The sequence below is a fragment of the Microcaecilia unicolor genome, chromosome 2 (assembly GCF_901765095.1).
Source record: "Microcaecilia unicolor chromosome 2, aMicUni1.1, whole genome shotgun sequence".
In the NCBI taxonomy this organism is placed as follows: domain Eukaryota; kingdom Metazoa; phylum Chordata; class Amphibia; order Gymnophiona; family Siphonopidae; genus Microcaecilia; species Microcaecilia unicolor.
In genome coordinates, this window is record NC_044032.1 from 546836185 (window position 1) to 547124542 (window position 288358).

At 43.5% G+C, this 288358-nt stretch overlaps 1 protein-coding gene across 1 annotated transcript; it reads right to left on the reverse strand.

Annotated features, from left to right (window-relative positions):
• Positions 1-7878: 7878 nt before the first annotated feature.
• On the reverse strand, positions 7879-135359 carry GUF1 (GUF1 homolog, GTPase). The gene is made up of 18 exons (XM_030191345.1): positions 135270-135359; positions 130369-130728; positions 119282-119393; positions 115678-115826; positions 112522-112602; positions 102697-102774; positions 98308-98391; positions 93647-93711; positions 90847-91050; positions 88602-88741; positions 59804-59927; positions 55771-55903; positions 53209-53352; positions 39243-39376; positions 31789-31890; positions 25821-25940; positions 23913-23949; positions 7879-9464 (listed from the first exon to the last, which is right to left on the reverse strand). Exons 2-18 carry the CDS (start codon positions 130558-130560, stop codon positions 9327-9329), a joined length of 2037 nt encoding a protein of 678 aa, XP_030047205.1. The 5' UTR covers positions 130561-130728; positions 135270-135359; the 3' UTR covers positions 7879-9326.
• Between the last annotated feature and the right edge of the window lie 152999 nt (positions 135360-288358).

The window sequence follows — 288358 nt, forward strand, 5'->3', positions numbered from 1 at the left end:
AACTCCTTCTATAAAATAAGTAGCAAGACTTATAAACCTCTTCGATACATTGGAGTACAAAAAAGGGGAAAAAATCTCAGAACCCCTCCTCCACTTTTTATTTATAGAAGAGCATATGTTAGGAATATTGGCATAAAAAAAAACTCTTGACAATTTAATTGTTAAAACTCCAAATAAATCACTTGTATTAGGATCCAGGAAAACTGATTTCATTGGAGTTTTAACAATTAAATTCTCAAGGGGTTTTTTATGTCACTGAAGTAAATGCACCAGAGAAATTCCTACCATATGCTCTTCTATAAATAAGAAGTGGAGGAAGGGTTCTGAGGCTTTTCCCCTATGAGGTTTTTGTACTCCAGTGTATCTAAGAGGTTTATAAGTCTTGCTAGTTCTTTTATTGAAAGAATTAATAACAAAACATCACAATTCTTCAAATGAGTAAGATACTGTAATGCAGTGTGTCACCAAAGGCGCTTCATGTCTAGCCTGTGTAATGCAGGACTTATGTCCTATCATCCTAGTTTTAAATGCCCATATTGTCTTCCCTATATATATTTTATTGCAAGGGCATAAAATTATGTAGTCAATAAACATACTATTGCAATTCATAAAATGTTTGAATCTGTACAGTTTATCAACTGGATTTAAAAATGTTGAACCTTCCTTGGTAATATTGCATTTAATGCAGTGGCCACATGCATTTATTTATTTATATTTGTTACATTTGTATCCCACATTTTCCCACCTATTTGCAGGCTCAATGTGGCTTACATCTTACCATAAGGCAATCGCCTAGACTGGTATGGAAACAAATACAATTTGATGTTAGGGTCGGCTAAAGTTAGTATATTCGGGTGCCTAGGGATCGAAAATAGGAAGTAATATATAGTGTCCAGTACAGTTTATGGTTTGCTGTGTTGCAGATTAGAGGCATCTAGGTTAGGTCGGTGGGGAATGCTTTTCTGAATAGGTAGGTCTTTAATGATCTCCTGAAGTTTAGATGGTCGTAGATTGAGTTCACAGTCTTTGGCAGTGTATTCCACAATTGTGTGCCTATGTAGGAGAAGTTGGATGTATAGGTTAATTTCTATCTGAGACCTTTGCAGCTTGGGTAGTGGAGATTTAGGTAGGTACGTGATGTTCTGTTTCTGGTTGGGAGGTCAAGCAAGTCGACCATATATCCTGAGACTTCACCATAATCTTGTGGACCAAGGTGCAGATTTTGAAGGTGATACGTTCCTTGTCTGGGAGCCAGTGCAGTTTTTCTCGAAGGGGTTTGGCACTTTCGAAACATGATTTACCGAATATCAACCTGGCTGCTGTGTTTTGGGCTGTCTGGAGTTTCTTTATGAGTTGTTCTTTACATCCCGCTTATATTCCATTGCAGTAATCTGCGTGGCTCATCACCATTGATTGTATCAGGTTGCGGAAAATTTCCCTCAGGAAGAAAGGTTTTATACGTTTAAGCTTCCACATTGAATGAAACATTTTCTTTATAGTGGAGTTTACTTGGCTCTCAAGTGTGAGATTGCGATCAATTGTAACGCCTATTATTTTGAGGCTGTCTGAGATAGGGAGGGTGTGATTTGGGGTGTTTAAGGTTGTGGGTTTATAATTATTATGTTGGGATGAGAGGATAAGGCAGTGTGTTTTTTCAGTATTTAATTTCAATTGGAATGAGTTTGCCCATGAGTCCATGATGTCCAAACCACACTTGATTTCATCGGTGATTTCTCTTAGATCATGTTTGAAAGGGATGTAAATTGTGATGTCATCTGCATATATGAACGGGTGAAGGTTTTGGTTGGATAGGGATTTGGCCAAGGGAATCATCATTATATTGAATAGTATTGGTGAGAGTGGAGATCCTTGAGGTACTCCACAGTCTGCTTTCCATGGTGGTGATATGTTTGTTTTTGATTTAACTTGGTATGTTCTGGTGCTTAGGAAACCCTTGTGTCAGGTTCTCAGGTTCAGAGCCCACGGGGCCGGGCTCTGGAGCAAATGTGAGCCCTTGGGCTGCTGACAAGGAGCGACAGCAGCAGGCAAAACCCACCAACCAATGCTGGGCAAGCACACCGGCACCGGCAGGGACTGCAGGCACTGCCCAGCGAGCCGGAACACACGGACTGGAATCCCCCGGACTGGAGGACACAGGACTGGAACACTGGACTGGAATCCCCCGGACTGGAGGACACAGGACTGGAACACACCGGACCGGAACACCCTGGACTAGAGCACCATGGACTGGAGCACACTGGACTGGTCCGTACAGCTTCACCTGCACTTAGCCACTGCCCCCCAAGGGTTGAGCCCCTGGGTTCGAGTGGCCGGCAGGACTTACTGGATACCACAGGACTCCTAAATCCTAAACTGACATAAGTGCTCCCAAGCCCTAACCAACAGAAGAACTCCAAACAGAAGCCAACAAAAGGGGAGCCACAGGGAAAGAGCAGAGATCCTAAACACATAAACTAGCACAGGTGTTCCTAAGCACCAAGCACAACAGCTCTACAACCCTAAACTAACTACAGTGCTCCTAAGCACCAAACTACCAGCAGAGCTCCTAGTACTAAAAGGGAAGACAGGGGAGCCAAAAGGAAAAAAAAAACAGGGAAGCTAAACACAGAAGACAGCAGTGCTTCCAAAGCACTAAACACAGAAGTGCTTCTAAAGCCCCAAACCCAGAAGTGCTTCTAAAGCACCAAACACAGAAGTGCTACTAAAGCACCAATCACAGAAGTGCTTCCAAAGCACCAAAAGGGAAAGCAGGGGAGCCACAAGGGAAAAGCAGGGAAGATAACACAGATCAAAAGTGCACACTGCACTACCACTAACCTGGACCTAAAGCAAACGACTAAGCAAACGTTGCAAAGGCTCTGAAGGGAGGAACACCACTTCCTTATCAAGGCCCTGCCTGATGATGTCACCACTATCAGACCCAGGCAGACAGCATACTGAAACAGAGCTAGAGCTAACTCAGGCTTAACCCCCACAGCTGCAGTATAGCACAGCAATTACAGCCACAGTGGAAGCAACCAGCACACAGAGGCAGCTAGCTTAGGTAACACACACAGTTGCAGTATAGTAAAGCAATTAGACTCATGCTGGGAGCAGCCAGCCCACAGACACAGAGCCAGCTCTAGCAACACAGAAAGAAGAAACAGAAGCCAGCACAGAAGCTGACCACCAGAATAAGGTAAGTCTGGGAGAGGTCACGGTCACAATCGTAACACCTTGATCCAATTAAGTGTGTTTCCTCCAATCCCGAAATGATCTAGAAGGCGTAGAAGTATGTTGTGGTTTACCATGTTGAATGCACTCAACATGTCGAATTGGAGGAGGAGTATGCTTTTACCTGTGGCAATTTCATGCTTGAATTTGGCCAGGAGAGTGACTAGTACAGTTTCTGTGCTATGGGAAGAGTAGAATCCTGATTGTGGTTCATGCAATAATGAGAATTTGTCCAGGTATTCCATAAGCTGTTTTGTCACCATACTCTCCATCAATTTGACTACTATTGGGATGGTTGTGACTGGGCGACAGTTGGTAAGGTCATTCATTTTTTTCTTTGTGTCTTTCGGTAGTGGGGTGAGTATTATGTCGCCATGTTTCTTGGGGGAAGAGACCTTGTTGGAGCATGCAGTTTAGATAAGGTCTTTAATGAAGCAATTGGGTGCTGATTTAAGTAATTGGGCAGATGTCCAGTTTACAATGAGTATTGGAGAATTTGTGAATCACTTGGGTAACCGATTCGGTGGATAGATGAGCAAATTTTGACTAGGTGCGGTCTGAGGGGTATTCTTCATAATTTGAGTTCAGTAGATTGAAGAATTGTTCGATATCGGTGTTCTGTTGAGGAAGCGTAGTGTGTAGTTTTATTATGTTTTCCTTGAAGTAGTTGGCAAGATCATCTGCAGATGGGATATCAATGTTGGTTGTAGTGATAGGAGTGGTATCTAGGAGCGTGTTTACAAATCGGTATAATTTCTTCAGGTCTTTGTAGTCTGGTTCTATTTTAGTTTTGTAGTAGGATCTTTTGGTTTGTCTTATTGCATATTTGTATGGCTCACAGAGGTAATTAGTGTCTTATTTAAGAACTCTCTTAAATTACATCCTCTTGAGTATGCCATTCGTAAACTTGAATCTGTAAACAATGGGTGTGATTATAATTTTTAAAAAATCACTGGCGTATTACATAAGTACATAAGTACATAAGTAGTGCCATACTGGGAAAGACCAAAGGTCCATCTAGCCCAGCATCCTGTCACCGACAGTGGCCAATCCAGGTCAAGGGCACCTGGCACGCTCCCCAAACGTAAAAACATTCCAGACAAGTTGTACCTAAAAATGAGGAATTTTTCCAGTCCATTTAATAGCGGTCTATGGACTTGTCCTTTAGGAATCTATCTAACCCCTTTTTAAACTCGGGCGGTTAGCTTGACGGAGTTTAAAAAGGGGTTAGATAGAACCCGTGGTGTACTTAGTAACAAAAGTCATAGGCATATCGTCTTCTATGTTGGTAATTCAGGACTACAGTAGTAATTCCCTGTGATTATATTTTGCTCTTTTATATGAGCACTTTAGAATATTTTTGGGATAGCCTCTTTATTTCAATTTAGTTTTTAACTTCTTCGTTTCTCTTGTGAAGTCATCCTTTCTGTATAAATCCTTCTAACTCACAAAAATTGCAAAAAAGGAAGTCTTCTTTTTAATGCTTTTGAATGACTGCTTGAAAATTGTAATAATGTGTTTCTAGCCGTTGGTTTAGAGAATACCATAGTTTTGAACAACCCATTATTGGTTTCTATCATTGTTATATCTAGGTAATTGATCTTAGTCTCTGACAATTGCATAGTGAACCTGATATATTCATCTGTAGTACTGACCCATTGATAAATATCCTGCAATTGTTGTGGATTGCCTTTCCAAAGGAAAAATATATCATCTATATATTGATACCAGTGGTGTATATACATGTTCCAATCATGGGACGATAGCTACAAGGTTTCAAAGGCTATCTCCTTTAAGCCTTCGGTGATTGGGGTGCTGGTCTGTGGGGGCCACTTGTCCCAGGGGTGCTGCAGCTGGGTCTCTCTTTCCTCAGTCTTTCCTGCAGGGAGGACCATTGTACCTTGGCTCTGGTGTGATTCACTGGAGCCTTGCATGGCTGGTTCATAGCCATCAGCAACAACCTCTAACAAAAAACTTGAGAGTTTCACAGCAGAGTTCTTTGAGCCCTCCCAAGACAGATTTTTTTGGCTGGCTGAGGTTTGCAGTCCTCTGTGGTCTTTTCCACTTGCTAGCAGGTGAGCTGTCTCTCTCTTCAGGGCTCCTTGTGGTAGAGGAACAGAGGAGCAGCATGAGTTCTGACCAGCTGCATCGGTGTTGTGCATGTGGCCACAAAGGGTTAGACTCTCCTGGGGCTCAGTGCAAATTGTTTGGGAAGCCCAAATTGGCAGTTCCTGTTGTGTTAGAGGGTGTGGGCAGAGAGCTTGAAACAGAGCCAGTTTTGTGGTGATCTCCGAGGAGGGAGCTTGTGTGGGGGTGGTTCTAAGTTTGGCATATCCATTTTATCCTGAATAAAGCTTCTGATGTGAACTTTTTTAGTCCATTTGATGTTTTTGTTCTGCATCATCCTTCGTGTCACCCCCGCTGTGTTTGTCTACTTCAGCTCCAGATTAGCCCCACAGATCATGGTAGAGAGATCTAATTCACCTGGTGGTGGGCAATCTACTGCAATTTTAGGAAATGAAGAACTGATTGGTGCAGGGCCCAGTCAGTATGCCAGATTAGTCTTTGTTCTTTCATACGACTTGGCTCTTCAGAGGTGCGGCTGTGGAAGAGAGGTTATTTATCGGCATTGATAAATACCATGTTGTGGTCATGGAAGGCATCCACATCTCTTGCCTATGTGTGAGTTTGGTGTATCTTTGAAGGCTCGGGTCAAGAAAGGGAACACAGCCCATTGCATGCGTCCCTCACTGAAATCTTAGCTTTTCTTCAAGACGGTTTGGATGAAAGTTTGGCTTTGGCCTCCTTGAGGATTCAGATGGTAGTGTTATTTGCCTCACATTTTGAGCCTCTGGCTGTTGAAGGATCTTACTTTGAAAGCAGTTTTCTTGGTTGCCATTGCCTTAGCTCGAAAGATTTCACAGTTACAGGCCTTGTCTTGCCGTGGGCCTTTCTTGCTATTTTCTAATGAAAAGGTAGTCTTATGGCTGGCACCTTCCTTTCACATGCAAGGCCAACACCACTTTTGCAAGAATCAGACTATTTCTTTACTTGTCTTAGGTGATTTTGAAGGATCAGGAACAGAGGCGATGGTCTCCTTTGGATGTCAAGAAAGGATTGTTGGCTTATTTGCAGAGAACGCATGAGTTTAGGCAATCATATCATCTATTTGTACTCCATGGTGGTCAGCACAAGGAAGTAGTGGCTTCTAAGGCAGCCATAGCTCGTTGGCTTAAAAAGGCTATCACGTCTAACTTAGATTGTGAGTCCTCCAGGGACAGTGGAATACCCAATGTACCTAAATGTAACTCACCTTGAGCTACTACAGAAAAGGTGTGAGCAAAATCCAAATAAATACATCCTCTCAATGGGTGACAGGTGCCGCCACTTCTTAAAGCACATTCCACAAGGAGAATGGCAGCCTCGAGTGGAGTGTAATCTAATTCTGTCGCAAGATATCTGTCTAGTAGTGTGGTCCTCTCTACACTTCTTCACAAAGCATTATCAGGTTGACATACAAAAAAAAGTGAAACAGGATGCGGCCTTTGGCACAGAATTATTGTCTTCTGGTGTCTGAGGGACCCACTCTTAGTTTTACTGCTTTGGTACTTCTCAAGCATCTGAACCAGTCTGGAGAGCTGAGAAGGATGGAGAAATTAGGTCTTACTTGCTAATTTTCTTTCCTTTAGGCCATCCATACCCTCCCTTCCCGATTGATATTCAGAAAATGCAGAAATGCATGAAGAAAGGTCATACAGGATTCTGTTGATTCAGCCAGATATTTGTATATACTTCATGTTGTTTATCCCTGTGGTTCTCAACGTACATGTAGTGTGTGATTTATATATATATTTTTAAAGCTCATGGAAAGGTAGGTCTTACCCTATAAGTCTGTATTGTGACTGTGTTGGGACCAGAGAACAGCCATTGGGGGTATTGTCCTTTTGCCCTGCTTTGTTAGTGAAATACTAGCTGGCTAGGAATTGCACAGGACTATTATACAGTTTCAAGCTTAGGTGTTCTCAGTCTCCATCTGCTGGTAAGTGTGCATAACCCAAGTATCTAGACCAGTCTGGAGGGCCTACAGGAAACAGAATTAGCAGGTAAGACCTAATTTCTCCTTAGCATGTGGAAACAACCCACGTAAAATCGCATGCTAAGGCAACTTTTTACCACAGCTTAGTAAAAGGACCCCAAAAATAGCATTTTTAATTAGAAAAATTAACAGTTCACAAAAGTTTTCTGAAAATTTGGTATTTATTAATTAGGCTTCAAAAGACCAAAAATATATGTACAGTCAAGTCACCTGTTACAAAAACAAATTAAGACAAACTTTTTGCTTGTGAAAGTTTGGTATGCTTAACACACAAAAACAGTTTTGCTAGATTGCGTGTGATCATTTATGTGTATGCATATAGTACATGTATGGTGTACACAAATCCAAGTAAGACCAGATTAAGTCTTAAAAAGCCATCAATAAAGCAGAACATGAGTCATTAACATTTTGGCCAAAAACAAATCCTGACAAGTTGAAAACCAAAAAATCCATATCCAAAATAAGAACTAGTTAGGCGTCAGTGCCTAGTGTCTCTTTTCAGACTGAACAGTGGTGATGTTGCTACTTTTTATGCAAATGTTTTTTGGTTTTTTTTTTGTTATTTTACCTTTTATCCAACAAATCGAGGCTGTATTCAAAAAATCATAATTTGACAGATCGGCAGAGTCTGAACTGGCAATCTGCTTTGCCTGCATATAAAATTAATTCCTTCCACATCTAGGTGTCCTTGAAAAGTAATGGAAAAGGCTAAAAAACAAATGGATTTTTTTTAAGCTTAGCAGTACCAGGGGCAGATTTGACTATTACATTATGCAATGATTTTTTAAGGGATTTAAATGATCTGGACAATGACTTTAGAAGAATAATAAATAGAAATTAAATGAAAAAAGAGGATTTTTTTTTTATTGGACTAAACATTTTTGACTAGCTTTCAAAGGCAACACTTTCTTCTTCAGATCAGATATGAGCAAAACTTGACAATAGCAGAATATATAACAAGTATAAAAGCATTCCAATGACAGTCTCATGGGGGAAACATTAGGGATGGAGGCGGGGTATGAGAAAATGGAGGGGTAGCTAGGTGGTTAGAGGATGACAAAGCAGTATAATTTTATGAGTTATTATAATGTGATAGGAAATCCAGACCTCTCTGGTGTCAAAACATATCATCTTAACTTCAAAGGTCTTATATTCTTGGATTAACATTTCCTCTTAGTATTTTGACCATAAAACCATTGGTGCAGTGCTCTGGTATTACAAAGTGCTCATCACAAATGTGTCACCCTGTTCATCTTTGTGGTATTTAATGTGGTGAATGTGTGACATACAATTCAGAGCTGGAAAAACTGAGAAAATCATAAAAGATCTGCAGCTACTACTCCAGGAGGAAGAATTACTGAAAAAGACTTCCAGCTCCACCAATGCTGGCCTTCCAACAACCACCTAATCTGAAGCAATAGAGAAACAGGACAGATGCTAAAGGCAAGAATCAACTCACAAAGACACCACATTAATCAATGACTTTACAGTCAAAATACTAAAAGGAAAATTTAAAACAATCTAGGAATGTAAGACCTTTGAAGTTTAAAATGAATGAAATATTTTGATAGCCACCCCTCAACAAAGATCTATTGCATTATAAGCCATAAGATTATATTGCTTTGCCACATTCTGATCACCCCTCCCCCTTCTCTGTTTCTCACTCCCCAACTTTCCCTGTAGGACTGTCATTAGAATGCTTTTCTGTTTTAATTATACTTTCTGATATTGTCATGTTTGGCTCATTTCCGCCTTGAAGAAGGCGTTGCCTGTGAAAGCTAGTCAAAAACTGTATTAGTTCAATAAAAAAGGTATCATCCTATCATTTTTTTTGTATTTATCATTAAAAGTGGACTAACACAGTAGCCACACTATTCAGATGCAAGAAGATGATTTTCTATACTGAGTACCTTATCAGAACATGATAATGAAAAACTATATCAACAGCTACCTTCCATTTGATTTGTGGACAGGTTATTGCATGATTTGCTCAGGTCTACTTGACTGGCTGTCTTTTTAACACATTAATAAATACATCCTTTGGCACCTCCACATTTCCTATTTTTCTCATCTTCTTTTTTCCTTCTTTTTGCTTCTTCAGAAGCTTCATTTTTCTTGTTATATCACCACCATACTGTAAAAGAGAGCACCAAAATGTTCAGAAACAAACAAAAAAAAAAAAAGCATGTTATCTATAATGCCTGTAAAACTTCCACAGCTGTTCAAGTGCATGTACAGAAAAAAATTTGATAATAGGCAAGATTAAGTCAACAATCCTGAAATTATCTATTAAGATTTATTTACCATCCTTTTGGGAAAAATCCACACAAAGCTGGGTACAGGCACTTTTCAATTTTAGAGGATGACAACAGCTAGCAAGATAGACATTTAGGCCTGTGCCTATAAATCTAGGGCCAATAGTAGGGACTAGAATGAAACAATCGTATATATATTGTCCCAAACATTAGTATTACAGCAGGAGAGTGAAAACTACAAAATCTAATCAATAGTAAATTATATTTTTATAAAAGTTTTTTTTATAAGGATCATCAGATCTTAATGCAGCTCACACCATAGGAACATATCGTTCTTTCTTCATATAGAGGAAAATGGATGCGGCGCAAATCGTCATTAGATCACCCTTGTTTTTTTTAAAGGATATATTTTATGCAGTGTATCATAATTATTCACAAAAAACGTGCAATGTAGCACAGCACTTATCTTTATAAGATGGCAACAGTGCTTAATAACAGGAGAACCTCCACCGATGTGGCCAGGTTTTGCAAAAACTTCCTCAGGGAAGAGGTTCTCTGGAAACAAATAAGAGCATCTCAAATATATTATAACAACCAGCATTGATCCCTCTTGTTATAAAGTTTATCTATCAAAACAATTTTCAATTTCACTCACCATAACATAAGTCTCATATACTCCTGCATAGATACAAAATGGCCGTGGCGTCTTAGCGCTTTCTCTAACTTTAAATAGGCTACAGCTGATCAAAAAAACTGAAAGTTGATAGGTTCTAAAGGCTGAATGGGACAACCAATCAGCTTAAAGTAAAGACCACCAATCAATCTCTGCATTTAATCCATTGGGATAAAGTGTATGGTGCTGGAAAATCCATCGTTGTTCTTCATAATTTAATAACTGATTAATGTTCCCTCCTTCCCACCCCAGTTGAATATGATCTATAATTCTCCACCTAATATCAGTGAGTGAATGTTGATAATCCTGCCAATGTTGAGCCAATGGGGCTGTAAAAAGCTGATTTTTTTATCCTAGATTTATGTTCCGTCAAACAACTATTGAGGGTCCTATGTGGCAATACTCAGCTGATACACGTCCGATTTATTCTAGATCTTTTACAAATTGCCTTTCTAGTAATGTGGTGTATGCCATAATTTGCCCCTGTCAGAAGATATATATAGGTAAATTGAGTCGCCCTGTGAAACAACGTTTGACTGAACATAAATGTAGGATAAAAAATTCTGGTTTTTACAGCCCCATTGGCTCAACATTGGCAGAATTATCAAAATTTACTCACTGATATTAGGTGGAGAATTATAGATCATATTCAACTGGGGTGGGAAGGAGGGAACATTAATCAGTTATTAAATTATAAAGAACAACGATGGATTTTCCAGCTCCATACGCTTTATCCCGATGGATTAAAAGCAGAGATTGATTGGTGGTCTTTACTTTAAGCTGACTGGTTGTCCCATTCAGACTTTAGAACCTATCAACTTTCTCAGCTGTAGCGCATTTAAAGTTAGAGATCGCGCTAAGATGCCACAGCCATTTTGTATCTATGCAGGAGTATATGAGACTTATGTTGCAGTCACAGAGACATGGCTCAATTGTAAACATACCAGGCTATAATCTTTTTAGGAAGGATAGAAAGGGACGTATAGGTGGAGGAGTAGCTCTGTATGTGAGAAATGATATCGCAGCGACTGAAATGACAGGGAACTGGGGAAAGGAAGAAGCGATATGGATCATCTTAAAAAGAGAGGATAGAACCTTGGTCCACGTGGGTGTTGTCTATAGACCCCCGACACAATTGGAAGAACTAGATAAAGATCTGATAATTGATATTCAAATGTTGGGGAAGAAAAGAGAGGTGCTGTTGTTGGGAGATTTTAATCTGCTGGATGTAGATTGGAAGGTTCCGTCTGCAAAATCGGAAAGAAGTAGAGAGATTGTGGATGCTTTCCAAAGTGCTCTGCTCAGACAAATGGTGAACGAACCCACGAGGGAGAGAGCCACGTTGGATCTGGTGCTCACAAATGGGGATAGTGTGTCAAATGTCCGAGTGGCTGCACACCTGGGAAACAGTGACCATCAAACGGTTTGTTTTGATGTAACGGCTCATGTGGATGGCGGCCACTCTAAACTCAAAGTCATGGATTTCAAGCGAGCTGACTTTAACAAAATGGGAGAATACCTGAGGAAGGAGCTGATGGGCTGGGAGGACATACGAGAAGTGGAAGGACAGTGGTCCAGGCTAAAAGAAGTAATAAACAGGGCCACAGACCTTTATGTAAGGAGAGTAAATAAAAGCAAGAGAAAAAGGAAACCGATATGGTTCTCAAAGCAAGTGGCTGAGAAAATAAAGATTAAAGAGTTAGCGTTCCAGAAATATAGAAAATCTCAAGAGGAGGAACACGGGGAGGAATACCGGATGAAACTGAAAGAAGCCAAGAGAGAGGTACGTCTGGCGAAGGCGCAAGCGGAAGAACAAATGGCTAGAAATGTAAGGAGGGGAGACAAAAACTTCTTCAGGTATATTAGTGACAGGAGAAAGACTATAAAGGGAATTGTGAGACTAAAAGATACAACAAAACGCTATGTAGAAAATGATGAAGAAAAAGCCAATTTGCTAAACAGATACTTTTGTTCTGTTTTCACTGAAGAAAACCCTGGGGAAGGACCGAGAGGGACTGGCAAAAGTACACCTGAGAATGAGGTGGATAGAGCGCCGTTCACAGAAGAGAATGTGTATCAACAACTTGGAAAGCTAAAGGTGGACAAAGCCATGGGGCCGGACGGGATCCACCCCAGAATACTGAGGGAGCTCAGAGAGGTTCTGGCGGGTCCTCTTAAAGACTTGTTTAATAAATCCTTGGAGACGGGAGAGGTTCCGAGGGATTGGAGAACGGCGGAGGTGGTCCCTCTTCACAAAAGTGGGGATAGGGAAGAAGCTGGAAACTACAGGCCGGTAAGCCTTACTTCGGTTATTGGAAAAGTAATGGAAGCCATGCTGAAGGAAAGGATAGTGAATTTCCTGGAAGCCAATAAGTTGCAAGATCCGAGACAACATGGTTTCACCAAAGGGAAATCGTGCCAAACGAATCTCATTGAATTCTTTGACTGGGTGACAGGAGAATTAAATCAAGGACGTGCTATGGACGTCATCTACTTAGATTTCAGCAAGGCTTTTGACACGGTTCCCCACAGGAGGCTCTTAAATAAACTAGACGGCCTGAAGATAGGACCCGAAGTGATGAACTGGATTAGGAACAGGTTGACGGACAGACGCCAGAGGGTGGTGGTGAATGGAGTTCGCTCGGAGGAGGGAAAGGTGAGTAGTGGAGTGCCTCAGGGATCGGTGCTGGGGCCGATTCTGTTCAATATATTTGTGAGTGACATTGCCGAAGGGTTACAAAGTAAAGTTTGCCTTTTTGCGGATGACACCAAGATTTCCAACAGAGTGAACACCCCGGAGGGAGTGGAAAACATGAAAAAAAGATCTGAAGAAGCTAGAAGAATGGTCTAACGTTTGGCAATTAAAATTCAATGCGAAGAAATGCAAAGTGATGCACTTAGGGAGTAGAAATCCAAGGGAGACGTATGTGTTAGGCGGGGAGAGTCTGATAGGCACGGACGGGGAGAGGGATCTTGGGGTGATAGTATCTGAGGACCTGAAGGCGACGAAACAGTGAGACAAGGCGGTGGCCGTAGCTAGAAGATTGCTAGGCTGTATAGAGAGAGGAGTGACCAGCAGAAGAAAGGAGGTTTTAATGCCCCTGTATAAGACGTTGGTGAGGCCCCAACTGGAGTATTGTGTTCAGTTTTGGAGGCCGTATCTTGCGAAGGATGTTAAAAAAATGGAAGCGGTGCAAAGAAAAGCTACGAGGATGGTATGGGATTTACGTTCCAAGACGTATGAAGAGAGGCTTGCTGACCTGAACATGTATACCCTGGAGGAAAGGAGGAACAGGGGTGATATGATACAGACGTTCAAATATTTGAAAGGTATTAATCCGCAAACAAATCTTTTCCGGAGATGGGAAGGCGGTAGAACGAGAGGACATGAAATGAGATTGAAGGGGGGCAGACTCAGGAAAGATGTCAGGAAGTATTTTTTCACGGAGAGGGTGGTAGACGCTTGGAATGCCCTCCCGCGGGAGGTGGTGGAGATGAAAACGGTAACGGAGTTCAAACATGCGTGGGATATGCATAGAGGAATCCTGTGCAGAAGGAATGGATCCTCAGAAGCTTAGCTGAAATTGGGTGGCGGAGCAGGTGGGGGGAAGAGGGGGTGGTGGTTGGGAGGCGAGGATAGAGGAGGGCAGACTTATACGGTCTGTACCAGAGCCGGTGATGGGAGGCGGGACTGGTGGTTGGGAGGCGGGAAATACTGCTGGGCAGACTTATATGGTATGTGCCCTGAAAAGGACAGGTACAAATTCAAGGTAAGGTATACACATATGAGTTTGTCTTGGGCATACTGGATGGACCATGCTGGTCTTTTTCTGCCGTCATCTACTATGTTACTATGAGTGAAATTGGAAATTGTTTTGATAGATAAACTTCATAACAAGAGGGATCGATGCTGGTTGTTATAATATATTTGAGATGCTCTTATTTGTTTCTAGAGAACCTCTTCCCTGAGGAAGGTTTTGCAAAACCTGGCCACATCGGTGGAGGTTGTCCTGCTATTAAGCACTGTTGCCGTCTTATAAAGGTAAGTGCTGTGCTACATTGCACGTTTTTTGTGAATAATTATGATACACTGCATAAAATATATCCTTTAAAAAAAACAAGGGTGATCTAATGACGATTTGCACCGCATCCATTTTCCTCTATATGAAGAAAGAACAATATGTTCCTATGGTGTGAGCTGCATTAAGATCTGATGATCCTTATAAAAAAGACTTTTATAAAAATATAATTTACTATTGATTAGATTTTGTAGTTCACTCTCCTGCTGTAATACTAATGTTTGGGACAATATATATACGATAGTAAAAATCTAGGGCAGCATTATATAAAACATTCAGCTAGCACTAAGCCTTTTTATAAAATACTAGTAAAAAAGGCCCGTTTCTGACACAAATGAAACGGGCGCTAGCAAGGTTTTCCTCGGAGTGTGTATGTTTGGGAGAGTGTATGTGAGAGTGACTGTTTGAGAGTCAGAGTGAAAGTGTGAGTGTGTGAGAGAGAGAGTGAGTGTGGGTGTGAGTGTGTTTGTGACAGAGTGTGTGTGTGAGAATGAGAGTGTGTGCAAGTGTGTATGTGAGACAGTGTGAGAGAGAGTGTGTGTGTGGGCGAGAGAGAGAGTATGTGTGAGACACAGATTCTCTGTGAGAGTGAGTGTATGAGACCAAGCGAGTGTGTGAGTGACTGTGTGGCACATAGAGAGTGAATGTGATACAGTGTGAGATAGAGTGTGTGAGAGTGAGAGTCAGAAAGACATTGTATATGAGAGAGAGAGTGTGAGCCCTGCCCTCCCAATCCATGCCCATCTGTGCCCTGCCCCCTCCATTCATCCTTTTCCAGCAATTCCCCTCTCTCCCTGAGCCCTGCCCTCCCAATCTATGCCCATCCATGTTCCTCTGTCACCTGCCCCCTCCATTCATCCCTATCCAGCAATTCCCATCTGTCCCTGAGGCCTGCCCTGCAATCCATATCCATCCATGCCCATCTGTCCCCTCCATTCATCCCTATCCAGCAATTCCCCTCTCCCTGAGTCCTGCCCTTCCAATCCATGCTCCTCTGTCACCTGGCCCCTCCATTCATCCCTATCCAGCAATTCCCCTCTCTGCCTGAGGCCTGCCCTGCAATCCATATGCATCCATGCCCATCTGTGCCTTCCATTCATCCCTATCCAGCAATTCCCCTCTTCCTGACTCCTGCCCTTCCAATCCATGCCCATCCATGTTCCTTTGTCACCTGGCCCCTCCATTCATCCCTATCCAGCAATTCCCCTCTCTCCTTGAGGCCTGCCCTGCAATCCATATCCATCCATGCCCATCTGTCCCCTCCATTTATCCCTTTCCAGCAATTCCCCTCTCTCCCTGAGCCCTGCCCTCCCAATCCATGCCCATCCATGCTCCTCTGTCCCCTGCCCCCTCCATTCATCCCTTTCCAGCAATTCCCCTCTCTCCCTGAGCCCTCCCCTCCCAATCCATGGCCATCCATGCTCCTCTATCCCCTGCCGCCTGCATTCATCCTTTTCGAGCAAGTCCCCTCTCTCCCTTCCATGTCCCCCCCTCGCATCCATGCTCCTCTCTCTCCCATGTCCCAGCCTGGCCCGCCCTCTTCTCCCCCCCCCTTCGCATCCATGCTGTCGTTTCTCCCCTGCCCTCCCGCTCCCATTGTTGTACTTTAGTGGCCACCCTCTTCTCTCCCCCCAACATGGGTGTTTTTTTTTTTTTTTTGTTGTTTTTAAATTTACCTCCGTGGCGGTTCCGGCAGCGAAGCGTCAGGGAAGGAGGCGGCGCTCTCGACGTCTAGGTTTCCCTTCGCTGTGTTCCGCCTTCTTTTGACATCATCCTTGACGTCAGAAGAAGGCGGAACACAGCGAAGGGAAGGCTAGACGTCGAGAGCGCCGCCTCCTTCCCTGATGCTTCGCTGCCGAGCGATGCGATTGGTTGAGTGTCATTGCTCCGCCCTCGACGTCATCACGTTTGACACGTGGGCGGGGCAGACACAATGCGATCTCACCCCCTTCACTTAGAATGTTGGCTAACAGAGGCTTCATTAGAACGTTGGAGGTGCGTTTTATATAGAGAGATAGTGCCACTGTTTGTAAACATGTAGTACATACAGCAGAAGATCCGTACAGATATCAAGAATTATTGGTCTTTTTTTTTTTTTTTACATAGAAACTCCCTGCACGCAGGATATACAAGAAACACTCTGGGATTTGAACTGCCACATGTTTTATTCCAACATGAATAAAAATTGCTGTTCATTCTAACATTATGATTTGAAATTGCTTTAATACTTTATATAATTACCTGTATGAGGGTAGGTCTTTACAGTTTTAGGAGAAATTTGTTAATCATTTGACACTTTGGAACTGTATGATTTCGCAGTATTATCTTTTGTGTGTCAATAACGAGATTTAAACATATAATTTACCTGTACAAAGGAACACCCCACTCAAAATGAATCGATTTTGATATAGGCCTGAAAATAACAGCTACAGGTATACAGAACAATGCCTCTTAAATTAGCCCCTTTATAACAAATTAAAATTTTAGATTATTACTTGCCTTTTCATAGTCTGAGCTCAAGTAAAGTTTCCCTGCCCCAGAGATCTTATAAAGTCTATCTGAGGCAATGGAAGGATAAGTGAGTTGCCCAAAGTCACAGGGAATGTCTGTGGCAGAAGAGATATCTGAACCCTGGCCTGCTACTCCATTGTATTCTATTCTCAACATTTCCCAGTTGTCCACTCCCCATTTAGATCTAGGTGACATACATAAAGAATACTGGCAAACTTGCCAGGAGCATACAAGCAAATATATAAACCACAAATCAAGTCAGAAAAAAAAATGTACAATCTATTCAAAAGAATGTTTCAAATAAGTTTTCAATGACCATCAAGAAAGATAGTAGGAAGGCTGAAGTCTAAACTGAACAGGTATGTTATTCCAGGCTAACCGAATTTGAAAAATATTGTTTTACGATATTCTAGTATATTTGAGGTCTGTCATTCACACGAACTGATACATATACTGTGTTTCTCAAAGCCTTTGTTGCTTCAACTTCCTAATAAAGATCAGGTTGCAATTCACTTGTCAACATGCTAAGTGATAGGTCCTAAATTATGGCATGATCAGCATTTGGAAAGAGAGTATTCCACTTTTAGGAAGAAGTTGAAAATTCAGGGTTTTGTATTTTTGGTTGATTATGTAGAAGTTTGAGTTTTCAGATCTGTACCATGCTTTGGTCTTTTGCTGGTGAAGTGTGTTATCAAGTATGATTAAAATAAAATAAAATTTGAATCTAAAATCTGTCTATACTGTACCTCTTTTACTGAGAGACAGCCGAGTACATGATAAGACAGTCCTCTAGACACTTTGCTTGAAGCCAAGAACGTTTAACACATGAGAAAAGTATGCAAGGGTAGAGCCATGTAAAATTTTAAATAAATACTGACATTAAAAAAAAAAAACAATTGAGCCTGGGCAGGCAGCCAATAGAGCTTCAGCAGTAGTAGGGTGGCCCCATCATATTTGCACATAATAAACAGTAATTTGGTTGCAGTATTTTGTAAAAGCTGAAGCTTCTTAGGTAGCTTTGAGGACAATCCTAAATAAAGAATTACAATAATCAAGTTGAGGTAAAAATCAATGACAGATCTAGTTTTGATGAGTATCATTTTAGACTGTTAGATCAAACATCTCACAGCTACCTAAATTTGAAAAACACATTCTGAAATAGACTGTTTATTTGTAATATTACTCACAAAGCTTGGGATAATTTTTCTGGAGAAAAGAGGAATTAACTAATGCTACTGCTTCCAAAGGGTCAGAAGAGGCATTCAAAAACACTATGGGAGTTAGCACGTTCATAGATTATGAACTGATGGCGAAACAATAGCCTGAATTTGGAGCAGAGATCACTATTCAATAATAACTTTAAATAACCTGGAGAAGATTGCACCTATAAGATAAGCTGACATTGAAATTTCATCATAAGAGTCAACAATTTCATGTAATAACAATAAATAAGGAATAAGGACACTGGTAGGAAGGAGGGCTCCAGAGCAATGATGGTGGTTTGTAGTGCCAACAAAGAGGAGATGGCTCCTAGGGCTATGTTGAGCACTCAAGTCTGAGCACCATTCTCTATACTTTTAAAAATAATGTTATAGTGGTTTCACAACATACAGTTAAAATTTAATGCCAAGAAGTGCAGAGTGATGCACTTGGGGTGCAGAAACATGAAAGAGAGATACCTTGGGGTGTTGGTGTCAGAGGATATGAAGGTGAAGAAGCAAAGTGACAAGGTGACGACTGTGGCCAGAAGGATGCTAGGCTGCATAGAGAGGAGTATAACCAGCAGGTGTTGATGCCCCTCTACAAGTCATTGGTGAGGCTCCACTTGGAGTATTGTGCTCAGTTTGAGAGGCCGTATCTTGCTAAAGATGTAAAAAGACTGAAAGCTGTGCAAAGAAAAGCTACAAAAATGATATGGGATTTGCATTACAAACTGTACGAGGAGAGACTTGCCAACCTAAACATGTAAACCTTGGAGGAAAGGAGAAACAGGGGTGACATGATACAGATGTTCAAATATTTGAAAGGTATTAATCCTCAAACAAACCTTTTCCAGAGATGGGAAGGCAGTAGAACTAGAGGACATGAATTGAGATTGAAGGGGGGCAGACTCAGGAGTAATGTCAGGAAGTATTTTTTCATGGAAAGGGTGGTAGATACGTGAACTGCCTTCCTGCGGGTGGTGGTGGAGATCAAACAATAATGGAATTCAAACATACAAGGGATAAACACAAAGGAATCCTGTTTAAAAGGAATAGATCTATGGAATCTTAGCAGAGATTGGGTGGCAACACCGGTAATTAAGAAGCAAACCCAGTAGTGGGCAGACTTCTATGATCTACGCCCTGATTGTAACTGGATAGGGATGGGCTAGAGTGTATTTTTTTGTTACATTTGTACCCCGCGCTTTCCCACTCATAGCAGGTTCAATGCGGCTTACATATTATATACCGTTACTTATTTGTACCTGGGGCAATGGAGGGTTAAGTGACTTGCCCAGAGTCACAAGGAGCTGCCCGTGCCTGCAGTGGGAATCAAACCCAGTTCCCCAGGACTAAAGTCCACCACGCTAACCACTAGGCCACTCCTCCTTCAGAAATTTTAGTACAAGAAGAGTGCTGGGCAGACTTCTACAGTCTGTGCCCTGAGAATGGCAAGAACAAATCAAACTCGGGTATACATATAAAGTATCACATACCATGTAAAATGAGTTTATCTTGTTGGGCAGACCAGATGGACTGTTCAGGTCTTTATCTGCCATCATTTACTATGTTACTATGATGCCCAGTCTCCCAAGGTGCAATTTTTCACAATCTTCTTGTGCTTTAACAACTTTGTGTCATCGGCATATTTATTTACTTCACTAGTTATTGCAATCTCTAGATAATTTATAAATATGTAAAAAGCAGCGGTCTCAGCATAGGCCCCTGGGGAACCCCAGTATCTACTCTTCTCCATTGAGAATACTAACCATTTAACTCTACTCTCTGTTTCTTAATTTTAGGACACTACTTTCCATCCCATGACTTTCTAATTTCTTCAGGAGTCTTTCATGAGGTACTTTGTCAAATGCCTTTTGAAAATACAGGTACACAATATCAACCGGCTTCTTTATCCACAAAAATATAGCAGATTGGTGAGGCAAGCTTCCTTTGACTAAATCTGGGTTGGCTTTGTTTTATTAATCGCTGGACCAACAGATAGCTCACATAGAGAGCCCAATCCCGGAGACTGAGCCGTAGCTGGGTCCTCAGTGCCAGCTTGGCTGCGAGCGGAGAAGCGAAGCAGTCTAAGGACAAGGTCGCAGCTGGGGGCGAGCTGCCAGACGGGAAATCATGTGGCATGCCCTCAGGTGAACTGGACCCGAGCACTGGAATTGAGTCCCACTGCCGGACGGAGCAGACAGAAGCTCAAGTGGCGTGCTTCAAGGCACATCGGGTCTTGTTTTATCAGTTTGTCATCAGAGTGCACAGGTGAACGATTTTCGTGTCTAATTTGAGTTGGCACAGACTACTGGACCGGCCAGTACGTGAGTTTCCTCTCTCTTCTCTACACCCGCTTCGGGGCACGCTTGGAGCTACGTCCCAATCCTCACGTGGCAGTACCGGTATTCACTAGGTCTCTTGCTGCTGCCCACGATCATTACAGGACAATATAGGCATATTCAAAGGGGGAGCTCCAAACTGGGAATATATTTACCTCTTTTGGAACTGCAGATAAGACAGCATAACCTGCAGCTTGTTTCTAAGGCCTCTCCCGCTGACCAAATGAAGGTCCACACCAGATGGCCCACCCGAACTGCACACACCAAATTCAGAGCTATATGACTCACTACAGAAGAACGACAGCTGAAGAAAGAAAAAGGAAACTTACCCAACACTAGCAGGACAAGTATCTCTACTTTACTCTGTCTCACTCCCATCATGCCTAACGATGAACTTCCTAAAATGAACCGCCGTGTGATCCCTCTGTCTAAAGATCTGCTGGCTAATATGGTGTCTCTCCCCAAGCCACACAAAGCACCCATCAATCTGACTCATCCCAACCTTCATAGTTTGCAGACCTCAGCCCCATGTGGTAGGTAAGACAAGGGTGGCAAGATTCACCGCCATACCAGGATAATGTTTCACTGCTTCAGGCACTCTAAAGCGTAGTAACTACGTTTCTAGGAAACTGAAGTTTCACTATTGCATCAACATTACAACTTAAACATTCAACATTTGAATGCTTTCTCCAGGATAATGCTTCATTGCTGCAGGAACTAAAATAAGTAGTAGCTACTCTTCAGAATATTTGAAGTTTTTACAGCTGCACTGTACCTCTAGCCTTGATTGTTACTCTAGGGCAGTCTCCTCATTACCACAGGTAATGATCTATGTTCTAGCTACTTCTCCTCAAACCATCCGCTCTACACTGATATAATCTTCAGTGATATAATCTCTACAGATACTGACTTGAGTGTTATTTCTAGACAATTTCCCCATTGATGCAGACAGAATAATGTGTATTGGACAGCCCTTTTTCTAACAACTTACTAGACCACTGGTACTGTACGTCCAAATTTATTCCAGGGATCTCTCTCTTTTTTTAGATTTTCTTACTGCAATCCTTATATCACGTGCTAGCAATTTCACGTCATAATTACTGTGAACATTGACTTACTTCCTGCTGATCCATAACCCACATCACTTGCTTAAGATCTCAGAGTATTGCAGCTTTCCCTGCAATACTGCCTTCAACAGGAAGAATATCATACACTCTAAAGCTCACGGTTTTCCCCCACACGCCCCAGGTACAAATAATAAGTACCTGTATATTCTACGTAAACCGCTTTGAATGTAGTTGCAAAAAAACACAGAAAGGAGGTATATCAAGTCCCATTCCCTTTCCCCTTCTCTGGAACTTATCGTACAAGTGTGTTACCTGTAACAGTTAATCTCATGCACCAGATCAACCTCTAACTGAAACCTCAAAAAGCCAAACATGAGGACATGGTTTTATACTGCATAATAATATTATAAACTAATAATAATAATATTAAAAATTTGAGAGTCGCTCTCAAGCCTCCCCCCCAAAAAAACAACCCACTGCTGTCGCCCAAGAGTGTCTCAGAATATTTTGAAATGGCTAATATAAGGGCAAGGCTACTCCACCACATGATCATCATGTGGATAACTGGAATAAAGCTACATCACAAAACGAGAGAAACAAAATCGCTGTACTCATCTCCGACAGACGACGCACACAATACCAACTGGAAGAACCAAATCTCCATTACCAAAAAACCGCAGAGACCAAACTGTTAACCAATAGCAAAAAGATGAGACTGAATAATTGCCAACAGGACCAAAAATCCAAAAAAGATAGAATGCACAGACAATTACAAACCATCAAACACACCAACATCAAATATATTAAATATGTTCCTATTCCAATAGGCTACATAAACGCAAGGTCCGCAGTCAACAAATCAGCGAAAATCAGAGACTGGATTGAAACTGAACAATTAGGGCTATTGTTTATAATGGAAACATGGCTAAAATTTGAAGATGACCCAGTACTGCTTGACCTATGCCTACCAGCTACAAAAGAACACACATCAACAGGACCAAAAAGAAAGAAGGCAGGGTTGCCATAATTTTCAAATCCTCCTTTACTCTAGAACCTGTTGCTGAACACATAACACCTAATATTGAAATCATGGCATGCAAAATCACAAACACAACACTAGCTGGACAACTATGTGGCATACTATTTTACCGCCCCACAGGTAGGTGGTCCAATGCCCTAGAGGACTTCAAGGACTTTACATCAAACATCTGTTCTAACTTCTAAAATGTCCTCATACTAGGAGACATGAGCCTACACCTAAAAAAAACCATCTTGACACCAGGCTTTTAGCAAACTTTCTGAACCAATGGGACTGTCTTCTTCAACTGGGTGACCAAACAGTTGGATGTGGGAGGGGCACTTGATGTGGTATACTTGGATTTCAGCAAGGCCTTTGACTTGGTTCCGCACAGGTGACTGATAAATAAATTGAGTGCCCTCGGTGCGGGACCTAAAGTAACTGATTGGGTAAAAAATTGGTTGAATGGTAGGAGACAGAGAGTGGTGGTAAATGGAGCTTGCTCTGAGGAAAAGGAGGTCATCAGTGGAGTACCGCAGGGACCGGTCCTAGGGCCGGCTCTTTTAACGTCTTTGTGAGCAATATTGCGGAAGGGCTGTCTGGTAAGGTTTGTCTCTTTGTGGATGATACTAAACTCTGCAACAGGGTGGACACCCTGGAGGGTGTGAATGACATGAGGAAGGACCTAGCGAAGCTAGAGGAATGGACCGATATTTGGCAGCTAAAGTTTAGTCCCAAAAAATGCAGGGTCATGCACTTGGGTCGCAAAAATCTGAGGGAACGGTACAGTATAGGGGGTGTAGTGCTTCAGTGTGCGAAGGAAGAGCGGGACTTGGGGGTGATTGTGTCGGACGACCTTAAAGCTTTCAAACAGGTAGAAAAAGCGATGGCCAAAGCCAGAAGGATGCTTGGGTGCATAAAGAGAGGCATGACCAGCAGGAAAAAGGAGGTGATAGCGCCATTGTATAAGTCTCTGGTGAGGCCTCATTTGGAGTACTGCTTGCAGTTCTGGAGACCGCACCTACGGAAAGATATAAACAGGATGGAGTCGGTCCAGAGGGCGGCTATGAAATTAGTAAACGGTCTTGAATGCAAAAATTATAGGGACAGGCTTATGAACCTCAACATGTATACGCTGGAAGAGAGGAGGGACAGAGGAGACATGATAAAAACGTTTAAATATCTCAAGGGCATTTATGTACAGGAAGAGAGCCTTTTTCAAATGAAGGAGAGCTCTGGAATGAGGGAGCATACGACAAAGTTAAGAGGGTACCATATAGATCACTTCAACAATTTCCTGTTTTAATCTGTTATATTCTGTATAGATGCAAAATCTCAGGATTCCATATGACCTGGCTCAATTTTGTGCAGTTCTTCCTTGATCAGATGAATCAGTCTATGCCACATACACTCAAAAGTTTCATATATTACTTACACATTTTGCCAAGACATTCTTCCTGTAAGCTTTCACTCTGGAAAAATAAAATTTACATGAGAACAGTATATTTTACCACAGTCCCACCTCCCTCCCCAAAATATAAAACTACAGTATATAGTCCCAACTTAAAGTAGGCCTATTTCTTAGTCTTCTTGTACTTCAATATTGTTACTAATCCTCCAGTAGACTCACAGAGCTGTAGAAGGTTTAGACAGGCCTGTCTGAGTAGCAGAGGCTAGCATTGCAACACCTGTAAGGTATAAGCAACCTTAAGGAACTCTACCATATCATCACCTTGATATTAATCCCAACTTGTATTTGTTCATACCGAAATCAGTTAACACCGATTACGGTACCATGTAAGCCACATTGAGCCTGCAAAGAGGTGGGAAAACGTGGGATACAAATCCAACAAATAAAAAAAAATAAAGGACCAGTATGTGCATTAATCTTTGTATATAAAATATGAACAGGTAAACTACCATTTTAGATATATTTTCTAGGAATCAATGGTCTTATTTTGGCTTATCACTTCCCTAATAGTTTCTTATAAAAACCAATACAAGTCCATTAAAGCAGACAATGGTATATATGTGACAACAGGACACAAGGACAAGCTACTGCAAGCCATAGCAACCTATGTAACATGAAACTAAAGTTTATAGTGTAATGGATGTATTTGCTGCTTTAGAAAACCGTGGTCAAGTAGTAAAAATGGATTTTTAAACCTTCAATTTTTAGAAACAAGGGCCAGGGCAAGACATGGTGAGGCACTGGCTCACGGAAAGTTTCAAGGGTACCAAAAGCCTGCCTCACCAGCTCAGCCTTCACAGCAGCAACAGCGTGCTTTGCTCTCACACGCCAATCACCCCTGTTCCACCAGTCCACAGACAGACATGTCTCCTTCCACTCTCCTGTGCCACTGCCCACAGTCCAGAATCTCCCATCTCTCACACTCTTCCCCTCAGTCTACCTTAAAAGTTGTCTCTTTCTTTAGAGGTCACTGGCAGCACAAGTGATACACATACACTGTATGCAGCCTGACCCACAGTCTCTTCTGTGCGTCCCGCCCAAGCAGAAACAGAAGTCACATTAGAGGAAAGGCTCCAGATCAGGCCGTATGCAATATATGTGTATTGCTGCTGCTGGCTACCCCTAAAGAGACAGATAAATTTTAAGGCAGCCCAGGGAAGGGGGAATGCCGAGGACCGCAGGAGGGTTTGAGAGAATGGGAGATGCTGAACGCAAGGACAGAGCGGAGAAATGGGATGCTGGACCAGGTGAGGGCAAAAGAAAAGGTTCGAGGAGTGATGCAGGACCCTGGGGTGGGGGAGAGGAAGAGAAGAAAAATGTTGGATGTCCAGATGAAATGCTGGACAAAGTGAGAGATGTTGGATGGCAAGGATAAGGAGGGAGGGAGAGAGATATGCTAGACCTTGGGTGGAGGGGCAGGAGGGAAGAGGGGAAGAGAAGGAGAGGAAGTATTGGAAATAGTGGGACCACATGGAAGAGGCCATGGTGTGTGTGTGTGTGTGGGGGGGGGGCGTTGTCAGGGAGATGAGTGTGGATGAAGATAGGGAGTGCAGAATGTAGAAATGACGTAATGGGGGGGGGGGGGGGGCATAGATGAAAGAAGGGAATAGGAGAAGGAAAATGGGACATCTATGGGGGGTGAGAGAAGGAGATGGGTCCTGGGAGTAAAGGGGGAAGGAGAGATCCCCACTCTCTCCTGCACCAGTGGCTGCCTTATATGCCCAGCTTGAACCCCCTAATGAAAATAGTACAAGACTATCGTGCTAAAGATAGCACTATTTTGAAGGCAGCAGCTGTCAGGGCAGGATTGAGTGGTGATCGCTTCTGTCCCCCCTGTGGTGCAAGAAAGAGAAAAAGAAAGCAAAAACTCACGTTTCTCTAGCAAAGACTTTGCTACCAATGGCAGCTTGGATAGCTATTTCAAACAGCTGTCGGGGTATGGAATCTCTTAGGCGTTCACACATGCCTTTACCCACAGAATATGCCTTTTCTCTGTAAAAGAAAACAGCACATGAATTTTCAGTATGCTATCTCTCCACTCTCCCTCAAGCTGGCTTCACATTCTCATGCTTTTCTGTCTCACTTCTTCAGGGCAACCATCAAAAGCATTTCCATGCACAAAGCAGAGATTTATACACAGAAATGGGGCTTTTAAAGAGTGTCCAACACACATGTGAGTGTACTTTTTGTTCCTAATAGTGACTATATTTATACATAAAGTTTTAGAAATCTAAAATTATGTTCATGTGTTTCAAAAAGTGCATACTTTTCACAAGTTAATTTTCAAATTTAAAGTGAAATTTATTCTTTAGAAAATTGATGTAAAGTCTATGGGTATAAAGTATCTACAGAATTTATACACATGTGCTTTGTTTCAAAGTTGTCCCCTTTATATCCACTGTGTTTATATGCCACCTCACTTAGCTGTAAGTCCTTTAGTTAAAAGAACATGTACAGTGGCTATCGAGAGGCTATATGCCTCGTCTAAAACAAATGTATTCAAGTCCGACACACTGACACAACAAAAATGAGAAAACTGTTCCAAGGATATGTACAAATTCTGTAGCTACAACAAATAGTAAATTAGGAGCAGGTAGAGTCCAGAGGTGGGTGTAAAAACCATAAAGATGCTGCAGGTCATTAAGCACTGGAACCTGCAAACAGTCCCCACTGGAAGCAACTGAACATCACAGTGTGTTCTTCTGAAAGCATTCAGCCATTATGGGGACAATTCTATAACTGGATACCTCCATTCTGGCAGCCCATGGCCAAGTGGGAGGTAACTATTCTCTAATGCAGCCTAGATTCTGTTATAGAATATTAGCATAACCAGGTATCTGGGTACCTAACCTATTCTGTGAGTTACAGGCAAAAGTGGGAGCCCCGTGTGTATACCCTTGTTGCAAATACGAACTATGTAAGTTAAGCAAGATTTTTGCAAAATAGTGCTTAGGTGCCCTGCTTGCATTTATATGCATGAGTGCTAGCATTCTAAACACTGACACATGCAAAGTGCATGTAAATGAGTGTGCCTAGAATTTCCCTTCACATGTGGATGGTGCAATGCTCTTAAATAATTTTACCTTGTGCAAAATGTGTTAATCTGAGGCTAACAAAAAGTAATATCCTGAGAAAAATTACCCTGTGATAGTCTTAAAACGCTGTTATTGATATCTCTGGACTAACTTTGACTACTAACACAATGGCAGTGATTAATAAGGTAAAATTACATCTTAACTGATAATTTCCTCTCCTTTAGTAGCAGGAGATGAATCCAAAAACTAGTGTGTTGTGTCCATCTACCAGCAGGTAGAGATACAGATCACTGACTTTAAGCCTAGTAATATAGGACGGATAGCTCCTCCCAAAGCCAGTATGTCAACTACCAAAGCAGTCCACTGAACCCGGTCTGAACTCCCTCCCCCACCCCCCCCCAAATGAGCGCTTGTTGGGCCGTCCTCTGTTTGAGCCACACCCCATGTGCTCTGACTGCAAACACCAGAGCCAAAGGCGGCAAATGACCATCTGCCGGGTGTGAGGAATTCTCAATTTGAAATGAATCCAAATCAGTCTGTTGACTCCTCACACGTTCCAGTGACTATTTCTTTTAGTGTTCTGTATATACAATTGCTACACAGTGAACAAAGGAATACCCAAAAGCAACCGCGTGCATGCAGAATGAGAGAGTGAGAGACAGAGAGAGACAGAGATGCTGGATTTTTGATTCATCTGCTGCTACTAAACAAAAGAAAATTATCAGATAAGACAATTTTACCTTCCATAGCATCAGCAGCAGATGACTCCAAGAACTAGTGGGATGTAGCAAAGCAGTCCCTAAAGAGGGTGGGGATCTGATGATCCCACGGACAGCACTGCCGCGCCAAACCGAGCCTCCCTGTGCGTGGCCACATCCAAACTATAGTACTTCAAGAAAAAATGCAGAGAGGCCTAAGTGGCCATTAGCTGTCCTTCAGGAGAAAAACCTAGTCTCTGCCCAAGAGGTTGCTATGGTACACCTAGAATGCACCTGCAAAGCCTCCAGAGCCTGCCGCCCCAACAGACATACACCGAAACAATCGCATCCTTAATCCATGGTCAGCACAAAGAAATGATCTGATCTGCAGGTGATGCTGCAAAACCCGCCCCCTGCAGCAACTGTGCCAGCTCCTCTCAGAACATGCTGCAGAACTGCTCATCAAAGGTGGTCATTGGCAAAAGCATGCTAACCAGGATAGAGGCAAACTGAGAATGTCAGTGCCAAACTGGTGGCGGAGACTGGGCCGCTCGGTGACTTGCACACCTGCACCTCTTCCAAGGAGGGGAAGCGCTCCTTACGGTGCTTCCCAAGCTAAAGAGGTTACGGCTCTTCAGCTTGGAAGAGAGATGGATGAGGGGAGATATGATTTAGATCTACAAAATCCTGAGTGGTGTAGAACGAGAAGTAAATCAATTTTTTACTTGTTCCAAAAGTATAAAGACTAGGGGACACTTGAGGAAGTTACATGGAAATATTTTTAAAGCAGGAGGAAATTTTTTTTCACTCAACGAATAGTTAAGCTCTGGAACTCTTTGCTAGAGGATGTGGTAACAGCAGTTAGCGTATCTGGGTTCAAAAAAAGGTTTGGACAAATTCCTGGAGGAAAAGTCCACAGTCTGCTATTGAGACAGATATGGGAAGGAACTGCTTGCCCTGGGATTTGTAGTATGGAGTGTAACCATGATTTGGGTTTCTGCCAGGTACTTGTGACCTGGCTTGGCCAATGTTTGGAAAACAGGATACTGGGCTAGATGGACCATTGGTCTGACCCAGTATGGCTACTCTTATGTTCTTATGTATGTTCAGATATCAGAGGTACTGATGTCCAGGTGCTCCCAGCACTGTGTGTCGAGGGAGATCAAAGTTTATGCTTTTTGGGCTTCCCCCGATGCATAGAGCCTCGGATCCCCCGCTGCCGATGAGTTTGATGCAAGTGTCCGGGCAGATGGACACCCACATGATGCTGGTGCTCTCCCAGTGGATGTCGAAGTCAGAGCAGCCTTTGAAGTCGATGCCGCCATTGCCGAAGTCGATGGTCCAGCTTTCGAAGAGCCAAAAAGATGCTCCATTTGAGCCAGTTGCACCTGCTGAGTTCTCACCTGCATTTTTAAACAGAGATCACAGACAGTGGGGGTCATGATCTGGTCCAAGGCATCAGATGCACCAATTGTTGGTCCATGGCAGAAATTGCGTGGTCTATACTTGGTGCACCTCTTGAAGCCACTGGGGGTCTTCTGTAACATCGAAAAAAGAATCTCGGCCAAATTAAACTCCTCAATCTTGAACCAAGTAAAAAGGGGCACTGTTCAAACTGAGGACGGAGCTATGGCCTAATTGTGCAGCCACACACGAAAATAAAAGAGCCGAAAAATAACTAAAAAATAGAAGGAATGGGCAAAAACTGAAGAAAAAATAATAAAATGAAAAATACCCACACCGAAAAAGCAGCATAGCGTGAGGGTGAGAACACAAAAACGTGTCCTCTCAGCTCCACAGAAAAACTAAGACAGGAGAACCAGCGCATGCATGGTGGGAACCTGCTAGACCTTTCTACCTTACTAGCTAGTCATCATCTGAACCGGGCTCCATCGGATGACATCACCCAGATGTGAGAATAAGAAGGCCTGCTTGTACTTTGAGAAATTGATTTTATCTCCTTACTGCAATGCTGCAGATTTTACTTGATCACTCTCTTTACTCTTTTCCCCGTCTGCTGAGGATCTGTACTTGGCATATGCTTTCTTGAAATTTGTTGCTGGTTTTCTCCCTCGGTAATCTATACCATAAGGCTCTTCCATACATTTCCAACTTTTCTATAAAGAAATACTTCCTCATGTAACTGCTGTATTTACTGCTTTTTTACTAGAATTTCTTTCTGCTAAAAACATTGCATGTTTATACTGTTTCCATTATCACTTTATTTCCACACAATGTTTACTAATTTACGAGCTTGAGATTCATACCGGCAACTTTCTAACACCAAATTAGATCACTAACTATTGGGGCAATTCTTCTGAAGAATTATTTTAGTCTTCAGAAATTCGTTACCAAATACAAATAAAGATATCTGATAGAAGCAAAGCTGTTTGGCCAGGAACTGGAAGAAAGAGTCTGTTTGCACGATATGAAATGCCATTTTGCATACAGCCTCTTACACAGGCACTAAACTGGTTAGCAGCAATATTCAGACCACTAACGAGTTAAGTAAGTGGCTAAAGTTAGGACAGCAAAAATACTTTATCCACCAAGCTAAATGGACATCAGTCTGAATACTGGTCAGTGCTCAGTTAACTTACAGGTAGCAGCATCAAGAGGTTTCTGGTGCTCCATTCCCCTCTTCAATCTGGATCCCCCTTTCCTATCCCCTCTCTCTGAAGACAGGAAGCCCCCAATGAGGCCCCTCCCATCCCCCTGGGTCTACTTTGGATATCCCTGGTGGTCCTACAGGCAGGAACAATGCCTGCTTGCTCTTGCTCGTTGTAGCTCCAGATTCAAAATGGCCAATGCAACCTCTAGTGGCAGTCTTGTGGTACTGCAAGGCTACCAGGAGGCCCTACAGGGTGGGAGGGGGGGTTGTAAATGGGGAAAGGGTGACTCAGAGGTCACCTGCTTCTCCTTATATGGGTCCCTGCTGATATTTCACCAGGACTTGCATAAGTGTATTATATGCATATTTTTGCATTTTGAAAAGCATATCATTTTTTCTCAGAGAAAAAAAAAACCAATGTGCATAAATTAGAATGTGTAAGCATGTGTGGATAATTTTCCTGGAGATCATTTTCAAAGGGAAAGTATACACATACTTTACTCACCAAACCTAGTACTCTTGGTACAGACCTCCAGGAACCTAAAATCCTTAACAAAATGTCCTCTCTTAAATGCTCCTGTGCCATTTGAATACAGTGCAGTGAGCCATATCCCCTCAAAACTGTGCTAGAGTCTACTTCCCATGTTCTCAATGTTGGGCATGTTGCACTAGCTCACAACTTAAGATTGCAAGGGATGAGCAGATCTAGTGAGATTCGCCAGGGGCCTGCTTGTCCTATTCAGTTCAAACCTCGGGAACATTGATGACTTAACTCCTGCATGCTTCATGGGAATGCCGAGTATCCCAGCTCAAGGTTATATGGCCATTTTTTTTGTTTTCTTTTATAGGACGCTTTACAGTGTAGAAATAGACTACTAGTTTTTGCACCTCATTGCAGGAGCCAAACTGCAGCACATGCCAGTAGATTATACATAGTACTAATAGCAGAATTATTTCCCCTTCTTCTCATTTTTCTCCACAGCTGAAGTTCCAGTTTCACTGCCACCCACTCTAAGCTCCTTCACTCTCCTTTTTGAAAAGGAAAGTTCAAAGCCAAGGTACCACTGGCCTTTATTTATGGTTGTCATTGTTTTTCTCCAGATGAGGCTCCATCCTCTCTAAACTAGGCAGTGCAGTGACAGTACCTGGTATATTACTACAGACTGCAGCTCCTTTTGGAAACCAACATCCCACTCATCTCTGTCTATATCAGTATTGTGAAATGACTGGGGTTCCTTCTCCTGCCATGTTCTATGACAGCAGCATGCACAGCATGTCACGTGGCTGTCAACCCAACCGACAGTGGACATACTTGGCAATCAAATCTAAGTTTCCTGCACGACTGCACACTGAGATACCATTGAGATGGCCCAGCTAGTGGAATTATTGAGGAAGTCCAACATTATAAAGCTTCTCAGAAGCTCTGTCCATTCACCATGAACCGAGTCAAATTACAATCCCCCCACAATAAAAATTCTCTAAATGCAGAGACTTACTTGTGCACAACAGTGGCTAGCTCTTCTACGGGGCATCCATTTAAAAGAATGTCCATTTTAACAAGATCCGCCTGCTGGTATCCAGCATCCTCATAATCAAAGCTGCAGAGATAAAGGGGATTTAGATTCAGATGTATTGTGCAAATTCCATGTTTCAGAGTTCTCTTATTCATACGTCTTCCAAAGACTTTTGAATCAATCCAGTATTTTATTTCAACGTTTCTTAAACAATTAAATGGGGTGGGGTCTATTTATGGAAAAGAAAGAAAACTTATGTGTAATTTTGCATGACTAATAGAACTTAAGAGTTAAATAATTTGCTGTGAAGTTTTCTTGCTAAGTACATTCTCAAAGAACACTTCCCTTCTGCACTAATCAATTCTAAACCGATTAATCTTTTTTTTTTTTTTTTCTGGTTTGGTTACTTTCTTCTGCTCTTTTGCTCTTCCAGTTCACCTGAAATTATATTCAAGCTAGACTTACACACTAAAACTTACCCACCCCCCCATGTTTACAAAGCTACGCTAGCGGCTGCTGGTACGCTAATGTCGACACAGCCCATTTACTTTGAATGAGCTGTGTCGGCACTGCCGTGCAGCTTTGCAAATTGAATGAGGAAAAGGTACAGAGAAGGTCGACAAAAATGATAAAGGGGATGGAACGACTTCCCTATGAAGAAAAGCTAAAGCGGCTAGGGCTCTTCAGCTTGGAGAAAAGACAGCTGAGGGGAGATATGATAGAAGTCTATAAAATAATGAGTGGAGTGGAATGGGTAGATGTGAATTGCTTGTTTACTCTTTCCAACAATACTAGGACTAGAGGGCATGCAATGAAGCTACAAAGTAGTAAATTTAAAACGAATCAGAGAAAATAGTTCTTAACTGAACGAGTAATTAAACTCTGGAATTTGTTGCCAGAGAATGTAGTAAAAGTGGTTAGCTTAGTGCGGTTTAAAAAAGGTTTGGATGGCTTCCTAAAGGAAAAGTCCATAGACCATTTGTAAAATGGACCTAGGGAAAATCCACTGCTTATTTCTAGAATAAGCAGCATAAAATGTATTGTACTGTTTTGGGATCTTGCCAGGTACTTGTGACCTGGAGTAGCCACTGTTGGAAACAGGATGCTGGGGACCTTTGGTCTGTCCCAGTATGTCAATACTGATGTACTTATGAGACAGTTGCTGTGTTTCTATCTACCCTGCAAGGCTGACTGTTGCTGCTTTCATTGGATTTAACTCTACTGCGTTTATGCCTTTTGGGACTGCAATAGCTGTTTTAGCCCCTGATGCAGCCTCTAGTGAGGTGAAACGTGGCCACTTCGGGAGTTTTTTTTTTTTTTTACAGAGTGGCACAGATAAAGCTTATTTATCATAGCAAGACATGTGTTCTGCTCTTCTTTGGACTACTTCTGTAGTTTCGTTCCTCTTCTGGTGTTCCCCTTTAGTCCAGTGGGGGACAGGCATGGATGGGTGAAATTTCTGTCCCCGTGCAAATCTCTAGTCTGAACAACCTGGCACAACACGACTTGATGGCTGTTGATATAGGAAATCGGAGTTCAAATACAGTTTTAATGGGGTAGAGGGAATAATTTCCCTTTAAAATATATATGATGCAATTTAGACTTCCATTGTCTGCCATTTGTTTTCTCAAGTAGTACAGGCTAGCCACTGATAAACGGTTTGTATGGAATAATATATACAAAATAATTAGATATTGCACTCTCCAGTTACTGTCAAGCCTCTTAAGACTTGTTAATTGTAAAGTCTCAATATCTTGAAGTGTAACCTTGGCACATCAGCACACACCTGAAGTCTGTTTATTTTTTGAAGTTTCCTTTATTGAATAAACACAGATAATTTACTCACAGTCAGATGTTCCGAAGTGTTGCTCCAGGGCACAGAGACTCTGTAATTCTGAGCTGTATCAGTGGTTGGAGGTAGAAATCTGAAGAGAGGCAGCTTTATTGCAGAGGTGAGAAAATAGTTGAACAGGTAGAAGTAGCTCAGAGCTGGGTGACTGGAGAGTGCAATATCTCATTAACACCCCTATCATGGTCAGACCATTTTCTAATTAAATTCTCCCTAAGTGACCACCTGAAACAAATGGCACCTCCCAGAGTTTGGAAGGAGATCAGAGACAAAAACAAGCTGACCGCTGAGAATTTCCTAGAGGCCTTGGACTATCCACATGTAGATGAAAAGACAGCAGTGTCAGAACAAGTTGACATCTGGAATACACACTTAGCTAAGACCTTAGAGAAAACAGCACCACTAAAACAGTTCTTATGCCCCACTCACAAACGTTCACCTTGGTTCTCTCCAGAACTTCGGATCCTTAAACGCAAAGGACGAAAACTGGAAAGGAGGTGGCAAAACTCTCACCTGGATGAAGACAGCTAAACTGCAGGAAGCAAATGACAAAGTACCACCAAGCCTTAACAGCAACTAAAAAAACAGTATTTCTCTCAATGCATTGCATAGGCTGCCAATTCAACCAAGCAGCTGTTCAGTATAGTAAACAGCCTACTGCAACCCCCACAACAAAACCAGCCTGCCCAGTCTAAACTGAACTGCAATGATTTTGCTGCATACTTTGCCAACAAAATTTAAAGTCTCCACCAGGATTTACAGGCAATCCCACCCAGTGCCCAACCAGTCAACCAGGGGTGCACAAACTCGCCCCCTCCTAACAGAGACAGATGGAACACTTTTAACCTAATGACAGAGGAGAGCCTTGACAAAATCCTAAGAGACCTTCGACCAACTACCTGCTCCCTCAATCCCTGCCCATCAAAAAGAGTGCAGCAGGCAATGATGGGCCTTACAGAAGAAGCCACAAAAATTGTGAACACCTCTCTTTCTAATGGGTAACTACCAACAGAATTAAAAAGAGCACTGGTTCGCCCTCTGCTGAAGAAAAACAGCCTTGACCAGGACAAACTTGAAAGTTACAGGTCAGTATCCAACATCCCGTTTTTAGGTAAACTCATAGAACAAACAGTCTGTGTTCAATTTAATGAATGGCTAGAAAACAGTAACTGGCTAGATCCATGTCAATCTGAATTCAGACCCGGTTATGTAACAGAAACGGTCCTCGTATCCCTGCTAGATGATCTTCACAGAAACCGAGACAAGGGATTTGCCTCGATGTTAGTACTGCTAGATTTCTCATCAGCTTTTGACACTGTGGATCATGATATCTTGCTAGCACGACTGACAGAAACAGGCATCAATGGAACAGTACTTGCCTGGTTCAGATCCTATCTATCTATCAGACAGGCAACAATCCATAATGTTTGGCCACCATGGACACTGACCTGTGGGGTACCACAAGGATCGATACTGTAACCTGTTCAATATCTACCTCAAGCCACTAGCTGAGCTGATTCAGTCAATGGACACTCAATTCTACATCTATGCGGATAATATGCAGCTACATAGCCATTGAACCTGACTTACCTACAGCCTTAAATAACTGATTACTTGTCTAACATCAATTCAAGAATGGGCTAGACACAACAAACTTTGCCTGAACCCAAGTAAAACCGAGCTTCTCTGGGTCCCTAACACAAGTGGATACATACCTGACATCAAAATCCCTTTTGGGAAGTGAGAACTCCCCCTCAAATCACAAGTCAGGAACCTTGGAATACAGTTAGATTCAACACTTACTCCGATTCCCCAAATCCAAGCAACCTCCAAGAGCTGCTTCTACTATTTGTGACAGCTACGCTGCCTCTCTCCTTACATCGAGAAGGTAAATCTTATCCCAGTTGTGCATGACACGGTAACATCAAGACTGGATTACTGCAATGCACTATACAATGGTCTGACTACAAAGGGCTTGCACCAGCTCCAGTTGATTCAGAATGCAGCAGCAAGACCCATAGAAAGTTGCAATCAACGTGACCACATCACACCATTTTTGCAAAAACTTCATTGGCTACCAGTACAATACAGGGCTAAATTTAAAACTCTATGCCTGATCTTCAAGGCCCTGAAAGGAAATGGCCCCGAGTATCTGAAGAATAGGATGATCCTCCACACACCGACAATGACACTAAGGTCCTCCCAAGGATTTTCACCAAGTACACCCTCTCCAAAAGACATTACACGATGAGATACCTGCAAGCGAGCCTTCTCTGGAGTAGCCCCAACACCCTGGAATACATTGCCTGAAAGGCTCCGCTTAACACGAGACTATCTGTACTTCAGGAAGCAGGTGAAAGCTTGGCTCTTCAACCAAGCCTTTAATGGAAGAAGTAACTAACTTGTTAGTCTCACTCATACACAAGGACTGACTCGGGCTGCACATACTGCAGTGGGACATGTTTATCCACTCCTACCCTAGCTGAGATGATATTTAACCATCTCTCTGACCTCATGTGCAACTTTCTTCAAATCAGTCACCTTATTTTCTAATTCTTCATACTTTCTTACTCATCTATATGTTAGAATTTTGCCTTACTCTTCACTACCAATTATAATGTTCTATTACGTATTGTGTAGTCATTGCAAGTAGTATACCATGCCATACTTTGTATTGTTACTTGAATATTTTTACTGCTGTAATTGCCTATTGCTCATGTTTGATCTATTCTTACTGTACACAGCCTTGAGTGAATTCCTTCAAAAAGGCGGTAAATAAATCCTAATAAATAAATAAACTGTCTTGGAACTATGTCATTCTTCATATAGACTGTGTAAAGTTTGGCCTTTATATGACTTGCAATAATCAAGAACGTAGCCAGCTTTATATGTGGAGGATGTGTCAGTGGATATTTTCTTTTCAATTTGTGAACTTCATCAGGATCCACATGTTCTGTTATTTGATGAGAAATTAGAAATTGTACAATACTTGCATGTTTTTGAGGTTGGAAGGCTACTGGTGAATAATTTTTCTGGCGATGTTTAGAATAGAGGGGATAATGAATGGAGAAAACCTTGAAGATGTCAGCCAAGGTTAATTTTCTTAATACCTTTACAAAAGATTCAACTACCTCACTAACAACACTAACAAGAAATTCAGTGCTTGGAAAAATGATACATTGACAGCACAGATGAATTTAAAGGTAGTGAGAGTAAAAGCTTCCTATTCACTGCCATTTCAACGAGTCTCTACCTGAGAAATTAGCTCAGTCTCCAGTCAGCAAGGGTGTCAAACAGTGTCTACTCAGTCTACCTTTTCTCTTCCCCTTCACAACAATGCTTTACACCAGAGATTCCCAAATGGGGTCAAGATCTTGTGTTTGGGGCCGTGACCCGGGCAGGTGCTCCACAGGGTGTCATTGCCCTGCACCACCCAAAAGTCACGGCTGCAACAAGATTAGCGAGTGCTGCTCTACACCATCCTTAGTATGCTCGTCATTGTGTTTCTTGGTATGTAAAGTCCAGCTGTCCAGCTTCTGCCAGCACTGAACATACATGAGCTTAACAATTGCTGCAGACACAAGTACATAATATAAGAACATAAAAGTTGCCATACTAGAACAGACTGAAGGTCCATCAAGCCCAGCATTCTGTTTCGAACAGCGACCAATCCAGGTCACAAATACCTGGCAGATCCCAAAGAGTAAAATAGATTTTATGCTGTTTATCCTAGAAATAAGCAGTGGATTTCCCCAAATCCATCTTAATAATGGCTTATGGACTTTTCTTTTTTATAATTATCCAAACCTTTTTTTAAATCCCGTTAACCTAATTGTTTTTACCACATTCTCTGGTGATGAATTCCTGAGTTTAATTACACACTGAGTGAATAAATATTTTCTCCAATTTGTTTTAAATTTACTACTTAGTAGCTTCATTGCATGCCACCTAGTCCATATATTTTTGGAAAGAGTAGACAAGCGATTCATGCCTACTCATTCCACTCCACTCAGTATTTTATAGACTATCATATCTACCCTCAATCGACTCTTCTCCAAGCTTAAGAACCCTAGCCTCTTTAGCCTTTCCTCATAGGGATGTTGTCCCATCCCTTTTATCATTTTCGCTGTCCTTTTCTGTTCCTTTTCTAATTCCGCTCTATCTTTTTTTTGAGATGCGGTGACTAAAACTGCACACAATATTCGAGGTGCGGTCGCAGCATGGAGTAATACAAAGGCATTATAACTTTCTCATTTTTACATTCCTTTCCTAATAATTCCTAACATTCTATTTGCTTTCTTAGCCTCCACTTGACACTGAGTAGAGGGTTTCAACATATTAACGATGACACCTAGATCCTTTTCCTGGGTGGTGACTCCTAATGTGGAACCTTACATCATGTAGCTATAATTTAGGTTCCTCTTTTCTACATGCATCACTTTTTTTTTTGTTACATTTGTACCCCGCGCTTTTCCCACTCATGGCAGGCTTAATGCGGCAGGCAATAGAGGGTTAAGTGACTTGCCCAGAGTCACAAGGAGCTGCCTGTGCCGGGAATCGAACTCAGTTCCTCAGTTCCCCAGGACCAAAGTCCACCACCCTAACCACTAGGCCACTCCTCCACTCCACTTGTTCACATTAAATGTCATTTGCCATTTGGATGCCCCAGGGGCGTAGCTAGGTGCGGCCACGGGGGCCTGTGCCCCCCAGATTAAGTCCAGGCCCCTGGTCAAAGCCTTCTTCAGCACCAAACTCTGGCACGCTGCATTCGCTGATCTGTGCTTACTTGAGTCCTGACGTCCTGCACGTTCCTTTAAGTGAAACTGAGCATGCTCAGTTTCACTTAAAGGAACGTGCAGGACGTCAGGACTCAAGAAAGCACAGATCAGTGAACGCGGCGCACCAGAGACCAGCGCTGAAGAAGGCTTCAGCTGGCGGGGGTTAGGGACCCCCACCAGCAAAGGTATTTGGTGTGTGGGGGGGTGTGAGGGGGGCAGGGGGGGAGACGAGGAGACCAGCACTGAAGAAGGCTTCGGCTGGCGGGGGTTGAGGATCCCACCAGCAAAGGTATTTTCTGTTGTGGGGTGCAGCGAGGCACTGGGAGGAGGTGAGGCATGAGGGGGGGTGAGATGGCAAGGTGGCAGACTAAAATGTGCCCCCCCACCTCAGGCTCTGGCCCCCTCCCACGACATCTGGCTACGCAACTGGGATGCCCAATCTCGTAAGATCCTGCCCTCACTCTGTTCTTGGCTTTGCTCGTCCCTTCTTGCCCCAAAAGTTGGAAGTAGATACCTGATTTGGGAAACTTCCGTGAGATGCATGAACCTGAGTTGTAACTTTTGTGCAGAGAGTTGGGTATACACATACAACTGCCATATAATCAGAAGATGTGATCACCTTTAAGTTCTAGACTTTAAAAAAATAACTACAGCAACAAAGTATACCATATTTGTACATAATGAACCTGCCTGGACTAGTGAACAACTGAAGAGTTATGTCATATTGTTTTGTAATTCGCAGGCTCATCCATCGTCAGTTGCCATTCAATTCTAATACATATTCTTTTCCCCTAAGTATTAATCTTTACCTTGCATATCCTGAAGAAAGGGATTTCAAGCTGTCATAAAAATCAACCACAATTTCATTAAGTGGAAAGAGATACTTCAGCAAAACTCTCTGGTCATCGAAGTAAACCATGCTCTTCTGAACTGCCCTTCGATCCTAATCAAACAAAACCACTGTAAGGTATACAGAAACTTATGAGCCCAGTAAAAGTACAGAGAAGGGCAACAAATCTATCAGGGGACATAACACAACTTATTTCAGCAAAGAGTAAATACAAAATCTTTGCAGCACTCTTCCCTTTGTAAAAAAAAGAATGACTGAGGGGTAGATATGGCAGAGGGAGAAGATAAAATATGAAGGTGTGGAAAGACTCAAGAGAGAATTATTTGCTGTGTCTTATAATAAAGCTTCTATTCTTAGGTATTTATAAGATGTAAATTTAGGCTTTTGGATACTATGGCATTGTACTTATTTTTGCTTTTTGTAAACCCCACTGCACCATTCATGAACTGACTGTATATAAGCTGTCATGTTATGGCATGTACTCTCTGTGGGTACAAAAAATGGTATTCATTGGTATTTTTGTGCCATATAGTAGGTACTGTTGCTGGGTACCTTTAACAGTTGAATAAATTATGCTTATCTGTCACTTAAAAGCTGTTAGTGCAGAAAAGGCACAAAAACTGAGTACAGGATACAAGACAAGACAGTGCAGGGGTGAGAATACTAGAAGTGTCCCTGCACCTGTCTTTTGCTTGATGCCGCTACAGCCACGGTGAAGAGAGAAGCAGGGGATGGGTGCACGAGCTCCAGACCATCTAAAATGAGTAAACCAGTGGGAGGGGGAGAGGACAGGGAGACAAGAAGGGGCAAAGCTGGATTTAGGGGATGGGGAGACAGAGGAATGCGTTAACTGCGTTAAAATTTTTAACGCTAGAAGAATTTTAAGCTAATTTTATAAAATGACATGTAGGTCCCGATGTCTCTTTATAAAATACTAGGGCCAAAATGGCAGAAAAAAAAAAAGAAAAATCACATCTGGACTGAAGCCAAGAACACTTACATGCTCAGTAGCAGAAATAAACATTTGCACATGACTTTATCCCTTGTTTATTGTGCTTTGCTTAGAACGTGAAGGTTAAGCAGACTATAAATGCCAAATTAAATTAAATTAATGCAGTTTATAAGCAACACACAAATTGTGACCAGTGTCGTATAGTAACTAAGTAAATGTTTTGTCACTTTTACTTGTAAAGAAGTACAGGAAAATTTGTTACGTCTACTTTTACTGAAATAATAATTTCACCAATTTTTACCTAGTTACTCTGATGCTTGCAGTTAAAAGATCTGCACGATTGTACACAAAATCATTCATGCAGATGCCCCAATCTACATGCTAAACCTCGTGGACTTGCCTCCCAGGAACGCCATAAGATCATCCTGCAAATTTCTCAATCTGCACTTCCCCAGCTGTAAAGGACTAAAATACAAGCTTCTCTTACATGAGCACGCAGCTGTGGAATGCATTACCTACAGCCCTGAAAGCTACTGACGAAATAACTAACTTCCGCAGATCTTTGAAGACACATCTCTTCAACAAAGCCTACAAAGAGAACCCATAGCCTCACAAAAATACCTCACCAATCCTTCCAATTTTTAAAGTCCACCTTCCATACTATCCTGCCTAACACCTTCCTTCTCTCTTCCCTTACTTAATCTCTATACAATACTAAGTATATGTGATATCATGGAATGACAATGTCATAACAAACTCTGTAAGCCACATTGAGCCTGCAAATAGGTGGGAAAATGTGGGATACAAATGCAATAAATAAATAAATAAAAGCCAAAGTGAGACGTAAATGATTCCTCAGTAAACCAAATGAAACTGCAAAACCTGGAATTGGATTTTACTATTGCAACCCTTATCACACAAAGTGAATCATCTCATCTTAAATTATGCTGTTCAGGGAATACACAACAATAACTGGACAAAGTAAATATATTGCAATAAAAAAATCTATTGACTGAAGAGGTTATCTCATAACATTCAGAATGTCCATGTGTGCCACTTGCTGTTATGGCTCACAGGTCTGTGTTAATTTGTAATCATTGATCGCCTCCAGCCAATCAGTAGTACCAAATGGTGCTCATATATATAAGCTTAAGTGCCGCATTGTTTTTCAATGATTAAATGATTGAATGAAAACATAAATGTATTGGCACAAAAAAATCAATGTGTACTACTGTTCAAAAAGTTCAAAAATTAAACATTATTGCAATAAATGAGCAAATAATGCACAAAATCCACTTAGCTTAAGAGCTCCGCACTCTATATATTGTCTTCTAAGGCTGGAGCTCATCAGGTTTCATCGTGGCATTGTGAAACCTTATTGGCAACTCCGATAACGTTGTAAGCCCGACAGGACCCTGTTTCGCGGTCTCTTGCTTTGTCAAGGGCATTAATCTCTGAAAATCGGAGAGAAAATTACTGGTATTAAAAACAGCATGATTATCGCTTACTTGCTATATAAAACTGGCGTCTGGACTCACAGCAACAACGACTGATGTCGGTACATCGCCTATCCAAAATGGCGTTGGCGTTTTAATTATAGAAATTATAAGCTCCACCTCTTGAGGCCACGTCATGAACAGCTGATCATGCCGATGAATGGAATTAAAAGAAACAGTTCCAATGGAGATGGGCGTTCAAGCCCTGGGGCTCTACTGTATTCAGACGAAAGATCCATTGAGTTTCTTTTTGTAGCAGTAGTCTATTAATGTTACCTCCACGAGCATTAGGCACAATACAGTCAATCACCATGCATCTTAAAGACTCGATAGAATGTTGATTTTTTTGTGCCAATACATTTATGTTTTCATTCAATCATTTAATCATTGAAAAACAATGCGGCACTTAAGCTTATATATATGAGCACCATTTGGTACTACTGGTTGGCTGGAGGCGATCAATGATTACAAATTAACACAGACCTGTGAGCCATAACAGCAAGTGGCACACATGGACATTCTGAATGTTATGAGATAACCTCTTCAGTCAATAGATTTTTTTATTGCAATATATTTACTTTGTCCAGTTATTGTTGTGTATCTTTACAAATTATTGGAGGACAAGGCTAAGCCATTAATTGTATCTTTTTGTAGTGTTCAGGGAATACAGGCAGTCTATGAGAACAGTGGAGTTGCCTGTAGTTGTTGAACTGATTACTGGTCTCCAGCCAAACAGAATAGTAATGAGTTTGGTCACTTTGAAGCAAAGATGAAGCTGAAAATGGTAGCAACTCTTGGTGAATAGACTCTATCACAATAGACAGCTGGATATGCCATGGAAAATTTTTACATTGGGGTGGCTGTCCACTGGACTGATAGTCTTGCATCAGTTCTCAAATATATTCAAACACAGTTTGCCATCAGACGAAAAACTGTTAGAACAGCAACAGACAATGATTCCAACTTTGTGAAAGCCTTCTCTGTAATTGGACAGCATGCCAGTGATAAAGATGAATTGGCAACACTATTTCTAATGCAGATGATAATGGCAATGATGATGATAAAACATTCTTTGCTATAAGAAAGTCAAATATTTCAGACAGAGATTCCCTTGATCAATACCTGCAGACCCAGTCAAACGGCATCAGTAATATTGCAGGCTGGCAGGAGTACTTTACAGTATTCTGTAATCTACATGTGTAAGTGGGAGCCCCACTTTTTATCAAACTGAACAATCCAATTCCTGATAATGCAGTTGTTGATCACCTTTTCAGCTGTGCTGGATTAATGACTCATAAGCACACTCACACAAGTGACAGTCATTTTCAAAATTTAGTTTTACGAAATGCAATGTGGATTGAATTGTAGAACAATAAAGTTGTTGGGATAAAAATGTTAACAATAGTTGCATTCACTGTTGCGGTACTTTTAATTTTTATTCAAAAAGTATTATATTAAGCAATAACTTTTTTTTACTTTCACTGAAGTAAATTAATGTGTTCATTGTAATTTTACTTTACTATTAAAATATACATTTATTTTTACTTAAGTACTTTGAACAACACAGATTGTGACCACGTCTGTGTTCTGCCTCTGAACATACCTACATGCAGGTTGCATCAAAGTGCAGGCCTTACTGGCACCAAGCACACTTTTATGTGCAAAATCCTTGGAGTAATTTGCCCTTTTGTGTGTGTAAAAAGGCTTTTATATTACAAAAAAAAATCATTTCTAAAATTGCCTCCAAGTGCCTTCTTCAATAAAGATCATTTCCAGGGTTATAGAAAGAAAAAAAATGTCCTTGCTAAACATGTTCTTTAATTTGGTGGGGACGGGGTGGATTAAAATCAGCAAGGCTTTTAAAGTATCTTTCCAGATAATTCCAGCAAAATATAACACACTGCTTTCATTTGAATTCACCAGAACTAAACCTTGCACATAACATGAAAACATGCAGATTTCTTTCTCAGAGTTCTTCCCATCTGATAAGAAAGTGAATTACTCACCTGAGGCAGGTGTTCTCCTAGGACAGCAGGATGACTATCTGCACTGATGGGTGACATCATCTAACACAGCCTGACATGGTAAATAGTGGAGGAGTGGCCTAGTGGTTAGGGTGGTGGACTTTGGTCCTGGGGAACTGAGTTCGATTCCCAGCACAGGCAGCTCCTTGTTACTCTGGGCAAGTCACTTAACCCTCCATTGCCCCATGTAAGCCGCGTTGAGCCTGCCATGAGTGGGAAAGCGCGGGGTACAAATGTAACCAAAAAAAAAAATGCTCCTCAGCGTTCTTCTAGAAGCTTTTGAAGGCAGGCCTTCGTGCCGGCATTATTGAGAGGGGAGTCTCCCACTAGTTCATCTGTACAAGCTTAAGGATTCTGTGCATGGTCACAACGTTCTTTTGGGGAAGAGGGCCATCAAAATGAAGGATGTCCAACTTCTCAACCCTGAGCTCATCTTCAGGCTCTAAATCAAATGGGATGGTCTTAGCCATCTTCCATACAAAGTCGAAAAAGGATAGCTCCTCTGGAGGAGACATTTCTCCTTTCATTTGGAGGGAATGGGTCTGAGAAAGATCAAGGGACCCCCCCCCCCTCCTCCAAGAGGACCTCTGGTGTCTCCTCAGATACCCAGGAGCGGTGAGAATTGGACTCACAAAAAAGTACTCCCCCTAGTAACATCTGCCTTGCACGACTGACGATTGGACTTCTACTGTAATTGTATTATCTATATTAATAAATCCCACCTTGAACGTTCTGAAGCTCACTCCAAGGCAGAGAAGCACAAAAATCCTTTAGTCTTCATAGGCTAGGACCAGTCACCCTCACTCATAGACCCGCCCTCAGCCACGCCCCATCTCTATATAAAAAGCAACACCAACGTTCTATGAAGCCTCCAGCCGGAAGTGTGACGGGGGCGAGATATCCGGTTTCCCTATGAGTGTCTGCCCTGCCCTCTCTGTAACACAGTCAGTGAAGGAAAACAGCAGAGCACGAAATCAAATCGCTGGCTCTGTAACAGTGAAGGACTCAGAGGGGGGAGGGGAGAGAGGCCAGAGGGCAGGGACACACACACTCCCACATGCACACAGAAGAAAACATTGCTAGCCCCCGTTTCATTTGCATCAGAAACGGGCCTTTTTTACTAGTCTGTACATAAAACGCTACCTCAACATTCTGAAGACAACCTGAAGTCATCTGCAAAATCCCTAAACAGTTCGTAAGTTCATGGTGGTGAAGTCATCCAACTCACCATGTCTCTCTGCCCCGCCCTCGAGGGCGGAACACATAGAGTAAAGGGATCCATAAAGGCACCCCTACCAACTGGCAACCCCCTCCAACAAACAACGACCCAGGCAGGGGGAGTGTTTCCGTACTCCTCCCCCTGCCTAGGAATCGCTACAGACTGCTGGCAAACTCCCCAACCACATGACCACAAAAGCCACCCGCAACCCCCCCACACACAAACAAACACATACACACACATAAACACACAAACAAATGCACACACACAAACACACACACACAAACACACACAAAAATGCACACACACAAACACACATAAATACACACACACATAAACACACACACACACATAAACACACACACAAACACACACACAAACACACACACACAAACACACACACAAACACACACACACACATAAACACACACACACATAAACACACACACACACACAAACACACACACACACAAACACACGCAAACACACACACAAACACACGCACACACACACACAAACACACACACATAAACACACACACACAAACACACATAAACACACACACACACACGCAAACACACATAAACACAAACACACGCAAACACACACAAACACACACACATAAACACACACACACAAACACACACACACAAACACACATAAACACAAACACACAAGCACATAAACACACACACGCAAACACACACACACACGCAAACACACAAGCACATAAACACACACACGCAAACACACACACACACGCAAACACACAAGCACATAAACACACACACGCAAACACACACACACACGCACACACACATACACGCACAAACACACACATAAACACACACGCAAACACAAACACACACACAAACACATAAACATACACATACATAAACGCAAACACACACACACAAACACGCAAATGCAAATGCACACACAAACACGCAAATGCAAACACGCAAACGCACACGCAAACACACACACACAAAAAAAACACACACACACAGAAACACAAACACACACAAAAACACACACACAAAAAAAACACACACACACAGAAACACAAACACACACAAAAACACACACACAAAAAAAACACACACACAGAAACACAAACACAAAACACACACACAAAAAAAAACACACACACAGAAACACAAACACAGAAACACACATGCACAAACACACACACACGCAAACACACACGCACAAACACACAAAATGCAAACACACACACACAAACACACAAAATGCAAACACACACACATAAACGCAAACACACATAAACGCAAACACACACACATAAACGCAAACACACACACACAAACACACACACACGCAAACGCACACACACAGAAACACAAACACACAGAAAACATACACAGAAACACACACACAAACTCACACACAGAAACACAAACACACACAGAAACACACACACAGAAACACAAACACAGAAACACAAACACAGAAACACAAACACAGAAACACACGCACAAACACACACACGCAAACACACACACGCAAACACACACACGCAAACACACAAACAAATGCAAACACACACACACAAACACACAAACAAATGCAAACACACACACAGAAACACAAACACAAACACACACAAAACATACACAGAAACACACACACACACAAACAAATGCAAACACACACACATAAACACACACACACATAAACGCAAACACACACACACACACACAAACACACAAACAAATGCAAACACACACACATAAACACACACACACACACGCAAACACACACACACAAACACACACACGCAAACGCAAACACACACGCAAACGCACACACACAGAAACACAAACACAAACACACACAAAACATACACAGAAACACACACACACACAAACTCACACACAGAAACACAAACACACACAGAAACACACACACAGAAACACAAACACACACAGAAACACACGCACAAACACACACGCACAGAAACATACGCACAAACACACACGCACAAACACACACACGCAAACACACAAACAAATGCAAACACACACACATAAACACACACACACACAAACAAATGCAAACACACACACACACAAACAAATGCAAACACACACACACAGAAACACAAACACACACAAACATACACAAACACACACACACACACACACAAAAAAACACACACACACAGAAACACAAACACACACAAACACACACACAGAAACACACACACACACACACATACACACACACACAAACAGCCTCGACGGTGCACCTCTAAGTGCCCCCCCCCCCCGCCGCATCGCCACAACAACCCGTGCAACGGGGCATCAGAAAGCCCCTACCTCCAGTTCCCTCCTCGCCGCATCACTCAACCCCTCCCTCGCCGCCTCACCAAGCCCCTCCCCCCCCACATCGACCGCCTCGCCACCCGCGACCACTAATACAAACTCTGTCCGGCGGCTGCTGCTGCTTCTATTCAGCAGCAGCAGCCCGTACATACAGAAAACAAAAAAACAACCTCCTAAAACGCACCTCCGTGGAGAACCATCTCACATTGGCTGAAGTCTCTGCAGCCGCTCCTCCTCTACCCTCAACGTCAGTGCCCCTGCCGGAAGACCCCGGAGAAACGCATGCTTCTCAACGGAGATGGTTTTAGGAGGATTTTTTTTTTTTTGGTTTTCTTTATGTACGGGCTGCTGCTGCTGAATAGCAGAAGCAGCAGCCGCCGGACACAGTTTGTATTAGCGGTTGCGGGTGGCGAGGGGGTTAAGGGGGGGGCTTGGTGATGTGCCATGGTGGGGGGGGGGGGTCGGGTGATGCGCCGGCTTGGGGGGGGAAGGGGGGTCTCACTGCACATGGGTGGCTGCAGGGGGGGCAGGGAACAGGGAGATAGGGATGGGGCTCCACACACCACATGGGTGCCTGCAAGGGGGACAGGGGATACAGGACGGACACTGCAGGATGGGCAGGGGGGCAGAAGGGTTGGTGGTCATCAGGGGGGACAGGTGGGTCGATGGACATGGCTGGCCACAGGGGAGGAACTGGGAAAAAGGAGAGGAGTGTCCTCAGACATGGGTGGCTGCACAGGAGAGGAGGGTCGCTGGACATGGGTAGCTGCAGGGGGGGCAGGGGGACAGAAGGGTCGCTGGACATGGCTGGCTGCAGGGGGGACAGGGGAGAGAGGAGGGTCGCTGCACATGCGTGCCTGCAGGGGGACAGGAGGGATGCTGAGGGGGGGGGGGGCTGAGACCACATGGGTGGCTGCAGGGGGAGCAGGGGAGACAGGAAGGACGCAGCAGGGGGAGAGGAGGGTTGATGGGCATGGGTGGCTGCAGGGGGATGCTGGACATGGGTGGCTGCAGGGGGATGCTGGACAAGGGTGGCTGCAGGGGGAACACGGGGAGAGGAGGGTCGCTGCACATGCCTGGCTGCAAGGGGGCAGGGGAGAGGGAGGGGGTTCCTCACACCACACACGCAGTCACTTATTCTCTGTCTGCCACATACACTCTTACTCACACACTCACTGTCTTTGTCCCTCTCTCTCACACAGTGTCACACAGAAACACAAACACTGTCTCTCACACACTCTCTCTCTCGCACAAACACATACACTCTGTCTCTCTCTCTCTCTCACATTCTCTCTCTGACACACAAGCTCCATCTCTCACACACGCTCTTTCTGAAACATACACTCCAAGGAAAACCTTGCTAGCGCCCATTTCATTTCTAACAGAAACGGGCCTTTTTTTACTAGTAATTCAATAACTGTTTATTTAAAAAAGTTGTTTTCATATTTAAGGTCAGCTGTTGCATAAAAACTCAACATAGCACAATGTTTCGACCCACAGGAGTCTACAAAGAAAAAAAACCCAAAATGGGTCGAGTCTTTTATGCAACAGCTGAGGTTTTTTTTTTTTTTAATACAACAGCAACATACAAACTCATATGTGTTTTATGAATAAAAGCACTATTTTATATATATATTTTTTGTCCCAGTGTTTTGTTGAGCCTTCCTCCGTTTCCACGGACCCTGAGGCAGTAAACGAAACTCTGGCCATAGTCGGCCATTGGCTGAGTGAAGACGCTGTGTACCTACATAAGTTAAGTGAAAGATTTCATAAAGCACATATATTTAACACTTCATGGAGGTTTTTTGAGCCAGTGACGACAACGAGAACTCTTTAAATTAGTGGAACATTCAATCCGCTTTCAAGGAGTTGGTTGAGGCTTTTTCCTCCAATAGAGGGTTCTCTCTAGTATTTGAGGAATCTCACTCACATGGTAATATACCCACACACGGAGGGGATTTGTTTTGTTTAGTGAATTCATATTATAGTGCCATCTAGTAGCCACTGGAAATTGTCATAAACATTTTTTTGAATCTCCTATGTATGTTAATAGTAACATCATCAATTTTTTTAATATAAATTCAATGACTAATTTTTTTATTTAGTTCATCAGTTTGGCTTTATGTTCATATGTATCCTTACTTTGTATCTTGTATAATTTTAATTGTGTTATCATTTATTAATGCATTTTATATATATTTTTTAGATTTATTACCCCTGATGCAGGTGGGTGCCGAAACATGGCTGTGTTGGGTCGAAGTGCTAATAAATTTTATCCTGGTTGCCATATTGGTGTTTGTTGGTGCTTTTATTGCTGGCCCTCCTAGAGTGGCACTTCAGGTGGTGTTTCATTTGACTTTCACTGCCTCTTTGACATGTCTTCCTGAGGGACATGGGCCTCTTGCACCTGGGACACTTCTTAAGGAAAGGGGATTTTTTTGAAACATAGTCAAAGCAAAATTAAGTGATTCAATAGTGAAAAATTCCCTGACTGGTTGCCTGATGCAATCTACTGGGCTGCAGAAAAGAAAGGAAAAAAAGTGCCCAAAAATATAACTAAGAAAATAAAAACAGAAGAGTACTGACAATGGCCTGGTACAAGGAATACACAATATATGCAATCGCAATAGAAAACTGTCAGAGATGTGAGTTGTTGGGGACGAAAAAAAACATGTCCACATTGCTCTGTGGAAAACAACAGACTGAGCTGGTCCCACATGACGACAGTGGGTGGAAAGGTGTGCACAATGTTGGGGATCACTTACCAAGCCAGGTCAGATGACATCACCCATCAATGTGGACATTACATCCTGCTTGTCCTCGGAAAAGAAAAAAAAAAACTACACCTAGTTTGAAAGTGTATTACTATGAGAATTCTTCCTTCTGAAAGAATAAGGAGTAATTTTCAGCAGCAGTGGCAGTGCACAGTTTAAATTAAACAATAACACAGGCCTGAACTAAATGTATAAATTATCCATATGGCGGCTGAATATCACCATTTTGGAAGAAATTTTGATGACATTTTCATGTATATGTAAATGTAAAATATCACTTATAAAATTACCCCCATGTAAATGTATGCGAATGTATGACAAGTACAGGGATGTCCATTGGTGGATTTAAGGTAGACTATGAGCAAAGTCACAATTCACATGTGCACTTTATAAAATACTAGTAAAAAAGGCCCGTTTCTGACTCAAATGAAACGGGCGCTAGCAAGGTTTTCCTCGGAGTGTGTATGTTTGAGAGAGTGTGTGTGAGAGTGACTGTGCGTGTGTGTGTGACAGAGAGTGAGACTGCATGTGAGTGTGTCTGTGAGAGAGTGTGTGTGTGAGAATGAGAGTGTGCGCCATGGGGCCTCCCTCCCTCCGAGTTCCAGGGTCGTTCCCCCTCCCTCCCTCCGAGTTTCAGGGTCGTTCCCCCTCCCTCCCTCCGGGTTCCAGGGTCGTCCCCCTCCATCCCTCCGAGTTCCAGGGTTGTCATCCCTCCCTCCCTTCCAGTTCCAGCACCCCTCCCTCTGAATTTTAGAAGTCATCTTCACTTACAAAGTCGGGGTTACGGCGGCCGTCAGCAGCGGTAAAAGGCGTGCAGGCTCGGCCCTTCTCTCTCTCTCAGCTCTGGTCCCGCCCTCATTTCCTGTTTCCGCAAGGGCGGGACCAGAGCTGAGAGAGAGAGAAGGGCCGAGCCTGCACGCCTTTTACCGCTGCTGACGGCCGCCGTAACCCCGACTTTGTAAGTGAAGATGACTTCTAAAATTCAGAGGGAGGGGTGCTGGAACTGGAAGAGAGGGAGGGACGACGTCACCCTCTTGTGTGTGACGTCGCGGTCCGTTGCCTGGCAACTCTGCAGCGTTCCCTTCCAATGATTGGTCACTGCTGTTTGTGACGAACCCGGAAGTACGTGACGTCAATTCAGGAGATGGATACAGCAGAAGCACGAACCCTTCAAAGCTTCACTTTTACGGAGTCTGCTTCAGAACGTTGGAGGTGCTTTTCATTATATAGGACATGGTTTGGGTGTATTTTACACATGACCATTTACACCTGCTTCTAACAAGTTCATTTTAGGTATGATTTCTGCAAGATTTGTGTTGGTACTTTTTCACAGGTGCCTATCAGGCTTATTTTCGAAAGAGATCGCCGGCGATCTTCCGACACAAATCGGGAGATGGCCGGCCATCTCCTAAAACCGGTCAAATCGGTATAATCGAAAGCCGAGTTTTGGACACACTCGCCGGCATTCCGTCGCGGAGGCGGCTAAACTTCAAGGGGGCGTGTCGGCAGGGTAGTGAAGGCGGGATGTGGGCGTGCTTACGAGATGGTCGGCTTCAGCTGATAATGGAAAAAAGAAAACCGGCGATGACGAGCATTTGGCCGGTTTTACTTGGTCTATTTATTTTCACAACCAAGTCTCAAAAAGATGCCCAAACTGACCAGATGACCACCGGAAGGAATCGGGGATGACCTCCCCTTACTCCTCCAGTGGTCACCAACCCCCTCCCACCCAAAAAAAAAAAAAACTTTAAAACATTTCCTTCCTAGGAGGGCAAGCTAGTCGGCCAGCTCATTAAAAAAAAAGGATCTTGCTGATCAGTTATGTTATAACTTACTTGTTCTGGAGTGCTGTATTTTGTGATACTGTTTTGAGAAATGTTCAAGAAAGACTTCATACAAATTAAAAAAGTCCCTGCCGTTCATTTTCCCTTGATGGCTGTCCCTGACGTGCACTTCCCTTAATAGCAGTCTTTCTCTTGATGGCCGTCTTTCTCTTCGAAAGTGCACTTCTCTTAATGGCCGGCTTTCTCCCCAAACAGGGAAATCAAAACAGTTTTTGCTCACAGTTTTTTTTAGTAGTAATAGTGGGATTTGAACCAGCCACCTCTGCCACAGCTCCACTTACTTGGCTGTCTCTCCCTTTTGATTATACCCCTTCAGGTCTCTCTCAGCCAATCACAGTGCATTAAGCTGTCTGTGAGTGGCTGAGAGAGACCTGGAGGAGTATAATCAAAAGGGAGAGGCACCCAAGTAAGTGGAGCTGTGGCCAAGTGGTTACATCACTGGTCTTGTAATGCAGAGGTGGCTGGTTCAAATCCCACTGTTACTACAAAAAAAGAAGTGTGCAAAAACTTTTGATTTCCCTGTTCAGGGAGAAAGACAGCCATTAAGAGAAGTGCACTTTCAGAGAGAAAGACGGCCATCAAGAGAAAGACGGCTATTAAGAGAAGTGCACGTCAGGGACGGCCATCAAGGGAAAATGCATGGCAGGGACTTTTTTCATTTGTATGAAGTCTTTCTTGAACATTTCTCAAACAGTATCACAAAATACAGCACTCCTGAACAAGTAAGTCATAACATAACTGATCAGCAAGATCTAAACATCCAGAAGTACCAGTGCACTACGAATGCTGGCCCCTCCCACAGCCAAATGCCTTGGATTTGGCCGGTTTGAGATGGCCGGTTCCAGTTTCCATTATCGCTGAAAAACAAAGTCGGCCATCTCAAACCCGGCGATCTGTGGCATTTGGCCGGCCCCAACCGTATTATCGAAATAAAAGTTGGCCGGCCATCTTTTTCGATAATACGGTTCCGGCCAGCTGTCAGGGCGCCGCCAAAATAGATCGCCGGCGATTGATTTCGCCGGCGCCGTTTATGCCCCTCTATATGTCCTTATAAAACAGGCTACAAATGGGTGCATTCTTGCCCTCTCAATCTAGGCAATCTGTTATAAAATTACCCTCTATACAGATAATTTCATGGTACCCTGCCTTATTCTACTTTCTTACTCTGTGGACAGTATTGAGGCAGCTAAACCCGTTTTCAGCTTGTTACTATCAGTATAGTAACTGAACATAGATAGATGGGTATTGACCACACAATGTCCACAAACCTGACATAAAGTAATTATCTTTCCAACATATTCTTCGGGTGTTATAAGTGTTCCTAAAACCATGGGCTCCAAGTATTGTGACACCTGGGATTTATCGGGAAATTCAGTAGGGTTGACAATGGTAACCTCTTCTTTGCCAAACTCCTGCAAAACAAAATGTTATTCATGTGGTCAACCAAGTACTTTGAGGACGTCTGCTACAGTCGATAGCATGTAATCTGTTAGACACTGCCATTTATTTCTCTGCTATAGAAAAAGCCTTCCAAACCTGTCTTGGTGACCCTAGATATCCAAGATCTCTTCCAAAATCTTTTACAGTACAGATTTTTAGTATCTCCAATTTGTCTCCATTCAGACCTCTGACAATTCTCACCTTATCCTGCCAAGACCTGCCTTTAGTCCAGGAGTTGATCTGATATAAGTTAGAATAATTAATTCAATCATTCTGTTACACCAAGGTGCACTTGTCATGTTGGTATCTTCCAAGGATGAAATTCACTTCACTATCACTGATCCTTGTATTAAATATTTTGTAAAATGTGTTTTCATATGTGAAATATCTTACTTTCATTGATACCTACTGCAATTCCAACCAGAAAGGCCTTCATAGAGTGATATGAAGTGAGAAAGTACAGAATGATGGATTTGGGGTACAGGAATCCAAAGGAGTTGTATGTGATAGGGGGAATAAAAGATTGCAAAACATGTGACAAAGTGGTATTCAAAGCCAAAAGAATGCAAGGCTACAAAGAGAAGAGCATAATACTAATGTACAGATTTTAGATGAGGCCTTACTTGGAGTACTTTGTCAGTTTTAGAGGCTGTATTTAACTAAAGATATAAAGAGACTGGAAACAATCTAAAGGAAAGTGACCAAAATGGTATGAGGTCTGTGCCAGAGGACATTTGAGAAAACCTAAATATGCACACCACATAGGAGAGGAGGGAAGAGGAGACATGATACGGATGTTTATATACACAAAAGATGTTAAATGAGCAAATGGATCTTTTTCAAAGAAGGAGAAACCATAGAAACAGAGAACATGAAATACAGTTGAAGGGAGGTAAACTTAAAAGCAACATCAGGAAATATTTTTTCATAGAAAGGATGGCGGACACTTGAAATGCCCTCTTGGTGGAAGCAGGTGAAGACCAAAACAGTAATGGAATTCAAAAATGGTGGGTTAAACACAAAAGGATCCCTAAATGACAAGGGGATGGAATCCAAGTGTTAAGTATTCCTATCTAAATCAAAAGTTAAATAACATTATGCACTTCATAAAAGGAATTTGGGGGGGGGGGAGAGAACTTTCATGGGACAACCCTAAACAAAGACACGGGGGGGGGGGGGAGGTAGATACTGCACAGAGGGGCAGTTACAACCCCAATCACTTGGGTGGACTAGATGGACTAAACTGGTCTTTCTGTGCTGTCATTTACTATGTTACTACAATATTTGATTGTCTTTAACATAGTTTCATCTGATGATGCATTTCTATCTCACTCATCTGTGTCTACTGCTGCCATTTCTATGGAAGCCATTTCCTGTTCCAGATTTCTCTGCACTAGTTTTGACAGTTTAAAAGAATCTGTACATATGATGAACGTACAGTATCTAATACTGGAGAACGGGAGGGAGCAACTAAAGCATAAGCAGCACTGTAAAATGCAATTCTATGAGCCACTGCCTCATACATATTCTCTCCATTGCATCCCCTGGACACCCCATGAGCAACTATTTATTAAAGCAGCAGTTGAGAATTGGCCTAAAAGATGGTGTTAAAACTCTAGACTCAGGAGATCCCAGATCCGGGATCCTGCTGCATAGCTGAAGTAACATACATAGCAATATATACACAGTAGATGCCGACAGATAAAGATCTGCAAGGTCCGTCCAGTCTGCCCAACAGATAAACTCATAGCATACGGTGGAACTAAGCGTGTTTCTGAACTAGGGCTCGTGACCTCCTTAAAGAAAGGGCTGAACCAATTTTATTTACAGAACTAAATTTTACCCTCTTATACTGGGAGGGGAATGCATGTAAACAGGGCAACTGCATAAGTGAGATACAGAAAAAAATTGAGCATAATAGGCATGATATTTAGAAAATTATTTTTTTTACATGCGCAAAGAACTATAAGCCAGTAACTGCAGCAGTAAAGATGTTCTGATACTGATTGAATGCCGCATATGATAATCAAGATTCTTCTCATCACATCATTTATCTAAAGGAGACTACAAATATCTCATTTGTGGATAAATACATGTAGAAGAGGAGGGAAGAAAACAATCCCAGCTCATGTAACCTGATTACCATTTCATTGCAAAAGAGTACAGCTACACACAAGATAAGATCAATATGAAGTCATATGCTATTACACAGACATCACACACAGAACATGTGTTACATATAAAAATGATTTTCTGAGAAGACTTAAATTTGTTATAATCCCAGGCAAGGGCTTACAGTGTGGGGGTTGTTTGTATGTTTACAAGAGAATTGGGTTAAGGCTGCTGTTCGTTTCAAGCTCCATTAAATAGGTCCATCATAAGCAAAGTACCTTTATCAGTTTTGCTGAAGAAAGAACAGCCTTGTATGGAACAGTAGGTGCAGTCATGATGACTGATGCATTGTACTCCTGCTCCAAACGCTGATTAAATACTTCCATGTGTAAAAGACCCAGAAAGCCCAACCTGAAACAAAAACAAACCAAAACATTTTGTTATATATCTCCATTTCTTAACATACTGTCTTTTTTTATTCATTAAGGGGCACTTTTACAAAGGCACAGGAGGGCTAACGTGCAGATAGCACATGCCAAATCAGCACTACCGCCGGGCTAGCGTGGCTCTGGCAAAAATTAAGTTTGGCGCACGCCAAATCCTGCGGTAGAAAATATTTTTCTATTTTCTACTGCGGGTGGTGGGGGTATTCCTGGCGGTAATCAGCAGTTGGTGCACGTTGCATGGTTATTGTGCGTGAGCCCTTACCACTAAGTCAATGGGTGGCGGTAAGGGCTCAGGCCGTAAATAGGCCCACTTTTAATTTCAGCGCACACCTATTTCCCGGCCCATTAAAAAAAGCCCCTTTTCCCAGCCATGGTAAGAAAAATAGCCCAACAGGCGCCCAACACTATCATAGTCCACTTTTTTTTTTTTTTACTGCTATATTATTTAGCTTGTTTGGCGGAAATAAGAGAAGAAACCCATTATCTCCAATCTTCTAATTTTCTAACAGCTATCTTTGGGGTCCTTTTAGTAAGGTGCACTGAAAAATGGCCTGCACTAGTGTAGGCATGTGATTTGGATGTGCACGCCTGTAAAAAATGGGGTTTTTTGGGGTGGGGGGGGGGGGGGGAGGGACGGGACAAAAATGGACTTGCGGCAAAATGAAAATTGGCACACATCCATTTTGGGTCTGAGACCTTACCACCACCCATTCACTTAGCGGTAAGGTCTCACGCGTTAAACAAGTGGTAATCGTCAACACGTGTACAATGCCAATTACTGCCTGGTTAGCGCTGTGTGCCGGAAAATAAAATATATTTTCCAGAGCACATAAAAAATGAAATTACCGCCCAGGTCACGTGGTAGCCAGGCGATAGTTCCAAACTGGAGCATGTTGGGCAAGCGTAGGAGCCTACGCAGCTTAGTAAAAGGGCCCCTTTGTGTGGTAATACATGGGAAGGTGAAAAGAAAAAAACTTTATGTATTTATAGCCAAACATACCCACAAAAATACATAAAATAAAGAACCATAAGATTTCATTCACAACTAGGTGAGGACATTCCCCCCCCCCCCCCCCCCCCCCTATTTCTAGGCATACCAGATGCGTCCCTTCAATTATCTTTTTTGATGAAATAAGTATAACACAAGAGTAAATAGTTATACTTATTACAAAAGTCAATTTAAATCCAGCAAAGATTCAAAGCCATTTCCCTGTTTAAAGCAGTTCTTTGTGTAGAAATGACAGTTTTGTAAGGGGCCCTTTTACTAACCTGCGTAGGCACCTATGCACGCCCAACGCGCGCCAATTTGGAGTTACCACGTGACCCTTGCAGTAATTTCAATTTTGGCACGTGCCCGCTACGCGCATCTGAAAAATATTTTTTATTTTCTGGCCCGTGTAGACATTACCGCCCGGTTACCGCGTGAGACCTTACTGCTAGGTCAATGGCTTGCGGTAAGGTCTCAGACCCAAAATGGACCTGCGGCAATTTTCATTTTGCCGCACATCCATTTTCGGCAAAAATTTAAAAAGGCATTTTTTGTAGGTGTGCTAAAAAAATAATTCTGCATGCGCACAAAACACGCGTCTACACTATCGCAGACCATTTTTCAGCGCACCTTAGTAAAAGGACCCCTAGGTTTGTGGGTGTACAGCTTGTATACATTCAAGGTTACTTGCTATTTGAAGAGGCATGCCTGAGGGCAGCATGTAGCAGGGGGTTTGCAAGTACACAAGTACTGGGTGAAAATGCAAACAAGTGCATGCAATTTAATCCAGAAAATGTGTGTACCTCAAATAGGTGTAAATCTAAGTTTAGTTTTCCTGAGACTTTGTTTTTGAAAATGTGACAGACCACACAAAAGCTTGCATACGTTTAATCTACCTATGTGTTTTCATTATGAAATTATCCCCTTAAAGTTTATTACATTAATGTATTAATTATTATAAAAAATGAATTTGCAATTTAACCTAACTTTATGAGAAAAAGTTGCAGGGATAAAAACACAAAATCTGATTTTTCTTAATCTGCTTTTTCATATCATTTGCAAGAGCTATCATGGTAACATAGTAACTGATTGCAGATAAAGACCTCAATGGTCCATCCAGTCTGCCCAACAATCACACTCATTATCTAGTCATGATTGATATAAAATAATTGATCATGGTCTCTCTTGGCATTTCTGGGACTTAAGACTGTAGAAGTCCGCTCGACCCTGCCCTTAGGTTCCAACCACTGAAGTTGCTGTGGAAGCCCACTCCAGTCTATCCAAATCCATCTTTTGATTTGCAGGACACAGACTATAAAAGTCTGCCTGGCCCTGTAGTTATATTCCAAATTACTGGAGTTTCCATCGAAGCTCCCTCGAGCCCATTCTAAACTGGTTTGCCATCAATAGGACCCACACCGTACAAGCTTGATTTTTTTTTCCACAGCCAGAGCCACCATCATAAGCACTACTCGACATGCAAACACACAAACATTTAATTTTTTTATACTATTCATTTTCTAATTAGAGATACTCTGTGTTCATCCTACGCCTTTTCTAATTGTCATTTTTTTCCCCCACTACCTCCCTTGGGGAGGGCGTTCCAGGCACCAACCACCCTCTCCGTGAAAAGAATTTCCTGACATCACTCTTAAATCTGCCACCCCGCAACCTCAATTGTAAAGGTCTGAAATACAAATCAATATACGCCTCCAGCTTCTCCTGAATATGTACCCAGCTATGAAACTTATTGCCAAAAGACCTGGAATTCATAGAGTGTAGGAGTGGCCTAGTGGTTAGGGTGGTGGACTTTGGTTCTGGGGAACTGAGGAACTGAGTTTGATTCCCGGCACAGGCAGCTCCTTGTGACTCTGGGCAAGTCACTTAACCCTCCATTGCCTGCCGCATTAAGCCTGCCATGAGTGGGAAAAGCGCGGGGTACAAATGTAACAAAAAAAAAAAAAGTGATGCATGTAGAAAAGAGGAACCTAAATTATAGCTACATGATGTAAGGTTCCACATTAGGAGTCACCACCCAGGAAAAGGATCTAGGTGTCATCGTTAATATGTTGAAACCCTCTACTCAGTGTCAAGTGGAGGCTAAGAAAGCAAATAGAATGTTAGGAATTATTAGGAAAGGAATGTAAAACAAAAATGAGAATGTTATAATGCCTTTGTATTACTCCATGCTGCGACCGCACCTCGAATATTGTGTGCAGTTTTAGTCACCGCATCTCAAAAAAAAGATAGAGCGGAATTAGAAAAGGAACAGAAAAGGACAGCGAAAATGATAAAAGGGATGGGACAACATCCCTATGAGGAAAGGCTAAAGAGGCTAGGGTTCTTAAGCTTGGAGAAGAGTCGATTGAGGGTAGATATGATAAATGATTTTGTAGTGAGAAGATTAAAAGTAAGCTTTAAGACAACCCAGGAATAAGATCTTTGAAGTCAAAATGATGAAATATTTTGACATCCACCAGGCAGTACTTAAAGATCTGGGTTTTCTAGCCCATTATAAACCATAAAATTGTACTCCTTTGTTTTCAGCAGTCCACCTCTCCCTGTCTCTCACCCACCCAGCTTCCCCTGTTTCTCACCTAACCCACCCAACCAACCCTCTTCCTGTGAGACTGTCATTGGAATGCTTTTGTGTTTCACTTACATATTCTGATATTTGTCAACATTTGCTTATTTCTGATCTGAAGAAGGGTTACCTTTGAAAGCTAATCAAACATGTATTAAGTTAGTCCAATAAAAAAAAATGTATCACCTTATTTTCTTTTCTATGTTTTGTTTTACTTCTATTTATTACCTTTAAAAGTGGTCTAACACGGCCACCTCATCACTTTACTCCTTTAAACCAGATATAAGCCTCACCTCCAGCCAGCTCCCAAGGCTGCACTGCTGTCTCGATGCACTGTGACGCTGGAATCATTCAAAGTTAGTTTTTCTATAGCACTTTTCAAGTTGCTATGATCTGACTGATCCACTGGATACATACCTGTCAAAACAGAATAAAGGGATGAAGGATAGAGGGGTGATCAAACTATGTCTTACCAACAAGATGCAGCCCCTCACTTGCTGCTTAGAACCAACTGCAGGATGATGGCAAACTACACTAGATGTATTTTAATAAAGCTGCTTTAAGGTCCATTTATTACAGTTATGCTCATCAGAAATATCAACAACAAAAAGTCCAATTGATACTTGTTCTGTATACTATACAGCACCCAGTGCCAGCAGCTGTACTGGTCCAGAAGAAAACTTGATGCTCTGCAGGTTATGAAGCTTAAATTGAACCAAAATAAGAATTATCCAAAGGTGGTGTCATACACAAGATTCAGGGAGCACACAGACCAGTTCTTTTGATGTAGTTAAGTCTTTTCGAGAGACAGAGTTCGAGAGAGAGAGACTTGTGTGGTCCCAAGATCATTTGAACATCCAGAACTCTCTTTAGGATGGAGCACCAAATGTAGCACTGGAATATGGGAATCAACATTCTATTACTGTACCAGGTATGCTTCTTATCCAACGCTCCTGAAACACATCCCTTACTCACCTCACCTCTCTTCCTCCTAGTCTTTCACTTTCTCCTCCAACTTCTATCCTCTACCTGATTTGACTTCACCCACCTTGTCTTTCCTGGCTGTCACCCCTCCTCCCATATTGTGCCCCCACCTTTTAAAGGCCTAGAAGTCAGGAAGGAATACTCCTGAGCTTTCACATCTGATGGAAAAATTATATCTTACCTGATATATTTTTTTTCTTGAATCACAGCAGATGAATCCAGAGACGTGGGTTATAACCATCTACCAGCAGGTGGTAGAGTACAATACTGAACTCTGATATAGGACGATATTTATTTATTAGGATTTATTTACCGCCTTTTTGAAGGAATTCACTCAAGGCGGTGTACAATAAGGATAGATCAAGCATGAGCAATAGACAATTACAGCAGTAAAAATATTCAAAAACAATACAAAATATGGCAAGGGATACTATCTACAATGTCATGCAATATGTAATAGAACATTATTTCCAGTACTTGAAAAATATTTTTGTACCTTTAGCACCAGGGTTTTCCTGGTGGTAATCGGGCAGTGCCTCACACTGCCTGGTCACCACCAGGTTAGGGCAGGAGCCCTTACCACCTCCTAAATAGGTGGCGATAAGGACTCCCCCAAGGAAATGGCTGTGCGGCAAGTGTTTAACTTACCACATGGCCATTTCCGTTTAAAAAAAAAAAAAAAAGCTTTTTACCTGCCGCGGTAAAAGGGGGCCTCGGCATGCGGCAAATCAATGCGCCAATGCCACCACAGGGCCCCTTTTAACATAGCTTGGCAAAAGGGGCCCCAAGTGAAAAAAAAGTCATCCCTCTCCAACTCTGGGTCTAACTCTGTAGCCCTGGAAAAAGTTAGGAGGCAGTATCCTTCATAAAGGAAGGACTGGGGAGGGCAGCTGGCAACCTTAACCTTTAGGCTAAAGAGCCAAGGGGGAAATGTGCAGCGATGGAGGGGCCCATACTTAAAAAAAAAATACATGAATAAAGAAAAGAAATAAAACTTTAAAAAAATTACTGGTAGATTTCAAGTGTGCTCCAATATAAGATCTCAATGAAGACTTTAGACATAGTGCAAAGTATGCAGCCTGCTTAGTCAGTATTTTCAATAACAAAGCAGAAGGATACACATATCATGGCCCTTTCCTTCCTCACAACCAAAATAACCCAAGAAACAATTAAACCCTGTGAAAACTAACAGCAACAAACCTAAATGGCCAAATCAGCTGAAAAAAACTAGAAAGGCAATCACTTAGGGTGGGCCTCTGGATTCATCCACTATGAGTCAAGGAAAGAAAATTATCAGGTAAGACATAATTTTTCCTTCTTTTTCATCAAGTAGATGAACCCAGAGACAAGTAGGTTGTAGCAAAGCAATCAATTAGGGTGAGTGCTGGAAACACCAGCAGAAAGGACTGCAGCTCAAAGGATACCTCCAATCTGGCTGCAATATCCAGTTAACAATGTCTGGAAAATGTATGCAGAGAGGACCAAGTAGCACACCAACAAATGTCATCCAATGAAGAGGACCAAGTCTCTGCCCAGGAGTCCACCTTCAAGGCACCCAGGGGCTGCTTGCCCGAAGAATATATGCAGATGAAATGGACTCTCTAATCCACCATGCAATAGTCGATTTAGAGGCTCCTTTACCCTTCTTAGGCCCTCCAAAGAGCACAAACAAATGATCTGAGTGGCAGAACTCATTAGAAACCTCTAGTTACTGGAAGACCACACGATGGATAACCAGGAAGCACAAGGCGGTAAAGTCTGCCGGGCAGTCTTCCCTCTTGAAGGAAGGTACAACAGATGGTTTATATGGAAAGCCAAAATAAACTTTGGTAGAAACGAAGGTACAGTACGAAGAGACATACCTGCTTCCGTAAAGGAAAGAAATGGATCCCTGCAAGACTAGGTCTGCAGCTCAGAGATATGCCTGGCTGAAGAGAGCAGAAGAGACATGGGAACAGAACCAGGTTCTTTAGAAACCAGAAGGGAGACGTCCAAAATTTAAAGTTATGGCTACTAGACGATTAACTAGTGGCATCTAGTAGCCATACTTTCTACTGTAAATAAAAAGGTCTTTTTCAAGACTGGAACATTTACTCACAAGAGACTCTATCCTGTATGTATTGTCCACTAACCCCCTTAGACAAATTATCCAGACTCCTGAAGAAGGCACTTCCAGGGCCGAAACAGGGTACCTAATAAATTTAACTTCAAATTTTGGACATCTCTGGTCTGGTTTCTAAAGAGCCTGGTTCTGTTCCCACTCCTATTCTGCACCTGAGATCATTTGTGGGACATTGTTGTTCTTATCCACCTTGGTGTTTTGTTGCTCCTGAATGAAGAGACCATCATGAGAAAAAACATCTTTAAGGTGATGTCTTGAACCATAGCCTCTCTCTATATGGCTTGAAGGGAGCCCTTTGAAGGGCATTAAGGACCAAGCTGAAGTTCCAAGGAGGACAAGGAGCACGTAGAGGAAGCCCACAAGGGGTCATACAGCAAACCTGCCAAATAGGCCAGCCCGACCTCCAACAAAGGCAGAGAACTGAATCAAATCCTCGGCCAAAGAAGACTTCTGGACCCAACTTAAAGCACGGGTCGCATAAGAGCCACAAACCGTAGCCTGTAACCACAGAGCAGCCATCACAAAGGACAGCTTAATGGAGGATGCCAACATCTTATTTTGTACATCCTTAAGGACCATGCCGCCCTCCACAGGCAAGGTAATCTTCTTCATAACCGTGGTGATCAAAGAGTCCACTCTAGGCAGCTGCAAAGACTCCAACTCCTCCGTAGGTAGTGGGTACAGCCTAGCCATTGCCCATGCCACTCACAGTCCCACTTCAGGGGTGTCCCACTGAACTGAAATAGAGACCTTTATAGAAGCATGAAATGAAAGGAGGTCCACGACATCATGGGATAAGCAGTAGCCTAAGAAGAGAGAGGTTCAGGTGAAGATATATTAAGAACCTCCAACAACCTGGCTATCAGCTAGGCCAATTCCTCCTTCATGAACAGCCAAGCTGCAGTGGGATCGCCACCCTCATCAGGAGGGCGCTCCCCTTCCTCCAATGGGTCCAAAAGGAAGCAGCCAGAGGCCCCTGAGAGGAGACTCTCTGACCCCTGATCGAATGGCAGAAATAGCTCATCAACCTCCCTCAGGAGGTCCAAATATGTCCACTTAGGCTGCTAAGACACAGAGGATTCAAGGGGGCTTAAACCGTCTGAGGCCTCTTAAGGAGGTAGGCTTTGTACATTAAAACATGAAATCGGGAGAAAATGGAATAGCATGTGAATCCACCCCCCAATCAGTGCGTCCTGGTTGCATTCCTGCTCTGCCTCCTGTGCCAACATAACTGTGAGTACAACCTACCTTGTATGATGGCTGCTCCTGGTGTGGGGGCTGGCGAGCAGTGTTGGGAGTTTGTGGTGCTTGTGATCATGCTTCAATGCTGGCTCCTTCAATTTTATATCAGCCTCTGAAACCCTTTTTTTCTCTCGAGGCAGGAGATTTCTAACTTACAGAGGAAAGGCAGCACAGCAAAAAGGGAGACGGGGGAAAGGAGGATGGACCTAGTGCCACTAGGTGTACCCCAAAGCTTGTGCAGGTCATCTCAACCCCTATGCTCAACTGCACCTAAGAACTAGGCCAGGACCCAGCACCAATACAGAGCTGCACAAGATATGTCCATCTGCTGAAAGTGAGGCTGCTGCACAGGGTCCTATATGACAGAGCTCTGGCATTCTCTCTCGACCTACTGGTATATGGGCATAACCCGTAAGTCTCTGGATTGATCCGTGGGACGCTATGGCATGGTTCATTCTATTCATCAGAACCCATCAATTACACACTATATTTAAATTAATGGTTTTATGAATCCCTCAAGATACCATAAACTGTATCTCAATCTCTGACCATAGCCCTGAGCTAAACTCACTGTTCTTCACATTGACCTTGCCTATTTATGGTCATAATGACCCTCTCCAGTTCATTAACGCCAAACATATCTTAAATCTTCCGTTGTCTTGGTGCTCAACATCAATGACTATAACCTCTCTCTCTCTCACAGGGTCAGAGTACCAAATAATTAAATTCCAGTGTTCTCTTCTTTTAAATATTAGTTTCTTGTTATAGATGCATTTAAAGCAATGAGATTTTATAAATGTTTGAATACGAATGAAAATATAAAAGGACTGAAAATCTATAATAGATTGTTGCCTTGCCAACGAAAATCATTCCTTGGAGGGCCAAGGTACTCATTTTCAAAGCACATAGACTTACAAAGTTACATAGTAACTTGTGGGACTTTGTAAGTCTAAGAGCTTTGAATATGAGCCCCATCGTATCCTATGTAACTTTGTAAGTCTATGTGCTTTAAAAACGAGCCTCCAAGTACAAGTTTTATGTGATGGATTCAATAGAGCACATCCCGATTGAGACAAAATAAAAGAAGAAATTAGGTCTTACCTGATAATTTACTTTCTTTTAGTCCCTCTAAACTGTCACAGATGGGTTATGCAATCCTACCAGCAGATGGAGACTGAGAACCACTGAGTTTCAGACATAGGTATAAGTGAGCTATGCGGTCCTCTGAAAATCAGTGTACGAATAGCCCAAGTAGAACTACTGAAGAGGAGAGAAAAGAAATAACATACCCCCAACCCCCCTAGTAGAACCACAACTGGAACAGGGCCAACAGGGCCCAATACCATCTGCTGCTGCTTCCCAGCGCTGGGAGGATCCCAGTGCTAAAAGGGTCACCAAACCAACCTGACCCCATGTCCCATGTTCTTCTTGAAAAAAAAATTTTTTTTAAACATGCGCCTGGTTTCTTGCTTCTTCTAATACTGTACTGAGGAGAAAGACTGCTAACTCAGACAAAGCCAACCACCAACTCTGCACCGGCACCCAAAACTAAGCTGACCCACAAAGAACACAGTCAACACACATACTCCAGAGACAGAATACAGCTGAGCAGGCTCTTTGATGATCTAGAGGAACGCTATAGAAGGAGAGATTAGGTCTTACCTGCTAATTTACTTTCCTTTAGTCACTCTAGACTGTCACAGATAGGAAGCACCATCATGGGAGGGATCCGGGAAGTCCTGCTTCCAACACTCTAGATCCAAACACCGCATCCTGCCACACGTGCACATCCAATCTATGATGGGCAAAGGAACGTAACAAAGACCACACTGCTGCCTTGCAGATGTCCAGTGGAGACACCAAGGAATGCTCTGCTCATAAGGTCACCTGAACACGAGTTGGACGCACTTGCAAAGACCAGAATTGGACTGCCCTTAAGCAAATAAGTGAACATGACTGCCTCCTTGATCCAACAAACAATAGCAGCATAGGAAGCCGCTTCCCCCTTCCGATGGCCACCAAAGAGAACAAAATGATGATCAGATCATCGGAAATCCTAAGTAAAGCGTATGAACTGCCGGCGAACCCAACACACATCCAATGCAACCGCCATTGCTCCTCCGAACCAGCCTGGTCACCCAGCACAGGCAGGGAGACCAACTGAATGACATGAAACGCCAATACCACCTTAGGAAGAAAAGAAGGAACCAACCAGAGCTCCACTTTATTCTGAAGGAACAGAAGAAAGGGCTCCTGACATGAAAGGGCCTGCAACTCAGAAATCCTGTGAGCCGAAGACTGGGCCACCACGAACACTGCTGTTAAGATCAAATCCTTCAGCGCACAGAGCAATAAAGGCTCAAAAAGAACAGAAACCAACACAGACAATACAAGGAGGAGCAGTGGGCCACACCGGAAGTCAAAAAACAGACAACGTACTGATGCACAGCCAGGTTCTTACCACGGACCAGTCCGATGAAATATAACAGCGCCATCACCTGCATCTTAAATGAAGACAAGGCCAATCCTTTGTCCAGCCCTGCCTGCAAGAAATCCAAAACCTGGGGCAATGACGTAGGCAAACCACAAGTCCCCCATGATGCTCTATCCTTTGAATGACCCAGCCAAACAGCAGCCACGGAGAAAACACAGAGGAGCCCCGACGACAGCCACTGGTACATCAGAGCATCCAAGCCTTCCAAGAAGCTGCCTTTCATCAGACTTCTGTGGAAGTCTCACGAGGCCATCGCTTGAACTCTCGACAGCCATTCTGAATCAGCGCCAGGAGCAAGAGGTCTGCAGCAGCGTTGGGAAGGAAAAAGGGGGCTCTTTCCTGCCCCGAAGAGACCACTAGACCACCAGGGCATGACAATAAGGTACAGGAAGGGAGCGGAGGACAGGATACCCTGAGGCCAGTTTGCTTGCCCACTTATAAACCTGGACAAATGGGGAGGCTGTCAAAACCTGCCCAGATGTCCTGTGGTGTCCTCAAAAAGAGGACATGCCCAGGAAAAACCAGACGTATGGTAACCCTTCTCACTCACAGGTGCCAAACAACACTGCAAAACTGAAATAATGCAGTGATAAAATACTGCTCACTTCTTCACAGTTTAAATGATAAAATACAGTGGTGGAAATAAGTATTTGATCCCTTGCTGATTTTGTAAGTTTGCCCACTGACAAAGACATGAGCAGCCCATAATTGAAGGGTAGGTTATTGGTAACAGTGAGAGATAGCACATCACAAATTAAATCCGGAAAATCACATTGTGGAAAGTATATGAATTTATTTGCATTCTGCAGAGGGAAATAAGTATTTGATCCCCCACCAACCAGTAAGAGATCTGGCCCCTACAGACCAGGTAGATGCTCCAAATCAACTCGTTACCTGCATGACAGACAGCTGTCGGCAATGGTCACCTGTATGAAAGACACCTGTCCACAGACTCAGTGAATCAGTCAGACTCTAACCTCTACAAAATGGCCAAGAGCAAGGAGCTGTCTAAGGATGTCAGGGACAAGATCATACACCTGCACAAGGCTGGAATGGGCTACAAAACCATCAGTAAGACGCTGGGCGAGAAGGAGACAACTGTTGGTGCCATAGTAAGAAAATGGAAGAAGTACAAAATGACTGTCAATCGACAAAGATCTGGGGCTCCACGCAAAATCTCACCTCGTGGGGTATCCTTGATCATGAGGAAGGTTAGAAATCAGCCTACAACTACAAGGGGGGAACTTGTCAATGATCTCAAGGCAGCTGGGACCACTGTCACCACGAAAACCATTGGTAACACATTACGACATAACGGATTGCAATCCTGCAGTGCCCGCAAGGTCCCCCTGCTCCGGAAGGCACATGTGACGGCCCGTCTGAAGTTTGCCAGTGAACACCTGGATGATGCCGAGAGTGATTGGGAGAAGGTGCTGTGGTCAGATGAGACAAAAATTGAGCTCTTTGGCATGAACTCAACTCGCCGTGTTTGGAGGAAGAGAAATGCTGCCTATGACCCAAAGAACACCGTCCCCACTGTCAAGCATGGAGGTGGAAATGTTATGTTTTGGGGGTGTTTCTCTGCTAAGGGCACAGGACTACTTCACCGCATCAATGGGAGAATGGATGGGGCCATGTACCGTACAATTCTGAGTGACAACCTCCTTCCCTCCGCCAGGGCCTTAAAAATGGGTCGTGGCTGGGTCTTCCAGCACGACAATGACCCAAAACATACAGCCAAGGCAACAAAGGAGTGGCTCAGGAAGAAGCACATTAGGGTCATGGAGTGGCCTAGCCAGTCACCAGACCTTAATCCCATTGAAAACTTATGGAGGGAGCTGAAGCTGCGAGTTGCCAAGCGACAGCCCAGAACTCTTAATGATTTAGAGATGATCTGCAAAGAGGAGTGGACCAAAATTCCTCCTGACATGTGTGCAAACCTCATCATCAACTACAGAAGACGTCTGACCGCTGTGCTTGCCAACAAGGGTTTTGCCACCAAGTATTAGGTCTTGTTTGCCAGAGGGATTAAATACTTATTTCCCTCTGCAGAATGCAAATAAATTCATATACTTTCCACAATGTGATTTTCCGGATTTAATTTGTGATGTGCTATCTCTCACTGTTACTAATAACCTACCCTTCAATTATGGGCTGCTCATGTCTTTGTCAGTGGGCAAACTTACAAATTCAGCAAGGGATCAAATACTTATTTCCACCACTGTACATCTTACCAGCCAAAGAAGAGGGAGCTTTGGGAGGTTTTGACCTATGCCAACAATAATCAAGTCAGTCACACAAAAAAAAGGAAAATAAACTGTTCTTATGCTTGAAAGAGGGCAGAGGCATACACTCTCACAGTGGGAGATACTGACATGGAGGAGGGGGAAGCAAACATGCAAGAATAGAACATGTCACAAATTAACCATGCTATCTACTAAAGGAGGCTTCAATGATCTGGGTGGAGGCAAGATAGGGAACTGTGAAATGTACCTCTGCTCCCCCCCACCCTCCCCACCTTTTTGTTCTGGAATTGTATTTGTAACAGGAGCTACAGCCAAACACTGATACCCCAGCTCCTCCACACTCATGTCCACCTGCTGCTTTTTGGCGGGAGAGGGGGAAGGAACGGGTCCCCTGGGACAGCCTCTCGATGTAGGCAAAAGTCATTGGACATGGTCAACACAAAGTCTGGAGGAAACTTCATTTCAGAAGCCTGAGGGACCATCATAGAGACTCTGGGCATGGTATTGAAGAAGCCATGAGCAGCAAACGAGGAGGCCGATGGGGAGCAGACTCAGACAGCAAAACAACAGTGGTTCCCGCTGAAATCAGAACTGTCGCTGCCATCGAGTGATCCCTTGGCACACCCAATGCAGCTGCAACCGCATCAGAAGAACCCACTTGTGACTCTGCTGCCAGCCCTGACATGTTCTTCCTGGCACAAGCCGAACAATGCTCCGCTGAATCTACACAATGCTGCCAACAGACCACACAGCACTTCAGGCACTGTGTACTCATGGTGCCTTGGTAACACTGCCACCTGGACACCCACACAGCATAAAACTGAAACACTGGCTCCCCATCAGGGAAAGAATAACCTTCAAAGTACATACTCTGATTCACAAGATCATACACGGAGAAACCCTAGTTACATGAATAACCTTATCGACCTTCCTATCAGAAACAGCTCAGTGTCTTCACGTACTTACCTTAATTTACACCTTCCTAACTGCGAAGGAATCAAATACAAAACAATCTATGCATCCAGCTTTTCCTTTCTGGGCAGCCAGCTTTGGAATGCATTACCAAGATACATCAGAGCAATTAATGACCATTTACCTTTTAGGAAAATGTTGAAAACCCATCTCTTTAAGCTAGCTTACCCAAACGACCCTACACATTTCTATTATTATGACGATGTCTATATATTAACCATGTTACCCTAGCTACTCCATACTATCCTAGTCTTCCCTTCCCCATCCTTCCTTCATCATACCATCCCTATTTCCTTATCTTCATTACTCCTTCCCATGTTAATTCACACATACTCAAAGCATTCTATTATTATGTTACATTATAGTTCATAATATTCTTCTTAATGAATCTAATAATTGTAATTCTCTTTATTATATAAGCCGCATTGTACCTGCTTCTGTAAGGAAGTGCGGGGTACAAATGTAATAATAAATAAATAAATAAAGGCGACTGACTCCCTGCACTGTTCACACTAGCGGGTCTCTGCCGGTATTTCCTTTTTTTTTTTTTTTTAAATCAAACCCAAATAGCTCAAACAAGCCCCACAACAGGCTGCAGTTTGTTTGTTTTTTTAACATCAAGTTGTGGAAACGATCTCCAACAAGCATTGCCAACACCCAAGGGAAGACCGCTCAGGAACTCAAGACTGCCTGTCCAACGCCAGGTAGAAAAGGACAGCCGAGGCTCTTACACCCAGACCCAAGGAGGGGGAAGGGACTCTACCACCCGAATGTGACACCTGGTAGCGCTATACAAATGTTATTATTAGTAGTAGTACACAGAGGCCCCCACGGGCCTCAACCCTAGTCCAGCAGCAGAAAGGAGAAGGGAGTTGGGATCAACTTTGTTTTGGAATAATAGTTCCTTTATCTCCTCAGATGTCCAAAAAAGTTGTGCAAACCCCAGAAAGGCAAAACAACGCCCCCCCCCCCCCCCCAAGGCCTAAAACACCAAACAGGACTGCATAGGCTTACCCCTACTACCTCTGCGGAGACTGAGAACAGATTGATTTTCATGGGACTGCATAGCTCACTTACACCTATACCTGAAACTACTACTACTACTACTACTACTAATCACTTCTATAGCGCTACACAAGGCGTACGCAGCCCTGTACACCACACACAAAAAGACAGTCTCAATGGTTCTTGGTCTCCATCTGCTGGTAGGAGTGCATAACCCATCAGTTACAGATCTAGAGGGACGCTATGGAAGGTTACAATAATTTCACCAGTCGATACTGACTAAATGTGCAGCTTGGGGAATAAAAAAGGAAGGGCATATGACAAGCACTATTTCAAAAGCTCCGAAGAAAACACCTGATAAAAAACTGAGCACACATTCAAGTTAGATATATGCTAACAGACCAATATTCTAAACAGGTTATATGTTCACTGCCTATCTGTTATGGAGTAGTTTAATCATCAAACTTCCCAACATTATACATATATATGGACCAAGTTTAGAGCAAGCTAAAAACATTACTCAGATAATGATATTCAGATAATTTATAGGTTTAGTTTAGGCATGCTGAATAGTCAGCACTATAACATCAGCACTGCTACCTGCCTGAGGGGCCCTTCTACCAAGCTGTGGTAAGCACTAATATGTGCTTACTGCAGCAAAAAAAAATGGCTTACCGCAGGGTATGCTGAGGTGTCCCGCAGTAATTTGGGGTGTGTGAGCGCTACCCACGTGCTAAAAAATGGCTTACACTGGGGGCGAGTATTGGGGTGTGGAGAGTGGGTGTGTTCTGTGCTAATCGATTAGTGTAGCTACACTGTCGTGCGCTAACCGATTGGTGCATGAGCCCTTAATATATGTATTAATTTAAACACGTACTGATGCTCAAAGCAATGACTGCACCAGCACAATAATCATATATAGTTTATTAAAACTTACTATACCGCCCAAGCTAACAGATAGTTTGAAGGTGGGAGTACACAATCAGCACCTGGGCAGAATATTGTAATTTATGTGGGGCCTTTTTTTTTTTTTTTGCAATCTAGGTGCAAACATTTATGGTAAAATTATGTATAATCATACCTGATAATTTTCTTTCCATTAATCATAGCTGATCAATCCATAGACTGGTGGGTTGTGTCCATCTACCAGCAGGTGGAGATAGAGAGCAAACTTTTGCCTCCCTATATGTGGTCATGTGCTGCCGGAAACTCCTCAGTATGTCGATATCAAAGCTCCATCCGCAGGACTCAGCACTTAGAGAATTACACCCACGAAGGGACACTCTGCCCAGCTCACCACCGCCGAAACGGGGGAGGGGAATTAACCCAGCTCATCCCCACACAAGTGGGGGAGGGGAATCCGTCCAGCTCATCCCCGCGGAGCGGGGGAGGGACACCACACCCGCCGATGCGGGGGGATCTGGCTTATCCTGCAACCGCAACCGCGGGAGGAGCTGACTGACCCTAACACCGCCGAAGCGGGAGGGGTACAAAGCTGCCCTACAGCCGCACGAAGCGGGAGGGAGTGCCGGCAGAATTTAAATCTCAATCCAGCCCCGTAAAACGGAGGGGAGAGGAATGCAGCAGCTCACTGTAACACAAACTCGTCTCAACTCTTGAAGAATCCAAGTGAAAGAACTTGAACACGAAGTCTTTCTGAAATAACTGAAGACTAAACTTGAACCTGAAATGCAACCAGAATAAAAACAGAACAGATATCTGGGAGGGGCTATGGATTGATCAGCTATGATTAATGGAAAGAAAATTATCAGGTATGATTATACATAATTTTACCTTCCATATCATCAAGCTGATCAATCCATAGACTGGTGGGATGTACCGAAGCAGTACTCACCCAGGGCGGGACATTGAAATCCCTGACCTCAACACTGAAGCTCCAAACCGGGCCTCCGCCCGTGCAGCCACAGTCAAACGGTAATGCTTGGAGAATGTATGAGCCGAAGCCCAAGTTGCCGCCTTGCATATCTCTTCCAAGGAGACGGATCCGGCCTCTGCCATCGAGGCCGCCTGAGCTCTCGTGGAGTGAGCCTTCAGCTGGATAGGCGGCACCTTCCCCGCGGCCACATAAGCCGCTGCAATGGCTTCCTTGACCCATCTTGCCACTGTAGGCTTAGCAGCCTGCAGACCCTTACGAGGACCTGCAAACAGGACAAACAGATGATCCGATTTCCGGAAATCATTGGTCACTTCCAAGTATCTGAAGATGACTCGTCTCACATCCAGATATTTAAGAGCAGAGTACTCCTCTGGGTAGTCCTCCCTACGAAAGGAAGGGAGACAGAGCTGCTGATTCACATGGAAGCGAGAAACAATCTTGGGCAGGAAGGAAGGCACTGTGCGAATAGTCACTCCTGCCTCAGTGAACTGCAGAAAAGGCTCTCGACATGAGAGCGCCTGGAGCTCGGAAACTCTTCTGGCTGAAGTGATAGCCACCAAAAAGACTGCTTTCAACGTCAGGTCTTTCAGAGATGCCCTCGACAAGGGTTCAAAAGGCGGCTTCTGCAATGCTCTTAGCACCAGGTTGAGATTCCACGCAGGCACCACTGAGTGCAGAGGAGGGCGCAGGTGATTAACTCCCTTGAGAAAGCGCACCACATCTGGCTGCGAAGCCAGGGAAGCACCCTTCAGGCGGCCCCTGAAGCAAGCCAGAGCCGCTACCTGGACTTTAAGGGAACTGAGCGACAGGCCTTTCTCCAGACCTTCTTGCAGGAACGCCAACACTGAAGAAATTGGAGCAGTGAAGGGAGAAAGTGAGCCTGCTTCACACCATGCTGCAAAGATACGCCAAACCCTGGCGTAAGCAGTAGAAGTAGAGCGCTTCCTCGCTCTCAGCATAGTGGCGATGACCTTGTCTGAGAAGCCCTTCTTCCTCAGACGCTGCCGCTCAATAGCCAGGCCGTAAGACCAAAGGGAGAGGGATCCTCCATCACCACGGGACCCTGATGTAACAGGCCCTGCTCCACTGACAGCCGCAGAGGATCGTCGACTGAGAGCCTGATCAAGTCCGCATACCAGGGACGTCTGGGCCAATCCGGACCCACCAGGATTACCCTGCCGGGATGCTTTGCCACCCGGTCTAGCACCCTGCCCAACATGGGCCAGGGCGGGAACACATAGAGGAGCTCTTGTGTCGGCCACTGTTGGAGAAGAGCATCTACTCCCAGGGATCGAGGGTCCCGTCCTCTGCTGAAAAAGCGCGGCACTTGGCAATTGGCCGATGACGCCATCAGATCTAGGCTCGGCTGGCCCCAGCGCTTCGTGATGTCCAAGAACGCCTGAGCAGATAGTTGCCACTCTCCGGGCTCCAAGGTATGGCGACTGAGAAAGTCCGCCTTGACATTCATGACTCCGGCAATGTGGGCCGCTGAAAGCTGCTCCAGGTTCGCTTCCGCCCACTGGCAAAGACTCATAGCCTCCTTGGCTAGAGGGGCGCTCTTGGTACCTCCCTGGCGGTTGATATAGGCCACAGCCGTGGCATTGTCCGACAGGACCCGTACAGGCTACAACACCAGTACCGGGATGAACTCCAATAACACCAACCGAATGGCTCTGAGTTCCAGGAGGTTGATAGACCACTTGCCTCTGCAGGAGACCAGAGCTCCTGCGCTGTCCTTCCCAAGCAGTGGGCTCCCCAGCCCATCAAAGAGGCGTCTGTCGTGACGACAATCCACTCCGGGGTCACCAGAGGCAATCCTGCAGACAACTTGTCTGTCTGCGTCCACCAGCTCAGCGCCTTGCGCACTGCTGGGTCCACGGGAAGGCGCACAGCATAATCCTCCGACATCGGAGTCCAGCGCAGCAGCAGAGATAGCTGTAGTGGTCTCATATGAGCCCTGGCCCAGAGCACTACTTCCATCGTGGCCGTCATAGAGCCCAACAGCTGCACGTAGTCCCAAGCCCGAATAGGAGAGGCTACTAGGAACTAGTCCACCTGAGCCTGAAGCTTGACAATCCGATTGTCTGGCAGGAACACTCTGCCCACTTGGGTGTCGAATCGAACTCCCAGATACTCCAGGGACTGAGTCGGGCGCAGCTGGCTCTTCTTCCAGTTGATGATCCATCCCAGGGAGCTCACAAGAGCAACTACCCGGTCCATAGCTTTGCCGCACTCTGCATAAGAGGGGGCTCGGATCAACCAGTCGTCCAGATAAGGATGGACTTGTACTCCTTCCTTTAGCAGGAAGGCCGCTATGACCCCCATTACTTTGGAAAAGGTCCGCGGAGCAGTAGCCAACCCGAAAGGGAGGGCTCTGAACTGGAAGTGTCGTCTCAGGACTGTAAAACGCAGAAAGCGTTGGAGAGGAGGCCAGATGGGAATATGCAGGTACGCTTCCTTGATGTCCAAGGAAGCCAAGAACTCTCCTGCCTTCACTGCCGCTATAACAGAGCGGAGAGTCTCCATGCGAAAGTGCCTCACTTTCCAGGCCCGATTGACCCCTTTGAGGTCGAGGATAGGCCGGACAGAACCTCCTTTCTTGGAACCACAAAGTAAATGGAGTAACGTCCCTTGCCAATCTGATTTTTGGCACCGGAACGACCGCACCCAGGCGGATCAGGTTGTCCAAGGTCTGCTGCACTGCCACAGCTTGACCGGAGACTTGCAGGGAGAGAGTACAAACCCGTCTCTTAAGGGTTGGCAGAACTCCTAGCTTGTAGCCGTCTCTGATGACTTCCAGCACCCACGCGTCTGAAGTTATAGTGGTCCACTCGCCCAGAAACGAGGACAGCCGTCCTCCATCTGCACTGGGGGCGTGGACCAAGGCCCCGTCATTGGGTACGAGACCCTGGGGGAGGACCGGAGGGAGCACCTCCGGGACGGCGGTCTCTGCGAAAGGAATGCTGCTTGGGGGAGAAATTCCTCTTGAAGGAAGAGGGGGCAGAGGAACCCGACTTGCCCGGGCGGTACTGACGGGCTTCCAGCAACCGTCCTCTGGAGGTACCGGGACGAGTACTAGCCCGAGCCCTGACCTCTGGTAATTTCTTGCCCTTAGACGTGCCGAGATCGGTCACGATTTTGTCCAGCTCGACCTCAAAGAGCAGCTTGCCTTTAAAAGGCAATCTAGCCAGGCGGGATTTAGAGGCGTGGTCAGCAGACCAATGTTTCAGCCAAAGCCACCGCCGCGCAGAGACTGTCTGAGCCATGCCTTTAGCTGAGGCTCTCAAGACATCATACAGCAAGTCTGCCAAATAGGCTAAGCCCGATTCCAGGGCCGGCCAATCAGCCCTCAAGGAAAGATCCGAGGGGGAAGCCCGCTGCACCATAGTCAGGCACGCCCTGGCCACATAGGAGCCGCAAACTGAGGCCTGCAAACTTAAAGCAGCTGCCTCAAAGGACAACCTTAAGGCCGCCTCCAATCTTCTGTCTTGGGCGTCCTTTAGGGCCGTGCCACCTTCCACCGGCAACGCCGTTTTCTTAGTCACCGCAGTGATTAAAGAATCCACGGTAGGCCACAGATAGGCCTCACGTTCACTCACAGCCAAAGGATAGAGGCGGGACATAGCCCTAGCCACTTTAAGGCTCGTTTCCGGGACATCCCATTGAGCCGCAATTAAGGTGTGCATGGCATCATGCACGTGGAAGGATCTAGGCGGGCGCTTCGTCCCCAGCATAATGGCAGAGCCAACAGGGGCTGAGGGAGAGACGTCCTCCGGAGAGGAAATCTTCAAAGTGTCCATGGCCTGTAAAAACAGGTTGGGCAAATCCTCTGGGCTAAAAAGCCGCGCTGCAGAGGGGTCATCCGCTCCATCCGAGCGGGGATCTATCTCCTCCAAGGAATCCGCAAAGGACCGTTGGGAGACCTCAGACACGCTGCCCTCATCTACATCGGAGGAGACAAAGTCCTCCAAGGCCTGGAAATCAACCCGAGGGCGTTTACCTCTGGGAACCTCAACCTCTTTATCAGAAGAGGGAGCAGGGGCAGCGTTTTGCATGAGGAAAGCCTGATGCAGCAGCAAAACAAACTCGGGGGAGAAACCCCCCAGACTGTGCACTTCCGCAGCCTGGGCAACAGCCCTAGACGCACTCTCAACCGGCGCTCGCAATAGCGGGGGAGAGACATGCTGCGCATCCAAAATGGCGTCCGGCGCGAAACTCCGCGAAGGAGCCGCGCGGGAAGAACGGCGCTTAACTTTAGCCGCTTGTGCCGTCGCCCAAATTAAGGGCGTTCATGGCATTAATGTCTCCAACCTCAAGGGCGGCCCACGAAGAAGCCGTCCGAGCCGCGTGGCCGGCCAAGATGGCGGAGGCGAGGAGCGGGGGATGGGCGTTTATGGCAGGAAAAAACCGCCACGCCGGAGGGAACGACCGGGACATTCATCGGTCACTAAACTGTCACCCATCAAGGGCGAATCAGGTTGTAAAACCCCCGCATCCCCTCTAGAAGCGCTCCAGCGATCCGGGGAGCGACCCTTTGCGCCCTCGCCCTCCGACGCCATATGCCACGAGGAGAAGAATCGGGGAACCCCCTGCCCGCTATAAAAAGGTAAAATTACCTGCTTGCCGCTCCGAGCTGTAACGAACTGGTGTCCCAGTGAGTAGCTGCAATGAACGTTTAAAGAAACGTCGAATTAAACGCCTTTAAAGACGTTTAAAATTTTTTTTTTTTAAACGGAGCCAGCGGGAGGGGGGAGAAAAGGAGGGACCTGGCACCACCAGGTTTGCACTTGCTCAAAAGAGCCCTCAACCCCAGGCCTCAACAAAACCTAAGGATTAGGCTTGGAGGCCTAGCCAGAGCTGCTGCTGTGTGTGACCACCACCTGCTGAGATAGAGAACATACTAAGGAGTTTCCGGCAGCACATGACCACATATAGGGAGGCAAAAGTTTGCTCTCTATCTCCACCTGCTGGTAGATGGACACAACCCACCAGTCTATGGATTGATCAGCTTGATGATATGGAAATAAAAATATTTATATCTTACACCATCTCCTACTCTGAGTGGATTACAACCATACATACATAAAAATGAAAAAAAAAGACAAGAATAACATATTCAAATCAACAACCTAAAATATGTATAAAATGTCAAACAAAATTATATTACATCTGAGCAGGCTGTGAAAATCTGTATCAGGGAAGGTTTGGCTTAAAAAAAAAAAAAATAAAAAAAAAGGCTCTATTTATTTATATTCCATTTCCAAACTATAAATCCAGACAAAATCTTGAAACAAGCAAAATAGCATTACAGAAAAAAATATCAAGAATTTAAAGATAAAATAAGAAAACTATATCATACCATCCCTAAAGTCCACAATACTGGAAGAGAGCAATAGAACAAACCCGTACAGTGGAAATAAACTCTAAAGCCTAAGAAGCAATCATTTCTTAGCGTGCAGAAATACAATTATATCGATTAGAGAAAAAGAGGCTCAAGCAAGAGCACCTGGGTCCTCAGAAGGAGAACGCACAACCTCTTGATCCACTGTTTTATTACTCAGAAACATCACTAATTGCAATGGATCAAAAAGCTGAATGTATGGTTAAATAGAAGCAATTCATATATTTAACCATATATTTGCAAGAAATTTTCAACAGAAAAAAGAGCCCCCCCCAGAGCCAAGACTCTGGGTCTCATAAGTAGGAACTCTTTGTGATGCTTCTGAGTAGTGTTAGCCACATCTGGAAACATGCAAACGTTCAAAATTTGTGTCCCTCTGTCAAAAATAGAGCTTCAAAAGTCAATTCCCATCATAATGGGAAAGGGGAAAGGGAAATGGGACTTGATATACCGCCTTTCTGAGGTTTTTTTTTTTTTTTTTTGCAACTACATTCAAAGCAGTTTACATATATTCAGGTACTTATTTTGTACCAGGGGCAATGGAGGGTTAAGTGACTTGCCCAGAGTCACAAGGAGCTGCAGTGGGAATTGAACCCAGTTCCCCAGAATCAGAGTCCGCTGCACTAACCACTAGGCTCCTCCACTCCAATCAAGTGCCATAGTGACAATAAGCACGGCTGGAATTGCAACTTCATCTTTCGATGATTCTAAAAAAGCAGCTAAGTTTAAGCTATCCTCTGATATAGGTGAAAAATATCCATTCCGCCATCTTCAGATTTTGTCTTAAACAGAGGAAGACATAAAACCCTAGAGGCAGGAGGCATTGAATCTTTTGGTACACAAAGAGGGGCATTTTCGAAAGGGACGTCCATGTTTTGATATGGTCGTCCTCACAAAACGTCCCGATCTAGGGGCGGGGAAACCCGTATTTTCGAAACAAGATGGACGTCCATCTTTCGTTTCGAAAATACCATCAGGGACGTCCAAATCTTTAAATTTGGTCGTCCCTAGACTTGGTCGTTTCTGATTTTCGGCGATAATCGAAACCAAGGATGTCCATCTCAGAAACGACCAACTGCAAGCCCTTTGGTCGTGGGAGGAGCCAGCATTTCTAGTGCACTGGTCCCCCAGACATGCCAGGACACCAACCGGGCACCCTAGGGGGCACTGCAGTGGACTTCAGAAATTGCTCCCAGGTACTTAGCTCCCTTACCTTGTGTGCTGAGCCCCCCCAAACCCCACTACCCACAACTGTACACCACTACCATAGCCCTTATGGGTGAAGGGGGGCACCTAGATGTGGGTTTATGGTGGGTTTTGGAGGGCTCGCTGTTTCCTCCACAAATGTAACAGGTGAGGGGGGGTATGGGCATGGGTCCGCCTGCCTGAAGTGCACTGAACCCACTAAAACTGCTCCAGAGACCTGCATACTGCTGTGATGGGCCTGAGTATGACATCTGAGGCTAGCATAGAGGCTGGCACAAAATATTTTTAAAGATATTTTTTGAGGGTGGGCGGGGGATAGTGACCACTGGGGGAGTAAAGGGAGGTCATCCCCGATTCTCTCCGGTGGTCATCTGGTCATTTCGGGCACCTTTTTTTGCCTTAGTCGTAAGAAAAACACAACCAGGTAAAGTTGTCCAAGTGTTCGTCAGGGACGTCCTTGTTTCTTTCCATTATGGGTCGAGGACATCCAAGTTTAGGCATGCCCAAGTCCCACCTTCACTACACCTCCGATAGGCCCCCTTGAACTTTAGCCGTCCCTGCGACGGAAAGCAGTTGGGGAAGTCCAAAATTGGCTTTCGATTATACCCAAAGATGGGCGTCCTTCTCTTTCTGCTCCAGCGAGTTAATTTCCCCAGTTTGATCTGAGCTGTAATAGTGTGACCCACAGACACAACTGTTTTCCAGATTTCCTCCAAAGTAAAGGATGATGGTCATACTGGCTCAAAATCAGGAAGCTCCGCCTGAGTACCCCCTGAGATGATCCCAATGCTGTCCAACTCTCTAACCAGCAGTGCAGATGCAGTGACCTGTTGCTCAGACACCATTACAGCTGACTCTAGCCCTTGGGAAACCCCAACACAGCTCCCATCACACAACTGACCAGCCTCCTCCAAACGCTCCATCTTCTATAGTGCCAGATTCGATGGCAGCACTCTCTCTTTGGGCTGAGGCCCCACCCACTTAGAGTATTGTGTTCAGTTTTGGAGACCGTATCTTGCTAAGGATGTAAAAAGAATTGAAGCTGTGCAAAGAAAAGCTACAAAAGTGGTATGGGATTTGCGTTACAAGACGTATGAGGAGAGACTTGCTGATCTGAACATGTATACCCTGAAGGAAAGGGGAAACAAGGATGATATAATACAGACGTTCAAATTTTTGAAAGGTATTAATCTGCAAATAAACCATTTCCAGAGATGGGAAGGCGGTAGAACTAGAGGACATGAAATGAGGTTGAAGGGGGGCAGACTCAAGAAAAATGTCAGGAAGTATTTTTTCACGGAGAGAGTGGTGGATACTTGGAATGCCCTCCCGCGGGAGGTGGTGAAGATGAAAACGGTAGCGGAATTCAAAAATGCGTGGGATAAACATAAAGGAATCCTGTTCAGAAGGAATGGATCCTCAGAAGCTTAAAAGTGATTGGGTGGCAGCACCAGTGTTTGGGAGGCGGGGCTAGTGCTGGGCAGACTTCTACGGTCTGTGCACTGAAAATGGCAGATACAAATCAAGGTTAGGTACATAAATAAAGTAGCACATACGAGTTTATCTTGTTGGGCAGACTGGATGGACCGTAAAGGTCTTTCACTGCCGTCATCTACTATGTTACTGCCCAAGGACGAGGAAGGCCAAGCACTGCCCTGCCACAATCCAAGTGAGCTTACCCTGGCAGATGGTAAGTGTTTGGTGAACTCATCAATTTTCCGTTGAGTGAGCACCAGAATACTAGTTACCTTCCCAAAACTCGGGTGGGTAACTTTCCTCGGCCTCTTAGTCAATTTCACTGAACAAACGGAGAACCCTGAGCATACATCTGCTCTCAAGGGGCGCCCTCTTGCTCCTGCCCCCTCCCTAAAAATTTTGAGTTTTCTCCTGAAATAACGTACTTTAAGTAACTTTCTAAAGTAAGTGGTCATACCCAAAATACACACAAATTTGCCAGTAGTCTATAAAGGAAAGTTCATCCACCTAAATGGCAGAGATGTATGTATTCTATAGGTTACATGTATACCTACATATAAAATAAGTACTACATAAGACCCTGATGGCGAACCTATGACACGCGTGTCAGTACTGACACGCGTAGCCATTTTCAGTGACACGCGGCCGCATGTGGCCGCATACAGAGAAGCAGCGGAGTTCCTTGCTGACACCCGGGGCGGATCGCCGATGCGCCCCCCCTCCCCCCCGGTGCAGCGCGACCTCCCCCCCCCCCCGGCGAAATCACCCGGTGCATGTTTACCCGCTGGGGGTGTGCCGTGTGCGCTCCTATTGGCTCCCTCCCTGCTGCTCCCTCTGCCCCGGCTCCTCACTTCCGGCCGGCGGAGCAGAGAGCAGCGGAATGCCGTGGGGGACGCATCTCTGAGGGCCCTGTGATCACCATTACCAGCAACCATCATCCAATCTACTGTTCTGGGGTGTCGTGGATTTGTAATTGACCACCATTACTGAGATAGGTGAGGGGGAGGCTGGGAGAGGCGAGGGCATGTGCTATGGGTGCCGTTTCCCGCCATTAGAAATAGCGGCAGCCATCTTAATTTACATAAGGTGGTCAGTTAGGCTAGTTAACCCTTAATTGCCTGCAGGGCTAACAGGCTATCTATAATTCTATCTTCTGTCTCTGCCCCCCTGATGGAGAACTCAAAAAATAAAAAACCAAGGTTAAGTAAAGGAAGTGGTAGTAGTAGTAGCAGTAGCCGACCCTTTCAAGAGACATGGACCGAGATGTATGGCATTATAGAAAAAAATGGCAAATCATTTTGCGTTCTATGTACTGAAACGGTAGTAAGCAGAACGTGGAATATAAATAGACATTTTGAAACTAATCATTCCCAGCTCTTGAAAAAAAGTGAGGATGAACGGAAGGAATACATTTCCAGGCAGCTACACTTTTATAAGAGCCAATCTAAGTCCATCCTTAAATTTGTAAAAGGTTCTACAAATTTAACATCTGCAAGTTTGAGCATTGCTCACTCCATAGCTCAGCATGGAAAAGCACTCAGTGAGGGAGAATTTATTAAAGAAACTCTCCTAAGATGTGCACCAGTTCTATTTCACGATATGCAGAATAAAGATGCAATTATTAAGAGAATATCTGAGTTACCAGGAAATTTGGAGTGCCTGGATCCGATTACCAGACACTTTTAGCACCCTGAAAAATATAGCAATGGCTTTACTCACAATTTTTCCCTCTACGTACTTTTGTGAAACCTTATTCTCAGCGTTAAATAATATCAAAACCAACAAAAGAAACAGATTGACAGATGAAGTTAGTAGCGCTTGCTTGGGCTTGAAGTGTACAAAATACCAACCTTCAATTGAAGATTTAGCCAATGAAATTCAGCAACAAAAAAGTCACTAATAGGCAGATTAGTTAAAGAATTCCCCCTCCCCCTCACTTATCTTAGTTCATGGCACCCCACACAAGTTAAATAATATCAAGACCAACAAAAGAAACCGACTGACAGATGAACAAAGAAGTCACTAAGTAGGTAAGTTAAATAATTAGTTTTTGGTTTATTAAATACAGTTTTATATTACAATTATACATTTTTGTTATTTAAACTATAAATATCGCGAAATTATGGTTTTTTTCTCGAAGTGACACACCACCCGAGTTATGCTCGGTTTTTTGGCGAATTTTGACACACCAAGCTCAAAAGGTTGCCCATCACTGACATAAGATATGGACGTATTTATAGAATAGCACTTAGGCAGAAATTTTTTTTTTTTGGTGATACAAATATCTTGAATTAAAAGCATTATTTTCTTTGCATCTGAATTTTGACATTTACACACATATGTGACATACATGCCATTATTCTAACAATTTACACATACAGAATCAGCATGCAAATGTTAGCACACACTTTATAAATTTACCTTTTAAATACTTGGGTGCAGGGCCGGTCCTAGGGTATCTGGTGCCCCCCTGCAGACTATCAGATGGCACCCCCCCCCCCCCAGCATCTCCTCTCTTCTCCCTCCCTCTTCTCCCACCCTGCCCTTTTTCAGCCCAGTGCGATTCTCCTTCACCCCCATCCCCCTCCCATTTATGGCCACCTACCTGCCCTCTTCTCCGACTTCCCCCAATATCCCCCTTTTTCTTCCTGCCACCCTGCATGGTTTAAGTCTTTTTTAATTTACCTCCGTCCTAGCGGTCGCGTCATTTCAAAGCCCTGCCCGTCTCTAGCCTTCCCTCCCTTCGTGAGTTCGTTCCCTCAGAGTCCCGCCTTCTGACGTCATTTCCTCTTTCCTCAAAGGCGGGACTCTGATGGAACAAACTCACGAAGGGAGGGAAGGCTAGAGATGGGCAGGACTTTGAAATGACGCGGCCGTTGGGACGGAGGTGAATAAAAGAGGCGGTACGGTATGGCGGCGCGGCGGCGCAGCGGCGCCCTTGAAGGCAGGTGCCCCCTGCGGTGCTTACCCCGCTTACTGGGTTTGACCAGCCCTGCTTGGGTGGTATCAATAAGCACTGGAAAGCAGTTTTCCTATAGGAAAATTAGCTAAAAACATCATACCAGTTGGTCTGTCTCCCTTGCAAGAATGTACCTCTTTAATAACTTTTGAGTCATTCATGCAAATTCATATAAATTTCTACTACAGATATTAGAATGCCAGAGAGCACACCTCAAAATTTTCATGTGTCTCCTAATGTCCCCAAAACTTAGATTTTTTTTTCTTCCAATAGGGAACAGGTCAGTTCTGTTTACATCCAATGAAGTGAGGTCAGAGTATACTATGATGTCACTGAGTATATTCAAAGTTGCCCTGAGATCACAAAACCAAACAAGGCATCAAGAAATGTTCACTTATCTCCTTGTTTATGGATGAGACCAACAGAGTAATAAAAAGGAGATGCTGATGACAGAAGGTTAGATGCTGTCTTGGCAAATTAATTCCACTAAGCAACAGCACTACAACTGCAGTTTGATGCCCCTCTCGACGTAACCACCTGGACGTTAGCAAGTACACTGAGGGTGACAAACTGAGCTTCTGCCCTTCAGAAACAGTCTCTTCCCTCAGGAACAACAGAATCAATAGAAATTAAGAAGCACTAGTCAAGTTTACCACTAATGCCCAATTCATTAAACACTAATTGAGACAAATGAAACACATTATTCTACACCATTAGTTCTAAAAAAGCTTTGAGACTATTTCCCAAGTAACATTATAAAAGTAAGTTCTAGAATTTATTTGACAGAAAACTGAAATACTGATGGAGCAAAGAACAGGAAAATAACAGTTTTTTGTATTGCCATGATCTTGCATTGAATGTTATATGTATGTATCAGAACAATATGGCACATGTCCTTTACTTTTTTCTCCTGGGGGAATTCTGCGCCAAAAGATTTAAAATTCTGCATACTCTTACCAAAATACAGTATAACCACTGTCTGAATACTAATTAAACTGCTAAACTGAAAAATTCTTACTTAAAGATGCAAAACGTTAAAGTGTTTGCTACAGAGTTTCCCCAGGAGCCCAGTAATAGTGCACTATGGTTAGAGCTTCTGGCTTTCATTGATTTTTATTTCAGCAATCTACTAAGTCCAAGGAGAGCTCTGAGCTACAGGTAGTGCTGACTTCTTGCAGCAACACAGCTGTACTCATAGTTGTTACAGAATTCATCAGTTGAATAAAATGTCTGTGCTACCTGCAATTCTTGGGTTCTGTAGATTGCCAAATAAAAATACATGAAATCCAGAAACCCAAAGTACAAGGATATAGATCACTCCCCCCCCCACACCATGTGTGTATATATACATACACACATTGTCCCCCTTCAGATCACTCCCCTTCCAACGCACTGACCACCCCCCTTCAACATTCTCCCTCTCAGGAACCGCCTCCCACACATTCACATTGTCTTACCTCCCTCAGTCCATCTTCACTGCATACAACACTATATGCCCTCTTATCCAGTCTTATCTTTTTTTTCCACATATCCCCCACATTCTAATATCCTTACTCCCTAACATCCCTGTCACACGCTTAGCCACACACCTGGGGTTACCCCGCAGCAACTTAGAGGATCTATCCTCAGCACAGCTCAGGTCTGACTGCACTGCCGCTTGTGCTGTACAATAGCACCCTCCTCCCAATGATTGGGCTAGAACCACCTCTGGGTGAGTCTTCTATTCTCAAATTATCGCCAGTGATTTCTAGGTTACTGGGGCCACACTCCCAGTGGTCCCACAGTTCCCAGAAAGCACTCACAGATCCAACATACAAATCACCAGGATTCTTATCAGTCCAGACAGCAGAGTCAACAAACTGAAAAGTGTTTATTGTCTTAAAAGTTGAACAAAGAAACATAAAAAAAAAAGTGCAATCAGGAAACAATAACAGGTAACTGAAATATGGATCAATTATAACACTAAATATTTGCTTACTTTCTAAAAAGTACCTGGTGAGATCAGGACATATAGCTGCTCACCAGTTATCAAATATAACTGTTTTACAGGGCTTCAGCAAAGAGCTTGCTCTCTCTCTTCTCCCGGGCTAAAACTGGGGCAAAAGCCAGTACAATCCAAATGAAATGGAATTAGAAAAGGTTCAAAGAAGGGCGACCAAAATGATTAAGGGGATGGAACTCCTATCATATGAGGAAAGGCTTAAGAGGTTAGGGCTCTTCAGCTTGGAAAAGAGATGGCTAGGGGGGATATGACAGAGGTCTACAAAATCCTAAGTGGTGTAGAACAGGTAAACGTGAATCGATTTGCTTATTCTTTCAAAACATACTAAGACTAAGAGACACTCAATTAAGTTACATGGTAATACTTTAAAAATGAATACAAGAAAATATTTTTTTCCCTCAACAAATAGTTATGTTTTGTAACTAGTTATCAGAGGATGTGGTAACAGCGGATAGCGTATCTGGGTTTTAAAAAGGTTTGGACAAGTTCCTGGAGGAAAAATCCATAGTATGCTATTGAGAAAGAAATAGGGAAAGCCACTGCAGTTCCTGGGATTGATAGCATGGAATGTTGCTACTATTTGGGATTCTGCCAGGTACCGGATTGGCAACTGCTGGAAGCAGAATGGCTATTCTTATGGTGTTAGTGCTTTTAACTCACTGGGGCTTCTTTCCTACGTAGTTCAAACAAAATCAGCTGATTCCACATTGTGATGCTCTATATGTACGTCACCCCACATGGTTCAAATAGATGACCTGTGTGAACTGCTTGTATGAAAGAGGTCCATAGAGCAGGAGAAGGGAGTCAGAAGTGCTAGACAGATGGCACAACTCTCTTGCCAACTAAAGCTGGGCAAAAGAGAGGGTTAGGGGAGGTAAAGAAGAGAAATCCCTCCCTCAAGGACAGGTACAACAAGGCAGGCCAGGTTTGAAGCTCCCAGGGGGAAAGGAAGTAGGAGGAAAGCAGTGACTCAAAGATTAGATGGGAGAAATAGTGGGAGATCAATCCTCTCCCTACTCAATTTTTTCTGTCTGTCCTTGCATCCTCCAGCTCCCTTTCCTACTCTTCTGGATCTTTTTGGCATCTCTTTCCCGCTATAACCTAATTTTTCATTCTAATATGTCTCCGATCCTCTTACTTTCCCATACCTTACATCTAATTTATTCTCCCCTGCCTCCACCTCTGTTTCCTCATGTCCTCCTTCACTTTTATACTTTCTAATCCTTATTCATCCTTGTCACTACTGCTCACCAAGCCTCAGTAGTCACAGCAAATGCAGTAACAATAAGAAAATAGAAGTGAGAAATTCAATGTGCCCACTGCCCCAGGGACCTCCCCCCCACTCCTCCCCTGTGCACTTCTTATAAAAGGAGGCAGCAAGTGGGGAGACAAGGGGTAATTCTTAGGCTACTGCTGCTGGCCTAGCAAAGAATATAGATGAGAATTAGAAAGATAAATGGTTAAAATGATGGACTCCACAAAGGGTTCACAAGATAGATCACCTCAGAATCCATGGGGTTCTGAGTGAAAATGTTTTAAGGAACACTTACTCCACCACTGTTTCAATGCAATAATACATTAGTAGTGGATATAAACTACAACACTAAAAATGAGTTGATTATTTCAAATAGGCAAAAGTGCAGACTGGAAGGAAAAAATATGCCCAGTAAACTCAGCTTTGACACCCTCATAGGGTAGCAAAGAAGGGCTTAAAATAACATAGTAATAAGGTAAAAGTTGCAGATAAAGATCTGCATGGTTCATCTAATCTGCTCAACAAGATGGCCAGAGTTGAACCTAGAACTCTGCACCGGGTCCACCTCCTCATTATTAAACACTGGAACACTTAATCTCCATCTCTCCCTGCCAATTTTGAGGCATGGAACTGTAGAAGTCCACTCAGCACTGGTTCTACTTCCCAACCACTTGAGCTGCTCTTGAAGCCCAACCCAGCCTTGATCCCGATCTGTTTAGCCCATTTATGGGATCAAGACCATAGAAGTCTGCCCAGTATTGGTCTTATTTCCCAACCTCTGAAGCTGCTGTCAAAGCTCACTCCAGTTATAAAGTCATTTGAGTTTTGCTTTAATTGGATTCTAACCTTTTTCTACATAGCAACCCTCTGTTTTTATTCCACGCATTCTTGAATTCCATCACGATTTTAATTTTCACAACCAACCACACACACCTAACTTTACCACCATGACCATGAAAAAAATAAGTTTGTTTATTAATACCTTAAACAATATGCTATGTTGTTATCCATTTACCCTAATTACTGATAATTATACCTATCCTATCATTGTTATGTTGTTATCCATTTATCCACTTCTTAATCAACATAATTTTCGTATGAACCTTATTAGCAATAATTCTGAAATCCTTCTCCGTTAATATGATTGCCATAATATTCCTATGCACCTTATCTGTTATATATACTCTGATTTTCTATTCCATCAATGTGACTGTAGTTGTATTATATTGTAAGCCACATTGAGCTTGCAAATAGGTGGGAAAATGTGGGATATAAATGCAGCAAATAAATAAATCCCCCATCCCTCTTTTCCTCTAAGGTATACATACTGAGGTCTTCAAGTTTCTTCTCATATGTCTTTTGGCACAAGCCCTATATCATTTTTATTGCCTTCCTCTGAATTGCCTCAAGGCTTTTGATGTCCTTAGCGAGATATCACTTCCAAAACTGAACATAACTCTCCAAATGAGGCCTCATCAACAATTTGTAGAGAGGCATTCACTTCATTTTTTCTACTGGATATGCCTCTTTCAATGCAGCGTAGCATCCTTCTGGCTAAAGCCACTGCCTTGTCACATTGTTTCACTGCCTTAAGATCCTCTGATCCTAATACTCCAAGGTCCCTCTCCCAGTCTGTACTTTCACCCCCTAACAAATACAACTCTTTTGGGCTTCTACACCGCATGTGTTTCACTCTATACTACTTTGAATTAAATTTTAACTGACAAATATTAGTCCATTCTACTAATCGTTTTAGATCATTTCTCATGTTGTAATAAAGGATCTGACATGCAGACAGATAAATCAGATTTGGATCTGTGACAACCTTACCTGCAAACACCATTGGTTTTGCTGATTTAAACCCAGGTAAAGGCTCCACTGGCTGCTTCTGCAGATACAAAGTGTCCCCTATTTGAGCTTCTTGCACATCTTTCAACCCTGCAATCACATAGCCAACCTGTCCTGCATACCTAAACAAAATTTGGATTAGGGTGTCAGTCTTAAGAAGGCAACTAATTTTTCAAAGTATAATCTGATTCTTTTCCTGATACCACAAAAGAAAAACAAAACAAACAAACAAAAACCTCTCTCTGCCTTACTGAGAGCCAATCCAGAAAGCTACGGTTGGCAGAACAGTGCAGTTTACAAACGATCTACAAATGTTAATTGACATAAGGGTCAGGTGGAGGTTCAGTGCCAACATTAACTGCCATAGTAGACCTCAGCACATAGCATAATAAAATGCATACTAAGGAAACTATTAGCGAAACCACATCAATACAGAGACATTTCCAAGGGAGTGCAAAACACAAAAATTTATCACCATGTTTGAGGGGACAAAAAAGGGTAAGGAGGCTTCTCAACCTAATCCCCTTCCCCCCCCCCCCCCCTCGATATAGCTTTCTACATTGGCCTCTTTAATCCCTGGTAGTCTAGAAGGCCCCCCCCACCCAATTCTCCTGCCCTCGACATTAAAAAAAAAATCCCTTCACCCATGACCACTCCCTCAGGGCCCCCTCTCAGTGTACCTTCATGAGACAAGAACAATGCCCAATCGCTCCTGCCTCTGTTCCACCATCTTGGAAAATGGTGGCGCTTGACCACACACGATGCATCAAGCAGGGTCAGTCTGCCAAATAAGGGAATTTATCTCTTATTTGGTAGTCTCTGCCCAGAATTCCAAATAAAGATGCACCTCAGAGGGCCAGCCACCACTCTTTTCCAAGATAGGGGCACAGAGGCAGAAGCATGTGGGCATTACTCCTGCCCCTTGAAGATGTACTAGAGGATGAGGGATGCTGCTAGACTAATGTGAATTTTAGTTTTAATGTCAGGTGTGGTGGTGGGGAGGTGTCAGGATCAGTTTTGTTCAGGAAGACGGAAAGGGGACACTAGGACTTCAAGGGAATAAATGGGCTGATTTAGGAAGCTATGTTGGGGGAAGGGGGTTTGGGCTGGGAGAAAGATTCAGAGGCTTTTTTTTTTTTGCTAATGTCTCCCTTCCTGCTACTGCTTGAGCCAATCACCACTTACACACTGACAGGAAGGGAGGCATTTTAGCAAGAACCTGTACAGTAATTTGCATGCTCATTAATTACTACTTTTCTGTATTTTACTATATTTTTCAGCTAATTTCACAGTAGAAGCTATGCACTCTGCCACTGGCATGTGTCCTTTCCGCATCAACTCCTGCTGCTGCCCAACACATAAAGACACTCCATTAGCCTTCTATAACACTGATATGTTTTATCATCTGCTCGGACATACAGGCAGGCATCTTTAGACACTGAAGAACATGCACATGTTTTGGATTTAGCTCATGCTTTTCTCAGATGCTAAAGATGAGTTACATTCAGGTACAGTGTGATTCTTCCCTGTCCCAGAGGGCTTACAATCTAGATTTGTACCCAAGATAATGGAGAGTTAGTGACCTGCCCAAGATCACAAGTAGTGGCACTGGGATTTGAACCTGGTTTGACACATTCTCATAAGTACATAAGTATTGCCATACTGGGAAAGACCAAAGGCCCATCAAGCCCAGCATCCTGTTTCCAACAGTGGCCAATCCAGGTCACAAATACCAGGCAAGATCCCAAAAAAGTACAAAACATTTTATACTGCTTATCCCAGAAATGGTGGATTTTCCCCAAATCCATTTAATAACGGTCTATGGATTTTTCCTTTAGGAAGCTGTCCAGAATTCAGCCTGCTGTTCTAACCATTAGACTGCCACTCTGCTCTGATGCAATGTGACTCCTATAACAGGCTGCTATTCTGATTAATAACCATTTCTATTCTTCTGTTTTTCAAGTGTTCCAGCTCCATCTAAAATATAAACTGCACAGTAACAATCCCGTGTCTACAAGCCCATCCAGGTCTGTCAACCTATTATACAGTGAATTACAACCAAGCAAATGACCACCCAGGCTTGGAAAATAATTACACTGATTCCAGTAGAGATATCAGCCAGAAATTAATGAAGCAATCATCTGGGTGAAGGGTGGGGGAAGCGTAAGTTCTGTGGATCCATTATCTAATTGTGCTGAGGTTATTACAGCAATAATTCCTTACTTACAGTTTTACAGCAGGTTGTTCATTTGGTGTGAGGATCCCCACTTCATTAACTTCATAGCTTTTCCCTGTGTGAGAAGACACAATCTTCTGCCCTTTACAAATCTCTCCACCGAACAAAGCAATGTTAGCCACAATTCCCCTGTAGTGGTCAAACGTAGAGTCAAATACCAGTGCTTTGAGTGGGTCACTGCGCTCTACGCTGGGCCTAGAATATCAAGTGCAAGAAATGTATCAAAGCAAGACTGTGGTTTTAATTCAGTATCAAATGCAAAAGTGTGTGTGTGTGTACACAGACACATGCATATAAATTTATGTATCCATACATATATACGCACACACACATACATATGTGTACGTAGATAGATTGATCTCTATATCTCTATATATTTTTACACACTCAAAAATTACAATTGTATGCTAAAGTTCAGGCACCCCTAGTGAAACTGTGTGTTTCATTAAAACCTTAAGTCCTACCCAACCCTAAGCAAGCCAGCTTAGAAACCACTAGACACTCTGCAGCCCCTTTCCACTGGATTTTCCTCCCCCATGACACTGGAATTCCCTCCCCCATGACATTCACGTGGAGCTATCCTTTAAAAAATTTAAACCAGCCGTAAAAGTGCCTCTCTCATGAAGCTTATAACCTTCCTTAGGGCAGTGTGCTGCGAAATACTGGTGTTTCATCCTCAAGCCCCCCCACCCCTTTCCCCTATTCTTCTGCCAGCCCCTTCTCATTCCACTTTAGCTCCTCCCCCCTTGTCTCAAGAGTATATGTTGTCTCTGTCGGAATGATTATTGTTCTTTTCTAACAAGCATTGTATTTCCTTTCCTATTTCTACGACCTTGTTTATTGTATTTAGATTGTAAACCGCCTAGGTCTACGTATTAGGAAAAGTGGTATAATAAAATATTGTTAACAAATAAATAAAATAAATAAGTGAACAGAAGTAAAAAAAATCCTCAACACCATGAAATTACCTCTTTTTGCAATTTTTAATACATAATTATTGTCTATTTGCAGTATTTTATAGAATGAAAATACTATAAAAGGTAATTATTAATAATAACAACAACAACAACAACAACATAGCAGGTACAGAAGTCTGGACACTTTCAGTCAGTACTTGCCATTGGCAGATATAACAGCTCCCAAATGTTTTCTGTAGCCAGCCAAGAACCTTTCTATGTTTGCTTTGAAAGTTTTCCCTACTTTTCCTTCCAGAAGGTTTCTAGATCAGAAATATTCTTAGATCTCCATGAATTTATTGCATGTTTGAGATCTCTCCCCATAGACTTTCAATAATATTCAAATTTGGGGACAGTGAAACCCATTCTAAAATCTTCCTCTTTCTTTCCCTTATGCACTTCACATTTGATTTTCAAGTGCGTGTCAAATTTTTAACTTGATGAAATAACCAACCTTTTTTCAGCTACAATTTCTTCACTGGACTGTGCAACATTAATTTCAAGCATATATAGATATTTAACTAAATCCGTACTTCCACCCACACAATGTCCCAAACAACCCAAAGCACAGTAGATCCACCCTTGTAGCTAGGTCATCTTTCTTAAAGGTTTTACCTTTTTTTTCTACACATATTCCTGTGTGACTTGGGTCCAGCTATTCAATTTTTGCTTCATCAGTCCAAAGGATTTTATTCTAAGAAGTTTCAGGTTAAACTTTATTGGGGGTTTCTTTTGCATACTTTAGATGGTGACTTGTGATGAGGATGCAGAAAAGGTTTCTTTCTGATAACTCTCTTATGCAGATCTTTACTGTATAATAAATGTTGTAGACCTGTGGATAGCTACTCCAATCGGTTACACTTTCCAGCAGGCTGTTTGCAGTGAACTGTGGATTATGATTAGAGACATGACCAATCTAGGTAGTTAGATTTTGTTTGAGGGTATTTTTTGGCTTCCATATCTTCCCTTGACTTCTACAGTTCCATGTAACTTCCACTTCCAAACAATAGTGGCTGAAATTTGATAGCTGAAATCATTTACACATTTTATAGCCTTCCCCTTCTTTTTAAGAATCAACTTTCTTCAGATATGGTTATTGAGAGCAGACAGAACAATCACAGTTTGAGAGATTAGAAAGATCAGAGTGCAACTGGCTTCACTTGACTAATCAAAGGCATAACACGTCACCAAACTTTTTGTGCTATAGTAACAACCTTAATAAGTAATAATGAATCAGCTGAAGGGTTACTAAAGCTTTTGCATGTGTCATATTCACTATTGTATTATTATCTGTTAAGATCAGCGAATAATGTTTACCTTAGTACCACACAAATCTTGTATCAGCTTCTATTCCCTTAGGGGTTTATTGATCAGAGATCAGATGTGCCTAAACATTTGCATACAACTGTAATATACACACGTCTATGCGTTAACATAGACATATATACAGGCAGACATCAACATCTACATATATTTTAGATATACTGAGGCTCATTTTCAAAGCACAGAGACTTACAAAGTGCTTTGAAAATAAGCACCATTACTACTTACTGTAGGGCCAATGTAATAAAAGCATGGAAGGCTTTGTGCACAGATTAGTGTGTCTTCTATGCACAACTGTGGGTGTCCTATGATGGACAGAGTAAACCAACTAAGTGTTTTCAAGTTTGCAGCTCTGTCCTCCAAACTCACTTCTATTTTGCCAACCCCTAAATACAAATCCCCAGAAAAAAAAAGATTGAACACATTATAGTTGTTCATAAGATAGCTCTTGTAGTGTAAAAGTTAAAAAAAAAAATGAAGTCAAATGGAATTATAATATAATGCAAACTCACGGAGGAATTCTTGAAATGACTTCCTGGAGAACTTTTTCAACATTTGTTCCTAATTTGGCAGAAATCTGTAAAGAAACAGTTTCACAGTTTCATGAAAAAAAAACAAAAAGAAAAAAAAAACAAATATTTTTGGGGGTTTGGAGATAAATGAATCTATTATTGAAAAACTGAATAGGCAAACTCTATAAGACAAATTTCTATAACACATGAATCTTCTTCGACCATAACAACTCTTTGTATTTGTTTCCCTGCCGGAGATGGCGAACGCCTCTACGGTACTATGTAAGCCACATTGAGCCTGCAAATTAGTGGGAAAATGTGGGATACAAATGTAACAAATAATAATAATAATCATAATAAATACAACTAGAAGAAATACACTTATGTTTTACAGTGTGCAAAAATAAGGGTGGAGTAATCTACCACTGCTTCTAACAGATGCATGCTCCACAAAATGGCAATGCGTAGACAATATGATATCATCAACATTGGTTGTCCATATTCAGAGCACCAGGCCAGCCGTATGACCAAAGGGGAATGGATCCTCCATCAAGGGCCCAAGACAGCACATCTGAAAGTAGGGGAAGCTGAACTGGTTTGTCTAGGAGGAGCTGAATCATATCCACATACCAAGGTCTTCTGGGCCAATCTGGAGCAATGAGAATGACTTTCCCAGGAAGAAGTACGATCCTGTGAAGAATTCTCCCTATCATTGGCTAAGGAGGGAAGACATATATAACAACTTCGTGTCCAGCCAAATCTGAAAGACAGCATCTATCCCCTCTGAACTCTCTTTCTGCTGAGAAACCGAGGAAACTTGGTATTGTGGTGAGAAGTTCCTATTGTGTTTGAAGGGACGCAGATACCCATTAAAAATCAGATCATGAGTTTGGATGTTATTATTGATTCACAGCTAACAATGCAAGCACAGGTATCTAGATTGGTCCAGATGTGTTTTTTTCCAGTTAAAGTTTTGAGTAAATTGAAACCTTTTTTATCAAAGTATGATTTTCAGATTGTCGTACAGAGTCTAGTGCTTGCAAAGATGGATTACTGTAACAGTGTTTTTAGGGATATCGGAAGTGAGGCTGCATGCGTTACAAGTTGTGCAGCATGCAGCAGTTCATATGATCTGTGGTTCAAGTTGTTTTGAATCTGTTACAAGAGCGATGAAGGCGCTTCAATGGTTACCAGTTGCTTGTAGAGTTCATTTTAAATTGTTGCTACTGGTTTTTATTAAGGCATTATAAGAGTCAGTGCCTGCTTATTTTTAAAAAAACACTGCAGTTTTATATGCCTACTTGAGCATTGTGTTCAGTGAACTTGCAACAACTGATTATTCCATCATTGAAGTTGGTATATTTTTTGGTGACTACGAAAGTGGCTCTCACTTATGCCAGCCCTATTGGGTGGAATGATTTGCCATTGAGGCTTCATTTATTGCAGGATCTTGATGTCTTTAAGAAACAGTTGAATACATTGTTACTTGCAAAGGCATATTTGGGGATTTAGATGTTATGTTTTTAAGAAAGAGTTGAAAGTGCCCAACATTTGTATATTCAGGGATTTAAATGCTTATTTATTTTTTAATGAAAATGATGTAATAGTGTTTTTTTTAACTATATGATGATTACAAATGTGTATGTATGCGATTTTCATGAATATGTATGTATTACTTGTAACCCTACTAGTTAATAGGCGGGTTATAAATGTTTAAATAAATAAGTCTAATCACAGAACTACCCAATGTTGAGTAATTAAATGAAAGGCTTTTACCGAAAACTCCCATTCCCCTGGCCCCAAAAGATTTCTGCTCAAATAGTCCGCTTGGACATTCAACCTCCCGGCAATGTGAGCTGCTGAAAGCCCTGGCACTGGCACATGGGCCTCCATCCATTACATCATGAGACACATCTCCAGCGCCAGCTGAGAACTGCAAGTGCCACCCTGTCTGTTTACACAGGCTACCACCATCACATTGTCTGAAAGGACTTATTCTGTGTTCCCTCTGAACATGGATTGAAAGGCATGAAAAGCCATCTAAACTGCCTGAAGCTCCAGAAGGTTGATGGGCCAGTGACTCTGCCGATGTCCAAAGACCTTGAGCAGTGTGACGGAGACAATGTGCTCCCCAGCCCTTCCCTTGTCACTATCACTTGTTGAGCTTCTTGAGGTCGAGTATCGGCTGAAAAGTTCCTCCCTTTTTGGGCACCACAAAATACATGGAGTAATGACATTGCCTTTGATCGTGTTGCTAAACCAGCACAACTGCTCCCAAATCTCAAACAGATTGTAGAGTGAAAAGCACAGTAGCTCTTTTATGCAAGGTCTTGAACAGGGATTCCAAGAAAAAAACCTGCAATTTGAGAGGAGAACTCTAATTTGTAGCCGTCTTTGATAATATCCAAGAACACAGAGGGAACACAGAGGGGAGATATGATAGAAGTGTATAAAATAATGAGTGGAATGGATCGGGTGGATGTGAAGCGACTGTTCACGCTATCCAAAAATACTAGGACTAGAGGGCATGAGTTGAAGCTACAGTGTGGTAAATTTAAAACGAATCGGAGAAAATTTTTCTTCACCCAACGTGTAATTAGACTCTGGAATTCGTTGCCGGAGAACGTGGTACGGGCGGTTAGCTTGACGGAGTTTAAAAAGGGGTTAGATAGATTCCTAAAGGACAAGTCCATAGACCGCTATTAAATGGACTTGGAAAAATTCCGCATTTTTAGGTATAACTTGTCTGGAATGTTTTTACGTTTGGGGAGCGTGCCAGGTGCCCTTGACCTGGATTGGCCACTGTCGGTGACAGGATGCTGGGCTAGATGGACCTTTGGTCTTTCCCAGTATGGCACTACTTATGTACTTATGTACTGGTCCGACATAATCTTGGCCCACTCTCCGTAATTCCATAATTGTGTAGCAAACTCATTTATATAGCAGGATACTGTGTTTTTTCCCTCTCTAAAATTTTGTAATCCCTTCTTTATTTCATTTTCTCTAGAACATTTGGTCTATCCTTGTTTTAATGTGTCCTGTCACTCTCTCCTTGCTTACCTTTTCCTGAGTTCTTTGCCCAAACTAGCTCTGCTCCCTTTTTTCCCTCTTTCTCCACAATTTTTTTTATCTGTCTTTCCTTGTACCCTCTCTGCAACCTTAGCATTCCTTTCTACAAAATGCCTCCTTCTGCAACTATTCTTTGGCCATTGAGCATCACTTTCTGCCCCTGCACCTTCTTCTCTACCTCTAAAATATTTTGCTACTAGACACTTCTACCTCTCCTTTCCTCTGCAGCCTTCCTGTTCCCTCTACCAATCCTTGCTTTAGCTTTCTCTCCTCTCTTATTTACCTGATGTCAACAGAAGAAGGCTACTGGATACTGGACTAGATGGACTATTGGTCTTACCCAGTATGGCAATTCTTATGTTCTTATGGGCATTTCCCTGTTTCCAGGTAAATACTGAGGTGCGGAGAGGGTGGTGGTGGTTAATACAGCAACATCAGAGGCTCCCTGTTCGAGGGCCTTCCTGTACTGGGTGGCCTGAACAGATAGCCTAAAGGGAGGCAGAGTTTTTTTTCTCCTTCTGCCAGCGCCTGAGCCAATCCACGAATACAGAACAGGAGGATTGCCTGATGTATTGACAGGACAGGCGAAAAAAGAAAACCGTGGTGGTTTGCACCATTTTTAGACCTGTGCATATTTAATCTCATGAACCCATCTACCTTACATATACTGAAGAGAAAACGACATTGATCCAGAATCTATCTCCCACCTTACCCTCCTTTCTCTATCACCTGTCTCTACCTACCTACCCATCCATCCTTCTATTATGTTATACTTAATTTCCTACTTTACATAACAACATTCTGTTACCTATTACTATGTAAGCCGCATTGAGCCTGCTTTTAGTGGGAAAGTGCGGGATACAAATATAATAAATAAATAAATAATGCTGCACTAATTTGCAAACCATTAGTTTACTGCACCAGGAGTAAAAGTTTTTTCAATGCAAAGCCCAAGAGTGTGCAAGTTCCCTTTTTTTTTTCCAGTGGAATCAGCTTCACTGTGGCTGTGCCTTGCAGAAGTTTCTCCTTTTACAGGTCTCGGATTACTACCACTTTTTTTGAAACAATTCTGCTGAAAAGAATGTTGTACCTTTCCTACCAGCAGATTATTTTATTAGATTTAGTATACAGCTTTGCATTGGAAGCTGAAGGTGAGTTACATTCAGGAACAGTAAGTAGATAGCTCCATCGACCAGAAAATTTGTACAGCTTTTAGTATTCAAATCCAAATTTGCAATCATTAAGTTTTGCCTGGCTTCTTATCATCAGGAAAACCATACCATAACCACCACACCTAAAATTGGAAGGAGAGTTTTCTGATAATACTAAAATACTAATCACTCAGAATCAGTCCAGGTAGATTCAGCAAGTGGACCAAGTTGTAACAACTACAGGTCAATTTACATACTATTGAGCTGGACAGCATAAAAGGGGTAAAATTTCAGATGCTGTGGATAAACACTCAGAACACCCATCACCTGAATGGTTTGGATGGCGGTGGGGGAAAGGTTGTTTGAGTTAGAAGCACTAGAATAAGCAACAGTAAAGCTCTTGTGCTCTTACAATAGAAAAAAGGAAACTGATGATCTTACCCTAATACATTCCTCATTTGGAATATCAAACATCTTTTCAATCTGCTTCTCAACCCTTTCAGGATCAGCATTCTTCAAGTCAATCTATAATACAAATTAAGAATCCAACATGGCACCTTCATAGACAGCAAATTAATTGGCATGATAGCCACTAAATGCCCTAGAGGTGGCTGAACATACGTTAAGCAGAAAGGCTACAGCTCATTAAATTAAAAATCTCTAGACTTACAAGTCTAAAAGCAAGTTAAGAGTGTCAGCATCATTCCTGTGGTTACTGCTCTTTCACAGACAATAATGTTTCTTTCCTGTACTCAGGGGTGAAACTAATACCTCGAGAAGACCCATCCTTGCTGTGTTGGAAAGCTACATGCTACAAGTTCAATAAAATTAGGGGTGGGCATTTAGTGCACTATTAATGTGATTAATTTTTTTAAATTTTAAGTACGACTACAATTTTTAATCATGATCAAAAATTTTAACTCCTGTCTGGTGCCCAGCATTACTATCTCTCCCCTGCCTATCCTATTTCACCTTGGCATAACATAGCAGAAGGAAGGCATCAACATCAGTTGCAAGTAGCATGTGGGAATCTCTGGAGACCTAATACTGCAAAAACTGAAAAACAGCCAAACCCAATCTCAAAGGGTCAAATGTAGTGAATATACACTAATAAATGACAAATGGGAAATACCCTCAGAAACCAAGGTCACTGCCAAGGTCTGACCATCAAGACACTGATATCTATATAAGATTTGTGTGCCTGTGATTTTATCTCTTTCATGGGGTATATTTTCCCATATCTTGTCAATAGAATTAATTCACAATGAAACCATTACTAGCACAAAAAAACTCCAAGCAGCAGCATTACTTAAATAAACAAACTTAGCTGTCTCATTGCTGGCTGAATGCCCCACACTTCAAACTGGTGACTTTCAACGAGCCAATGAAGTTTGGATAGCTAGAAATTTATACCCCAACAATTATGCTAAAGTTGAGTGGTTCCTGACGAAGCCCTGAGGTGGGCGAAACGATCTGGGCCCCATTGAAAGTCACCAGTTTGAAATGTCTTGATGGTTAGACCTTGGCAGTGACCTTGGTTTCTGAGGGTATTTCCCATTTTTCATTTATTAGTGTATATTCACTACATTTGACCCTTTGAGATTGGGTTTGGCTGTTTTTCAGTTTTTGCAGTATTAGATTACCTTAGTGTGATTAACAGCCCATACTGCTCATTGAACTTTGGTCAAATCTCTGGAGACCCCCTGAATAGCCAGATAAATGTTTAAGATAAATGTGGGGGGGATGGACTTGCTTCACTGGGGGCAGTCAGCAGCAGGACAGGAGAGAAATGGGTGCCTGTGTGACATGTAACAAGTTTAACAGCAGAAAGGGAGCTGAAGGGGAAGGATGCAGCAGGAGAGGAGAAAGGTACATACCTGTATGGAGGGGAGGGGGAGCAATGTACTGTAGGATGGAAGTACTACTTACTACTACTTATTTCTAAAGCGCTACTAGACGTACACAGCGCTGTATGCATGTATGCAACTTTTCATTATATTCAGCAGGTTCAAAAAGTTTCGAAACAGTGGGAATTTACCAGTACCAAGCTATTCAGTTCAGAGGTGTGACAAATCATGTGATTAACATTTATAATACCACAATTAATTTTGATTAAAATTTTTCATTGTTGCCCACCCCTAATTGAATAGCATGTTGTGAAGGACAACCAGCTATGCTGAGCATTTGTTCAAAAGGATATTTGGGTCAACATTACGAAAACAAAATTGAAAAGCACGTGCCCAAAATGCATGTCATGATAAAGTGTGATCAATTTTGGAGGGGGTGTATCAGGAGGGCAGAGAGTGGGCGTTCCAGTGCTAACCATCCACATTAGCGCATGCTAACTGGCTTGTGCAGGACTACCAGGTGAGGCCTTATTGCCTACAAAATGGGTGGCGGTAAGTGCTTGCGCAGTATTTTATTTTTTTTAATGACCATGCACGAATGGCAACATTAGTATGTGAACTACACCAATAAACAAGAGAGAGAACCCTGAAAAATAGTCCAAATCTATACAAATATAAATAGTAGGGATTCTCATATAGCTGGCCTCCACTTGTTTTCCTTTTCATCCCGGCAACTTCAGCTCTCCACACAACTTGCACGTGGCGCCTAGAGCCTCGGTGCTCACATACCCGAGAGTAGTGTAACCACACTGCCATGATGCCCACACAGCAGCAGCACACCAGAATGCCTCCCCCCCCCCCCCCCAACTGCTGACACTGAGATAAGGAGGACTCACCGCACAGCACAACAAAGTAGGCACCGCAGGCCAAACTCAATGTGCACAGTGCATGGAGGTTACCAGAAACAGAAGGAAAATCTCCCCTTCCCACCTCCCCCCCAATCGCTGCTCAGTGTAAGAGAGATCTCAAAGCACCCATCCAGTAACAGGGCTGAGGCATAATATCCTCTTGGCAGACCGTTGGGGGGGGGGAGGGGAGGAAAGAAGAAGAGGGACCCAGTCATCCGGGTGTGCACCTCAAGGGTTACAGTGGCCTCTGCAGACCAATCACTCCAGACTGCAAAACTCCTTTCCCACTAATTTTTTTTTTTTTAATTCTTTGTATGGAAGATAGAAAACAGAAGGAATCCCCCAAACCCTAAGGGCCTACCAGACCAGCTGCAGACTGCACAGGCTGCTCAACTACCATCTGCTGCAGACTAAGAACATACTGGCTGGCTGAGGGTGGGCACAGTGTCATTATACAGAGGTCAGAAATTGTGTCTCAGTCTCCATCTGCTGGTAGGTAAGCATAACCCAAGCGTCAGTGTTTGGACCGGTCTGGAGTGCTGACAAGGGACAGCCATTTTGCAGCTGCAGTAAGAATGGCCTTAGTGCACGGGAAAAAGCTGAGCAAGAGCTCACTAAGGCTACTTTTTACCTTAGCCAGTATAAGGAGCCCCTTAGACCTGTGACAGAATCTAATGAAAGGAGTGTCTTAAAACAGTTGCAGCCGAATTTACTGCCTGTGGGATCAGATTGCTAGGAGTAAAAACTTGCTTCCAATTCCTGGAATTGTATTTCTTCTATTATAATAATTCTCTATTTTTTTCTTGCTCCGTCTTCTCCTCAGAAACTTTTGTGCACCAGGGATTTAATGTTAATTTCCCTCTTGAGATGGAGTGATGTTAACTCTTTTTTGCCTTAGTCTTGAACAGAAAGCTAAAATATAGACCTATATTTGATGATACGTTACCCAGTGTACCAGAATGTAACTCACCTTGAGCTACTACTGAAAAGGTGGGAGCAAAATCTAAATAAATTAATGTTGTAAACGTTATAACTAAACAACAACAAAAAAAACCACAAAATAAAACAAAGCTGCTTGTTCCAACGTACTCTGTGGGTCAGAAGGAAAAAAGAACTTAAGGAAAAGTCCCAGGGATGCTTCAAGGAGGTTCTGTACAGGAAACACTCAAGAAGGGCTACTTGGAAGGGAGTGAATCAAAGGAATACTCAAGAGTTGTCTGAGCTACTCTGGCCATCATGGGATTAAGTCCATATGAACTGTACCTGCTCTCTCCACACCACACCAGAGAGACAGGTCTCAGTGCCATTTCCACTGCAGTCATACAAGTTTGTTGGTGGTTTGTTATGTATCAGTGACTGTAAGAGATAAGATCTTAAACTCACAAGTGACACCAACTACCATGCATCTAGAATCCAGCCGTAGGAAGGCTTTCCCTTTTGTTGTACTGGTGTTACTTTCCACCTACACCACACTCCCTCAACTTTGCCAATTCACACAAGCAGCATTTTCACAATTATTTACTAAATAATGCAATACAGAATTTGATCACAGTAGATTTCACACAATGTTCTTTACACCAATTTGAGCATAGGGAGAAATAAAACTGGGGGAATAAAAAGACATATCAGATAATCTCTGGACCATACACCATGTTCAGAGGAAGTAAATCAAGCAGTAGCAGCTCCTGCCCAGTTAACTCCTGCTGAACAGGTTCTGGTCAGACATTCAGCAGCACTTAACCAGACAGTACCACTGAATATCTTGTCAAGTCACCCCATCATTATACAGGCAGTGTTGAGGACAGAGTCTAAGCTATCTGGGCATCACCAATATTCAGCATAAATAGCGGTTGCAACCTACCTCAATAGCTATCTGGATACCGGCACTGAATATCAGTGGTACCCAGATAATTTGGGTGGCTGTTGAAGACACAGATATTCAACACCAGCAGGTAGATATGGCCCGACACTGAATATCTAGGTCTACATTAACTCGAAGGCAAGCGTTTAATGCTAACCACCATGAGCTGAATATTGACTAGAGAACATAAAACAGTGAGTTTCAAAACACGTACCTTGTTGATAACAGGAATTATAGACAGCTGAGTTTCAAAGGCAAGGAAGAAGTTCGCCACCGTCTGTGCTTGAATACCCTAGAGATAGGATCAAAGACATCAGAACATAAGGAAGGGACTTTATCCAGTTGTCACACTTTTCTCTGCCAAAGCACAGCACGATTGCTCCCTGAACCAGTTGTGCCTGATAAAAATAAATTGTCCTTGAAAAGAAAAAATAAATAAATGCAACACAGCACAATTTGTGAAGTACTCGCTCAGCATCAGGAGCTTAGGCTTCTTTTCATTCATTCATTTCTTTATTTGGATTTATTTATTTACTGCCTTTTTGAAGATGTTCATCCAAGGCAGTGTACAGCAAGAATAAGCTAAGCATAGGCAATAGATAAATACAGCAGTAAAAATATTAAAAATGGTACAAAGTATGGCACAGTATGCTACTTACAATGTTAACATATTACACATATAGATACACAGACATCATATACATTATATGTATGTATTTTTAATCATTATTATTATTTTTATATTATTTTACAAAATTGCCACATATATACTTTTAAAGTCTATGAGTTCATATAATTTATTACATTTATTGTTTTAACTTTTTCTGTAGATAAAAAATTTTTTCTGTTCTGTTTTTTTATCACACATATCATATATAAATGTACTTTTTATAGACTCCTGATGCAGGCCTGACGGCCGAAACACGACGTGTCGAGTCTTCAAACCTTTAATAAAGTATTTTATTTAAGAACATCTTCCAGTTTCTGGTATCCTTGGTCGTACTCCCACTTTTTACCAATTATTGTTTTTACCGTGGGGTGCTTGAGTTTTCCGCTTGCTGGTGGATCTTCTCTCACAGTATGCTACTTACAATGTTAACATATTACACATATAGATACACAGACATCATATACATGTATGCTTTTCTATTTAAAAAAAATGAAAACTAAAGTTCACTGTTGTCAAAGGATGGGCTACAAAATATTTGAGATTAGCAGAGTGAGAGCCTTGATCAATCAGGACAAGGCATCAATGTAGAAAGAATATTTTACATTACAGTCCAACCAAAACATACACTGAAATAATTGCTAGGCAAGAAAGTCTAACCTGATGTAGAAGTTGTAAGATCTATTAAGGTTACAAGACTACTCTAGTCACTATTGGCATTCCTTAGTAGTGAGAACTACCAAATAAAATGTTTGCTAGAGGCTCATGAACTCAGAAGCTGCCCACATTTGTGATAGTAACCAGGAGAAGCGGGAGTGAACTGTGTATACTCAGAAGAGCGCAAATGGACATTTTTTGGAGACAGGTTATTTTCAGGTGATTATCTAAACAGTTCTCCTCACAACTCTTGATTGTTGTAATATTCGTTTATTACTGTACACCGCCTTGAGTGAATTCCTTGAAAAAGGCGGTACATAAATCCTAATAAATAAATAAATAGTGATTTCTGCAAAGCAATTGCATAGATTGCAAGTATTACAGAGTGTGTCTGCCAAACTGCGTCTGAAAGGTAGTAGATCTGATTATGCAACACTGTTTTTACAGGATTCGTATTGGCTGCCTATTTGAGACAGAACTGAATTCAAAATAATGTCTTTTTCAAAATTTTATATGGTCTGTGGCCTGCATATTTGACCAGATTGGTGAATGTGTATAAACCCTCTAGATGTTTAAAATCTGCGAGAGAACTCTTTTTGGCATTACCTTCATTGACTGTTTGTCGTTTAAGCCATAATAAAGAAAAGAGCTTTCTCAGGTGTAGCTCCAGAGTCATTGAATAGCCTCCCTTCTGTCATTAGAAATATGTTTCCTATATGAGTTTTAGAAAAGCTATGAAGACCTGGCTATTTCAACAATTTTTGTAAGGAGAATTAATTGTTTTTGTTATTAGAAATATTCCTCATTATATGAGTTCTCATTATATGAGAAGAGACATTATGAATTGGTTATATTTTATGATTTTGTTAAATGTTATTATATTTGGGTTGCAAAGGTAAATAAATCCCAATAAAAATAAATATATAAATTTTATACCTTGGATATTTTAATGATATGTATGAGCTATTCTGTACTTTAGGTTGCTGTTTTGTATTGTAAAGATTGTTATGGTTGTAACACACTTTGAACTTTTGGGTTAAGCATGAAAGAAGTGCTGTCATTGAATTATTAAATTAGCCCTTCCCACTATTCCAGAACCTATGGGATAATTGTGTCCATCAACCAGCAGGTGGAGAAACAGAACTGAAAACTAAGCCGAGACATATCTCTCTTGGCATCCAGTTCAGCTCCTTAATATTTACGTACACAAGCAGTAACATAATAGATGACGGCAGAGAAAAACCTGCACAGTCCATCCAGTCTGCCCAACAAGATAAATTCATATGTGCTACTTTTTGTGTATACCTGACCTTGATTTTCATCTGCTATTTTCAGGGCACAGGTCGTAGAAGTCTGCCCAGCACTGGCCCCGCCTCCCACCACCGGCTCTGCCACCCAATCTCCGCTAAGCTTCTGAGGATCCATTCCTTCTGAACAGGATTCCATTTTGTTTATCCCACACATTTTTGAATTCCGTTACCGTTTTCATCTGCAGTAAGGAGAAACTCAATAAAAACACAACCTTAAACAACTCGCTAACCTAACAATAACCAGAGGAGCAAACGTGTGGACCTGTCTCGTCTCTGGACAACTTGTAGAGAACAAGAGATATGCAGGAAGCACCATGCAAGGTGACAGTCGTTATTTGACCCATTACTTCACACTAACTAAACATCTCAGAAACCTCAGCCAGGCATCTGGGAAGCAGTAATGGAAAGAAAATTATCATGCAAGATCTAATTTCTCCTTCCACTACATAGCTTTCCAGTATTACAGAACCTGTGGGATGTTTAAAAACAATCTGTAGAGTGGGTGGGATCCTGCCACTGCTGCCTCAAGGATCGAAGCCCCAAAACTGGTTTCTGAGCATGCTGCAATGTCCACCCTGTAGTGCTTGCCAAAAGTATACAGTGTCAACCACCTTACTGTCTTTCACATATGTACTGCAGACAGTAAGGTAGTCTCTGCCCAGGATGTCGCTGTACGCCTTGAGTCCGCAAGGCCTGAGGCGCCTGATTCCATGCAAGCAAATAAGCTGATGCAATAGTCTCCTTCAGTCATCTAGCAATTGTGGGCTTGGAAGCCATGAGGCCAAGTCTCTGCTTACCAAAACAACAGACTGTCCGATTTGCAAAACTCATTTGTGACTTTCAAATATCTAGTTTGGACTCTACATACATCCAGAAGCTTCAAGGAAGAATACTGAGCCTCTTCATCCCCTTTGTGAAAGGATGGAAGCTCCACAGATTTGTTGAGATGAAATGCTGATACCACATTGGGAAGAAAGAAAGGAACCGTGCACAGGGAGACCCCACCTCCAAAAAGCACATAAAGGGATCCCGACAAGAGATCTGAGCAGAGAAAGGAGAAAGTCCGCACTCAGAACATCAGCCCTCTAACGTCCTCCACACCCTCACATATGCCATGAATGTAGAGCTTTTCCCAAGCCTGAAAGCCTGAAGCAAGGTATCGATTACTGAATCAGAATAACCTTTTTGTTTCAACCGACCCTTTCAATGGCCAAGCCATAAGACTAAAGGAGAACGGATCCTCCACAAGCCCTGGACCTTGCTTCAGTAGGCCGTTTATCTGCAGAAGATGGAGAGGGTCCCCATCCTGCAGTCAAATCAGGTCTACACACCACAGCCAATCCGGGACGGTATAATGTGATCCTTTTCAACATGTGGCCTATCATGGGCCAAGTAGGGAAGACATACAGTAGGGCACCAATCCCCATCAAGCCCGGTTCTTTCCAATGGCTGAAGAACTCGGGCACTTTGACATTCTTTTTCATCACCATCAAGTCCAAAAGCGAAGAACCCCATTGGTCCACTATCAGCTGAAAACTCTGGTTGGATAGTTCCCATTCTCCCTGGTCCAAGGAGTGCCTGCTGAGAAAGTTCACCTCCACATTCAAGGACCCAATGATGTGAGCTTCCAACAAGCAGAGAAGATTTTTCCTCACCCAACTCATGAGGGAGGCTGTCTCCAGTGCCATTGGACGGCTGCGGGTCCCGATTGCTTGTTGATAAGCCTCCACCATTGCACGGTCGGAAAAAATTTGGACTGAAGCCCCCACCAGAAAGTGAGCGAAGTCATGTAAGGCATTCCACACTGCCCTGGGCTCCAAGCAATTTATCAACCACTGAGACTCCTATTCCATCCAGGTGCCCTGCACCACATGGAACTTGTAATGAGCTCCCCAACCTGACTTGTTGGCGACCATTGTCACCATCTCCATTGTGTTATCTGAAAGGGAGTTCAGATGGTCAAATTATTGGGCGACAGTCACCCCTGCATACTCCATCTGGCAACCAGCGACCAAGGAAGATGAAGGTTGTACTTCTGTGACACCAGAGATCAATGGACGAGAGGAGACTCCTGTAATGGCCACATATGAACCATTGCTCATGGCACTACTTCCATTGCCGCTCTCATTGACCCCAGACCCTGGACATAGTCCCAGACCATGGGCCTGTCTTGACTAAAGAGAAGCTAATCTGTTGAGCCAGCTTTGATCGTCTGTATTCCATGAGGAAGATCCTCTATCTTGCTGTGTCGAATACAGCACCCAGATACTCCAGTGCCTGCAATGGACTTAGACTATTCTTCTTGAAATTGATCACCCAACCCAATGACTGCAAAGATGGACAACTTTGTCTGTTGCTAACACGCTGTCCGAATTGGATGACACAGTTCCAGCTGGGCGTTGCAGACTGCTGATGCTTCTTCTGACATGCTCTAGCCACGAACAAGCTGCACACTGTTGTTGGAAGGTCTAAAGAAGCCACTTCAAAGGCTTGTTTCAGTGAGCCTTCTATCCTGTACATCATTTAGAACAGGAGTTTTCAACCCAGTCCCTGGGGCACACCCAGCCAGTCGTGATTTTCAGGATTTCCCCTTTGAATTCAATGGGGATATTCTGAAAACCCCAACTGGCTGGGTGTGCCCCGAGGACTGGGTTGAAAACCTCCGATTTAGAGCAATGCTCCCTTCCATCGGAAAGGTGGTCTTCTTAATCACTGCCGTAACAAGCAAGTCCGCACTGGGAAGCTGCAAATTCTCTTTCTCCTCCAGAACCAACGGGCAGAGGGAAGTCATGGCTCTTCCCACTCTCAGTCCCATGTCCAGTGAGAACCATTTTCATGTAATCAGGCCCTGAACGTTTGGATGCATCAGGAAGGCCTTAGAAGGACCTCTAATGTCTTCATTATCTATGAATATGAACTTCTGATGCAAAAGCAGAAGACTCCTTGATGGAAAGCACCACCAATGCCTCAGAAATAAAAAGAGTACTGAGTACCTCTTTATGAAATAAACTCAGTACTTTGGGTCATCTCTCTCCTCTAATGGCTCCTTCAATGATGATTCATCTGAATAGACCCAGGCCACTCAGATAACGACAGAGAAGAACAGATAAGACCTCCAGGAGTGGACAGATGAGGCTAAACGAGATCTCTTAGGAGCCGGATGGGCAGCAGGGCGAGAAACTGAAGCACACTATAGCAACTCCTGACTGTCCATGCTTCAATAAATAGGCCTGGTGTAAGAGCAGTATAAACTCTGGAGAAACAAAGATCCCAATGCAGCTAAATGTTCTGTCAGGCCCTGAGGTTGTAACATGGCAGCTGTGCTCAGCGCATAATCAAACAGAGGCTGTTCCTCACTGCCAGTCAGCCCTGACAAAATGGAACCCATTCCCTTGCTCTCCTGCGTCAAACTGCGCACTGGGCCTGCTGGAAAGCCTGAAGTCCCCAGTATATTCAGATGCTGTGCCAAATCCGAAGACATGCTGCCGCTGACCATTTCTCCCCTGTTCCATGTGAATATCTTTTTAGTTGGAGGGGCCATATCACCATCCCCAATATCTCTCCCCAATTTGTCATTTTACATCTGCACGAAGGGGTGTAGTTATTAATGCATACTATTAAGACGTGTTATTTTACCATTACTTTGTGCTGTTTTAACACAGGACCCATTTTATGCAATGAGACCCGGTTACTAATAACTGGTGTTAACAGTTAATATAACACCTTAGCAGTAATGTTAGTAACCTCCCCCATTCGTACATACATTTTTGTGTGTAAATAATAAAAAGTACAATTATTCATTCACATGGCACATTCCCACTTTACAACTCAATATACAAAACAATTCTATTCAAATTATGTCATGTCACTAACAGCAACAAAAACTCTCTCCCTGTGCAAAGTAACAGAAAACACTGCAAAGTGACATTCAGAGGTTTACTATACTAGCTAGCACACCAAGTCCAAGAACTCAAACTGCACCAACCTACCAAATGAAAAAAAGTCACCACTGCAAATATTTTAGAATATCAGTACAACTCCAGTTGGGGGGGAAAAAAAAAAGAGAACAAGCTGGATTGCTAGATTCATACTTAGAATTTACAGATTAACAGGTGTAGGCTACCAGAATCCCTCACTGCAGTTACATAAGGAAGACTACAAATTAAATAGATATGCAGACAAAAAAGAAATGGAAAACCCCAAAACCAGACCCTATGATCTGTGGAATGCCGGGGGGGGGGGGGGGGGGGGGGGGGGGGGAAGAGGAACAGAAATGTATTTCCTCCTGTATTTAGCAAATACAAAGAAATGGACATTTTCAAATCTGACATTTCATTCACTAAAAATGAAAATATAATTTGCTGTACCTATGTTATCATTTTACTTTTCCAGACGAGCTGATTCTGGTTTCTCTTTACCACTTCTCCTGGTTTGGTTTTCTCCTAAATCCTCTTCCAGAATCTCATTCCCATTTCTATTTCTTCACCAACCTTGTCTTCTTCCCTTCCTCCCCTACATTTATCGGACATTGAGCCTTCTTTTTCATCTTTTTTTTTTCTCCTTTTCTCTCATTTGCTTCTTTATCTACTTTTATACCAAAGTTTATGCCTCTTCCTCCTTCCTTCCAGCTTCCTTTTTTTCACCTTCACCTACTTACCAGCTTTCAGCTTCCTATGCTTACCTCCTAGTCCTTCAGTTCCTGTATCTCTCTTTTTTTTTTCATTCTCCTCCTCCCCTCTTTCACCCATTTTCCAATTTCCAGCTTCATCTCCTTTCCTCTGCCTTTCATCATCAACTCCTGCTTCTTCCCTGTCATTCATCATTTCTCTACTTCTAGTCCCTTTCTTATGTCTTACCCCTATTCAAGTTCCCATTACCTCTCAAACCTCCGTTTCCATACTTTCTCACCTCCATCAAAGACCTCATCTTTCTCACAGCATTCTCTCTCCCTTTTCCTTGCATCATCCCTGCCTCCCACCTCTCCCCTACATCAATAGTTCCCAATCCTGGTCCTGGAGGCACCTCAGCCAGTCAGGTTTTCAGGTTATCCACAAAGAATATTCATGAGAGAGATTTGCATGCACTGCCTCCACTGCATGCAAATCTCTGATGAATACTCACTGTGGATATTCTGAAAACTTGACTGGCTGGGGTGTCTCCAGGTTTGGGAACCACTGCCCTACATCCATTCCCCCATTTCTTCTCATTTACTCTACTTTTCTTCTTCCCCCCTCCATCCCCATCTTCCCCTGCAAGCATCATGCCCCTTCTCCCAACCCAAACATAAGCTTTCAGCCCCCCTCAAGCATCAGAACATGATGCCCCTTCTCTCACCCCTATCCCCAGTATCTGCCAGCAACTCCCCTCTTCCACTCCCTCAATGATCCAGCATCTCTCCCTCCGTTCTTTATGTCACCAGTGCCACGGCAATTAAAGAATCATTACTGTGCATGCCATGGAGTCTTCCCTGCTCTTTGCCACCCCATTCTAATAACAGGAAGTTGAGTCAAAGGAGACAGGATGCAGCAGAGCACAAGGAAGGCTCTGCAGTACATGTGGTAGAAATTCCTTAATTGCTGCCATTGGACTAGCAGGATGCAGTAGCAGCAGTCGAGTGGGGTTGGGGGTTAAAATCTGAACAGGCCTGAGCCAGTGTGGCCAACCCTTGTTAAATTTGACTTAATATCAACTTTAGTCATTAGTCTAGAAAAAAAAAAACGTCCTTCAATTTTATAAAAATATTTACTGAAAGGGCTTTTGGCTGTATTAAAATACTGACTAATTTTACAGTGGGTCTCTGTGTTTTGTATGGATCCTTTCTAAATATTAAACAGTACTAATTACCTCATTCTACTCAACATAATTGCTTCACTCTAGCTTTATATATAATAGATTAAAATGGGGGGGGGGGGGAGAGTTATCAAGCTACAAAAGGACACTAATCTATGTTCTGTGCATTTTAATGCAAATTAAAAGGGAACTAACACTAGGTGTAGTGCCCTAAAATAACCCCAGCAAGCTTCTAAATTGAAACATGATCCCCGAGTGGTAGTACCACCAAGCCCACCGCTAAAGGTTAGCAGCACCATTTTGAATTTGGGAATCACTCCTGCCCACACCACTTACTAAACCTTTACCGATTCCATTAAGGCAGGCCTTCAGGAGGGTGGGCAAAAGGGTTAGGGGGTTGCATGGGGAGGGGGGAACACTTCCACTTGAGTCTGATTGGCGGTGACTTTGGGTGGGGGGGGGGGGGGGTAGGGGAGGCAGCCCAATGCTCCTAGACCGCTGTACTAATACTACTTGCAAGGTGGCTTGCAGGCAAAAATTAACCCTAGAAATAAGAAAGGGCCTGGTTCTCCCATCAATTCCGAATGCACAGGTATCCACAACTTGAAACACAGTTCAAAACCCATTCCTGCCACGAGGCCAGAGATCACATAGGCAAGAATGCTAAGACATTCCAGATTAGTACAAAGTGTATATCACAGAGGCCATGGAAAAGTGCAAAACCTCCATATTTCTAGTGTTTTATTTTAGTATAGCTATATTGCATTTTCTGAGCTGGGAGCAGCCATGAAATTGCAAGACAGCTAGAAGTTTGTGGTTTGACATTTCGCCTATGCTAACTTATGCTAACTTGTGATACCTGCAGTATCCAGATAAACAATCAGAAGGAGAAGTAAGTGGGTGTGGGTGAAATTGTAGGCTCAGCAAGAGGGTGGAAGGGGCTAGTATAATGACTATGCATAACAAGGACATAGGTCAACCCATTATCTAATGAAGACTTATGCTTTATATGACAGACTTTAAACTGTCAAAGAATTTGAGGGAATAAATGATAGAAGTTGATGGAACGTGCTGGAACAGGATTCATCATAACAGGAAATAGAATATTCTGGAAAGATGCATATTCGTTAGGTAGGAAGGGTAATTATAATTAAGATAATGAAGAAAGGAAGAAAAAGTATTTAAGAGGAAACAGAACTGAGGACGGCGAGTCTCAGTGGACATATTGACAGCCCCCAGGGAAAACTCTGTTCATTATTTGCTACATATTATGCTCTATTGGAATTTTATTTGTTGATATTTCAGTAATTACTGATTGGCTTCTTTGACAATTTGAATAAACATTTATTATATCTAACACTTATTTTGTAGCTGAAGTTTATCTTGCCTGGGGGGGTAAGGGTCCACCCTCCAGGAGACCTGCAGAAGGTTACTCCTAAAGGAAGACTGGTAGGTGATACATGAGAACTATTTACTACTCCACTGTTCCTTTTTAACTTTTTTTTTTTTCAATCCACTAAAGGTGTTCAGTATGTAATGCACTTGATTCAGCACATTTTACAAGTGATAAAAATGTATCAGCAAACCAAAATTTAAAAAACATAATACTCTTTACCTCATTTGCATCCACCACAAGTATCACACCTTGACAAGCTGAGAGTGATCTTGAAACTTCATAACTAAAATCTACATGACCCTGAGAAAAAGAGCAAATAAATTAAATGCTTCCATAGTTCTAGCAAAAATGAAAAGGAAAATTCCACAAAAGTATTATATATTGAGTGAAATTCTGGAAATGGCACCCAAAGTTAGGCGCTGGGAAGATCCGTGCTAATCTAATATTCAGCAAAGGGCACTCTGTGCAGAGCATCATCTGCAGAATACTAGCTTAGTGTGAATCTCGCGCCTAATCTTTGGAAACTAGATTTATGCCTGCTAAAACCTGGTGTAATGCTGGCACCCAGTTTAAGCACAGAAATTACACTATTCTATACCACACTGCACCTAAATCCTGGGAACACCTGGATCCTCCCTCGGCCACGCTCCCATTACAGTTGTGAACGAGAGAAGTTAAGCACTCAGTTTACAGAACAGGAGCGTCAGTTATGCATACAACAGTTAATTAGCACCAATTAATGCTTGTTAAGGCCAATTATTGGTACTTAATTTAGTGCCAATTAACTGACCCTATTCTATAACTGGGCACATAAGTGAGTGCCTAACTTTAGACACAATTTATAGAATTTGGGGGATTACATCTACCTCATCCCTCGTAGTTACTGTACCTACAATTAGCTTTAAGTTATTTTATTAGATCACTGACTTTACTTAAAAATAACCCTCTGCAACTGACCATGCTACCATAAACATAAAAATACATGATATATATATATATATCCTATATAATAATTCTCACCTCCAACGTTCAAATGTGCCTCCCTCGGAGGTGGTCTGCTAGGCAGGCACACACTGACGTCAGTGACAGCTGATTCTGAGGCAAGGGAAGGAGTAGGGAAACCTACTCCTCCCCCTGCCTCAGAATCAGCTGTCACCCCCGCATTACAGCCCCCTGGACCCCCCCCCCTTCCGCGACCCTGTCGACCCCCCTTCCCGCCGAAAACCACCCCCCGCCGCCGTTGTCGACTACCTGTGCTGACGGGGGACCCAAATGCCCAACAGCCGAAGTCCTGTTCTGCCCTTCGTGGCGTTGGTTCCTCAATGATCTTCTCTTCAAGTTTCTGTGCTTGCGACAGAACGTCTGACAGAATGTCTGACATCAGACGCACACACAGAAACTTGGAGAAGATCCGCGAAGGGCAGAACAGCACTTCGGCTGTCGGGGGTTTGGGTCCCCCGTCAGAACAGGTAGTCGACAACGGCGGTGGGGGGCAGTTTTCGGCGGGAAGGGGGGTCCACGGGGCCGTAACGCGGGGGTTGAAAACAGAGGGATGGCAGACTGTGGAACACCGAGGGACGGTGGGGGATTGCCTGCCTAGCACCCGTTTCATTGGTTACAGAAACGGGCCTTTTTCCTAGTGTGTGTGTGTATATATATATATATATATATATATATATATATATACACACACACACACACACACACATATACATACATACACACTAGTGGAACCAAACCCGTTTTGTCAACAATGAAACGGGTCCTAGCAAGGCTCTCGTGTAAGCATTTTTTTTCTCTCTCCCCTGCCCATCCCGCGATTCTCTCCTCTCCATCCATGTCCATCGGTATGTTCTCTTTATGTATGAGAGGCATGGTATTTGAAAGGCTGTATTTGAATATGTGTGTGGTGGGGGGTTGTGTATTGTGCTATCCCTCTGAGCAAAGGTGACCACTCAACTCCAGTCCCTCTACTTTGGGAGCTGCATATGAAAAACTGGCAGTGTGCTTGCATTATATACTACAGCAGCTCTGATTGGACATATGTATCACAGCAGGCCTATGATAAAGATCATATTAAAAAAAGGCTATAGCTGCCTAGCAAGGCTCTCGTGTAAGCGTTTTTTTCTCTCTCCCCTGCCCTCCCCTCCATGTCCAGCGATTCTTCCCTCCCCTCCCCTCCCATCTCATGCCCTCCATGTCCAGCGATTCTCCTCTTCCCTGCCCTCCCATCCGTGTCCCGCGATTCTCTCCTCTCCATCCATGTCCATCGGTATGTTCTGTTTATGTGTGAGAGGCAGTTTCTGGGGAGAGAGGCATGGTATTAGAAAGGCTGTATCAGAGAGAGAGAGAGAGAGAGAGAGAGTGAGAGTGAGAGAGAGTGTGTTTGAGAGACAGCGAGAGAGAGTGTGTGAGAGAGTGTGAGAAAGAAAAAGTGAGTGTGAGAAAGAGAGAGAGTGTGTGAGTGAGAGAGAGAGAGAGAGCGAAAGAGTGAGTTGCATATCTCTACATCTGATACAGTAGCTGAGAGCAGGAACGGATCATGTCCTATTGGAACAGCTCTGTTAACCAAACCTATTATCTTCCCCTCCCCCTGCCAGCCTGAGGATTGCAGGAGCCTGAACAGGCAGACGAATTGAAGTGATCTGACTCTGCCACTCGGTTTCATTGCTTTTAATCTGAGCTCTAATGCATTTAGGCAAATAGGCAGGGGCATTTAATGTCATGCTAAGTGCTTCTCCTCCCATGTCCAGGGATTTGTACCTGAAAGTTCTCTGGTTGGCTGGCTTCTGTTCCGTTCCTAACATTTCCTGACGTCAGCCAGCCTCCAGGGTTCCCTTCCCTCTCACTATTCCGCCCTCCTCTGATGTCATCACGTTTTGACATGAGGGCGGGACAGTGAGAGTGAATGGAACGCTGGAAGCTGGCTGATGTCAGGAGATGCTACGAACCCAGCCAGCCAGACAACCATGGAACATTGGAGGTGCAAATTATTATATAGGATATGCATATATATATATTTATTTGTAGCATTTGTATCCCACATTTTCCCACCTATTTGCAGGTTCAATGTGGCTTACATTGTTACATAATGGAGGAACGCTAAGGACTAAGAAAAAAGTAACTAGATGCCCAATATGATCTGTCCTCAGCTATCATCAGGTGATCAGAATATGGAGAATGAAGAAGTAGAGCTCATTTCCTCAAGATACATCAGCTTTTATTTTTCTTGAATCTACACCTTTCTGAGAGTGTTATTCTTGGCTCTCCTTTCTTTTCAACTTAAAACCAAATTTTCAGTCATAATTAAAATATATATATATTGTATCTTTTATAAAGAACTCATAAAACAGAGATAAATAAAAGATGACTTACTGGTGTATCGATAAGATTCAACAGATAGGTTTTTCCTTCAGAAGGGTAAAAGAGAGATGCTGTCTGTGCCTTTACGGTTATTCCTCGCTCCCGCTCCACCTGCAGTTTATCCAGAACTTGCTTGTTGAGCTCAGTTTTCTGAATTGCCCCTTAAAATAAAAAATACTGGCAATGTTTCAAAATCTATTGTGCAATTCAAGCTTACAATCTCTACAATTCCAGTTATCAGTGAAATAGAAAGTTGTGTTATTCTGAACATGCCTGTTTGACTGAAAGGCATTGATTCTTCAGTAACGTGCAGCTTCATTGTCTCAACAGGTCAGAATATTCATGCTTCTGTCTTATTAAATTAGAACAGCAAATCTTCTCTATATACAAGACATTTAGGCCCCTATTTTATATATGGTACCTAAAATTAACGAGCGGTAGGCAATTACACCTAAGTGTCTTCTAAATACTGTGCGTAGGTATTTAGAATATGCTTAGGTGTAGTTCATGCAACTACATCTGCATGTGTCCATTTATACCAATGAAAAGCTGGCGTAAAACATCCCTGCGTGTAGATTTACTCGCACTGGCCCATATTTTATAACAACGCATGTAGATTTTGGAGCACTCATGAAACTCTCATTTCCAAGCCCAAAAGCACGCCCCTTTTTGACTGTGTGCGTTACAATTTAGGCGTACACTACAGAATATGCTTAGCAATGTACGTGCGTAAATTCTAATTTTTGCCAATTAGTGCTCATTATTGTTTAAGAGCTATTAACGACTAACAGCTTTTTGAAACAATTAATGTACGCATATATAGAATACACCTAGACTTACGCTCAGAACTAGGCGTGCTATATAGAATCCAGGAGTTAGGGGGCAATTTCTATAACTGGACATCCCCCTTCAGGGGCTTTAATGCTGTGCGGTGAGAGCCTATTCTATAACAGCATTTGGATGACTAGATTCAGTTATGGCATTCTAGTGCAATATGGCATTGGTGTGCCTAACATTTACGTGCCCACCAGAAGCGGAGCCAGGTTGACGACGCGGGGGGAGCGAGAGCTGACTTCCACCGGTGCTGGCGCACATTTTCAATGCAACACATTGAGAAAAAAATAGGCGCCGGAGCTGGCAGAACTCCATTTGGGGGAGCGGCCGCTCCCCTGGCACCCCCCCCTGGCTACGCCACTGGTGCCCACAGTTACACAAGCCATAGATCTGGCATAGTTGCGGTAATGAAAATGCAGTGAGGGTGAGGAGTGGCCTAATGATTAGTGCAGTGGGTTGAGATCTCTCAGCAGCTCCATGTGATCTTGGGCAAGTCACTTAACTCTCCACTGCCCCAGGTACAACAGTAGTACAATGTACTACTTAGATTGTGAGTCCACTAAAAACAGACCCAGTAACTGTAAAATGAAACTGTAACCACTTAGGTCTAAGTGGTATATAAATACTGAAATTAATAAATGAATATTGTATGAGTTGCCTACTTTTCAAAGCTTTTTTCCAGAAGTAAAATGTTTTACTTGCAGAAAACAGACTTTTTGAAAATTGCCCAGTGCGTGCAATTTCAGCATTCCACAACTAAATGGAGCCTATTCTATAAAGAAGTAATTGCCTACTTTCTTTATCGAATACTAGCATGACAGGTCAAAATTTTTAACCAGGAAACAAACTTGCTTGGTGGCAGAACATTAAAATATGGTTGTGTTACATCGATTAAATATAATGCCCACTATATTGTAGCAAATTATCAGTAATATATTATCCATTGAAAAGAAACTCAATTATTACTGTGATTATTTTTCTTTAAACCTTCAAAGGTAAACCCAGTGTCTCTTATTAATCACCATCACACTGTTTTATGTGTGGTTTCAGGGTTCATATCCTTCGTATCACTGGTCATGGCATATACTCTTATGTTTCATTTTCTTAATTTTTTTATGTATTATTATCAACTAAAAAGTCTGGTTGTACAGCAGCTTATAAATTCTTAAGAAGCTGGAAACATAAGGCTATACACCGACAAGTGTTTCGCCAACAGGGCTTTCTCAAGGTATACCCCTAAAAAATCAAAAAGAGTAGTCAGACCTCTATTTAGAAAACTTTTTCTCAGTATAGATATAACTTACTGGTCTGTTACCTTTAAGTCTCAAAACGAGTATCCAATGATTAATACACCAGCTGCCAACATGGCCGAGGCGTTCTATTTGGGAGGTTTTTAACGATCCAAACACATGACTCCCCCAGCCAATAGCAGCATCTATCAAATTAATGATTGCCATTCAATTTCTCTGTTAAGTCCATGAGGCTCAACTGCATTCAATTTATAGATCCAGCGTTGCTCCTTGTAATTCAGAATCGCATCTGTATTACCTCCTTGAGCCTGTTTAGTAACAGTGTCAATAATTCTCCAACGTAGGTCAGTTATAGAATGATGCATTTGCGTCCAATGTTGGACTAAAGGTGCCTCTTTCGAGTGGTAATGTTGGATTTATGCTCTGTTAAGTCAAACTTTCACTGGTCTACTGCTCATGCCTAAATATATTTTATTACAAGGGCATTGGATGATGTAAACAGCATTATGAGTACTGCAGTCAGTGTTCCTCTGTGCAAAGATTGTGAAGTTGTTATATGGGGAAGTTCAACTATTTCCCTGTATCACTAAGGCGCACCATTGACAGGAACCACAATGGCTATGTTTAGCATCTGCTGTTATTATCATTTTATCAGATTTATATTTAATTAGTTCACCTACATCGATGACATATTTTAGATCTGGGCAGCATCTCATGAGCAATTACAACAATTTGTTTCCTGGTTAAACTCTCTGGACAAAAATCTTCAATTTGATCAAGGTCAATATTTTAGACACACAGAGCTGGTGTAAATGCTTGTGCCTGGATTATAAAATACTACAAATTTATGTGCATGCTTCCACAACTGTGTGTATAAATGTGTGCTCCTGCCCACGCACCACCCAAATTTCACCCATGTGAATGTCCACTTGCAAAGTACGCACCACTGAATACTGGCACACACAGAATATTCTGAAGCCTGAAACTGTTCAATTTCACTCATAAAGGACCAGAATACCATCATTTACACTCGCTAAATAAGGCAATTTGTAGCCTAAGCACCCACATTTATGTGCTCCTTATGCATGTAAGTGTTCAAAATAATGGCATATGCGTGCATAAATGCAAAAAAAAAAAGTAAGTCTGTCTATGCACTATCCTGCAAATACCTGCTTAACTTACATATAATGTATTTGTAAAGGAGGGTAAACACACAGCAAAGCAGGTCTCCCACAATAATGTAAATTACAAGGGTACCTGCTGCATTTAGGCATGTGCACTTACACCAGCACTATGGCTGGCGCCTAAATGTTAGATGGGTCAATTCCAGGTTTCACTAGTATTCTATAAGGGAATGTAGATGCCTAGATTCCTATGATAAAATAGGTTCCTACTGCATATCCTCAGAGCACCTAAATGGAGGTGCCCAGTTACAGAAATGCCTCTTCAATATTTAATAAAATAATCTTGCATTTCATTTTGGTGTTAATTCCACAAAACAGAGTATGCTGACCTAGATTTTAAAAACATACCTGTTAATTCAAGCAGCCTATCTGCCAGAGTGCTTTTACCATGGTCTACGTGAGCTATGATGCTGAAATTTCTGATGTTTTCTACAGGAAATCCAGACATATCCAGCTTATCCTAAAAAAATACTAAAGATATTGAATTTGTCCAAGGCACAGTTCGGTACACACCTGCTAACTGTGCGTTCTGGATCCCAAAGGATTAAGCAACCTTTTTTTGAACTTTAATTTAGATGCTTGATACCACAGAGCTTTACTAAGTTGGACAGAAAGGGAAACAGATGAAAGCCAATGTTACTGAACACACACTTGTAAAGTTTGACAGAAAATGAACTCAACAAAGTTTCATATTATGTCATGGTAAACTTCTTCACCTGGAACTAGTTTGCCAGCCACATCAAAGTCATTAGCTCAAACCTAGCCTTTCCATGACCTGTCCCAATACTGCTCACTGCCATTAAGCACAACACCACCCCCCACACTAATTCAGACATATTTCCAACCTATCCCTGTGTTGCAAGCATGAAGATCTCTTCAGAATAAACTCATTTCAAAATTCCATGAAGATCGGCCATCTATGTCAACTGAGTCTGTACCATTCTCCCTCTTTCTGCCATTAACATCTTTTGTATCTATCCCTATGCACAATCGAACTCTACCATTGTTCTGGCTCCTATAATCTCCACTGGATTCCTGTTCTTCATATCTACTACCCTGCTATTTGAAAAAAATAATCCCTTATCAACCTCTCAAATTTTTCTCCCTTTAGCTACCTTTATTAAGCTGTGCTAGATATTTAACTATTTGCATTCTATCCCCACCCCTTCCTTTCTCTTTAGGCAAGCCAATCTTCTTTTGCAGGACTTAGAGACTTGCACCAGCTTTTCAGTGCCATGTTTACCTCCTCTTTGCCATCGAGACCCAGGGACTCCTACTGTCTCTTTGCTGTTGGCAACTACTCTGTCTTTCTCTTCGCAGTGGGAGTGGAGCCCTAAGGATCTGTTTGTGCATTCATAAACACAGATATGGATAAATGGAACCTCTCCAAAAGGTGCTATAAGTGACACTTTTTTAGTGGATTAACTTAATACATGAGCAAAAGATGGCAATACTGGAAAATAAGACCAAGGTCACACCTCCTTTGGCAGGGAGGGGCAGCAGGAAAACTATTTGGGACCAGAGCAGTGTATGAGTAACATATTCAGGATTCTAAAAAGAAACTTTAAAACAAATCAGGAACGTAATAAGTTTTCAAGAGATCAGACTCTTTGGAACTAATAAAAATTTTTTATCAAAATTATGAACATCTGACCATATGAACCACAGAAATCTATCAACATAGGTGCTCATTTTCAAAGCAGATGGAGGCCTTAAAATGCCTAAAAAAAGGTTCATCTGCTAGGGGGTGTGTTGTGGCAGGACTAGGGAGGACCCAAAAGTAGGACGTACCATGGCATACTTTGTATTGTTACTGTACACCGCCTTGAGTGAATTCCTTCAAAAAGGCGGTAAATAAATCCTAATAAAATAAATAAAATGATTTTCAAATGGGAAGAAATGTCCACGTCTAAAAAGAAGGATGTTTTTATCTAGACCTGTTTCAGTCATGTCCAAGTTACAAAAAGGTTGCTCTAATTGAGCAGATAAACATTGGAGGGATTAAGGCATGACACCTCCTTAATCCACCAGTTGTTGCTGTCCCCCCCTTGAAAGTGGAACTTGAAAGGAAAACCAGGCTCTACGGCCATAATGCCTGCAGCTGGCATTCTGAACAGGTAAAAGGTAACCAGGTAAGAGGAATAACCTAGTTGTTAGTGGACCCAGGTTCAAGTCCCACTTCAACTCTTTTTTTTATGTCTCTCTGTATAAAATAGTAAATTCTGTGCCTTCCAGATACAGAAAAATACAGTGGGGGAAATAAGTATTTGATCCCTTGCTGATTTTGTAAGTTTGCCCACTGACAAAGACATGAGCAGCCCATAATTGAAGGGTAGGTTATTGGTAACAGTGAGAGATAGCACATCACAAATTAAATCCGGAAAATCACATTGTGGAAAGTATATGAATTTATTTGCATTCTGCAGAGGGAAATAAGTATTTAATCCCTCTGGCAAACAAGACCTAATACTTGGTGGCAAAACCCTTGTTGGCAAGCACAGCGGTCAGACGTCTTCTGTAGTTGATGATGAGGTTTGCACACATGTCAGGAGGAATTTTGGTCCACTCCTCTTTGCAGATCATCTCTAAATCATTAAGAGTTCTGGGCTGTCGCTTGGCAACTCGCAGCTTCAGCTCCCTCCATAAGTTTTCAATGGGATTAAGGTCTGGTGACTGGCTAGGCCACTCCATGACCCTAATGTGCTTCTTCCTGAGCCACTCCTTTGTTGCCTTGGCTGTATGTTTTGGGTCATTGTCGTGCTGGAAGACCCAGCCACGACCCATTTTAAGGCCCTGGCGGAGGGAAGGAGGTTGTCACTCAGAATTGTACGGTACATGGCCCCATCCATTCTCCCATTGATGCGGTGAAGTAGTCCTGTGCCCTTAGCAGAGAAACACCCCCAAAACATAACATTTCCACCTCCATGCTTGACAGTGGGGACGGTGTTCTTTGGGTCATAGGCAGCATTTCTCTTCCTCCAAACACGGCGAGTTGAGTTCATGCCAAAGAGCTCAATTTTTGTCTCATCTGACCACAGCACCTTCTCCCAATCACTCTCGGCATCATCCAGGTGTTCACTGGCAAACTTCAGACGGGCCGTCACATGTGCCTTCCGGAGCAGGGGGACCTTGCGGGCACTGCAGGATTGCAATCCGTTATGTCGTAATGTGTTACCAATGGTTTTCGTGGTGACAGTGGTCCCAGCTGCCTTGAGATCATTGACAAGTTCCCCCCTTGTAGTTGTAGGCTGATTTCTAACCTTCCTCATGATCAAGGATACCCCACGAGGTGAGATTTTGCGTGGAGCCCCAGATCTTTGTCGATTGACAGTCATTTTGTACTTCTTCCATTTTCTTACTATGGCACCAACAGTTGTCTCCTTCTCGCCCAGCGTCTTACTGATGGTTTTGTAGCCCATTCCAGCCTTGTGCAGGTGTATGATCTTGTCCCTGACATCCTTAGACAGCTCCTTGCTCTTGGCCATTTTGTAGAGGTTAGAGTCTGACTGATTCACTGAGTCTGTGGACAGGTGTCTTTCATACAGGTGACCATTGCCGACAGCTGTCTATCATGCAGGTAACGAGTTGATTTGGAGCATCTACCTGGTCTGTAGGGGCCAGATCTCTTACTGGTTGGTGGGGGATCAAATACTTATTTCCCTCTGCAGAATGCAAATAAATTCATATACTTTCCACAATGTGATTTTCCGGATTTAATTTGTGATGTGCTATCTCTCACTGTTACCAATAACCTACCCTTCAATTATGGGCTGCTCATGTCTTTGTCAGTGGGCAAACTTACAAAATCAGCAAGGGATCAAATACTTATTTCCCCCACTGTACCTACTGCACCTACAAGCCTGAAGGCTATTGAAGGGGTGTAACATTCAGGTAGAGTAGGTATTTTTCAGGTCCTGGAGGGATCACATTTACAAAATACAAAAAAAAAAAAAAAAGTTATAGTGGGGTTTGAACTTGTGTCCCTTGATTTACAGTCCACTGCACTAACCATGAGGTTACTCTTTTGTTCTGCAGTGACATCTTTATGACCATATTTTTAAACTATGCCAGACGTTTATGTCCTTGTTTTTTGTGGTTCAAAAGTTGGATGTTTCACTTTGGAAAACAACTATTCATTCTGGACGTTTTCAGTGCAAAAATGTCCATCTCAAAAGCCATAAATCGAACAGGAAATCTACACGTTTTTCCTGTTTGATTATGGCTGTGGGATGGATGGGGGGTTTTTTGGACGTTCTGAGCAAGACATTTTTTTTTTGGACTTTTTTTGAAAATGCCACTCAGTAAAATAGTACATGACAGCAGATAGCTACTTGCATGGTCCATCCAGTCTATCCAACAGTCACACTTATCAACTCATGTTTAAACCAACAATGAATGTGACATAAAATACTTGGTCCAGGTCTTTCTTTGCCAGTTTTGGGACATAGATTGTAGAAGTTCACCTGGCACTGTCTTTACGTTTCAACTACTAGAGTTATCGTCAAAGCCATCTCCAGCCTACTGCCAGTGACCTTCTGATCACCATTCAACCCCTGCCATCCATCAACTTTTCCTCTTCAGACTATTATGGGAATGCTTTTTATGATTCGCTTATATTTTCTAGCATTGCCCTGTTTTGTTCTGTTCTGACCTGAGAAAGGGGATTTTACCTCACAAAAGTCGGTCAAGAAGCACATCACCTTCTATTTATTTGTTTTTATTTATTAACCTTTATTTTTGTGCTTCTCCTAGTGTGAATACACAGCAAAAGTACTTGCCTAAGATAGCAGCTTTCTTCCAATCCTCCTTTTAAAATTCTTACCATTCCCCTTTTGGTCCTTCTTTGAGGTAGTGTAAATCCCATCAGGGAAATATTTTCCCCCAAAATGTGTGGGGAAATTCAATAACTGATGCCCAAATGTTAGGCACTGGGATGATCTGTGCTAAGCTAGTATCCTGTAAGAGGCACTCTGCGCAGAACCACCTTTACAGAAAACTAGCTTAACGTGCATTTTGTGCCCAACTTTTAGTAGAAGCATTTATGCCTGCCAAAGGCTGGTGTAAATGCTTGCACCAACTGATGGTAGGCATATAAATGTAGGCATTCTGTAACATCTTGCTTAATTGCTGGCAACACCCATGACCTGCCCATGCTCCTCCCATGGACCGTTTGGAATTGTGCTCTATGAAATTTAGGGACACATGTAATAGAACAGGGCATAAGGCAGATCCATGGGTTACTCCTAATTGCTGCCAATTAAGTGCTTATCGCCAATTGTTATAACCTAGTTATTTAGTTTACGTACAGATCTGCGATCTGTGCTCCAAATTGCGTGTCCAACTTTAACGACCTTCACAGAATCCAGCAGTATAGATGTAGATATTTGGCCCACCCAAGACACACCCAAACCACACCACCTTAAAATCTCTGCAAAGTGTGGATTTCCTTGTGCAAAAAGCAACGTTCTGAAATTGCCATTTACACATGTATATAATCCACACATGCAAATGCTTCTAAAATAACCCCCATTATGTCTCTGTCACATAATTAGTTCTCCTGAATCAAAAGAATAAGTCATCAGTCATTTCGGTACCGGGAGGTATAGACTGACTCAGGGTTATGTTTTGAACAGCAGGTATTGGGATGGTATATTCTGGGTTTGCTACCTTGATGCTATTTAGTGCTGTCCGACCTTATTTTGACAGGCATGTATTTTGGCATTCTTTGCTGGTCTCGAAATTGGATTATGGCAATCAGGGGCATTTTCGAAAGAGAAGGGCGCCCATCTTTCATAGTAACATAGTAGATGACGGCAGAAAAAGACCTGCACGGTCCATCTAGTCTGCCCACGATAAACTCATATGTGTATACCTTACCTTGATTTGTACCTGTCTTTTTCAGGGCACAGACCGTATAAGTCTGTCCAGCAGTATTTCCCGCCTCCCAACCACCAGTCCCGCCTCCCATCACCGGCTCCGGCACAGACCCCGTATAAGTCTGCCCTCCCCCATCCTAGCCTCTCAACCACCAACCCCTCTTCCCCCCGCCACCCAATTTCAGCTAAGCTTCTGTGGATCCATTCCTTCTGCACAGGATTCCTTTATGCCTGTCCCACGCATGTTTGAATTCCGTTACCGTTTTCATTTCCACCACCTCCCGCGGGAGGGCATTCCAAGCGTTCACCACCCTCTCCGTGAAGAAATACTTCCTGAAATCTTGCCTGAGTCTGCCCCCCTTCAATCTCATTTCATGTCCTCTCGTTCTACCGCCTTCCCATCTCTGGGAAAAGATTCATTTGCGGATTAATACCTTTCAAATATTTGAACGTCTGTATCATATCACCCCTGTTCCTCCTTTCCTCCAGAGTATACATGTTCAGGTCAGCAAGTCTTTCTTCATACGTCTTGGAACGCAACTCCCATACCATCCTCGTAGCTTTTCTTTGCACCGCTTCCATTTTTTTTAACATCCTTCGCAAGGTACGGCTTCCAAAACTGAACACAATACTCCAGGTGGGGCCTCACCAACGTCTTATACAGGGGCATTAAAACCTCCTTTTTTCTGCTGGTCACACCTCTCTCTATACAGCCTAGCAACCTTCTCGCTACGGCCACCGCCTTGTCGCACTGTTTCATCGCCTTCAGGTCCTCAGATACTATCACCCCAAGATCCCTCTCCCCGTCCGTGTCTATCAGGCTCTCCCCACCTAACACATACGCCTCCCTTGGATTTCTTCTCCCTAAGTGCATCACTTTGCATTTCTTCGCATTGAATTTTAATTGCCAAACGTTAGACCATTTTTCCAGCTTCTTCAGATCTTTTTTCATGTTTTCCACTCCCTCCGGGGTGTCCACTCTGTTGCAAATCTTGGTGTCATCCGCAAAAAGGCAAACTTTACCTTGTAACCCTTCGGCAATGTCACTCACAAATATATTGAACAGAATGGGCCCCAGGACACAAATCGGGAGATGGGCGTCCTTCTCTCAGGGTCGCCCAAATTGGCATAATCAAAAATCGATTTTGGGCGTCCTCAACTGCTTTCCGTCGCGGGGATGACCAAAGTTCACGGGGGTGTGTCAGCAGCGTACTGAAGACGGGACGGGGGCATGCTTAAGAGATGGGCGTCCTAAGCCAATAATGGAAAAAAGAAGGGCGTCCCTGACGAGCATTTGGCCGAATTTACTTGGTCCATTTTTTTCACGACCAAGTTTCAAAAAGGTGCCTGAACTGACCAGATGACCACCGGAGGGAATCGGGGATGACCTCACCTTACTCCCCCAGTGGTCACCAACCCCATCCCACCCAAAAAAAAAAAAAATTTTAAAAACATTTTTTTCCAGCCTCTAAGCCAGCCTCAAATGTCATACCCGGCTCCATCACAGCAGTATGCAGGTCCCTGGAGCCGTTTTTAGTGGGTGCAGTGCACTTCAGGCAGACGGACCCAGGTCCACCCCCCCCTACCTGTTACACTTGTGGTGGTAAATGTGAGCCCTCCAAAAACCACCACAAACCCACTGTACCCACATCTAGGTGACCCCCCCCCCTTCATTCCTAAGGGCTAAGGTAGTGTTATACAGTTGTGGGGAGTGGGTTATAGGGGGCTAAGCACCCAAGGTAAGGGAGCCAGCGCTGTAGAAATGATTTGTATTAGTAGTAGTAGCTATGCACCTGGGAGCAATTTGTGAAGTCCACTGCAGTACCCCCTAGGGTGCCCGGTTGGTGTCCTGGCATGTCAGGGGGACCAGTGCACTACGAATACTAGCTCCTCCCACGACCAAATGCCTTGGATTTAGTCCTTTGAGATGGGTGTCCTCGGTTTCCATTATCGGCGAAAACAGAGGTCGCCCATCTCTAAGGTCTACGATCTCAATATTTAGGTCGACCTAAATGTTGAGATTTGGGCGTCCCCAACCGTATTATCAAAACAAAAGATGGACGCCCATCTTGTTTCAATAATACGGGATGCCCTGCCGCTTCGCAGGGACATCCTCAGACATGAGCACCCTTAGAGATGGTCGTCCCCGTTCGATTATCCCCCTCAACGTGATTTATACGGGAGTGTCACGTTCTGTGTTGTGGTGGTTGCATACCCTTCAGAATGCAGGAATCAGATTGATGGGGGGCGGGGGAGAGAGGTTGTTGAGGAATCATGTATACATTTGTTTGTTAAATTTTATTGGCTGTCTGTGGAATACAGACCAGAGTATAACGTCTTAACTATGGTACACAGGGCACTTAATACATGAAGCCTATTTGGTGTCCTTACTTCAGCCTTATGTTCCTTCCAGGGCTTTGAGGTCAGGGGGCACATTATTGGTTCTCCCAACTAAGGCCCAGGCTCATTTGTTCTCTACTAGAGCTGGCGGGTTTTTCTGGTATGCACTGTGGTTGTGGAATCAATTACCTCAGGCTATTCAGGAGTGTTCTTATAAACATTTAAAGATTAAATTAAAAACCTATTTTGTTTCTAAATTCCTAGTTTTGGGTGCTTGATTACATTTGGTAAGACAGCTAATTTATTATTTAATTATGTATGGTGTGCGGGTGTGTTGGAATGCCCTCCCGCGGGAGATGGTGGAGATGAAAATGGTAACGGAATTCAAACATGCGTGGGATAAACATAAAGGAACCCTGTTCAGAAGCAATAGATGCACAGAAGCTTAGCGGAGATTGGGTGGCAGAGCCAGTGGTGGGAAGCGGGGCTAGTGGTTGGGAGGCAAGGCTAGTGCTGGGCAGACTTCTATGGTCTGTGCCCTGAAAATGGCCAATACAAATCAGTCAGGAATACACATAAAGCAGCACATATGAGTTTATCTTGTTGGGCAGACTGGATGGACCGTACAGGTCATTCTCTGCCATCATCTACTATTTTACTATGTTATTGCCTTGCAACACTGTGCTATCCTGTTTTTAATGGCACTCTTTTGTCGATTTATTTTTATTGTAAACCACTCGACTTCTTTTTAACAAAACAGATGGTATATCATGTTTTAAACTAATAAACATAAAACCAACTGCTCATATCTTACAACCATTCAGCCTTCATATCTAGCAAGGTAGGAGTGCCTTTCACACTGCGTGCTATTATAAAATAATAAAGTCCTACTACCAAACTATTGGACTGAATTATTAGTGTCCAAGAGCAGCAGCAACAATGTGATCCTCTCCAGTTTAGCAAAGGACAAGAGGGTATCAGACACTTCTTGATATAAAGTACATCATCAAACACATTAACAAAAAAAGACAGACAGGAAAAAAGAATAAACCTGATTGGACTGCAACCTGAGGCAGAAGTTGGCAACAGGACATACCTAGTTCAGTGGTTCCCAAACGTTTTCAGGTCACAGCACTCCCTAGGCTATACATGGCCTCTCAAGTCTCTCCCCCCCTCCCCCTGCCTCCAACAGCACTGAGTCCTACCTTTGCTAGTAGGGATGCCCAAGCCCCATGTCTGAGGTCCAACTTTCATGCTGCTTATGCAAGCAAATCAGTAGCATGCTTCAGTCACCACCATCTGCATTCCCATGCATGCCCTCCTCCTCTCCCCCCTTACATCCAGCATCTGCCCTTCTCTCCCCCTTCATCCAGCCTCTGCCCTCCCTCTCTCGCCACTTTCATCCAGCCTCTGCCCTCCCTCTCTCGCCACTTTCATCCAGCCTTTGCCCTCCCCCTCTCATCACTTTCATCCAGCCTTTGCCCTCCCCCTCTCACCACTTTCATCCAACCTCTGCCCTCCTCCTCTCACCGCTTTCATCCAACCTCTGCCCCTTCCATCCAGCCTAAGCCCCCTCTCTGTTTCTCCCCCCAATCCAGCATCTGCCTCCTCTCTGTCCCTGCTCCCCCCCCACACACCCACCCCTGACACTAATGCTTTTCTAGATGAGAAGCAGCAGCGGAGGCAGCAGTAAAACAAGCTGAAGCCACACGGCACCCGACTCTCCATACATGCAGCTGCCGGCTGTGCTCTGGAACAGGAAGTGATGTTTGAGGGGTCAGAATCATGAGCCGCGTGTATGAAGAGTACAGCGCCACATGATTAAAGCTTGTTTTGTCGCTGCTGCTGCTCATCTAGAGAAGCGGCAGGGATGGGTGGGTGTGGGAGGAGTGGAGTCAGAGAGGAGTCAGATTCTGGATCTAGGGGAGTAGTAGCATTTCAGGTGGTGGCGGGAGTTTGGGATTTGCTGCGGCAACCCTGAGAGTACTTTGAAGTGCACCAGGATGCCGCAGCACACTCTGTCTGGGAACCACTGGCCTAGTTTATTCCATCTTGGAATCCAGTCTCACTTACAGCCCACCTGATTGGTACTCCTTGACAGAACTGCAGCCCTGATTCATGCCTACTAGAGACGTTTTCATATGTCAAATCATTTTTATTTATTTATTGCACTTGTATCCCACATTTTCCCACCTATTTGCAGGCTCAATGTGGCTTACAAAGACCTGATATGGCGTCGCCATGCCAGGGTAAAGAATACAATTGGAAGAGGAATTGGTCAGGTAGTTATAGAAAGATACAATCTGAAAAAAGGTGGATAGATGTTGTGGTTTAGTTAGTTACGGGGTTTCATGGTAGGCCTTGTTAAAGAGGTAGGTTTTCAGGGATTTGCAGAAGTTACTTAGTTCATTGATCGTTTTCAGGTGAGTTGGAAGTGCAGAAGTGGAGGAGTGGCCTAGAGGTTAGGATGGTGGACTTTGGTCCTGGGGAACTGATTTCAATTCCCACTTCAGGCACAGGTAGCTCCTTGTGACTCTGGGCAAGTCACTTAACCCTCCATTGCCCCGTGTAAGCCGCATTGAGCCTGCCATGAGTGGGAAAGCGCGGGGTACAAATGTAACAAAAAATTCCACAGCTGCGTACTCAAGTAGGAAAAGGTGGTTGTGTGTGTTAGTTTGTACTTTAATCCTTTACAGCTGGGGAAGTGTAGGTTAAGAAAAGTTTGGGAAGATCTTTTAGCATTTCTGGGTGGAAGATCCACGAGGTCTAGCATGTAAGTCGGGGCATCTCCGTAAATGATTTTATGAACAATCGTGCAGATTTTGAACGTGGTCCGTTCTTTAAGAGGGAGCCAGTGTAGTTTCTTTCTCAGGGGTTTTGCACTTTCATATTTTGTTTTTCCAAATATGAGTCTGGCTGCAGTATTCTGGGCTGTTTTTTGACATTTAGCTACCAATTATGCTACTCCAAACTACTCTAGCAGCTCCTCACTGTTATTGCAGGACAGTATATCTGTAGTGCACTGAGACACTTCCATAAACCACAAGCAACAAACACCAATGAGAAAAGCACTACCCCGCAAGTATACCCCATCTATGGGCCTTACTCTTTCTCTACCAGTACAAGATTAAGGGCCTGTCTCTCTGCCTTATATACAAAGTTTTTGGGAAAAAAATTTCACATGATTTAAGATCTGGTCTGCATAACTTAACGCCTTACCTTCTGACTCTGTGAACTATATAGTCTAAGGTGCACAATGTTGTCAGGTGAGAATTTTTTCAGCCAGCGTCGATGCCACCTGGAAGCCGCTTGGCAGCAGTTCTGTGCCCTCCAGAGATGGTTTTGAAAACACAGAATTCGGGTAACAGATGGAAGGCATTTTCCCGTAGGAACCGAAGTAAGCACAAACATGGTATCAGTGTATAATTAAGTGGGGGCTAATAAAAATTTCATAAACACGGTACAGTTTGTGCTCATGGGGATCCGATTTCCAAGTTTGAGAATTGCACACATCCAGATCTCACATGGTGGGTCCAGATCAGAAGGGTGAGGTCGTGACCTTCATTGTCAACTTAGCACCTACAACAACAAATAAACATTAAAATAGCAGCAATACATATAAAGCCTAATAAACTAAAATAGGGCTTCTCACATCTCTCCTGGGACACCACAGTCAGTTAAGATTAACATAAAACGTACTACACTCAGTTAGTCCAAGGGTCCATCACAACCTGTATCCTATCTCCCAAAGATCACCAGCAGGATTGAAAGAGCAGATCAGGTTTCAGGTTTGATATACTTAGAATCAAATTACTAAGCAGTTTATAGATTTTCAAATTTAAAAGTAAAACACTAATTGAGTTAAAAGACAAAACATTAATTTTAAAGATAAAATACATTGACATTAAAATTTAACACAAAATAAACAAAAAACTAATTGAAATAACAAATGGAGGAAGAGAAAACAGGAAGAGTCAATTCTTTAAACCTGCATGTACCTGAGATGCCACTGACCCAGTATGCAGGAAAAAGGACTAAAAGCACCAGAGAACAGTTTGGCATGACAAAATCTCTCCATAATCCATAACAGCCACCCTAGAATGCCAATTGCGTAGGGATACTTCTTGTTGGAAGGTCTGGAAGAAAAGGCTGGTTGGAAGTAGTACATTTTTAGATTAGTCTTGAATTTTTTTTTTAATTAGAAGATTTCAGGTGCGGGCAAGGGGTAATTCATTCCATAATCAAGGGGCCATCACTTTGTCTATGTCACGAAACGCCTTGCCACTCGCCTGGGGTTACCCCGTGACCACTTAGAAAGTCTATCCCCAGCACAACTCAGGTCCGCCTGCAACTGCTGCTCATGCTGTACACTAGCACCCTCCTCCCACCGACTGGTCACAACTGCCTCTGGATGAGTCTCCCGCTCTCAATTATCCCCAGTGATTCCTAGGTTACTGGAGCCACATTCCCAGTGGTCCCACAGCTCCCACAAAGCACTCACAGACCCAACACACAAGCCACCAGAATTCTTTATCAGTTCAGACAAACAGGACGAACAAACAATTGTGTTTATTCTCATAAAAATATTGAACAGTGGAACAAAAGTGTGCAAATATCAAACAGTAACAAGTAACTGAAAAATGGATCAATAAGAAAACTAACTAAACATCTATATACTGTCTAAACAGTACATGGGGAGATCAGGACATATAATTGTTCACTGAGCCTTAACAAAGATCTCTCTCCCTCTTCTTCCAGGCTAAGACTGACGCATCAGCCAGCAACAAGTGCTGGGTAATTTCAAAACTCCAGGCCAATCAGAGCCCAGAACACTGAAGTTTCAAATAAAAACTGGTTACATCTCTGCAAAGCACATCCTATGATCTGTTTACCAAATAAAAGAAAGAAATCAGTCCTTTGTAACAACTTTAAGCATAAACATGCACCATCTGCTGGCCAAATAGGAGAAATACATTTTAGACATAAATTAAAACAGGAAAATTGAGGAGGAGACCTACATGCTCTAAAAAGGTGTGTATCTCAGTTTTGCTGGGGGAAGAAAAGGCCCAGGATCCCGCTAGTGTATCTACTTGGCTCTTGGCAGACTGGAGGAATAGGTCTTCCAGATTTATATAAATATAATCTGGCCTGTCTTGCAAGACATTTGAGAGACTGGATTTTGGATCGTGAAGATTATACCCCCACTGAGGTGGAAAAAGAACTCTTTCACCCTAATTATCTGCTTCACGCCCTTACTGAGGTTTTGCCACTTCCAGCACGGAATGTTTTGCTGAAGCCCCTCCGGGACCTATGGAGGACGCTCTCACAAGTGTGGGGGTCTCTTGCCATCTATTTCCCCTCTCTTACCAATTCAGGGTAACATGTTGTTCACCCCAGGTCAAAAGAATATTACCTTTCAGAAATGGGCAAATCTGGGGATTTTGCGTTTAGAACATATTCCTAATGCTGATGGCCATGCTCAGTTTCACTTAAAGGAACATGCAGGACATGCTGGACAGATCAGCGCTGAAGAAGACTAAGGCTGGCGGGGGTTGGGGACCCCTGCCAGCAAAGGTACCTTGCGGCGGTGGGTCAAAAGTGGCGGGGGAGGGTCGGAAGTAGAGGGGGCCAGGACTAAATCTGTGGGGGCCCATGCCCCCATCTAGCTACACCCCTGTTTAAACGTCTGTATAATATCTCCCTGTCCCTCCTCTCCTCTAGGGTATACATATTGAGGTCTTCCGGTCTCTTCTCATATGTCTTTTGGCACAAGCCTCATATCATTTTTGTCACCTTCCTCTAGACTGCTTCAAGCAAGAAATGGCATATGGCCTCCAAAACTGAGCACATAATCTAGCTCCAGCACATGGGAAAGAGGCTTCTATGATAGATGTAAACTGAAATGTTTTCAAAGAAAGAAAACCCAACTTCAAATTCTTAAAAAGCCCAAAGTCCTTTCTGTTGACAGAAAAATCAATAACTCAGTTAAGCCAGAGATTGACTTAAAAATCAAATGGAGAATTTTAAAGTCAGTCCATTTACTTATCATTAGCCAATGAAAATCTCAATAGATGAGAGACACTTTCAAAGTGCCCAGTCCCCCTAATAGCTGTGTTCTGCATCAACTGCAGTCGCTCTAACTGCTTTACTGAAATACAAGAATAAAGTAAGTTACAATAATCTAATTGTGGCAGCAAGACAGCTTGAGCAACAGATCCAAAATCATCTTTCATTAATGAAGATCTTATTGCTTGAAGCTGGAGAAGCTTAATAATTAAAAAAAAAAAAAAAACCTTCTACTGAGGGTATTAATCTGTTTCTCAAAAGACAAGGTTGAATCCAGAATTACACACAACATTCTGGAATGGGCCTCAATAATCAACTCCTCCCCTGAAAGCAATGTAATAATTATATATGGAATTTTGGCTATATCTCCAAACCAGAGTACCTTTGTCTTTTGTTTATTTAATTCCAGAAAATGACTCGTAGCTGAATTATCTATCAAAGAGATGTAATATTTGATAGAATCTAAGGTACTATCCCAACTAGGTACAGCAGTGCCCAAAAGAAATATATCTTCATAAGTTAGTACAGAAATCTCATCACCTGAAAAATAATCACCCAGAGAGTTTATACATTACACAGAGGAGAAAGTGGAAAACCCTGCAGAACTCCGCAACCAAGGATCCAACTAGATCTTCCTCCCCTTCCCTTAACACTTTAAGTCCTATTTAAAAATTGTTCAAATCATCTAACTCCTTTACCAGAAATGCCTAATTCATTCAAAGTAAATGGGCTGTCAGCATTAGCACATGGCAGCCACCAGCGTGGCCCCGCAAACAGGGGGGTTAGCACACAGCAGCCACCAGCGCACCCCTGCAAACAGGGGGGTTAGCACACGGTAACCACCAGCGCAGCCCCACAAACTGGGGGGGGGGGGGGGGGGGGTTAGTATGAGAAGAAGAATTAAGTGATCTACAGCATCAAATGCTGCCGATATGTCAAACTGCAACAAAAAATCTTGTTTTCCCACTCTGACAATGTGCCAAACACTGAACAGAGAAACAGCTACAATTGATAGGAGTGATATTTTGGTGAGGCCCATGGTACCTCAAAGTCTGCCCAAGGTTTTCTGATGCCCTAGTCAAACCTTCATCCTTGAGCTACCCCTAGGGGTGGGGGCACATGCCCTTACCTCCTCCTCCCAGATGGACAGCAACCCCCTTTCCCTCCCTGCCCCCACCCCAGACCTGCATCTCCCCAGTCACTCAGATTATCCTCTTTCCCTGGGTCCTGTATCTCCCCTTCCACCCCCTACCCATATCCAACATCTCATCTCATCTCCCCTTCTCTATCTCAGCCCTTGTGTCCAGCACCCCCCCCCCCCCCCCCACACACACACACACACACACCTCTTCTCCTTCCCCTGCCACAGCCACCCTACCTCTGGATTGCTCCAAATGTATTCAGCACCAGTGTGGGAGTTTTCAGTAGTGGCCTGTGCTCAAGCTCTGCTATGTCTCACCTCCCCCCAATAAGAAAGGCCATGGCAGTGCTTAAGCATGGATTCTACTAAAAGGACCCAAACCAGAGCTGGGTAACTTTCGACTGGGAAGAGGTAGAGCGACAGCAGCAGCAAAGGATGAAATACTGCTTTACTACCATCACCTCCCATATGTTGCTGCCTAGTGCCATAGCCACTCCTGCTTAACATGGGTAGGAACTAAGCGCTGCAGCTGTTTACAGCACCTCCAGTTTTGCTCTCATTGGCTTGTGCCATTAAGTGGGCCTGACTCCAAAGCGGGAGGAAGAGAGGACACAGCCTACCAAAGTTTTTATGCCCTTGGGTAAAATCTCTACATTTTTATTATTATTTTGTGTTGTCACAAGTTAATATTGAAAGATCCACATTCATTCATTGACACATGCCAATGCCAATGCCAAAGGTACCAAATTACGCAAATTAGGCCAGGGATCAGGGGACCCATCTCCGCTCCCCATGACCTGCCATCTCTCCCTCCTTCTTGTCCGCGATTCGGCCAATCGGCACCTCTCCCTCAAGCACCTCCTCTACTCCACCCCCCCCCCCCCCCCCCCCCCACCCCCGGTCAAACTCATACCTGAGGTCGCCCACGAACAATCCCACAGCTTTCCTTCTCCTGTGCCCTGTCCCCTATAATACACTCTCGACTCTTCCTCTCAAACATCCCGCCTCCTTGCCGGAAACTGAAAATTGCGTCAGAGAAGAGCGACACAAGAAGATTAGCTTGGGAAGGCATGACATCAAAAACTTGAAGCCGACTCTGCCCCACCTCCCTTGGCGCAGCCGTCCCGTCATCCCTGTACACCAAAAACAAAGCAAACAAACCTATCAGCTGCTGCATCCACGTAGCATTTTTGTTTTTGATCTCACTTATATTTTCAAACATGCCGGCTTGTGCAGTGTACGGAGGTACACAGAGGAAGTATCGGTTTCATCGGTACTAACGTGTTCTTCTAAATCATAATCAGTGTGTCATTTGGAGGGGCTGGTTATAGGGACTCTCTAGCACCGTAGCAGGTGTTGCATTCGTGCACGGATGTTTTCGCCTAGTAAAGGACCACCACAAGTCCACAACAGACATAGTATTATGAGAATCTGGTGCTCAACATTCAGAGTTTCTATTTATAAGCACAAAGGTTTTTTTTTTTTTAACCTTAATTAGGTTGAAACCTGGGAGCATTTAACATCTTTTATTTTCCTGTGCCTACATCAAAAGAAAAAGATGGCTGGCATGTAGTTGTATATTATAAACATGCATTTATTTATTTTTAAATTACTATTTCAAAGATAGGTATTGAATAATGAGGGCAGAGCTTCCTTCATGCAGAAGTTCTATCCAGAGTCAGTCTAAATGTGCAAACAGTGTCCAATTCTGTTGTATATATTTATTTCTTCTTCAAGTTTGTAAAAGGTTGTAAAAGGCATTTAAAAAAATCTTTGTCTTGCTGTGTGTTTATATAAAGATGAATGTGATTTTATTATGAAGGCAAACAATATAGCACCAAAAGACAGTATCCAGCAGCACACTATTAGCCACCAAGTTCATACAACGTTAATTATGTTCAGTGGAAAGTAAATCTGTGGGCTGCCTGCTATGTGAATATTCCATCATTGTTTCATTATTGCACTATCAAGTATTACATATTATGGGCACTTGCTGTAAACTTTATTTTAATTTGTTTATCCAGACTTTACATGCACATTGAGTTGTTAAACCCAAAGGTGAAACCTAACGGTAGTTCAACAATTTGGAATACACTGTGTTGTCCTGTAGAAGTTGTTGTTTACGTTTGCAATGTGTATATGGATGCCTGTTCAGGTGTGTGCATGGGATAATGTTTAAATAACTGTCTATAATTATGGCTATGATTTATTAACATGCGACATCATTAAAGGACAGACTTTTTATTTTCAGCTGGGTATATATGGTAATCTCATCTTTGTTAAATGTTTCAGATATATCCATTGACTTGCTCCTATGATGTTACTGGATTATGTTATTCTGTCTCACTGTATTTTCAAATGTAAGCCACATTGAACCCAAGTTTGTTTGGAATAATGTGGGATATAAATGTCAATTTAAAATCATTTATCCTCCACGTTTTAAGGCACTGCCTATACAACTGAATGGTAATGGCACAAGGAAAGCAAGTTTGGTCTAGTGAAGACTAAATAACCTGTTCCTAAGCTGGGCTCTAGTATTATCATATTGAAAATACAACCATACCATGTCTTTGGGATTATGTTCCACTAATAAGTTAAATGATTAACAGACTTTCTTGAAAGGATTATATAACCTTTGGATGCATGACTAGGAACAAAAACATACACCATACACTTACTTATATATGCAGTATCACAGTTCCTCATGTACAGCCACAAAACAACTGGAGTATTGTGTTCAGTACTGGTCTCCGTATCTCAAAAAAGATATAGTAGAATTGGAAAAGGTACAGCGAAGGGCGACGAAAATGATAGTGGGGTTGGGACGACTTTCCTATGAAGAGAGGCTGAGAAGGCTAGGGCTTTTCAGCTTGGAGAAGAGACGGCTGAGGGGAGATATGATAGAAGTGTATAAAATAATGAGTGGAATGGATCGGGTGGATGTGAAGCGACTGTTCACGCTATCCAAAAATACTAGGACTAGAGGGCATGAGTTGAAGCTACAGTGTGGTAAATTTAAAACGAATCGGAGAAAATTTTTCTTCACCCAACGTGTAATTAGACTCTGGAATTCGTTGCCGGAGAACGTGGTACGGGCGGTTAGCTTGACGGAGTTTAAAAAGGGGTTAGATAGATTCCTAAAGGACAAGTCCATAGACCGCTATTAAATGGACTTGGAAAAATTCCGCATTTTTAGGTATAACTTGTCTGGAATGTTTTTACATTTGGGGAGCGTGCCAGGTGCCCTTGACCTGGATTGGCCACTGTCGGTGACAGGATGCTGGGCTAGATGGACCTTTGGTCTTTCCCAGTATGGCACTACTTATGTACTTATGTACTTATGGTGGATAGTATTCACATTGAGCTCCTTTTATTATCCACCAGAAAGAAGAGATAAGAGTTTTCGGTCCTGGCATAGTATAAGTCAGCACAAGAACAAATTATAAGAAAAACAATGGACTACATTGGGGCTTATAGCCCATTTAGTTTTGTTTCAACAAATGAGATATCTTGGTGAAACCAAATATTTATTTTCATTAGTTTGACTTATAAAAACCACTTGTCCCTGAAACATGCTCAAAACAGATTGTGTATCCAAAATGTAAATTTCTACAAAAGAGATTAAGTGAAGATGAGATTCCATGTGCCCCAATTAAAGGAGAGTTTAATTTTATTTCCATTTAATGTCAACATATTCCATCTTTATTACATCAGGCTTCCCAAGGCAGATTACAACAACAGTTAAGAATGAGCTCATCAGGACACAGGATATCCTCACTGAAATCTGGCCATGTATTACTATATTCTATAGAACAATGTAGAAAAATGAGCATAGAATACAGAGAGTTTATTGCTGCTGTTTCTACCAGCTATGATAAATTTTTATTCAGTTTTAGTGATTTCCAGTTTTATTTCATGATATATATGTACATATGGGAAACTTTCAAATAAATGAAAAAGCTGTCAAAAAAATCCACACACAGGCAATCATAAGCGTTTGCTATTATTTTTATATGGAATATCTTTATTGTCAGCATAAACAAAAATAAAGGCATATGGCGCAGTACTGAAAACCACAATACAGCATTGCAAATAACAAAGCAAGCTCTAGCGCACTAAAAATACATTTTGAATATAAGGTGTTTTTAGGCTGCTTGTATCCCTTCCCAGATTAGCATAAACCAGACATTCTCAACTGGGAGGAGTAAAAGAAACCAATTCTACATATGAGAAAGTATATTCTTTTTATTTGCTTACCAATTACAAATACAATAGTTTCTCATGAGAGATCAATTCAGTAACATAAAAAGCTGTTAACTGAAACTGCTTCTCTGAAATATTCTTCTGAAATGGCAGCTTATATTGTTTGTTTCAGACAAACATTTACATGGCTCTTTCTCTGCAAAATGTCTTTCTCACAGATTATCTGATTTCCAGCATCTGGTTCTTTTAAGTTGTTAAAACAACATTCTTCTCTTTACCCAAGGCCTCCCTTGCCTCTAAGGAGATCATAAATTCCTGAGTTTACACAGGCTCATGTTCTTTAATAAATTACAGGCTTCTCAATCTCTGATAGATTCCAAAGTCACACAGACTTATCAATTTCTGATCTTTTAACCCATTTCATAATGCATATCTTGTGCTCATATTTCTACAAAGGGGAAAGGAAGAGGGATGGGACTTGATATTCCAACTTTCTGTGGTTACAATCAAAGTGGTTTACGTATTATATACAGGTACTTATTTTGTACCTGGGCCAGTGGAAGGTTAAGTGACTTGCCCAGAGACACAAGGAGCTGTAGTGGGAATCCAGCCCAATTCCCCAGGATCATGGATCGCTGCACTAACCACTAAGCTACTTCTCCACCCCTCCCCCTTTCACAGCCCCCTCAAAAATTCTCCAACCCCCCCCCCCCAACTCCCCATACACCCCCCCCCGATCCACTCCTAACATAAAGCATGCAAAAACAAGGAGGTTTAATAAAGCAATAGAAACCACAAAAGTTTGATATTGTTTTCAACTGCATCTGCGAATGTTTTGCGTCCCTCAGTATGGAAGCAAGATATCCTATCTGGACCACTGACTTCAGCCCACACATTGGTCTAGATAGGCTCATGCCGGCTCTTGTCATTAACCTCCTTGTAGTGGGACACCAGAGAATGGGGTTTGCTGGTATCCCATATTGGCCATATTGCCAGAACAAAACAATTCATATCGCTATTTATTTATTTTATATTTTATTATTTAGATTTTGCTCACACCTTTTCAGTATTGAAAACAATAGCAAACTTGTGAGGTTTTATTAACCCTCCCAGATTTTGCAGTCCCTGTGTTAGGAGGGGATCGGGGGCTGGGGATGTAAGCGGAGATTGGGGTGGTTGGGGAGTTTTTGAGGGGTCTGTGAAGGGGTGAGGGTTATATTTGAAATGTATTAGTTAGTTCTCTAGAGCTTGCTTTTTATATAGAAATATCTTTATTGTCATCATAAGCAAAAATAAAGGCATATAGCGCAGCACTAAAATCAACAATACAGAATTGCAAATAACAAAGCAAGCTCTGGAGCACTAACAAATATATTTTTTAATATAACCCTACCCCCTTCACAGAACCCTCAAACTCCCAAACTTCCTTTACGTCTCCTCCCCCCCCCCCCCCCCCCCACCACCAGATCCCCTTCTAGCAGAGGAAATGCAAAACCTAGGAAGTTCTAAGCAAAAGATTCTTTTTTAGACTTAGACAGTTATGAGCAATATTGTCATCTTTACAACAAGATTATTTTCTATGGATAGATTCAAGATAACCTATATCATCTCTCTACTCTCTGGATCCGCCTTGGCTTGGGCCTCTCCTCTCTGGGAACAACGGGACCCTTTACTGACTGATCTTGGAGAATTTTGTTCGCCGCTTCCGGTTATTTTTCGATGTGCTGGGACGGCCCTCCTCTGCAGCCGCAGAACTTCTACGAGTTCAACAAGGCAATTGTTCTGTTGGTGCTTATGCCGTTCGCTTTTGAACCCTAGCTTCAGAGGTAAGATGGAACCAAGAGGCCCTTACGGCCATTTTCTGGCAAGGACTCAACGACCGGATCAAAGATGAACTGTCCGGCCAGGAACTTCTGAATGCTTTGACTACTGTGATTACCCTCTGCGTCCGTATTGATGTATGGTTTCAAGAAAGGTCACTGGAACGCTATGCTCAGTGCCGCTCTCAGAGACCATCTCACCAGACGCTGTGCCTTTCTTCTCCCAAAGGTGTGGCAAGCTCTACTTCTGGAGTCCCTGAAGAGCCAATGGTTATCGGACGGCATTGCCTCTCTGAGAAGGAGAGGGCTCACCGTCGGGACAATCAATTTTGCGTCTACTGTGGGCAGGCTGACCACTTTCTAAGACATTGTCCAAATAAATCGGGAAATACCATGACCCAGGGTCACTGAAGGGGGTGGCCCTGAGTCGTTTTTCACCTCTTCCGGATAATCTTGTCTCCGTCCCAATTTCCTTGCGCTGGAAAGAACTCAGTATTAACACTGTGGGTTTGATCAGGCTTTGATCAATTCAGGAGCAGGAGGAAATTTTTTAGATGCCGGTCTCCTGAACCAACTAGGAGCTGCTTCAATTCTTTGCAAACCTACGCTACAAGTGACCTCCATTCAAGGTTTAACTCTTCCCTACTCCATCACTCACGTTGCCAGCCCTTGCAGATGCAAGTTGGAATTTTGCATAAGGAGGAAGTTCAATTTCTGGTGCTTCCCCAGGCTATTCACCCCGTTATTTTGGGCCTACCCTGGTTAAGACTACACTTACCAAGTATCAACTGAACTACGGATGATATCGGCAGTTGGGGTTCTCAATGTTTCGCCACATGTCTCACGCCGGTGGTGCCTTCCCTGAGGACTATTGCGGCCTCCCCGGGGGTCTTGAGCCCGAGTGATGCTTCTCTCCCCAAGGAATATCATGATTTCCAAGACATCTTTAATGCGTAGGAGGCAGACTCTTTTCCTCCTCATCGCCCTTTTGACTGCCCCATTGAACTACTCCCAGGCAAAATGCCTCCTCGGGGCCGGCTCTACACCCTTTCTTGGGAGGAATCTAATAGCATGCGGGAATATATTCAAGAAAACCTCCTTAATGGCTTCATCAGACCCTCTTCATCCCCGGCAGGGTTCTTTTTTGTTTCCAAGAAGGATGGCTCGTTGCGACCCTGCATTGACTACCGAGGTCTGAACGAAATAACCATCAATAATCATTATCCGCTTCCCCTCATTCCAGAACCTTTCGACCATCTGCAAGGGGCATCTATCTTCACCAAGTTAGATCTCCGAGGGGCAAACAACCTAGTCCAAATTCGCCATGGGGACGAATGGAAGACCGCTTTTAATACCCATGAGGGACATTTTGAGTATTTAGTTATGCCATTTGTCCTTTGCAATGAACCTGCAGTGTTTCAGGAATTCATCCATTTATTTTTCAAGATCTTCTGTACTCCTCAGTCATAGTTTACTTGGATGACATCCTGGTTTTCTCTACTTCTGTTAAGGGCCATGTCCATCATGTGTGTACGGTCCTGTAGCGCCTCCAGAGCCACCGCCTATTTGCAAAGCTGGAGAAGTGCTCGTTTCATCCACGGTCTATCCCATTCTTGGGATATATCATCTCCTCAAATGGTCTCCAAATGGACCTTGCTAAACTCTGAGCCATCCAAGATTGGCCTATGCCCCAGGGTCTCCGGGCCTTGCATCTCCCATGGCAGGAAATATCAATGGATTTTGTTACTGAACTCCCTGAATCCCAAGGGCACACAGTCATTTGGGTAGTGGTGGACTGATTTTCCCGGATGGCCCATTTTATCCCCATGAAGGCCATTTCTGGAACCAGGGAATTAAGAACATTGACTCTTAAGTGAGAACGTCATTCCCATACCAAGGGAACCACGGAACTATGATTGAATTTTAACTTCACTCCAGATGGGGATCCCCACAGGACAGCAAAATCAATAAAATTGAGCAGCAACATTTAGTATATTATTAATTATTAACAACAAAGAGATAGGAAGGAAGGAGGTGTGCAATGATGTTTATTAGGGGGCTTAAGCAGTAAATACTGTATGTGAGTCCTGTGGACGATACCCCCCTCCACTGAGCACAGCATATTTAAAAATAAAAAAATCAATTTTGCACAAGAACACTGGGAATAGATATTAGTGGGCTTTAAACAGAAAGGTAAAAGGTTTCCCAATATAGGACTTAGAAATAAATGGGTGGAAACCGGACGGTACTCAGCTACCCAGAAAGTGTATTATAGTTAAACTTTAATGCCAAGAAGTACAAAGTGATGCACTTGGGGTGCAGAAACCCAAAAGAGAGATACCAAATAGGAGGGGAGAGATTAGTAAGCTCGACTCAGACCTTGGGGTGTTGGTGTCAGAGGATCTGAAGGTGAAGGGATGTTTTAAGGGATGTGACAACATCCCCATCCCTCTCAGTTATCTCCCTTCTATCTCTGCCACGTTGAAATAGAAAGGAGAGTGCCAACAGCCCCCCCCCCCACCCCTCATGATTCCATTCCATGCCCCAGAACTCAGTAATCTGGCACCTTTGTAGATATGACTGGGGCCTAAAAGCTTTTATGAGAATTGCTGCAAAAAAAATGGAAGATACTTACACAGTGAAGAAACTTTTCCAGAACACACTGGTTTTGGTCAATCAGAACAAAAGTTGTATATCTAATAATTACCTATGCTAACTCAGGGCTCCTTTTACAAAGCTGCACTAGTGATTCCAGCAAGCAAATGTGATAAATCCCATAGGAATTGAATGGGCTTTGTCACATTTGCTGCACCGGAATCACTAGCCTGGCTTTGTAAAAGGAACCCTCACTTTTTTCTACAACCACCAAGTGGCAGCATAAGACAATATTTGAACATACAGAACAGCAATTATAATATGAGGTTACTATGGATACACAACAGCAAAGACTATTTTCAATTTTCATTTTAAAAGCTAGCAGGTGGAAACCTGGAAACGTACAGATCATTATGTATCCAAGGTGCTATAATTACAATCTTTTTTATTGTTTTGTTAAATAAAATATGCCATGCAGTATGAAGGATTATCATCCCAGATGAGTTCATATTATGTTCCCTAAATGGAAGTTGCATTTAAAAACGTTCTTGCAAATCTATAAAAATCTATAAATACAAAACAATAGTTGAGAGGTGCTTCTGGGGTTGTCTTTTATTTTCATACTTTAAGGAAAAGGGCTCACATAGCAAAACATTTTGGGGCCCTTTTACGATGGCATGGTAGGGCTACCCAGGGGCATAGCCAGACTTTGGCAGGAGGGGGGTCCAGAGCCCGAGGTGAGGGGGAACATTTTAGCCCCCCCGGCACCGCCGACCCCCCCACCCATTATCAACCCCCCCCCTGCTGCTGCCGCCACCCCTGCCATTGCCAACCCCCCACTGCCGCCGCCAACTTTGACGACCCCTGCCGACGACCCTCTCGACCCCCCTTCCCGCCACCAACCCTCCCCCACCGTCGACTACCTTTGCTGGCGGGGGACCCCAATTCCTGCCAGCCAAGGTGCTCTTCTTCCCGCAAAGGCTTCGTTCTGTTTCTGACATCCTAATGTACAACGTGCAGGACGTCAGAAACAGCATGAAGCCTTCGCGGGAAGAAGAGGACCTCCTTGGCTGGCAGGGATTGGGGTCTCCCGCCAGCAAAGGTAGCCCACGGCGATGGCGGGGGAGGGTTGGCGGAAGGAGGGGGGTCGAGAGGGTCGTCGGCAGGGGGTCCAGGGCCAAATCTACGGGGGCCCAGGCCGCCCTGGCCCCACATAGCTATGCCACTGGGGCTACCTTGTGGCAAAACGGCACTACCACCAGGCGTTCCCAGGCGCCCTACAGTAGTTCTGGGTTTCCACATGTTTACCACGCTAGAAAATAATTTGTATTTTCTAGCGCGGGGGCAGGGAGTAGGCATTCCCAGCAGTAATCAGGCAGTGCAGGCATATTGCAGCACACTGTCTGATTACCACATGAGTAGCACGTGAACCCTTACCACCTACTAAATAGGAGGCTGTAAGGACTCAGGTGGTAATGGCCGCGTGCTAATTTGGAAATTAGCATGTGTCCATTAATGGAAGAAATTGAAACGGCCATATTAGAGCCACGCTAAAAAGTGGCCATAGCACGCAGGAAACCTACACTCTAAAACTTCCACGGGCCAGTTTTTAGCACAGCTTCCCCTTTGTTTCCGGGAAGGTCAATGTTTCAGATTTTTTAAAAACCTGTAGTTATATGTCTAGATGTAAATACATAGATACCTGCAGACGCTTCCCAAAACATTTCAGTGGTACCTACATTCACTGTTGCCACACAACCCTGGCACACTCTGTTTCTCTTTTTCTGTTTCTGTCTCATACCTTCCTTCCCAAAGCACTCTCTTTTTCTCCATCACACTCCCTCACAGGCAGAGGTGTAGCTAGGTGGGGTGCAAGGGGAGCAGCCACTCCTCCAAACAGATTTTGAATGAAATGGCATCTATGCAAATTGGGCCTGCAGCATCCCACCAGCACCTATTTTACAAGAGGCCTGCTCCCCCTAACCTCAAAATCTGGCTATGCTTTTGCTTGCAGGTGGTCTCTCTCTCTCTCTCCCTCTCTCGCTCTCTTTCTCTCTCTCTGTCTTTCCCCCTCTCCATCTTTTCTTTAAACTCAAAAGCGCACTAAATGCTATTCTACAACTTCCAAATTTTTGGCGCCCTGATGCATGTAAGGGGTGTGTAAATGTAGACACCAAGTTATACAATTGTCCTGTATAATAATAGTTTACCATCTCAGTCTAGGTCTCTGTGAATAAAATTACCTCAGAATTACTTAACTTCTAAAAACCTTTTGTTGGTTTTGTTTATATTTATTTATTTGTAGCATTTATACCCCGCTCTTTCCCGCTCGATAGCAGGTTCAGTGCGGCTTACAATGTATGATACAAAATAACACAGAGAACACAATGTACATTTTATGTATTTTATGTTGGAAAGTAAATGGAATGTTAAATTGTTTCTCCATGCTGCAAAAAAAAAAAATTACACCATACCACATATATCAAATACTATGTTGTTTACTTAATATGTGACTGCCAGGGGTCCGAGTTTGTGATCATAAACTGGTTGCAAGTGTGTTTATGGCCAGCAGGTTGATACTGGCAGTAGTCTGGAAATGCCCAGATATTCCTACCAGGTCCCAGATATTGGCAAAGCTGGATTACGACTATTTGATGACTAATCTCACTGCATTGTGCAGAAACAAAATTGTGGCCTTTTGAAATACTTGGACGTGTATGGGCAATGGAGAGGCCTTTATTGCAATAACTTTGCCCTGTTTTTTTTATCATAGTCGAAGCAGAGCCCATTGTATGATTTGGTGTACACTAAGCTCATGGATTCTCAGGTCATATATGGACATGTGGTGGTGGGGGGGGGGGGGATAGGTAGTAGTAGAGGCTCTGACAATATAGGTGGCTTTTTGTTGTATTCGTGGGTAAGCTGTTTTGTAATCTTGAATTATGATTGCTATTGTCATGCTTGAATTGTTTCATTTTTCAATTAAAGGAAAAAAAATAATTAAGCAACTTAAAAAATCTATTTACAGGTAAGAAAACACAAACAAACAAAAAAACAACAAAAAAAACCCATGTGTTACTTTACTCACATTTTCATGGCAGTGTTCCAGGGCAGGATTAGACCAGGGGCTCTGTTTACTAAGGTGCACTTGTATTTTTAGTGCGTGCACAAAATTAGGGTATAGGAATATTGTGGGTGCCTACACAGCGCACTAATGGATAGCATGCGCTAAAAGCACTAACGCGCCTCTAGCATGGCTTAGTAAACAGGACCCCAGGGTAGGTAACAACATGCATAGTTTTGCATTTTCAAAACTACAGTATCCTTTTATTAAGGTGCCCTAACGATTAGTGTATACTAAATGCTAAGAAGCCCAAAGGTATAAAATGTGATTCTTAGTATTTAGTGAATGCTTATCATTAGCTTGTGCTAAATCTGTTTGCATACCTTAATAAAAGGACCCCTACATACGTTGTTTTAGCTGGAAAAAGTACCTACAGAGAAAGTGAGGGCAAATCGGTACAGATACTTTTCCCGTGGGCAGTTTTCAAACAGGAAATATACTCATGCATTCCCTTTAAGAACTTGGGCAAGACCTAAGCACTTGTGGAATATGCGTATCTGCACATTTAAAAAAAAAAAAAAATTCCCTGAAAGTTCTCTAGAATAATCTTTCATTTTGTTTCCATTTCCTTTCCACAAGTTATTGTGAAATACAGATTTCTTCCACTAGGTGCCGCTCTTGATCTTTTTATTTTTTTTTCAGGTTGCATCACTGCACCATTTTCTTCCAGTGAGCTGTACTTTGTAGCATGTTTGCTGTTACACATACAAAAACACAAATATGCTAAAATTGGATACATTTTCATTCTGCACACAACTCAAGCATTTTTGCAAACAAAAGGGAAGGTCATGGTGCTATTGTATATGTTTTCTGTGGATTTCATTGCAGTGGCATATGAGGATTTTTACTATGAGGAGAGCTGCAGTATATATGAATGGAAAAAACCCATTTTTTTCTTTTTTATGATGTGTTAGTCAATGTGTTTGGAATACATATCTTTTCACAACCTCCTTTGTATTCAGATATTTGTAAAGATAGTGTACTAACATTTTAAAACAAAGAAAAAAGTTGGATCTATTGATTTGTTGGCCCTGAGGAAGAAGAAGGTCCTAATGAGAGGTGTAGAATATAATTCATGTTTCTAGATTAAAACAAATGTTTACAGGAGGAGTAGCCTAATACTTAGTGCAGCAGGCTGAGAACCAGGGGAACTGAGTTCAGTTCCCACTACAGCTCCTTGTGACTCTGGGCAAGTAAACTCTCCATTGACCCAGGTACAAAATAAGTACCTGTATATAGTTTAATAGTTTAAAACATTTGATATGCCACCCTATTTGTCAGACAAGTGGTTTACAATGTAAAAATCAGAGAAGAAAAGAATGCCAGTTAAAAATAGTAAAGCCCAAGCATACAGAAAAGCAGACTCACACATAAAATTATCAAATAATATACAAACATGTACATGCAGTCCACCTGTCCAAGAACAGAGGTCAGACTCAACAGCCCAAAATTTCTTTAAAAAATAGGATTTCAACCTCTTCTTAAACAATTTATAAGAGTGATCCTCTTGCAAATCCCATGGAAGCTGATTCCATATGAAATAAGCAAACCAAAAAACCCCACATGCTCTAGTACAGTGCTTCCCAAGTCCGGTCTTGGAGTACCCTTTGCCAGTCAGATTTTCAGGATATCTACAATGAATATGCATGAAAGAGTTTTGCATATAATGGAAGCAGTATACAGGGCCGCTGAGAGGGGGGGACAGGGGGGACAAAATCCCCCAGGACTGGGACTCCGGGGGGGGGGGGGGGGCCCGGTGCTGCTGCCACAGTCCGGCCCGCCCACCCTCCGTCGCTCCCTGGCATTGAATTTAAGCGCCTCACCTTCGAAAACGCAGCAAGCAGCGGCAGACCACTCCTTCCTTCCGTGTCTCGCCCTCGCCTGATGTAACTTCTGCGAGGGCGGGACACAGAAGGAAGGAGTGGTTCGCTGCTGCTTGCTGCGCTTTTGAAGGTGAGGCACTTAAGGTCAGTGCACAGGGCCCGGGGGTGGAGAGAGGGCTTGGTGGCGGGTGGAGGGGGGCCCGGCGACCTCGGGTGGGGGGGGGCAAGGGGGCAGCCTTGTCCCGGGCCTGGCCCAGTCTCTCGGCGGCGGCCCTGGCAGTATATGCAAATCAAGTTCATGCATATTCATTGTGGATATCCTGGAAACCGTATTGACAAGGGACACTCCAGGACTGGACTTGGAAAACACTGCTCTAGTAGCAGACAATTTTACTCGTGCTTGGGATGGAAGAGCCAAAAGAGCCGCATCTTGAGACCTAAGGGCCCTCATAGGAACGTAAGGTGACAGCAGCTCCAACAAATACCCAAGCTTCCCTGTACGCAATGCCCAAAACACCCATTGTTAAAATGTTAAACATAGGCCTATATTCCATCAGCAACCAGTGATATTTCATATATAAAGGAGTCACGGGTCCCTACTGGTCAATCCTCCAAGTAACCAAATCTTGCATTCTGAACCATGTATAATCTCCGCAAGACATGACAGGGTGCATCCATATAGACCACATTTCCATAATCTAACTATGTTATCAAAAAAGAATGTATAAATGTATGAAACACCTTCTCCTCAAAGTAAGGACACACAGCTCTTTAACATTTCGCAAGGAAGCAAACCCCGCTCAGACCACCCAAGAAACCTGTTGCTCAAATTTCTACTCTGAACCAATCAAAACCCCAAAATACCGAAATGAGTCTGAAGGTTTTACCATACCCTGCAAGAATTGTGGCAATATAGTAGGACAAGGCAGATGTCCAGACAGCCAACATGCTGTAGTCTTCCCTATATTGAGGACTAGCTGATTATGGGCCATCCAAGACTCTACAGCCACCAAACAGTCCTGCAGGGCAGGAGTCTGAGACGCTAGTGCCTAACTCAAGAAATGGGCACCGGGTCTAACCCCTCTCCGTCTCGCAAGCCCTGCAAACTCCGCTTGAACTCATCCCAAGTATGGGTTTTAAATTCATTTCAAGTAGCAGGAGAAACACCCTCATCATCTTCAACTCCTACCAAACCCTCTACGTTGAACCCTACGCACAATGAATTTACCTTGGACAAATGCCTCCGCCAATAAATCCACCAAAGGAGAAGGTTGCAAACCCTTAGTTTTAGTATCCCCTTCATCGTCCTCAAAATCAGATATACCTTATATGCAGGATTTCGAGCCTCCACAACTAATGAAGTATAATATTTCTATTTGGCCTGTTTTACCTGATCTTGATAAAAAAAAACCCCTGCATCTCCCTTAATGCCAAACGTGATGCTTGTGAGCAAATTTTTCACCATCTACCTTCCACCCTCTATAATTGACGTCTCAGCAGAAACAACCATGCATGATACCAGGGATTTTTACTAATCCCTCCCTTCCTCACCATCCTATAAGGAACCACCCTATCAACCATATCCTGCAGTGTCCCATCTCAGACATCCACCTGTTCCTACAAAGAAAGGTCATAGAAAGATTCTATAAGTCCTGCAAATGGGGGACCAATCACATCCAGATCCACTGCAAAAAAAATCTTGAACTAACATACCCTCCATACTACCACTTAATCTACCCCCTTCCTTCAATTGCAACAATACTGTGACCACATAATGGTCTGACCAGGACAATGGCAGTATACCCAAAGGGGTCATCTGATATGTAAAATATGGCCCAATGAAAATAATGTCCAGCGATTCTCCTCTGCCCCCTGTCCTCCTCTGCCATCCATGTCCAGCGAATCTCTCTCCCCTGCCCTCCCCTGCCTTCCATGTCCAGCAATTCTCCTCTCTCCCCTGCCCTCCCGCCCCCTCCATGTCCAGTGATCCATTCAAACCCCAGCTCCCCCCGCCCTCCCTCAGCTCCCCAACTTTCCATTCATGCACCTGTGCTCCCTGCCTTGAAATCTTTAGTTTGCCCGAATTTGCGGCTAACCGACAGTAAAAGCAGCAGGCAGGTAGGCACTGGCAGGCAGGCTTGCCTCCTCGTCTCTTCCCTCTCAGTGTGACCCACCCTCGCGGAAAGGAAATTACATCAGAGGAAGGTGGGACGCGCTGAGAGGGAAGAGACGAGGAGGCAAGCCTGCCTGCCAGTGCCTACCTGCCTGCTGCTTTTACTGCCGGTTTGCTGTGACTTCAGGTAAACTAAAGATTTCAAAGCAGGGAGCACGGGTGCATGAACGGAAGGGAGCGGGCAGGTGAGCCGGACCTCACAAAAAAGGTGCCGGTACTCCGTACCGGCGCGTACTGGCACAAAAAAAGCACTGACTACTGGTGAGCCTAGATGCAGAAAAAGCATTCAACAAGGTACAGTGGGACTACTTGTTCCAGGTGCTGTCCTATGTAGGGATGGGGGGTTGGTTCCTTCAAGCCATTAAAACTTTATACAAGGGACTGTCAGCAAGATTGTTAGTAAATGCAATTAAATCCCCTTCTTGGCAGTGCAAGCTGGCATGAGACAGGGTTGCTCTCTTTCCCTCCCTGTTATTCCTGTTGTATTTGGAACCACTACTGCGCACAATCGAGGCAGACCCCGAAATCTCTGGAGTACTGTTGCCCACCCAGCTAGTAAAAGTTCTGACGTTTGCAGATGATCTGTTTCTAACCCTAACACACCCGAAGAGTTCACTGTCTAGATTATTGTCAGTTATAGATGAGTTTGGATTTTTTTCGAGTTTTGTACTTAATCTCCAGAAGTCTATGGCTCTTCCGTCCACTTCAGAGATAAGGGAGAAATGGGAAGGAACATTCCTGTTACAATGGGCCGAAAGGGCAGTGACATAGCTGGGTGTCCGAATCCCAGTAGACCTAACCACACTCTACTCACTCAATATGGAATATTTACAAAAAAAGAGTGGTGACAGCATTACAAAGTTGGCAGGTCTTACCCATATCTTTATTTGGGCAGGTAGCATTGTACAACATGGTTCTGTTCCCGATTTGGATATATGCATACCAAACATTGCCCATGTTCCTGGAGAGCAGGGGAAGAGAGCCCACATGACAGTTACTAGAGCAGTCCTTCCACGTGACAAGGGAGGCCTGGGCCTATTGGACCTACGTCTCTTTTCAGTGGCAAGCTGCATGCATCAACTCTCAGACTGGTTCCGTGATACCCAACATTTTTCTAATACACATGCGGAAACTCGGTGGTTCGAGCCCCAGCATTTTGCCAGCTGACTCCAGGCACCGACAGGCTGAGCAATGAATTTGGGTACAGTATCTCCTATTTTCCAACCTTTGCGCCAAACGTGGCGCTGGTTATGTAAGTTCTTTACCCTTAATAGCACAGTTTCTCCCTTATTACCTTTCAGAGAGAACCCCGATTTCCCAGTGGGTGACACCTCAAAGACATTTCAACGGTGGTCATCTCGGGGGATACATTATTTATATTATGTAATAACAGAACAAGGTACAATAAAACCTTTTTCAGACCTCTGGGGAATTTCATTTGGAAAAGCAAGATATTTTTGCCTACTTACAGATTATATATAATCTCTACCACGAGATTCATTGACATCAGAAACTTGGGAATGTTATAATTCTATGTTTGGACTTGATGCACAATCACGTGTTCCCTTAAAATTCTTCCATTTCCACCTCAGAGAGTTCACAAAACAGTGTGATTATGAAAAGGTGACCCAACAATGGAACACGGAACTAGGCATTCATATCACGGAAGAACAACTTCGGTCCAGCCTTATGAGAACCTATCAATTGACAGAGAACGCTGCCTGGTGGGAATTACAATACAAATTTACTTTCCGACTATACATTTCTCCACGAAGAGCTCACCGTGCCACCCTGCGAAACTCAGATAGATGCCCCAAATGTGAAAATACGGGCACGCACCTGGGTCATATGTTTTGGACATGCTCCCCAGTGCATAAGTTTTGGAAGGACCTAGCTTTACATGTGTCAAGCATGTGGAAGGTCACATGGCAGCACTCACCAAAACAACTATTCAATGGATACGTGCTGCAAGGACAGGCACCAGCAGGTATGAAAGCTTTTTTGCAGCGGTCAACACTGATGGCAAAAAAAGTGATTTTACAAGTGTGGCTTCAACCAGATGCCCCTATGGCTCAATGGCGCTCATTTATGATACAGATGTGCTTTTTGGAACGTAGGGCCACACCAGATCTAGCTTCAAAAAAGGGGGACTTGTTCTGTAAGACATGGGCTCCATTCTGGGACACGCTAACTCCAGTAGCACGGAGTCGAGTGCTGAATTCCTGAAACAGGTGGGGTGGGGAGGGGAGGGAAGATGAGGAGGGGAGAGAAAAGAAGGGTTTAAAACAGATAGGAATCCAGTGCTAGTTGGAATCAAGAAATGTTTCTATTGTAACACATGGAAGAATATTGTTTTGCATATGTTATATATTAATTGAAAATGTTAATAAATATGATTTAATAAAAAATACAGAAAATGGACCCTATGAAATACAGTGCTATACTGCTCTTGAAGAAGAGACTTGTAACAGAGTTTATTTTGGCTTTATGGAACCTGAAAGTTTAAAGATCTCATGTTGTTGAAAAAAATGTCATCCATTTTGTCAAACTGTATAAAAGTATTTGAGCACACCTGAGGGCTTGTAATGGAAAATAGTTTCCTGTAGAAAGTTATAGGAGCATTTCTATTCCATTTTCTTTCTTATACACTTTCATTTGCTCCTAAGGGAGAATAAGACACTTTCTTGGGCCTTTGATTCTAAAGTCTCTAACCTGATTTTAAAAGCTTTTTGAGAAGGAGGCAGGGTTGTTTTGGACAAGACAGTATCACACTGCTAAGAAACTGCCCATCTAGATTAGCCAAAGAAAGAAATAGAGGCCGGTAATTACTTCAGCTGCTATGGAGCCCATGTTCCTTAAAACACAACGCTTCTGTGCTGATGGAACCCTTGTATGAGGTGACTAGAATAACTGCAGCTCTTCCTCTATCAATTTATCCTGCAGCCATCTATTTTGATTTTAAGTGATCTTGTCTTAAAAATACACACACTAGTTAGACCTGAGTGACAGAATCACAAGGCTGGTAGGGAAATAACCTTTATTCAGTTACAGCATTGGAGGGGGAGGGAAGAAATAGGAAACATGTTGCTTGTTAAAGTAGTGTCACAAATAAGGATGTCACTTTTACTGAATTCACTAAGATTAGATGGAAACCTCTCTAACGGATAACATATAACAGGAACTGTGTACAAGTCATGGCATGCAATTATGCCTGCACCTGCTTTCCATTTCAGAAAATCCCATGTTTAAAATGGGACATAAACCTCACTTTACAAAAGTCTCCATTTTGGGGTCAGAAAGCATTTCAATTCTTGATGTTCTTAAAAAAAAAGATGTCAAAGGCTATGCAAAAAATGATTTGGGGGTAAACAGTTGTCCAGATCTCTCCGCTAAGGTTCTGGCTGGGGAGCGTTCTTTTGCCAGTTAACTTGGAATGCCAGCACAGTGTCACCTCCAGAGGAAGCAGATGCGAAACGAGTCCGTCGGGGCCACACTGCTGTTTGTTTTCCTGCCGAGATTGAACCGCTGAATACATAGACACGGCACTTCAAAGATAAATTTAATGAGTATTATTTAAGATAAGTGCTTGTTTATTTTATTTATTTATTTATTGCATTTGTATCCCACATTATCCTACCTCTTTGCAGGCTCAATGTGGCTTACAATTCATTGTGGATATGGAAATAGAAAATAGAAAATATACATTTGGTTTATAGAGAGTTTGGGTTACATGGTGGTGAAGTACATGGTTGTATTACAGCAAAAGACGTTATGAGACATTCCTATCTATATTAGAGATTGTGCAGATACACGTGTTGATCTTAGTGATATATCTTTTCGAAGAGAGAGGTTTTCAGTAGTTTGCGGAAATTGGCCAGTTCATGGACCGTTTTCAGGTTGCGTGGTAGGGCGTTCCATAGCTGCGTGCCCATATAGGAGAAGGTGGACGCATGCAACAATTTGTATTTCAAACCTTTACAATTGGGAGGATGAAGATTGAGGAATGTGCGAGAAGATTTTATTCCGTTCCTGTGAGGTAGGTCTATTAGGTCTGACATGTAGGCTGGGGCTTCTCCATGGATAATCTTGTGGACTATGGTACAAAGTTTGAACGTGATGCGTTCTTTAAGTGAGAGCCAGTGTAGTTTTTCTCGTAGTGGTGTCGCGCATTCATATTTTGGTTTACCGAATATTAATCTGGCTGCTGTGTTCTGGGCTGTCTGGAGTTTTTTAAGTATTTGCTCTTTGTAACCAGTGTATAATGAATTACAGTAGTCCAGATGACTGAGTACTAGTGATTGTACCAGATTGCGGAAGACGGACCTTGGAAAAAATGGTTTAATTCTTTTTAGCTTCTACATTGAGTGAAACATCTTCTTGGTTATGTTTGTAGCATGATTCTCAAGTGTTAGGTGTCGATCTATGGTGACTCCAAGAATTTTTAGGGTGTCTGACACTGGTAGGTTTAGATTAGTTGTGTTGATGGTGCTGAATTTATTCTTATTGTGTTGCGAAGTGAGTACAAGGCATTGGGTTTTTTCTGCGTTAAGTTTCAACTGGAATGCGTCTGCCCAGGAGTTCATGATGTGTAGGCTTTGCTTGATTTCGTTGGAGATTTCCCTTAGATCTTGTTTGAATGGGATGAAGATCGTTACATCATCAGCATATATATGTGGGTTCAAGTTCTGATTAGATAGTAGTCTGGCCAAGGGTGTCATCATTAGGTTGAATATGGTTGGTGAGAGAGGGGATCCCTGTGGAACACCACAATCGGGTGTCCATGTAGCTGATGTAGCCGAATTTGATTTCCCTTGATAAGAACGTGTAGTTAGGAACCCCTTAAACCAGTTGAGAACATTGCCTCCAATGCCGAAGTATTCGAGGATGTGTAATAAAATTCTATGGTCAACCATGGAGGAGTGGCCTAGTGGTTAGGGTGGTGGACTTTGGTCCTGAGGAACTGAGTTTGATTCCCAGCACAGGCAGCTCCTTGTGACTCTGGGCAAGTCACTTAACCCTTCATTGCCCCATGTAAGCCACATTGAGCCTGCCATGAGTGGGATAGCACAGGGTACAAATGTAACAAAAACAAATGTGCTTGACATGTCAAATTGTAGCAGTAGTATGTTGTTCCCGGTTGCTATCAGTTGTTTAAGTTTTGTCATGAGTGTAACTAATACGGTTTCAGTGCTGTAATTGGCGTGGAATCCTGACTGGGAGTCGTGTAATATTGAGAACTTGTTTAGATATTCCGTGAGTTGTTTGGTCACCATACCTTCTGTTATTTTGGTGATTAAGGGAATGGATGCTACTGGTCTGTAGTTCGTTAGTTCGTTGGCATTTTTCTTTGCATCCTTGGGTATGGGGGTGAGTAAAATGTTACCTTTCTCCATTGGGAAGAGTGTGTTTTGTAGCATAAAGTTTACGTGGTTTGTTAGGTCCGTTATGAATTGTTGAGGGGCTGATTTCATGAGGTTGTTTGGGCAAATGTCTAATTTGCAGTGAGATTTGGCGAATCTTTTAAGCGTTTGTGAGATGAGGTCTTCCGGTAATATTGTGAATTCAGTCCAGATCCTATCTGCTGGGTAAACTCCAGGGTCTGGGTCTAGGCATTCTAGGAGTGCAGTGTAGTCGGTGGGGCTAACAGGTATTTTGAGTCGCAGTTGTATGATTTTCTCCTTGAAGTACTTCGCCAAGTCATCAGCTCCTGGTGTGTCTTTGCTGTTGTTAGTGACTGGGCTACTACTTACACCCTCTTGTAGATTTCAACCTCTTCTTCCACCTCAGTCTCACTGATTTTCTTCCTTCGAAGTCCACTCCATTAGTCTATTCGCTCCTCTGCCCCTCCGAGTAGCAGTCATTTATCGACCCCCTGATAAGCCCCTTTCTTTCTTTCTCACTGACTTTGATGCCTGGCTTTCCTTCTTTCTTGAACTTTCATCTCCTTCCCTCATTCTTGGGGATTCTAACATTCATGCTAATGATCCCTCTAACTCTTATGCTTCTCAGTTCTTTGCTTTAATATTCTCTTTCAATCTTCAACTGTGCTCCACTGCCCTTACTCACTAGAATGGCCACTGTCTCGATTCCTATCCTCTTCTCAAACTGCTCACTCTCCAGTTTCTGTGCCTCAACTCTTCCCCTCTCTGACCATCATCTGATAACTTTCACACTTAAACACCCTCCTCCCAAGTCCCGTCCAATCTTAACCAATACATTTAGGAATCTTCAGGCTACTGACCCTTCTACTCTGTCCTCCAGTGTTTCATAACTCTTCTCTACCACTATGTTATCCAAGTCTGTCAATGAGGCTGTCTCTTCCTATAATACTATTCTCTCCTTTGCTCTCGATACTCTCACTCCTCCCATTCCCCGTTCTGTAAAACGTACCAAACCCCAGCCTTGGCTGACCTCTAGAATCCGCTACCTATGTTCCTGTGCCCACTCTGCCGAATGCCTTTGGCTGAAATCCCATGCCCATGCTCACTTCATACATTTCAAATTCTTGCTGACCTCCTTCCAGTCTGCTCTTTTACTTGCCAAACAGAACTATTACATCCAGTTGACAAATTCTCTTGGCTCAAACCCTCGACGTCTCTTTGCAACACTGAACTTTCTCCTCAAAGTGCCTTCACCTCCAACTCCCCCTTCACTTTCTCCCCAGACTCTGGCTGAGTACTTTCATGATAAGGTTCACAAGATTAAACTTGATTTCTCAACCCTCCACCTCTCCTTCCCTTAGTCCATTCTCTCAACCCTCCAACCCCTGCCTCCTTTTCTTCCTTTTCTGAAATCACTGAAGAGGAAACTACACATCTTCTTTCCTCCTCGAAACTAACTACCTGTTCCTCTGATCCTATTCCCACCCATCTACTTAACACTATCTTTCCTACTGTCATCCCTTTTATCTGTCACATCCTCAATCTTTCACTTTCCACTGTGACTGTTCCTGATGCCTTCAAACATGCCGTAGTCACACTACTCCTTAAAAAACCTTCATTGGACCCTACCTTTGAGTGGGATACCGGTGCTGGAAATTGTATTCAAAGCTGACGAGTCGGAGAAACTTAATGAATTCTCTGTAAACCTGGAGAATGTAATGGGGCAGTTCTACAAACTGAAGAGTAGCAAATCTCCTGGACCGGATGGTATTCATCCCAGAGTACTGATAGAACTGAAAAATGAGCTTGCGGAGCTATTGTTAGAAATATGTAATTTATCCTTAAAATCGAGCATGGTACCGGAAGATTGGAGGGTGGCCAATGTAACACCGATTTTTAAAAAAGGTTCCAGAGGAGATCCGGGAAATTATAGACCGGTGAGTCTGACGTCGGTGCTGGGCAAAATGGTAGAGACTATTATTAAGAACAAAATTACAGAGCATATTCAAAAGCATGGATTAATGAGACAAAGTCAACATTGATTTAGTGAAGGAAAATCTTGCCTCACCAATCTACTACATATCTTTGAAGGGGTGAACAAACATGTGGATAAAGGGGAGCCAGCTGATATTGTGTATCTGGATTTTCAGAAGGTGTTTGACAAAGTACCTCATGAAAGACTCCAGAGGAAATTGGAGAGTCATGGGATAGGAGGTAATGTTCTATTGTGGATTAAAAACTGGTTAAAAGATAGAAAACAGAGAGTAGGGTTAAATGGTCAGTGTTCTCAATGGAGAAGGGTAGTTAGTGGGGTTCCCCAGGGGTCTGTGCTGGGACTGCTGCTTTTTAACATATTTATAAATGATCTAGAGATGGGAGTAACTAGTGAGGTAATTAAATTTGCTGATGACACAAAGTTATTCAAAGTCGTTAAATTGCAAGAGGACCTTACGAGACTGGGAGACTGGGCGTATAAATGGCAGATGACGTTTAATGTGAGCAAGTGCAAAATGATGCATGTGGAAAAGAGGAACCCGAATTATAGCTGCGTTATGCAAGGTTCCACGTTATGAGTCACGGACCAAGAAAGGGATCTAGGTGTCATCGTTGATGATACATTGAAACCTTCTGCTCACTATGCTGCTGCGGCTAAAAAAACAAATAGAATGTTAGGTATTATTAGAAAAGGAATGGAAAACAAAAATGAGGATGTTATAATGCCTTTGTATTGCTCCATGGTGTGACTGCACCTCGAATATTGTGTTCAATTCTGGTCACCGTATCTCAAAAAAGATATAGTGGAATTAGAAAAGGTGCAGAGAAGGGCGACGAAAATGATAAAGGGGATGGGATGACTTCCCTATGAGGAAAGGCTAAAGTGGCTAGGGCTTTTCAGCTTGGAGAAAAGGCGGCTGAGGGGAGATATGATAGAGGTCTATAAAATAATGAGTGGAGTTGAACGGGTAGATGTGAAGTGTCTGTTCACGCTTTCCAAAAATACTAGGACTAGGGGGCATGCGATGACGCTTCAATGTGGTAAATTTATAACGAATCAGAGAAAATGTTTCTTCACTCAACATGTAATTAAACTCTGGAATTCGTTGCCAGAGATTGTGGTAAAGGCGGTTAGCTTAGTGGAGTTTAAAAAAGGTTTGGACGGCTTTCTAAAGGAAAAGTCCATAGACCGTTATTAAAGGGACTTGGGGAAAATCCACTATTTCTGGGATAAGCAGTATAAAATGTTTTGTACATTTTTGGGATCTTGCCGGGTATTTGGAAACAGGATGTTGGGCTCGATGGACCTTTGGTCTTTCCCAGTATGGCAATACTTACTTACTTATGTCCTTCCAACTATCGCCCCATCTTCAATCTGGCTTTCGACCCCTTCATTCAACTGAAACAGCGCTTGCTAAAGTCTCTAATGACCTGTTCCTGGCCAGATCCAAAGGTCTCTATTCTATCCTCATCCTTCTCGATCTATCTGCTGCTTTTGACACTGTTGATCACAGCCTACTCCTTGATAAGCTGTCCTCACTTGGATTTCAGGGCTCTGTTCTTTCCTGGTTTGCTTCATATCTCTCCCAGCGTACTTTTAGAGTATACTCTGGTGGATCCTCCTCTACCTCTATCCACTGTCACTTGGTGTATCTCAGGGATCTGTCCTGGGACCTCTTCTTTTCTCCATCTATACTTCTTCCCTTGGTACTCTGATCTTATCCCATGGTTTTCAGTATCATCTTTACGCTGATGAATCTCAGATCTACCTCTCCACACCAGAAATCTCAGCAGGAATCCAGGCCAAAGTATCAGCCTGCCTGTCTGGCATTGCTGCCTGGATGTCTCAGCACTATCTACCAAGGCTGAGCTTCTGATCTTTCCCCCTAAACCAACCTCTCCTCTTCCCCCATTCTCTATTTCTGTGGTCAGTTAGTGCATGTCTCATACATTGGGATTCTGAGACTTCTATCATACAGTGTTTCCGTGATCTTCCAGATAAGTGCACACTGGTACAGGAGTGGAGGAGTGGCCTAGTGGTTTGAGCACCAGTCTTGATATCCAGAGGTGGCCAGTTCAAATCCCGCTGCTACTCTTTGTGATCTTGGGCAAGTCACTTAAACCTCTATTGCCCCAGGTACAAACTTAGATTGTGAGCCCTCCTAGGATAGGGAAATACCCAGTGTACCTGGATGTAACTCACTACTATTGAAAAAGGTGTGAGCAAATCCAAAAATATAAACAAACCATGACCTGGCATGTTCTGTAAGTATACCTGGTGAAAAAAGCAGAAGATTTTAGTTCAATCATTTTTATTGATGGTAAATGTCAAACACATCCAATACATAACAAAGCATCATAAACATACTCCAATGAACAGTTATCAACTTCAACAGAGTCCGCACCATCATATTTTCCCCCATTCCCCCCTCCCCTCCCCGTCCACCCCCTCCCATAAAGCAGAAGATTTTAAAAGGTACAGTTGGTCAAGGTGGCTCTGAGAAAGGATAGGGTAGTTTTTGTAGCTCCTGTGGCAGGAAATGAATGTTGCTTGTAGCTGTGATCATCTATAAATGAAGACTGAGTTTAGCTATTACCATTCTCATTATTGTACTTGGCCTTGATTAAGTATCATCCTACTCAGGCTCGTCGATCTAATCAAGCAGGGAATTTTGTCATTCCAGGTTCTACACTTTTTGATTAATTAGAACACAACAAAGAAGTGTGTCAGGAGCTCTGTGGAATTGTCTTTCACAGGAGCTAAAGATGGCATCCAATTATATTATTTTTTGCCATCATCAAAAGGCCTGGCATTTTGAAACATTGAGGCTGGATTAAGTCAGATTACAGTGTAGATCGTTTAAGGAGCTACCTTATATTTTTATGTTGTATACATATTTTTTCAATTTAGTATTTTTGTAATATATTTATTTTATGATAAATGTATGTTTTTAACCATTTTAAGGGCCCTATTTACTAAACCACATTGTAGGCACGCTAGCCTTTAGCGCTTGCTAATTGTAGGCACGCACTAAAAACGCTAGCGATTTTAGTAAATAGAGCCCTAAAACTGTAATCTGCTTTGTACGTTAGGTTGAAGGAAAAATGTGGAATATAAATATTTAAATATTTAAATTAATTTTTAAGTCTTGACACTCCACTTTTCTCCTAATATCCAGCCAATCTCTAAGTCTATGCACTTCTGCTCTCCTTCGATTTCCAGCCCCCCTTGTATCTCCCCTCTTGCTTCCTTGCTCTTTTCCCCAGCATCTTTCCTCTTGCCTTATTTCCCCTTCCCAAATCTATCTGTCAGCCTCTACAGAAATATTATGGAATTACCAAAGGGATTAACTATAATTAATTGCCTCAATTATGATATTAAAAATATATCAGAGGACAAAAGGTTACTTCTATCATCCTCACTTAATCTGAATACTCAGATTGACCAGATAGTGAGAAAGGCACGGATAAAGTTGAAAACTGTGTGACAATTAAGGCCTTATCTCTATACCCAAGCTTTTCAAATGGTGGTTATTTATCTAGGACTTCTGATGATGATGCTAAATTAATTGCAGAGAATTCAAATTATATCAGCCATTATCATTACTTATAAGAAAATATGGAATAATGCAACATCTTTACATGTTACATTAATTACCTGTAGAATCTAGGAATCTTTTAAAAGTTTTATGTATAGTGTTGAAAGCCAATTTATTTGAAGAATAATTTGCAAGTCCTTGGGCTTCATTTTCAAAACACTTAAACTTACAAAGTTCTATTGGTTACTTTGTAACTTTATAAGTCTAAGTGCTTTGAAAATACACCTCTACATGTCTAAGGTCCCCTTTTACAAAGGCGCAGAGGACTACCATGTGGGTAGTATGCGCTAAATTGACCCTACCACCGGGGTATCGCAGGAGCCCGACAGTAGTTCCGAAGTTGGTATGCACAGTTTCTCATGGTAGAAAATAGTTTTACCTTTTTTACTGTGGGGGGCGTTCCCGGTGATAATTGGCAGTGCGGCCTCATTGCCGTGCACTACCTGATTACCGCAGGGTTAGCGCGTGAGCCCTTACCGCCGAATAAACAGGAGGTGGTAAAGGCTCACGCGGTAAATGGCCAGGTGCTAATTTTGGACTTAGTGCCTAGCCATTATTGCCCAAAAATAGAAATTCAGCTTTTTGGCAGATGCACTAAGGAGTGGCCTGAGCATGTGGGAAAATCACCCGCTAAAAGTAGCACAGGCCACGTTTTGGTGTGCCTTTGTAAAAGGGCCCCTAAATGACGTTCTAAGCTTGGAACTTCCCCAGTCAAAGAAATTTAGGTTAGTGAGAACACAGCCCCAGTATTTTGCAGGTATAATTCCCTTGCCCTCTTTGGAAAACATTTTCTGTGGTTTTGAAGTTCTTACATGACTTCTGGGCTTTAAGCAATTAAAATGTGGATTTTAAAGATTGTTTTATTGTATGCTAATAACATAATAAGGATGTTAAAATGGGTGTGCAAATTTGGATGTGGACTGAATGTTAAGACTGTATAGTTTATTTTATTCTAAATTGTAACCTGCTCTGTGTGACTATCAGGTCAAAAACTGTGGGATGTAAATGCCTGTATTAAGTTTAATTAAATTACTTCACTCTCTTTTCCAGCATCTGCCCTTCCCTCTCTATCTTTATCCCGATCTACTGTGCCTGCTTTCCTAGCATCCACTCCCCTGCATCTCCCTCTCTGCCTTTCCTAGCAAATGATCTGGCCTGTTCACTCTCCCTTCAGAACATCTGCCCCTTGTGTAGGATTGATTTGCATGAATTAGAAGGTTCCAACATGCATTACAATATATTTATTTATAATTAAAATGTGTGAAATGAACTGGAAAACAGTCCAAAAATTGTGGAAAAAATCCCAAAATGAACCAAAAAAATGTTTTGCCTATGTGCATGCCTAGTAATTGTGGTTGATAAGAGATGCAAACCTAATTTGGCATCCTGTGGGATATGCTGGCTGCTGAGAGCCTCCATCCAATACATAGTAGATTGGCTGCTTAGGCTCATCTTGCTCTCTGTTATTCCATGCTGTGCGTCAATGTGGGCACTAATTAGAGTTCCAGCTGCCACACTGAGCAGATCAGCAGTGACTGCAGGACTCCAGGAGCAATGCTTATATGCACAGATGTGCATGCAGTGTTCTCATTTCATTCTTCTGGTCAAGGGTAAGGGTTCAGAGGGATAAACTTGCATCCTAGAGATAAATGTATGACTACATAAGAAAAATTGTCAGCAATGCTTCAATTTTCTTGACTTCTCAAGAAGGGCAGCTGAGAAGAAATGGTGTCCACCTGTCAAAAAAAGCAAAGATGAAAATACTGTATATAACTGCCTTGCTAGCTTAATGAGGAAGAATGTTTCCCATCAACGTACAGAAATATTCCAAAGTTCATGACCTAGTGCTTATGCTGACTTCAATTAGCCAGACATTTGCTCAGAAAATGTAAAGCAGGGCACTTTTCAAAACAATCTAGTTAACTAACTAAAGAACGTATGCAGGGGGGCTGACAAATGCAATGAGATGAAAAATGTGTAATTGGATCTGTGTCCCTGCTTAGGGGATGCTTAATTATGAGTTATGCCTTTGGTTAAAGGATACTGCATGGTACTAAAGAATACAGATGGTAGTAGATATTGTAACAAATGCTTTCTGAAAATCCAGATACTCACAAAGGCCCATTTCACATAGAACATTGAGTCTGGAATTCAAAGGTCCAGGTTGGAACACAGTCAGTCCTAGTAGTAACGTGGAGGGGCATAATCGAATGAAAACGTCTATCTCCATGGGCGTTTATCTCCAAGAATGGGTCCGTGAAGGGGCGGACCGGACCGTATTTTTGCAAAAAATAGACGTCCATGTTTTATTCGACAATTTGTGAGCTGGGCGTTTTTGTTTTTCAGCGATAATGGAAAATGAAAGCGCCCAGCTCAAAAGCGAATATATCCAAGGCATTTGTTCGTGGGAGGGGCCAGGATTCGTAGTGCACTGGTCCCCCTCACATGCCAGGACACCAACTGGGCACCCTAGGGGGCACTTTTACAAAAAAAAAAAAGGTAAAAGAGCTCCCAGGTGCATAGCACCCTTCCCTTGTGTGTTGAGCCCCCCAAATCCCCCTCAAAACCCACTACCCACAAGTCTACACCATTATTATAGCCCTAAGGGGTGAAGGGGGGCACCTACATGTGGGTACAGTGGGTTTGGGGGGGTTGGACGACTAATAAGGATTAAGCAACACAATTGTAACAGGTAGGGGGGGATGGGCCTGGGTCCACCTGCCTGAAGTCCACTGCACCCCCTAACAACTGCTCCAGGGACCTGCATACTGCTGCCAGGGAGGTGGGTTTGACATTTGATGGTGAAAATAAAAAGTTGTGAAACATCATTTTTTTGTGGTGGGAGGCGGTTAGTGACCACTGTGGGAGTCAGGGGAGGTCATCCTCGATTCCCTCCGATGGTCATCTGGTCATTTATGGCACTTTTTTGGGACCTGTTCGTGTGAAAAAAGGGTCCAACAAAAGTGTCCTAAATGTTCGCTAAAAACGCCTTTATTTTTTCGATTATCGCCCTAACGCGTACATCTCTCCTCGGCCGATAACCACGCCCCAGTTCCACCTTCGCCACACCTCTGACACGCCCCCATCAACTTTGTCCGCATCCGCGACGGAGTGCAGTTGAAAACGTCCAAAATCGGCTTTCGATTATACCGATTTATTTGTTTTTGTGAGATAAACGTCTATCTCCCGATTTGGGTCAAAATCTAGGCGTTTTTCTCTTTCGATTATAAGGTGGATAGTAACATAATAGATGACGGCAGAAAAAGACCTGCATGGTCCATCCAGTCTGCCCAACAAGATAAACTCATATGTGTATACCTTACCTTGATTTGTACCTGCCTTTTTCAGGGCACAGACCGTACAAGTCTGCCCAGCAGTATTTCCCGCCTCCCAACCACCAGTCCCGCCTCCCATCTCCGGCTCTGGCACAGACCTGCATGGTCCATCCAGTCTGCCCAACAAGATAAACTCATATGTGTATGCCTTACATTGATTTGTACCTGCCTTTTTCAGGGCACAGACCGTACAAGTCTGCCCAGCAGTATTTCCTGCCTCCCAACCACCAGTCCCGCCTCCCATCTCCGGCTCTGGCACAGACCGTATAAGTCTGCCCTCCACTATCCTCGCCTCCCAACCACCAACCTCTCTTCCCCCACCTGCTCCGCCACCCAATATCGGCTAAGCTTCTGAGGATCCATACCTACTGCACAGGATTCCTTTATGCACATCCCACGCATGTTTGAATTCCGTTACTGTTTTCATCTCCACCACCTCCCGTGGGAGGGCATTCCAAGCATCCACCACCCTCTCCGTGAAAAAATACTTCCTGACATCTTTTTTGAGTCTGCCCCCCTTCAATCTCATTTCATATCCTCTCGTTCTACCGCCTTCCCATCTCCGGAAAAGATTTGTTTGCGGATTAATACCTTTCAAGTATTTGAACGTCTGTATCATATCACCCCTGTTCTTCCTTTCCTCCAGGGTATACATGTTCAGGTCTGCAAGTCTCTGCTCATACGTCTTGGAACGCAAATCCCATACCATTCTCGTAGCTTTTCTTTGCACTGCTTCCATTTTTTTAACATCCTTCGCAAGGTACGGCCTCCAAAACTGAACACAATACTCCAGGTAGGGCCTCACCAACGACTTGTACAGGGGCATCAACACTTCCTTTCTTCTGCTGATCACACCTCTCTCTATACAGCCTAGCCACCTTCTCGCTACGGCCACTGCCTTGTCACACTGTTTCGTCGCCTTCAGATCCTTGGATACTATCACCCCAAGATCCCTCTCCCCCTCAGTACCTATCAGACTCTCCCCGCCTAACACATAAGTCTCTCGTGGGTTTCTACTCCCTAAATGCATCACTTTGCATTTCTTCACATTGAATTTTAATTGCCAAACCTTAGACCATAATTGCCAAATCTTAGACCAGTGGACAGGTCCACTGACACCAGAACTTAACTTCCCTCTGCTATGACTCGCCCCTGTGGAAGAAGTAAGTTACCTCAGAAGGGCAATGAGACATAAGAAAGAGTAGTTTCAGTATCAGCAGCATTGGCTAATGTAGTTGCTGGTGCCGCCCTTCATGCATGGAGGAAATGGGATGGGGGGGGGGGGGTGACAGGAGCAGAGAACTGAGCGCCAGAGGGAGTGAGAGAGAGAGAGAGAGAGAGAGAGAGAGAGAGAGTATCTCATAAAGGTTCTGCCGAACGCAGAGTGTTTTGTAAAATAGGGATGGGTGGTCCCACAATTTCCACTTTGTTGCAGCAGTATTCATTTTGTTTTCTTTCATCTACCTTCATTTTCATTTGGGGGGGGGGGGGGTAGGGGGCAATATAATTAAGAATGCACGCTCCTTTGGAGTACGCACTCTTCTGAAAGTGTGTGTGCTCTTTTTCAATAGGGTATGCATTCACACCAAATGTTTGTGGACACCATCCCATTTGCTCCATTGTATCTTGCCTCTGTATTCGAGGTAAGGCCTGCATTGTAACTGCTGGCAGGGGCTGGAGAAGTGGGTTAACAGTAGAGTCACTGCTACTATACCCGCTCCATTTCTTCTGTTTCTTTCTAGCTACTGCTGCTTCATTCCTGTGAGACAAAGGACTTCCTGCCTTCCCTGAAAGCAACACAATCCTATGCTGTGTTTCTAAGTGGTACTTCAAAGATGGCCAATTATTTTTCACTGGCTCAGGGGCTGACTAACCATTCGGGCAACTGGGCAGTGCCTAAGGGCTCAAGGCAGTGAGGGGCCCTGTGATAACCTCCCATGTGACATGCCTCACACCCACACCTCTCTCTCTCTCCTGACCTCGATGCTCCTTCTATCTCTCTCTCTCTCTCTCACTCCCTCTGGCGCTCAGTTCTCTGCTCCTGTCACCCCCCCACCCCATCCTATTTCCTCCATGCATGAAGGGCGGCACCAGCAACTACATTAGCCAATGCTGCTGATACTGAAACTACTCTTTCTTATGTCCCATTGCCCTTCTGAGGTAACTTCCTTCTTCCACAGGGGCGAGTCATAGCAGAGGGAAGTTAAGTTCTGGTGTCAGTGGACCTGTCCACCAGGCTTGATTGAGGACAGTGGACTTACTTGGCAGCTCGGTGGTTTCTCCTTCTAAGTAAGCACCCTTATGGAAAATTAAGAGAAGAAGCAAGAAAGGCCACCCCCCCTCAACCAACCCCCCCCCCCCCCCTTTATGACTCAGTATCTTGCATACTCACATTGGCAAAAAGTCACAGTGTATATATTATCACAGGTAAATGAGCTTGCACTCACAGCTAGATTACAACTCTATCTTCCTTGTACAGCAGCTGCTTTAGTTGCAGTCTCTTCCCATCACTGGAACCTGTTGTTACCAGCAGTGCCCTGGGAGGATATAAAACCATTTACCCCACCCGATACCAGGGCAGCAAATCATCTTGCCTGGAACAGAAAAACTGAGGTAGTGGTTAATGTAAAAACATCCTTCCCTCTTCAGCTTTGATATAAGGGCTCTCACCAGGGTACAGAGATGGAAAGAAAGCTCAGTTGTGAGCAGATAGGATAAGAATTGATGCGGGAGATGCAGTGAGGTCTGTGCCAGGGAATTTTCAGCATCCCCAAGAAGGTTGTGAGGGTGCAGAGGAATGCAAGGGGTTTCCAGTTCAGCAGGAAAGAAACTAGCTGATATGTGTTCTCTGGTTTGGATATCCTGGAGTTTGTTACTTTTTCTATTAAAAGCAGCACTATTTGCAACAGACACAGCTGAACAAAATGAAATCATCAAGATCCCCCTTTTTAGTTTAGCAGAAATTGCTGTGTTAGGCTGCCAATAATAAATGAAAAAGTTCAAGGAATTATTTAGGGAGAAATGATATTCAGCTCACACCTATTCTAAAACACAGGGTGCTTTCTTCAGGGAATCCTTTATTATTCTGAGGGGGTGGGCAATATTTCCAAATAAAAGAAAAGATAGTAAATAGAAGAATGATCCAACAGAAAATAATAAGAAACAGCATAAGGAATGGCAAGTCAAATGCAAAGCGCTGATAAGGTAGGCAAAGAGGTACTTTGAAAAAAAGATTGCATTGACAAAAACACATAATAAAAACTCTTTTGGGTATATTAAAAGCAAGAAGCCGGCAAAAGAATCAGTTGGACCGCTAGATGACCGAGGGGTAAAAGGGGCACTCAAGGAAGACAAAGCCATAGCGGAGAGATTACATTAATTCTTTGCTTCGGTCTTCACTGAGGAAGATTTGGGACAGATACCAGTGCCAGAAATGGTATTAAAAGCTGACGAGTCAGAGAAACTGAATTAAATCTCTATAAACCTGGAAGATGTAATGGCGCAATTTGACAAATTGAAGAGTAGCAAACCACCTGGACCGGGTGGTGTTTATCCCAGAGTACTGATAGAATTGAAAAATGAACTTGCAGAACTATTATTAGTAATATATAATTTACCTTTAAAATCAAGTATGGTACTGGAAGATTGGAGAGAGGCCACTGTAACGCCGATTTTTATAAAAAGGATCCAGAGGTAATCCGGGAAATTATAGACTGGTGAGCCTGATGTTGGTGCTGGGCAAAATGGTAGAAACTATTATAAAGGACAAAATTACAGAGCATATTCAAAAGCGTGTATTAATGAGACAAAGCCAGCATGGATTCAGTGAAGGAAAATCTTGCCTCACCAATCTATTACATTTCTTTGAAGGGGTGAACAAACATGTTGAATAAAGGTGAGCTGGTAGATATTGTGTAACTGAATTTTGAAAAGGCATTTGACAAAGTACCTCATGGAAGACTCCATAGGAAATTGGAGCGTCATGGGATAGGAGGTAGTGTTATATAGTGGATTAAAAACTGATTAAAAGATAGAAAACAGACAGTAGGGTTAAATGGTCAGTATTGTTAATGAAGAAGAGTAGACAGTGGGGTTCCCCAGGGGTCTATGCTGGGACTGCTGCTTTTTAACATATTTATAAGTGATCTAGAGATGGGAGTAACAAGTGAGGTAATTAAGGGCCCTGTTTACTAAGCTGCACTGTAGGCGTGCTAGTGTTTTTAGTGTGCACTAACATTAGCATGTGCTAATGCTGGAGACACCCATATATTGCTATCTGTGTTTCTAGGATTAGTATGCACTAAAAACACTAGCCCACCTTAGTAAACAGGACCCTAAATTTGCTGATGACACAAAGTTATTCAAAGTTGTTAAATCGCAAGAGGATTGAGAAAAATTACAAGAGGACCTTACAAGACTGGGAGACTGAAAATCAAAATGGCAGATGATGATTAATGTGAGCAAGTGCAAAGTGATGGATGTGGTAAAGAGAAACCCGAACTATAGTTATGTGATGCAAGGTTACATGTTAGGAGTCTCTGACCAGGAAAGGGATCTAGGTGTCATAGTTAATGATACGTTGAAACCATTGGCATAGCTATGGGGGACCACGGGTGCCTGAGCCCCCCAAATTGCCCCCGGTTTGGCTGGCAGGGGTCCCAACCTCCACCAGCTAAGGCTTCTGCCCCGCTTCTTACACTGCCTGGCCACAGTGAACCATTACCTGGGCCCTTCTGACTTGTGTGCATCGCTGTCGACCCTTCTCCACCTAGCTCTATTGAGCACGTTCATTGGAGCTGCAGGTGCTTGTGCTCGTGCTTGCGCAGCCGCAGTTATGCAGTTTTTCAATAAATAAAGGAGGTGGGGTTTTCTGAGTGCATTACCGTATAAGAAACGAGACGGTCAGACGGAGAAAGGGAGAATGAGCCTAATAATGGCGGAAGAGGAGTGGCGGCAGTGGTGTCTCAGGTGCGGGGAGGGCGGGATAAGCGTGTGTGGAATGGATATGTGTGTGAGGTGCTGGTATCAGTTATTTGAAGGGGAGGGGGCGGGAGATCTGCTGACGGAGAGGGTTTAAAAGAATAAAATGTTGTTTCTGGCTCTTTTTCTCTGATGTGCGCACAATGTGTGGGACAACAAGGCTCGGACTTTGGTGGGTAAGAGACATTTTTTTTCTTAGTTTTCATGCTGGACCGATGGTACCTCAGGGGATTCTCTCACGTTGGCAGTGGTGTCTCTGGGTGTCACTATCTAGGATTTCTTTTTTTTTTTTTTTTAGCTCAAATCGAAGTTATTTTCACATTATTTAAATGTCATAGATGGTATCACTAAGAATCAAAATGGCGGGAGGGGCAGGCAGAAGTGGCGGTGGGAGGCTGGCAGCGGGGAGGTGGGCCAAAATGTGCCCCCTCCCCCACTTGGGGTCTGGCCCCCCCTCCCGTTGAGGTCTTGCTACACACCTGGTTTAAACCCTCTGCTCAGTGCATGTCAGTGGCTAAGAAAGCAAATAGAATGTTAAGTATTATTAGGAAAGGAATGGAAAACAAAAACGAGGATGTTAAAATGCCTTTGTATTGCCCCATGGTGCGACCACACCTTGAATACTGTGTGCAATTCTGTTTACCACATCTCAAAAAAGATAAAGTGGAATTAGAAAAGGTACAGAAAAGGGCGACGAAAATGAAAAATGGGATGGAATGACTTCCCCTTTATCTATTTATATATGTATTGTTTTTTATACATGTATTGAATTCTTATATATTTTCCTTTCAAAGATATGTTCTTATATGATATTGGTGATTTTGATTAATTTTTTTGTATATATATTTTTAAACACTTTGTTTCATAGACTCCTGAGGAAGGCACATGGTAGCGCAGAAATACACCTGTGTTGAGTCTAGTCCTTTTCGTTTTTCTTGCAATAAAGAATTGATGAATGCCAAATTAATTACACATATATACAGCAAAAGCATGACTTGACAATATTACTACTACTACTACTTACTACTTATCATTTCTAAAGCGCTACTAGACGTATGCAGCGCTGTACACTTGAACATGAAGAGACAGTCCCTGCTCGACAGAGCTTACAATCTAATTAGGACAGACAAACAGGACAAACAAGAGATAAGGGAATATTAAAGTGAGGATGATAAAATAAGGTTTCTGAACAAATGAATAAGGGTTAGGAGTTAAAAGCAGCATCAAAAAGCTGGGCTTTTAGCTTAGATTTGAAGACGGCTAGAGATGGAGCTTGACATACCGGCTCAGGAAGTCTATTCTAGGCATATGGTGCAGCAAGATAAAAGGAACAGAGTCTGAAGTTAGCAGTGGAGGAGAAGGATGCAGATAAGAGAGATTTATCCAGTGAACAGAGTTCCCTGGGAGGAATGTAGGGAGAGATGAGAGTGAAGAGGTACTGAGGAGCTGCAGAGTGAATGCACTTTTAGGTCAATAAGAGGAGTTTGAACTGTATGTGGAAACGGATAGGAAGCCAGTGAAGTGACTTGAGGAGAGAGCTAATATGAGCATAACGGCACTGGCAGAATATTAGTCGTGCAGCAGAATTTTGAACAGATTGAAGAGGAGAGAGATGGCTAAGTGGGTGACCCGTGAGAAGCAAATTACAATAGTCTAAGCGAGAGGTGATAAGAGTGTGGATGAGGGTTCTGGTAGTGTGCTCAGAAAGGAAAGGGTGAATTTTGGTGATATTATAGAGAAAGAAACGACAGGTTTTAGCAGTCTGCTGAATATGTGCAGAGAAGGAGAGGGAGGAGTCGAAGATGACCCCAAGGTTGCGAGCTGATGAGACAGGAAGGATGAGAGTGTTATCCACAGAAATAGAGAATGGGGGAGGAGGAGAGGTTCATTTAGGGGGAAAGATCAGAAGCTCAGTCTTGGTCATGTTTAGTTTCAGATGGCGCTGAGACATCCAGTCAGCAACGTCACACAGGCAGGCTGATACTTTGGCCTGGATTTCGGCTGAGATTTCTGGTGTGGAGAGTTAGATCTGGGAGTCCTCAGCGTAAAGATGATACTGAAAACCATGGGATGAGATCAGAGTACCAAGGGAAGAAGTATAGATGGAGAAAAGAAGAGGTCCCAGGACAGATCCCTGAGGTACACCAACTGACAGTGGGATAGAAGTAGAGGAGGATCCACCAGAGTATACACTAAAGGGTACGCTGGGAGAGATATGAAGCAAACCAGGAAAGAACAGAGCCCTGAAGTCCAAGTGAGGACAGTGTATCAGAGAGTAGGCTGTGATCAACAGTGTCAAAAGCAGTAGATAGATCGAGAAGGATGAGGATAGAATAGAGACCTTTGAATCTGGCCAGGGACAGATCATTAGAGACTTTAGCAAGCGCTGTTTCAGTTGAATGAAGGGGGCGAAAGCCAGATTGAAGTGGATCAAGAATAGCTTGAGATGAAAGAAATTCAAGGCAACGGTGGTGAACAGCACGTTCAAGTATCATGGATAGGAAAGGGAGGAGGGAAGTGGGGCGATAGTTGGAAGGGTAGGTAGGGTCCAATGAAGGTTTTTTAAGGAGTGGTGTGACTACGACATGTTTGAAGGCATCAGGAACAGTCGTATCATTGTCATTATGACCATTCTTGTACTTTAGAGGTGTCTGATTTTTGTCTTTTTCATCTGGAATGCACTAGGAAAAGGATTATTTTTCTGTAGCAGACCCTAAGGGTCCAATGAAGGTTTTATAAGGAGTGGTGTGACTACGGCATGTTTGAAGGCATCAGGAACAGTTGCAGTAGACAGTGAAAGATAGAGGATATGACAGATAAAAGGGATGACAGCAGGAGAGATAGTGTTAAATAGATGGGTGGGAATAGGATCAGAGGAACAGGTAGTTAGTTTCGAGGAGGAAATAATATGTGTAGTTTCCTCTTCAGTGATTTCAGAAAAGGAAAAAAAGGAGGCAGGGGTTGGAGTGTTGAGAGAATGGACTAAGGGAAGGAGAGGTGGAGGTGATCTGGTTGAGAATTGAAGTTTAATCTTGTGAACCTTATCATGAAAGAACTCAGCCAGAGTCAGGGGGGAAAGTGAAGAGGGGGTTGGAGGTGAAGGCACTTTGAGGAGAGAGTTCAGTGTGGCAAAGAGATGTTGAGGGTTTGAGCCACGAGAATTTGTCAACTGGATGTAATAGTCCTGTTTGGAAAGTAAAAGAGCAGACTGGAAGGAGGTCAGCAAGAAGTTGAAATGTATGAAGTCAGCATGGGCACGGGATTTCAGCCAAAGGCGTTCGGCAGAGCGGACACAGGAACGTAGGTAGCGGATTCTAGAGGTCAGCCAAGGCTGGGGTTTGGTACATTTTACAGAACAGGGAATGGGAGGAGTGAGAGTATCCAGAGCAGAGGAGAGAATAGAATTATAGGAAGAGACAGCCTCATTGACAGACTTGGATAATATAGTGATAGAGAAGAGATTTGAAACACTGGAATTTTATTTTTTGTCATAATGTAACATTGTTAATCTCTGGAGATTAACAATGTTACATGATGATAAAAAAAAAATTAAATAAACTGAAAGGTAGATAGTGGACTATAAGATTTTATGTTCTCCCCGATGCAGCTATCTGTGAAACAGGAAACCCCTGTCGGGTGCATGCTCGGCTGCCATTATAGCCTATCAGACAGTGATTTAATGGAGTGACCTTCACCAGATAAGTGGAATGATTATCACTCCTAGTAGCACAGCATTTTGATGTTCTGTTCTGTTATTAGTGCATGTTGAGAGTGTCTCTGATACTGTTTACTGGTAGTGTAAAGTTTTTTTGGGAAACCAGTGATGGTTTTTGTGGTATTTAAAAAAAAAATCTACGCTTTCTTTTTTCTTACATTTTGTGTACTTTTGATATCTTGTTCTTAACATAACATTTTGGAGAGCTCTCTCATTCACTATGATTTTTGTGTGCATTCTGTTTATAAACAGTAGCAACTACATTGCAGGGGGAGTGACTTTTTATCATAAGCTGCAATTCCTGCATAACACTCTACAAACTATTGCCAGTTTGAGATTCTATTACTATGCTCAGCTGCACCCTGAAATGTAATTTGCAGCAATGAGTGAGTGATTGACATGGACCAACAGGGACACAATAAAAATCTATGAATATAAATCACATTCAGCTTTACCAGGGTGCTTGGCATTCCTGGCTGGTCTCTATTCAGAGAACTCCAGTTGGCTAGCAGATTACATTTCCTTTGCTTATACCCAAGCTGAACTGACTCTGGAGGGCCATGTCATATCTCATAATGTCAGAGCCATGGCTGCGTCGGTGGCTCACTTAAAGTCAGCCTCCATAGAAGAGATTTGCAAGGCTGCAATGTGATCTTCAGTCCACACATTCACGTCACACTACTGCCTTGAGCAGGACACCCGGCGCGACAGTCAGTTTGGGCAGTCGGTGCTGCAGAATCTGTTCAGGGTTTAGAATCCAACTGCAGCCCCCTAGACACTTTTTTTTTGTTCTGTTCCAGGCCTACACCCCTTCCCGTGCACTCCGCTCCATGGATAAATCCTTCTTATCTGTTCCCTTCTCCACTACTGCCAACTCCAGACTTCGCGCCTTCTGTCTCGCTGCACCCTACGCCTGGAATAAACTTCCTGAGCCCCTACGTCTTGCCCCATCCTTGGCCACCTTTAAATCTAGACTGAAAGCCCACCTCTTTAACATTGCTTTTGACTCGTAACCACTCGCCTCCACCTACCCTCCTCTCTTCCTTCCCGTCCACATTAATTGATTTGATTTGCTTACTTTATTTATTTTTTGTCTATTAGATTGTAAGCTCTTTGAGCAGGGACTGTCTTTCTTCTATGTTTGTGCAGCGCTGCGTATGCCTTGTAGCGCTATAGAAATGCTAAATAGTAGTAGAACTTACAACATTTTAAAGGCCAGAAGATTATGCCCTGTGCATTCTGAAGAATCTTTTAAGGCTATAGTGAAGAAAGGAGTACTGCTTACTTATAAATAAGTTTAGATTGTTTTTAGTATGTGCAAATTTGAAGAGAATTGCATAGCCTTGTTTAAAGTTATTCTAGTTGTCTCCAAACTGTGGAATGTTAATTGTACTGTACACTCATGGACCGATGCTCAGAACTCCCACTGTAAAGACAGCAGTGCAGAAAACTAGCTCAAATGAAATAGTATTTAAATTATATGCATGCTGTAAAAGCAAAAGCAAGGTGGGAAGTGCTTGGCGCATGTGTAGAAGAGTAAGCTCAGCTCTTGTGTGCAAACCAGAATGTGAAGAATATATTAGCGCCTGCTTTCTGCATCTTTAAATATAAGCTTTTCAATTTATTTTTATTTTTTTTTACCTGGAAGGCTTATATTTAAGTGCAGGAAATAGGCGCTAATGTGTGCTTTCCCTTTCGGGTTTGCAGTGACTCGCACACATTCATCACTCACTACTAGTGCATAGGGGCTTCCATGGGCTTCCTTCTAAATTAAATAAAAAATGAAAGATTTTAAAGAAAGAATCATGAGAAATTCTTTCCTCAAACACCCTAACGCCTGCTCCAACCTGGCATTAGGTTTTCAGTAGTAAGGGCGTCTTTGTTTTGTGTGCTGTTCTCTGCGCATTAGGAGGAAATAGGAAATGACCTCTTTAACATCCATTTGACTACATCTGCATGCCATTTGTGCTAATCTTTGACATGCACATTGTGACCCATGCTGAAGCCCTCTGAGCATTCTGTGCTCACTAACACTGGTGCTAGTCCAGCATGAATTGCCTCTAGAGCCAACCTTAGGTTTTGAGCATTGGCCCATCACACATGGTTTAACATTTTAAGACTGAGGGGTCCTTTTACTAAGGTGCGCTGAAAAATGGCCCGCAGTAGTGTAGGCGCAGGTTTTGGGTGCACACAGAATCATTTTTCAGTGTGCCTGTAAAAAAGGCCTTGTTTTATTTTTGCCAAAATGGATGTGCAGCAAAATGAAAATTACCGCACAGCCATTTTGGGAATGAGACCTTACCGCCAGCCATTGACCTAGCGGTAAAGTCTCACACAGTAACCGGGCGGTAATGACCTACGCGTGTGAAATTCCACTTGGCACGCATCCGATATGAGCAGCAGAAAATAAAAATTATTTTTCAGTCGTGTGCCAAAAATGAAATTACCCCATGAGCCACACGGTACTCTGCAGTATCTCCATTTTGGTGCACGTTGGGCATGTGTACACACTTACGCGGCTTAGTAAAAGGGCCCCTGAGACTTTAACATGATCTTATTTTTTTTTCTTATTCTACAGTATGGCTATGTGAAATGTAGCTACATGTTAATTTTTACATCACGGAGCATATGTTTCAAAATGTTGAATTCTATGTTCAATTAAGTGAGAAAAATATACTTGTAGTAGACAGGAAGAAATTTACAGTCTACAAAATTCTTTCTGATTCAGTGAAGATAAATTGACAAAAATTCTAGCTACCACTAGCTGCTCTCTCTCCTAAGAGAACTGAAGCTTGCTTCCTCCACCCAAAAGTCAAGCCCAGAACTCACAACTTCATCAAGTCAAACGATTCTATATTTTCCAACTCCAAACAAACCATTTAAAAGCTTAAAAAACATTTTGCTTATCTTTTTCATATCAAGCAGTTGCCATTTGGAACTCTGACAATTCAGATAAGATTAAAAAAAAAACTATTATATATTTATCCCCCTGTTTACTAAGTCATGCTAGCGGCTGCCATGCGGCAATGCAGACACAGCCTATTTAGAGTGAATGGGCTGTGTTGGCATTACTGCACTGCCAGCCGCAAGCACAGCTTAGCAAACAGGGAGGGGGGGGTTAGAAAAGCAGTAACAACCTTCCTTTTACAGAGATATTTGATATATTCCTCTTAATTTATTTGAGTGCTATGCAATTCCTAGTTCTGATCTAGCCTTCTTATTCTTTGTGAATCCAAATAGAACTAGAAGGTAATTGCGGAATATATGAGATGTGGAGGGGCATTTTTGATATGATATTCAAATGGCGAAATAAACGTTTACTAGAAAATGTTTAAAAACGCAAGTCCATAATGGAAGAAATAAATAAAACTGTTCCAATATTCAAAAATACACATACACAAAAAGTTTAGAAAGAGGACGCACTACAAGTGGCATAGACGTTCTGAGATAAACCTCTCCACTAATCAGAAATACACTAAGCAAAATGGTACTGGTCCCTGCATCGAGAAAATGTCTGTGGCACCAGCAGTATGTTCTCTCCATGTGCAAAATGTGCACAGAGAGAGAGAGAGAGAGAGAGTGAGGGCTAAGTGTGCCTCTGGGGTTTTGGGAGAGGGTGGCCAGCTGAACTGAACAATGCCAATCTCTTCATATGTAGCTACAATAACCTGGACATGAGAAGATAAAGCAGTGCAGAGAAACAACATCGTGGGTCATAGGATAGGGTTGACTGCCCATCTACATCACCATTGCACTCTAATCATCTGTCCCCTGGGAGTTCACAATCTCTGCATAATCCTGTAACAATGCTGCTTACAGAGATCTGGTCTCTGTGATAGCTGGGGTTAGTGGGGTTAGATGTTATGTGACATATGCGAGAGGGGTGCTATCCAGTCTTTTGTATTGAGTGTCAAATGTATGATTATCTCTCAGTTGGTGAGTAGTTATATGTGTGTGCCCAATGCAAAGAGCTCCTAGCTTTCAGATAATGGGTAAAGTCTCTTAAGGCTAGAGTAGCAGACTTGGAGGAGCTGAGGGAGACAGAGAGGTACATAGTGGAGACCTACAGGGACATTGTAGAGAAGTTCCACTTCCAGTGTGGCAGCCCCTGTGCTGCCTTATAGGAGGGAGGTCTCCTAGAAGGAGAGCATACTGGTGAAGTAGGAAGTACTCCTGTAGCCAGGACATGCCCAGCAGGGGATGCACTATCCTCTCCCACCTAGGATATGTCTCAAAGAACTTCTGCCCAGGCAGGAAGGGTTAGGACAGCTGTTGTATTTGGTGATTCGATCATTAGGCATGTAGATAGCTGGATGGCTGGTGGATGTGAGGATCGCCTGGTCACTTGCTTTCCTGGTGCAAAGGTAGCAGACCTCACATGTCACCTAGACAAGATCTTATATAGTGTGGGGAGGATCCAGCTATATTGGTACATGTGAGTACCAATGACATAGGAAAATGTGGGAGGGAGGTTCCACGCGCAGGACCCAAAAAGCAGGCAGAGTTCCGAAGTCTTAATGCATGGTTGAGACGATGGTGCAGGGATGAGGGATTTAGATTTGTTAGGAACTGGGCAACATTCTGGGAAAGGGGGAGACTGTTCCAAAAGGATGGGCTCCACCTTAACCAGGATGGAACCAGGCTGCTGGCACTAATTTTGAACAAGGAGAACAGTTTTTAAACTAGAATGGGGGGGGGGGGGGGGGGGAACTGACAATCACCCAGGAGTGTATGGTTCGGTGTGGAATATCCTCTAAGGATACTATTCAAACAGGACATTTAAGGAATCCCAGTAGAAAGGTTTCAACAATGCTGAAAGTAAGCCAGGTGTGCTTAATGAGAGAGCAGAATAAAATATGCACATTATTCACTTCAGCTTCTAAGTACCTTGTAGATCAAAGAAAATAAAACACAATTTGAAGTGCCTGTATACAAATGCTAGAAGCCCAAATAATAAGAAGGGAGAGTATGATGAGGTAGAGAACAATCAATGGGACACTGTGTTAACAGGTACACGTGGTATCACAATGATAGAGAGGATCAAAATGGAGGGGGATTGTGCTATATATATTAAAGAGGGAACTGAGTCAAATAAAATAATGTGGTAACAGCATATCTGGGTTTAAAAAAGATTTGGACAAGTTCCTGGAGGAAATATCCATATTCTGCTATTCAGACAGATATGGGGAAGCCACTCCTTGCCCTGGGACTGGTAGTATGAAATGTTGCTACTATCTGGGTTTCTGCCAGGTACTTGTGACCTGGATTTACCATTGTTGGAAACAGGATACTGGGCTAGAGATGGACAATTGGTCTAACCCAGTATGGCTATTCTTATGTTCTATATAGTTCTTTGAAAAAATCTGTTGCACAAAATAATGCTGGTGGATAAATGACTAAAGACTGTTTTAAATATGCATTTATAGAAAAATTGGGACTTATGATTATATCAAGATTAAAGCAGTGAATGAGAGTGCTGTGTTCAGCACCAGGTTTAATTGCTGTATTTGTTGGGCTTGACTTATCGCCTTTATATGATGGTCCCACCTTTTTACTAAAGGGTTGCCACGCAGTGATTGTTCCACCCCCAGCATGCGTCATTTCTAGCGCTAGCAGAAATATTGAAAAAAATATTTCCACAGGGAGTTACCCGGTGGTAACCGAGCAGCATCGCATATTGCCCTGTTACTGCTGGGTTAGTGCAGGAGCCCTTACCACCACCTAGGTGGGTGATAGTAAGTGTTCCCTCCTGATATATTGTAGCTGCATGTGAAGTGCAAGCTTATCATACAGCCATTTCATTTTTTGTTATTTTCACCCGCTGCAGTAAAAGGGGCCCTGATGTGCGGCAAAAATGGCCACTGCCGCTAGCACAGGGCCCCTTTTACTGCTGCTTAGTAAAAGGGCCCCTAAAAAAGATGAGAAAATATTTATATAAATTATCATCATTATGAGTTTATTTTGAATAGTACAAGTTTTTCAAAAAATTATTAAATATTTGGAGTGTTTTACAGGTTTTTTTTGTGATATTTGAGCCTTCCTTCCCTTAAGACAAGAGAGATATCCTTTATAAAATAAGCATATAAAAAGATGTCTTTTTGGACTTCTTGCAAAAACATCCTATTATAAAATCAAGCCCGCAAAGTATGCTTATTTTTTAAATGCTCTATTTATAGGCATGTAGAAGGCTTTTCAGAGAAAAAATAGAAGACAAAAAATGAAAAAGAAAAGCTAATCCAAGTTTTAAATACGTTTAATCACCAACTAAATTGTTCTACAAAGTAGGGGGAATAAACAAAAGAAAAGAAAACCTCATAAGAGAATACAATCTAATCAATAAAAAAGGCCACTAGCAAAGTAAATGAGAAAAATACTGTCAGGGTTATTAATTAACGTATGTATCAAGAGGGCTGGATAGATCGAAGACAACAAAGAAAAAGAAACTCATTTATCACTCTTGCTTTTCTATATTCTTCCAACTGAACGAGAACAAATAGCGTTATTTGGATAAATAATGTTACCCTTGTAGGGATGTCCATGAAAAAATAAAGCTCTGGTCTAGACTGTACATGTGGAATATCCAAAAATTTCTTCTTTCTATCCTGAGTGTCCTGAACTAAATCTGTAAATATATTATTTGCTTCAAACATAACAGATCTTTCTATGGAGCTGATATTTTTGAGTGTCCTGTAGGCTCCTAAGGCAATATTTAAAGGGAAACTCTCACTAGAATCTTGCTTCAAAAATATTTCTGGCCACCAGCACTGCAGATATGTTTTTACACTGCAAATGCAAGGTATGCAGCATGAAGACTGCACCACCCCAGGCTTGCCCCCACTCCCATCTCTTATCCCTGTAAAAGAGACATGGCAATTTTTAAAGGGGTTGTGTCCACAGATACATGTGTTTTTACCCAAAGAAAATTCTTTAACATTATTCCTTTTAAATAATCACCATAACACCCTGTTTCCATTAGGTAGTGCAAATATCACTAAAAAAAAGTAGCCCCTCCCAAGCAATTATAATCCCCCAGCACAAGTTCTTGCATTAAGTCATTTGAGCTGTGGTGTGTAAAGTGAATCGATTTTCCACTCATTCAAAAAGTACAAAGATCAGGAGACACTCAATGAAATTACATGGAAATACATTTAAAACAAATAGGAGGAAACATTTTTTCACTCAAAAAATAGTTAAGCTCTGGAACTCGCTGCCGGAGGATGTAGTAACAGCGGTTAGAGTATCTGGGTTTAAAAATGATTTGGACAAGTTCCTGAAGGAAAAGTCCATAGTTTGTTTTTGAGATAGTCATGGGGGAAGCCACTGCTTGCTCCCGGATTGGTAGCATGGAATGTTGCTACTAATTTGGTTTTTTGCCAGGTACTTGTGACCTGGATTGGCCATTGTTGGAAGCAGAATACTGGGCTAGATGGACCATTGGTCTGACCTAGTATGGGTATTCTTATGTTCTTAATGATTATTATCTCCAGCTATTCTGGATCCAGACTCTTCCTTCTCTTTAGTGAAGAAGATAACAGAAATTGCTGGGGAAGAACTTACAACATTTTTATTAAATACCTTTTGAACATATCCAGAGGCATTGCATTTTTAACAAATGGAAAGTTGAGTACAGGTCCTGAGATCTTAGTGAATTCTCCTCACATTCCAATATATTTGCTATTATTCTGTACTAATTGATGAAGGAACAGTCCACTGAACATAACATAACTATTAGTCCTTCACGGTCCTGCACATTTCCCATCAAATTTGAAAATGTATTAACTTGATGGCATTTGGACGTTTTTCTCACAAAAACATTCAAATCAGTATTTTCAGACGTTTTTCTCTGAAGTCTGTCCAAATCTCAAGGGGGGATTTCAGGGGCGCGTTCAGGGCGGGACTTGGGTGCTCCTAAGACTTAGACGTTTTTCAGCCATAACGGAACAAAACAAAAATGTCCAGGACCAAAATTTAGATGTTTGAGCTAGACCTGTTTTTATTTCGAATAAGGCACAAAAAGGTGCCCTAAATGACCAGATGACCACTGGAGGGAATCAGGAATGACCTCCCCTTATTCCCCCAGTGGTCACTAACCCCTCCCACCCCCCAAAATGTGATGAAAAACATTACTTGAGCCTGCAAAGAGGTGGGAAAATGTGGGATACAAATGCAATAAATAAATACTTGCCAGCCTCTGTGCCACCCTCAGATGTTATACTCAGGTCCATCAGAATAGCATGAAGGTCCCTGGTGTAGTCTAGTAGTGGGTACAGTGCACTGCAGACAGGTGGACCGAGCCTCCTACCTCTCCCTACCTGTTACAATTGTGGAGGAAACTGCGAGCCCTCTAAAACTCACCAGAAACCCATTGTACCCACATATAGGTGCCCCCTTCACCCGTAAGGGCTATGGTAGTGGTGTACAGTTGAGGGTAGTGGGTTTTGGGGGGGCTCAGCAGACAAAGTAAGGGAGCAATGGTCAGATGTGTACTTGGGAGCATTTTATGAACTCCACTGCAGTGCCCCCTAGGATGCCCTATTGCTGTGCTGGGATGTCAGAGGGACCAGTCTACTAAAAATGCTGGCTCCTTCTACATCCCAATGGCTTGATTTTGTACATTTTTCACTTGAATGTTTTTTTTTCCAAAATGGACCAAAAAAAAAGTCAAATACAAAACATCCATAGTATTTTCGAAAAAAAAAAAAAGATAGACGTTTTTCTTTTTCGAAAATTACCTTCTTTCCTGTTCAGAATTTGGACGTTTTGTGTAAAATGTCCAAATTCAGATTAAGACGTCATATCGAAAATGCCCTTCCATGTGCCATCTCTGAGTCACAGTGCCTGCTGCTGGATAGGGTCCAACATTCATCATGGGGATGAAGACTTGACAACATTGCCAGGGCAGGTATTTGAAGAGCAGTGATGACACAGGATATTTAGTTAGCTTTATCAGAATTTAAATTGTGCGTTTAAATTGAGGATGTTGTCTGCTTATGTTTACCTGAGTATTCAAGTCTTTCCTCCACAATTGTAACAGGTAGGGAGAGGTAAGAGGCTGGGTCCACCTGTTTGTAGTGCACTGTGACTTAGGATACCTCACCCTATGCTTGGAATAACCTTCTCGAGCCCTTATGCCAAGCCCCCTCCCTGCCCATCTTCAAGTCTTTGCTTAAAGCCCACCTCTTCAATGCTGCGTTCGGCACCTAACCCTTACCGTTCAGTGAATCCAATTTGACTGCCCCTATCGGACCGACCGTTCACTTGTCTATTAGATTGTAAGCTCTTTGAGCAGGGACTGTCTCTCTTTGTTAAATTGTACAGCGCTGCGTAACCCTAGTAGCGCTCTAGAAATGTTAAGTAGTAGTAGTAGTAGTCTGGAGTGGTCCTGGAGGACTGGAGAAGGGAGGACGTGGTTCCACTCTACAAATGCGGAAATAAGGAGGAGGTTGGGAACAACAGACCAGTTAGTCTGACCTCTGTGGTGAGTAAATTAATGGAAACTCTTCTAAACCAGAAGAGAGTAAGGTTTCTAGAATCCACTAGATGGCAGAACCTGAGACAGCATAGTTTTACTAGAGGTAGGTCTTGTCAGACAAATCTGATTAATTTCTTTGACAAATAACCAAACAGTTGGATTTCGGGAGAATGCTAGATGTGGAGTACTTAGATTTTAGCAAAACCTTTAATATGGTTCCACATACATGATTGATAAATAAACTGAGTGTCCTGGATATGGACCCTAAAGTGACTGACGCAGTTAGAAACTGGTTAAGTGGAAGGAGACAGAGGGTAGTGGTAAATGGAATTCACTTTGAGGAAAAGGATGTTATCAGTAGTGTGCATTGGGATTGGTCCTTGTTTCAGCTCTTTTTAGCATCTTTATGAGTGATATTGCGGAAGGGCTGTTTGCCAGGGTTTGCTTCTTTACGGATGATACCAAACTCTGTAATAGGGTAGGCACCTCTGATGGTGTGGATAGCATGAGGAGAGATCTAACAAAACTTGAAGAATAGTTCTGAAATTGGCAGCTAAGATTCAATGCTAATATACACAGGGCTATGCATTTGGGCTGCAATAACCCAAGGGAGTGATATAATATAGGGTGCAAAGTACTTCTGTGAACATATCTGAAAATCTTATGGTGGCTAAACAAGTAGAAAAGGCCCAAGTTAGAAGGATGCTTGGTTGCATAGAAAAAGTAATGGCCAGCAGGAAAAAGGAGGTGGTAGTGCCTCTATATAAGTCTCTGGTGAGGTCCCATTTAGAGTACTATGTACAATTCTGGAGACAGCACCTTCAAAACGGTAAAAGAAGGATGGAGGGTGGCTACTATACTTTGGAAGAAAAGCAGGGGAGAGGAGATAGGACAGAGACATTTAGATATCTCCATAGGATAAATGCCCAAGAGGAGAGTCTTTTTCAACTGAAAGGAAACTCTGAAATGACAGTGACGAAATGAAAAGGGGCTAGACACAGGAGTAATCTTTAAGGAAATGGTGGAGGATAGGTGGAACAAACTCCCAGTGGAGGTGGTGAAGACAAAGCCTGTATATGAATTCAAGAACGCACAGGACAAGCATGTGGGGTATCTTAGGGAGAAGAAGAGATAGAAGGTGGTATGGATGGCCAGACTAAATAAGCTATCTTGCTTATAATCAAAAGAGAAAAACGCCTATATTGCGACCCAAATCGGGAGATAGACATTTATCTCCTAAAAACGAATAAATTGGTATAATCGAAAGCCGATTTTGGACGTTTTCAACTGCACTCCGTCACGGATGCGGACAAAGTTGATGGGGGCGTGTCAGAGGTGTGGCAAAGGCGGAACTGGGGCGTGGTTATCGGCCGAACAGAGATGGGCACATTTCACGGATAATGGAAAAAAAGTATGCGTTTTTAGCTAGAATTTAGGACACTTTTCCTGGACCCTGTTTTTTCACGAATAAGGCCCCAAAAAGTGCCCTAAATGACCAGATGACCACCGCAGGGAATCGGGGATGACCTCCCCTGACTCCCCCAGTGGTCACTAACCCCCTCCCACCACAAAAAATGAAGTTTCACAACTTTTTATTTTCACCCTCAAATGTCAAACCCACCTCCCTGGCAGCAGTATGCAGGTCACTGGAGCAGTTGTTAGGGGGTGCAGTGGACTTCAGGCAGGTGGACCCAGGCCCATCCCCTCCTACCTGTTACACTTGTGCTGCTTAATGCTGAGTCCTCCAACCCCCCCCCCCAAAACCCACTGTACCCACATGTAGGTGACCCCCTTCACCCCTTAGGGCTATGGTAATAGTGTAGACTTGTGGGCAGTGGGTTTTGGGTTTATTTGGGGGGCTCAACACACAAGGGAAGGATGCTATGCACCTGGGAGCTCTTTTACTTTTTTTTTTTTGTAAATGTGCCCCCTAGGGTGCCCAGGTTGGTGTCCTGGCATGTGAGGGGGACCAGTGCACTACGAATCCTGGCCCCTCCCACGAACAAATGCCTTGGATTTGGTCATTTTTGAGCTGGGCCGCTTCGGTTTCGATTATCGCTAAAAAACGAAAACGCCCAGCTCAAAAAACGACCAAATCCAATGCATTTGCCTGGCACAAACCGTATTTTCGCAAAAAAAGATAGACGTCCATTTTTTTCAAAAATACGGTTCGGCCCGCCCCTTCACGGACCCGTTCTCCGAGATGGACGTTCTTACACATAGGCGTTCGCGTTCGATTATGCCCCTCCACGTGGCTTTCATCTGCTGTCATTTTCTATGTTTCTATAGCAGTCTTTATCACTGAGGATTAGCTTTTTCCTCCACTGTGACCCTGATTGTGAACATAAATTCCCATCCCCACAGAAACTCTAATGATAGCATCATCCAGTTCATCCTCAGCAATCACATATCCTGGGCACCCCAGCCAATATCCCACTTCTCATGCACCCTTGGGACCCATTAAACATTCAAAGTATTGTTTTGTAGTCCTACAAATCTGTCTTGCTAATGAGGGGATTCACTGGGTCTGGCTAAATATGTTTTATTGCACAGCTGATTGGTGAGGTTTATGAGTACCAACTTTCTATGGTAACCACCCATATCTGATCTCAAGTATTCTCACCCCTTCTTCAACTGTTTGCAGGCCAATTCATCATTCCTTCTGATATTTGGCAACTAAGGTTTAATCTCAAAAAATGCAGGGTCATGCACTTGGGTCGCAAAAATCCGAGGGAACAGTACAGTATAGGGGGTGTAGTGCTTCATTGTGCGAAGGAAGAGCGGGACTTGGGGGTGATTGTGTCGGACGAACTTAAAGCTTTCAAACAGGTAGAAAAAGTGACGGCCAAAGCCAGAAGGATGTTTGGGTGCATAAAGAGAGGCATGACCAGCAGGAAAAAGGAGGTGATAGTGCCGTTGTATAAGTCTCTGGTGAGGCCTCATTTGAAGATCTGCGAGCAGTTCTGGAGACCGCACCTACGGAAAGATATAAACAGGATGGAGTCGGTCCAGATGGTGGCTACAAAATTAGTAAGCGGTCTTGAATGCAAAAATTATAGGGCAGGCTTATGAACCTCAACATGTTTATGCTGGGAGAGAGGAGACATGATAGAGACGTTTAAATATCTCAAGGGCATTTATGTACAGAAAGAGAGCCTTTTTCAAATGAAGGAGAGCTCTGGAATGAGAGGGCATATGACAAAGGTAAGAGGGAATAGGCTTAGGAGTAACCTAAGGAAGTATTATTTCACAGAAAGGGTGGTAGAGGCATTGGAGTCAAGGACTGTTCCAGAATTTAAAAAGGCATGGGATAAGCATGTGGGGTCGCTTAGAAACAGGAAGAATTAGGGGTTACAGAGGATGGGCAGACTGGATGGGTCATATGGCCTTTATCTGCCGTCACATTTCTATTAGTAATCTTGTCTTGTTGAGACCAGGGAAAATATTGTAAGGGAGTGTCTGACTGCTTATTAGCTTGTATATGAAACTAAGAGGGAGCATTGAATTGCTCCTTGTCAGACGCAAATAGTGAGCTTTGTTTCAATAAAAAAGATATATGATAGTCATAGAATTCCTGCTCTTTGGATGCAGAAGAGCAGGAATTCTATATCAGCCTTCATATCAGCCTTCCTGCTTCTTTTTCTCTCTTCCTAGGAATCGGTTGCCCCAGCCTTTTCCACCATACCTATTTCAATTCTTCCCTAGTATATTCCTCTGCATATGTCCTTGAGTTTCCTACCTGACATAATCTGCCCTCCTCTCCCTCCGCATCAGCCCCTAGCCCTCCTTTTCCCAATCCCAAACACCAGCAGCAGCCTTCAGGTCTTTTCTCCTAGTCCCTAGCCCCAGCCCTCAACCTTCAGCTCTCTTCCCCCAATGCCCAGCCTCTAATCCCAGCATCAGCCCCCAGTCCCCTTCTCCCAGCTTTTCAGCCCCAGCATCAGCATCAGCACCAATCTCCAGCCTCCAGTCCCCAGCTCCAGCTCCAGCTCCTAACTACCCCAGCAGTGCCACTGTGGACACAGCAGTGGAAGCATGTTTCCCCCTCTCAATGCTGTGCTGCTCGTCTTCCTCAGGCATCCTGGCAGGTTTGAAACATAAAATAAGGCACTCCTGTTTCCAGTTACAGCCGCAGACTGAGAACTAGGGAAGCCCTAGAAAGGGATGATATACCTTATTAGTTGGTGTAGGTGGGCAGACTGGAGAGACTATATTGTCTTTATCTGCCATCATTTTTTATGTTTCTATGGCTACCACTGAATAGTAAGGCTCTTTGTTCTGTTTTATATTCATAATGGAGTAGCAGTTTCACCTCAGTATACATGAGTCTCATTATCTCTTTCTGGACATATAAAATTGTTCTCCTGACAGCATAATCTGTAATAAGATGAAGAAAGCACATAGAGCATGCTCAAGATAACATTTCAGTGAGAATCAAAGGCAAGAAGATAAAAATGTTTATCCATTCTCATTTATCAAATGTATTCATTTAAATGTACTTTAAAACACTGATACACCCTTTCTCCTTAGGATATGATGAGATAAACAGAAATATAAGGTGTTACACAAGGAAAAATACTAACATCTGAAAATATTTGAAATATTGTGATAAAATAGACAGTTTACACATAACTTATGAATAAAGTAATGGTTTTGGCATGTTAGTCCATTCAGATAGATAGCAATAAAGTTCAACAAACAAGCTCTAGGTGATTGTCTTTTTTTCTGCACTAACTTAATACATCTGTGATTAACTCTCCAGAACTAAGCCTCTTTCATCAAATCAATGCATGGCCTGCTCATCAGTCTTAAATGTTAAATACTGTTTACTTGACGGATCTGCAAATAACATTTAGCTAAAAATATATTTCAGAGCTCTGAAAAGGGTGAATCAGTCCTTGTAAGACAATAATAAGATAGTACAAATCTAGATTTTATTCAGCTTGTGTCCTGCCCAGTATTGTCATGCATGAATTCACTAGTTTATTCTGATTCTGTAGCCAAGTGTCAACTCTTGCCTATTTATATACTTGTATTTTGAAAGGGCATTCTGTGAGAACAAATTAAATATCAACCTAATAAAACTATGCAATGTATGATATAAAGCTACTGAGTCAATGCAGTCACCATGACCCAGGAAACAGGCAGAGTGAAACTCAAATTAACCTGTGCCACTTTACCTTTTGACCATGGCTAAGCTGTTTCCCATCAGCCTTTCATAATGCCTCCCAAAATATATTGAGAGGTCCATGGATGCTGCAACTGAGTGGTACACATAGCAGAGAACTACTTGTGCATTGCCTTGGAAATCCTAATCCTTTCACCATGATGCACTATAGAGAAATTAAACAGTCCTCTTCTCAAACTGCCTGAGGCATGTGCCTTCCTCTTCACTAACTGCAACTTACACAGTGCTGCAGCACAAGATGCTGATTACCTTTAACTGAAAATAACAACCTGTCAAGTTTAATCATCTCTGTATACAGTACCTTTGCATTATCTAGCGCCATAAATACCTGTCAGATATACAGCAACTTGTTTCCTTATTACAGTTATCCAGTAAAAAAAGGTCTCTATTTCTGTGCCTCACCTTCATCTTATTGATTTTTGTTGTTATTGTTATTGAAGCCAGTTCCCATTTTTCATTCTTAATGTAATTTTTTGCTCTTCAAAGTTTTGTCTAAATGTTCTCCATGCCACTGGACTCCTCTGCTGTATTTTATTTTCCTATGAGTATTTTATCACACTTTTATTGTGGTACTACTAAGATGAGTTTTTTTTTCTATGTGCATTTCAGAATCTGTGTGTCCTTCCCTTTATTCATATACTAGTAAAAAAAGGCCCGTTTCTGGAGCCAATGAAATGGGCGCTAGCAAGGCTTTCCTCTGGCCCCCCCACCCAATGCACCTTCGTTGTTAGTGACGCCATTGCACCGCCGTGGTCGCCGTCGATGTGAGTGAATTGCTCCGCCCTCAACGTCATAATGTTTGACGCGAGGGCGGGGCCCCGAGACTGTGTTTTTCGTGGCTTCAGAGCTTCGAACTTACGAACCTTGGCTTCAGTGACGTCAGACAATAGAACGTTGAGGGTGAGTTTTATGTATATAGATAAGAACATAAGTGTTGCCATACTGGCACAGACCAAAGGACCATCAAGCCCAATATCCTGTTTCCAACAGTGGCCAATTCAAGTCACAAGTACCTGGCAAGATCCCAGAACAGTAAAACAGATTTTATGCTGGTTATCCTAGAAATAAGTAGTGGATTTCCACAAGTCCATCTTAATAATGGACTTGGGGAAATCCACATTTACTACACAAGCCAATGTATGCACAGATAGGTAGACAAGCAATATATGAACAGACATTGGTGAATCTACTTTAAACGGACCCACTCAAAGATTCATCTCCTTCCAAAGACAAGGGCAGGTAAATATCCAATAATCAAAAAAGTGGCCCAGTGTCTTATAATTGTTAAGAAATTCTTTATTTTCCAAATGCTTGAAAACGTTTATAGATAAAACAATTGTTTTCATACTTCATTAATTGATTACTATATGTAAGGACCGTTGGCCCGACATGTGGCATGTTTCGTTATTGCTGCGTCAGGGTTCGGTCCACGCATTGAACGCCATCACCAATAAGTTAATGAAGTATGAAAAAATTGTTTTATTTATAAAAGTTTTCAAGCATTTAGAAAATAAAGAATTTCTTAACAATTATAAGACACTGGACCACTTTTTTGAATATCAGACATTGGTGAAGGCAGGTGGACACATGCACAAACATGCAGGCTAATAAGGGAACTGAGTATCATGGAGGAGGAAGGGGAGAAACTAGAAGAGATGGAGAGACAACTTTTAATAAAACAAAATTTGAATGAAATGGAGACAGGAAACCAGGGAAGAAAGAAGAAATGTTCCTAATTTGTGCTAACTAAGGAACATTCACTTTCCCAACTTGTTTAAAATCTGATCTTGGCAAATGTGTTCTTGGCCTAGTCACATTGACTTTGACTTTGGTGACAAAAGTCTACTTGATCAAAACTTTGCAAATATTTTCTCCTCAATAACACACACAAAAAGTCAGTTTATTTCTGATTGGGATATTTTCATATTAAGAAATAAAAAGAAAAGACATCATAGTTTTTGGAGTGACCTATTACCATCAGTAAAGAAGAAGTATAGTGGATGATTCCCTTCCCAAGTGCTCTTTGTTGATGTCACCCAATGTGACACAGGAGGTGTTCATAACCAGAGCTGCAATGTTGCAGGGCCCACCCAAATGGGTTTAACTAGGGTTACCATATTTGTCCTGAAAAAAAAAGAGGACACCATTAGCCGTGCCCCTCCCCACCCCTCACACCCCCTATCTCCACACTCTCTGTCATGCCCCCTCCCTAACCCCACGCCACACAGTCACCTTGACTTGACCCCCTCCAGAAGTAAGACATCCCCTTCTATATATTTCACTCCCCCAAATCTTTTTCCTTAGCATATGCAGCAGATGAATCCAAGAACTGGTGGGTTGTGTCCATCTACCAGCAGGTGGCGATAAAGATTACAAAGCTGAAGGAAGTGATACCAGACGGCCAGCTCCTCCTTCATCTCAGTACATCTCTATCTCCAGCAGGTGGTGGACGGCACTTCAGCAACTCCTGGATTTGTCTGTTGGGGATATCCCTGGGTCCTGTGGGCCAGTTGAGTTTAGGGGTGTCTGGCTGGTGGTGCCAACCTTGGGGGCATACTCAGTCTTCTGGGTCTCTGCTTCACCCTTTCCCTCCTTGCCTCCCGGTCTTTAGAGCTCTAGCCTTCCTCACTAGTAAAAAAAACAACAACAAAAAAACAAACAAACAACCAAGAGAGTCCTGTGCCTTCATTTGGTGTTAAAAAAACAAAACAAAACAGAAGATTTCTGGCAGGACTGAGCAGTACAGGGTTTCCCTGTCTTAGTGCTGTGCTTTAAGACTGTGTGCCAGTTAGGCAGCAGGTTGCTGCATCTGTGGGTCTCTGCTTCTCCTCCGGAGACACCTGCTGTTCAGTGAGTCCCTGCCTTTCTCTTTTGGCGCGGGGGTACCATGCTTTAATATGGGCGACGCTGGTGTCTGAACGCTGTTCCCACTGCGGTAGCAGATGCTGCGCAACAGGATTCTGTATGGTGGCGTGTTTGAATGCTGGGGAGGGAAGTGCTGAAGTTCCCATTCCCTGAGCAGCCTTTTCCCGTGCTAAAATGGTGGGAACATGCGCCTTTTTGCTGGCGTGGCCCTCTCTTTTCTCCTGATATCAACTCTGATCCTTTCCCGCCCTGCGGCCTTGATGTGGGCAAGGGGGAGGGGCGGATTCTCCTAAAGGACCTTGTGTTCCATTAGAGACTGCTGGTCCAGGTGATTCCCTTTTATTTTCTCCAGCCTTTGGTTTCCTTTACCAAAATCACTGTTGAGTCAGAAACTGTTTGCATGTAGCTAGGGCAGTGGCACAAATTCAAACTGCCCCCACTATGCAAGGGGATCCAAGAAAAAAAACAAAACAGAATTACTTTAAGCTGTTTCTATATCTTCTGAGCAGGATCTCCTCTGCTCTGGGACCCTTAATTTGAACCTTTCTTCTTAAGAGAGCTTGGCCTCAGTAGCCCTTTTCGTGATTGGGGGATTTTTTATGCCCATCTCGGGAAGTTGGGTTCTAGAGGGCTAAGTTTTCCAGAAGGAATCTAATGGTCCTGCGATGTGCCTTGTTATTTTCAGGATGCACGTCAGCCACTGGGGGCTTCTTTGTGGCAGGGGATTTCTGACCTCCCCGCCCTCCCCCCTCCCGAGTTCATTCTGCTGCTCTTTATGCCTGTATGTTGCAGAAGTCTGGTAGGGGAGCTAACAGTTCCTTTTAGTTCAGCCTTTGGAGTTTTGTGGCTTGTTCCCTGTTTCAGTCTCTTCTGATGGACCCTGCCCCGAAGAGGGGATGTTTTTTCTCCAGCTGAGCAGTAGGGTCCATTTCTCCCATGTCTTCCTGTTTTCGGAGCAGTCCCTTTCTGCATAGGCGGTCGGTGGCCCAATTGTCTGGGGAGGCTAAAGGGGGCGGGGTTAGGGGGTGGGGCCAGGGGTGAGGCTTACATCCATAATTGTCTGACAACACACAGAAAAAAAAATAAGTAAAAAGAAAATAATCACAATTAATACCTTTTATTAAATTTAGATATTAGCTATGTATCATATGTCAAAGAATAAAGTGGTTGCTCAAAGCATATACTAACCACAATTGCTCAACTGCAAAACACTATACACAAACTTGTGCAAAAACACACTCATAACCTTACTGTACCATAAATATTACACTGGGCAGACCTAATACACCTATATAACACCATACGGAAAATGCAGACCGTCAACAATATGAAACAAGGGATCATAATATCATGATACGTGTAGAGCCAAAAAACACCCTTTTGGGGTGGCTAGTGTTCACAATGAGCTCCTTTTATTAACGACCATATGTAGATCCTTCAAGAGGTAGTGTGTCATGATTTAGGCTCTACACCCTTTCTGATGTTTTGGTGCCACCTCAGTAAGGCCAACACACAATCTCTCCACTGCAAAACACTATACACAAACTTGTGCAAAAACACACTCATAACCTTACCAAACCATAACAGCACTAATTCCAAGGACAGTACGAGCTACAACCTTATGCGTGGAAAGGCAGCACTATAATTACACCTGGCTCTAAAACACCAGTACACAACCTAGTGAAACAAAACAAAAACAAAACAAAAAGGGCTGCAAATACTACACACTAGCAGAATACTGCATCTTGATCACTCATGAAAAACACATGACATAACAGATATGAAGGCAAAATACTGAACTGGAAAGTTACCTCAAGAAGTCAGACTCATCACAGACAGTTCCAGGGTCCCCCTCCCTTACAGACAGTTCCAGGGTCCCCCTCCCTCCCCAACAGGTCCAGGGTCCCCCTTCCCTCCCTCACAGACAGTTCCAGGGTGCCCCCTCCCTCCCTCCATCACAGACAGCTCCAGGGTCCCCCCTCCCTCCATCACAGACAGTTCCAGGGTCCCCCCTCCCTCCCTCACAGATGGTTCCAGGGTCCCCCTTCCCTCCCTCCATCACAGACAGTTCCATGGTCTCCCTCCCTCACAGACAGTTCCAGGGTCCCCCCTCCCTCGCACCCTTCGAGTTCCAGGCTTCCTCCAAATTGTAAACGTCATCTTTCATACCTCGTGGTGTTAGAGCAGCTGTGAAAAGCATTGCAGGCTGCTGGGCTCCGTGCTTTAGTTGTTTTGCCTTCTCTCTCTCTCTCTCTCAGCTCTGGCCCGCCCTTGTGTAAACAGTAAATGAGGGTGGGCCAGAGCTGAGAGAGAGAGAGAGAGAGAAGGCAAAACAAAGCACGGAGCCCAGCAGCCTGCAATGCTTTTCACTGCTGCTCTAACACCACGAGGTATGATAGATGACTGAGAGAGAGAGAGAGAGAGAGAGATGCTTGGGGCTTGCTACCTGGCAACACTGGCAGTAGGTTTTCTTGTTTTTTTTTTTCTGCATCTTTTGCTCCCTTTACAGGTGGGAGTTTCTAGGCTTAGTGCCTTTGGCTCCACCTTTCTGTGGGAAATGTTACATATTGTTATTTTCTGGGGCTAGTGCTCTGGTCTCCATGGTAACCTTGGAACCTCAGTGCTGTTGTCATGGGGGCTTTTGCTCCAGAGTGCTTTGCTCCTCCGCTGCTGCGACGTTCTTCTCCCTGAAACCTCATTCTTATTCTCCGAGTCTAGCTTGGGTTTCCTTGTCTACCGAGCATTGCTTCGGACTCCTTTTGTTCCTTTGCAGAATGTTGACAAGATGTGTTTTAAATGTTTTTATTTCAAATAAAGACAAATCAAGCAAAATATTCAATATTTAACACAGGTAAGATTTGAAACTAGTTCAGCTGAACTTTACATAGGTTTGTGGGTAAAGGCTGTGACAGTGGGTGGGATGCAACAGGGGGCAGGGTATGTATCCTTTTTTTCCTTAGGGCAAATATAGTAACCTTAGTAATATGTTCATGCAGAATTTCCCCAGTCGTAAGGCCTGACCAGTCCCCCAACTTTCTCCTTCCATGGCCGCCGAGAGACTGAGCCGGGCCCGGGGCCAGTCATCGCCACCACCGCGGCTCCTTTCTCTGCTCAGCATTGCCTGCCCCTGCGGCTGCTTTCCTCAGGTCGCACATGCTCAGTCTCAAAACTGAGCATGTGTGGCCTGAAGGCCCAGCAGCTGCTAGGCAGGCAATGCAAGGGGGCCTGGCACCAAAGTTTTCTGCTCCCGTCGGGATGTGATCACCCTGGTCCCATCAGGAGCAGGAGAGAGAGAGACCCCTGTGCAATGCCCCCTCTGATTAGCTTTCGTAGGTTGCCCTTCTTCGTCAGATCGGAAATACGCAAATGTTGGTAGATGACAGTATATCTAAGCGAAACATCAAAGCATTTCAGTGACAGTCTAACAGGATGGGGGTGGATAGGTAAGAGACCGGGAGATATGCATGGGAGCATCAAAGCATTTCAATGACAATCTAACAGGTTGGGGGTAGATAGGTGAGGTGCATGGAGACAGGAGGGTGACAAACAGAGCAATACAACTTTATGGTTTATAATGGGCTAGAAAACCCAGATCTTTGTTAAGTCCTGTCTGGTGGGTGTCAAAATATTTAATCATTCTGACTTCAAAGGTCTTACGTTCCTGTATTATTTTAAAGTTACCTTTCAGGATTCTTACTATGAAATCACTGGTACAGTGTTCTGGTTTTGTAAAGTGCTGCCCCACAGGTGTGGCATCCTGGCTGGCACTGGCATTTTTCATGTGATGTCTATGGAAATTAAATCTTGTCTTTAGCATCTGGCTTGTTTCTCCAATATAGCATCCTTCGCCACATTTTTTTACACTGAATGATGTATAACACATTGGAAGATGCGCATGTAAAGGATTCCTTTATGTTGCATATTTTTCCTTTGTGAATGACTGTGGGGTCCTGTGAAATGTTTTTGGCATAGCTTGCAGCTGGATATATTGCAAGGATGTGTGCTATTCTCTTCTTTTTGAGTCTGTGTTGGGAGCTTACTTCTGATTAGCTTGTGTTTTAAGTTGAGTGACTGCCAGAAAGCCAGTACTGGTAGGGATGGGAATATCTCTTTCAGTAATTCATCCTCCTGGAGTAGAGGCTGGAGATCTTTTATGATTTTTCATAATTTTTCCAGCTCTGGGTTGTATGTCACTATAAGGGGGATTCTGTTTGTGACTTTTTTTTCTTTGTACTGTAGCAGATTTTTCCTGGGTGTTTTGAGGGAGGAGGCAATATTCTTGGAGATTATTTTGGGGTTGTAGCCTTTCTGTTCCAACGATGCAGTCAGGATTTCAAGGTGTCTGTCTCAGTCCCTTGAGTCAGAGCAGATACGGTGGTACATAAGTACATAAGTAGTGCCATACTGGGAAAGACCAAAGGTCCATCTAGCCCAGCATCCTGTCACCGACAGTGGCCAATCCAGGTCAAGGGCACCTGGCACGCTCCCCAAACGTAAAAACATTCCAGACAAGTTATACCTAAAAATGCGGAATTTTTCCAAGTCCATTTAATAGCGGTCTATGGACTTGTCCTTTAGGAATCTATCTAACCCTTTTTTAAACTCCGTCAAGCTAACCGCCCGTACCACGTTCTCCGGCAACGAATTCCAGAGTCTAATTACACGTTGGGTGAAGAAAAATTTTCTCCGATTCGTTTTAAATTTACCACACTGTAGCTTCAACTCATGCCCTCTAGTCCTAGTATTTTTGGATAGCGTGAACAGTCGCTTCACATCCACCCGATCCATTCCACTCATTATTTTATACACTTCTATCATATCTCCCCTCAGCCGTCTCTTCTCCAAGCTGAAAAGCCCTAGCCTTCTCAGCCTCTCTTCATAGGAAAGTCGTCCCATCCCCACTATCATTTTCGTCGCCCTTCGCTGTACCTTTTCCAATTCTACTATATCTTTTTTGAGATACGGAGACCAGTACTGAACACAATACTCCAGGTGCGGTCGCACCATGGAGCGATACAACGGCATTATAACATCCGCACACCTGGACTCCATACCCTTCCTAATAACACCCAACATTCTATTCGCTTTCCTAGCCGCAGCAGCACACTGAGCAGAAGGTTTCAGCGTATCATCGACGACGACACCCAGATCCCTTTCTTGATCCGTAACTCCTAACGTGGAACCTTGCAAGACGTAGCTATAATTCGGGTTCCTCTTACCCACATGCATCACTTTGCACTTGTCAACATTGAACTTCATCTGCCACTTGCACGCCCATTCTCCCAGTCTCGCAAGGTCCTCCTGTAATCGTTCACATTCCTCCTGCGACTTGACGACCCTGAATAATTTTGTGTCATCGGCGAATTTAATTACCTCACTAGTTATTCCCATCTCTAGGTCATTTATAAATACATTAAAAAGCAACGGACCCAGCACAGACCCCTGCGGGACCCCACTAACTACCCTCCTCCACTGAGAATACTGGCCACGCAATCCTACTCTCTGCTTCCTATCTTTCAACCAGTTCTTAATCCATAATAATACCCTACCTCCGATTCCATGACTCTGCAATTTCTTCAGGAGTCTTTCGTGCGGCACTTTGTCAAACGCCTTCTGAAAATCCAGATATACAATATCAACCGGCTCCCCATTGTCCACATGTTTGCTTACCCCCTCAAAAAAATGCATTAGATTGGTGAGGCAAGACTTCCCTTCACTAAATCCGTGCTGACTTTGTCTCATCAGTCCATGTTTTGTATATGCTCTGCAATTTTATTCTTAATAATAGCCTCCACCATCTTGCCCGGCACCGACGTCAGACTCACCGGTCTATAATTTCCCGGATCTCCTCTGGAACCCTTCTTAAAAATCGGAGTAACATTGGCTACCCTCCAGTCTTCCGGTACTACACTCGATTTTAGGGACAGATTGCATATTTCTAACAGTAGCTCCGCAAGTTCATTTTTTAGTTCTATTAATACTCTGGGATGAATACCATCAGGTCCCGGTGATTTACTACTCTTCAGCTTGCTGAACTGACCCATTACATCCTCCAAGGTTACAGAGAATTTGTTTAGTTTCTCCGACTCCCCCGCTTCAAATATTCTTTCCGGCACCGGTGTCCCCCCCAAATCCTCCTCGGTGAAGACCGAAGCAAAGAATTCATTTAATTTCTCCGCTACGGCTTTGTCCTCCTTGATCGCCCCTTTAACACCATTTTCGTCCAGCGGCCCAACCGACTCTTTGGCCGGTTTCCTGCTTTTAATGTATCTAAAAAAATTTTTACTATGTATTTTTGCTTCCAACGCTAATTTCTTCTCAAAGTCCTTTTTTGCCCTCCTTATCTCCGCTTTGCATTTGGCTTGGCATTCCTTATGATCTATCCTGTTACTTTCAGTTGGTTCTCTTCTCCACTTTCTGAAGGATTGTTTTTTGGCTCTAATGATTTCCTTTATCTTACTGTTTAGCCACGCCGGCTGACGTTTAGTCTTTTTTCCCTTTTTTCTAATACATGGAATATATTTGTCCTGAACCTCCAGGATGGTGTTTTTAAACAGCATCCACGCCTGATGCAAGTTTTTTACTCTGCGAGCTGCTCCTTTCAGTCTTTTTTTCACCATAATTACCACTGCGCCTCCTTTGTCTGCGGGTTTGATGATAATGCATTGTGGCTTGGCTGTAAATAATGGATCTTTTTGTATGTGAAGGGTGGAAGCTGGAGTTGTGAAGGTAGCTGCATCTGTCTGTGGGTTTCTTGTATATAGATGTTTGTATATAGTCATCGCTGATTGAGACCGTGGTGTCCAAAAAATTGACTTTTTCTGGGGAGTAGTCAATTTTGAATCTGATTGTAGAATGGTATGTATTGAAAGAATTGTAAAATTGTTTCAGAGTTTCTTCCCCCTCAGGCCAAATCATAAAAATGTCATCAATGTACCGGTAGTATTTTAGGGGTTTGGTCTGGTATGTATTCAGAAATGTCTCTTCCTGCTCAGCCATAAAGAGGTTGGCATATTGGGGTGCTGTCCTGGTGCCCATCACAGTGCCCCTTATTTGTAGATAGATATCATTGTTAAAGCGGAAGTAGTTGTGAGTTAAAATAAATTTGATTAATTTTGTAATAGTTTCTGGTGAGTATTGATGGTCCATTGTGGATGTTTTTAGGAGCCTCCCACATGCAGCTATGCCATCCGCATGGGGAATGTTGCTGTATAGTGATTCTACATCCATCGTGACCAGAAGGGTGCTTGGTGGTAATTGCTTGATATTTTTCAATTTATTCAGAAAGTATGTGGTGTCTTGTATGAAGCTGTTTGTTTTGTGCATGAGAGGTTTCAGAATTCCCTCTATGAGCTCAGATATTTCCTCTGTGAGTGTGCCAATACCCGATATGATTGGTCTGCCAGGGTTTCTAGGTTTGTGGATTTTGGGTAGCATGTTGAATGTGCCCACAGAAGGCTGGTTTGGTATGAGTTTCTTCAGGTGTGGCTGTACTTGTTTAGGAAATGTTCTGATAAGGTCTTTTAGCTGCTTTGTACAATCCTGTGTTGGATCCTCAGTTAGTTTCCTGTAGTACGTATTGTCTGAGATCTGTCTGTGCCCTTCTTCAATGTATTTTTGTGTGTCCATAATTACCACTGCGCCTCCTTTGTCTGCGGGTTTGATGATAATGCGTTGGTTAGTTTGTAGAGTTCTTATGGCCGCTCTTTCTGGTGGAGTAAGATTGTACAAAATTCTCTTTTGTTTGTTGGAAAGTTGTGATTTTACCCTATGTCTGAAGCTTTCTATATAGTTGTCCAGCTTGTAGTTTTGTCCATCCTGTGGGGTGAAATAAGTGTTCTTTTGTTTAAAACTGTATTTCGGTCTGTTGGGGGTCTCTTTGTTGTGAAAATGTGCCTTCAGGCGCAGTTTTCTAAAAAAATCTTCTAGGTCCGAGTATAATTGGATTTTGTCCAGCTTGTTGGATGGGCAAAATGAAAGTCCTTTGGAGAGTACAGAGACTTCATGCTGTGTTAATTGATGGTTCAAGAGGTTTACTATCCCCATTTGATCTGCATCTCCAAACGTGTGATCAGTGTTTCTTGGTTTGTTTGGGCTCTGATTTTCACATACCTCAGGTGTGTATTCAAGTGTCTCGAAGGTGTCTGGGAATCTTGGTTTTGCAGAGCTGTTTCTTTTCCAGGATAAGCTGTTTTTCTCTCTGTGATTCCGCAGGAGAGAAGACAGCTTTATTTCTTTTTTTGCAGATAGCGATGTATTGTTTTTCTCCTTGGATGAAAAACAATACAAGACACCACAGACTTTCTGAATAAATTGAAAAATATCAAGCAATTACTACCAAGCACCCTTCTGGTCACGATGGATGGGGAGGGAGAGAATGAGTCCATGGAGGAGTGGGTCGCTTGCCACCAAGAGAGACTACAGGCCACCAGGGAGGCAGCCAACAAGAATGTGAGACAAACTGGCAGAAGATGAAGAAGTACTTTGACAAGCAAGCCATGGGTACTGTCCTGTTTTTTTGTTACCTCTTGGGGGTGGGGGTCCAGGTCAGTGGGTGCTGTCCTTCAGGCAAGGGCCTGGGTGCTTGACCATAACCATGGGTTTAGAGGCAGCCACAAGATACAGGATTTTTGGGATCTCACTCCATACCAGGTCATACAAATTCTTGGGGAGGAACCCAATCATAGACGGTCGGTAGCCCAACTGTTTGGGGAGGCTAAATGGGGCGGAGCTTACCTCCATACGCTCCGTGGCAGCGACGTCAATGAAGAAAAAGACTACAGGCTCGCCGCCAGCTTCTCCCTTCTCTCTGCACACAGTGTCCCGCCTTCTGCGGTGATGCATTTCCTGTTTCCGCGAGAGCGGGACACTGTGTGCAGAGAGAAGGGAGAAGCTGGCGGCGAGCCTGTAGTCTTTTTCTTCATTGACGTTGCTGCCACGGAAATAAAAGATGAAAATGCGCGGGGCGGGAGGGTGGGCTGCACCACAAGCGGAAGTCGACGATTGGGCTGGGGAGGCTTAGCCTCCCCAAGCTTCTTATACGGGGCGCCTATGAACCCAATGTATACAGGATCCAGAGTAGAGCTGGTCTGGTAAGGGACCAATTGAAATTTGTGTCCTCTGAGCTGGCAGAAGACTTAGAGTCAGAGTTTTTGGAGTTCCCAAAGCAGGGGGAGAAGGATGAAACTCAGAAGTTGCATACTGAGCAGGATGTAACTGATGTGTGTGATGATGAAAATGCTGACCATGTGTGGTACTTTATATACAATGAGATTTGTCCAATATGAGCAGAAACCTGCAGAGCCAACTGTTACTGCACCCCCAGCCCCTATTGTGTCAGGGATCCTTGGGTCCACAGCACAGGGTGCTACAGTGGTTCAGGGCAAAGAGGATGGCAGTGGAAGGAGAATTTCCAGGAGGGAAACCAAAGGAAAGAGGCGAGCTTACTTAGCTGAGAGCTATGTCCTGTACTAACATGTTCTAAACAATGTATAACTTACTCTGGGCTGGGGAACCAGTGTCGCCCTCACCAAAATTGTATGTTTCCTGTATAAATTTTAATTTTTTTTATTTGTAAAAAACAATTTTTGTTCAGCAGGGGCGAATATAACAGGAGGTTAAATGTCTTTTTTTTTGTTTTTTTGTTACCTCTTGGGGGGGGGGGGGGGGGGTCCAGGTCAGTGAGGGAGCTCCCACTGGTGCCTGTGAGTGGGAACCTTGATGTTTGTGGTCCCACCATGGGTGCGGGTGATCCAGGTCTTTAGGGTCTGATTTTGAGCCCTTGGCTCCTTGTACACTGTGTGTGTGTGTGTGTGTGGGGGGGGGGGGGGGCACTAGCAACTAGCAGGAAAGGCCCTGGCTATGCCAGAACCTCAGGCCAGGGTGGAGAGCTTGTGCAACCATTGTGAACTGCTACAAGCGGGCAAGCTTTGTTAGGGATGTGGAGAGGGACAAAACAGATTCAGCTGTTGCAAACGCGTCAGATGAACAGGCTATTGACATCCCAGCCGGTGTTACTGAAGAGGAGTTTCATCACTATTTAGCTGTTGATTACGATCTATAAACAGCTGATGACAGCACTGATGTCAAGATATGCGCCTACACGCAGGCAACGGCTGATGATGAAACAGATGATGAAATGAGCAGCGAGGCACATGCTGACAAAATTCAACAACCTCCTGTCACTTTTGCAAGAGCTCTGAACACCATGCGGGCCTATCTGGAGGCCACTGGATATCAGTGCTATGACAGTTTTTACCGTCTGGGAGACGTAGTCTATGGAACTCACAGACACAAGAGTGTACAAAGGACTATGACTGATTACTTCAAGTAAGCCTAACGTCAGTTAACGGAGACTGTATAACGTCAGTTAATGGAGACTGTATACTGTACGTATAATAAACAGTACTGTACATATGTTTATCAGATGTCAAGCTTCTTTGGGTCACAACGGTTAAGTGCACGCTCCGGTTAACTGCATGTATTTCTTTGGTCCCAGACCCTTGCACTTAAGCGGATTGCACTGTATTTTAAGTAGCACCAGTCCCAGTACCGATCCCTGCGGCACTCCACTGTTCACCCTCCTCCATTGAGAGAAATGACCATTTAACCCTACCCTCTGTCCAATAACCAATTCTTAATCCACACTAGAACACTGCCTCCTATCCCATGACTCTTTAATTTTCTCAGGAGTCTCTCATGAGGAACTTTATCAAAAGCTTTCTGAAAATCTAGACACTACATCAATGGGCTCACCTTATTCCACATGTTTATGCTTTTATCCACGCCTTTAGTGCACCACAGTTGGTGCAGTCTCACAATATTTTTCTTCTTTTTTATTTTTTTTTAATAGATGGCCCTGGGGGAAGCTGGGAGCTTGAGGAGCAATGAGGGAAGTAGTCAGTAGGAGCTAGGGCCTGGCAAAAGGCACAAAATTGAGGAGTGAAGCAGGAAGCACAGAATGATCCCAGGCTTGTGAGGAGCAGCAGGCTGGTGGAGAAAGGGAGCCAGGCCAGACTGCATGCTGAGGTGAACAACAAGCCCGGGCAGGAGAGGTGGCAGGCTGACTGGAGGCAGTGAAGAGAGCATGAGGAGCAAGAGGCCAGCAAGCTGAGGAGATGCAAGCCTGCATGAATGAGGAAGGCTGAATTGTAAGTAGCCTGTGAGGCTGAGGGAGTGCTGCAAGCCAGTCGGGGGGGGGGGGGGGGGGAGTGCAGGGCACTGGAGCAGACGGGAAGTGGGGGTCTGGAGCAAGTTGGGCAAAAGTGAATTAGAACTGCAGAAAGACAGGCAATCCAAGAACAGGAGCCAATTGGGACCATGTGGAGAAGTGGTGCTGTGCCAGAACTGTGTACAGTCCAGGGGTGTGCTGGGAGCAGTATTGGCCACAAGGAGCTACTCATTCTGGGGCAGTGCCAAAGAGAGCTAGGCCTGAGCATGAAGCCGGAAGGGAGTGGTGTGGCTGGGGGCCTCACATTCTAGAAGAGTTTGGCTGTATGTGCACCGGTCCAGAGAGAGAGTGGAGCCGACCATGCAAGAGTCCGCCCAGCAAAGGGGAGTCCTGTCCTGAAGAGGAAACTGCCTCACCTGAGTCATAGGTCCTGACCCCAAGAAGACTGGCACTACAGTGTATCCCTGCTGAAGTGCCTGCACCTGGGAGAAAAGCCCACCCAAGAGACCTACCATCCTTAGCCAAGAGCCCCATCCTTACAGCCTGCCACTGTGCATGCCTTACTCCATATGACTGCCTCCTGAGAGACCCTGCCCACCTCTCTTAATAGTGCCAGTAAGAGTATAGTATGGGTGGGGAAGAGAATCAGGAAAAGAAGCTATGGGATGAAGAGTGGAAACTAGATAGAAACTCCCCTGCTTATTTTTTTCTTTGAGTAACTAGCTTTTATAGCCCTTGGCCAATGAAATCACTGATTGAAGTTTGAGTGCATTCACCAGAGGTAGGTGGTCAGGGTTTTCCCTTTTTATGTTTTTTGTAAGTCAGGCTAGTAGGTACTCAGGAGTTCAGGAACTGGGGAGCCGATGCCAACGCTTGAGGACCCCAATGGTACCCACCACAAGACAGCTGCAATGCTAGCAAAGATGTGATATACCAATAATATCATTTTGTGTACACCACCTTACCTTAACAAAATAAATCTCAGACCTGAATACACTGACTGCATGCGTACCCTCCCTAGGACACTGATCTGACTGAATTTAAGTCACATTAAGGTGCAAGAGTTTCTTTCTGATATACTGTCTGAGGGCGTATGTCGCGTGCTCGAGGACCTTGGCATACTGTCAGGCTTCCTCCCCGGGAGCACTGGGTTTGTGAGTCCGTGGGCCACTACCGTGGAGTGGCAGTGGCAGGCAAGATCACCTCCAAGGTAGAGATAAGACAAAACTGGACCGGAACCCCGGACTGGAGTTCTACACAGGAATACACTGGAGGGCCCCACTGGACTGGAACATACAGGAGTAAAACCCGCTGGACTGGAACACACTGGAGCGGAACCCACGGGACCGGAACCCGCTGGACTGGAACACACTGGACCTAGGCTTCACCTACGCTTGACCACCTTTCCCCGAGGGTTGAGCCCTCAGGTTCGGGCGGCCGGCAGGGCTTACAGGAAAAACCGGAACTGGAACTTGCAAGCAGGAACAGCAGGCATGAGGATCCAGGAGTGCCCCCTGGCACTTCGGCGAAGGCAAGGCAGCCAGGCAGGGAATGTCCGGGTTCTGGCAGTCGGCAGGTTAGACACAAGGACTAGTAGACTGTACCCAAGCTAATAGGAAAGCTATGCCCAGGCAAACCAGTCATACACAAGACACATACACTAGGTAACTCAGGAGACTAGTAAAGCTATACACCAGCTAACAACAAAGCTGTGCCCAAACTAACAAGTCATACACTGGAAACAAACACAGAGAACTAGCAAAGCTATACACAGGCTAACAAGCCACACGGTGCCTAAGCTGGCTAGTCTAACCCTAGGAACAAACACAGAGAACTAGCAAAGCTATACACAGGCTAACAAGCCACACGGTGCCTAAGCTGGCTAGTCTAACCCTAGGAACAAACACAGAGAACTAGCAAAGCTATACACAGGCTAACAAGCCACACGGTGCCTAAGCTGGCTAGTCTAACACTAGGAACAAACACAGAGAACTAGCAAAGCTATACACAGGCTAACAAGCCACACGGTGCCTAAGCTATCTAGTCAAACATAGAAACTCACACAGAGCAAACACTGAAACAGTGTACAGAGCACTCTATACACCAGGGCCCTAGATGAAATGCAAAGGCCAGGGCTGTAGTCTCTAAGTGATTAATAAAGCCCTTCCACACCAGAGGCACAGCTGCAGCAATCACCTTGCATCCAAACAGAGGCTTGACACACAGAGAAGTCAGCCCAGCGGGAGCCATCTTGGATACTGGCATACAGGAGTCGGCGGCAGCCATCTTGGAAGAGGCATAGCCCACTCAGGTGAGGTTCAGTAGGGCAATCAGCACACAGAGCCAGAGAGAAACTAAGACAGAGACAGACACAGAGACAAGCAGAAGCCAGCACAGCCACTGACTCCCAGAAACAGGGTAAGTCTGAGGGTGGTCACGGCCACAGACGTAACAGCGTATTTGGTTAGGATCTGCTTGTTGCTGAGCTCCCGAGTCCCTGTTGGGAAGGTACCGAGGGGAACCAAGCAATGACTCAGTCCTGGGAAAGTGTGTGGGATATTTTTTACAATTAGGGTACCTAAGTGTGAAAATATTGAAGTGTTTATTACTGCTAAATTGGACACTTTATTGCCGTTCTAATTTATTTTAAAGTATTTAACACCTGGTACCATTCTGTTACAATATCGTCCTACCTTGACTAATGGTACCCCGTTAATGGAAGGTACTTGAATGCTATAATTGATTATTATTGTTGTTATTAGTATTATTACTATTATTACTACCTAATAAGATATTTACTAATTTTTCTTGTCAAATCCCCTTTGTGTGTGGAGTTTTCTTTGAAAACCCCACAGACAATGTCTTTCTCTGCTGAATTATTAACAAGTGTATTTCTGCACTCCACTACTAGGGGGTTTGTTACATGTATAAATGCAGGACTTCAGTTTCCAGTGCTGTCAGTGTTGAAACTAGTACTAGCAAAATTTTAGTGCTTCACAAAGACAAAAGAATGAGAGCATTGGAAACTGAAGTCCTGCATTTATACATAAAAGAGGTATAAATTGCATAACCTTTCCATTGCCTATTAAGTATATAGAATAGGCCCAGCCCTTATTACTGAATAGGCAGTAGAACAGGATAGACCACCAGAACCAGGGCCTGACAAACCTTGTGCTATGTACAACATTAGCAATTAGGAAGCTTGAGGGAAAAGCTGAGGTTGCCTTGTTTGCCCCTGTTTTCATGTAGAGCTTTGGGGTGAGTTTCAAACATAAAATAAAAGGCAATCCTCAAACTGTTAAATCTTTTAAATGAATTGCATTGATGGCATCATCAAAATTTGTTGCAAGAGCACTGTAAGTTCTAGAATTCTAGGATAGTAATTTTCACCTCACGGTGGCACCATTGGTCTTTGTAAATCTTTTTTTCATTCTTAAAGAAGTCTAGCTACTAAATGATCTCTAACTTTTCTTGTTTGAAGTCTCTAATCTAGTAATGCTGAATATAATGTTGAACATAAAGTGATTCTCCTAGGACAAGCAGGCTGCTTGTTCTCACATGTGGGTCGATGTCCGCGTCGGCCCAGGAACCGGCATTTTGCAAGCAAAATATTAAAAAATCTTGCCAGACCTTCTGGCGCACATGTGCGGACCGATATCCCGCCCGTTGCATGAGCGTTCCCGCTCAGTTATTTTTTCTCCGTGTTGAGGTGCGGTCGAGTTTTTTCCCCGCTCCTCTCAGGCCCGGGAAAGAGTCTATTTCATTTTGAGGCTTTTGCCTTTTTTTTCTTTTCTTTTTAGTAACAAATTACCATGTTAAAAAAAACCTTCCCTGTAGTTTTCTTTATTTTTTGCCCTTTTAAAGTTTCCTTTCTTTTTCGACGCGGCTGGCTTAGGCCGTGTGGTCTGATTGTTCCCTTTTTTCGTGCCCTTTTTTCTTTTAACAGGCACGATCGCATCTTTTGATTTCGCCGAAGCTGTTTTTCCTTCCATGTCATCGAAGATACCCAGTGGCTTCAAACGTTGTACTCGGTGCAACTGGACCATCTCGGGTACCAGTACCCACGTCTGGTGTATCCAGTGCCTTGGGCCCAACCATAGCCCAGCCACTTCTAGTCTGTGTCTTCACATGAAGGAATGGAGTCAAGTGTCTCGAGAGGCCCAACGAGAGAAGCTTTTTGGGGCTCGGTCCGGTCCTTCAACGTTGACATTGGTACCGAGGTCGGCAGCGTTGACATCGACATCGAGGAACGCATCGATGTCAGGAGTGAAGGTAATGGCTGCGGAATGACCAACTCGTGCTGGGAGCAGTAAGGCATTGAGTGGGTCTCCACCTATCTCGAGGCCTCCTGTTATGCAGGCCCCCCAGGACCGACCTTCATCAAACCCAGCCTCAAAGAGATGTGAGGCTTCCACGTCTTCCTCATCGGTACCGAGGAGTCTCGATGACGGGCGTTGGGTGAAGGCGAAGAAACACCGTCATCATTCTTTTCGACACACGGTGCTGGGAGCTCCGGGGCGTCGATGGATTCGGCACCCGAGAAGTGTTGGCGCCGAGAGGATCGCTCTCCCTCTGTTCAGGAGGTGCCGATGCATCGGTGTAGCAGCCCGGTACCTGCTCCCGAGCCTCGACAGATTCTGCCACCGACTCCTTTACCGACCCCGCAGCCTTGTCCGATGGCGGCTCGCGACGAGCACATCAGGGCCTTGTTTCCAGAGCTTCTGGAAGTTTTACTGCACCAGTCTGCTTCGGTCTCGGGGGTTCTTGCGCCTTCCGTACCGTCTGCTGCAGTGGTATCTGGCCCTTCGCCTATGGTGAGGTCCCCGACCTCGGTGCCGCCTGCGGCATCAGTATTAGCTGCCACCCAGGTCGACTCCCCTTCGTCGGTGAAGGAAGCTTCACCAGAGTCCAGGCGGGCGTCGACTTCTCGGCACCGCCATCGAGGACGTCATTCCTCGGCATCAAGGCAGGCTCAGTTTCGGACTGCCCAGAGAGATGTCTTGTCCGATACTGAAGATGAGCATTCGTGGAAGGAAGAGGAGGATCCCAGGTACTTTTCTTCTGATGAGTCCTATGGGATTCCTTCTGAACCTTCTCCTCCTCCAGAAAGGAGACTGTCTCCACCGGAGAGTCTGTCCTTTACCTTCTTTGTCCGGGAAATGGCTGCAGCTATTCCCTTCCCTATGGAGGTTGAGGATGAGCCCAGGGCTGAGATGCTCAAGGTCCTGGATTATCCTTCTTCACCTAGAGAGGCTGCAATGGCTCCTTTGCATAATGTACTGAAGGAAGTCCTTATGCAAAACTTTGTCATTCCCTCTGTCTAATCCCTTGATCCCAAAAAGAACTGAATCCCAATATCAGATCCACGGGGAGCCTGGATTGATGAAGTCTCAGCTACCTCACAATTCCATGGTGGTGGACTCCATTCTCAAAAGAGCCAAGACTACTAGGGACTATGCCTCGGCACCCCCAGGCAGAGAATTTAGAACCTTGGACTCTTTTGGATGGAAGGCGTATCAGGCCGCTATGCTCACTGCCAAAATCCAAACATATCAGCTCTTCACGAGCATCCACTTGCGGAACTCGGTGAGGCAACTGTCTAGCTTGGTTGATGCACTCCCTCTGGAGCAGGCCGAGCCTTTTCACCAGGTGGTCAGGCAGCAGAAGGCGTGTCGAAAATTCCTGGCCAGGGGTACGTTCGACACTTTTGATGTAACATCCAGGATCGCTGCTTAAGGTATAGTGATGTGCAGACTCTCATGGCTGCGTGTCTCTGACCTGGATCATTCAGTCCAGCAGCGGATGGTGGATGTTCCTTGCTGGGGGGGATAACCTTTTTGGTGAGAAAGTGGAGGATTTGGTTGACCAGCTCAAGAAGCACAATGATGCTATGGATTCTCTCTCCCACCGGGCATCTTCTGCTACTACCTCCTCATCTAGGAGGTTTTTTTGGAGGGAAGAGGAGTGCTCCCTATTCCTATGCTAGGTGTAGGTATACTCCTGCTTCTCGGCAGCCTGTCCAGGCTCAGTCCCAGCACGCTTATTCTTGTCAACAGAGTGCGCTTAAGGCCTCTGCGGCTCCCCAGCAAAAGCAAGGGATGTGCTTTTGACTGGCTACAGTTCAGCATAGCCTCATTAAAGTGTCCGTGCTGGACGACTTGCCGGTCGGGGGGGAGGTTGATATTCAGAGGTGGCCTCTCATAACCTCTGACTGGTGGGTTCTTCAAATAGTCCGGTCAGGATACACCTTCAATCTGGATTTCAAACCTCCAAATTGTCCACTGGGAGCTCATTCTTACAGTTCCCAGCACAAACAGGTACTTGCAGAGGAACTCTCCGCCCTTCTAAAGGCCCAAGCGTTCGAACCCGTTCCACCAGGGGAAGAAGGGCTGGGATTCTATTCCAGGTACTTCCTTGTGCAAAAGAAAACAGGGGGGATGCGTCCCATCCTAAACCTAAGGGCTCTGAACAAATTTCTTGTCCGAGAAAAGTTCAGGATGGTTTCCCTAGGCACCCTTCTTCCCATGATACAGAAAAATGATTGGCTATGCTCGCTGGACTTAAAGGATGCTTACACACACATCTCGATATTTCCAGCTCACAGGAAGTATCTTTGATTTCGTCTGGAAACACAGCACTTTCAGTACTATGAACTGCCTTTTGGCCTGGCGTCTGTGCCCAGAGTGTTTACCAAATGCCTAGCCTTAGTCACAGCGTCGCTATGCAGACTGGGAGTGCATATGTTTGCTTATCTCAACGATTGGCTGGTGAAGAGCACCTCAATGGTGGGTGCTCTGGAGTCCATGTGAATGACTATTCAGGTGATAGAGCTACTGGGGTTCGTCATAAATTATCCCAATTCCCATCTCTCCCCAGTCCAAGTATTGGAATTCATTGGAGCCCTGTTGAACACTCAGACAGCTCGAGCTTATCTTCCCAAGACAAGGGCGGACAATCTTCTGTCCCTGGTGTCCATGGTTCGAGCGTCTCACCAGGTCATGGCTCGGCAGATGTTGAGACTTCTGGAGCACATGGACTCCACAGTTCATGTCACGCCCATGGCACATCTACATAAGAGATCAGCTCAATGGACCCTAGCTACAGGAGATCTAGAAGATGTCATCCAACTGTCCACTGGCTTTCGGAATTCTCTCCACTGGTGGACGATTCGATCCAGTTTGACCATGGGATGACCATTCCAAGTTCCTCAGCCACAAAAAGTGCTGATGACTGATGCATCTCTCCTGGGGTGGGGAGCTCATGTAGATGGGCTCCACACTCAGGGAGCCTGGTCCTTTCAGGAAAGAGGTCTGTAGATCAACCTCCTGGAATTAAGAGCAATCTGGAATGCTCTAAAGGCTTTCAGAGATTGGCTGTCCAACCAAATCATTTTAATTCAGAGAGACAATCAGGTTGCCATGTATTAAACCAACAAGCAGGGGGGCACCAGATCTCGCCCTCTGTGTCAGGAAGCCGTCCAGATGTGGCTTTGGGCTCGCCGTCACGGCATGATCCTCCAAGCCACTTATCTGGCAGGCGTAAACAACAGTCTGGCCAACAGGTTGAGCAGGATAATGCAACCTTACGAGTGGTCACTGAACATGGGCTTAGTCTGCAAGATCTTCCGAGCATGGGGCACCCCCTCGGTGGATCTTTTTACCACTCAGATCAATCACAAAGTCCCTCAGTTCTGTTCCAGACTTCAGGCCCACGACAGAATAGCGTCAGATGCCTTTCTCCTGCATTGGGGGACAGGCCTTCTGTATGCGTATCCTCCCATACCTCTAGTAGATCAGACTTTGCTGAAACTCAAGCAAGACTGCGGAACCATGATCCTGTTTGCACCTTTCTGGCTGCGTCAGATTTGGTTCTCTCTTCTTCTAGAGTTGTCCTCCGAAGAACCATGGAGATTGGACTGTTTTCCAACCCTCATCACGCAGAACGAGGGGTCGCTTCTACATCCCAACCTCCAGTCTCTGGCTCTCACGGCCTGGATGTTGAGAGCTTAGAATTTGCCTCCTTGGGTCTTTCAGAGGGTGTCTCCCGAGTCTTGCTTGCTTCCAGGAAAGATTCCATGAAAAGGTGTCACTCTTTCAAATGGAGGAGGTTTGCCATCTGGTGTGACAGCAAGGCCCTAGATCCTCGTTCTTGTCCTACCCAGACCCCGCTTGAATACCTTCTACGTTTGTCAGAGTCTGGTCCCAAGAACAACTCCGTAAGAGTTCACCTTAGTGCGATTAGTGCTTATCATCGCTGTGCAGAGGGTAAGCCTATCTCTGGACAGCCTTTAGTTGTTCGCTTCATGAGAGGTTTGCTTTTGTCAAAGCCCCCTGTCAAACCTCCACCAGTATCATTGGATCTCAATGTCGTTCTCACCCAGCTGATGAAAGCTCCTTTTGAGCCACTGAATTCCTGCCATCTGAAGTACTTGACCTGGAAGGTCATTTTCTTGTTGGCTGTTACTTCAGTTCATAGAGTCAGTGAGCTTCAGGCCTTGGTAATGCATGAACCTTATATCAAGTTCCATCACAACAGAGTAGTCCTCCGCACACACCCTAGGTTCCTGCCTAAGGTGGTGTCGGAGTTTCATCTGAACCAGTCAATTGTCTTGCCAACATTCTTTCCTTGTCCTCATACCCACCCTGACGAAAGCAGTTTGCATACCTTGGACTGCAAGAGAGCATTGGCCTTTTACATGGAGCGAACACAGCCCTTCAGACAATCCGCCCAGTTGTTTGTCTCTTTCGATCCCAACAGGAGGGGAGTCGCCATCGGAAAATGCACAATCTCTAATTGGGTAGCAGATTGCATTTACTTAACTTATACCCAAGTGGGGCTGACTCTACAGGGATTGCATATCCAAGCTGGGCTGACTCTGGAGGGCCATGTCATGGCTCACAATGTTACAGCCATGGCTATGTCAGTGGCTCACTTAAAGTCAGCCTCCATTGAGGAGATTTGCAAGGCTGCAACGTGGTCATCACATCTCACTACTCACATTCACATCTCACTACTGCCTCCAGCAGGATACCCGACACTACAGTTGGTTTCTGCAGAATCTGTTCAGGGGTTTAGAATTCAACTCTACCCCCCTAGACCCATTTTTGTTCCGTTCCAGGCTGCACTCTCATTTAGTTGTTTATGGTTTCAGGTTAATCTATGTTATGTCCTCACTGTTGCAAGGCTCAATTGACCAATGTTCATTGTTTTGAGTGAGCCTGGTTGCTAGGGATACCCCACATGTGAGAACAAGCAGCCCGCTTGACCTCGGAGAAAGCAAAGATATATATACCTGTAGCAGGTATTCTCCAAGGACAGCAGGCTGAGTGTTCTCACAAATCCACCCACCTCCCCTTTGGAGTTGTTGTTTGTTATTATTTGCTTTTTGATTAAACTGTGCGGGAACGCTCACGTGACGGGCGGGAAATTGGTTCATGCGTATGCGGTGCATGCTGCTCGCGTGCCAGAAGACTCTGGCAAGATTTTTAAATATTTTGCTTGCAAAATGCCGGTTCCCTGGCCGACGCGGACGTCGACCCACATGTGAGAACAATCAGCCTGCTGTCCTCGGAGAATACCTGCTACAGGTATGTATCTTCGCTCTATCTATTTAGCTATCTATCTATCTGTGTGTGCGTGTGTGTGTGCATAAGTATAAAGTAACCAACTAAATACATTTAGAACATAATAATGTATATTATTCTTTTCTGAATGTAAGCATTCAAACATTCCCTCTACAGCATAATTTATTTACATTATTTTCAAGCTAGTTAACTACTGCTACATCCCCCAAATAAATAACTGAAAGAAGGGTATAGATTATTTTACAAAAATGAGTGCTATTTAAATTGTGTAGCAGGGATGGGGGTGGGGTGTCTCATATACCTATCATGACCTTAATGCTATTCACTACTTTGCTGTACACGATAGACTTAAATGGAGAGTGAGCTTTGAGCTGAGTATGGTCCGTTCTTGGGCTTCTGGCTGAGAATTGGAGTCTGTATAAAATGAGAAGATAGTGATTTAACACAGTGACAGAGTAAATGAGTGATGTGATGTGATATGTTTCTTCTATATCACCAAATCCCACTTATCAGTAGTTCAAAGTGGTTAACAAAAACAAAACTAACCTAAAAAGAAAACACAAATTAAAACATAAATCGTTTAAACAAAAAGTTTTCAGATTCTTACAAAATGAAAATTAACTGAAAGAACTTCGAAGTTCAATGGAGAGTGAAAGCCAGAAACGAGGGGCCTGAAAAAAAGATTTCTCTAAAATCTGTTTGTATGTAATACCTGAAAATGAAGGCAATAAGAGATGGAAAGGATCTATAATGTTCAAGACTCCATGAAAATGAGTAAATGAAACCAAAGTTAAGAATATATTCAAGAGATGACCCATCAAACATCTTAAAAATTAAACAGGCTAGCTTAAACAAGATACTAAAATGAATTGGAAGCCAATGTAAAAACATAAGTGCTGCAGTCGAACTATCACATTTTTTAAGACCCAAAATGAGTTTAGCAACCATGTTCTATAATAATTGTAATTTCAGATACAGTTTCATAGTTGGAGACGAGCATTATAATAGTCTAAATGACTTAAAATATATGATTGTACAAGAATAGCAAAATGAGGTCTATCAAAGTAACACCTAATAGTAACGATGATCTTATCTGAGAAATATGTTGTTAAGAAGAGGCTGAAGGATATAGATCAACCTCAATATCAGTTCAAGAAATAGGTACAAGATCTCTAAAAATAGTGAAAAGCTGCTTAGAGGAGGAAGATGAGTTGTCTATCAATGAGCATTTAAGTGAGCAATAATGAAGATGCTATTGTGTAGAGGCCATTTCTAGTGAGTACTGACTGACTGTTGGTATTGCAGATATATATTCACTTGGGGGCCCTTTTACAAAGGTGCAGTAGGCCTAATGTGGGCCTACTGCATGCTAAAAGAGCACTATCATGGGATGCACTAAATAGTTTCTATTTTTCAGAACGGGATGCTTTCCCATGGGTGGAGATTAGGCATGCCTGTGCTAATTGGGTAGCGAGGGCACATTACCATATGCTACCTGATTAGCGTGGGAATAACATGGAAGCCATTACCGCCTTCTAAATAGGTGGTGATAAGGGCTTCCGTGCTAGTGGCCATGTGCTAATGGGGAAATTAGTGCACAGCTATTACAAAAAAGCCCATTATTATGGCCATTTTACTGGTGCTAAAGGTGACCGTAGTGCTTGGGAAATGCACTCGCTAAAGGTAGCGCACCTTAGTAAAAGGACCCCTTGATGATGTTTAGGGCTGAGCACTATAGAGAAGAAGAAATGACAAGAAATAAGTTAAGTGCAATACTAAAAATATTCAGTAAGATTTTATTTTAGACCACTGATGTGATATTCTTCACATATATAAACTATTTGTTAAATGTGCCAGATACTGAGATCTTTTTCCTCCTTATATTATCTATTGTTTGATTTCTTTTCATTATTTTTTTTGCTTGTTTGGTATATCATAAAATACCATAAAATAAATTATAGCTGCTGCTGCTCCATCCAGGTTATCCAGATCTAATGGTTTTATGCTTGTAACTGCCATTTAGGATTGTAGCTAATGCCCTATTGATCTGGTTAACCTACATGAAACATCAGCAACAATCCTAAAACCATCAACAAGGAGCAACAATTACAACCCTAAACCATCACATCAGTGAGAAAGCATTGCAGGTAATCTCTAAGGAAAAACAGAGAATTGGATACTGTATGTTGCATCTTCCTGAAATATCTGATGCATTGATAGGGCAGTAGCCTTTTGCAAATCACATATTGATTAGAGCTCAACTACAGTTAAAGCTAGTTGTTTGTTTGCTGATATACAGCATAAGTCTAAATGAGCCTAGCAAAACTATCAGGTCTCCACTGGAGATCCAACAGTTACTCCAAATTATGCTCAGAATTAGCCTGTCTCACATATACAATGGGATGATGGCTTCTTCCTGAGAATGGCAACGTTGTAGAGAAGTCCCACCTCCAGTCTGGTAGCCCCTGTGCTGCCTTGGAGGAGAGAGGTCTCCTAGAAGGAAAGTATTACCCTGGTGAAGTAGGAAGTACTCCTGTAGCCAGGATCTTCCCACCAAGGGATGCACTATCCTCTCACAACGAGGATGTGTTTCCAAGAACTTCTGCCCAGTGGTACTTCCTGTATAGCGAGAGGTAAGCCCTTGTTGGGCTTTCCACCGCTTAGTAAAAGGAGCCCAAAGTGACTTGTCCAGAATAGCAAGGAGCAGCAGTAAATTAATTTTAGAAATAACCATTAATAATAATAACATCAATTACAGTTGATAACACAAGCATACCAATCCTCTGCTAACACACATATATACTACTATAGCTTCTGGGTGTTTAAGTCAGTGAAGGAGGGGGATCACTATATAAAGTGAATATAACCCTTCCAAATAGAAAAACTTATACAAAAATGGTTCTTGCCATTAGGAGGGGAATCATATCATTCCAGGGCCCTGTGTTCACATGCCAATCAATGACAGATTCTTAAAAGCAACACAGCTTTCAGCAGAATACACCCTGGTTCCTGAACTTCTCCTGTTGTTAGTTGGCCAATAGGATAACCACATTTTTCACTTCTAATACTCATTACATTGCTGAAAACATTTATAGTCACAAAGATGGATGAGGTTAAAAAAGTAAACAATACAATGAGGAAACAAAACATTTGCAATAAACAAATGTGTAAGTACTGGAAAAACAAGGTAAATCAATACTTTCAGTGCTGGATTGAAATGAAAATTTCTCTCAGTGCAATGTAAATCCCAAGGCTAAGCACGTAACAGCTAAATGCTTGAAACAATGTGCAACTGAGTTTGAAATGGCAATTTTCTTTGTACAAAAGGCAGAAATAGTAGTTCAGATCAGTGGGAAGTTGGCTAAATATTCTTGCCCTAGCTAAATGTCAACCTTTACATTTCTTTCCTTAGCACAGAACTTTGGTCTATGGTAGACATTTTCTAAGTAGCAATTGCCTGCCTTTATATGTAGCACAAGTTGGGGGTGTTGCACAGATCTGGTTTGCTCTAAATGTTTAGTCCACCGAAGTATCAAGGCCGGATTTACATAATTCTAAAAAAAAGTTACAAATTAGGGCCTCACACTTCACTAGCATGGAAAACTATTAAACCTAAAATTAACTTCCTTCTTAATCAAGGGGAGCCTCTTAAATGTTAAAAGGGGCCATAACCCACATAAATCCAGCGCTGTCCAATCTCTTGTCCTCTAGTACTTTGTTATCCATTTCTTGGCTGGCAGGGCATTTCCTCTTGTTTCTGACCACTATAGCCTGAGAATGGCAAAGATCTTTTCTCTGACTCCAAAGCGCCTGGCTCCATATTTAATGAGGCTGATTTATGCTTTCATGGGAAATTACCTTTGTCAGTATCTTGAGATTTATTATCCATATTTAATAAAGCAGATTTATTAAATATGGAGAATACTTTACAAGACACTAATAAATGTCTTTTCTGATGTGGGCAGTGTGGATTTTGTGCCCAGATATAGAGTGGAGATACATCCCATTGATCAGCAATGATTTACTGCTAGATTTTTAATATCTTGCATATCATCTTATGCTATGTGAAAAAATGTCCCTGTCCTATATCTGGTTCATACTAGACGAATATTGAAAATTAGACTTATAGAACATCACAGCCATTTGAATACACAAAATCTTCCAGGCTCAATTGTAGAAAATTGTATGTAAGCGTAGCATACATTTTAATATTTAAGATGGAAAATCATTGACTACATCAAGGTTAATTGGAGAGGAGTTGATTGAGAAAGCAGAGCTCAGCAGAAATTTTTGCAGCTCAACTAGATAAAGCAAAAAAAGATTATTTTTTCTAAGTTGATTAAATCTTCAGCAAATCCATCTAAAAATCATTTTTCTATTTTGTCTGTGCTCACATCTGCTAATAGATTTCACACTATCTCTATAGAGGAATCTCCTACAGTGGAATCATTAGCCCAATGTTTTGCTTTCAAAGGGGTCCTTTTACAAAGGCACACTGAAAATAGCTTGCGGTAATGTAGGCGTCGATTTTGGGCATGTGCCAATCCATTTTTTAGCACAACTGTAAAAGAAGCCTCTTTTTTTGCCAAGAATGGATGTGTGGCAAAATCAAAATTGCCACGTGTCCATTTTGGGTCTGAGGCGTTACCACCAGTCATAGACCTAGTGGTAAAGAATTTGGGAGGTAATGACCTACGCGCATCAAATGGTACTTGGTGTGCCTCTGTTACGTGCGTAAGAAAATAAAAACATTTTTCAGATGCGCATAGCGGACATGCACCAAAATTGAAATTACCACAAGGGCCACGCGGTAACCGGGCAGCAACTCCAATGCGTCTGGCGTGCGTAGGCGCCTACGCGGCTTAGTAAAAGGGGCACAAAATTTCTAATCTGGAGGCTTTACAGAACCACCACAATCACCATTATCATCCAGTGTTTTAGTTTCACAATGGTGTAATTTTAACCTTCCCTCACTTGCCTCTTTAAAGAAGCTACTTTTCTCAATGAATACAACTCTGTCATGTTTAGATCCTATTTCCTCGAGCTGGCTGAAGCTCACCAATCTTAGCCTTTTTCCTTTGGCCCATCTCTCATAGCTCATCTACGGTATCTTTACCTTCTACATGGAAAATTGCAGCTGTTCGTTCAATACTAAAATCCAACTATGCCATCTAGTTATCGTCCAATTTCAACCTTACCCTTTCTTTCAAAATTGGCTGAAAAGGTCATATTTGATCAACTTCTTTCTCATGTTCTTTCTCATGCTGAATCAGCACGTTTTACATCCCAGGCAATCAGGATTTCGCGTTGGTCATAGTACCAAAACTATTATCACTTCATTACTTAATTTGGAAGAGGGTGATATTGCATTGTTCGTTTCACTGGACTTTTCTGCAGTGTTCGATTTAGTAAATCATTCTTTTCTTCTTCACAGGTTATCATCTCTAGGGATTTTGGGTGCTGTTTTTAATTGGTTTTCTTCTTTTGTATATAGGCATTCTTTTTCAGTCTTTGCATCAGTTGTTTAATCATCTCCACTCCCTTTATCCAGTGGGGTTTCCCAGGGTTCAATCCTCTCACTGTTTCCGTTCAACATTTTTCTTAGTCCTCTTGCACCATTGGTATTTCTGCATACATTCTCCTTGTTTTCTATACTAATCCATCTGCTAATAATCTCTCTCCTTTGCAATCATGTTTTGACAAGGTGGCTAACTGGTTAAAGGATAATCACTTGATTCTAAATGGCGATAAAATCACTATTTGCTGGGTAACAGATCATATCCCGGTACCATCTGAATTACCTGTTTTTTTGGGGGGTTTTTTCAGGAGTATCGCTTACACCAGTGGATTCACTTCATTACCTTAGTGTTAGTATAGATTCACATCTGAGTTTTTTCCAGCAAATCTCATCTGTTCTCCAATCAGGATTTTATAGTTTATGCCAAACAATTACAAATTGAGCCATTTCTTTCCTTTTACCATTCAACCACTGTGTTAGCCCAGAGTAACACACAGTGCAACAAACATGAGGTGCTCAGCTTTTATCTTGATCTCCAATTTGACAGTCAAAGTAATACTTGTAAGCAAGGCACACTCGCTTTGTCAGGTTCTTCCACTGATCATAAGTAGTGTATTTGCCACATATGTAGCAGAAATTGTCCGGATCGTTAACACATTTGCATCTATCCATCTTGCCTTAAATACTTACTGCTGACATCAGCCAATAGACCTGTCTGAGCGCGTCCGGACAGGTCCGGGCATGTCCGTTGGAATATTTCCAATATATAATGCATTAATATTATAAGTGAATAGGCTTTGCATGTATAATTTAAAATCTAGACGTGTCAGGCAAATTTGGAGTTCATATTTGGAATCGTTGGGTTCAATTTAATATAAATCACGTTTTTCTCTCAGTAGCAAATGGACACATGCCAATTTTTATTTTGCCACACGTCCATTTTTGGCCAAAAAAGGGCCTTTTTTGCAGGTGCGCTGAAAAATGGACCTATGTGTAATACACACACCTACACCAGCACAGGCCATTTATCAGCACACCTTAGTAAAAGAACCCCTAAATGCCAAATTCCTAGTTTTTTGGTGCCTAACTTTTAGCAACTTTAAGTGACTTTTCCAGTTTCACAAGGAGCAGGAGCAGGATTTGGACCATGCTTCCCTTGTTGCCAGTTTGGAGCTCTAACCACTATGCTACTCCTACCTGTTAAATGTAACCCCTATTTTATTTTGTTTATTGGGATTTATTAACCACCTTTATGAAGAGATTCACCCAAGGTGGTGTACAGTAGGTTCAGTTTAACATAAAACGTACAATTTTGTTAACAGTATAACAACAGTAAAATTGGCCATATACAAACATGAATATAATAAATGAGGTAAATTTGAGAACTGCAAATTGAAACCTAATAATAGGACTACCATAAAACAGTATAAAAAATATACACATTTAACAGCACTGAAATTCAAATAAATGAAAAATACCTGTAATAGGATGTCAGCAGAATAACAACATAACATAGCATAACATAGTAAATGATGTTATGCTAGATTGTAAGCTCTGTCGAGCAGGGACTGTCTCTTCATGTTCAAGTATATAGCACTGCGTACATCTAGTAGCGCTTTAGAAGTGATAAGTAGTATGATGGCAGATAAAGGCCTGAATGGTCCATCCGGTCTGCCCGACAAGATAAACTCATTTTAAATGGTATGTGATACTTTATATGTATACCCAAGTTTGATTTGTCCCTGCCTTTCTCAGGACACAGACCGTAAAAGTTTGCCCAGCACTGTTCCTGTACTAAAGGTTTTGAAGCTAATGTTGAAGCCCCTTAAAATTTACACTTCAGCCCATCATATCTATTCAGCCACGATCAGGGCGCAGATCATAGGAGTCCGACCAGCACTGGTTTTACTCTCCAATTACCGGCGTCACCACACAATCCCTGCTAAGATTCCGTAGATCTATTCCTTCTAAACAGGATTCCTTTATGTTTATCCCATTACCGTTTTCATCTCCACCATGTATCTATCACCCTACTACTAATGAAACATCTAATAAGCATGCATTAGAACATTCAAACAAGATAGATATGATGCTAATGCTTTTCTACAGCACAGCTTACCACGTAGCTGAGGGTCCAAGTGCAGCTATATAGACAAGGACAAGATGGGTGGCTAAACTCTAGGCAGTGATCAAATGAATGATGCTGATTTGGAAAAATCCATACAAATTTCCTGATAAATGGAATAAGATCAGGTGACTGATATAAATTTTAGAATGTTGCCATGGCAGAAGTTGGTTGTCAGACATTGGGAGCATATCATTAAGGATGCTGGTTGTCAGACATTGGGAGCATATCATTAAGGATGCATGGGCAAAATGTTGAAGGAATACAACAGTGTGAAGAAGCTTAGCAGCAACTGGGATTAATTCAGATAGGTAAACCAAACACATTTTGACAATTCAGTAAATGGACCTGAGATGATACAGTCTCACATGATGGAGTCTCACATAGAGGGACATTTTCAAAAGGACATCCAAGTCAGAATAGAGATGTCCAAGTTGGAACATCCCAAAAAGACATCCATCTTATGTATTTTAGAACAGGATACCGCCTGTTTGAAAATACATGAATCAGATATCCACGTGCTGGAAAAGTCTAGCATGAACATCCATTTTACAAACAAATGTCCAAATTTTGAACAGGCAAAAACAAGGGACATGGATGTCTCTATAGCAGCATTCTAAGAAAATGGCCACACAGACCTCCATGCAGAGCAGAGGGTCAACTTACTGGTTAGTGCAGTGGACTGTAAGGGACCAAGGTTCACATCCCACTTTAACTCTTTTTTCTTTTTAAATTGTGAGCCCATCAGGAACAGAAAAATGTTTACTGTCCCTGAATGTAAACCACTTCAGTAGCCTTCAGGCTTGTAGATGTCTTATAGATTTAGGTACCATAGGGAATTTTCTGTTCTTGGAGGGTTCACAATTAAAAAAAAAAACAAAAACAAAAGTTAAAGTGGGATTTGAACCAGGGTCCCTTGGTTTACAATCTACTGCACTAACCACTAGGCTACTCCTTGGACCTCCTCCTTGCGCTATTAAGAATACAATAATATCCAGTGTTGTCATAGAACCTGGTATCCCCTTCTGGTTTCACTTTCAGGAGAGAAGGAGGGAGATAGCAACCACTGGGGGAGTAAGGAGGTGTCATGCCTTAATCCCTCCAGTAGTCAACTGCTCAATCAGAGTACCTTTTTGTTCCCTGGACATGACTGAAATGGTCTAATTTAGGGCATCCTTCTTTTTAGACATGGACGTTTCTTCCACCACTAATCACTGTTGGAAGCCCAGATTTCAGGCCCTCCCCAGTCCCATCTAAAAACATGCCCAGAACACCCCTCCCCCTTGTGTTTGTGACATACTGGAGTGTTGAATGTCCTATTCTGCCTTTGGAAAATCAGGATTAGGATGTTTCAAGCACATGGAAGCAAAAAACCATGGAGGTGCAGTGATTCCTACGAAAGTAGTCAGGTCAAGGAGAGGGGGTAGGACAGGATGGCTGTATCCAAAACCAAGGGAGACGTGTTGATTTAAAAAAACAAAACTTTTATTGAAGAATATTCAAATGACTTGACACAGTGTGACATCCCCCTTCTCACTCAGGGTGACCTGGTTCTTAATATGCAGATCATATGCAAATTAGTCTGCTACCCCTTCTCGCTCAGGGTGACTTGGTTCCCACTAAGCAGATTAAACAGGTCTCACCAACTGCATATTTCTCAGGCAACTCTTTATTCCAGCCCTTGGGCACACTTCTTCTAGCTTAATACTTTATGCTTTCATAGATCTTCACACTGAGCCTCCCCACACAGATACATGGGCTCAGTACTAGCTTCAATACTTTGGGGACTTCTAACCCCAGGCTTTGCAGCCTGCTTCTCTCAGTACTGGGACACACAGTCCTGGACACACAGTCCCCTCTTTGAACACACAGTTCTGGACACACAGTCCTTTCTTCTTTGGACACACAGTCCTTTCTCTGCACACACAGTTCCTATAAGTACTGAGGACACAGAGTCAAACACTAATGCTTTAGAGACTTCTTACCCCAGGATTTTCAGCCTGCTGATCTCCTTTGAACACACAGTCCACCACAAGTCCATAGGGTTAGCCAGTATCTTCCAGGGGCTCTCTCTTCTTCTGCTGCCAGCTCACCTCACCTCCTTTCACCACTCAGGTGGGGTATAAAGTGGTTAATTAGCTACACAGGACCCAGCCCATAACCTCCCACACCTGTAACATAGTCACATAGTAGATGACGGCAGAAAAAGACCTGCATGGTCCATCCAGTTTGCCCAACGAAAAACCTATAAGTGTATACCTTACCTTGAATTTGTACCTGTCCTTTTCAGGGCACAGACCATATAAGTCTGCCCAGCAGTATTTCCCGCCTCCCAACCACCAGTCCCGCCTCCCATCACCGGCTCTGGTACAGACCGTATAAGTCTGCCCTCCCCTATCCTCGCCTCCCAACCACCACCCCCTCTTCCCCCCAACTGCTCCGCCACCCAATTTCAGCTAAGCTTCTGAGGATCCATTCCTTCTGCACAGGATTCCTCTATGCAAATCCCACGCATGTTTGAACTCCGTTACCGTTTTCATCTCCACCACCTCCCGCGGGAGAGCATTCCAAGCGTCCACCACCCTCTCCGTGAAGAAATACTTCCTGATATCTTTCCTGAGTCTGCCCCCCTTCAATCTCATTTCATGTCCTCTCGTTCTACCGCCTTCCCATCTCCGGAAAGATTCGTTTGCGGATTAATACCTTTCAAATATTTGAACGTCTGTATCATATCACCCCTGTTCCTCCTTTCCTCCAGGGTGTACATGTTCAGGTCAGCAAGCCTCTCTTCATACGTCTTGGAACGTAAATCCCATACCATCCTCGTAGCTTTTCTTTGCACCGCTTCCATTTTTTTAACATCCTTCGCAAGATGTGGCCTCCAAAACTGAACACAATACTCCAGGTGGGGCCTCACCAACGTCTTATACAGGGGCATTAAAACCTCCTTTCTTCTGCTGGTCACTCCTCTCTCTATACATCCTAGCAATCTTCTAGCTACTGCCACCGCCTTGTCGCACTGTTTCATCGCCTTCAGGTCCTCAGATACTATCACCCCAAGATCCCTCTCCCCGTCTGTGCCTATCAGACTCTCCCCGCCTAACACATACGTCTCCCTTGGATTTCTACTCCCCAAGTGCATCACTTTGCATTTCTTCGCATTGAATTTTAATTGCCAAAGGTTAGACCATTCTTCTAGCTTCTTCAGATCTTTTTTCATGTTTTCCACACCCTCCGGGGTGTCCACTCTGTTGGAAATCTTGGTGTCATCGGCAAAAAGGCAAACCTTACTTTGTAACCCCTCGGCAATGTCACTCACAAATATATTGAACAGAATCGGCCCCAGCACCGATCCCTGAGGCACTCCACTACTCACCTTTCCCTCCTCCGAGCGAACTCCATTCACCACCACCCTCTGGCGTCTGTCCGTCAACCAGTTCCTAATCCAGTTTACCACTTCGGGTCCTATCTTCAGGCTGTCTAGTTTATTTAAGAGCCTCCTGTGGGGAACCGTGTCAAAAGCCTTGCTGAAATCTAAGTAAATGACGTCCCTAGCACGTCCTTGATTTAATTCTCCCGTCACCCAGTCAAAGAATTCAATGAGATTCGTTTGGCACGATTTCCCTTTGGTGAAACCATGTTGTCTCGGATCTTGCAACTTATTGGCTTCCAGGAAATTCACTATCCTTTCCTTCAGCATGGCTTCCATTACTTTTCCAATAACCGAAGTGAGGCTTACCGGCCTGTAGTTTCCAGCTTCTTCCCTATCCCCACTTTTGTGAAGAGGGACCACCTCCGCCATTCTCCAATCCCTCGGAACCTCTCCCGTCTCCAAGGATTTATTAAACAAGTCTTTAAGAGGACCCGCCAGAACCTCTCTGAGCTCCCTCAGTATTCTGGGGTGGATCCCGTCCGGCCCCATGGCTTTGTCCACCTTCAGCTTTCCAAGTTGTTGATACACACTCTCTTCCGTGAACGGTGCTCTATCCACCTCATTCTCAGGTGTACTTTTGCCAGTCCCTCTCGGTCCTTCCCCAGGGTTTTCTTCAGTGAAAACAGAACAAAAGTATCTATTTAGCAAATTGGCTTTTTCTTCATCATTTTCTACATAGTGTTTTGTTGTATCTTTTAGTCTCACAATTCCCTTTATAGTCTTTCTCCTTTCACTAATATATCTGAAGAAGTTTTTGTCTCCCCTCCTTACATTTCTAGCCATGTGTTCTTCCACTTGCGCCTTCGCCAGACGTACCTCTCTCTTGGCTTCTTTCAGTTTCATCCGGTATTCCTCCCCGTGTTCCTCCTCTTGAGATTTTCTATATTTTTGGAACGCTAACTCTTTAATCTTTATTTTCTCAGCCACTTGCTTTGAGAACCATATCGGTTTCCTTTTTCTCTTGCTTTTATTTACTCTCCTTACATAAAGGTCTGTGGCCCTGTTTATTACTTCTTTTAGCCTGGACCACTGTCCTTCCACTTCTCGTATGTCCTCCCAGCCCATCAGCTCCTTCCTCAGGTATTCTCCCATTTTGTTAAAGTCAGCTCGCTTGAAATCGAGGACTTTGAGTTTAGAGTGGCCGCCGTCCACATGAGCCGTTACATCAAAACAAACCGTTTGATGGTCACTGTTTCCCAGGTGTGCATCCACTCGGACATTTGACACACTATCCCCATTTGTGAGCACAAGATCCAACATGGCTCCCTCCCTCGTGGGTTCGTTCACCATTTGTCTGAGCAGAGCACTTTGGAAAGCATCCACAATCTCTCTACTTCTTTCCAATTTTGCAGACGGAACCTTCCAATCTACATCCGGCAGATTAAAATCTCCCAACAACAGCACCTCTCTTTTCTTCCCCAACTTTTGAATATCAGCGATCAGATCTTTATCTAGTTCTTCCAATTGTGTCGGGGGTCTATAGACAATACCCACGTGGACCAATGTTCTATCCTCTCTTTTTAAGGTGATCCATATCGCTTCTTCCTTTCCTCAGTTCCCTGTCATTTCAGTCGCTGGGATATCATTTCTCACATACAAAGCTACTCCTCCACCTATACGTCCCTCTCTATCCTTCCTAAAAAGATTATAGCCTGGTATGTTTACATCCCATTCATGGGAACCATTGAGCCATGTCTCTGTGACTGCAACTAAGTCCCAAAGTGTCAGCTAAATGCTGCTGTTATCAAGGGAATGCTCTAGTTGAATGGACCCAAATGGTCCAGTCTGAGCAAGAATTTTCACTTGATTTAACTTTTAAAACTGATATTGCTAACTTTCCTTATCACTAAGTCTAAATATTCCCAATAATTTTAGCAGTTCCTCTCTATCAGAGTTTGGCAGGAACATAAAGAAGGCCAGAAAGAAAGAGAGAGAGGTTTCACAGTGCTAATTAAAATTATTAAGCAATAAGCATTAAAATTTAAAGAGATTATCAGGTAGCTCACCTAGAGAAACCAGCTAGTTGAGAAGTGTGGGGATTTATAGGTCAGAATTAAACCTTTCCTTTGCAGGGGATTTTGGTTCAGATTCCAGCACCGGGCTCTCCCCGGTCCTAGCGACCTCTACCTATTCTCCTACTAGCGCCCTCTAGTGGCCTACCCCAGATAGGACAGCCTCATACTTATCACAACAGCTGCTGTGTTTCGGCACATAAAGCACCTGCGTCAGGAGTCAGTTTTGCCTTTTGAGATGTCCATAGTTGTAAACACTGTAAGAATAATTGTTGTTTTATACATATTTAATCTAAGAAACATAAAGCTTTAATCAGAGTAGAAGCATAAGACTATTGAAAAAAAAGGGAATTAGGCTTCATCTACAGATACCTTTTAAAATTACATTGACTCCAGTAATAGTATCTTTTTATACTGTGGCAGTAGTTTTAAAGCAGGACTGGATCTAACTGTACCAAAAATCTGGAGCTAGGTGGCAAATTACAGTTGACTGTTTAGGAGGGGAGCAGAGATGCAATACTAAATGTTTATTACTAACATTCTTCCACTACTCATGATGTATTGTAAGCCACTTTGAGCCTGCAAAGAGGTGGGATAAGGTGGGATACAAATGCAATAAATAAATAAAAACGTATAACTTTCTGGTATTTCAGATTAGGGTTTGCACGAGAGGGATAGGCTAGACAGATAGATAGATAGATAGATAGTTAAGTACTCCTCAGATTTTTAACTAATAGCCATCTGCCATTGTATACGTTGCTCTCCAACTGACTGATGTGGGAACCTTGACACAGGCTATATGAGTCATGGCAGGACCCCAGATGTTTTGCCACCACAATCACCATAGTCATGATTATATCATGCACAATCTGTATGTTCAGGAATGATACTGCTTTCTATTATTATATGTGTCTTCCCACCACTGAGGTTCTGTTACTGAGGCATGTGTGCAATCAACAATGGTACCATTAAGAATTCCAGCTACATCATAGAAGGATTGACTGCCATTGCTGTCTCTGATTCAGCATCTGGCCATAATTATCAAGCTGTGCTGCACCTGGCCTAAACATATGCTAAAAGTGAGCTGTGACATTCTATCAACCATCAACACAATAGTCTGAAAAGACCCAGAGGCTAAGAAATATGACAAGCTCACCAGCTTGAAAAGTCAATATATAGGTTGGGATGTGTCTACCAGAGGATCCAGGTTATCCTTTCATTTAATTTTAATTTTTTTTTAAATTTCTTTATTCAGTTTTATCAATTTTACAAGAAACATCTTGATTAAGATAGTATCACCAAAATAAGAATATTACAAAATCATTAAAGAAAAAAAACTTTCATTCAGGTAATTATTGATACTCAAGTCCGTAAATTGGGATCCAAAATTTAAGAATTACGGGAGTAAATAAGGTAAATTACCAAAAATAGTAACACAAGGATATCACATTCTTACTAAGCTGAGTCAATTATACTTCAACGCTTATCCCTATTCACCGATGCTATCAGAGCGGATACATGTGTTGGTTCTGTAAAGACATATTTCTTCTCCGCAAGTCTTTTTTTTTTAAATTTTTTTATTTATTAACTTTTTAGATTTATATCCACCAACATAAATGTATTGGAAATATCAGAAATTATAATAGGAGTATAATACATTATATCAAACTGATATAATCTTGACATAAACATTATAATTTGTCCACAATAAGAAGAAATAGATCAAGATACTAAGAAATTTCTACTGAGTAATACAATAACATAGTATAGCTATTACGAACGGAAGGGAAAAATGGATGATCACAGCTGGCTTATACAGCATTAACTATGGGAGTTTCTACAGGTGAAACATCTTTTTCTTTTAATTCAATTAACTCCAATAATTTCTTGGGTGTAAAAAACACAAAATTCACTTTTGCAAAGGAGACATAGCATTTACAAGGAAATTTTAAAATAAAAGTTCCACCTAGTTTAAGAACTCTTGATTTATACATCAAGAATTCTTTTCTCCTTTTTTGTGTGATTCGCGCCATATCAGGAAAAACCTGTATCTTTTGTCCCAAGAAAGAATCATTAATATGGCGAAAGTATGAGCGAAGAATATTGTTTCTATCAGGTTCAAGAGCGAAGGTGACTAGTAATGTTGTTCTTTGGGTTATTAATTCAAGAGAACTCTCCAAGAATTCTGTCAAATTTAGATCAGAATTAGGAGCAGGCTGAGGTTGTTCTTTAGGCACCTTAATTATCCCAGTTATGTACTGGGCCCTCGTTTTGGGGGGTTATCCCTCAACGGGTATTCCCAGTACATCACAAAAATATTTCTTAAGCATGTCCAGAGAGGAAATAAGAGGTGACTTAGGGAAATTCAGGAACCTTAAATTGTTCCTGCGTCCATTATTTTCCAGATATTCCAATTTTCTTTCTTGGATTTCTCTATCTTTAATCAAAGTCATGGTTACATTTTTTTAGTTCTTCAATTTCTCCTGACATTTTAATAATTTTCACGTTCTGTTCTTGAGTTTGTTCAGAGAAATCCTTATTAGACTTTTTTTATCTCAAGTATTTCACCTTTAACTGAGGCATTCATTAATAATAAAGTGCTATTCACACCTTGTATGGCGTCCCATAGTGTGTCTAACGACACCACTGAAGGTCTTACAATTCCTCCGGTACTCACTGCCACGATCTCCCGGGTTGGTGGAACAATATCCAGCGTAGATGTTTCTTTTCCTGGGGTCGAAGTGCCCATAGGTCCTCCTTCCGCAGCCAGCACCGGGTTTTCATTCTCGGGTAGCTGTGACCCCATGGTCAGCAAATCGTCTCCGGGTCGCGGAGGAGCAGTGTGGGAAGGAGGGCTCAACGACGCTCCTTCTATGCTGCACTCAAGGCCCAAAATGGCCGAGTCCGCCGAAGTGGGCGCCCGCTCTCCAAGGGCTCGAACACCAAAGTTCTCCATAGTCATCTGACGAGAGGTGGGTAACGGAGGCGGAACCGCGGAGGAGGGAACCGCCGTCTTCCCCTTTCTCTTACCCATCGCAAAGTCGGGTAAGTGATCCTCTCACAGAAGCAACGTTGATTCTCGGGAGCTACTGAGCCTCACAACCGTTCACGTCGCCATCTTGATCGACACCATCCGCAAGTCTTATTATGCACTTGCAGGGGTATCTTAAGAAAAAGGTACCCCCCAAGTGCAACACTTCAGGCTTAAGGAGCAAGAATTGTTTCCTTCGCCTCCGTGTCTCCTTAGAGACATCTGGAAATAATAATACTTTAAAACCCAAAAAGGGTTTATCTTTATTACGGAAAGAGACGAAAGATCCAACCCTTGTCAGGTAATAGTGCAACAGTCGCAACCAGAGTCGCGGCTGTTGCTAATTCAGTGTCAGAAGTCTCAAGCAAACGAGACACATCTAATGAACTTTCCAACATTTGACTTGGTTCCTTTCCTGGGATATAATATGCTAAGGTAAATGGAGGCAAATTTTGCTCTGGTACATTCAAGATTTCCCGCATATATCGTTTTAACATATCCAGAGGAGCAACAGTCTTAATCCTAGGAAAATTGACAAATCTTAGATGGTTTTTAGTATAATTATCGAACATTTCCATTTTTCTCCTAAGATTTGTCAAGTCATTTGTCATCAAAATTTGTTGCGAGTCCAATTTCATAACTCTTTGATCCATTTTTTCCCATTTATCTTCAATAGTTTTAATCTTTTCCTCTGTCCCTTGTAAGGTATTTTCTAAGGCATTTACTTTAGTTATAGTCTCATGGTCTTGTTTCAAAAGAGTCTGTCCCAGGTTAGATACCAAGTCCCATAAAGCTTCAAGTGTTACCTCCTTTGGTCTGACTGTTAACACCGTTGGAATTTCAAACTTTTCAGAAATCTTCACCGGTACCTCGTCCTGACGCTCAGTCCCTCTCCCTTCAATCCGTGGCGGTATCCCAGGCTCAAAGCCCTCCATTCCTCTCCCTGATGTAATCGAACCTTCAACTCGACGCTCTTCAGGGCCTACGTTACCCCCGTGGGGAGACCCTGTCGAGTCATCGAGAAAGGAACTCGCTCCAACCAGCTGGGGAGGCGGGGTGCGCATAGCGGGGCTCAGCGTGGTCTCAAGGCCAGGGGAGGTCGATTCTCCCGGAACGCCGACTCTCCCTACTGGCAGCATACCGCTATCCTGCATGTCTCTGTGTGGTCTCAGAAATCTTTCAATGGATCCAGGTAATGAGGGAGTTAGTGGCGAGGCTCTGGTCACTAGCTTTCCTCGGCGCTTAGGCATTGTAAAATCGGAGGTTCCGAGACTCACAGCGTCTTAGTAAGATGCGGCCATCTTGGAACCTAATTTTAATTTTAAATAGATATTATATTATGCCTTCCCCTAGACAAAATAGAATTCAAATTTGATTATAACAAAGTAAAAACAGCAAAAAAATAAAATAAAAACATAAACCCATCCCCCATGTCAGCAAAAGATTTCTTCAAAGCTTAGGCTCAATCTTCCCAGCATCAGAAAATTAAAATTACAAGAGAATTACAAGAGAATAAACAAATGTAAACTTACAGTCATCATCAAAAACTGTCCTGTACAATAAAATGCTTGTAATACATCTCCTTCAAAATCCAATCATAAGCTAGCATATTTTAGAAATCAAGTATATTCAGCCAAATAATTTACAATATATACATAAATAATTTGTTCCACTGGATCAACTCCTTGGACCATAGAAGCCTTCAGTCCATACTCCTAATGATAACCAATTCAAGAACTCTGATGCTTTACCTAAAAGAGATTTATGTCTTGTGCTACTAAGTTAAACCTTTCAGCAACTGGAATCTTGGCTTGAATGCAAGGATCTAAGTAGGACATATTGTTCCACTCAAATAAACAGAGGAAAATTCTTTAAGATTCTAAACAAAAGATAAAGAATTTTAAACTGAATTCTGCATTTCAATGATATGCTGTGTAAGGCCAGAATTACAGTGGTTGCTCTATCTCATTTTCTATAATCAGAAAATAATTTTGCTGCCATTTTTTAAACAGGAGTGTGTAAGGCTTGAGTCCCATGGATTGTGAAGCAGGCTATCGAAACGCTAGCCATCGGACTGTGGAGGAACTACAGAAGGCATTTTAGCACATTCAAGATGTGTTGGATGCATTTTTCACATTGGATTATATTTTGATTAAAATACTTCTGCGGTAAGGACAGTTTTTTTTTAGCTGATGATGACAGCAAGAGCTCCTTGAATCTAAGAAAAAGATTTTGGAATGGTTGTCTGTTGAAGCTTTTTCCCCCTTATACAAATTTTAGTGAGAAAGACTGTATATAAGTAAGTGATTGAGCCTTGTCCCATATTAAGGGGCCCTTTTACTAAGGGGTTGGCGTGCGGCAACAGGCTTGCCATACACCAATCCGGAACTACCACCAGGCTACCGCAGAAGACCAGCGATAGTTCCCACCCCTAGTGCACGCCATTTCTGGCACAACAAAAATATTTTCTATTTTTGTAGAGCTGGTGCTTACCAGGCAGTAATCGAGGAGCACTGTGCTCTGCCTGTTTACCATTGGGTTAGCACAGGAGATCTTATCACCACCTCATTGGGTGGCGGTAAGTGGTCCCCCCCGAAATGGCTGCACGGTAAGTAGTTCACTTACCGCATGGCCATTTCTTCTCTCCAAAAATGGCCAGCCTTTTTCCGCTGCAGTAAAAGGGGGACTCATCGCACATCAAAAACACACACTGATGCTCGTGTAGGCCCTCTTTTACTGCAGCTTAGTAAAAGGATCCCTATGTATTTGGAGGAATTCATTTGGATGATTTAGTTTACTTGATCTATTTCTCTATATCCCTGCTTGAAGATTTAGCTGATACCATGTGCTAATATTGCCATAAAAAAAAATACCACATGAATATTTACTGCCACCCATTTTGTAGGTGATAAGGGCCTCAGTCACTATCCATGCACAATCAGAGTGCGCTAATCAGCACTTTTTTGAGGGGGTACTGAGTACCCGTCACCTTTCCATTGTCTGCTAAAATTGACCCATAGTCCCCAAGTTTTAATGAAAGAGCTCAGGCTCTACACACAACTTCTGCCTTGCCATAGATTCTGTGACTGGTTGCAGGGGGCCTGGCTATTGTGGGTGGGTCCCTCATGATCACTTCACCCCTGAAGGGTGGCCTGCCATATGAGTACTGGCACCTTTTCTTGCTAGAAAAAATGCACTGGCGCTAATGTAGAAGAGCTGTTCAGTGTATGAGTGCCCACTCTCCACCCCTGACACGCCTCTTTCCACCAAAAAAGTTTTAGTGCATACACATTTGGCAGTTACCTCCGGATGCCTGAGCACATCCCAGGTACCCATATTAAGCAATGTTAGGTGCATTAAGTTACCAACAGATTAGTTAAAGGGCCCATTAATCCTTTAAATACCACTACCTGCTTACACTGTATAGAGATTAACTTAATTACCTGCGTGACTAGATGCAAATTCTCAAAGCTTGTTTGATAACTTCTGAAATTTTGTGATCCATTTTTTAATTCCCTAAATCACTCCTAAACTGGCATGGTAGAATAGCTGCTTCCAAGATCAAAACAAGACTAGGCAGTGGAGAAGATCCACAGCAATTCCTACTTCCATTTTTTCCAGGATTTAGCTTTAAAAAGCTTGCCTTCATCCAACTTCCACCGACAGTAAATAAAATCATCAAACAACTTATTAGTGACAGTGGAAGTTGCTTGAGCTAGATCCAGGATGTGAATATTATCAATATAGATATAGTTCATAAATTTCAGATCCTTGGTGATAGCACCTAAAGGTGATACAATACAATGGACATTACCAGCAGGTTTTCAGGCTCTTTTACAAAGGCACGGTAGGGTTACCTTGCAGGTAGCTGGTGCCAAATTGGCCCTAATACCGGGGGTAGCGTAGGAGCCAGAAGTAGTTTGAAGTTGGTGCGCACAGTTTCTCACAGTAAACAATAATTTTCTATTTTCTACCAAGAAAGGTATTCCCAGCACTAATTGGCAACATGGCCACATTGCCACATGGCTGCCCGATACTGCAGGATTAGCGCATGAGCCCTTACTGCCAAGTAAATAGGAGGCGATAAGGACTCATGCTGTAAATTGTCAGGACCTAATTTTGGACAGTCTCTGACCACTATTGCCAAAAATAGAATTTCAGGTTTTTGGCAGATGTGCTAAGAGGTGGGCCACGGGAAAATCACCCACTAAAAGTAGCCCAGGCCACTTTTTAGCATGCCTTTGTAAAAGGGCCCTTTAGAGTAGATTACAAAAGAGTAGAATCATGGAGACATAATACAAGTTTTGAAATTAACAATAATAAAATTAACTCCTGTGAAAAAATCAAATCAAGATAACACAAATTTTTAAAATAAAAATGTCTTGAAGAATCTCCTAAAACGAAGGTAGGAAAATTCTGTTCCTATATAAAAAGCTAACAAATTCCAATGCTTCACTGCTTGAAATGAAAAGGAACTAGTATAATACGTTTCCTTTTTTAATTTATGTGTTTGACAACCTTGTTCATTGTATTAATCTTATGGTTAATTTTGGATGTAACCCGCTTTGAACTTAAAGGTTTAGAGGGATATAAATGCTGATATTAAATTAAATCTTTGATACTGAACAGCAGTTCTTGCTGGAAAATATATATTTAAATCATGTTTATTAACCAGAAGCAGTTACATTACATAGACTTGGATATAACTTTTTCAAGTACATGGATAACTGATCCACTTAACAATCCCCCCCACCCCAATAAAATCAACTCTTCCTCCAACCTATCCCCCCCTATGTGGCATCGTACTCAAAATGGGGACAACGATGTAATTAGAAAGGCAAATTGAGGACATGACTTTGAGCACTTCGAGTCAAACTAGACCAAAATCTCTCCCAGATCCTTTGAAATCGGAGTCCTTTCGGTGATTGGAAGTCTTGCACATCAAGCCTCTGCATCTGTAATAAAAAGGTCATCTGTTGTTTCCAAAGAGGACAATGATTGGGCCTCTGACGACAATCGGAGAGGGAATATGGTTCTTTTAGCCATCAAAAGACCCTGGGCCAGGAATTCCTGCAGGCCCGGCAATGTGGAGCTGGAAAATTTAAAAGCAAAGCTTTCTTCTTATGAGAAAGTCTTTTAGGGAAGAGAGGAAGAAATAGTTTACATATGTAATTGGAACCTAGTTCATGGAGAGCTCTAAATACCATAGTACATATTTTTTAAAAAAGCACTCTGCCCACATTGGAAGCCAATGAAGTTTATCAAATATGGAGTCGCTCTTTCAACATGACGATCAGGGATCTGATAACTGAGTCCCACATTTCACCCTCTGAGATCGATTCATCAGAAAAGAAGACAGCTATGCATATATCTTAAATCCATACCTAAACTACTTATTTTCTTCAAAAATAATGGATGATCAGCTAGATCACAAGACATTAAAAGGTCTAGCTGCATGATGAGACTTAGTTTTAACTTACCTAACAATTGTCTTAAGTCAGATAGGAGGTCCAGCAGTACTGTCATAGTTGTGAAACCCCTTTTGAAACCAGATTAAGACTGGTTTAAAAGTGAACAGGTTTCTATGTACAGTAAATAGTTATGAACCCCTTTTACTAAGTTGCATTAAGAAATGAGCTTAGGGTGCCTTACTCGGACCTTTCTCATGCACTAAGGGGTACATTCTATAAGTATGCCTAAAAATTGGCACTGAAAATTGAATATGTTTAGTGTGATTCTATAAGGAGAATGCATTATAGAATCATGCTTAGGCATAAACAGCGCCTAACTTTAGATGCCTGCAATTAGACCTGCTATAAGCAGGCTTAAATACCGGTGCCTAGGTTAGGCACAGTTTGGCCATATTCTGTATCAATGTGCATAACATTTGGGAATGCCCCAAGAAATGCCCCTATCCATGACCCCAAAATATTTACAAGTGTTATGATTTATGGAGTGTTAGGAACACGGAGAGGAATATCGGATGAAACTGAAAGAAGCCAAGAGAGAGATACGTCTGGCAAAAGCGCAAACGGAACAACAAATGGCTAGAAAGGTAAGGTGGGGTGACAAAAATTTCTTCAGGTATATTAGTGAAGTAGGAAGACTAAAACGGAATTGTGAGACTGAAAGATGCTGTGAACCGCTATGTAGATAATGATGAAGAAAAAGCAAATTTGCTAAATAGATACTTTTGTTCTGTTTTCACAGAAGAAAATCCTGGAGCAGGACCGCGATTGACTGACAAAGCACAAATGAATGGAGTGGATAGAGCACCAGTCACTGAAGAGAGTGTATATGAACAACTTGAAAATCTAAAGGTGGACAAAGCCATGGGACCGGACGGGATCCATCCCAGGGTATTGAGGGAGCTCAGAGAGGTTCTGGTGGTCCTCTTAAAGATTTGTTTAATAAATCCTTGGAGATGGGAGAGGTTCCTTGGGATTGGCGAACAGTGGACATAGTCCCTCTTCACAAAAGTGGTGATAGGGAAGAAGCTGGAAACTACAGGCCGGTAAGCCTCACTTTGGTTATTGGAAAAGTAATGGAAGTGATGCTGAAGGAAAGGATAGTGAATTTCCTGGAAGACAATAAGTTGCAAGATCCGAGACAACATGGTTTTACCAAAGGTAAATTGTGCCAAACGAATCTCATTGAATTCTTTGTCTGGGTGACCGAGAATTGAATCAGGGACATGCTATAGACGTAATCTACTTAGATTTCAGCAAAGCTTTTGACATGGTTCCCCACAGGAGGCTCTTGAATAAACTTGACAGGCTGAAGATAGGACCCAACGTGATGAACTGGATTAGGAACTGGTTGATGGACAGACGCCAGAGGGTGGTGGTTAATGGAATTCGCTCGGAGGGAAAGGTGAGTAGTGGAGTGCCTCAGGGATCGGTGCTGGGGCCGATTCTGTTCAATATATTTGTGAGTGACATAGCCGAAGGCTTAGAAGGTACAGTTTGCCTTTTTGAGGATGATACTAAAATTTGTAAAAGAGTGGACACCCGGGAGGGTGTGGAAAACATGAAAAAGGATCTGCGGAAGTTAGAAGAATGGTCTAATGTTTGGCAATTAAAATTCAATGCGAAGAAATGCAAAGTGATGCACTTGGGGAGTAGAAATCCACGGGAGACATATGTGTTAGGCGGTGAGAGTCTGATATGTACGGATGGGGAGAGGGATCTTGGGGTGACAGTATCTGAGGATCTGAAGGCGATGAAACAGTGTGACAAAGTGGTGGCCATAGCTAGAAGGTTGCTAGGCTGTAGAGAGAGAGGTGTGACCAGCAGAAGAAAGAGGTTTTAATGCCCCTGTATAAGTCATTGGTGAGGCCCCACCTGGAGTATTGTGTTCAGTTTTGGAGGCCGTATCTTGCTAAGGATGTAAAAAGAATTGAAGCGGTGCAAAGAAAAGCTACGAGAATGGTATGGGATTTGCATTACAAGACGTATGAGGAGAGATTTGCTGACTGGAGTGGAGAAGTGGCCTAGTGGTTAGGGTGGTGGACTTGGGTCCTGAGAAACTGAGTTCAATTCCCACTTCAGGCACAGGCAGCTCCTTGTGACTCTGGGCAAGTCACTTAACCCTCCATTGCCCCATGTAAGCCGCATTGAGCCTGCCATGAGTCGAAAGCATGGTGTACAAAATGTAACAAAAAAAAATACCCTGGAGGAAAGGAGAAACAGGGGTGATATGCTACAGACATTCAAATATTCGAAAGGTATTAATCCACAAACAAACCTTTTCCGTAGATAGGGAGGTGGTAGAACTAGAGGACATGAAATGAGATTGAAGGGGGGCAGACTCAAGAAAAATGTCAGGAAGTATTTTTTCACGGAGAGTGGTGGATACTTGGAACGCCCTCCCACAGGAGATGATGGAGATGAAAACGGTAATGGAATTTAAACATGCATGGGATCTACATACAGGAATCCTATTCAGAAGGAATGGATCCTCAGAAGCTTAACCGAGATTGGGTGGCAGAGCTGGTGGTGGGAGGCGGGGCTGGTGGTTGGGAGGCGGGGCTAGTGCTGGGCAGACTTCTACGGTCTGTGCCCTGAAAATGGCAGATACAAATCAAGGTAAGGTATACACAAAACGTAGCACATATGAGTTATCTTGTGGGCAGACTGGATGGACCGTGCAGGTCTTTTCTGCCGTCATCTATATGTTATGTTACGTGTACATCGTTACAGAATACAATATGTGCATAAATTCTAATTATTGCCAATTAATGCTGATAATTGGTTATCATCCAATTATCACTCTGATTGGTTCATTACTCAATTAAGTTATACGTGTAAATTATACAAGTGCCTCATTTAACATGTGTAATTCATAGCACCATATATAGAATCTGGCCTTAAGCCCATTTCTAAGCACAGCTTAGTAAAAGTGCCCATAACTCCTAAGCCCAGTTATGTTGCTTGTATTTGCCTATTCACTGACATTGAGTGGTACTTATCTAGACAGTGCTGCTGACTATCAGCCCTAACTGCCCATGAACTGTTTGGTTATTGCAGGGACAGTCCTTGGGCAGAGCTTGGATGGAGCCAGAACCTAACTGGTTAGTAAAAATATTCATGTCACTAGCCAGCTAAATAAGTGGATAAAGTTAGGACAGCAAAAAGCCTGTCCTAACTTTATTCACTAAGCCAGTAATTCCCAAACCTGGTCCTGGAGGCACTCAGCCAGACAGGTTTTCAGGATACCCACAATGAATATTCCTGAGATAGATTTGCATGCAGTGGAGACAGTGCATGCAAATCTCTCTCTCATGAATATTCATTATGGGTATCCTGAAAACCTGACTGGCTGGGGTGCCTCCAAGACCAGGTTTGAGAACCACTGCACTAAGCTAACTGGGCATTGGTGTGAATATTGGTCAGTGCCTGCTTTAACTTTTGGGTGGCCGCACATACCTGGATATTCAATGCCAGAGCCCAGGCATAGCTCAGCATTGAATATCCAGACTGAGTTCTGCCCGCAGCATAGCTTAAAAGATGCTGATTTCCAAGGACTGAATATTACCCCCCACATCTCCATGTTACCAGTTAGGCTAGTCATTTTGTATAGCCTCAGTCCTGAGCAAACTGAATACCACCGTTTAACCAATTGGATTCATTTGAAATGTAGCTTCAGCCACAAACAATTCTTCTCAGCTATTCAAATTAATGTTCTTTCTATCCCCATTCATTCATTCATTCAAATTATAGTATACCCACAAGGCTAAAATGTATTTTCCACGATTAAATTTCCAAGTCCATTGGAGGCATAGTTTATGAGTAAAGTAATTAAATTACTTCCTGTCTTCCTGAAGTAATTTCTAATAAATTTTCACATCATCTGATAGATATCTCTCCTCTGAAAACACAAATGGCAATTTAGGGCAGGCAGCAAATTTAAAGATAATTTAACTAGCAGATTTCTCTCAATAGAGTATATATTAGAAAAAAATTGCCATTTCCATTTTTTCTACTGTCTTTTGTCCTCCATAGTACTTAGAAAAAACATTTTGGGGCCCTTTTATTAAGCCACAATAAAAAGTGGCCAGCGCTATTGTTAGCACTGGGTTCCTGACGCTGCAGCCACTTTTAGCGTGGCTGTAAAATGACCACAATTTCATTGTGTGCCATTAATGGCCATGCAATAATTTCACAATTAGCACGTTGGCCATTACCGTGTGAGCCCTTACCACCACCTATTTGTAGGTGCTAAGAGCTCTGCGGCTAACCCCGCAGTAATCTTGTAGTGCATGGCAATTTGCCTGCACTAACCCAATTAGTGCAGGGCACGTCCACTCTCCACTCCCATACATGCCCCCCTCGCTAACAAAAATTTGATTTTTTTTAAATGTGGGATTAGCACATAGAACTACACAGGATACCTGAGCGCATTCCAAGGTAGTGCCTTTTCAGCTCATTGTAAACCACGTGTTAGTGCGTACTGCCGCTTAGTAAATGGGCACTTATGTCTGGTCAAGATTTACATTGCACCTCAATAGGCTATCTGCCAAGCTAAGTGGGCACTGGTCAATCAGAAAGTGAACACCTTAAGGCTCTCATTTAACTTATATCCAGTATCCCCTTTTCTGGTTGCTCAGCCCTATTGACCGATACCTCTAAAGTTTGAAGTGCTTCATTCTTTTAATATTTCTTCACTGGCAACTTTACAGAAATTCTTAAAGGCTATTAAACCAACTACCACACCACAAGACCTAATCTCCTTGACATTAGTAAAATAATCTGATTAATTATTATTACCTTACTTCCATGACCTGATTACTTCATCTTTAGAGCAAGGTAAAGTACCATCATTTTGGAAATTAGGATATGTATGACCTATAATAAAGGTACTAAGAAAAGCTATCTTGATGTAGCAATTATCACCCCACTGCTACATCTTATATCATATATCTTCTACTGCTACAAAATGCTTTTTTCAAAAGAATAAAAAAAAATTGTTCAGTAAAATCTTTGATAAAAAATCTCTTAGCATTGTACTTCAGTCATTAGTCTTAGGACATCTAGGAGGGTATCTTCAAAATATGTCTAAGTCCAAAAAAATCCTCCATCCTGCTGAGAATGTCAAAAAAAAGCCAGCCATCTCAAAGCCATAATCAAACAGGAAAATAATTCCTGTTCAATTATGGCTGTGGATGGACATTTTTGCACTGAGAATGTCCTAAAATGAATAACCATTTTCCAAAGTGAACATTAGTTTGCTCTGTGCTTTGGTGATTTAAAGATTGTGATAAAAGATAAATTGTAGGTTTATGATAAAGACAGTTTGAATTAAAAAACATCAATATTTATTACTAGTTTCCATAGTGTAAAACCTTTTTTTTCTATGGTTTTAAACTTACATTTTCTGCAGAAGTAGAAACAACTGTCACATCCTACAGCATTAACAATCAACCTCTACAAGGCACAGCAGGGTCTAGAGAGGTTTCAACAATGGTGATGAAAGCCAGGACTATTTAAGGGGGAGAGCAAAGTAAAGGATACAAATTATCCCTTCAACTTCTAAGCAGCTTGTGGATGCAAGGAAAAGATACAATTTGAAGTAGCTCTATGCAAATGCTAGAAGCTTAAAAATACGATGGGAGAGTTAGAGTATGTAGCACTAAATGAAGAGGTAGATATAATAGGGATCTCAGACACCTGGTGGAAAGAAGGACAAAAGATAGGACACTGGAGCTCATTTCAAAGAGAAGGACATACATCTTTCAATATAATCGGAAGATGGACGTCCTTTTCCCTGGGACGTCCAAATCGGTATAATCGAAACCCGATTTAGGACGTCTCCAACTGCACTCCGTTGCAAGGACACCAACCGGGCACCCTAGGAGGCACTTCTAAAAATTTTTTAAAAAATACACAAATAGCTCCCAGGTGCATAGCTCCCTTACCTTGGGTGCTGAGCCCCCCAAATCCCCCCCAAACCCACTCCCCACAACTCTACACCATTACCATAGCCCTTATGGGTGAAGGGGGGCACCTACATGTGGGTACAGTGGGTTTTTGGGGGGGGGGGTGGAAGGCTCAACACTTAGCACCACAAGTGTAACAGGTGGGGGGGATGGACCTGGGTCTGCCTGCACCCATTAAAAACTGCTCCAGGGACTTGCATACTACTGTCAGGGAGCTGGATATGACATTTGAGGCTGGCATACAGGCTGGCAAAAAAAGGTTTTTATTTTTATTTTTTTTAGTGTGGGAGGGGGTTGGTGACCACTAGAGGAGTATGGGGAAGTCATCCCCCATTCCCTCCGGTGGTCATCTGGTGACTTGGGGCACCTTTTTGAGGCTTGGTCGGGAAAATAAAAAGACCAAGAGGGGCCATAATGGAAAGATCGTCCAAGTACGAATTAGGACGTTCTTACGAAAACGCCCAAAATAGACCTGTATAATGGAAAAATAGTGTGATGTTTTTCGATAATCGATTATCCCTGTAAGAAAACAATCAAATGACGAGCGCATAAGCGTGACTAAATTGGGCGCCCTAACACGGGCGATTATTGCAGGTGCAAACGACCCAAATCACGTGGTGTGTAAACTTAATGTACATAGGTGTATCGCAAGTACAGACATGTTGTTCAGGCCATCCAGGTAAGGAAATATATGAGCAACGCATATATGTGTCAACTACAGACATATCATGCTGCTCCACCCATACTTCCATCATATGTGCCCATCTGAATGTCCGGATCTGCATGCACTGTACACCTACTAAACATGCAGTAAATGCATATTGTGTATATGTGAAAAGGGTCGGGTGGGGTGCGTCATACTCATCTATATAAGGCACGTTTCACACTCCTGCAGGCATGTGCACGTCAAAGACGTCTATGCTTACGAGGGCGTCCCACGTGCTGATAGGGGCCCATATATGGAATGGTCATCCATATATGGAGCTGAAACGACGTCCCTCACGCAAGGTCGTCTATATAAGGCCAATCTTTTCCTACACGTGGAAAAATGGCACAACGACGAGAGCCCGAATTTCGGAGAGGAGGAGAGCCTGCTGCTGGTGCGGCTGTGCGTAAGGCCACCGGCACAGGCTCTTCCATCCAGCACCATCACCTGCCCCCCAGGCTGCAGGCCATGCGAGCCTGGTCCCGCATCCTGGGAACGATTAGAAAGGTAAGGTTATGGCCCCAACCCCCCTCCCCCTCCTGTACCTACACATATAACAGCTCCGTCATCAATGTTACACCAGTAACTGGAGTGTCCAGCAAGGATCATGAGTAATCTAGGAACATGCACAATCACTAATAATTTGTATGTATTTAAACGACCACCATTCCCACATCCCTACAGAATGTATTTCGTTAGGTTAGATCGTGACTATGCTATTAGTGTTATGTGAAAATTTCGTTAGTTATGTGAAGGCCACATTTTCCAACCCCTCTTTGCAGCCAGTGGGTTACAACGCCTCCGAATAGTGGAAGCATGAGACCAATGAAACCTATACCATACTTTATAACATGGTCATGATAACACATATAAAGTAGTTTAAACAAGCATACATTATAATGTATACAAACGGTACTGTCTGGCCTCATGCTCACCTCTCTGGCATCATCTGCATAGGAACCAACTCGGTGGCTGCTGTGGGTGCTTCACCACCCCACCCCCAATATCAAATATGTATGGAGGGAGGGGTCATCTCCACTGGGGGTTCCACCCCCCAAAATGGTAAAAAGGTGGCTCCTATGATTCACTACCAATGGAGGTGCCCCCCCCCCCCCAACACTGTAGACCCTCTCTCTCTCTGGTATGTGAATAGCAAATGAATGTGTGCAGAGGACAAAAAGGACCAACACCCCTGACCCCTGCTCTACAAACTTATATCTTACAGACGCTTTGGAGTCCACCGGGACCTCGAGTCCCTAAGGAGGCGGTTCCGCCGGGTAAGGCGGGAGAGGCCCGACCTCATCCGGGCGGTGCGAAGGCACCTCAGGGCTCGCCGTAAGTATTCAAAAACAGGACACCTGTACACATTACTACATACATTTCATGAATAAAGCAAATGTGTTGTACAATATCACTTCCCATGTGCCTAATAGCCACCTAGTAATACCATATCTGTCCCAGATCAAGGATGCAGGTTGCAGGGGTTCTCCCATGAGCGTGCTTGCAACGTCCCGACCATCCCCCCGAGATGAATGAGATGATATGCCACACTTTACTATTCCCCTTATTGTGGTGGCTGATTACTGTGTCCTGGTACAGGTGCCTGAGGCCCTACTTTTACTGCATGTTATGGCCTAAATCACATAAAAGAATTGTGCTCAACACCCTTCCCACTGCCCCCCCCCCCAATAACTCCTACAACAACTGCCCATCAACCCCTCGTTGCATCTCACAATGCAAACATGCTGGTCAGCAATGAATTTGGTATGCCCACATGTCCTGCGTGGTGTGTGTCAGAGGAGGGTCCAGGGTTCTGTTTCATGTCATCTGATGCAGCTCATTCCCCGTGGGCATAGGCTACGCCTTACCACACCCTGCCCCATCCCCTGCCTCACGCCACCCAGCTACTGCACTATGCAAGCCATGGTGTATGCACTGATCTCAATCACACTCCTTTTACATACACAGGGCTCCACCAGCAGGAAGCTGAGCGGCAGGATGAGGAGGGCCACCACCTCCAGGAGGAGGAGGAGGAGGAGGAGGAGGAGGAGGAGGAGCAGGAGGAGGAGGAGGAGCAGGAGGAGCAGGAGGAGCAGGAGGAGGGGCACATGGAGGAGGAGGAGGAGCAGCAGCCAGGCCAGGAGGCGGGCCACCAGGGAGAAGAGGAGGAGGAGGACTCGGAGGAGGGAGTCCTCATCATAGACATTCCTGAGGACCCCTCCCCACCTGCAGCTCCTTATGAGGGCTCTCCCTCCCCACCTGCAGCGCCATCGCCTGGCCCACCTCCATCCCCTGGGCCAGCTTCTGTGTCCCCTGGCCCACCTCCATCCCCTGGGCCATCTTCCGTGTCCCCTGGCCCACCTCCAGCCTTTGGCCCGGCTACGGTAGTGCGCCTCCTGCAGCAGCTGGTAGATGGCCAGCACCAGTTTATAGTTGGCCAGCAACAGCTGCTGCAGGAGGTGACAGCCCTACGGCAGGGCAATGAGCAGCTCCAGGGCCCACTAAGGGTACTGCTGGGGCTGCTCATTGCCCTGCTACAGAGGGCCTTACTAAGAGGGCGTGGCCGCCCTTAATTTAAATAGAGGGGGGCCTGTTGGGGTTGTGTGTGTGGGGGGAGGGAAATGTTGGGGTTGTGTGTGTGGGGGGAGGGAGGGAATTGTTGGGGTTGTGTGTGTGGGGGGAGGGAAATGTTGGGGGTTCTGTGGGGGGTGGGGGAGGGAATTGTTGGGGTGTGTGGGGAGTTGTGGGGGGGAGGAGGGCATTGTTGGGGTTATTTTGTAGGGGTGGGGGGGGGGGGGGGAAATAAATGTTTGTTATAATATAACTATCAGGGTGTGTGTGTGTGTGTTTGTCTCCCTTGTGCATTACATATCACCAAATGGTGCTGTTGAGTTGAGAGGAAGGAGGCAGCAATATGCATAGCATTAAATGTGCTGTGTGAATGAGAAGGTGATGTATGTCTGAGAATGTTGGCCAGACAGAACGCCACCTGTTCATTCCAACCTGCATGGCTATATATGTGCAGGGGGGTTGGGCCGGGGAGGCTGGCTGGATATTTGTGTTCATGAATAAAAATGGCCAGCCAGCATCTCTCTCTCCCTTCCTCCCTCCCCTCCACCATACTGACCCACAATACAGAGTGCCATCAATAAGAGATGAATATTGTACCACGTGTGATCTGCCAGGTACACACTTCCACATAACTCCAGGTACCACATACACAGTGTTTGCTGTCTGATGGACACATATCCTTACCCACAAGCCACATTGGTGGGGTGGGGGGGGGGGGCCCAAGAAGGACCTACAAACAGCTGGCTCATATTTTCACATTGAATACATCAGCTATGGTATATAATGCTGAGGAGCAAAAGGGAAACAATGGGAAACCCAATAGATGGATGGTTACTTCATCACAGTTGCAATGTAATACTTGTGTTAGGGAAGGGCACAAATAAAAATGGTGCTCATTATTTGCAGGTGTGATCACACTTTCTCCAGTAGTTGATCAAGGTGTGTTACATTCAAGTATTCTGGGTTTGTGTCAAACTTTGTCCCTGAAGTGACTTGCCTTAGGTGGGATTTGAACCAGCAACCTTGTGATTATAAGGCTGGTGCTCTAACCACTAGGCCACAGCAGCCACCAGGCTTTAGCCACCACCAGTTACTTTGGGTTGGTACCTGTACACACACCCCTCTCCCTCACCACCACGTCATAGGCCTCAGTGGCACTACCTGTAGCCACCTCGATCATTTTGTCCAGGCTACCGATTAAAAACAATGTAATGTGCATGTTCCCTACCCTACTACCTATGGAGCAATTTAGGAAGGTGTTCCATAATGTGCTATACACATCCATTGCATTAATCATTCTCCCCTCCCCCGCCTATGGACCTTGAGAATGGGTGGCCACTTCATAAATGGGGACTGGGGTACACCACATAAACAAGGAAGATGGAACCTACCGGGAACCAATATAGCACCTCCAACAGCTGGCCCCACACCACTGAGGACCTGCCAACCCCACAGTACAGTGCACAGGAACCTGGTGAAAACAGAGCTACCTAACATCTGACTCCAGACTACATACATACAGTGAATGCACACTCCTTGACTATGAGCACAAGAGAAGAGGTGGCAGACAAATGAGAGCTTACCATGAACGTCTGTTTCAAGACTGTGTAGTGCGCCTTTTATCTTCTGGAACATTAGCTGCACATCTCCCTGATTGAAATGACCGTTACCGAGGGGTGCATGATTTGGGGTGAGTGTAGCAAATTCGTGGCCCCCACACACTGCCTGCTACAACCAGGCAGAGAGAATGGGAGAAAGGAAGGGAGCATCAGGCGATGTGGAAGAGAGGAACGGAAGGCGTGGTGGCTGAGGGCCAACAATAATTCCCCCCCCCCCCTAAATACACAGGTGTACCCAAGCATGCTAAGTGAGGGTAAAACCCTGTAAATGATTATTACGAACAACCGGCAAGGTCTCAGTGCAGGAAATGGCAGGTAAAATGGCAATGAAGAAAGGGAAGGCAGGTGGAGACGCCCATACTTAACTACTCATAATCGAAACCATGTGTTCCTAATCGCTATCTGAGCTGGGCACGCTTAGGAATTATGTGTATAATGGAAAAAGAAACGCCCATATCAGAACCGCCTATTCCCCCGTCTCAATGGGCGTTCTTGGCGCCTATATAAACGCCCACTCCGTATTTTCGAAAACCCCATTGGTACAATGCCACCACGCATGCCGCCGACCCGGAAGGGTAATTTTGTCGATGCAGAGGTGGAGCTCCTGGTGCAAGAAATTGTACAGCGGCACCGGAGTCTGTTTGCTCCCACAGGGCAGAGGCTGGCAGCAACAGTAAAGCAGCGGGAATGGGAGGCAGTACGGGACAGCCTGAATGCTGTCTTCCATGCTGGGAGAGACGTGGAGGACTGCAAGAGGAAGTGGCGGAAGCTGAGGAGGGATGTTCGGAGGAAGGCGGGGGCCAATCCCCCAGGCAATGACACTGCCAACCTTACACCCATGGAGCTGATGGTGTACTCCCTCCTACCCCAGGAGGGCATCCACGGGATTGGCTCCATGGACACCTCGGGCCAGGCTGAGGACTCAGGTAGGTGTTTCATTATGCAGTTGGGGTATCTGTTGTGCTGCAGTACACTTGTGTTATAGAAGTTGGGGTCAGGGGGAGGGAGGTGAGGAGTGGGGGGCAGGAGGAGGGAGGGAGATAGGTGGGGGGGGGAAGTATCTCTGGCTGTCTTTATGTATATTAACAGGCCACCTTTATGATGCTGCTGTTTTGACCTGGTAACCCCTACTCACTAGCTCTCTACCCTTACTCCCTATCCCTACCATTGTCATTGGGTTTCCTCTACTTGTCCTGTGTGCTATATTTATAGAATTAATTGTAAGCTCTATTTGAGTAGTGGTAGTGGTCATGTGTGTTATAGGAGCAAGCAGACAGGGTGGGTGCTGTGTGTGTGTGTGAGCACCCCCAATATTGAGGAAAGATCATGTAGCTGTGCAGGGAGGAGTGTTGGTCACTGGCTTAGCACCCCAATACTACTTTCCAGTTGGCTCCTATGGGTGTGTGTAGGTTACTACTGTGGCAGAACTCTGGGGGCCGTCCTTCCCTACTACTCCCTCCTATTTTCCCATTACCAAACTGTGCCTAGTTCCTCCTGTGACCTCTGTGCTCTACTGAGTGTGGGCCACATGCATCAACTGAAGGAGCCTGTAATGGGGGTCATAAAGCAGTTCTATGCAGTTTAGCAAGTCAGTAGTAACACAACACATGCTGCAATGTTGTTCAATTTACAATATACAACTAACAGCTTGTGCACAATGTTGTGAGTGGTGTCCTTCTCTTGGCTGCTCATCCACACCTCTACCCAGCTGCCTGCGGGCCTCTCTCTTTCGTACCCGTGTCAATTCCATTCCTCCTCACCATCTCTTTGCTGGGTCATCAGGTTGGGGGACATACCAATGTATATGAATGCTGAAAGACAAAAGGGGTTATTTGCACCAACACTATTCCTCACTCTTGTGCTATACAGGTGATGACTCAGAGGAGGCTGGCCCTAGTGGCCTGCAAGGCCAACGCCCTACACCATCCGTCCAGCCTCAACCTCCACAGCCTGCAGCACCAGCAGTCCAGCCTCCACCACCTGCACCAGCTGTGCATCCTCCGCGTCCACCACCACCTGCACCAGCTGTCCAGCCTCTACCACCTGCACCAGCTGTGCATCCTCCGCGTCCACCACCACCTGCACCAGCTGTCCAGCCTCTACCACCACCAGCTGTCCAGCCTCTGCCACCACCACCACCACCGCACCAGCTGTCCAGCCTCTGCACCACCTGCACCAGCTGTCCAGCCTCTGCCACCACCACCACCACCTGCACCAGCAGAGGCCGCACCTCCAGCACCGGAGGACTTTGTTGAGGAGGAGGAGGGCCCAGCTCCCCGCCAGAGGCCATCCGGCCAAAGGAGGCAACTCCTGCGGCTGGCCACGGAGCTACTCCGCCACAACGTGCGCTTGGAGGAGTACCGCCAGCAGAAACTGGAGCTGCAGCGCCAAGCACTGGAGGCACAGCAGCGAGCACACCAGGAACTCCTCCAGGCGCACCGTGAACGCCACCAGGAGGTGCTCCAGCAACTGAGACGGCTGGAGCAGAGCATCCAACACCTGCGCCCTCAGGGCACCGCGCCTACTCCAGCCCCCGTGCTGCTGGAGCAGCCCCTGCCATCAACATCCTCCTCCCATGACCACCAGCAACCACCAGCTAAGAGGTGGGCATTGCGCTCCTCAGCCTCCGCACCCCCTCCTGCAGCCCCCGCGAATTCTGCTCCCATTCTGGGTCCTGTGGCCAGACCACTAGAAGCAAGAAGGTGGCCCGATTTCCACGGTGCAGCCGAAGCCGCAGGCTGCCGTGGGGATAGGGAGGAGGACACTGGGAGGCAGCAGCTCAGAAGAGACTTCCCATGCAGCACCGCTGCAAAGGAAGGGCGTGTGAGGGGTAGGAGGGGACGGGGGAAGGGAAGGGGAAAATGATGGGACATGCTGTAGGGTGAGGGTTGGTGGGAGGGGGGGTGGGTGTGGGAGGGGGGGGGTGGTGGTGGTGGTGGTGGGGTTGACAAACACATATGCACTGTATGTAAAAACTAAATGTTCACTTACATTCACCTAAAACTTGTTTCAATGAGTCTTTGTCTTGCTCTTACGCCAAGCTGGTAGGCATTGAGCTCTGCTCTGTGGGCTGGGGGTGGAGGGGGCTCCTCTTCCAGCTCATCTGGGGCCTCTTCTGGTGGTGGCTGTGGCTCCTCTGGGGAGAGGCTGTCCTCTGCGCTGGGCCAAATTGTGTAACATACAGCACGCCACAAAGATCTTGGCCACCTTTTCTGGACTGTAGAGCAGCTCTCCTCCAGACCGGTCCAGACAGCGGAAGCGGTTTTTTCAATAAACCAAAGGTGCGCTCAATGATCCCCGGGTGCTGCGATGTTTCCTGTTGTAGGTTTCTTCTGGCCCTGGTGTGGGTGGATCAGGGGGGTCATAAGCCATGTCCTCTGCGGGTAGCCTCGGTCACCTTTGCAGAAAAGCAGAATGAGATAGATGAGTGTGTATCGCTTGGAGCAGGTACAGGGGGGGCGGGGGGATTTGGATAGTGGGTTGTGGTGGAGGGAAGCCAGGGCGGAGGGTTGCCCAGTGGAGGAGGTCTAGTATGGGTGGTACATGCATGTTGCACTTACCTAGTAGCCATCCACCAATGAACTCCCCTCGCTCGAACCTGCGGAAGATGCCCGAGTGCTGTAGGATGTAGGCATCGTGGCTGGAGCCGGGGTACCTGGCACACACGTCTAATATCTCCCCCTGGGCATCACATACAACTTGCATGTTCATAGAATGAAATGCCTTCCTATTATGTAGGTGGCTTCGTGTGCCCGGGGGGGTCTGAGGGCTACGTGTGTGCAGTCTATCACACCGATGACCGAGGGGAATCTAGCAACAGCATAGAAGGCGGCCATGGTGTTGTGCAGGGCCTGGGGGGTGGTGGGGAAAGTGATGTAGTGTGAGGTGTGAGTTATGAAGGCATCCAGGAACTGGGTGAGACAGTGTGAAATAGAAGCCTGGGTGAGGCCTGTGTTAGCAGCTAATACGGATTGAAAACTGCCAGTGGCCAGGACAGAGAGAGCAGAAGTGATTTTGGGTGGGCAGGGATGGGGTTATTCCTACGTGTCTGGGGCTGAAGGAGGGGTGTCAGCTGCTCACACAGCTGACGAATGGTGGCCTATCAAACCTGAACCTTGTTAGACACTGCTGGTCAGTGAGTTGTAGGAAGGTGGTGCGGGGCCTAAACACTCGGGGCCGTGAATACCTCCTGCGGTGGGTGGCCTCTTTGTGTAGCATGAATGCCACAAGTGCATTAAGTGCATCCATATCCCCACACCAGTGCAAGTATTAGGACTAGTAGTCAAACACAAACAGCAACACACACAGATCTGTCACTTCCAGCCACCACGCCCTCTGGCCACTCACTCGCCAAACAGTACAGGCACACAGAGACAAACGGAGGTCAGGGAATAGAGTATACACGTGGGAAGAGTGAATGGGGAGGGATAGGGGGAGGGGAAGGGGGCGATGGAGCAAAGGAGTAGGAGTAAGGAACGGTGAAAGGGTATGACACAAAAAGAGGCAGGGCACACAGACGACGTCACAGGTACTCAACACGCTCGGCTTTCTCTCTGCAACCACCACTTCCGCTCTTCCACCACAATATCGCCACTCTCCAACTACACACAATCGCTAATGGGTCTAAAGACGATTTCCCCCTGCTCTGGTCGCTTTTATTTCGGGTCCATCATATTACGCCCATCTTCCCGCTCAACCAGAGCCATTTCGCTATTCGTTATACGTTGTACCGTCCACGTCGTATCACCGCCCCTAACACGCCCCCCGACACGCCTCTTATTTGGGCGTTTTTTACGTCCACGTACGAGCGACATGGACGCACTGAAACATTGCTTTTGTTATATGGATTTACTCGTTTTTGTGAGATTAACGTCCATCTCCCGATTTAGGTCGGCTCTTGGGCGTTTTTTTTGTTCGATTATAAGTAGGCAAGTAAACCCGGTGAAATACTGATTAACTCCGCTTTTTTTTTTCCATTATCCATGAAAGCCGGCCATCTGGTAGCCACGCCCATGCCCGTCCATGTCCCCACCTTCGCTACGCCGCCGACATGCCCCCTTGATCTTTCGCTGGCTCGGCGACGGGGGAAAGCGGCGATGGTGTTAAAAAAGCAGCTTTCGATTATACAGATTTCGCTGCTTTTGAGAGATCGCCGGCCATCTCCTGATTTATGTCGGAAGATGTCCGGTGATCACTTTCAAAAATAAGCCTGATACTGAGCCAAATTGACATGTTGAAAAGTGATAAATCACCTGGACCAGATGGTGTACACCCCAGGGCATGGGAAAAACTCAAACATGAAATTGCTGATCTGCTATTAGTGATCTGTAACATGTCATTAAAATCATCTGTAGTACCTGAAGATGGATGGTGGCCTATGTAACACTGGTTGTAGGGGTGATCTGTTAAATTGCAGTCTGGTAAGCCTGACTTCAGTTCTTGGCAAAATAGTGGAAATTATTATAAAGAATAAAATTACAGAACACATAGACAAACATGGTTTAATGGAACAGCGTTAGCATGGGTTCAGGTAAGGGAAGTCTTGCCTACCAATTTGCTTCATTTATTTGAAGGTGTGAATAAACATGTGGATAAAAATGAGCCAGTTGATGTGGAGGCAAAGCACTTAGGTGATCATTTTATTCCTACAGGTCCTGCTGCAGATCACTCGAGCTAATTTTAGTAAAAGACCCCCTTAAACTTACAAAGCGTATCTAGCTTTTTAGAAAGCTTTTTACAAAGTTCCTCATGAGAGACTCCTGAGAAAATTAAAAGTCATGGAATAGGAGACAATGTTCTGTTGTGGATTAGGAATTGGTTATTGGACAGAAGACAGAAGGTAAGTTTTAAATGGCCATTTTTTCTCAATGCAGGAGGGTGGATAGTAGAGTGCTGCAGGGATCTGTACTGGGATTGGTGCTATTTAACAGATTATTATCTGGAAATCTGAATGACGTGAGATGATTAAATTTGCAGATGACACAAAACTACTCAAAATTACCAAATGGCTTGCATTTGGTCGTTTCTGACATGGACGTCTTTGGTTTCGAAAATCGCTGAAAATCAGAAACATCCATGTCTAGAGATGTCTATCTCTAAGGATGACCAAATTTAAAGATTTGGACGTCCCTGATGGTATTTTTGAAATGAAAGATGGACGTCCATCTTGTTTCAAAAATACGTGTTTCCCCACCCCTGGATCGGGTCGTTTTGCAAGGATGTCCAAATTGAAACGTGGGCGTCCCTTTCGAAAATGCCCCTCCGCATCATCTATTTCTCAAACCACTCCAGAAATCCTCACCTCTAATAGTAAAAGATCATGGTTAATAGTGTCAAATGCCACTGAAACATCAAATTGTAACCAGTAGCATTTGATTTTGTTTTCTTCTCTGTTTTCACTCATGACATTAGCTCAATCAACTGGGTTTTTGTACTATAAAAGCTTCTAAAACCATGTTGAGAAGAAAATAAGACATTTGTGTCAGCAATAAAATCACTCGAGAAGACACTAAAAATACACTCAATTTCATCAGAAAAGGTATACCTGCAACAGTTCTGAAACTGGATGTTAGTGATTGATCAATACTTGTTCCCTTCAGAATTGGAGTAAGTACAATTTCCCCCCAAAGCAGGAAAACATTAACCATAGTTAATAGTAAATTCAGCAGACAAGCCAACCAATTAATCACTGACAAAGGGAGATCAGAGTACAAGTATGCCGGGCACACATAAGAAGGACAATTTGTTTTAGATAGTCTCTTCACTATTAACTCAACCTCTGCATTGGAAACCATACGGAAACTGACCAGTTCCTATCAGCTGGTATGCAACATAAAGAAACAACCATCACCAAAATTATTTCATAGTAAAAGTGGTTTCCCAAATCAGTTCCAAAAGATCTAAAATAGTATCTATTTTACCGGAAAAATACAACGCAAGATCCATTGCTGTAAGTTTGTTTTTCATTTAAGGTATCAACAACAGAACAATTTGTCAATTGTTTTAATATACCAAACAACTTATTTAAATTCAGATGACCCAAGCCAATTAAAGTAGAATAGCACGTCTGCTTAGCCTGTTTTATCTGATGTTTATAAGAAAAGAATAATTTCCTCCATTTTCCCCTAATGCAACATCCCTGATTTCTGTCAAGCACGTTCCGCCTGACGATATTCTCAGATCTACAGAAAACCAAGGGTTTGTAACATCTCTTGATAATTGTCTATTAGTACAAGGTGCTATTAAATCTAAAATAGAGAAATGATTTCCAGAATTCAGCTGAAATATATCAAGATTAGAGTTTCTGACTTCAGAGATAATCCAACTCTCAAAAGCCTGCAAGACTTTCTTTCACCTAGAACTGATATATTATTATTTTTTTGAGTATGATGAACTATATGAGATAAACTAAAATTTAAAGTAAATTTGAATTTATAATGATCTGACCATGGTACATGCAACCATTCCAAAAAGACAACAATCTCAAATCATTCACTAAAACTGCATCCAAAGTGTGACCTTTCTCATGAGATGGAGCAAAGCTCGAAATATTAAATGATAAGTTCCATAAAAACACTGTAAAATCAGTAACCTCATCATTCAACACATCCTCTAGATATAAATTAAAATCACCTACAAATAAAAGAGAACATAAGTAACAGTGTTTGTAATAAACTCGTAACTTTAAAGAACTTCTGATCCAACAGCCTGGAGGTCTATAAATTAATAGAAGACCCAAAGGTTGTAATGAAGGGTCATCCTTAAGCTGAAAAAAAAAGACCCTCCAACCCAGATAAAGAACAAGACTCTGTTCTGCGATCCATTGAGATAATAACTTAATTTATTTGTATCACTTCTCTTCTTATATTGATACAAGATGTTCTTTTCTTTTAAATTTACTTTTATTATTATTTAATTATTGTAAACCGCATAGATAATTTGATAAGCAGTATATAAAGAATAATAAACTTGAACTTGATTGCAGATCATTGCAACTATGTTCATAATACCCTGTTTTAGGCTCTTTGTTGTCCAACAGGTTTGAACAACAACATACAGTAAAGAGTTAGGTTCTTTGTTATGACTCAGAGCGTTGACAGGAAGGTAATGCCCCTTTGGATCTATTGTGGAAAGAACAACATTAGCACCAATATGATTAACACAGGAGACTTGAGTAGTCAATGTTTGTACTAGACACTTCCAGTGGATGACTTCAAGCAAGATGATTGGCCTCTACAGACAAGTCATTTATTGATTGGACAACATTGATCACCTGATAGTTTTGGTAACAAGGTCCAGTTAAAATAGTTTTTTCAAACTTGCTCAACTGCTGCTGTTGAGCTAAATCTTTACTTGCGCCATTTAAGTGGTGTCAGTGTTGCCTTTTGCTTTATCGCCTTTATTTTGTTGTACTGTGGTTTATAAATGTACAACATGGTTGTTAATCATAATGGAGCCCTTTTACTAAGCGGAAGTAAGTCAGCCGTGAGATTACCACTTGCTAATCTGGAGCTACCGACGGCCCAAATCAGATGCCGGTGGTAGTTCCACCCCAGCACATGCATTTCTGGTGCTAGTGGAAATATTCCAAAATATTTCCTCAGGGGGTTACCCAGTGGTAATCGGGCATTGCCACATGCTACCTGGTTACCGCTGGGTTAGCGCGGGAGCCCTTACCACCACCTCAGTGGGTGGAAGTAAGTGTTCCCCCTTGCATGGCCACATGGTAACAGCAATCTTACAGCATGGCCATGTCTTTTTTTGGCCTTTTTACCCGCTGCAGTAAAAAGGGCCTCAGTGCGTGGCAAAATGGCACCCATCGCTAGCGCAGGGACCTTTTTACCACAGCTTAGAAAAAGGGCCCCAATGTTATTTGTGTACTAGAGGTGAATCAGGAATTTTGGATCCACTTGACATAGAACTTAATGCAAAATGCAGCTTACATCAGGGTCGCCGTCTCCATTGCCTCAATGAATAGGTGATTGTTTTGATTGCCTAAATTTGTAACAACTTAGCACATTGATAAATATTCCTAAACTGAATGACATTTTAATAGTGTGAGCTTTCTGAAGGATTTTTTTCCTCATAGAGTTAAGGGTTATGTGACAATCTCACTTTTGAGGCATGTGTTTGCTGGCCTAAGAAAGTTGATATGAGTTTGTTAATATGAGCCTAGCCTTTTTTACTGTACACAAAAATGTTAAATGTGTTATTAATTTTTTTTTTTGCACCACAGCATCTCCCAGACCTGAGGACATTGTGAGCTACTTACAGTATTTTTTTTGGAGTCACTTTCTGAATAATTCGTTAGTTGATATACTCTGGGCTCTATTTTTTTTTAATAGATCAGAAAATGACTCAGCACCACACCAGGTGCTTTTTAAAACTCCAAACAAGATTAATAAAATTATGCTTAAAGCATTTCCAGTTTCTCTTTCACATTGAGCCCTTATGGGTTCCATGCAATGGGAGACTCTAAAATAAGACAACTATCTTTAGAAAGGCTTAAAAAAACTTTCTAGTGAGGGGTCAATAACATTTTTGTGATACTGTGTTAGAATTGATAAAGATTTAAGCAACTATATAGAGAGGGTAATTTTATAACAGGTCACTTAGGCCTTCTTTTACAAAGCCACGCTACCGATTCTCGGTTCGGCAAATGAAAGCCCATTCAATTCCTATAGGCTTCCTCTCATTTGCCATGCAGGAATCACTAGCGCTGCTTTGTAAAAGAATCCTTTTGTACCGAAGAACATAAGAACTGCAATGCTAGGTCAGACCAAATCTCCATGTTGACCAGTATCCTGTTTCTAATAGTGACTAGTCCAAATCACCTGGAAAAATCCCCAAAAGTGGCAAGATTCCATGTACTTACCCTCAGGGATAAGCAGTGGCTTTCTCTAGGTCTGTCTTAATAACAGTTTACGGACTTTACCCCTTACTGTACATTAAAGAGCTCCAGTACAAGTTTTAGATGTCTTTTTCTAAGCTGCATTAAGCGCTTACACTCACCTAATGTAGCAAAAATGGTCTAATGTGGAACAGGCTAAAGCATTGTTTATAGTTTTGCCATCTGCGCACTCTAAGTGTAGGGTATTTATTTTTTGAGGAGGCATGTCAGGGTGGAGAATGGGCAGAGAATGGGAATGGAAGCATTAACCAGGTAGCATGCTAACATTACCACATGCTACCTGTTCAATGCAGACTTAATATGCCTCCATTTTTAAATGGCCGTGCGCTAATGCTAGCATTAGCACATGGACAAAAATGAAACAAATAGCAAAAAGGCTATTTTATTCTCACACTAGAAATGGACTTAACCTGTGGGAAAGACCTGCATAAGGGTGCAATAAGCAAAGAGCCTCTTAGTGCCTTAAATCAGTTTTTTAGGTTACCTTTGGGTACCTAAAAATGAGATGCAAAGCATGCAGATGCATGAAAACACCTCATTACTGCATACATTCTATAATGCAGCTTGCGTTCAACACCATAAGCCATGTTATACTGTAAAAATAACCCCAGCAAAAAATATAACAATCTTTAAAAACCCTTGTTTTCAATTGTTTTCCAACAGACCCATAAGCATTTAGGTATTTCAGGACCCCTGGAAGTTTATTCCATGGGCAGGCAGTACACCCATAAAGCACTGAGCCTGTGGTTCTTTTCAGCTTACATTTCTGTATCAAAAGACGTTCCAATTATGAATATATTGGGAAGACAACTTCTTGTAGAGGTGCAGACTTTCAGATTATTCTTCAAATAAAGTGGTCCAATCCCATACAATACCTTAACATCAAACATAAAACTTTAAAATGAATACTAGATTCTACAGGCAACCAGTGTAACATAAAGAGCAAAGGGGTTACTTTATTCCATATTCTTTTATAGGTGACCATATGGCTGCTATATTCTGGATTCATTTAAATTTTGTGAATTACAGTCTTTGGAAAGCATTGCAGTAATCATTGTGACAGCACAGTTGCCTGTACCATCATACAAAATTCTTAAAGGAAGGGCCTTAACTGTTGTACTGTCTAGATTCTACCAAGTATTTATTATTTGTTATTACATTTGTACCCTGTGCTTTCCCACTCAAAGCAGGTTCAATGCAGCTTACATAGTAATAGGGCTTAACAAAGTATTGATAGAGACAATATAAGTTAAGTATAGCAGAATAATAAAAGAGATAGGTAGATAGAGATGGGCAAGGGTGAAGGGAGTAGGAGAGGTATGGGCAAGGGTAGGTGAACATTGGAGGAGGGGTAGAGGAGGCAGAAGGGGGACAGGACACGTAACACAATCAGGCTTCATCTCAGCTCCTTGGTCCCCTAATTGCGGAGTGCTACAAGGACTCTCCTCTCTCCCCCATCCTGTTTAATATAATTATGGCACCTCTAGGTTATCTACTTGAATCAAATGGTTTCAACTGTTTCATGTATACCGATGATGTTACAATCTGTGTCACTTTTGACAACGATATCAAAGAAATCTTAAGCAATATAAAATCAGGCCTAGATCTGGGCAAAAAATTTAAAACTGAAACTTAACAGAGAGAAACCAAATTCTTAATACTAACAACCTTTCACCAACCAATTACTTCTTCTACTTTTACTATTGGTAACAAAACTTATCCACTGTAGCATAGTTTGAAAATCCTGGGAATAATGATCAACGTCTCTCATTTGAACCACAAATATCCAAATTAGTGTCTAATGTATTCAAATCATTATGGAAACTAAAAAGATTAAGACCTTATTTTCAAAACACAATTTTTAGATCATTAACTCAATCCTTGGTACTATCAAAATTGATTACTGCTATGCGGTCTTTGCAGGACTTAAGAACTCACTAATCAGAAAATTACAACTGTTCAAAAACACATCAGCTTGTCTTGTACTTAAAGCTACCCAAACTCCAAAGTCACTCCCGATTCTACTCAAACCACACTGGCTACCTATAAGTTCATGCATTACTTTCAAATTATTTGCATTCACCCACCAAATAATTTATGGTTCATCCCCATCTTACATGTAGAATCTTATAGAGCTATCAACACACAATGCTAATAAATCATACAGAGACTTTCTTGTATTACACTTCCCTCAATGTAGTAAAATCAAAGATGGAACTCTTTGCCCAAACAACTCTGTCAAACTGAAGACTATCTCATATTTTGTAAACTATTGAAAATTCACTTGATAAGAACAACCTCTAACAATAGAAATAACTAACCCGCTAACTAATCTGCAATAACAACACTCTGTCCATATTCACATTCTATCCTATGTATTACAGATATGTTATATGATCAGGATGTCATTTTATGCTATTAGTAATTTTGCCTGTAAGACTGAAGCAAAGAATTCATTCAATCTCTCTGCTATTGTCCTCCCTGAGTGCCCCTTTTGCTCCTTCATGATCTAACAGTCCCATGGATTCCTTCACCGGGTTTCTGCTTCTGATGTACTTGAAAAAGTTATTACTGTGAGTTTTTGCCTCTGTGGCAAGTTTCTTTTTATATTCTTTCTAGCCTTCTTTCAATGCTTTGCATCTAACGTGCCAGCACCTATGTTGCTTTTTATTTTCTTCATTCAGGTCCGTTTTCCATTCTTTGAAGGTTGTTCTTTGGTTCTAATAACATATTTCAGTTCACCTTTTAACCATGCTGGTTGTGGGTTGCTCTTCTTTCCTAACCTTTATAGCATATCCATGTCACCTAAGAATGAAGTCTTTGAAAATATTTGACTTTATCAAAAAAATGTTTAAGCATTTCTTCTGGTAGGAATGGAAGAGGTATCTAAGTCAAGATGTTTATGTAATTGACATGCCAGTCTTATTACTGTTACAGTTACATTATTATAACTCACCTCAAGCAATTAGGTGATAGATCAAATCCTGTAAAGCAGGGATTCTCAGCACAATCCTCAGCAAAACACCCAGCTAGTAAGGTTTCAGGATACCCAAAATGACCCAGAAGATTCAACTCTTTCCCAGCCAGGCAGTCCTTTAATTCAAGTGGATGACTCCAGTGAGTTGTATTAGTGTTATGATCTATATAGTATTTCCTTCCTCTAGTAGTCCAGTCTACTGACCAGCCATGAGTAAGTGGCAAATCTTCAGTATTATGGTTTGTTAGGTTTCCTAAAGATGTAGCAACAACCCTCCCCATGCCTGTTGGGCATCTCCCTCCACTCTTTGACATCCTCTTAAAATGGTCATTATTGTGCTCATTACATCTGTAGTCCTCATGTGCATGGAGGCAGTACATGCAAATTTATCTGTATGCATGTTCATTTTGGTTATCTTGAAAACCTGACTAGCCAGGTGGTCCTTGAGGACGGAGTTGAAAATACCTGCTATAAAGTAAAGTAGAATAAGATCTCCTTACACATATCTGATGCCCCTTTGATCCCCCCATACATCCAATCCCCTCTCATAAGGTTCCTCTCCAAGAAGATTCAATCCCTCCATACACAAACCCATTGCACATACCTGAGCCCCTCTTTGGCACACACCTGAGCCTTTCTGAAGCCAAATCTGCCCCTGACATCAAAACCCCATTCCTAATGTCAAAACCATACCCCCTGACATAAAACCACAACCCTCAGCTCTAGCCTCCAAACTCCCCAACCAATCCCCCGTGGGACCTACATAGGCTCAACTTTGAAAGTTGAGTCATCCTCGATGGCAGTGATCCTCCTCCACTGTTGCTCAGGTCAACACCAGGATTCAAACTGGTGCTGATGATTTCTAATTGTAGTCTTGTAGTGCTACTGCTAGAAGTAATCCTTCTATATAAGGAAACTCAAACTCAAAACTTCATTCAAATAAAAATTCATAAAAATTAGCAAAAGCTGCTATAACCAAAATTAGCAAGCATAATAGCAATATACTTCAAAAGACAAATGGTATATGAGAATGTTTTTTTTTTTATTATATATTCAACATATTTGTGTGAATTTTCCAAGTTTATTTTTTTACATCTGTCTACATAGTACCAAGGTGATCTGTAAGAATTTTCAGCAGCACGATCTAGATATTTCCACTGAAAATTGTAGGGTAGGACACATATCTGTATAGAGGTTGCTGCTGTATGGATAAGTTCTTTTGAATATATGGACCTACAGTATATTTTCAACTTAGGAAGCTATAGAGTAGGGCTATCCAACCTCGGTCCTCAGGGCCACAATCCAGTTGGGTTTTCTGGATTTCCCCAATGAATATGCATATGATCTATTTGCATGCACTGGCTCCACTGTATGCAAATAGATCTGATGCATATTCATTGGGGAAATCCTGAAAACCTGACCCGGTGAGGGTTGAAATTGGACACCCCTCCGATAGGGGAAGGAAAACAGATTTTACATCAGCAAAACCCTTGCGCTTCCTAAGTGGACCGATAACTGGATTTGTTTGGCCCTCGTGCTGACAGACACCAGAGCAGTTTGAGTGACAAATCAACGCCATTCTGTGGAAATGTATTCCTGTGCATTATGGTTTTTTTTTTTGCATACCTTTGAAGTTTGCAAAACACAATCCATTGAAAGTATGTGCACATCTCATTTAACTGATAATTAGATGTCAGAGTTTGTGTTAGTATTACATTGATTTATTTGACTTATACATTCATATTATGCCTTTGGTTATTAAATTCTGACTTTATTTCTCTAAGGTGACAGCCTAAAACTGTGACTATGTATGTTTCTGAAGTGCAGTGCTGTAGGATTTTATCAGTGTCAGGTGTTTTTCTGAATGAATAAGAGACTGTTTAATTTTATATCTGGAGTTAATTCACTGGAGAGTTTGTGACTCATGGAACATTTTATTCCCTTCTTCAGCTAGATTAGCCTAGCCTTTTCTAAATGATGAAGAATCTCAGTAATTATATATCTAGTAATGTAACTATTTTTGTCAACTGCAAGCTTTTGAAGCCAAAGTTAGTTTAAGCTATGATCAGCAGTGAACTGAGTATTTTCATTGAGTGCTAAATTGAAGAATACTTGCCTCATAGTTAGACCAGTGGTCTGAGAACTCCCAGGCTTCAAATCCTGCCTTTTAATAAATAGGCATTGCAGAGATGTACATTCACTAGTGTGCATTTGGCTTGTTAACATGCCTTACAAAAATAATTTATGGGAAGTTTATCGCTCAATATTGAAAGTGATTTACGTGGGCAGGAGAGGATCTTGCCCTCTGAAATCACTTGGGTTGCCCAACCATCTCTTCTCACTTCCTCCTGGCAGAGGCTGGACATGGGAAGGGACAGGGACACAGAGATATGATGCTGGACATGGAGGGAGTATAGGGACAGGGACAAGATGCTGAACATGATGGATTAGGGATGGAGAGGAAGAGGATAGTGAATATACAGGGAGGACATGAGACCTTGGAAAGAGAATTTAAAATGCAAGAGAAAAGCAGAAGAGAGACAGACAATGGGGCTGAAGCAATGCTCAGACAACAAATAGAATAAAGAAGTCTATTTATTCTATTTAATACACATTATATTACCCATATTTAAATTTATGATTTTGCTCACACCTTGTCAGTAGTAAACCTAGGTGAGTGATATTCAATTACACCAGCTATGTCCCTGTGGTCTCACATTCTAATTTTGAACCTCTCTCACCCTTCCCCCTCTCCCCCTCCCTCATGATCAGGCATCTTTCTACCCCTCCTGCTGTTGGTTTTGCACGAGTATAGTTTTGGGTTGGTAAAGGGGAATATTGTCCTCCCCCCCCCCCCAAACAAGATACTTTTACCGCATTGAAGGCAGGTAGGCAACAACTCCTCTCTCAACCACCCCTCCCACCACTGCAGGGCTGTCGTACCCTTGCTTTTCTTTCTAGTGGTTGTTGGCAGAGGTGGTGAATCAAGTACTCTGTCTGTCAATAACCTACCTTTGGTACTTTCTGCCCTCGTGAAAACTGGAAGTTGCATCAGAATTGCACCGCTTATACAGTCTGGTTTTCATGGTTGGAAGAAAAGGGGGTCTCCATTTCAGTTTTTATCTGCTTGTTTCTTGTAGTCCCAGATTTTGTATGAGGTGAGGGTTTGAAATACATAGAACTAACCCAACTAAAGACATTACTCTGGGTGGTATGAATCTACTTGCTATTACTGTCAGCCATTTTGCCTCCCCAATACTGCATTTCTACTTGTAGAGCCTATGTATTTCTAAGGTTCGCATTGGGGAAGGAGGGAGGAAGGAAGAAAAAGCTGCACATTGGAGAAGAAGAAAAGGGGAAGGTGATGGTGTCAGGCTTAGGGAAAGAGAACAGGGAAAGTGTGCTATCCCCTTGCTAATTCATGTGGATATGAGAGGGGGCATAATGAGAGAAAATTCCCATTGTTGGCTAGTTTCAGTTTAAAAACTCTATCTATCTATCTATCTTTATATAAAATCACTTGAGATACTGGCTTCTTATTCAGTCTGTTTTATTTTATTTTTTGTAATTTTTATTTATTAAGTTTTAACATTTTACAAGCATAATATCTTGCAACAGGAAAAATCGGATAAACAGAAAAAAAATTTTTTTTAACAAAAAAATATGATTTTTAAAGCAATATTTCTTCCAGTCCAATATAAGTCCACTATAGGGAGTTCAAAAATTTACAAACATTGTTGAAGTGAAGAAGTTAAGGAAATATTACAGTACAACTTGTAGGCCAGACGAATTCTGGGCACTTAAACATTTATATCAAACATTAACAACAGGTGGGGCCACTGCTCCATCTGTCTTCCTAGATGTTATAAACAACTCCAATTGGGGTGGATCAAAAAAGGTAAATTTCTCATTACGGTATGAAATTTGACACTTGCAGGGAAATTTAAGGAAAAAAGTAGCTCCCAGGTTAATCACTTCTTGCTTCTTTTGTAAGAATTATTCAGTCTGTTTTAGTCCTTTTTTAAAAAAGATAACCATAATGAATATGTATGATATGTGTATATGCAAAACAAATATGTTAATGTGCCATAACCCATCCTTTGCCCCCCCCCCCCCATCAATGAAACAAACTATGCCCATGGTTCTGCATCTCTCCCTCTCTCCCTCTCTCTTCCCCGGTCCAGGGTATCTCTCTTTCTCTCTCTCTCTCTGCTTCCTCCCAGGTCCAGGGTATGTCGATCTCCCCCTTCCTCATACACACATCTGGCAACTCTCTCTTCTTCTCTCCTTCCCCCCCCCCCCCCCCCCCCCCCCCCCCCCCCCCCCGTGTATAGCATCTTTCTCTCACTCTATTCTTCCCCCACTGCAGACCTAAAAAATTGCTACTGGTAGTGAGTGGGTGGAGGGGAGGGGGAGGAGACGAGAGAGAGAGGGAGATGCCAGACAGCAGGCGGCTGGGCTGCTACCATTGTGCAGCACTGGCCAGTTTGCTGGAGCTGCTCAATGGTAGCTATGTCCCAAGAGTGGTTTGTTGGGACAAGTAATTTATGGCCAATTATAGTGCATATGTTGAATGAGCAGCTATACTTGATACAACATATGCTGTGTGTGTGAAGTGACAGTTGTTAGGGAAGTGGACACTGGTACACCTCTGTCACATATAGCACTGTGTCCACAGACCTCCTGTAGTATTATATCAGTCTGTGATACAAGAAAACCATATATGTGTCATCATGTCCTTTAGGTCTAGTGTTTCTAAGTATACACATATGTAAGTACAATGTGATGGGGGCAGGGGCGTAGCCAGACTTCGGCAGGAGGGGGGTCCAGAGACCGAGGTGAGGGGAACATTTTACCCTCCCCCGGCGCCGCCGACCCCTTCCAGCCATTATTGACCCCCCCCACCCTTGCCGACCCCCCTGCCGCCGCCAACTTTTACGACCCTTTCAACCCCCTCCCGCCGCCAACCCTCCCCATCATCGCCTAACTTTGCTGGTGCCCCCCCCCGCCGCGGGGGACCCCAATCCCTGCCAGCAGAGGAGGTCCTCTTCGTCCCGCGAAGGCTTCGTTCTGTTTCTGTATGTGCAGGACGTCAGACTCACAGAAACAGAACAAAGCCATCTGCAAGGCTGTACAATGTGTAGGGTGTCAGAAACAGAACGAAGCCTTCGCGGGACGAAGAGGACCTCCTCGGCTGGCGGGGATTGGGGTTCCCCCGCCAGCAAAGGTAATCCACGGTGATGGCGGGGGAGAGTTGGCGGCAGGAGGGGGATCGAGAGGGTCGTTGGCAGGGGGGTCCAGGGCCAAATCTATGGGGGCCCAGGCCCCCCCAAGCTACGCCACTGGATGGGGGACACTTGGGACATGGCCTTTGATGTAGAGATGTGGCCAGCACCATAGGAGCCAACTTTTCAAAATGATTGGGGGTGCTGAAAATGGTTTTTTTACAGGAAGTGCATTTCCACCCTCTCCCCTCCTCCCCTCCCCCCTCCCCCTCCTCCTCCTCCCTCCCTCCCCTCCCCCCTCCTCCTCCCCTCTTCTCCCCTCCCCTCCCCCTCCTCCCCTACCTCATTATTAAATATCTCTCTATGAAACAGCAGTAATAACAAAAGGGAATTGCATTTTTATAATAACCATTGCAGTCCATAAAACAAAAGGAACAAGGTCCTACATTTTTGCTATACAAAAAATTCCACATTTCAGAGTGAAGCAAGCTTACTTTAAATAAAGCTATAGACAACAAGTGCTTTTTGGCCTGAAAACAAACCTTGACCCAACAGCTGCGCAGAGAAGAGGGAATTAGGGAAAAGTTTCTTTCTTCAGCTTTTTAACGTCGTCAGGCAGCTGACTGGCTGGCTCTGTTCTGGCTCGCTCTCTGCCCTTCTTCAATGCTCCGGCTGACGGTAGCATCAATGCGGTAGGCACACACTACCTTTCGGCGGCTCTGGAAACTCTCCCTCTGTTGCAGCATCCCGTCTATGCGGGACAAGAAACTGTAACAGAGGGAAAGCTTCCGGGCCGCTGAAGGCAGTGTGTTTACTGCACTGACACTGCCGGCGGCCCGGAACATTGAAGGACAGCGGACAGCGGTGCAGGGCAGGGAGCGGGACAGTGCAGGGACTGGAGCGGGAGGGACAGGCACTTTATGCCCATGCGCCACCACGCTGCCTCAATTATTGGGCGGTAAGCACTAAGCACACACTACCTTCGGTGGCTCCAGAAGCTCTCCCTCTGTTGCAGCATCCCGCCTATGCAGGACAGGAAACTGTAACAGAGGGAAAGCTTCCGGGCCGCCGAAGGCAGTGTGCTTACTGCACTGACACTGAGTCACTGACGGCGTGGCGGCCCGGATACATTGCAGGACAGCAGAGTGCGGACAGCGGTGCAAGACAGGGAGTCGGGACAGTGCAGGGAGCGAGAGGGACAGGCACTTTATGCCCACGCGCCACTGCCTCAATTATTGGGGGTGCTTGAGCACCCACAGCACCCATGGAGTCGGTGCCTATGGCCAGCACCCACATTTTGGGCAGGCCTGAACCCAAAGTGGATGGGCATGAGAACCCCACCTCCCACCCAGCATCTTTCCTTCTCCTTCCCTACAGGCAATCGAGGGTCTCTTAACTCCACTCCCCCTCTACGTCACTGCCCCTGGAGGAAGACCCCGGAGGAGCACAGCAACGTCAGAGGGGGAGAGGAGGAGCGGCTGCAGAGACGTCAGACAATCTGAGATGGCTGTCTACGGAGGTGTGTTTTAGTTTTAAAAACTTTGTATTGTTTTCTTCTTTGATACCGGCTGCTGCTGCTCAACAGGAGAAGCAGCAGCGCCGGACACCAATAGTATTGGTGGTGCGGGTGGCGAGGGGGTTGATGTGGGCGGGGGGAGGGGCTTGGTGATGCGCCGGGGGGTATGGGGTCGGGTGATGCGCCAAGGGGGGAGGGGCTTGGTGATGCACCATTACAGAGGGCCTTGGGTGATGCACCGGGAGGGGAGGGAGTGTCGCTGGACATGGGTGGCTGGAAGGGGGCAGGGGGAGGGGAAGGTCGCTACACATGGGTGGCTGCAGGGGGGCAGGGAAGAGGGAGATGGGGAGGGGGTCCTGAGACCACATGGGTGGCTGCAGGGGGGACAGGGGACACAGGAGGGACACTGCAGGGGGGGCAGGGGGAGAGGAGGGTTGCTGCACATGGGTGGCCTGCAGGGGGGATAGGGGGATAGGTGGGTCGCTGGACATGGGTGGCTACAGGGAGGGCCAGGGGAAAGGAGAGGAGGGTCATTGGACATGGGTGGCTGCAGGAGAGAGGAGGGTCACTGGACATGGGTAGCTGCAGGGGGACAGGAGGGTTGCTGGACATGGGTGGCTGCAGGGGGGCAGGGAGAGAGGAGGGATGCTGCACATGCGTGCCTGCAGGAGGAGAAGAGGATTGGTGGGGAGGGGTCCTGAGACCACATGGGAGGCTGCAGGCGGGGCAGGGGAGACAGGAGGTTTGCAGCAGGGGGAGAGGAGGGTTGATGGACATGGGTGTCTATAGGGGGGGGGCAGACAAGAGGAGGGTTGCTACACATGGGTGGCTGCAGGGGGATGCTGGACATGGGTGGCTGCAGGGGGGGCGGGGGAGAGGAGGGTCACTGCACATAGGTGACTGCAGGGGGGCAGGGGAGAGGGAGGGGGTGAGGCGGTTCCTCAGACCACACACTCACTCACTCTCTGTCTCTCACATACACTCTCTCTGACACACTGTCTATCACACTGTCTCTGTCACACACCACACCACACTCTTTATCTCTTTGTCCCTCTCTCTCACACACAGTCTCACACACACAGGCACTCTGTCTATCACACACTCTCTCTCACACACAAACACACACACACTCTGTCTCTCTCTCACACACAAACACACACACACTCTGTCTCTCTCTCACATTCTCTCTCTGACACACATGCTTCATCTCTCACACACAGTCTTTCTGAAACATACACTCCGACGAGGAAAACCTTGCTAGCGCCCGTTTCATTTGATTCAGAAACGGGCCTTTTTTACTAGTCTACTATAATAAAAGCACCTCCAACGTTCTGAAGCTGACTCCGTGGCAGTGAAGGGTTCGTGCTGCCTGCTGTATCCATCTCCTGTCCTGACATTTGCGTGCTTCCTGGTTTGTTCACAAGCAGCAGTGACCAATCACTGGAAGGGAACGCAGCAGAGTTGCCAGGCAAAGGAACGCAACATCGCATGCATGAAGGTGTCGTCATCCCTCCCTTCCTCCGTCCCTCCCATCCAATTCTAGGCCCCCTCCCTCCGAATTTTAAAAGTCATCCTCAATTACCAAGTCGGGTTTACGGCGGACGGCAGCAGCGTAAAAGGCATGCAGGCTCGCCCTTCTCTCTTTCTCAGCTCTGGTCCCGCCCTTGCGGAAACAGGAAATGAGGGCGGGACAGAGCTAGAGAGGAAGGGCCAAGCCTGCATGCCTTTTGCCGCTTCTGATGGCTGCCGTAACCCCAACTTGGTAAGTGAAGATGATTTCTAAAATCGTAGGGAGGGGTGCTGGAACTGGAAGGGAGGAGGGAGGGAGGAAGGGTAGGGACGACGACCCTGGAACTGGGAGGGAGGGGGGATCCTGGAACTGGGATGGAGGGAGGGAGGGGGACCCTGAAACTCAGAGAGAGGGAGGAAGAGAGGGGGACCCTGAACTCAGAGAGATGGAGGGAGGGAGACCTTGAAACTTGGAGGGAGGGAGAGAGGGGGGAACCTGAAACTCGGTCCCCTGGAACTCGTAGGGCGGGAGGTAGGGGACGACCCTGGAAACTCGGAGGGAGGGGACGACCCTGGAACTTGGAGGGAGGGAGGGGGGAATGACCCTGGAACTCAGAGGAAGGGAGGAGGGGGAATGACCATGGAACTCGGAGGGAGGGGGGAACCTGAAACTCGGAAGGAGGGAGGGGTGAACTGGGAACTGGGAGGGAGGGGACCACCCTGGAACTCAGAGGGAGGGAGGGAGGGAACGACCCTGGAACTCAGAGGGAGAGAGGGGGACGACCCTGGAACTCGGAGGGAGGGAGGGAGGGAGGGAGGAAGGAGGTGATGACCCTGGAACTCGGAGGGAGGGGACGACCCTGGAACTCGGTGGAAGGGAGTGAGGGGAGGGACGACCCTGGTACTCAGAGGGACGGAGGGAGGGAGGGGGAAGACGACCCTGGAACTCGAAGGGAGAGAGGGAGGGGGGACCCTGGAACTTGGAGGAAGGGAGGGAGGGGGGCCCATGGCACACACTCTCATTCTCACACAGACACTCTCTCTCTCACAGACACACTCGCACCCAGTCTCACTCTCTCTCTCACACTCACTGTGTCTCACATATGCACTCGCACACACTCTCATTCTCACACACATACTCTCATGCTTACACACACACACTCTCACAGACACACTCGCACCCAGACTCATTCTCTCTCTGTCACACACACACACCACTCACACATTCACTCTCTCTCTCTCACACAGTCACTCTCACACACACTCTGTCAAACATACACACTCCGAGAAAACCTTGCTAACGCCCGTTTTCATTTGTGTCAGAAACAGGCCTTTTTTACTATATATATATATATAATTCCTAATTACTGTTGACCAATTATTTGCTACATAGATTAAGGCGAAAATTTGGTAAATCCCTTTCTGTAAAATAATTTCTAATGATTATTGCTAATGTATTTTGTGAAACTTCTCAGAAATATTTTGTGATAGTAAATATATCTCATCCATGTTCTCTAATTCCTTGAGATTAAATCACATTAATAGGTCATCAAATTAAATATCCTATGCATTTTAATAGCTCAATCATGGCTCTTGGTATAGCTGAAATACTGCTGTGCTTCTTAATCCCCAAAACTTGAAGCTAATATAAATCTTTAATAAGTTCCTTTTATATGATGATCAGCCCCATAATCTATAAATGCAAGCAAAAAGAATGTCTATGATTTAGAAATAGTGTGCTGCTAGTTCTAAATGTCAGCTTAGGAACACAGTATGTACGCTATCCTTCTGATGTTGTTCTTCTACAATATATTTGCGTGATGGATGAAGTCCATGTTAGATTATGTGATTAGTGGAATTTTTAAAAATTGTACATTAAAAATGGTTAACTTGAAGTGGGTATCAGAATTACACATAAAACTCTAGCAAATTCAATGAAGACAAACATGGCCAAGGACATTCATCAGATAAATATTCTCTGTGAGTTAACCCTTCAACTTTTAAAATCTTTTACTCTTTTATTACCCAATTTTCCCTTTAAAGGACTGATCCTTTGTGTATTATTTTATCTTTCAGGTTTCACCGAACAAAAATGGACCAGGACTACGAAGCCGCATTGAGCCTGCCATGAGTGGGAAAGCGCGGGGTACAAATGTAACAAAACAAACAAACAAAAAAAAAACTCTTTCCCAGAAAAAGTGTTTTATTCCTCCCCAATGCTAACCAAGTCCCCAAATGTGTTTGCTCTCCTTCAGCATGTGCTGATGTTGTCATACTTATCTGAAGCACTCTCCTGGTTGGGCTTTGGCCTTGCTTGTGTGGGGGCCCTTGCAGTTCTCTCCAGCGGCGTGCTGTTCTCTAGAGGCTGACACCTGGCTTTTACTTAAAACCTAAAGGAGGTACAACTCTAACTCCCTTGCTTAGGGGGTCTTTTACTAAAAGTTAGCTTGAGTTATCTACAGCAGGGCCCATAGGAATAAAATGGGCCCTGCTGCAGATAACTAGTTCTAAGCTTTAGTAAAAGACTCCATTAGGCAGCAAACTCAAACTTTCTGGGTACAGAGTACTGTGGGCTACTAGCTTGTTAAAATAAAGATTAATTGCTTTCCCTACAGGGCTCACTTTGTACCCTATGCTATAGAGCATGGCCGTGCCAGTCTCTCAGCCCATGCTTCCAGCAAAGCCACTCATAAGACTCTCACTCCTAGTTTCAGGCAAGCACTCTTCTCTCAATACAGACTCTTTCAAACTTTTCTCCAACAGTTTGGTCAGCTTATATTGTTTTGTTTTTTAACATGCTACCTAGGATAGGAGACCCACCTAGATCATGGGCAAACAAAGCTCCCTATGGCAGGTTACCTTTGGCTTAGAATGTTTTCCTGCCTGTAACACAAGACCTGAGCCCAGATTTCCAGCTTTCATTCAACAACAGTTAAGCTGTTCCTTTTTATAAGCCACATCAGATAGGACAGCCTCCTCAGATAGGTCACATCTGACCACTGCCACTCAATGCAGCCTCATACTGTCAGCTTAAGTAAATTTCTCTCCCTGTTATATTAGGCTTGAGCCTAGCTCAAAGCAGAGTCTTAATAATTTTAAATCAGCTTTCAGTTAGCAGTTCTTTTAAAGAAACCGTTTTCTTCCAAGCTCAAGCTGTCAATCAGCTACAGCCCAGTGGCGTAGCTAGACAGTCAATTTTGGGTGGGCTTGAGCCAAAAGTGGGTGGGCACAAAATTATCTCTGCTCCGCCATACCTCCACCTCACAATATAAATACTTTAGCTAATGAGGATCCTCAGCTTTGATAGCTGAAGACTTTCTCCAAAGGCAATTAATACCAATCGGTCCAGCACGTTTCTCCCTTCTAAGCCTCCAGTCTACGGTCTGGCACCTCTCCCTAGCTCCACCCCATTGACAATTAATACCTTTAATTAAATTTAGATATTAGATATGTATCATATGTCAAGAATTTTAGATATTAGATATGTATCATATGTCAAAGAATAAAGTGGTGCTCAAAGCATCAATCAAAGCGACAATCGCTCAACTGCAAAACATTAAGCACAAATTTGTGCAGAACTTTACTGTACCATAAATATTACACTGGGCAGACCCTAATACACCAATATACAGATACGGAAAATGCAGATCGTCAACAATATGAAACAAGGGATCATATCACAATTCTCATGTGGAGCCACAAAACACCTTTTTAGGGTGGATAGTGTTCACAATGAGCTCCTTTTATTAACGACCATATATAGATCCTTCAAGAGGTAGTGTGTCATGATTTAGGCTCTACACCCTTTCTGATGTTTTGGTGCCACCTCAGTAAGGCCAATACACAAATTCTCCACTGCAAAACACTATACACAAACTTGTGCAAAAAACACACTTATAACCTTACAAACCATAACAGCACTAATTCCAAGGACAGGACGAGCTACAACCTTATGGTGGAAAGGCAGCACTATAATTACACCGGGCTGTAAAACACCAGTAAAAAAACGTAGTGAAACAAAAACAAAACAAAAAGGCTGCAAATACTACACGCTAGCAGAATACTGCACCTTGATCACACATGAAAAACACATGACACAACAGATATGAAGGCAAATTTCTGAACTGGAAAGTTACCTCAAGAAGTCAGACTCAGCATGTAGCAATACTAGAAAAACTGAAACTTACATGCAAAATATCACAGATGCACATTTCCAAAAGCTGACATATTCCAATTAATAAATTCTGAATTAAAAATGTTTTCTACCTTTGTTGTCTGATCATTTAGTTTTTCTATTCGCGTTGGTCCCAGTGTCTTCTGTTTTATGCAGTGTCTTCTTTCTATTTGATATTTTCCACTCACCATGTCCACCATCCTCCTGTGTCCTTATGTTTTTCCCCCTGCCCTCCCCTCCCCTCTCCTCATCCATGTCCAGCAATTTCCTCTCTCCCCTCCATCCATCCATCCATCCATGTCCTGATGTCCAGCAATTTCCTCTGTCCCCTTCCCTCCAGCGATCTGTTCTCTCCCCCCCGCCCTCCTCTCCATGTCCAGCGAGTCTCCCTGCCCTCCCTCAGTTCCCCAAAAGCCCTCCAAGTCCTCTCCGTTCCCCCCTCCCTTCCCACCCATGGCCAGCGAGTCTCCCTGCCCTCCCTCAGCTCCCCAAAAGCCCTCCGAGTCCTCTCCGTTCCCCCCTCCCCTCCTCTCCATGGCCAGCGAGTCTCCCTGCCCTCCCTCAGCTCCCCAAAAGCCCTCCGAGTCCTCTCTGTTCCCCTCTCCCCTCCCACCCATGGCCAGCGAGTCTCCCCTGCCCTCCCTCAGCTCCCCAAAAGCCTCGAGTCCTCTCCGTTCCCCCCTCCCCTCCCCTCCATGGCCAGCGAGTCTCCCTGCCCTCCCTCAGTTCCCCAAAAGCCCTCCGAGTCCTCTCCATCTCCCCGCCTCCCGCGTACACGAACCTGTCCTTTTTCTTTCAGTAGCAGCGAGCGACGTGAAGGCACTGCAATGCTCACCAGCTTCAAGTTCTCCCTTTCCTCTTCACACAGTGTTCATCCCACCTTCCGGAAACAGGAATACGTCATCGTAAAGGCGGGACGGACACTGCGTGAAGAGGAAAGGGAGAACTTGAAGCAGTGTCTTCACGGTCGCTCGCTGCTACTGAAACAAAAAGGACAGGTTAAACATTTGCATGGGGGGGGGGCGGACGGAACTGAGGGGGGGGAACGGAGGAGGAGCGGAGGAGGGCTGACGGTCGGGCGAGGGAGGGAAGGAGGAATGCCACGCGGGGCCTCAGAGCGACTCGGGGTGGACCATTCCTGGGTGGCCTTGGGCTTAAGTGGGTGGGCCTGGGCCCACCCATGCCTACGCCCCTGCTACAGCCACTCAATCGTTCAAATAAACATTTTTTTTCGCACTTTAGCACTTTTATCACTTTCTAGTGCTCTCAAACCACAGAGCTGCACACATGTGCTCCCATACAGCTGAAGTCCAGGGTTCCACTGGCAACAGTTTCAACTGCTGTTGCTCAGGTGGCAGGTACTAAGCTAGGACCACCTAACCCTCCTGAGCCAATCAGGCACTAGTGCATGGAATGCTTATGTGTTTTGTTTTGTTTTTTACTTATGGAACATTTAAAAAAAATTTTCATCTTTTAAAACCATTTTCCCCATTGATTTCAATGTAAAAAATACATTTCCTTGTAAACTTACAAAGAATTTTAATAAAATGGCACAGATGCCCAAGTCAGATCATTCCAATCCAGATCATGTTTTCAAAATTAAAAAAACATTTTTCATTATCATGTTACACATGTTTACTTAAAAATTAACCCTAAAATTCAAGAAAACTTTTCCAAACTTTCAGACAAGGTTAAAATAATTTTACACTAGCTGACTGTTGGATTTAAAAAATCCAATTCCTAGATGACGCTAGACCCTCAGCACCTCAAATGTTGAAAATAACTACTTAAAATATTTACAAAATTTTTTTAAATACCCGGGCCCATCTCTCTGGGACCCCAAATTCCCCGACCACAAAAAAAAGAATTTTTTAAAATGGTTCCCTGAAGCCTGAAAAATACATCTTCAACAATGGCCCAAATAAAATTAAATAAAAGAAATCCAAAGCCAGGACACTTCTTTCCTTCATATGGAGACACTCCTCAGACCACCTTTGTCCATTTTTCGGGTCCAGACAGAACCCCTCAGTTGCTGGTGCTCAGCTGTGATCATCTGCAAAAGTCTGTTGGGTATGTTTAAAATTTAGGCCCCTGCTTCTCTTGAGGCCTACCGGATCTCCGACTTGTGCAAATGCACATGCATGAACCACCCCACATGTATAGGAGCTCCTGAGACCGGCCATTTTCCTGTCAGATCTCAGCACCTTATAGCTCCAGGATTTGAGCAGACTCAAATGGGTCCCAACAAGGTGGGAACTGGTCCAGGCTGACCCAGGAACACCACAGAATGACCTGGACCAGCCCATCCACATCAGGGCTCTCCAGGATCCAAAACTAATGAAAAGAAAAACTGGGCCAACAATGGCCCAAACAGAATTGGGACCACAGGCATCCTCCCAGAGCTCAGATAAGCTCTCAGACCAGGTAAGCTTTTTTATTTATTTAAAACAAAAAAACTTCACCTCTTTACAATAATAAAAGGTTTTTGGCCAAATGAACATCTACAGATGTCATAGAAAATACAAAATCTGAGAAAGTATAATGTATTTTATACTGATCAACAGTTTGAATACAATGTATGATAAACAGCAATCTATATATGAACAAAAAAAGAAATACATAAAAAGCTGTAAAGCCTCAAAACAATTTTGAAGTTCCTCAATATCCCGTAAGCATTATAAAAGAATATATCAAACAAAAACGGAAACAAACAAGACCGAATCAACTCTCGGGAAAAACAGGTACATTGTATAACTAGGGAAAAAAAAAGGCTGTTATACAACAGGAGACTCACTGAAGACTTATTAAAATGAATGTTTAGCAAAAAGCATAAAGAGAATGCGCTAACAAATGCTAATCATAAAAAAGGACGATGATCAATATCTATGTTAAGACCTCGTGGGGCAAACGTGTGGAAATCAAAGATCAGTCTCTTGTTTCTCCCTCAGAAATAAATTATCTACGTCTCCTTTCCTCCAGGTTTGTCTAAAAACTTTGAAGACAAAGAACTTAAGATTATTCATAGAGTGGCCTGATAAGCTCCAATATGTCACCAGAGAGTTTTGATCTTACATGCGGCATTTGCGTCTTTTTTAAAGGTAAAACCCCATCTTAGACACTATGGGCTTTCTCGCAATTATCATGCTGTATTTTGTGCATAGGTTTTCATTTTTGGACACATTTCCTGGTCTTCATTTTACTTTATTGCACAGGTTTTCAATACTGGGCACCTTTTCAGTCTTTTTACTTTCCACTATATATAATATGTCACATTTTGTAAACCCACATATTTCTTCTCTCACATTTTAGCACTATTATGTTTTCTTTGTTCATACACTAAGGGGTCCTTTTACCAAACTGTGGTAAAAAGGGCCCTGTGGTAGTAGCATTGACTGTTTTTGCCACGTGCCAGGGCTCTTTTTACCACAACGGGTAAAAATCCTGAAAAAACACATAGCCAAGTGGTAAGCTAGCACTTTTTTCTCTGAGCAGAGATAGCTCGCTGACGCTACCAATCCTGTTTGCGGTATGCAAATTATCTTTGACAAAAGCCAGTGAACTATACTACTGCTGTGCTTTCTTTAGTTTCAAGCAGTCTTGGGGCCCTCTGTATTTTATTTATTTATTTATTTATTGGCACATAAACTTGAATTATATTCATGTTGAAAGGTTGTCCATGCAATCTAACTGACATAATGTGATCATTCACAGTATTGTTTACAAGTACTGTCCTTGCAAGTTCATTTTTAAGAAATGCAAAGTGATGCACTTAGGGAGTAGAAATCCATGGGAGACGTATGTGTTAGGCGGTGAGAGTCTCATATGTACAGATGGGGAGAGGGATCTTGGGGTGATAGTATCTGAGGATCTGAAGGTGAAGAAACAGTGTGACAAGGCGGTGGCCGTAGCTAGAAGGTTGCTAGGCTGTAAAGAGAGAGGTGTGACCAGCAGAAGAAAGGAGGTGTTGATGCCCCTGTTTAAGTTGTCGGTGAGGCCCCACCTGAAGTATTGTATTCAGTTTTGGAGGCCGTATCTTGCTAAGGATGTACAAAGAATTGAAGTGGTGCAAAGAAAAGCTACAAAAAAGGTATGTGATTTGCGTTACAAGTCGTTTGAGGAGAGACTTGCTGACCTAAACATGTATACCCTGGAGGAAAGGAGAAACAGGGGTGATATGATACAGACATTTAAATATTTGAAAGGTATTAATCCACAAACAAACCTTTTCCGTGGATGCGAAGGGGGTAGAACTAGAGGACTTGAAATGAGATTGAAGGGGGGCAGACTCAAGAAAAGTGTCAGGAAGTATTTTTTCACGGAGAGAGTGGTGGATGCTTGGAATGCCCTCCCGTGGGAGGTGGTGGAGATGAAAACGGTAACGGAATTCAAAAATGCGTGGGATAAACATAAAGGAATCCTGCTCAGAAGGAATGGATCCTCAGAACCTTAGCAGAGATTTGGTGGCAGAGCCGGTGGGAGTAGGCGGGGCTAGTGGTTGGGAGGCGGGGCTAGTGCTGGGCAGACTTCTACGGTCTGTGCCCTAAACATGGCAGATACAAATCAAAGTCCAGTGTACACATAAAGTAGCACATATGAGTTTATCTAGTTGGGCAGACTGGATGGACCATACAGGTCTTTCTCTGCCGTCATCTACTATGTTACCACGTAACTGACTGCAACTCCATTTTTTCTCTGATTTTTATGTCCCAAGTAGGAAATTGTTTGTTTTTGTGAACAAAAGTTTATTGCATAGTGCTTATTGGCCACTTGATATGCCGCCTAACCTGGTCAACAGCTCCAAGCTCCAAATACCCATAACACATCATTCTTGCACATTCAAGCTGAAATAGATTATGCAAGAATGATGTGTTATGGGTAGTTGGAGACTGGAATGTAAAAGTTGGAAAAGGAAAGTAAAGTACATAAGTATTGCAATACTGGGAAAGACCAAAGGTCCATCTAGCCCAGTGTCCTGTTTCCAACAGTGGCCAATCCAGGTCACAAGTACCTGGCAAGATCCCAAAAAAGTACAAAACATTTTATACTGCATACCCCAGAAATAGTGGATTTTCCCCAAGTCCATTTAATAATGGTCTATGGACTTTTCCTTTAGGAAGCCGTCCAAACCTTTTTTAAACTCTGCTAAGCTAACTGCCTTTACCACATTCTCTGGCAACGAATTCCAGAGTTTAATTACACGTTGAGTGAAGAAACCTTTTCTCCAATTCGTTTTAAATTTACTACATTGTAGTTTCATCGCATGCCCCCTAGTCCTAATATTTTTGGAAAGCATGAACAGACGCTTCACATCTACCTGTTCAACTCCACTCATTATTTTATAGACCTCTATCATATCTCCCCTCAGCCGCCTTTTCTCCAAGCTGAAGAGCCCTAGCCGCTGTTGGAGCTTATGGGCTTGTTCCAAAGGCTTTGTTTCTTTGACTGGGACTGCCCAATTCACATATTCCCATATTGTTTTTTAAATACTGCACAAGGCCCACTTGTTTCCTATCTTCTTGTGGAAGCTCCTTTGTGATCCCTGAGGCAGGCAGATTCTGTTCCCTTTACAGAGGCTAGGTGTGTTTTGGGTCATCCTCTACTCCTGCTGTTTTCTGGCTGATTTTACATAGAGGCAATTACCTGTTTGTTTGTTTGTTTGTTTTGTCTTCCACTGATCATGAACTACTCATGTTCAAGATTCAAGTTAAATTGAAGACAAACAATAGACCCATTCTCATACCAAAATATGATCTTGAAAACATACCAGTCTTCTTCATAGAAAGTTTAAAAACAAAAACTTTGAGTTGCTGAATCTGAATGATAGAAAACCAGAATTGTGGACCATAATTAAAGATATAATCAAAGCTGAATCACAGAAAAATGTATACAAAGTCAAAAGGCCAAAGAAATCAAGGTAGATAACAGAAGAAACACAGGAAATAGAGCAGAATTGGAGAGAGGATAAAAGTATGAAACACAAAAATCTTGTTAAAGAACTTAACTGTGAATTTCTAAGGGCAATCAGAAAAGACATACTACAACAATTTTTGTAAATAAATTGAAGAAAGCTACAAACTGGGAAAAATGAAGCCAGTTTTTCAACATATTCTTGAAATCAAAAATATATTCTAGCTACAAATAGGTGTGTTAAAGGATGCCAATGGACAGATACATTTGGGCACATCAAAAAACAAACAAACATGGAAGGAATACAAGGAAAATGTGTATACAAATAAAAAGATACTAATGTGGATAATGCAAATGAGGACATTGTGTACACACAAGAACCGTCAATTTTAGAAGTCAGATCAGCCCTAAGATCATTGCCTAGAAGGAAGGGTACTAGAAATGATGGGATTGCAATTGAACTACTACAAGCTATAGAGGATAAGTTTGTTAAGGTGCTCACCAAATGTTGACAAGAAATCTGGGTGACAGAACAATGGTCAATTTACCTTAAAAGTTCAGTTTACATACCAATTCCCAAAAAAGGAGATCTAACAGACTGCACAGACTATCAGGCAATTTGTTTAGTACCACATTCCAGAAAGATCATTCTGAAGAGTATTCAATGAAAACTTGAGCAATATATGGAAAGAGATCTTCCCAATGTGCAAGCATGATTCAAGAAAGGAAGAGGAACAAGGGACATCATTGCCAATGCATGTTGATCATTGAAAAAGCTGAAGAGTATCAGAAAGAAGTTTATGTGTTTTATTGACTATTGTAAGGCCTTTGATTGTGTTGAACATGTCAAACTGTGGAAAGTCATTAGAACAATGGGTATACCTGAACATCTGATTGCTCTAATGAGGAATTTGTACATGGAACAAAAAGTTACAACAAAGACAAAACATGGTGAAACAAGCTGGTTCACAACATACAACAGAGAGGGTCAAAATACACAGCAAAGCAATCCAGAAAAAAAGCACAGCGGGTTCTCAAGAAAAGGTACAAGTAAGCTTTATTAATGACCCGACACGGGTCGTGTTCCAGCATGAACCATCAACTGGAAGTGGAACGGACAGCAGTTTTTTTTGGTGCACTTTCATGGCGATCCGTTCTGCTTCCAGTTGATGGTTCACCATTCTAAGAGTGAACTGATCACTCCCAGAGTTGAAATAATTTTGCTGAGCTGTTGAATCGACCCCTGAGGCAGGCATTTAATGCCAAAACACAACCCATGTTGGGCCATTAATAAAGCACTCTTGTACCTTTTCTTGAGAGTCTGCTGTGCTTTTTTTCCAGAAACAAGCTGGTTCACAATTGGCAAAGGAGTTTGACAGGGCTGCTTTCTCTCTCCCTATTTGTTCAACTTATGGTAGAACATTTAAGACTCCTTTTACTAAGCCACAGTAATGATTCCTGGTGCAGCAAATGCAACAAAGCCCATTCAATTTCTATGAGCTTCATCACATTTGCCATGCGGGAATCACTACCACAGCTTAGTAAAAGAAGCCCATAATGACAGCAAGATTAGAAGATGATGAAAGAGGTTTCCAAATTGGAGGAAGGAAATGAAGAAGAATTAGAAGTCCTTATTGATAAAGTTAAAACACAAAGAGGGGCATAATCGAACGCGAACGCCCATGTGTAAAAACGTCCATCTCCGGAGACGGCTCCGCGAAGAGACGGAGCGAACCGTAAAATCGAAACGAGATGGCCGTCCATCTTCGGTTTCGATTATACGGTTCGGCCCGCTGAAATCCCATCATTTGTGTCGACTCTAGAGATAGACTACACAAATGGTGAGATCGCTGGACTTAGAGATGGCCGTCCGCGGTTTTCAGCAATAATCGAAACCGCTGCCGGCCATCTCAAAAATGGACCTAATCCAAGCCATTTGGTCGTGGGAGGGGCCAGCATTCGTAGTGCACTGGTCCCCCTGAGATGCCTCTATGCCAGCCTCAAATATCATACTTAGCTCCATGACAGCAGTATGCAGGTCCCCCGAGCAATTTTAGTTTAGTTGGTGCTGCGCGGGACCCATGCAGAGAGCAAAAATTGGAAGAAAGAAAAACATACAAGTGCAGTCAGGGACCTCCAAAAAACAAAACAAAACATGCAAGTGCAGTCAGGGACATCCAAATTAAAACAATAGTAGTAGGGGGATTCAAACCAGCCACTTTCTGATTACAAGACCTGTACTCTAACCACTGCACCACTTATTCAGGTGCCTAGACCTCCTTCCCTTTCCATTAAGTCCCTCCAAGTTTCTGTCAGCCAATCACAGCTCCTTTAGCTGACACCTATGTCAGGTAAATGAACTGTGATTGGCTGACAGAAACTTGGAGAGACTTAATGGAAAGGGAAGGCCTGTCTAAGCACCTGAATAAGTGGTGCAGTGGATAAAGCACAAGTCTTGTAATCAGAAAGTGGCTGGTTTAAATCCCCCTACTACTATTGTTTTAATTTGGATGTCCCTGACTGCACTTGCATGTTTTTTTTTTTTTGGAGGTCCCTGACTGCACTTGCATGTTTTTCTTTCTTCCAATTTTTGCTCTCTACATGGGTCCCGCGCAGCACCAACTAACCTAAAATTGATTGGGGGACCTGCATACTGCTGTCATGGAGCTCGGTATGGTATTTGAGGCTGACATAGAGGCTGGGAAAATATTTAAACAGTTTGTTTTTTAGGGTGGGAGGAGGTTAGTGACCACCTGGGGAGACAGGGGAGATCATCCCCGATTCCCTCCGGTGGTCATCTGGTCAGTTTGGGCACTTTTTGGAAGCTTGGTCGTGAAAAAAACAGGACCAACTTTGTGTGGACTAAATGCTCGTCGGGGACGTCTTGCTTCTTTCCATTATCAGGCGCGGAGGTCCATCTGTTAACCACGCCCCGGAACGCCCCTGCCCCGCCTTCGCTACCATTCGGCCACGTCCCCGAGAATTTCGCCCGTCCCCATGACGGAAAGCAGTTGGGGCCGTCCAAATTCAGCTTTCGATTATACCTGTTTTTGAGATGGACGTCCATCTCCCGATTTGTGTCGGAAGATGGGCGTCCGTCTCTTTCGAAAATAAGCTGGAAAGAGGGACATAATCGAACGGGGCACCCAAGTTTTCCTGAGGGTGTCCTTGCAGGACGGCCCCGCGAAGGGGCAGGGAAACCCGTATTATCGAAACAAGATGGGCGTCCATCTTTTGTTTCGATAATACGGTCGGGGACACCCAAATCTTAACATTTAGGTCGTCCTTAGAGATGGTTCGTCCTTAGAGATGGTTGTCCCCGGTTTTCAGCGATAATGGAAACCGAGGACACACATCTCAGAAACAACAAAATCCAAGCCATTTGGTCATGGGAGGAGCCAGCATTTGTAGTGCATGCCAGGACACCAACCGGGCACCCTAGGGGGCACTGCAGTGGACTTCAGAAAAATCTCCCAGGTACATAGCTCCCTTACCTTGTGTGCTGAGCCCCTCAAAACCCACTCCTCACAACTGTACACCACTACCACAGCCCTTAGGGGTGAAGGGGGGCACCTAAATGTGGGTACAGTGGGCTTCTGGTGGGTTTTGAAGGGCTCACATTTACCATCACAAGTGTAACAGGTAGGGGGGGATGGGCCTGGGTCCGCCTGCCTGAAGTGCACTGCACCCACTAAAACCGCTCCAGGGACTTGCATACTGCTGTCATGGAGCTGGGTATAATATTTGAGGCTGGCAAAAAATATAAAAAAAAATTTTTTTTGAGGGTGGGAGGGGGTTAGTGACCACTGGGGGAGTAAAGGGAGGCCATCCTCTATTCTCTCCGGTGGTCATCTGGTCAGTTTGACACCTTTTTGGGGCTTGGTGGTAAGAAAAAAAGGACCAGGTAAAGTCGTCCAAGTGTTTGTCAGGGATGCCCTTTTTTTCCATTATGGGTCGAGGACGCCCAAGTCCCGCCTCCGCTACGCCTCTGACACGTCCCCGGGAACTTTGGTCATCCCCGCGACGGAAAGCAGTTGGGGATGCCCAAAATTGGCTTTTCATTATACCGATTTGGGCGACCCTGTGAGAAGAACGCCCATCTTGCGATTTGTGTCAAAAGATGAGCGTCCTTTGCTTTCGAAAATAAGCCTGATTGTGAAGTACAAGATGACATTTTATGTGTATTTCAGTATATCAAAACATTGAAGATATATTCACTGTCAGTAGTATATACAATGATCCATGCAGGATAAAGTGTAATGGATGTACTTGCAAGCACTTTAATAGAGAGGCTGTTGAAAGAAAGACATATGATTTCAGTGGAGAATTTCAATAACTAATAGCACAGATTGATGGGATACTGTCAACAGAAGCCTTTTGCACTCACAGTCCTACATGAACATGTCAATACAAATGGCAAAAAAACAAGCAATGAACATTAACAACAGGACACTGAAATCAATATTCGCTGAACATTACGGACAGGGAATTTAATTTTGTATCCTACAGCAAACAATAGATGCAAGCCAGTAGTGATTTATAAAATTTCAATGAGGTCATCAAATGTAGCTGGCAAATTGCAGGAAACAGCTAAAAATGGGCATAGTTGTTGCTGTATCAAAAATAATCCATAGGAACCTGCATCACAGACAAAGTTTCAATTGAAGAAACAATATGGGGTGGAATTCAACTGTTGTCTGCCCTTGAAAATATAGTTCTGCTGGAGATCTGGGAAAAAAGAATCTTCGATATAGTATGCCAAGACTGCTATGAGACTGAGAAACCTGTTTTTCAAGATAGTTTGCTATTATTCAAATGATCAATGAACATGTTTTATGCTTTTATTATTTATAGCCTGCCTTTATCCAAGGGGAGTAACAAATTAACATATACAATAAAAATCAACAAACAACTAACAAACACAAATGCAGCAAGGTAGAAATATCGATAAAACATAGGCAGCCATGATATCTCATAAATTTGGTTCAACAAATAACTTTTTAGCATTGATTTAGAAGATGCAGCATTCTCTTGCGACTTCAGTGCTAAAGCCAACTTGTTCCATTCTGCAGGACCAGCTACAGAGAAGGTGCCAGCTCTAGTAATGCTCAAACGCAGATGTCTTAAATCCAGTATGACCAGGTCACATGCACTTGCTGAATGTAGCAGCCTTGGTGGCATTTATCATTGTAGTATATTGCATAAATAAAAAGAAGAATGTTGATATAATCCCAATTGTACCAGTAGCAACAACTTAAATTTAATTTTTTATACCACAGGAGTTACTGCCTGGCTACTGCGTGGCCCTTGTGGTAATTTCATTTTTGACACGCATCCACTAGGTGCGCCGGAAAATACTTTTATTTTCTGGTGCATGGGCGGTAATCGGGTGGTAATCGCCACTTTATGCACTTAGACCATTACCGCCCAGTTACCACGTGAGATCTTACCACTAGGTCAATAGCTGGCAGTAAGGTCTCAGGCCCAAAATGGATTTGTGGCAATTTTCATTTTGACACACATCCATTTTCAGCAAAAATAAAAAAATGGCATTTTTTATAGGTGTGCAGAAAAATGATTCTGCGCGTGCCCAAAACACGTGTCTACACTACACAGGCCATTTTTCAGCAAAAATGCCCCCAAAAAACATCCAAAAATTGAGTGGTGAACATAGCTATTTTTGAACCAAAAAAAGTCTACCTTTTTGTTTCAAAAATTGCCGTTTTCTAGATGTTTTTGTGCTTAGTACATCTACCTTTTGGTACCATTTTGGAAAAATAATCTTAGGGAAAAACACAGAAAAACAAGCCATTGGGATATCTGGGGGCTAGGATTCTAACAGGCTTATTTTCGAAAGAGAAAGACGCCCATATTTCGACCCAAATCGGGAGATGGGCGCCTTTCTCCCATGGGCGCCAAAATCGGTATAATAGAAAGCCGATTTTGGGCGCCTCCAACTGCAGTCTGTCGCGGGAATGACCAAAGTTGATGGGGGCGTGTCGGAGGCGTGGTGAAGGCGGGACTGGGGCGTGTTTATCGGCCGAGGAGAGATGGGCACCCTCGGCCGATAATGGAAAAAAGAAGGGCGGCAGGAGCGAGAATTTGGGCTGCTTTTTTTGGACCCTTTTTTTTCACGAACAAGTCCCCTAAAAGTGCCCCAACTGCCCAGATGACCACCCGAGGGAATCGGGGATGACCTCCCCTGACTCCCCTAGTGGTCACTAACCCCCTCCCACAAAAAAAAATAACTTTAAAAACTTTTTTTTTCCAGCCTGTATGCCAGCCTCAAATGTCATACCCAGCTCCATGACAGCAGTATGCAGGTCCCTGGAGCAGTATTTAGTGGGTGCAGTGCACTTCAGGCAGGTGGACCCAGGCCCACCCCCCCTACCTGTTACACTTGTGGTGGTAAATGGGAGCCCTCCACCTCCCCCCCCCCAAAACCTACTGTACCCACATGTAGGTACCCCCCTTCACCCATACGTGCTATGGTACTGGTGTAGAGTTGTGGGGAGTGGGTTTTGGAGGGGATTTGGGGGGCTCAGCAACCAAGAGAAGGGATTTATGGACTTGGGAGGTATTTTACTGTTTTTTTTTATTTTTACAAGTGCCCCCTATGGTGCCCAGTTGGTGTCCTGGCATGTGAGGGGGATCAGTGCACTACGAATCCTGGCCCGTCCCATGACCAAATGCCTTGGATATGTTCGTTTTTGAGCTGGACGGCTTCGGTTTCCATTATTGCTGAAAACCGATACCGCCCATCTCAAATCCGCCCAAATCCAATGCATTTGCCCGGCACCAACCGTATTATCGAAACAAAAGATGGATGCCCATCTTTTTCAAAAATACGGTCTGTCCAGCCCCTTCGCGTACCCATCCTCGGAGATAGTCGCCCATGGAGATGGGCGTCCGCGTTCGATTATGCCCCTCTTAGTAGACTAGCCATACAGACATTCCAGCAGAACAGTGGGTTGCCTAAGGGGCACTGCAGTGGACTTGTAGCAAACAGGAAAAAGGGTAAGACTGGAAAGGACAAGAGTTCAATTTTCTCCTACATATTTGTGATCACTTGTTCTTTATTTGTTGAAGGGTTTTCTGTGTTCTAAGTTTGTGACAAACGTAATATTTTGCTAATCTGTAGTTTCTATATGGTTCAGATTACTTTCTTTTCCCAAGACATGGTGTACCCCTCTTTCTAAATAATGCTAAATTAAAGTTCCAGTGTTTTTGGAATCCAGGTAAACTATGGGGTCCTTTTACTAAATTGCAATACCACCACCTGGTAAAAGGAGCCCTGCAGTGTCATTGGTGCCCAGGTTTGCAGTACGCTGAGGTCCCCTTTTACCGCCACCTGTAAAAGGTTTTTTAAAAAAAGGAAATGGCCATGAGGTAGGGTGAACACTTGCCACACAGTCATTTCCTGCGGAAGCCCTTACCGCTGCCTATTTAGGAGGCAGTAAGGGCTCCTGTGGTAACCCAGAGGTAACCAGGCAGCATGCAGGGCTACCCAATTACTGCCAGGTAAGCCCCTGCACTAAAATAAAAAATATATTTTTTCAGTCAGGAAATGACATGCGGAGGAGGCAGGCACTACCACCAGGCTCCTGTGATTACCCAGTGGTAGTAATGGATTAGTGCACAGCAAAGAAGCGGTACAGGTACCTCTGCTTTGTAAAAGGACCCCTAAATGCTAACACATGCTTAACATGGGAAAAATGGCCTAATGCAGGACATGATAAAGTATTACGTGCTAGTTTTGACATTTGTACACGTTAACTATGCGGTATTTATTTTCTTCAAATTTTTGGGGAGAGTGTGTGTCAGGGGCAGAGAATGGGCATGGAAGCACTATTCAGCCAGCATGCTGACAGTAGCGCAGGTTACCTGAATAATGCTGATTTAACACAGAAGCCCTTAGTGCCTCCTAAATAGGATGCAGTAAGGGCTCCTGCATTAATATTTTTCAGTGGCCTTCCGCTAATGCCAAAATCAGTGCACAGCCAGAAAAAGATATAATTGAAAACATGCTGAATTTATGGACACGCTACAAATGGGTTTAACATGTGGTAAAGTTCTGTGTAGGACGTGCTAAGCCCATTTACTAGCACAACTTAGCAAAAGGTCCCCCTAGACCCTGCCTCCCCCAACATTTATAATCTTTCTAATCAATATTTAAACACCATGGTTACCATTTCTTTTAAATGCTGGCCACAGTGTTTAAACATATTTCTGAATATTCAGAATTGACCAATATTTGAATATTGGTGTTGAATTGTCTGGTGGTGTCTTGCCACTGTTATCTGGATAATGTTTATGTTTATTTATTATTTGATATACTGCCTTTACATTAAATAGGTCAAAGTGGTTCATAAAAGCAATTAAACAATTTTTTTTAAAAAAGGAAAAAGAAAGGGAACTCCAGGCACAGATAGTATAAAAACATTCACACAAGAGAACATTCATCCAAGTTTATGTATTAGCAGGGCAGTCCAGGATCAAGTGAACTCAGGGTAACTGTACAGTCTGTTAGTCAAAGGGAGCTGTGGGTACGTTAAAAGCTAGATTGGAAAAGTGACTTTTCAAGTAGGATTTAAATTGGGGAAGGGAGAGTTCTGATCTAAGGGAAGGGGGAAGGTCATTCCATAACTTAGGAGCAAGGAAGAAAAAAAAGAAGAGGATGTAGTGGTTTTGTAGTGGGCTAATCTTGGGGAGGGAAGAGATAAGGTGGAGGGCATCAAGGAAGTGAAAAGCGCAAGTAGGTGTTTAGGGGATGATGACAGAGGATAGGTAGGGGAAGAACCAGAGTATAGGGTTTTATGGATCAGGATCAGAATTTTAAACCGGGATCTGTAAGGAACAGGTAACCAGTGGACCTGCAGGTAGAAAGGGGTGATGTGATCAAACTTTTTAGCTTTCAGTAGAAGTCAAGTTGCAGAGTTTTGTAGTGTTTGGAGGTGGAAAAGTTGGTTGCAGGGAAGAGCAGCATAAACAGAATTTAAGTTGTCAAATCACAAGATGATAAATGCATGGATAAGAGTGATATTCAGAATAATTATTCCGGTAGCTTCCAGATAATCTGCAAGTCTGCCCAGGCTCTGTCCCTGAACCACCCCAGCACTATCTGGGTAGCACCAGAGTGGTCTGCAATGATTTTCAGCAGCAATATCAGGATAATTCTACTGAAAATTACTGATTGGCCCCAGTCAGCATCACTAATACAGGTAGCAGTAAGATGGACGTCCTTCGGCAGTTCTGTGAGAAATGTCCTTTCTACTGTATTTATCACTATGAATTTTCCTTATATTTCCCGTACCTGGATGTCCGCAACTCAGAACAACTAGGTACATCAGAGAAATCCAAAGTATAGTAATAAGGACACCTTTCTCGTAGAACCGGCGAAGGACGTTCATATGACAAATTGACAAGTACAGTGAATGTATTTGCTAACATTTTTGTCTTGGGGACATCCTTTGACGATTCTGGAAACGTGTGTCCTTTTTTACTATACTTTGGAAGTCCCTGATTTGGACATTTCACACTGCGATAATGGAATGTCTAAGGACGTCCATACTATTTTTTGATTATACCTACCTGATTTTGGACGACTTTGTGAGGACATCCTAATTCAGACTTGGATGAACTTTCGAAAATGCCCCTCTATTTTGAAACCTTCTGTTCAATGTGCAACAGTGGCCTAAAAGCAAACAGAATATTAGGAATTATTAGAAAATGAATAGATATAAAAAACAAAATTATGACAGAATTATAAAAGGTTCAAAGAAGGTTGACCAAAATAGTAACGTGGAGGGGCATAATCGAAAGGGACGCCCAAGTTTTGCTGAGGATGTCCTTGCAAAACGTCCTGGCGAAGGGGCGGGGAAACCTGTATTATCGAAACAAGATGGACGTCCATCTTTCGTTTCGATAATACGGTCGGGGACGCCCAAATCCTGAAATTTAGGTCATCCTTAGAGATGGTCGTCCCTAGACTTAGTCATTTCTGTTTTTCGGTGATAATGGAAACCAAGGACGCCCATCTTAGAAACGACCAAATGCAAGCCTTTTGGTCATGGGAGGAGCCAGCATTCATAGTGCACTGGTCCCCCTCACATGCCAGGACACCAACCGGGCACCCTAGGGGGCACTGCAGTGGAATTCATAAATTGCTCCCAGGTACATAGCTCCCTTACCTTGTGTGCTGAGCCCCTCACCCCTCCCCCCAAAACCCACTCCCCACAACTGTATACCACTACTATAGCCCTTAGGGGTGAAGAGGGGCACCTAAATGTGGGTACAGTGGGTTTCTGGTGAGTTTTGGAGGGCTCCCATTTACCACCACAAGTGTAACAGGTAGGGGGTGGACCTGGGTCCACCTGCCTGAAGTGCACTGCACCCACTAAAACTGTACCAGGGGCCTGCATACTGCTGCAATGGACCTGTGTATGACATTTGAGGCTGGCATAGAGTCTGGCACAAAAGATTTTTAAAAATATTTTTTGATGGTGGGAGGGGGTTAGTGACCACTAGGGGAGTAAGGGGAGGTCTTTCCCGATTCCCTCTGGTGGTCATCTGGTCAGTTTAGGCAACTTTTTGTGCCTTGGTCGTATGAAAAACACGACCAGGTAAAGTCACCCAAGTGCTCCTCAGGGACGCCCTTTTTTTTTCCATTATGGGTCGAGGACGCCCATGTGTTAGGCATGCCCAAGTCCCGCCTTCGCTACGCCTACAACACGCCCCTGTGAACTTTGGTCATTCCCGTGACGGAAAGCAGTTGGGAACACCCAAAATCGGCTTTCAATTATGCCAATTTGGTTGACCCTGTGAGAAGGACGCCCATCTTCCGATTTGTGTCAAAAGATGGGCGTCCTTCTCTTTCGAAAATAAGCCTGATAGTAACATAGTAGGTGACGGCAGAAAAAGACCTGTACGGTCCATCCAGTCTGCCCAACAAATGATTAAAGGGATGGAATGACTCATATGAGAAAAGGCTTAAAAGGTTAGTGTTCTCCAGCTTGGAGATAAGACAGCTGAGGGGAGAAATGATAGAGGTCTATACAATCCTGAGTGGAGTAGAATGGGTAAATGCGAATCGACTGTTTACTCTTTCCAAAAATACAAAGAGGAGGGGGGCACTCTGTGAAGTTATGTGGTAACACTTTTAAAACAAATAGGACATTTGTTTTTCACTTAATGGATAGTTAAGCTCTGGAACTTGCTGCCCGAAGATGTGGTAAAAGCAATTAGCATATCTGGGATTAACTGCTCTTATGGAGAAGGTCACTACTTATCCCTGGAGTCAGTAGCATGGAATCTTGCTACTCTTTGGATATTTTGCTACTTTTGACCAGGACTCGCCCCTGTTGGAAGCAGGATACTGGGTTAGATGGACCAGCAGTCTTAGTAAGGCAAATTCTTATGTTTGTATGTTCTTATTGAATCAAATGATGCAATGGTATTGAGAAAACTCAACAAATAAGCCACACCAGGCTTCTCCAATCCACTCAGTAATCAATAAAATAAAGAAGCCATTAACGTATACATACCACAGTTTTTATAGAAACCATGCTGCTGATCACCTAAAGGAACATTTACATCTTGCTACTTGTGGGCAGGGCCGTGCCAACACGGTAAGCGAGGTAAGCATGGCAGGGGGGCGCTTCCCTCTGGGGGGCACCGCCGCACCATGCTCACCTCGCTCGCCCTCCTGCTCCCATTGTTCAACTTCCCGCTCTCTTCTCCCCTCCCCCCAACATCCCTTTTCTTTTTTTTTCCTTTTTAAATTTACCTCCATGGCAGTTCCGGCAGCGCAGCGTCAGTGAAGGAGGCGGCGCTCCCGACGTCTCTAGCCTTCCCTTCGCTGTGTTCCGCCTTCTTCTGATGTCATTTCCTTGACATCAGAAGAAGGCGGAACATAGCGAAGGGAAGGCTAGAGACGTCGGGAGCGCCGCCTCCTTCACTGACGCTGCGCTGCCGGAACCGCCACGGAGGTAAATTTAAAAAGAAAAAAAAAGAAAAGGGATGTTGGGGGGAGAGAAGAGGGCGGGCAGTTGAACAATGGGAGCGGGAGGGCAGGGGAGAGACGAGAGCATGGATGCAAAGGGGGAGGGGAGAAGAGGGCGGGCCAGACCAGGCCCGGCCAACTGGGAGGGACATGATGGGACATGGGAGCGAGAGGAGAGAGAGGAGCATGGATGCGAGGGGGGGTCATGGAAGGGAGAGAGGGGAATTGCTGGATAGGGATTAATGGAGGGTGACAGAGGAGCATGGATGGGAGGGGCAGGGCTCAGGGAGCGAGGGGAATTGCTGGAAAAGAATGAATGGAGGGGGCAGGGGACAGAGGAGCATGGATGGGCATGGATTGGGAGGGCAGGGCTCAGGGAGAGAGGGGAATTGCTGGAAAGGGATGAATGGAGGAGGCAGGGGACAGAGGAGCATGGATGGGCATGGATTGGGAGGGCAGGGCTCAGGGAGAGAGGGGAATTGCTGGAAAGGGATGAATGGAGGGGCAAGGGACAGAGGAGCATGGATGGGCATGGATTGGGAGGGCAGGGCTCAGGGAGAGAGGGGAATTGCTGGATAGGGATGAATGGAGGGGGCAGGGGACAGAGGAGCATGGATGGGCATGGATTGGGAGGGCAGGGCTCAGGGAGAGAGGGGAATTGCTGGAAAAGGATGAATGGAGGGGCAGGGGACAGAGGAGCATGGATGGGCATGGATTGGGAGGGCAGGGCTCAGGGAGAGAAGGGAATTGCTGGAAAAGGATGAATGGAGGGGGCAGGGGACAGAGGAGCATGGATGGGAGGGCAGGGCTCAGGGAGAGAGGAGAAATTGCTGGACAAAGAGGGGAGGGAAGAGAGATGAAGGAGATGAAATGAGGGAAAAGGAAGAGAGGAGAAAAACTGCACATGGATGAAGAAAATAGGCAGAAGCTGAGGACCAGAAATGTAGAAGAAAGGAGGAAAGGAAATAAATAAATGGAAAGGAAGCCCTGGAAACGGAGTTAAGAGGACAGATAGCAGCAGAATCAGAAACTGGGCCAGTATGATCAGAAAAAGAAAGTCACCAGACAACAAAGGAAGAAAAAAATCATTTTATTTTCATTTTAGTGTTTGGAATATGTCCACTTTGAGAATTTACATCTGCTATCTTATTTTGCAATGTATAGCAATTTATTTCTAAGAATATTGCTGACAATTCCTGTCAGTGTGGCAAGTGGTGAGCGATCATTTTCACGGGGGGGGGGGGGGGGGGGGGGGGGGAGGGCTGCCGCTGCCGCCAACTGATAGTCTGCAGGGGGGGGCGCCAACTGA

Bases quoted from the DNA above. Each gene is read 5' to 3' on its own strand.
- GUF1 (XM_030191345.1), bottom strand. From the start codon at position 130,560: ATGTTTGTGCTTACTTCGGTTCCTACGGGAAAATGCCTTCCATCTGTT. The intron at 102,775-112,521 runs GTAAAGAGTATT...TCCTATCTCTAG, and splicing joins TTGTGGTGGATGCAAATGAG to GGTATTCAAGCACAGACGGT. The intron at 88,742-90,846 runs GTAAGTAAGGAA...AATTTTGTTTAG, and splicing joins GAACAACCTGCTGTAAAACT to GTATGCAGGACAGGTTGGCT.